At 46.9% G+C, this 288358-nt stretch overlaps 2 protein-coding genes across 2 annotated transcripts; both read right to left on the reverse strand.

Moving 5' to 3' along the window:
• Window positions 1–64640: 64640 nt before the first annotated feature.
• Window positions 64641–219911, reverse strand: KCNB1 (potassium voltage-gated channel subfamily B member 1). Its single transcript, XM_077458805.1, has 3 exons — window positions 219765–219911; window positions 203202–203943; window positions 64641–72247 (listed from the first exon to the last, which is right to left on the reverse strand). The coding sequence occupies exons 2-3, from the start codon at window positions 203766–203768 to the stop codon at window positions 70217–70219; spliced, it is 2598 nt and encodes an 865-aa protein (XP_077314931.1). The 5' UTR covers window positions 203769–203943; window positions 219765–219911; the 3' UTR covers window positions 64641–70216.
• Window positions 219912–252197: 32286 nt separating this feature from the next.
• Window positions 252198–282662, reverse strand: PTGIS (prostaglandin I2 synthase). Its single transcript, XM_077458806.1, has 10 exons — window positions 282573–282662; window positions 273379–273502; window positions 265842–266020; window positions 265539–265679; window positions 261791–261936; window positions 259226–259407; window positions 258086–258242; window positions 257608–257789; window positions 254886–255037; window positions 252198–253020 (listed from the first exon to the last, which is right to left on the reverse strand). The coding sequence occupies exons 1-10, from the start codon at window positions 282644–282646 to the stop codon at window positions 252861–252863; spliced, it is 1497 nt and encodes a 498-aa protein (XP_077314932.1). The 5' UTR covers window positions 282647–282662; the 3' UTR covers window positions 252198–252860.
• Window positions 282663–288358: the final 5696 nt, after the last annotated feature.

Below are 288358 nucleotides of genomic sequence, written 5' to 3' on the forward strand. Positions count from 1 at the left end.
ATATGGCGGTTACATACGGTGGCCGCTGTCATCTTCTCCTGAATGCCTGTTTTTCTGTCTTGTGATTGGCCGGTGAGGGGTGATTTCAAATGTGCATGCGCATGGGAGTTCTACGTGGACATCAGACTTTTCTCACAGCTAGACAATGAGGACTGGGAGGAGATGTGGGAATGCCCCTTCGTACAGTTAGTATCCACTAAAGTTAAACTCATAAAATTCAAAATATTACATAGAAATTATTTCACCCCTGCACGCTTGCATAAAACGTACCCCTCTATGCCTGCTGTGTGTTGGCGCTGCACGGTACATCAAGCGGAATTCATACATATCTTCTGGCACTGCCCTCACATCTGCAATTTTTGGGCATGAGGTCATAGTGACTACTATTCAGATACCGCACTCAATAGAGGACTGTCTCTTGGGCCTGGTTGACTCCTTAGCCAATGGTAGAGCCCCCAGAACTCCGGTTGGACCACTATTGTTTTATGCAAGAAAAATCATTGTACTTCACTGGAAGGCTCCAGCTGACCCTACCCTTTGCCGCATGGAAAAAAAAACTGGTGAACTCTAATCTGTCCCTATACAAGGCCACTTACCTGTCGAGGGGATGCCCACAAAGTGTGGGACATTTGGACTGAAGCCCCTTCCACCAACGCAGACCCTGATCTTTCTCCTTAAACATCTTTCTCCTTAAAGAGGAAGTAATCCCTCTCTAAAAAAAAACCTCAATAAAAAAAAAAGAAAAAAGAATGCACGCTGAGCTGCGCATATGCATTTGGTAAGTTTGTATTATTGCAGAAGAGGAAGACCCTATCACACCGAGAAAGGCCATACCACACAGAGGAAGACCATACTAGACCAAGGGTGACCATAACACACAGAGAAAGGCCATACCACACCAAGGATGACCATACCACACAGAGGAAGACCATACTAGACCAAGGGTGACCATAACACACAGAGGAAGGCCATACCACACCGAGGATGACCATACCACACTGAGGATGACCATACCACACAGAGGAAGGCCATACTAGACCAAGGGTGACCATAACACACAGAGGAAGGCCATACCACACCGAGGATGACCATACCACACTGAGGATGACCATACCACACAGAGAAAGACCATACTAGACCAAGGGTGACCATAACACACAGAGGAAGGCCATACCACACCGAGGATGACCATACCACACAGAGGAAGACCATACTAGACCAAGGATGACCATAACACACAGAGGAAGGCCATACCACACCGAGGATGACCATACCACACAGAGGAAGGCCATAGCACACTGAGGATGACCATACCACACAGAGGAAGGCCATAGCACACTGAGGATGACCATACCACACAGAGGAAGGCCATAGCACACTGAGGGTGACCACTGAGAATGACCACTGAGAATGACCATACCACACTGAGGATGACCATACCACACAGAGGAAGGCCATACTAGACCAAGGGTGACCATAACACACAGAGAAAGGCCATACCACACCGAGGATGACCATACCACACTGAGGATGACCATACCACACTGAGGAAGGCCATAGTACACTGAGGATGACCACTGAGAATGACCATACCACACCAAGAAAGACCATACTGCACTGAGGAAGACCATATCACACTGAGGATGACCAGGGCTGGACTGGGACAAAAATTTGGCCCTGGACTTCATCATGACCGGCCCACTTTAATTTTGAGTGTCTCCATCAGCACTTACCCTTACATCAGAGTGTCCTCCCTCTCCTCCCCCTCCCACGTGTACTCACAATTTTGAAGGCAGCTTCCGGTTCCTCTCTCGAGTCATGTGATAAGTGACAAGTGATAAGGGGAGAGAGGATGGAAGTCTGCCAGCTGTCTATCTCCCTCTGCAGGCTGGAGGGAGCAGAAAGCCTAATGCTCTCTCCAGAAAGTGACGGCAGCTGCTCCTCCTAACAGGAGTGAAATCACGATCAGTCACTGTCAGAGAGGAGCGGCTCCAGGACTGCACCTGACCGGCCCACTGAGCCATCGGCCCACCGGGAAACTCCCTGTAGTCCGGATGGCCAGTACATGCCTGTAGTACACTAAGGATGGCCATGCCACACCAAGGATGACCATACTGCACTCAGGATGGCCATAACACATCGAGGAAGACTATGCTACAATCAGGATGGGCATACCACACAGAGGAAGACCATAGTACACTGAGGATGGCCATACTGCACCGAAGATGACCATGGTGCACTGAGGATGACTTCGGGGAAGACCACACAACACCGAAGACAACATTATCTGATCAGTCCCTTAATATTTATTCCCTATACAGTTTATTTCCCTACTTTTTCTGTTCTGTACACAATGTGAATGGGTTAGGTCCGTGATGGCGAACCTTGGCACCCCAGATGTTTTAGAACTACATTTGCCATAATGCCCATGCACTCTGCAGTGTAGCTGAGCATCATGGGAAATGTAGTTCCAAAACATCTGGGGTGCCAAGGTTCGCCATCACTGGGTTAGGTGTTTGGACTGGATTTCTATTTTTAACATACTTATCTTCAAGGTTCCAGAGATGTCCAAAGGTGTCCTCCGGTGTGTGATCCCGGTGGTGGAGCATGAGTCCCCCTTCCTCAAACGTCATATGAGCAATGAAGAAGTTCTCTCCACTTGCAGGATTTTAGGTGCCAGGGGTGCTCTGGGGAACGGGGTCCCTCTGACTTCCTTGCGCTTAATTGGACTAATAACATTCATCCATTTTCTTTATTGTAGTACTGCGTTTATAGTGTTCCTGTGGTTGGCATTAGAAAGGAAATATGCTATTATGCTAAAGGGAAGAATTTTTCACAGAGTACAGGATAATACGCCCCTTTTTACTGCTAAATGGGACTGGTGGACCTCTAACCAGCCCTTGTTGTTTATTGTAACTTGTTTTTATTTGACATTTATGTCTCTGACTTTATGTTTGTGTAGCAAGCAAGCCCTCAGGCCTTGTCCAGTCTAATGAGGACCTCCAAGGCCAAAGATAGCTGACATCCTTCAACATGTGGTGGGTTGTGAGGCATGGTGGGTGCAAAGATGGTGAAAGTCATTGGGCGCCAGACACTTCTTGGATGTAACAGAGGTTTTATTTCTTTTGTACAATCCTTTTTGTATTTTTGGGGGAAAGAGGGTTAGGGCCAGGACACCCTTAAGTAGTTATACATTCAATTGGCAGTCTCTGAGACTTCAATAGGAAGACAGCTGTGCAGAGAAAGGCCCCAGCAAGGTGCCACTTCTGCACATGCAGGAATGCTGTTTCCTATAGCAACAGTCATTTAACAGTTCCTAACTCAAATGTAACAGTTCTTTGGGCTCCACTACAACTGCCTCTTGTAGTTCTTCAACACTGAGCCCCCGGTCTCTCACTAGACCCTCTGATTCACTGTCTCTGAATCCCTTGAGCTCCTCCAAGGTTTGCGGTGGTATCTCCCTCAAGCATCACCCACACTTCCCTGCTGGGTCCCTAGCTTGGCACTCCAGATACTTCTCAAGCTTCACCCCTACTAACCGGCGAAGTCCCTGGCTTGACTCACAAGGCTGCCCTGCAAGCGTCTCCTCCGCTGGTTGGGTCCCTGACTTGATCACCACCTGAAGTTTGGCGATTCTCCACCATGACTGTTCGGTGAGAATATGGTTCTGGTACTTTCTTCAGTTACTCACTGTGGTCCCTGGTAAAGGTGGTTGGTCTCTTTGTGGCTACAGCTTCCCTTCCACCTCCGACCACGACAGCTTCTCCGGCCGACAGAACCGTCACTTTCAGTTGGACTGCAAGCCGTAGTCCCAACCCTGCGCTGCTCTCTTACTTCTGGATAGGCCTTCAGACATCATGGCAGCCAGATGCCCCCGGGAAAGGCCCAATATACTTCCTAGCAGCCCGGGGTGTATGACAGCCGTCCAGGTGGACAGAACACAGATCACCTGACCTCACGTAAATATATAGCTTGTCCCAGCAGGCCAAAGGATTCAAGAAAACTCCTGCACATAGGCTGAGATACCCCATATACCCACAACATGACCTTCGGTTGCCCTCTCATATCTAGTACCACCAAGTTCCCGGCCACCTAGTGCTAGAAGAGAAAAGTGCAACAAGGCCAAGCTTAGCGAGAAATCAATAGATCTCTATCAACTGACCAAGATGACTATTCTTGGCAAGTAAATTTGTGAGGCGATCCTTGCCTAAGGCTGGGTTCACACTGCAGCGGTTTATGAGAACGGATGTGATTCGCACCGCACTGCAGTGCAAATCACATCCGATCTCTGTAGCGATGCGAGTTCAGCCATACAGATAGTATGGCTGAATTCGCATCGCACACGCCGCAAACTCGCACAGGACCCTTTTTTTGGTCCGCAGCAGAATCGGATCGCATGGGTGTTCACACCATGCGATCCGATTCCTGTCCGAGTTTGCTGATCGCACTGTGATTTGCGAACTGATCTGGGGGTGTCATTAACGTTTCACTGACACTCCCAGCAGTTTGCATAGGGCAGTGTGAACTGCCGCCGGGAGGCATGCGATGCGGGAACCCGCCGGCGTTCCCGTTTCGCTGCAGTGTGAACCCAGCCTAAATCCCAGGGTACTACATTTGTTATACTGTACCTCACTGTGTATGGTACACTATATTGTCAAAAGTATTGGGGCACCTGCCTTTACACACACATGAACTTTAATGACATCCCAGTCTTAGTCCGTAGGGTTCCCCCCCCCCCCCCTCCACCAAATGATTTGGACCAGTGCACAAAGCAAGGTCCATAAAGACATGGAGGAGCGAGTTTGGGGTGGAGGAACTTGACTGGCCAGCACAGACTCCTGACCTCAACCCAATAGAACACCTTTGGGTTAAATTAGAGCGGAGACTGCGAGCCAGGCCTTCTCGTCCAACATCAGTGCCTGACCTCACAAATGCACTTCTGGAAGAATGGTCAAGCATTCCCATAGACACACTCCTAAACCTTGTGGACGGCCTTCCCAGAAGAGTTAAAACTGTTATAGCTGCAAAGGATGGGCCAACTCAATATCAGCGTCCAGGTTTTATTGCCAAAGCTTAATTGAACAAGATGAGATTAAAAGCTGATTGGTTTCCATGCAGTAGTGAGTCTGATTTTGCACTCTCCAGCCTTTGTAAATAAACCCCATTATCTTATTTGTGTTGCAGTTCATCATGAATGCTCTAATACTTTTCTCTTTTTATATTCTTGAAGGTTTTGGGCTTTTATATGTCTTTTGTGTTGTAATTTACCTTCACAAATAAACAGTTTGTAAACATAGAAAGGAAACTGCTGCTGCGTCACACTGTATATCCAGCATAGAACTAAGATGGTACCTGCCAGACCCATAAGTAATAATGTAACGCTGGGTGGCGCTACTGTTGTAGCGCCACCCAGTGTTCATCATGCAACGTTACAATATGAGAATGTTGATCCCAGGAACTCATGTTCTCAGTTTTCTCTCGCTGTTCCTGAGCTGAGCGTGTACCGATATTATAATCCCATTCTGAGGTCTTCTAGTAGCACTGACATATTGCTGGCAGGGGATAAATGCCCTCATGTGCACGTCGTTCGATGAACAAGTCTGGTGGCATTGTGTCCTCCTCATTATCCCATCTTAATTACACAGACTCGTCCTCTGCTATATTATATCCGATTTGCCTTCATGGATCATTTACGATAGGCCGGTGACACATAACGCACTACCTGGAGAGATCAGATGAACGCAATTAGCGGGGAATTAGACCTTCGTCGCTCGACAATTATGCCAGTAACGAGATAAACATTTGTTGGAGGTGAGCGAGAGGCAGCCGGGGGGAATACAGGATCAGAAAGTTTTTTTAATGAATGGAAGATGTTAATTAAACGAGTGCGATATGCCCAGAGCGCGCTGGGCGTGTGACAGAAGATCTGCAGGATGGTTGTGTGTCATTCATAGCTCCATCATCTCTGTCACCTTCAATATTTGTGGCAGATGTATGTCCACCATGAATCCACCGTCTCTGTCCCCGTCACCTGCCATGCACTATATTACCAAAAGTATTGGGACACCTGCCTTTACACGCACATGAACTTTAATGGCATCCCAGTCTTAGTCCGTAGGGCTCAATATTGAGTTTGCCCACCCTTTGCAGCTATAACAGCTTTAACTCTTCTGGGAAGGCTGTCCACAAGGTTTAGGAGTGTGTCTATGGGAATGTTTGACCATTCCTCCAGAAGCACATTTGTGTGGTCAGGCACCGATGTTGATGAGACGGCCTGGCTCACAGTCTCCACTCTTGTCTTTATGGACCTTGCCTTGCTGTATGTGGTCCATAGATCCACCATCTCTGTCCCTTACCATAATAGGGTTGGCTGTATGTGGTCCATAGATCCACCATCTCTGTCCCTTACCATAATTGGGTTGGCTGTATGTGGTCCATAGATCCACCATCTCTGTCCCTTACCATAATTGGGTTCGTTGTATGCGGTCCATAGATCAACCATCTCTGTCCCTTACCATTATTGGGTTGGCTGTATGCAGTCCATAGATCCACCATCTCTGTCCCTTACCATAATTGAGTTGGTTGTATGTGGTCCATAGATCAACCATCTCTGTCCCTTACCATTATTGGGTTGGCTGTATGCAGTCCATAGATCCACCATCTCTGTCCCTTACCATAATTGAGTTGGTTGTATGTGGTCCATAGATCCACCATCTCTGTCCCTTACCATAATTGGGTTGGCTGTATGTGGTCCATAGATCCACCATCTCCGTCCCTTACTATAATTGGGTCGGTTGTATGTGGTCCATAAATCCACCATCTCTATCCCTTACTATAATTGGGTTGGTTGTATGTGGTCCATAGATCCACCATCTCTGTCCCTTACCAAAATTGGGTGGGCCGTATGTGGTCTTTAGATCCACCATCTCTGTCCCTTACCAAAATTGGGTTGGTTGTATGTGGTCCATAGATCCACCATCTCTGTCCCTTACCATAATTGGGTTGGCTGTATGCGGTCCATAGATCCACCATCTCTGTCCCTTACCATAATTGGGTTGGCTGTATGTGGACCATAGATCCACCATCTCTGTCCCTTACCATAATTGGGTTGGCTGTATGTGGCCCATAGATCCACAATCTCTGTCCCTTACCATAATTGGGTTGGTTGTATGTGGTCCATAGATCCACCATCTCTGTCTCTTACCATAATTGGGTTGGCTGTATGTGGTCCATAGATCCACAATCTCTGTCCCTTACCATAATTGGGTTGGCTGTATGTGGTCCATAGATCCACCATCTCTGTCTCTTACCATAATTGGGTTGGCTGTATGTGGTCCATAGATCCACCATCTCTGTCCCTTACCATAATTGGGTTGGTTGTATGTGGTCCATAGATCCTCCATCTCTGTCCCTTACCAAAATTGGGTTGGTTGTATGTGGTCCATAGATCCACCATCTCTGTCCCTTACCATAATTGGGTTGGCTGTATGCGGTCCATAGATCCACCATCTCTGTCCCTTACCATAATTGGGTTGGCTGTATGTGGTCCATAGATCCACCATATCTGTCCCTTACCAAAATTGGGTTGGCTGTATGTGGTCCATAGATCCACCATCTCTGTCCATTACCATAATTGGGTTGGCTGTATGTGGCCCATAGATCCACCATCTCTGTTTCTTCCAATATTTGTGTTTTCTTTATGTAATTCATAGATCTGCCAGCTCTGTCCCTGTCCCCTCCAATATTTGGGTCAGCTTACCTGTATGTATATTGGTGAATACTGTATTTATGTGTTCACTAAGCTGATGAGGGTGACATCCCCATCCCTGCCTCCAGCCTTCCTAGATTCAACAAAATTTAAACCCACCAATCATTTTTAAGTTCGAAAACTGCCATGATCAGGCTCCATTGCATAAAAAAGCACAGAGACCCATGGATGTCACTGGCATTAAAATTTAGATATGTAATCAAAATGAAAAGGTTATATTTAAAATAGTCTTTAGCATGTTGATGAGGGGAGGATGAATGACGAATTCTTTCAGAAATAGAGGTTAATAGTTTATTTTTTTTATCACTTAACAAAATGGAAAGTAAATGAACAGAAGAGAAATCCAATTCAAATCAAATATTTGGTGTGACCACCATTTGCCTTCAAAGCGGTATCTATTCTTCTAGGTAGACTTGCACACAGTGTTTGAAGGAACTCAGCAGGTAGGTTGTTCCAAACATCTTGGAGAACTTACCACATCTGTGGATGTCGGCTGCCTCAAATCCTTCTGTCTCTTCATGTAATCCCAGACAGACTCCATGATTTTGAGATCAGGGCTCTGTGGGAGCCACACCATCACCTTCAGGACCCCTTGTTATTCTTTACACTGAATATAGTTCTTAATGGCATTGGCTGGATGTTTGGGATCATTGTTCTGCTGCAGAATAAATTTGGGGGCCAATCACACACCTTCCTGATGGTATGGCATGATGGATAAGTTCACTATATTGGCAAAAGTACTGGGACACCTGCCTTCACACACACATGAACTTTAATGGCATCCCAGTCTTAGTCCGTAGGGTTCAATATTGAGTTGGCCCACCTTTGCAGCTATAACAGCTTCAACTCTTCTGGGAAGGCCGTCCACAAGGTTTAGGAGTGTGTCTATGAGAATGCTTGACCATTCTTGCAAATTCTTGAGGTCAGGCACTGACGTTGGACGAGAAGGCCTGGCTCGCAGTCTCCACTCTAATTCATCCCAAAGGTGTTCTATCGGGTTGAGATCAGGACTCTGCAGGCCAGTCAAGTTCCTCCACCCCAAACTCATCCATGTCTTTATGGACCTTGCTTTGTGCACTGGTGGGCAGTCATGTTGGAACAGGAAGGGGCCATCCCCAAACTGTTCCCACAATGTTGGGGGCATGAAACTGTCCAAAATGTCTTGGTATGCTGATCTTAAGAGTTCCCTTCACTGGAACTAAGGGGCCAAGCCCAACCCCTGAAAAACAACCCCACATCATATTCCCCCCTGTAATTGCTACCCTGACACTGATCCCCCTCCCTGTTCTGCCTGCTTCTGATCCCCCCGTGTGAACCCCTGTCACTGTGCCGCCCCCCTCTACGCATGCGCATGCAGTGCTGCAGGCCTCCCAGTCCTGTAAAAAAATAACAAATTGTTAAAAAAAAAATTAAACATTGTAATAAATCATTTTTAAAAATTTTAAAATAATTGTAAAAATGTTAAACATTTTTTAAAAACATTATCATTTTTTTTTTAAATTCAAAATACAATTAAAAAGGGCTAATTCACACAGGTTTTCTCTTACGTTTGTGTCCGCCAATAATAACTTTAGTATATTTTTTGTGAAAAATATAAAATATGGTTGATATATTGAGAGGGCCCTGCCAGGTAGGCTGTACGGGGAACTGTGATTTCTAACAGCAGCCCTGGACCTGACATGAAACTGTCTTCCACCACCTCGCCTTAGTAGCAGAGTTTGGCTGTTCCTCACCCAGTCTTAAAATGATTATAAAATCTCATTTTAAAAAAACAAACAAAAAACCCCCAAACGTGTTATACTTACCTCCTATATGCAGTTGGTTTTGCACAGAGCAGCCCGGATCCTCCTCTTCTCAGGGTCCCTCTTTGCTACTCTTGGCTCCTCCCTCCTATTGAGTGCCCCCCACAGTCAGCAGCTTCCTATGGGGGCACTGGAGCCGAGTCACAGCTCTGCCCACTCTCGCCCCTGATTGGCTGACTGACTTTGATTGACAGCCACGGGAGCCAATGGCGCCGCTGCTGTGTCTCAGCCAATCAGGAGGAGTGTCCCGGAAGGCTTAGACATTCGTGGACATCGCTGGAGAGAGATGGGGCTCAGGTAAGTATTAGGGGGTGCTGGTGTGGCTGCTACACAAAGAAGATTTTTTAGCTTAATGCATAGAATATATTAAGATAAAAAACCTTCTGCCTTTACATTTCCTTTAAGTCAGCTGTTTCTGTTTCAGTTAATGACTGGGCTTCAATCTACACATGAAATTGAAGATCATTAGTATCAGCCGGATGGGAGGCATTTAAGGCCACTCTTTCCGGCAAACATAATAGCTGGAAACCACGAGGAGAGACACACTCCATATGGAACCTCAGCTACTTAGCACCTATACCTTCCTATTTTCTATTATATTTATAGCTTTCACTGGCTCTTATATCTAGTTTATAAGAACCACATATACTCTTTTATTTTATTTTTTTTACTTTGTGCTGAGTGTCCCCAATAAGAGTTTTCTCATTCTCGTGGTCACCTTCTCTACAAATTAGACTCTGTAAGTGCAAACTCCATGTGAGGCATTTGCTACAATATCTATTACTTATTTCTTTTTTTGCCTGAGCAAACACTATTTTTGTAGCTGGTCCTTTCATGCCTCCTATGATTGCCTGCAGTCCGATGCTCTGTCTCATGTTGTCTAGTTGACCTCCGAACCATTATTTATTGCAATACACTCTGGGGTAAGTGGGAGAATTTTTGAGACTTGTATGCACACACATGATAAATGCTGAAGGGGAATTTTTTTTTAATATTTAAATTATGATAATGTATGTATTATGTTTCTTGTTACATAGTTATTAAGGTTGAATAAAGACACCAGTCCATCCAGTTCAACCTGAGTGAGTGTCTACAATCGTCCCTATCCCTGTATATTACACACTCACATCGGTCCCTACCCTCAAGGAGCCCACAATCCAAGGTCCCCATTCATATACTAGGGGCAATTTTGGACAGAAGCCAATTAAAGCGGTAGTAAACCCGCACATTTTTTTTTTTTTTTTTAAACCTGCAAAGCAAAAGGCATAATGAGCTAGTATGCACCGCATACTAGCTCATTATGAAATACTTACCTTAGAACGAGGCCCCGACACCTGGCCCGATCCACGCCGAGGGAGCTGACATGCTCCCTCGGCGTTTCTTCCGGGTATGAGTGGCCGGAGCCGCGATATCGTCACTCCCGCGCATGCGCGTGGGAGATTTCAGTCCGGCCGCTCGGCTGCTGCCGGATTTTGACGGCGAGAAACCCCTTGTGCGCATGCGCCGCTGCAGTCAGCGGCGCATACCGAGGGGAATATCTCCTAAACCGTACAGGTTTAGGAGATATTTTTTTTACCTACAGGTAAGCCTTATTATAGGCTTTCCTGTAGGTAAAAGTTAAAAATGTGGGTATACAACCACTTTAACCTACCAGCATGTCTTTGGAGTGTGGGAGGAAACCCGAGTACCCGGAGGAAACCCACGCAGACACAGAGAGAACATGCAAACTCCAGGCAGGTAGTGTCGTGGTGGTTAGAAGGCTCTGATATTTACTGGACAGCCTTCTCTGAGGAAGCACCATTATAGGGTTGAAACATGTTGGGAACCACAACATTGTACTGCACCTTAAAGGACTGTACTATATGAGTCTTCCTTAATGCAACTGCGTTGTTTTTATGTATAAATAAAATTTACATTTGTAGCCAAGTCTCGGGTCCCCTTTGGTCTAAAGCAGGGGTAGGGAACCTCGGCTCTCCTGCTGTTTTGAAACTACAAATCCGATCATGCCTCTGCCTCTACGAGTCATGCTTGTGATTGTTAGGGTCTTGCAATGTCTCATGGGACTTGTAGTTTCAAAACAGCTGGAGAGCCGAGGTTCCCTACCCCTGGTCTAAAGGATAGCTGACATACTTCTGTGTATAGTGGGTTACAAGGCATGGTGGGTGTAATCCAAGGTAGATTCATGAGCGCCAGACACTTTTTGAATGCAAAGAGATTTATTGAGATTTATTTGGACAGAAGCCAATTAACCTACCTGCATGTCTTTGGAGTGTGGGAGGAAACCGGAGTACCCGGAGGAAACCCATGCAGACACAGGGAGAACATGCAAACTCCAGGCAGGTAGTGTCATGGTTGTTAGAAGGCTCTGATATTTACTGAACAGGATTCCCTGAGGAAGCACCATTATAGGGTTTAAACATGTTGGGAACCACAACATCGTGCTGCACCTTAAAGGACTGTACTATATGAGTCTTCCTTAATGCAATTGCGTTGTTTTTATGTATAAATAAAATTTACATTTGTAGCCAAGTCCTGGGTCCCCTTTGGTCTAATGAGAACTTCCAGAGTTGGGGATAGCTAACATACTTCTGTGTATAGTGGGTTACAAGGCATGGTGGGTGTAATCCAAGGTAGATTCATGGGCGCCAGACACTTTTTGAATGCAAAGAGATTTATTGTCTCTTAAACAGAACCCGGGGTCAGTGGGTTACTGCCAGGACACTTTTAGTAGTTGCAATGGTAATTGGCAAACTCCGAGTCTTCTATAGATAGACAGCCATGCAGGGAAAGGCACCCAGCAGGTCACCACATCTGCATGTGTAGACACGCTGTCTCCTACGGAAAAAATCTTGAACAGTTCCTAACAAAGGTTTCAATGAACTCTGCAATCTCTTGTAGATGGATCTTCACTCAACTGAGCAACATTTGCTGATCTACTGCCACTGGATCTCCAGAGTTCTTCCAATCTTCTCCCTCTAGTATGTTCCTCAAGCATCACCCTCGCATTCCTGCTGATTCCCTAGCTTGGCATTCACAGATACTTCTCAAGCGTCACCCCACTGGCCTGCTCGGTCCCTGGCTTGGCACACAAGGCTGCTCTGCAAGCGTCACCTCCACCTCTATCACCGAGCCTTCCCTCCCCACCTCCATCAACAAGCCTTCATTCCCACCCCCATCAATGAGCCCCCCCCCCACCTCCATCAATGAATGATCCCTCCCCACCTCCATCAGTGAGCGATCCCTCCCCACTTTCATCAATGAGCATTCCCTCCCCACCTCCTTTAATAAGCCTTCCCTCCACTTCCATCAATGAGCTCCCCACCTCCATCAATGAGCCTTCCCTCCCCACCTCCATCAATGAGCATTTCCTCCCCACCTCCATCAATGAGCATTTCCTCCCCACCTCCATCAATAAGCCTTCCCTCCACTTCCATCAATGAGCACCCCACCTCCATCAATGAGCCTTCCCTCCCCACCTCCATCAATGAGCATTTCCTCCCCACCTCCATCAATAAGCCTTCCCTCCACTTCCATCAATGAGCTACCCACCTCCATCAATGAGCCTTCCCTCCCCACCTCCATCAATGAGCATTCCCTCCCCACCTCCATCAATAAGCCTTCCCTCCACTTCCATCAATGAGCCCCCCACCTCCATCAATAAGCCTTCCCCCCACTGCCATTAATGAGCATTTCCTCCCCACCTCCATCAATAAGCCTTCCCTCCACTTCCATCAATGAGCTCCCCACCTCCATCAATGAGCATTCCCTCCCCACCTCCATCAATGAGCATTTCCTCCCCACCTCCATCAATAAGCCTTCCCTCCACTTCCATCAATGAGCTCCCCACCTCCATCAATGAGCCTTCCCTCCCCACCTCCATCAATGAGCATTTCCTCCCCACCTCCATCAATAAGCCTTCCCTCCACTTCCATCAATGAGCCCCCTACCTCCATCAATAAGCCTTCCCTCCCCACCTCCATCAATGAGCCTTCCCTCCCCACCTCCATCAATGAGCCTTCCCTCCCCACCTCCATCAATGAGCCTTCCCTCCCCACCTCCATCAATGAGCCTTCCCTCCCCACCTCCATCAATGAGCATTCCCTCCCCACCTCCATCAATAAGCCTTCCCTCCACTTCCATCAATGAGCCCCCTACCTCCATCAATAAGCCTTCCCCCCACTGCCATTAATGAGCATTTCCTCCCCACCTCCATCAATAAGCCTTCCCTCCACTTCCATCAATGAGCTACCCACCTCCATCAATGAGCCTTCCCTCCCCACCTCCATCAATGAGCATTCCCCCCCACCTCCATCAATAAGCCTTCCCTCCACTTCCATCAATGAGCCCCCCACCTCCATCAATAAGCCTTCCCCCCACTGCCATTAATGAGCATTTCCTTCCCACCTCCATCAATAAGCCTTCCCTCCACTTCCATCAATGAGCTCCCCACCTCCATCAATGAGCATTCCCTCCCCACCTCCATCAATGAGCTCCCCACCTCCATCAATGAGCATTTCCTCCCCACCTCCATCAATAAGCCTTCCCTCCACTTCCATCAATGAGCTCCCACCTCCATCAATGAGCCTTCCCTCCCCACCTCCATCAATGAGCATTTCCTCCCCACCTCCATCAATAAGCCTTCCCTCCACTTCCATCAATGAGCCCCCTACCTCCATCAATAAGCCTTCCCTCCCCACTTCCATCAATGAGCCTTCCCTCCCCACCTCCATCAATGAGCCTTCCCTCCCCACCTCCATCAATGAGCCTTCCCTCCCCACCTCCATCAATGAGCATTCCCTCCCCACCTCCATCAATAAGCCTTCCCTCCACTTCCATCAATGAGCCCCCTACCTCCATCAATAAGCCTTCCCCCCACTGCCATCAATGAGCATTTCCTCCCCACCTCCATCAATGAGCATTTCCTCCCCACCTCCATCAATAAGCCTTCCCTCCACTTCCATCAATGAGCTCCCAACCTCCATCAATGAGCCTTCCCTCCCCACCTCCATTAATGAGCATTAACTCTCCACCTCCATCAATAAGCCTTCCCTCCACTTCCATCAATGAGCCCCCCACCTCCATCAATAAGCCTTCCCTCCCCACCTCCATCAATGAGCATTCCCTCTCCACCTCCATCAATAAGCCTTCCCTCCACTTCCATCAATGAGCCCCCCACCTCCATCAATAAGCCTTCCCCCCACTGCCATCAATGAGCATTTCCTCCCCACCTCCATCAGCGGCTTGACACCTGCTGAAGTTTCCCGATTCTTCACCATCCCCGATTGGTGAGAATACTGCTCCAGTACTTGTTTCAGCTACTCACTGTGGTCCGTGGTAATAAGGGGCATGGTCCCTTAATGGCGAGAGCTTCCCTTCAACCTCCGACCACGACATTCTCTGTCACTTCTGGTTGGACTGCAAGCCGCAATCCCAACTCTGCGCTGTTCTCTTGCTTCTGGATAGGCCCTCAGACAGCCTAACAGCCAGATGTCCCCGGGATAGGCCTCGGACTCTGGCCTAGAAGCCCGGTCCAGCAAAACACACATCCACCCAGGCAGTAGTCCAGGTGGCACAGAACCCCGATCACCTTACCTCACCCAAAATAAATAGGCTCTCCCAGCAGGCCAAGGGACCCAAGAAGATCTCTGCCCATTGGCTGCCCATACGCCATTCATTCCTAATCTGTCCTTGCAATGCTCTTTTCTTATCTAATGCCACCAGATACCTGGCCATCTAGTGACAGAAGAGAGAAGTGCAGCAATTCCAGAATTAGGGTGGAATCAATTTATCTCCTATCAATTGACCAAGGCAACTATACCTGGCAAGTAAATTTACTAGCAACCCTGCCTAAACACCAGGGTGCTACACATTTTTTTTAAACTATTTTTTTCTAGTTGATTTAATATGCACCTTAAAAATCCGATAAACCTCCTATTTACCTGATGATCATTTGCATCTGCTTGGTATAATTGGTTTATTATACACTTGACTCTAATCCTACAAAATCTCTGACTTTGTGTAAGTGTACGAAGTGTGTAAAGCCTCGTACACACGATCAGATTTTTCACAGAAAAAATTTAGTTTTTTTTTGTCCGAAGGCACGTGCCTGGATTTTGTCTTGCATACAAACGGCAAGGAATTGTCGGCCAACAAACACAAACGTTAGCTCCTTCTGCTAATTTTGTGTTAGTAGAAGTTTGCTGAGTGTTGATTTGCGCTTTTCATTTTGCGCTTTTCAGTTCGCGCTTTACATTTTGTGCTTCAACTTGTTTCTGAACGGCCGTTCGTCAACCAGCCATGTTGCGGAATCGGAGGAGATAACGTGTTATTTATTATCAGCCTTGGAGTTATTGCTTTGACCCAAGTCCAGTCCAGGAACAGGAGGAGTTCTTGGACCAAAAATTGGTTGCTTTATTAATCGTGACCAATTATGTCACATGCCTTTGCTGCGGGAGCTCCAGGAGAATAATCCAGATGTTTTTCGGAATTATCTCCGGATGACGGACCCCTGCTTTCACCAAATCTTGGCATTGTTGACTAGTGATGGACGAACTTCCGACGGGACGTTTCGCGAACGCGAAACGCGAACGGACACAAACGTTCGCGAAAACGACCGTTCGCCGCGGGCTCCATTGACTTCAATGGGAGGCGAATTTCGCAAACCTTTAGGTCGAATTTGCGGCCACGGGGTAATTATTAGGGGGTAGCACGTAGTCCCACCACCTGGACAATAGCATAATACATGTATGAGGTGAATTTGGGATCGATAACTACAAGCATTTTTTTTTTATTTGGGAAATTGTTCTGACAATTCAGGACTATGGAGCTAATGAAGGCAATGGAGGAGAGGGAAGGTCAGGGACCAGGGTAGGCAAACAAGAGGGTGCAGGAGATACAGAGCACTGACAGCAGCACCGTAATACAGAGCACTGACATCAGCACCGTGACATACAGCGCTGACAGCAGCTCCGTGACATACAGCGCTGACAGCAGCTCCGTGACATACAGCGCTGACAGCAGCTCCGTGACATACAGCGCTGACAGCAGCTCCGTGACATACAGCGCTGACAGCAGCTCCGTGACATACAGCGCTGACAGCAGCACCGTGACATACAGCGCTGACAGCAGCTCCGTGACATACAGCGCTGACAGCAGCTCCGTGACATACAGCGCTGACAGCAGCTCCGTGACATACAGCACTGACAGCAGCTCCGTGACATACAGCGCTGACAGCAGCTCCGTGACATACAGCGCTGACAGCAGCACCGTGACATACAGCGCTGACAGCAGCTCCGTGACATACAGCGCTGACAGCAGCTCCGTGACATACAGCGCTGACAGCAGCTCCGTGACATACAGCGCTGACAGCAGCTCCGTGACATACAGCGCTGACAGCAGCTCCGTGACATACAGCGCTGACAGCAGCACCGTGACATACAGCGCTGACAGCAGCTCCGTGACATACAGCGCTGACAGCAGCTCCGTGACATACAGCGCTGACAGCAGCTCCGTGACATACAGCACTGACAGCAGCTCCGTGACATACAGCGCTGACAGCAGCTCCGTGACATACAGCGCTGACAGCAGCACCGTGACATACAGCGCTGACAGCAGCTCCGTGACATACAGCGCTGACAGCAGCTCCGTGACATACAGCGCTGACAGCAGCTCCGTGACATACAGCGCTGACAGCAGCTCCGTGACATACAGCGCTGACAGCAGCTCCGTGACATACAGCGCTGACAGCAGCTCCGTGACATACAGCGCTGACAGCAGCTCCGTGACATACAGCGCTGACAGCAGCTCCGTGACATACAGCGCTGACAGCAGCTCCGTGACATACAGCGCTGACAGCAGCTCCGTGACATACAGCGCTGACAGCAGCTCCGTGACATACAGCGCTGACAGCAGCTCCGTGACATACAGCGCTGACAGCAGCACCGTAAGCAGCCCCAGGAGGAAGTCAGCACAGCACAGGGATGGTGTGATCCCCTCATAATAAGAACCCCCAGGAGGAAGTCAGCACAGCACAGGGATGGTGGGAGCCCCTCATAATAAGAACACCCAGGAGGAAGTCAGCACAGCACAGGGATGGTGGGAACCCCTCATAATAAGCAGCCCCAGTAGAAATATGACACCGCTCAACCTCTTCAAAGAGGAGGGTAGGGGCATATAGTACGGTGTGCTTTTTTGGGTCAGGGAAGTGAGCCAAATGAATTAAGAAGGTCTGTGTGCTTGATTCCAAAAATTGTTTATAGACATATACATGGTCTACTGATCACATGTGTTGAATTCCTCCGAGATCCATGCCTCATTCATTTTTAGAAATGTGAGGTAGTTAACACTGTGGTGAGCTAGGCGAGTACGCTTATCGGTCACAATCCCCCCTGCTGCGCTGAACGTCCTTTCGGACAGGACACTGGATGAGGGGCAAGCCAACAGTTCGATTGCAAATTGGGCAAGCTCTGGCCAGAGGTCAAGCCTGCCCACCCAGTAGTCTAGGGGTTCATCACTCCTCAGAGCGTCCACATCGGCCGTTAACCCAATGTAGTCGGACACCTGACGGTCTAGGCGTTCCCTGATGCTGGATCCGGATGACACCTGTCGATGGGTCGGCTGAAAGAATGACCTCATATCCGAAGTCACCAACACATCTTCAAACCGGCCTCTTCTTGCAGGCGCTGTTGGATTGGTACCCGCAAATCCTTCTCTGGGAGTGGGAATTGCTCCTCTGCCAGCGCACGCAAAAGCAGAATGCAGCATTTCTCGAAGCAAGGCCTGGAAGTGCTGCATTCTGACAGCCCTCTGCGACGGCGGTAACATTTCCGCCATTTTGTGTTTGTACCGGGGGTCTAAGTACGTTGCCACCCAGTACTGGTCCTTGACCCTCATGCTTTTTATACGGGGGTCCCTATTAAAACACTGGAGCATGAAGGCCCCCATTTGCACTAAAGTGGAAGCGGTGTGGTGGCCTGGCTCCTGCTCATCATCCAGGATAATGTCGTCCTCTTCATTCTCCTCTCCCCATCCTCGCACAACAGGGATCCCAGAAAGGTTTAAAGCATGCTCTTCTTGCTCCTGCTCATCCGCCCCGGCACCATCCTCCTCTGACTCCTCATCAGACTCCTGTTGTTGACTTGTCTCAGATAGAGTAGCCCCCCCTGGGAATTCATCCAGCATTGCGACTTCCTCATCTTCCCGCTCCTGCTCCTCCACAGCCTGATCAATGACACGACGCAATGCACGCTCCAGAAAGAAGGCATAAGGTACCATGTCACTGATGGCGCCATGGCTGCGACTGACCAGTTTGGTGATCTCCTCAAATGGCCGCAGAAGTCTGCATGTGTCGCGCATGAGCAGCCACTGGCGCGGTGAAAAAAAACCCAGCTCCCCAGAACCGTTTCTTTCGCAGAGTTCATACAGGTAGACGTTAACTGCACGTTTCTGCTGGAGCAGCCTATCAAGCATATAGAAGGTTGAGTTCCATCGCGTCGGGCAATCGCAAATAAGACGTCTGACCGGCAGATGGTGTCGCCGCTGAATGTCAGCAAGGCGAGCCATGGCCGTGTAAGATCTTCTGAAATGGGCCGAGATTTTCCTTGCCTGCCGCAAGATGTCCTGGACCCCAGGGTATTTGACAAGGAATCGCTGCACGACCAAGTTTAAGACGTGTGCCATGCACGGCACGTGCGTGATTTTGCCCTGTTTCAATGCGCTAAGCAGATTGGCACCGTTGTCACACACCACTTTACCAACTGTCAAATTGAGCGGTGTTAGCCACTCATCTGCCTGTGAACGCAAAGCTGAAAGGAGTGCCGGGCCAGTGTGGCTCTTTGCTTCCAGGCACAACAGACGCAGCACGGCATGGCAACGTCTCACCTGGCATGTGGAATAGGTTCTGGGGAGCTTGGGCGGTGCAGTGGAAGAGACGCTAGCAGCGGAAAAGGAGGAGGCAGCTGAGGAGGAGAGGGAGGAGGATGGAGTAGGAGGAGGAGAAGAAGAGTCAGGCCTGCATGCAATCCGTGGCGGTAAAACCAAATCTACACGGGTGCCACGGGTTACATGCTTGACGGCCGTCAGAAGGTTCACCCAGTGGGCAGTAAAACTGATATACCTTCCCTGCCCGTGTTTGCTAGACCACGTGTCTGTGGTCAGATGTATCTTGGCACCGACACTGTGTGCCAGAGATACATTCACTTGCCGCTGAACATGGCCATATAGCTCTGGGATGCCCTTCTCTGAGAAATACTTCCTTCCTGGGACCTTCCATTGTGGTGTTCCAATGGCCACAAATTTGCGAAAGGCCTCCGAGTCCACCAGTTTATATGGCAGTAGTTGGCGGGCTATGAGTTCTGACAAGCCAGCCGCCAACCGTTGGGCAAGAGGGTTATCCGGCGTCATCATTTTTTTACGCTCAAACATTAGGCCCACGGAAGCCTGCCTTTTTGCAGAAAAATGTGAGCTTGGCGTGATGGAAGGTGGAGTGGAGGACAATTGTGAGGAGAGAGGAGAAGGAGAAGTAGAAGACGAGGCTGGACGGTGAGAGCCTGCAGTGTGGCTTTGTGTGTTCCGTTGCTCCCACTGGGCTCGGTGATGGCTGCTCATGTGCCTTCTTAAGGCGGTCGTCCCTAGGTGAGTATTGGGCTTACCGCGACTAACGCGTTGACTGCAAAGATTGCAGATGGCAACGCTATTGTCAGCAGCGGACACGTTAAAAAAAGCCCACACTGCGGAGCCATGTGCCGGTGTCCTGGGAGCGCCAGATGTGACCGTACATGGTCGATGACTCGCTCCTGATACATTTGCAGTCTGCTTTGTCCCTGCTGTGCAATGTAAGTCATTGCTGCTTCTCCTCCCTATCTGCTGGTCCATATCTCCCTCTGAACTCCCCTCCTCTTCCTCTCTTGTGGGCACCCACGTGACATCACTAGACACGTCATCATCAACGTCACCTTCCCCACCGCTATAAGTAGAGTAGGCAGCAACACCGGGGACCAACCTCCTCCTTGGGCTGATCTGGGTACTGGCGTCAGACTGCTGAGTAGCGCTTGTTGCTACCTCCTCTTCCTGATCCAATACCAAGAGTGGCTGCGCATCAGAAATGTCCTCTTGATATGGATCGGAAAATAATTCCAGTGACTCAAGCGGAAGGTATGTGGTGGTGGTGGTGGTGGTCGTGTTGTTGGTGGTAGTGTCTTTGGGGGTGCACATAGCAGAGAGTGAAGAAGAGGGTGCAGATCGAGAGGATGAGGAGGGTGCAGAAGAGTAAGGCTGAGCGAGCCACTCAACCAAGTCTGGTGCATCCTTTAAAGTAATTGAACGCACCTTCTGCAACTTCCCACTTTGGCTCAAGCCTGTTGCTCCTGCCCTACCCCTACCACCCCTGCGGAAGGGCCTGCCTCTTCCTCTGCATGTCATTTTTTAAATGACCCTGTGACAAAACTCTTAGTCCCTATACCGCTGAAGGACTGCTGCAGTATAGGTGAGCGGTCAGCAGTGGTGCACGTCAACCCTATCTATTGTGGACCTATAGCGGTCCTTACAGAACAGCAGACTGTACCGCACTCAAGCCTATGTACCGTAGCACCCTATACCAAGTTACCAGTCCTTATAAGAACTTTTGTGGACCAAGCAGGTTGTGTATTAGTGTTTAGCAGACTGTACGTCAGTCCCTATACCGCTGAAGGACTGCTGCAGTATAGGGCAGCGGTCAGCAGTGGTGCACGTCAACCCTATCTATTGTGGACCGATAGCGGTCCTTACAGAACAGCAGACTGTACCGCACTCAAGCCTATGTACCGTAGCACCCTATACCAAGTTACCAGTCCTTATAAGAACTTTTGTGGACCAAGCAGGTTGTGTATTAGTGTTTAGCAGACTGTACGTCAGTCCCTATACCGCTGAAGGACTGCTGCAGTATAGGGCAGCGGTCAGCAGTGGTGCACGTCAACCCTATCTATTGTGGACCGATAGCGGTCCTTACAGAACAGCAGACTGTACCGCACTCAAGCCTATGTACCGTAGCACCCTATACCAAGTTACCAGTCCTTATAAGAACTTTTGTGGAACAAGCAGGTTGTGTGTTAGTGATTAGCAGACTGTACGTCAGTCCCTATACCAATGAAGGACTGCTGCAGTATAGGGCAGCGGTCAGCAGTAGTGCACGGCAACCCTATGTATTGTGGACCGATAGCGGTCCTTACAGAACAGCAGACTGTACCGCACTCAAGCCTATGTACCGTAGCACCCTATACCAAGTTACCAGTCCTTATAAGAACTTTTGTGGACCAAGCAGGTTGTGTATTAGTGTTTAGCAGACTGTACGTCAGTCCCTATACCGCTGAAGGACTGCTGCAGTATAGGGCAGCGGTCAGCAGTGGTGCACGTCAACCCTATCTATTGTGGACCGATAGCGGTCCTTACAGAACAGCAGACTGTACCGCACTCAAGCCTATGTACCGTAGCACCCTATACCAAGTTACCAGTCCTTATAAGAACTTTTGTGGACCAAGCAGGTTGTGTATTAGTGTTTAGCAGACTGTACGTCAGTCCCTATACCGCTGAAGGACTGCTGCAGTATAGGGCAGCGGTCAGCAGTGGTGCACGTCAACCCTATCTATTGTGGACCGATAGCGGTCCTTACAGAACAGCAGACTGTACCGCACTCAAGCCTATGTACCGTAGCACCCTATACCAAGTTACCAGTCCTTATAAGAACTTTTGTGGAACAAGCAGGTTGTGTGTTAGTGATTAGCAGACTGTACGTCAGTCCCTATACCAATGAAGGACTGCTGCAGTATAGGGCAGCGGTCAGCAGTAGTGCACGGCAACCCTATGTATTGTGGACCGATAGCGGTCCTTACAGAACAGCAGACTGTACCGCACTCAAGCCTATGTACCGTAGCACCCTATACCAAGTTACCAGTCCTTATAAGAACTTTTGTGGACCAAGCAGGTTGTGTATTAGTGTTTAGCAGACTGTACGTCAGTCCCTATACCGCTGAAGGACTGCTGCAGTATAGGGCAGCGGTCAGCAGTGGTGCACGTCAACCCTATCTATTGTGGACCGATAGCGGTCCTTACAGAACAGCAGACTGTACCGCACTCAAGCCTATGTACCGTAGCACCCTATACCAAGTTACCAGTCCTTATAAGAACTTTTGTGGACCAAGCAGGTTGTGTATTAGTGTTTAGCAGACTGTACGTCAGTCCCTATACCGCTGAAGGACTGCTGCAGTATAGGGCAGCGGTCAGCAGTGGTGCACGTCAACCCTATCTATTGTGGACCGATAGCGGTCCTTACAGAACAGCAGACTGTACCGCACTCAAGCCTATGTACCGTAGCACCCTATACCAAGTTACCAGTCCTTATAAGAACTTTTGTGGAACAAGCAGGTTGTGTGTTAGTGATTAGCAGACTGTACGTCAGTCCCTATACCAATGAAGGACTGCTGCAGTATAGGGCAGCGGTCAGCAGTAGTGCACGGCAACCCTATGTATTGTGGACCGATAGCGGTCCTTACAGAACAGCAGACTGTACCGCACTCAAGCCTATGTACCGTAGCACCCTATACCAAGTTACCAGTCCTTATAAGAACTTTTGTGGACCAAGCAGGTTGTGTATTAGTGTTTAGCAGACTGTACGTCAGTCCCTATACCGCTGAAGGACTGCTGCAGTATAGGGCAGCGGTCAGCAGTGGTGCACGTCAACCCTATGTATTGTGGACCGATAGCGGTCCTTACAGAACAGCAGACTGTAACGCACTCAGGCCTATGTACCGTAGCACCCTATACCAAGTTACCAGTCCTTATAAGAACTTTTGTGGACCAAGCAGGTTGTGTGTTAGTGATTAGCAGACTGTACGTCAGTCCCTATACCAATGAAGGACTGCTGCAGTATAGGGCAGCGGTCAGCAGTAGTGCACGGCAACCCTATGTATTGTGGACCGATAGCGGTCCTTACAGAACAGCAGACTGTAACGCACTCAGGCCTATGTACCGTAGCACCCTATACCAAGTTACCAGTCCTTATAAGAACTTTTGTGGACCAAGCAGGTTGTGTGTTAGTGATTAGCAGACTGTACGTCAGTCCCTATACCAATGAAGGACTGCTGCAGTATAGGGCAGCGGTCAGCAGTAGTGCACGGCAACCCTATGTATTGTGGACCGATAGCGGTCCTTACAGAACAGCAGACTGTACCGCACTCAAGCCTATGTACCGTAGCACCCTATACCAAGTTACCAGTCCTTATAAGAACTTTTGTGGACCAAGCAGGTTGTGTATTAGTGTTTAGCAGACTGTACGTCAGTCCCTATACCGCTGAAGGACTGCTGCAGTATAGGGCAGCGGTCAGCAGTGGTGCACGTCAACCCTATGTATTGTGGACCGATAGCGGTCCTTACAGAACAGCAGACTGTAACGCACTCAGGCCTATGTACCGTAGCACCCTATACCAAGTTACCAGTCCTTATAAGAACTTTTGTGGACCAAGCAGGTTGTGTGTTAGTGATTAGCAGACTGTACGTCAGTCCCTATACCAATGAAGGACTGCTGCAGTATAGGGCAGCGGTCAGCAGTAGTGCACGGCAACCCTATGTATTGTGGACCGATAGCGGTCCTTACAGAACAGCAGACTGTAACGCACTCAGGCCTATGTACCGTAGCACCCTATACCAAGTTACCAGTCCTTATAAAAACTTTTGTGGACCAAGCAGGTTGTGTGTTAGTGTTTAGCAGACTGTGCGTCAGTCCCTATACCGCTGAAGGACTGCTGCAGTATAGGGCAGCGGTCAGCAGTGGTGCACGTCAACCCTATCTATTGTGGACCGATAGCGGTCCTTACAGAACAGCAGACTGTACCGCACTCAAGCCTATGTACCGTAGCACCCTATACCAAGTTACCAGTCCTTATAAGAACTTTTGTGGACCAAGCAGGTTGTGTATTAGTGTTTAGCAGACTGTACGTCAGTCCCTATACCGCTGAAGGACTGCTGCAGTATAGGGCAGCGGTCAGCAGTGGTGCACGTCAACCCTATGTATTGTGGACCGATAGCGGTCCTTACAGAACAGCAGACTGTAACGCACTCAGGCCTATGTACCGTAGCACCCTATACCAAGTTACCAGTCCTTATAAGAACTTTTGTGGACCAAGCAGGTTGTGTGTTAGTGATTAGCAGACTGTACGTCAGTCCCTATACCAATGAAGGACTGCTGCAGTATAGGGCAGCGGTCAGCAGTAGTGCACGGCAACCCTATGTATTGTGGACCGATAGCGGTCCTTACAGAACAGCAGACTGTACTGCACTCAGGCCTATGTACCGTAGCACCCTATACCAAGTTACCAGTCCTTATAAAAACTTTTGTGGACCAAGCAGGTTGTGTGTTAGTGTTTAGCAGACTGTGCGTCAGTCCCTATACCGCTGAAGGACTGCTGCAGTATAGGGCAGCGGTCAGCAGTAGTGCACGGCAACCCTATGTATTGTGGACCGATAGCGGTCCTTACAGAACAGCAGACTGTAACGCACTCAGGCCTATGTACCGTAGCACCCTATACCAAGTTACCAGTCCTTATAAGAACTTTTGTGGACCAAGCAGGTTGTGTGTTAGTGATTAGCAGACTGTACGTCAGTCCCTATACCAATGAAGGACTGCTGCAGTATAGGGCAGCGGTCAGCAGTAGTGCACGGCAACCCTATGTATTGTGGACCGATAGCGGTCCTTACAGAACAGCAGACTGTACCGCACCCAAGCCTATGTACCGTAGCACCCTAGACAGACCAAGTTACCAGTCCTGATAAAGAGCTTTGTGGAACAAGTGAGTTGTGAATGATTAGCAGACTGCAGCAGAAGGGCAGCAGTCAAGTATAATATTCTTTCTATATTTGGAAGAAAGAATATTATACGTGTACAAGCCTATTACCGTACCACTGATACCAGTCCTGAAAAGAACCTTTGTGGAACTAATAGTAACAGCAAGTCTTTAAAATTATCCTCACTGCCTGACACACTGCTTCCTGCCTGTCCCTATACAAATTGGCAAAAAAGAGTAGGCTGGAACGATTAGCTGGAACAGCTCTTTTGTGGACCTGATAGTAACAGCTAATGATGATGATGATGATGATGATGAAGAAAGACTAATCTGGCTGAGCTGTCCCTAAAATAGCAGCATACAGCGCTCTGTCCCTTTATCTAAACTGACAAAAGAAACTCAGGCTGCTGACCTAACACCTATACCAGTCCTGAAAAGAACTTTTGTGTACCAAATAGCTAGCGTTTTCTCTGTCCCTACTCCACACAGGATCCTTTCCCTACAGTGACAGAAGAAAGAATGTAAAATGGCCACCGGATCGGGTGTATTTATAGGTTAGGGGGAATGTCCAAGTGTCCATGAGCTGTCATGTCTCAATTGGTTGTCCTGTAACACATGATAAACGTGTCACGAAAGGTTAAAGTTCTTGTATACATTAAACACGTAAGTCCGCCGGGGCGAACGACGGAAAAAGGCGTTCGAACCCGCGGACGGCGAAAGTCGGAAATTCGCCGCGAAACGACCGCCGGGCGAACCGTTCGGCCATCACTATTGTTGACCTCCTATATTAAAAAGCAGGACACATGCATGAGGGTTATATTTTGTTTTTTGGTTGAATAATTATTTGATTTGTTATATATTCTATATTTTTGGATGCATAGAATGCACTTTTAGGTTAAGTTCTATTGGCAGATAGCATATCTAATTTTATTTGTTTTCTTTTTTTAATGCACAATAAAAAAAAAGATGTGTAGAATAATACTTGGCTTTGTGTTTTACTTCAAATGACAGTTTGGGAGTGGCAGTTACATTTTAAAAAATACAATGTAAAATTGACAAGGGACACCAACATAGTTGTATCTTTGATCTTAAAAACTACATGATAACGGGGTTGTGGTAACTTGCCCAAAAAAAAATAAAAAAAAAAAAAAATAAATAAAAATGTTATTCTTGATATCACTAGAAAATAAAAGCCTTAGAATATTTGTTTGCAATAACTCCACCAGTATCACCAGCAAAGCAGCTTCATTATTATCCCATTAAAGAAGAAGAGAATTGTGCGCTGCATTTGGAGATTTCAGAATTTGCCGCGTCACAAATGTTAATTCTCCATTACGAGCGCTAGTTTACAAGACCGACCGCTTCTGGCTCGTCCTTGCTTCCGAGCATGCGTGTTTGTACTTTAGACTTTTGTCCGACGGACTTGTGCACACACAATCAGAAAAGCCGGCAACAGACATTTGTCCGCAGAAAATTTTAAACCCTGCCATCCAACATTTGTCTGCGGAAAATCCAACAACAATTGCCTGATGGAGCGTATACACGGTCGGATTTTTCGCTAACAGTCTGACATCACACATTTCCGATCGGAAAATCTGATTGTGTGCTTAAAGTGGGGTGCCCCTAAAAAAAATTAAAAAAAATAAAAGTCAGCAGCTACAAATACTGCAGCTGCTGACTTTTAATAATCGGACACTTACCTGTCGCAGGGTCCAGTGATGCGGCGGAATGAAGCCCCCCCTCGTTCCGCCGCTCCGCTCACGGCGCCGTCATTCGCACTGTGGGCACAGCCGGGCACCCACTGCGCAAGCGGCGCAGGGCGCCGTGATACGCCACACAGTCACCTGGGACACGTGACAGGTCCCAGATGACTGTGCGGCGTGAGGAGAAGTGATGTCACCAGCCCGGGCAAGGAAGAAGGCAGACTACGAGGGACCCCCTAGCAACAGGTATTTATTTTATTTTTTTAAAGAATTTTAAACACTTTTTTATTTTTTGGTGGCAACACCACTTTAAGTGTAAAAATCGATGCTGATTTGAAGCCAAAGGGTAGTCACACCAAATATTGATTTGATTTCGATTTTTCTTCTGTTCGCCTCACTTTGCATTGTGTAAACGGATTAAAAAAAAACAAAAAAACAATTAAAATAGATATTTAAAAAAAAAAACGTTCTTGCGTTACAGCATTTCTTCACACCTGCCAAAAAAAAAACCCTTTGCACAGTACTGTATATATTTAGAGAGAGAGAGATATAATATAACATCCAGCGACTGCTCCGGTAGAATGTGGAAATCGGAGAGTCTTACGGCTTCTCTCCTAATCTGCGTTCAGGTTACACTTAAAACACGGTGTGTGATGAATATTTTACAGGGCGGAGCGGTAATGACAGGATTGGGGGTGCCCCCCCTCCCCCGGTCGGGCTGAATTATTCAGCTCCTTCTGCTCATCGGAGATGTATCTCTTGTTCTGCTGTAGATGACACGCTGTACAGCGATACCCGGTAGACCCATCGCAGATTTCTTTCCGTCTTTAATTATCGATAACGAGATATCTCTGCACCGCCGCATCGCGCGCAACATCAATTAAACTTCCTTCTAGTTACAGATAAGACAAGATGACACTTTGCGAAACTTTCCTCGTATGAAGAAATTTCCCTTTGATGAGGTTTTCCAGGAAAAGAGCTCTGCCTGCTTAGAGCTAAAGGGAAGATTTCTTATCACTTAGTACAGGGATATGCAATTAGCGGACCTCCAGCTGTTGCAGAACTACAAGTCCAATGAGGCGTAGCAAGACTCTGACAGCCACAAGCATGACACCCAGAGGCATGATGGGACTTGTAGTTTTGCAACAGCTGGAGGTCCGCTAATTGCATATCCCTGACTTAGTGGAATGACCTTAACCACTTGCCGACCGCTGTGCACCGATATACATCGGCACAATGGCAGCGGTGGGCAAATGGGCGAACCTGTACGTCCCCTTTAAGAGCTTGGGCTAGCAGGCGTGCGCTGCGTACAGCGTGACCGTGCCCGCAGGACCGGCAGACTCAATGTCCGCCAGTCTCCCGGCGATCGTGTCACGGAGCCGCAGAACGGGGAAGTGCCTATGTAAACAAGGCATTTCCCAGTGCTGCCTTGTGACATGACAGAGATCCAGGGGCGGACTGACAACTCATGGGGCCAGCGGGCAATAGGAGAAGATTGTGGGGTCCCCGGGCAAAAGGAGATTATGGGGCCCCCAGGCAATAGAAGATTATGGGGCCCCCAGGCAATAGATTATGGGGACACAGACACACAATAGACACACACAGAATACACATACACACATCGAAAAGGTACTGGAGAGGCGGGGGTGCTATAATCTTGGGATTTTTTAAAGATTTTTACATACTGTCCCTGGTTTTATTGAGGCTGGCAACCCTGATGGGGCCCCTTAGTGCCCGAGTGCCCGAATGGTCAGTCCGCCCCTGCAGAGATCACTGATCCCTATCATCGGGAGCGGTGGTCGCTGTCATGTGAGTTGAAGCCCACCCCCCCCACAGTTAGAATCACTCCCTAAGACACACTTAACCCCTTCATCGCCCCCTAGTGTTTAACCCCCTTCCCTGCCAGTGTCATTTACACAGTAATCAGTGCATTTTTTATAGCACTGTTCGCTGTATAAATGACAATGGTGCCAAAATAGTGTCAAAAGTATAATGTCGCAGTCCCAATAAAAATCGCAGATCGCCGCCATTACTAGTTAAAAAAAAAAAAAAATGCCATAAAACTATCCCCTATTTTGTAGACGTTATAACTTTTGTGCAAATCAATCAATATACGCTTATTGCGATTTATTTATTTTTTAATCAAAAATATGTGGAAAAAAACATATCGGCCTAGACAGGAAAAAAAAAATGTTTTTTTTATATATTTTTGGGGGATATTTGATGAAGACATTTTTAATTAATTTTTTAATTTGAGATATTTATTATAGCAAAAAGTAAAAAATATAGAATTTTTTTTTTTCAAATTGTCGTCTTTTTGTTTTGTTTATAGCGCAAAAAATAAAAACTGCAGAGGTGATCAAAAAAGGGACGTCAATTTTGTTTGGGTGCAACATCGCACGACCACGCAATCGTCTGTTAAAGTGACGCAGTGCCGAAGCGCAAAAAGTGCTCTGGTCAGGAAGGGGGTAAAATCTCCTGGGGCTGAAGCGGTTAAAGGACACCTCCACCCATCACAACTCATCGATGTCCGTGATTTCCCAACCCATCGCAGCAGGAGATCCCTGGAGACTTAGGCTGCTTTCACACTGGAGCGATGCGCTGGCAGGACGGTGAAAAAAATCCTGCTAGCCGCATCTTTGCAGCAGTGAAGGAGCGGTGTATTCACCGCTCCTAAACCGCTCCTACCCATTGAAATCAATGGGACAGCGCGGCAATACCGCCGGCAAAGCGCCGCTGCAGCGGTGCTTTGCGGGCGGGTTTAACCCCTTTTCGGCCGCTAGCGGGGGTTAAAACCACCCCGCTAGCGCCCGCACACCACCGCAAAAACAACGGTAAAGCGCCGCTAAAAATAGCGGCACTTTACCGCCGACGCCGCTCCCGCTGCAGTGTGAAAGCAGCCTTACAGACTTCAGATTTCATCCTTTAGAAAACGTGAGGCAGGAAAAGTGATGATGTTTCTATATATTTTAACCACTTCAGCCCCGGGAAGAATTTGCCCCCTTCCCGTCCAGGCCATTTTTTGCGATACGGCACTGCGTCAGTTTAACTGACAATTGCGTGCTCGTGCGATGCTGTACCCAAACAAAATTGATGTCCTTTTTTCCCCCACAAATAGAGCTTTCTTTTGGTGGTATTTGATCACCTCTGCGTGTTTGAAAATTTTTGCCGTTATAAACAAAAAAAGAGCGACAATTTTGAAAAAAGCACAATATTTTGTACCTTTTGCTATAATAAATATCCCCAATAAAAAAAAAAAAAAATGTCTTCATCAGTTTAGGCCGATATGTATTCTTCTACATATTTTTGGTAAAAAAAAATCGCAAATTAGCTTATATTGATTGGTTTTGCAATAAAGGTTATAGCGTCTACAAAATAGGGGATAGATTTATGGCATTTTTATTATTTATTATTTACTAGTAATGGCAGCGATCTGCATTTTTTAGCAGGACTGCGACATTGCGGCGAACAGATCAGACACCTTTGAAATTTTTTTTGGGACCACTGATATACAGTGATCAGTGCTATAAAAAGCCACTGATTACTGTGTAAATGTCACTGGCAGGGAAAGGGTTAACACCAGGGGGCGATCAAGGGGTTAAATGTGTTCCCTCAGCGTGTGTTCTAACTGTGGGGGGATGGGACTGACTGGGGAGGAGACCGATCTTTGTTCCTAAATACTAGGAACACACGGTCTGTCTCTACTCCCCTGACAGAACCGGGATTTGTGTGTATACACACACAGATCCCCATTCTGGCTCTGTCAGGAGCGATCGCGGGTGCCCGGCAGACATCGCAGCCGCCACACACGCGCACCCCCTATACACCTTAAAGCGTCTGCCGTACAGCTACGGTGATTCGCGCAGTGGAGCCATACTGCTGTTTGATGGCGGGCAGTCGGCAAGTGGTTAAAGAGGAACTGCAGTCTGAAAGAAAATTGTTTGATTCCGCGCAGTGGAAGATTTATTAAGTACCAGCAAAAAATATATAATTTAAATAAATGTGTAAAATCAAATTATATATATATAAAGAACTGCTGCCCCTACTGATTACAGGGGGTGCCCGGGTTACGAACCCGTTAGGGACTGTCCTCCTGTTTGTAATTCGGAAATGTTCGTAAGTCGGCCGTGCATGCGCAGAACGACAATTTCGGACACTTCCGATGTCCCGTCGAATGCCGTTCTGCGCATGCGCGGCAAATTACGGCCATTTACGATGTTTTCCGTCATTTTCCGAAGCTCATGCGCAGAACGGCCGATGTCCATGCAAAATGGCAGAGGGTCCCCGCAGCGCCCGGTTCGTAAGTAGGAGATGTTCGTAGGTCGGGCGTTCGTAAGTCGGGGACCCCCTGTACTCCCACCTAAGTGGGGTATAAAGATGAGAAAAAGAAAATAGAGGTAGGTGTGGCGCTGTTCATTTAAATGGCTTAAATAATCAGTGATATAATGATGTGCCTAGGACAATTAACCCCTTCCCGCCGAGCGTACGCAGATGTGCGTACTCGGCTTCCGGGGGTTATACCGGGAAGATGCCCGCACCTGCAGGCATCATCGCGGTGCTGATTTTTAGAGCGGGCGATCGGCTTTCCAGCCATAACAACCGATGCGGCTAAAAGCCTCCCGCCGCTCTTACCGGGGCTCCCGTTCAATCGGGAGCACCGATGAACACTCCGGCGCTTCCAGTGGCCGTAAGCGGCTTCATTCCAGTCTCCTAATTGTAAACACGGAAGCGACATCATGATGTCACTTCCCGTTTACTCGGCTGCCAATGGCGCTAGATTTAAAAATATATACAGTATTCGTAATCGCCGAAAACGGCGATCTGTATACTTTGAAGTGTAAAGGAGGGGTGGGGGGTCTTTTAGACCCCCGATCCCTCCATAAAGAGTACCTGTCACCACCTAAGGAATGTTTACATTCCTTGTGACAGCAATAAAAGTGATCAAAAATTAGTTTTTTAAATAAATAAAATAAATAATTTTTTTTTTTAAAGCACCCCCCGTCGCCGCGAGCTCGCGCAGCAAAGAAAACGCATACGGAAGTAGCGCCCGCATATGTAAATGGTGTTCAAATCACACATGTGAGGTATCGCCGTGATTGGCAGAGCAAGAGCAATAATTCTAGCACTGGACCTCCTCTGTAACTCTAACCTGGTAACCGGACAAAAAAATAAAGCGTTGCCTATTGAGATTTTTAGGTATTGTAGTTTGTCGCCATTCCACGAGTGTGTGCAATTATAAAGCGTGACATGTTTGGTATCTATTTACTCGGCGTAACATCATCTTTCACATTATGCAAAAAAATTGGGCTAATTTTACTGTTTCATTTTTTTTTAATTCATGAAAGTGTCCCTTTTCCCCAAAAAGTTGCGTTTAAAACACCGCTGCACAAATACAGTGTGACATAAAATATTGCAACAATCGCCGTTTTATTCTCTAGAGTCTCTGCTAAAATATATATATATATATATATATATATATATATATATATATATATAATGTTTGGGGGTTCCAAGTAATTTTCTAGCAAAAAAATATGGATTTTAAACACCAAATGTCAAAAATAGGCTTAGTCATGAAAGGGTTAATTAATATAGCTTGTGAAGAATAAAAATGAAAATAAAATTAAAATATATTGTATGTAATGATATAGATGTAGAAAAATGCAGAAAAAATGCACAAAATTATGATATAAGATGTGATACCGCACACAAAATGCACAAAATGAATCCATAGAAAATGGAGAATAAATATAAAAAAATTGTGTGAAAAAATACAAAATTAATAATATATCTCCAACGTGATCAGTTGTTTAATACAAAACAAATATAAAAGTTCAGAATTCCAAAAATATTAAGTAGATTAAATTACTTTGTGCTGGTGAAGGAAAAAAATCAGGCCATTTTTTGTGATACGGCACTGCTTTACTTTAACTGACCATTGCGCGGTCGTGCGACGTTGTAACCAAATACATTTTATGTCCTTTTTTCCCCACAAATAGAGCTTTCTTTTGGTGGTATATGATCACATTCTGGGTTCTAGCCCCTCTAGGGCTCTGTTGGACTACTTTAAGGTCCAAAAATTTGACAGCCATAACATCAAAGCGGTGGTGCAGTCCAATATGTCGGCCTACGGTGGTAAGTTTACCATTGCCGGAACAATATAGATCAGGGATATGCAATTAGCGGACCTCCAGCTGTTGCAAAACTACAAGTCCCATCATGCCTCTGCCTCTGGGTGTCATGCTTGTGGTTGTCAGTGTCTTGCTATGCCTCATGGGACTTGTAGTTCTGCAACAGCTGGAGGTCCGCCAATTGCATATCCCTGATATAGATTGTCCCCGATTCTCTATCGGAGTTCTTGTATTGTTCTGCCTACATAGAAGGCATAAGCCCTTGTACACGCGTTCGGACATTCTGACAACCAAATCCGTTGGATTTTGTCCGACGGATTTTGTCCGAAACTGTTGCATACACACGGTCGGACAAAGTTGTCGGACAATCCGATCGTTCAGAACGTGATGATGTTATTTCGTTACGACGGGACTACGTTCAGGCTAGTAGCCAATAGCTTTGCTCTAGGAATTTGATCTGAGCATGCGTGGCACTTTGTCCGATCGGAATTCTCTACACACGATCGGACAAAGTCTGATTGGATCATGTTGTCGGAAAATGTTATAGCCCAGCTCTAAAACTTTGTTGATCGGATATTCCGACGGAAACAGTCCGATGGAGCCCACACACGGTCGGATTATCCGACAACGCGGTCCGATCGGACATTTTCCGTCGGAATGTCCGACCGTGTGTACAAGGGCTTACACTTACAGAGCATAAGGTAAATCACCCCCATTGTAAGGTAAATCGCCCCCATAGTGCCGCAATTGGAAAAGATACGAAGTGAAAGAGTCTCACCATTAGGTAACTGTAACCTCTCCCCCTCGAGAATGAAGGGGCAGTCCCCACATTGGAAGGTTCCACTAATGATGGTCCTTTTCTATGCCTAGGTTTAGGCCTTGCTATTTGAGGCTATACTCAAAAATTTTCTGGAGAGTGATGATGTCACTCCTGTATAATATAACTTATATCTGGAGAGCGGTGATGTCACTGTACAATATAACATATTATATCTGAAGAGCGGAAGAGACAAGATGTTGGGGGTGATGTGGCTTCGGTCCTCTGTAGTACCATATTTCAGCAGCAGATGGAGCAGTTTCTCTGTGGTGGATGCATCATTCTTCCAGCAGGTCTCAGTGAGGTTTTATTCTGATAATTGGTGATATTATCTGGAGGGGATGGTAGTGACGGGAAGATTTCTTCACTGATCATCAATGTAAGGGGTCACTTTTCCACTGAACTCACTGAATGTTAGGGAACACTACAATTTTAAATGTCAATGTCTCATTTTTGGCCATTATTATTATTTAAAGGGATGTTCCAGCGGGGAATTCTTTTTTTAAAAGTCAGCAGCTAAAAAAAAAGTAGCTGCTGACTTTTAATAAGGACACTTACCTTTCCAGGGTGCCCACGATGTCGGCCGCCCCGTCCCTCGGCTCTCGGGTGCCGGCACCGCCATCCTCACTAAGGCAAACAGGCAGTGGAACCTTGTGGCTTCACTGCCCGTTTCCCACTGCGCAAGCGCGAGTTGCGCGGCGCTTTGTGAATGGGACGCGCTGTGTTAGGAAACACACAGTTCCCAGAATACAGCGCGCCCCATTACCCAGAAGACAACGCGAGCAGGAGAGAAGACCGAAGATCACCGCGGATTAGGAAGACTGCCTAGCAACAGGGGTTTCTGGTAAGGTAAAAAAAATTTTTTTTCAAATGTTTTATTTTTTTAAGAATATTAATGCTGTTTTTTTTTTTTAGGGTGGCCCTCCACTTTAAAGCGGGAGTCCGCCGTTTTTTTTTTTTTTAAAAGCCAGCAGCTACAAATACTGCAGCTGCTGACTTTTAAAATAATGACACTTACCCGCCCAGCGCGCCCACGATGTCGGCACCCAAAGCCGATCTCTCGGTCGTCTCTCTGGTGCTGCCATCTTGGGTATGGGAGTCAGGAAGTGGAGCCTTTCGGCTTCATTTCCCGGTTCCCTACTGCGCATGTGCGAGTCGCGCTGCGCAATAAGGATGGTCCCCACTGTCTCTGGGATCCATGTGTTTGCCAGCAGGCGGCGGGGGACCTTCGGAAAGGGGCGTAGATTCTGCGGAAAAAAGGGGCGTACCTTCTGCAGAATCTACGCCGGAAGTGGGTGCAGATACCTGTACTGTACAGGTACCTGCACCCCCCTCCCCCCTAAAAGGTGCCAATTGTGGCGCCGGAGGGGGGGGGGGGGGTTCCAATGAGCGGAAGGTCCACTTTAGGGTGGAGCTCCGCTTTAATTTTGTTGAAAATAGTTTTGTTATATAGAGAAGCCCTAGGTATGTTAAGTACACCACATTCTTCCATGTATTCCTATAATACAACTTACTGTTCACACTGATGTCTCATGAGCTGTAAATTTAATAATTATTATCAGGAGTTTCCTGAGACCTGAGTTTTTTTCAAAGGTTTCTTTGTTTTGAGTTGAGAAAAGCTGGCCTTTGGGATCTGAGCAAGGGTTCTATGTAGGGGTTTCAGCCTCCATCTATGGGACCTCCATAGGTGTCTCAGTCTCCATCTATGGAATCTCAATATGGGATCTCTGTAGAGGTCTCAGCCTCCATCTATGGGATCTCCATAGGGGTCTCAGCCTCCATCTATGCATTCTCTGTAGGGGTCTCAGCCTTCATATATGGGATCTAAGTAAGGAATTGATTAAGAAAAATTGTTGAGAAAAGCTTGGCCTATGGGATCTGAGCAAGGGTTCTATGTAGGGGTCTCAGCCTCCATCTATGGGATCTCCAAAGGGGTCTCAGCCTCCATCTATGGAATCTCAATATGGGATCTTTGTAGAGGTCTCAGCCTCCATCTATGGGATCTCCGTATGGGTCTCAGTCTTCATCTATGGGATCTCCATAGGGGTCTCAGTCTCCATCTATGCATTCTCTGTAGGGGATCTCAGCCTTCATCTATGGGATCTGAGTAAGGAATTGATTAAGAAAAATTGTTGAGAAAAGCTTGGCCTATGGGATATGAGCAAGGGTTCTATGTAGGAGTCTCGGCCTCCATCTATGGGATCTCCAAAGGGGTCTCAGCCTCCATCTATGGAATCTCAATATGGGATCTCTGTAGAGGTCTCAGCCTCCATCTATGGAATCTCAATATGGGATCTTTGTAGAGGTCTCAGCCTCCATCTATGGGATCTCCGTATGGGTCTTGGTCTTCATCTATGGGATCTCCATAGGGGTGTCAGCCTCCATCTATGCAATCTCTGTAGGGGGTCGCTGCCTCCATCAATGAGAACTGAGTATGAGATTAAGGGGTTTGATATTAAGATATTAAGGGGTCTTAGCCTCTGGCTTCGGTAGAGGCGGGACAAGCACTGTTTTTCCAGGTGGTGCCATTTACGTAAATTATTCTCACATTTTTTGCTGTTTTTCAAGCACAAAATTATTTATATTATCAGAGCCATGGGTGGCAGGGCATATCGAAGAATGGATGGAGGCACCCCCCCCCCCCCCCCCCCACTGCATTTTGTGGCAAATCCTCCTCAAAGCTAATGTATGGCCCATGCTGACCCCCTGGAGACCTGACTGCAAATATTTTATATATAATTGCTTATGTTGGTCATTTCTGTGTATTATGCGTTTGTACAATCTCTACACACCGTAGCCGCCGCCCCCTCACTGTTTTTCGAGGATGCCTTCATATGGTTAATCTATAGATGCCTTTCTCAACCTTTCCTACATGAAGGAACTCTTGAAATAACTTTTATGGCTCAGGGCAACCCTGCCAATAATTACTATATCTACAGCTCAAGGTACATTAGTGTGATGATCACTAGGAAGAATGCTCCGTACATTTGTGGTCAGGGGAAAGAATCCCATTCTTACAGAGCGTTAAAAGATCACTGGTGTCATTGATTACTGATCTGAGAGGCAGAAGTTGTTTATTGCTCAAGGAACCCTTATACGCCTCTGGAGCAGTGGTCTCCAAACTGCGGCCTAGGAGTGGCGGCCCAGGAGTGGTGGCCCAGGAGTGGCGGTCCAGGAGTGGCGGCCCAGGAGTGGCGGTCCAGGAGTGGCGGTCCAGGAGCGGATGCCGCCACCTCGTTTGCATTTATTTGGCCCTTGGAGCTCTATTCCTCCCCCAGATACAAGGCACTATTCCTACCACTGACACCAACAGTGGGGCATAATTCCTGCCACTGACAACGATGGGACACTATTTCTCCCACTCAAAGTGAAGAAATGTCATCAACACACCAAGTGTTCTTCAAAAGGGTCCAAAGCTTTAATTTCGTGGCCACATAGTTACATTGTAGGTGAGGTTGAAAAAAGACACAAGTCCAATCTATGTGTGTGATTTTATGTCAGTATTACATTGTATATCCCTGTATGTTGTGGTAGTTTAGGTGCTTATCTAATAGTTTTTTTGAAATTATCAATGCTCCCCACTGAAACCACTGCCTGTGGAAGAGAATTCCACATCCTAACCGCTCTTACAGTAAAGAGCCCTCTATGCAGCTTAAAGCGGAGCTCCACCCTAAAGTGGAGCTTCCGCTCATTGTAACCCTCCCCCCCTCCGGCGCCACAATTGGCACCTTTTAGGGGGGAGGGGGGTGCAGGTACCTGTACAGTACAGGTATCTGCACCCACTTCCGGCATAGATATCTGCAGAATATACGCCCCTTTCCGCAGAATCTACGCCCCTTTCCGAAGGTCCCCCGCTGTCTGCTGGGAAACACACGGATACCAGAGACAGCGGGGACCATCCTTATTGCGCAGTGCGACTCGCGCATGCGCAGTAGGGAACCGGGAAATGAAGCCGCAAGGCTCCACTTCCTGATTCCCATACCCAAGATGGCGACGGCAGCACCCGAGAGACGATCGAGAGGTCGGCTCCGGGTGCCGACATCGCGGGTGCGCTGGGCGGGTAAGTGTCACTATTTTAAAAGTCAGCAGCTGCAGTATTTGTAGCTGCTGGCTTTTAAAAAAAAAAAAAACGCGGAACTCCCGCTTTAAGGTTAAACCGTTTTTCTTCTAATTTTAGTGAATGACCGTATGTCTTATTAAATTCCCTTACGCAGAAAAGTTTTATCCCTATTGTGAGGTCACCAGTACGGTATTTGTACATTGAAATCATATCCCCTCTCAAGCGTCTCTTCTCCAGAGAGAGTAAGTTCAGTGCTCATAAACCTTTCTTAACTAAGATCGTCCAGTCTCTTTATTACTTTTGTTGCCCTTCTATGGACTCTCTCTAGTTCCAGCACATCTTTTCTGAGGACTGGTGTGCCCAGAACTGGACAGCATACTCCAGGTGAGGCCATGGCCATGGTAAACATAAGTCAAAGTTTTGAAGCCATGAAGGGCCCCTTCATCAGACAAGTCACTTGCCTGACAAAGGGGCCCTGTGTGGTTCCGAAACTTTGCCTGTGGTCATTACAGCACCCAATATTACTGAACAGCCATTTTCAGGAATGTGTGTGATGGGAATCTTGCGTTTGGACTATTTCTTCCACTGACACCAATGATGGGACCTTATTTCTTCTCCTGATACCAACAATGGGGCAATATTCCTCCCACCAGTACCAATAAGGGGGCACTATTCCTCACACTAACACCAATGATGGGGCATTGTTTACTCCCATTGATGTCGGGGCATTTTCTACTCACACTGACCACGGTCCTGCCCCCTCAAAATCTGAAGGACAGTAAACTGGCCCTTTGTTTCAAAAGTTTGGAGACTCCTGCTCTGGAGGAACCCTAGCTGAAAAAGGCTGGCCTTCTAAGTAGAAATACTGAAATAGATCAGGCTGGGAAGCCCAAATGCTGAACAGGGGGTTCTTTCGGCTTGTGTAGATGGGATTATTGTCAAATGCTGATTTGTGCACACAAATATTGTGCTGCTCAAACATGTGAATTTGAAAACTCAAAAGGCAGTTTTTGATACACTTTTTTTCTGCAAAAAAATTTATTTGGACGTGCTGTGTCCAAATAAATGCAACACAGAGCAGATCATAAGCAGCCTAAGGACTGTTCTTCGCCTGGCACCATTGGGGTAAATGAAAATCTGCTGAATGCCATTTGATGGCATTTCCAACACATCAAGCTATGTGAGCCCCAAATGTGTTATTTGAACTGCGATGGGGAGCCAGTCCCAGGCTAGAACTAAACCCTCCTATTGTTTTCAGCCAAGGAAGTGGCCATCTTGGCCTTTGTTTGCTCTTTAGTTGCTATAATGTTGCACATGTGATCAGTTATGTTACCAGCCATTTGATGGTTTGACAGTTGGTTGAGAGCCCCTAATGTGTTGTTTGAACTGTGATGGGGAGCCAGTTCCAAGCTGGAACTAAACCCTCCTATCATTTTTCAGCCAGGGAAGTGGCCATCTTGGCTTCTGTTTGATCTTCAACTGCCATGATATTGCACATGTGATCAGTTATGACTCTAGAGCCGCGTACACACGGGCGGACTGTATGGCCTACTTAGTCCACCGAAACACATTTCAGCGGACAGTCCGCTCGTGTGTGGGCTTCAGCGGACTTTTTCAGCGTGCAGTCTGGCGTACTAAGAATTTCAGAATTTCCGTAATTCTGTCCGTCATACTTTGGTTTCAGCGGACAATCCGCTCGTGAGTAGGCTAGATCGACGGACTAAGAATGACGCATGCTCAGAAAGGATTTACACGGCGGAAGGTTGCATTGCTGTGTATTGGACTTCCTATTTCTAGTCCCGTCGTACGTGCTGTACACGTCATTGCGCAAGCTTTCGACGGACTGTTTGTGCATCCGTGTGTGGTCAAGTCCGTTCATTCGAAAGTATGACGGACTGTCTGTCGGATTGTATGACGGACTAAGTAGGCCATACAATCCGCCCGTGTGTACGCGGCCTAGGAATTTGATGGTTTGGCGGTTTGGTTAAGAGCACCTAATGTGTTGTTTGAACTGTGATGGGGAGCAAGTTCCAAGCTGGAATTAAACCCTTCTATTGTTTCTCAGCCAGGGACATGCCCGTCTTGGCCTCTGTTTGATCTTCAGCTGCCATGATGTTGCATAGGTGATCAGTTATGACCACAGAGAAAACGTTGACACTTTTTACCGGGGTGTCAAAAATCGAATATCGCCCCTAAAAATTAAGTGTCATTTTGTAAGAAACCCTTGGGGAAATCTAACGGGAGCACCCTGAATTTTCTACAGTATACCGTACCTGAGCTATACCAGTTCAAAGTGCGGTTTTCCGGTAACCGGAAAGTTCCAGTTGGAGTACCCAGCCCAAACTCGGTTTGGAGGTACCCTTAGCCCCTGTACACACGGTCGGACATTCTGCCAACCAAATCCGTCAGAGAAAATCCGACGGATTTTGTCCGAAACTGTTGCATACACACGATCGGACTAAGTTGTCGAAAAAATCAGATCTTTCAGAACGTGATGACGTAATTTCGTTACGATGGGACTACATTCAGGCTAGTAGCCAATAGCTTTGATGTAGGAATTTGATCTGAGCATGCGTGGCACTTGGTCCGATCAAAATTCTCTACACATGATCGGAGTATGTCCAATCGGCCCAGTTGGTCGCGAAATATTTCCAACAAGTTGGAAATTTGGGTCCGACGGAGATTCCGATGGAATCAGTCCGATGCATACCACACACAGTCGGATTATCTGACAACACGGTCCGATTGGACACATTCCGACGGATTCTCTGATTGTGTGTACAAGGCTTTAGACCTCCTCTACAGAACCCTGAAGTTTGGCGTTTCTGTGACACGTGGCCTGGTATCGGCTGGCCATAGGTCCCCTGGACCCCAAACATTGCACCTGAGTCCCTCAGTTTGACAGTTTGGTTGAGAGCACAACCATTGGGACAGTAACACTCCCAGCACGGTCCAGGAATGTAACTATTTTTTGAAACTATTGATGGGTTTAGTTCCTCTATAATCCCGGGACCTTTCAGGCTGAACGGTCCCTGCTGGCATTAGACATGAATCCACCATCTAGAAGACCTTCAGACACCCTAATCCTCGTGTTTGGCAAACATGAAACCGCTGAGATGACGTTGCCCTATGACATCTGCGTCATCCTGTGGGCAGCGCTGGGCTCTGGCGGTAACAAGCCACTTACTGTGTATCATGGCCGGTAAATATTAGCTTTTGTGTCATATTTTGTTTTTTCTGGCTGCCAGCGGGAGGCTTTGTCTGTAAATCCACAATGAAATAACAATGACTACGGCTGTGGTCTTCCTGTGTACAGAGAGCGACCCCCGGAGAGCGCGGGATTCTAGGAGCGAACCTCAGGCAGGACTCCGCCACGTTTTCGGCCATTAATAACGTCCAGATGATAAACACAGCTATTTCTGTCTGTTTCATAACACACGATACAAAACATTTATGTGACATCAAACAGAACATGTAAAGACAAGAGAAGAGTGTAATTCGCTCCACCACATTTGTGGCCCTGGTATGCCATCTGTGTTTAACCTGGAGTGTCACTGTCTATGGAAAACACATGGTAAATCTGAACTCTGGAAAATCAGCTAAATACACAGAAGAAAACATATATATGGGAGCTGTTTTTACTTGCCAAAGGATTTGCGTTTCTGTCCATCCAGTTCTGAGATTTATACAACTCTGCCACACAACACCACCAGGCAGATGACATCATACATACCCCCATTGTTCTAATTAACACAGTTACTCCGTCTCTATGCGGAGATTGCCCGCTCGCAGCCCCAAACACTGTAATGAATACCTTACTGAGTTACGGAGTACATCACGTGGGGCACAGCATCATCAGGACTGAGGTCCAAGATGCGCGACTGTTTTGGTAAATCCAGCACAGCTGGCATCTAGACTGCAGAAAGAATACTGTGTTGTCTTCACTACACTCCCAGCTTGCTCATTCGACAGTGAGGAGGCAGTAGGAGACTGATAAGGTTATCTCACTGCTCTGTCTTCCTATTATCATGCTCCTTGGCCGTATATTTGCATGCATCTTACCTGGCAGGGCCGTCTTTAATATTGATTGGACCCTGGGCAAAACTTTTCTTGGGGGTCCCCCCCATGCAGTTCCGCTCTCCACCTGCTCTGAGACATACAATAAATAGCAGCTAGACTCAAAATCAGTTTACTGTATCAGATCAGGCAGCTATTGCGATTTGGCTGCCAGAGGTTACAGTATCATTACCGCTCACTGACTGGTTTCTAGAGGTTACAGCACACATTACGGCTCACTGATTAGTTACTAGAGGTCACAGCATATGATTTCTGCTTGTTGATTTGTTGCTAGAGATTACTGTAGATATGACCTCAGGGGGCATGATATACACAGGGTCAGGGGAGGACTGACCATTGGGCCACTCGGTCACTGCCCGAGGGCCCCGTGCCACTAGTGGGCCCCATCAGGGTTGCCAGCCTCAGTAAAACCAGGGAAAGTATGTAAAAATCTGTGTTTTTTTTTTACATCTGTCTCTGAAATGTCCCTTACCGACATCCTTTTGGTCTAAAAATCCAGAGATTATAGCTGCCCCACCTCTCCAGTACCTTCTCAGCCAATAGAAACATGTCTGTGTATACTGTGTGATTGTATACTGTGTGTGTTTGTGTATACTGTGTGGCCCCATAATGTCTGATTGCCTGGTGGCCCCATAATCTCCTATAGCCCGGGGGCCCCATGAGTTGTCAGTCCGCCCCTGCACAGGGTCTGGCAGGTGAGTCATCTGTACACAACAATAGGGCAGAGCTGGGCAGCATTAGTAGCAGCACTTCACACTGAGATATTGGGGCACAGCACGGGACTAAAACCTTGAGGGACGAGGGAATTTAAACCAGGATAGTTGGCAAGTATGAGGCAGCTTCTTTGGGCCCCACAACAATGACAGGGCCCAGGGCAGCTGCCCCTTTTGCCCTGCCTTAAAGCCGGCCCTGTTACCTGGTATGCTCTGGTCCTGCTCCTTCCTATGTCAGTCTGAGCTCTACATTACAGGTATTGCAGTACGTCATAATCAAGTACTTGGACTGCATGTAATTAAAAAAAATGAATCAAATGATGTATTAATAAATACACAGCTTCAGTATTTTATGTACTTTATATCTGCCTGGAGTTCAGCTTCAAGAGATAGACGGTAGTGAGCCCTGGGACGTGTCAGGTGACAGGAACCCCACCGGTGTTGTTGGCCTCCAACAGATCTGACCTCTGTTATTCCTCATGTCCGCACTCTTTAATATTTTCTCTCCAGTCGGCATTCTACATTGGAATTTTATTGGGAAGGCTAATTAATAACACCTTACGGGTAATTTATCATTTTATACTAAGCCATAACCCTCTTACAAGGAGAAATAGCTAAATACACATCCATTACTTATGAAGGTTTATGGCGATCATTAAAAGTCTTCATCTGGTCGGGGAGCATTTATTTCACTGATTTTAGCCTGGCTAATGGATATCATCCTACCGCCTCTATACACACCACTGGAGGGAGGAGTTACATTATTTTCCCGCAAATCAAATATCAGCTTTTGGGCAGCTTAGTGCATCATCATGCTGAATACATGTTTTCTGATTGGTTGCTGTGGACTAGTTACCTTGGAGAAGAAAGGAGGTCACAGGTTTTCCACTGGTAGAGACTTCATCTGGCCAGTAAAAATGTGACTTATTTCCTATGTTATTAATAGTAACTACATCAAAAGGAATGATGGACTTTACTGGCACGTCCAAACAAAAATCAGAAACAATTAACTTTCTTTATTAAATGTGTATAAAATCACATAAAAATATAAGGTAGATACATATCATAAGAATTCATAGCAATAATAGTAACAAAACGCATAGCTTTACATAATTAGCTATAAAGGCGAGCACCCTACGCGTTTCGGAGCTGAGAATAGTCTCCTTCTTCAGGGATGTAAATGCAACATAGGGTAAGATTATAACCTAGTGTAATAGCAGTTGAATGTATCTCACAGTTTAAAAGAACGATGAACAATGCTGGATGGATTGCAAGTCTTGCCAGTATTCAAGGCTTCCCTTGGGGGGGGGGGGGGGAAATGATAACGCAAAAACCGTGTCGTTTGTAACTAAAGTTACTTAATCTATTATTGCCGAGGCAAAAGAGATCCCATGTAAACTTCCCTGGAAGACCCCTGCGAAGTAGCAACTGGTGAATAGGCAGAGCACCGGATCGTCCGACTGGCGTCCCGCATTTAAGATCTGCAGGCTATTGCTCATGTTATTAATAGTAACACCCCTTTCACACCAGGGCGTTTTGCAGGTGCTATAGCGTTAGAAATAGCGCCTGCAATCCGCCCTAAAGAAGCTGCACCATTGTGTGTAGTGTGAAAGCCCCGAGGGCTTTCACACTACAGCGGTGCGCTGGAAGGACGTTAGAAAAAAGTCCTGCCAGCAGCTTCTTTTGAGCGGTGAAGGAGCGCTCTGTTTACCGCTCCTCCACCGCTGCTCCCCATTGAAATCAATGGGGCAGCGCTGTAATACCGCCGGCAAAACGCCGCTATTACGGTTTTAACCCTTCCGCGGGGGGAAATGCGCCGCAAATCCGGCGGTAAAACGCCGCTAAAAATAGAGGTGTTTTACTGCCAACGCAAAGGGTGATGTGGTGTGAAAGGGGTCTAAAGGTATTGTAAGGCTGGAATTTTGTTCCAGAAGAGATGGTATTGTTAATTATTGTCTAATGACCTGTACACACGGTCGGACTTTCTGACGACAAAATCCGACGGAATTTTTTTTCCAACGGATTTTGGCCCAAACTTATCTAGCATACACACGGTCGCACAAAGTTGTCGGAAAATCAAATCGTTCTGATCGCGGTGACATAGAACGCGTACGACGGGACTATAAAGAGGGCAGCAGCCAATAGCTTTTGTCTCGTAATTTATTCTGCTCATGCGTGGCACTTTGTCCGTGAGGAATTGTCTACACACGATCGGAAATTTAAACAATTGGATTTTGTTGTCAGAAAATTTTTGATCCTGCTCTCTGCTTTGTGTGTCGGAAATTCCAACGGAAAAAGTCCGATGGAGCCCACACACGATCGGACTTTCCGACAACACAGTCCGATCGCACATTTTCCGTCGGAAAGTCAGACCGTGTGTACAGGGCATAAGTAACAGCAAACAAACATTCTTGCACATCAGTGTGATGACCGAGTGGTCTATAACTCAAGGGATAATGTCTCTGGCCTTGCTGCCCCTCCAGGATAGGGGATATCCTAATAGTCATAAAAAGATAAAAAGAAGAGGGCGCACCAGCCTCGTGCATTATCCAAATGCAATTTATTAGTTAAAAACAAGATAAAAAACTTCATACAAACACGTGGAGATGAACTGCTTGTAAAAGCCATCAAATTGTGGCAATTAGTCCAGGAACCAACAGTCTCCAGATAGCAAAGGGGGCATCAGGAATGCTGCTGACCGACGCTTTTCGAAGGAGACCCTTCTTCCTCAGAGACCTCCTTCGAAGCGCGTCAGTAAGTTGTGTGAGGATTGTTGTGTGTGTGTAGTCACACATTTTGTATGATGACCAGGCTGTAGCTCCCAGCTGCTGGCAGTGTGATGTTGGTTCCAGTACAGGCTCTAAACTGATTCGGTTATGAAAGAGAATCGCACCCCAGAGAGACTATTTATAAACTTTAACCTTTTCCAGCATCCCTCCACTGAAAATAATAGATTCCACTGAGCTTTTGGTGGAGTACATTATAGATGAAAGCTCATAAAATTCATATAAATTGGTCATGATATCTGCAAGATAGATGTCTGTGGGCTATTTTCAGCAGAATCAAAAGAAATGAGAAGTGAAATTACAGAGAACAGCACTATAAATGAGCAATGTGAATGTAAAGCAGGAAAGGAAGATTGTAAAGTTTATAACTGGGCCACAAATTGCCCACGATGATGACAACCTGAGAGCTACAAAAGAGATGCTCATGTGATAGAACCAGCAGACCCTGTATGATTGGCATGAAGTATTCAAGAAATTGTGGGGTAGGAGGAGAGAAAAGGGTAAGACATGTAGTGTGGAGTAGGACAGGAGAGATGGGTCAGAAGCATAGGGCAGGGAAGGACAGAACAGATGGGTCAGAGATGTCGTGTGGACCAGGACAGGAGAGATGGGGCCAGACACAAAGTGTGGCTTAGGACAGGAGAGCCAGGTCAGAGATCTAGTGTGGAGTAGGACATCAGAGATGGGTCAGAGATCTAGTGTGGAGTAGGACATCAGAGATGGGTCAGAGATCTAGTGTGGAGTAGGACATCAGAGATGGGTCAGAGATCTAGTGTGGAGTTGGACATCAGAGATGGGTCAGAGATCTAGTGTGGAGTAGGACAGAAGAGATGGGTCATAGATGTAGTGTAGGACAGGAGAGATGGGTCAGAAGCATAGTGCAGAGTAGGACAGAAGAGACAGTTCAGAGATGTAGTGTAGACCAGGACAGAAGAGATGGGCCAGAGACAAAGTGTGGCGTAGGACAGATGAGCCAGCCCAGGTCATAGATGTAGGGTGGAGCAGGACATCAGAGATGGGTCAGAGATGTAGTGTGGAGTAGGACATCAGAGATGGGTCAGAGATCTAGTGTGGAGTAGGACATCAGAGAGGGGTCAGAGATCTAGTGTGGAGTAGGACATCAGAGATGGGTCAGAGATCTAGTGTGGAGTAGGACATCAGAGATGGGTCAGAGATCTAGTGTGGAGTAGGACATGAGAGATGGGTCAGAGATCTAGTGTGGAGTAGGACAGGAGAGATGGGTCATAGATGTAGTGTAGGACAGGAGAGATGGGTCAGAAGCATAGTGCAGAGTAGGACAGAAGAGACAGTTCAGAGATGTAGTGTAGACCAGGACAGAAGAGATGGGCCAGAGACAAAGTGTGGCGTAGGACAGAAGAGCCAGCCAGGTCATAGATGTAGGGTGGAGCAGGACATCAGAGATGGGTCAGAGATGTAGTGTGGAGTAGGACATCAGAGATGGGTCAGAGATGTAGTGTGGAGTAGGACATCAGAGATGGGTCAGAGATGTAGTGTGCAGTAGGACAGAAGAGATGGTTCAGAGATGTAGTGTGCAGTAGGACAGAAGAGATGGTTCAGAGATGTAGTGTAGACCAGGACAGAAGAGTAGGACAGGACAAGATGGGCCAGAGACTTAGGGTGGAATAGAACAGGAGAGACGGGTCAGAAATGTAGTGTGCTGAAAGACAGGAGAGGTGGGTGAGGGATCTATTGTGGAGTAGAACAGGAGAGAAAGGTAAGGCCGCGTATACACGAGAGGATTGTCCGTCCAACTTAGTCCGCTGAAACGTGTTTCAGCGGACAATCCGCTCGTGTGTGGGCTTCAGCGGACTTTTTCAGCGGACAGTCTGCCGAACTAAGTCTTTCGGAATTTCCGTAAGTTTGTCCGTCCAAACTTGGTTTCAGCGGACAGTCCGCTCGTGAGTAGGCAAGTTGGACGGACTAAGTATGGCGCATGCTCAGAAAGGATTTACACGGTGAAAGGTTGCATTGCAGTGTATTGGACGTCGTATTTCTAGTCCCGTCGTACGTGCTGTACACGTCATCGCGCAAGCTTTCAGCGGACTGTCTGTTTGTCGTATGTGGTCAAGTCCGTTCATTCAAAAGTTGAACGGACTGTCTGTCGGATTGTCTGACGAACTTAGTTGGGCAGACAATCCGCCCGTGTGTATGCGGCCTTAGTGTGATATAGTCTGGAGTAGGATAGGACAGAGGGGTCAGAGATGTAGTGCAAAGTGGGACAGGAGAGATAGGTCAGACATAGTGTGATGTAGAACAGGAGAGATGGGTTAGAGACAAAGTGTGGAGTAGGTCAGGAGAAATGGATCAGAAATGTATTGTGGATTAAGTCAGGAGAAGTGGGTCAGAGACCTAGTGTGGAGGAAGGACATGAGAGAAATGTCAGGGACATAGTGTGAAGTAGGACAGGAGAGATGGGTCAGAGAGGTAGTCTGGAGTAGTACAGGAGAACTGGGTCTGGGACCTAGTGAGGGGTAAGACAGGAGAGATGGGTCAAAGAGGTAGTGTGGAGTAGGACAAGAGAGATGGGTCAGAGAGGTAGTGAGGAGTAGGACAGGAGAGATGGGTCAGAGAGGTAGTGAGGAGTAGGACAGGAGAGATGGGTCAGGAATGTAGGGAGGAGTAGGACAGGTGAGATGGGTCAGGAATGTAGTGAGGAGTAGGACAGGTGAGATGGGTCAGAGAGGTAGTGTGGAGTAAGACAGGAGAGATGGGTCAGAGACGTAGGGTGGAGTAGGACAAGAGAGCTGAGTTAGGGATATAGTGTGGAGTAGGACAGGAGAGATGAGTAAGGGACGTAGTGAGGAGTAGGGCAGGAGAGATGAGTGAAGTATGTGGCAAGGAGTAGGACAGGAGAGATGGGTCAGGAAGGTAGTTTGGAGTTTTGGCAGGAGAGATGGGTCAGGGATGTAGTGTGGAGTACAACAGGAGAAATGGGTCAGAGAAGTAGTGAAGAGTAGGACAGGAGAGGTGGGTCAGGATTGTAGTGAAGAGTAGGACAGGAGAGGTGGGTCAGGATTGTAGTGAGGAGTAGGACAGGAGAGATGGGTCAGGGGTGTAGTGAGGAGTAGGGCAGGAGAGATGGGTCAGAGAGGTTGTGAAGAGTAGGACAGGAGAGATGGGTCAGGGACATAGTATGGAGTAGGACAGGAGAAATGGGTCAGAGAAGTAGTGAAGAGTAGGACAGGAGAGGCGGGTCAGGATTGTAGTGAAGAGTATGACAGGAGAGGTGGGTCAGGATTGTAGTGAAGAGTATGACAGGAGAGGTGGGTCAGGATTGTAGTGAAGAGTAGGACAGGAGAGGTGGGTCAGGATTGTAGTGAGGAGTAGGACAGGAGAGATGGGTCAGAGAGGTTGTGAAGAGTAAGACAGGAGAGATGGGTCAGGGACATAGTAAGGAGTAGGACAGGAGAGATGGGTCAGGGACATAGTGTGGAGTAGGACAGGAGAGATGGGTCAGGGACATAGTGTGGAGTAGGACAGGAGAGATGGGTCAGGGACATAGTGAAGAGTGGACAGGAGAGATGGGTCAGGGACATAGTATGGAGTAGGACAGGAGAGATGGGTCAGGGACATAGTATGGAGTAGGACAGGAGAGATGGGTCAGGGACATAGTATGGAGTAGGACAGGAGAGATGGGTCAGGGACATAGTGTGGAGTAGGACAGGAGAGATGGGTCAGGGACATAGTAAGGAGTAGGACAGGAGAGATGGGTCAGGGGCATAGTAAGGAGTAGGACAGGAGAGATGGGTCAGGGACATAGTAAGGAGTAGGACAGGAGAGATGGGTCAGGGACATAGTGTGGAGTAGGACAGGAGAGATGGGTCAGAGATGTAGTGATAGTCGATTTTTTATGTCACTGACAGCACAGCTTAGCTGAAAGAAGCGAGGATTGTCTTTTTTTTTTGCTTGAATGACATGTAAGTGAAAGTGACACGTTATATTAAACGTCTCCTTTCAGAAGAAATGTTTGCACGGTGGCGCGTACATGCGCGTCGTGACACTCTGCATCCAAGAATCGGCTATTTTCATGATAACATTCAGCAGTGATCATAGTCAGTCCAGAAGAGGGATCTTACAGGATAAATAAAGGGACTACAGCAGTGTCAGGATGACCAGACTGTCACAAGTTTAGGATCTGCCTCTCAAGAGACTAATTGGAGGAAGCTCAGATAAAGACCATGATGGAGTAAAATGGGTCAAATCCGGCATTTTGTTTAGTTGATGGAAACATTAAAGTTACCAGCTATCTTGCTTCAGTGTCATTCAATCCAAGCCCAGGGGGACCATGAGCTATCAGTCATTGATGATACCCGGAGATGACCAATAAACTATCCGAGGAATGCAGCCAGCATTAGATGATGTGGATTGAGAGTATCCGATTCCTGAAGCCTGGTCTGTTGTACAGTATCAAGTCAATTTTAGGTACTTACACTGCTTGTATTTAAAACCATAAATATAATGATATATTAAGGATAATAGAGTTGCATTCTTTTTGGCTTTCATATCTGCTTGAAGTTCATCTTTAAAAGTGATCTTACTAGACATTTTTATTGACGGAACCCCTTATGCCGCGTACACACATATCAGACTATCCGGCGGACTTAGTCTGGCGGACAAACCGCCGGACAAACCGCCGAACTTTCCGAATCAAGCGGACCTGCCCACACACAACCGGACTTTTGGCGGGAGTCTGCCGTACTTTTGAAATGAACAGACTTGCCCACACATGGAGGAAAGTCATTCATTTTGAACGCGGCTCCAGGTAGCCGGGACTAGCGAAGGAAGTCAATGTCGCCGCCTTTGGCGGCGAGATTGACACGTCGCTGGCCCTGTCACCTGGTATGGACTTAAAGGGGAAGCCCTACGCCGAAAAAACAGCACATTCACATAGGGTGGGGGGCCGGTACCTGGGGGCCCCCTTCTTAAAGGGGGCCACCCGATTCCGATATGCCCCCCCCCGCAGACCCCGACAACCAACGGCCAGGGTTGTCGGGAGGAGGCCCTTGTCCTCATCAACATTGGGACAAGGTACTTTGCCAAAGCACCCCCCATGTTGAGGGCATGCAGCCTGGTACGGCTCAGGAGGGGGGAGGGCGCTCGCTCGTCCCCACCCCCTTTCCTGACCGGCCAGGCTGCGTGCTTGGATAAGGGTCTGATATGGACCTGGTGGGGGGACCCCACACACCGAAAAATGAGGTTAAACGCAACTGCATAAAAATGGCAAAAAACGAGACTGTGTACATGGACACATAGGATAACATTGAATGAGTTCAGGGGCAATTGAAAAAAGTGTCCAACTGCCTCTGAACACGCGTTTAACAGCGTCTCGTGTGCATGAGGCCTTAAATGTCTCCCCGTGACTGCAGGAAGTCAACTTCCTTCCCTTTCTGCATTTCCACGTCGGTCGAGTGCCACCTGCAGTGGGGTGTACAGACTACACTTGTCCACACAATGACCTCCTTTTTTCACATCGATCGGACTCATTCTTAAATGATGAAAAGACGATTCACAGTCTTCAACTTACCACGGTGTCCAGTACAGTCCAGCTCTCCTGAACACAGGGCTCTTCAATCCTTGGGGCCATGAAAATGGATAGAAAACCAGATTAAAGAAGGCAGTGATTAACAATACATTCTGTAAATGGTCTCAGGTTGTTAGTGGTGTACACCGCAAGAGTTAGTGTTGTTAATGGTGTACCCCAAGAATCTGTGTTGTTAGCTGTGCACCGCAAGGTTCAGCGATATAAATGATGTACCTAAAAGTTCAATGCTGCTAGCATTGTACCCCAAGATTCAATGTTGTTAGAAGTATACCCCAAGTTTCAGTATTATGAATTGTGTTCCCCAAGAACCAGAGTTGTTCCCCCAAGGTTCAGTGATGTACCTCAAGATTTCGGTGCTGTTAGCTATGTAGCACTACACCACCCCCACCCCCGAAGGAGCTGCTTTAGAATTAGATGGGTTCTTCCTATGTAGCACAGTGGCTGCCAGTCACACAGACAACAGTTCATCCACTTCAACTCCATTAAACAGTCTGGGGGATTTATTTTTAAGATTTATTGATTGCAGAATTTTGAGGGACCTTTCACACGGGCGGTCCGCCAGGCAGACTCCACTTTTCTCAGCTGATTGATTCTCTGATCCCCACTGAGCAGGCGGATGACAGGTCAGGTTCCGCTCACTGTGCCGAGACGGACCTGTCAGAGTCCCGTTCTCCTTTATGGGAAGAGCGGATAAAAAACGGACCGCCTGGATCCGATCTGATCCTCCAGATGGATGGAAAATAGGGTCACCATCTGTCTGAATTTCACCGACAGGATCGGATCGGATAGCAGCGGATGTCAGCGGACATGTCACCGCTGACATCCACAGCTCCATAGGAGTGAATGGAGACTCCAATCAGGTCCGCCGGACCTGATCAGAAAGCCCATGTGAAAAGGGGCCTAACAGGAGAGAGTTAAGGGGCATGGGATGCCCAAAATGTTTAAGAACAGTTGGCAGAGGACAGTCTTCTCTTAGTAAACCGTCTAGCTCTCACAGCAAGGAACCATGAGGTAGTTTACAGAAGAGTCTATTTTCTCACAGCGGGAGACCAAGAGAGTGCTCTAGAATATTTAAAATGTCATAGCCGGGGACCATGAGCCAAGTCTCTCTGATTACGCTGTTGTAGGAAGTCAGTCAGGGTCTCTACTCACAAGAACAGAGAAGTCCAGGTGCTTCGGGGCAAGCAGCCCCTTGAAGCTCACAGGTCCATCCCTGGTCGGGAAAAAGACAATCTCCTCATGGCTTCAGGCTATTTACCACCTCCCAGCCCACCTTCTGGGCATACCTCCCCAGGGACTGGCCAAGTAAATATTCAGCCAGTAATTTGAATTTTCCAACCTAACCTCTGAAAGCTTCTCACTTCTTGGAGCCAACGAACCCGAAAAAACACAGAGAGAACATGTCAGCTCCCTCAGCGATGACTGGGATGCGGTGCAGGCGTTTCGTTCTAGGGCAGTGATGGCGAACCTTGGCACCCCAGATGTTTTGGAACTACATTTCCCATGATGCTCCACTACACTGCAGAGTGCATGAGCATCATGGGAAATGTAGTTCCAAAACATCTGGGGTGCCAAGGTTCGCCATCACTGTTCTAGGGTATTTCATAATGAGCTAGTATGCAGTGCATACTAGCTCATTATGCCTTTGCCTTACAGGGTTTTTTTTCCAGGGCATACAACCACTTTAAGTGCGGTGTACCTCAGAGTTCAGTGTTCTGAATGGTGTACACCAAGGTCCAATGTTGTTAGCTGTGTAACCCAAGGTTTGGTGTTATTTGCGATGTATTCCAAGCTTCTGTGTCATGAATGATGTACCCCATGGCTCAATGTTTTTATCTGTGTACTCCAAGGTTCAGTGTTGTTAGTGGTGCCCCCCATGGTTAAGTGTTAACGGTGTACCCCAGGAATCAATGTTGTTAGTGGTGTACCCTAAGGTTTAGTGACGTTAACGGTTTTCCCCATGGTTCAATGTTGTTAGCGGCATACCCCAAGGTTCAGTGTTATTAGTGGTGTACTCCAAGGCTCGGTATTGTTCGAGGTGTACCCCAAGATTCAGTGTTATTTGTGGTGTACCTCAAGGTCTAGTGTTGTTAGCTGTGTATCCCAAGGTCCAGTGTTGTTACCTGTACACTCAGAGTGAGTATTGTTAGAGATGTACCTCCAGGTTCAGAGTGGCTAGCTGTGTACCCCAAGATTTAGTGCTGTTAATGGTGTTGTTATCTGTATACTCCAAGATTCGGTATTGTTAGTGATGTACCCCTAGGTTCAGTGTTGGGATGTTGGACCATGAGCAACACAAATTGTTCCATTTGCAGGACCCTTCCCGCAATGTGTGCACAGTTCAGCCCTGGAGAGCCTGACCTGGCTATAGAATAAGGTGACCTTATGTCTGTGACTTTTTTTATTTGTGTTGCACACTACATAAGATGTTTCCGACATCTCAGACCTGGATGCTGTTTGATCCATCATACACTCCAGGGGGAGCACATCTTGGGGGGGTCAATGATAGAGAAGGATCTTCTGGTAGATCATAGACTTAAATCAGCACTCAATGCCAATCTGCACCTCATAGACCAGAGATCTCCAAACTTTCTAAACAAAGGACCAGTTTATTGTCCTTCAGACTTTAGAGGCTCTAGACTATGGCCAGTGGGAGTAGATAATGCCTCAGGCTTGGTGGTCAGCGGAAGTAAAAAAAATTACATAGCATCCCTGTGGTTAGTAGGAGAAGAAATAATGCCCCATCATTGGTATTAGTAGTAGGAATGGTGTCCCATCAGTGGTGTCAGTGTGAGGAATAGTGCCCTATCGTTGGTGTCATGGGAGGAATAGTGTCCCATCATTGGTGTCAGAGAGAGAAATAGTTCCATATTGTTGGTGTCAGTGACAGGAATAGTACTCCATCATTGGTGTCAGTGAGGTGTAGGGCTTCATTGTTAGTGTCAGTGGGAGAAATAGTGCCATAATGTTGGTGTCAGCAGAAGGAATAGTGTCCCATTGTTCGTGTGAATGAGAGGAATAGTGTCCCATCATTGGTGTAAGTGGGAGGAATAGTTCCCCATCATTGGTGTAAGTGGGAGGAATAGTTCCCCATCATTGGTGTAAGTGGGAGGAATAGTTTCCCATCATTGGTGTCAGTGGGAGGAATAGTTTCCCATCATTGGTGTCAGTTGGAGGAATAGTTCCCCATCATTGGTGTAAGTGGGAGGAATAGTGTCCCATCATTGGTGTCAGTGGGAGGAATAGTTCCCCATCATTGGTGTCAGTGGGAGGAATAGTTCCCCATCATTGGTGTCAGTGGGAGGAATAGTTCCCCATCATTGGTGTCAGTGGGAGGAATAGTTCCCCATCATTGGTGTCAGTGGGAGGAATAGTGTCCCATCATTGGTGTCAGTGGGAGGAATAGTTCCCCATCATTGGTGTCAGTGGGAGGAATAGTTCCCCATCATTGGTGTCAGTGGGAGGAATAGTTCCCCATCATTGGTGTCAGTGGGAGGAATAGTTCCCCATCATTGGTGTCAGTGGGAGGAATAGTGTCCCATCATTGGTGTCAGTGGGAGGAATAGTTCCCCATCATTGGTGTCAGTGGGAGGAATAGTTCCCCATCATTGGTGTCAGTGGGAGGAATAGTTCCCCATCATTGGTGTCAGTGGGAGGAATAGTGTCCCATCATTGGTGTCAGTGGGAGGAATAGTTCCCCATCATTGGTGTCAGTGGGAGGAATAGTTCCCCATCATTGGTGTCAGTGGGAGGAATAGTTCCCCATCATTGGTGTCAGTGGGAGGAATAGTTCCCCATCATTGGTGTAAGTGGGAGGAATAGTGTCCCATCATTGGTGTCAGTGGGAGGAATAGTTCCCCATCATTGGTGTCAGTGGGAGGAATAGTGTCAGATAAGGGCAAGAAAAGGGGAGCATCTGGCCTGCAGGCCGCAGTTTGGAGATTACTGTTCTCGAGTAGGGAAAGATATGTTCTTGTATTAAAAGAGGTATAGACTTCAAAGGGTTGGACACAATCTTCTCCTGTACAAATCATTAGTAGGACCTCATCTGGAATATGCAGCTCAGTTTTGGGCTCCAAAGGATACTGGGAAATTGAAGACAGTGCACAGGACAACCTACTTATTGCCCGTTAAGATCTTCATACAGGTCCATGTAGACAGAGCGTTATGTTTTGCCTCTGACATAATTTAAATTAATTGAAAAGGGGGGAGTTTTGAAGAGGATTGTACCATTTTTAGTGTTGCTTTCCTTTAACTCCTCTATATAGGTGAATGTGAACATACACTATATAGTGAAAAGTATTGGGACGTGTGCCTTTACATGCACATGAACTTTAATGGCATCCCAGTCTTAGTCCGTAGGATTCAATATTGAGTTGGCTCACCCATTGCAGCTATAACAGCTTCAACTCTTCTGGGAAGACCGTCCACAAGGTTTAAGAATGTTTCTATGGGAATGTTTCACCATTCCTCCAGAAGGTCAGGCACTGATGTTGGACAGAAAGGCCGAGCTGGCAGTCTCCGCTCTAATTGATTCCAAAGGTGTTCTATCGGGTTGAGATCAGGACTCTGTACAGGCCAGTCAGGTTCCTCCACCCTAAACTCACTCATCCATGTTTTTATGGACCTTGCTTTGGGTACTGGTCCAAATCATTTGGTGGAGGGGGGATTATGGTGTGGGGTTATTTTTCAGAGGTTGAGCATGGCTCCTTAGCCCCAGTGAAGGGAACTTCTAAGGAGTCAGCATACCAAGACATTTTGGAAAATTGCATGCTCCCGACTTTGTGGGAACAGTTTGGGGATGGCCCCTTCCTGTTCCAACATGACTGCGCACCAGTGTACAATGCAGGGTCCATAAAGACATGGATGAGCGAGTTTGGGGTGGATGAACTTGACTGGCCTGCACAGTGTCCTCACCTCAACTTGATAGAACACCTTTGGGATGAAGTAGAGCAGAGACCGCGAGCCTGGCCTTCTCGTTCAACATCAGTGCCTGACCTCACAAATGCGCTTCTGGAAGAATGGTCAAACATTCCCATAGACACACTCCTAAACCTTGTGGACGGTCTTCCCAGAAGAGTTGAAGCTGTTATAGCTGCAAAGGGTGGGCCAACTCAATATTGAACTCTACGGACTAAGATTGGGATGCCATTAAAGTTCATGTGCGTCTAAAGGCAGGTGTCCCAATACTCGGTAAGTGATTTCTCCATAAATGGACTCTATGAATTACCATCAGTAAAGTATCTGCTGGCAAAATGTGAACATTATAATTAAAATGATATTCCAAGACACCGTATTAGACTGGCAGTGACCACTTCACATGTAGAAAGGTGCATTCTCTGAAACATTGCAGGGCGCTTAGTCTGGATTGTATCAGTGATGTCATAGGCCACATTGTCCCCTCTCCAGGGAGCTCCATTTGATTAGCAGAACACAGCTGTGCTATGCTGGTAATGATCAGAGCGGAGGATAATGCAATGGCCGGCGATCTGGACAGACTCTGTGTCAGAGCAGAATCTTATTATCATCATTGGGAAATGGCCGTCCTATGACTTCCTCATCCGCCGTCCGTTACTGGTTGCCTAATCGCATTACTGGGGCAGCCTGTTCTCCATAGCTGAGACTGCGACACGACCCCCTCACTTCTCATGACACGCACATCACCTATTCACTAAGGGAGCACTACAACCCAAGGGCTGACATACCATTGGTGCAGAGTGTGCAGCTGTACAGGGGCCTTCTGGGACCCATTTATACTGAAAGTGGCTTAGATGGGTGTTGGGACCCCTCCCCTTGTATCATAGACCTGGATATGATTCACTCCTATCTGACACGCAATACAAAGTATTAAAGTAAATTAGTCAATTTAGTTATCTAACAGTTTATGGTTGGCCAAAAAGTGGTCTTTCTGAGATGATCTACTGTGTGTGTCCATATGGGAAAGGGACATATAGCAACCCCCTAGAATCTGGTTGATGTTGCCTACATAGGAAAGGCATATTTAGAAGCCTATTCAAAATCTGGATCTAGCTCCATCTATATGGGAATTTGACATATACTGTAGACACCTACAGTAAAATGAAGCCCCACTCTTGCCTGTCCTAGCAAACTTTTCTTTGCTGGGCATTGACTGGCTGGCAGAAATATAATGCCCAGCATGTGCCATTGACTGCAGGTCCCATGCTAATTGATGTCTGAAGGTTAAAGTGTGTCCACTCAGGGCTCAATATTGAGTTGGCTCACCCTTTGCATCTTTAACAGCTTCAAATGTTCTGAGAAGCAGGTCCACAAGGTTTAGGAGTGTGTCTATGGAAATGTTTGACCATTCTTCCAGAAGTGCAATTGTGAGGTCAGGCACTGATGTTGGACAATCTCAAAGGTGTTGAGGTCAGGACTCCCCAAACCCACTCATCCAGGCATTTATGGACCTTGCTTTGTGCACTGGTGTGCAGTCATACTGGAACAGGAAGGGACCACCCACAAACTATTCCCACAAAATTGGAGGAATTATATTGTCCAAAATGTCTTGGTATGCTGACGCCTTAAGAGTTCCCTTCACTGTGACTAAGGGGCCATGCTCCAAATGATTTGGACCAGTGCACAAAGCAAGGTCCATAAAGACATGAATGAGAACGTTTGTTATGGAGGAACTTGACTGGCCTAAGCAGAGTCTTGACCTCAATCCGATAGAGCACCTTTGGGATGAATTATGCCGCGTACACACGAGCGGACTTTTGAACATCCAAAGTCCGACGGAATGATTCCGTCAGACTATTCGATCGTGTGTGGGCTGCAACGGACTTTTGATTCGCCAAAGTCTGACGGACTTTAGAATATGGAACATGCTTCAAATTTTTCCGACGGAACTCCGCCGGACCCGGTCCCTCCGAAAAATTCGCTCGTGTGTATGCTATTCCGACGGACTAAAACCGACGCTAGGGCAGCTATTGGCTACTGGCTATGAACTTCCTTATTCGAGTCCAGTCGTACGTCATCACGTTCGAATCCGTCGGAGTTTAGTGTGATTGTGTGTGGCCAAGTCCGCTCAGTCGAAAAGTCCGTCAGAACTCTGTCGGAACTCCGGCAGAACTCCTTCGGAAGTCTGTCGGACATAAGTTCTCTCGTGTGTATGGGGCTTTAGAGGGGAGACTGCGAGCCAGGTCTTCTTGTCCAACATCAGTGCCTGACCTCACAAATGCTCTTCTGGAAGAATGGTCAAACTTTCCCATAGACACACTCCTAAACCTTGTGGACGGCCTTCCCAGAAAAGTTGAAGCTGTTATAGCTGCAAAGGGCCAACTCAATATTGAATCCTATGGACTAAGACTGGGATGCCATTAAAGTTCATGTGCTTCCAATACTTTTGCCAAACTAGTGTATTTTATTAGTATTGGCGCAGGGAAAAAATGTCCCCCAACTCCCATCCTGGTTCTTGTTCAGAACAAACACCCCCAGCGCTCAGAGGACTTCTACACAACCCAAAAGGTTTGAACAATGAGAGTCAGTGGGAATCTGCAACTGGAATGCTCAGTCGGTGCAGCCCTCCTCAGATGGGGAAATCTGACAGAAAACTGTAGAGAAACAAAAACAGGAGGGTGCAAACGCCTAATTAATTACCAAAAGATTTCTTTAAAAAAATGAACAGTAAAGCCAAATGCATAGTTGCAAAAGAGAGGAGAAAAGTTTTGTATCACACCGATAACAGTCCAGTGATGGTGAAGTGTCACCCAATCCAATACACTACAATGCTGGAAAGTTAAAGAGGAAGTAAACCCTGATGAGTTTACTTCCTCTTTCATTTCCTGCAAAGGCAAAGCATAATGGACTACTCTGCATCGCATAGTAGTCCATTATGTGTCACTTACCTGACACAGGAGCCAGCGATGTCACCGCTGTCCCCTGTAGTCCGGTGCATCCATCTTCTCGGTGGGTCGCACTGCTCCGCCGCTGTCATTCGACGAAGCCGCGATGACGTCACTCCCGCGCATGCGCACGGGAGACGTCACGCGCAGCATCTCCGTCGTTGAAGATGCCACGCTTAGTGCGCCGCATGCGCCGTAGACATCGGTGCCTGTCTTCGGGCAAATATCTCCTAAACCGTATTGGTTTAGGAGATGTTTCTTGGACCTACAGGTAAGCCTTAATCTAGGCTTACCTGTAGGTCAAAGTTTGTTGTAAGGGTTTACATGTTTCGGGAGATGCACCCCCTTCCTCAGAGCGGAGAAAGAGGGCGTGTCTCCCAAAATGCGTTAGCTCTTTGGCATTGTGGTGTATTGGATGGGGGGGGCACTTCACCATCATTGGACTGTTATCGCTGGGATACAATGCTTACATTGCTCCATATTTTGTTGGTATGCATTTGGCTTTACTGTTAACTTTTTATTAAATATTTTTTGTAATGCACTAGGCGTTTGCACACACCTGTTTGCGTTTCTCCCCAGCCTGGTTCTTCCCCGATCAGAGTTATAATTTCTACAGGTTAAGAAAGAAATATCCCGGTCCAGGGAACTCACTCAGCTGACCTTGGAAGGGTCACGAGCAGGGCTGGACTTACCATTGGGCTTGACTGGGCTCAAGCCCATGGGCCCCACCCAATAGGGGGCCCTGCGGACCCTGCCGAGATACATAGCCGAGTGTGCCCGGCTCCGCCCTTTGATGGACATAGCACAGGGACTGGGCGTGACTGTGAGCCGAGCCAAGTACATTCGGCTACTCTTGGCTCTGCTCGAGACTGAGAGAGGACCCTGAGCCGCTGAGATAGACAGGACTCTGTATCTCGGCAGCGCTATTTTTAAACTTCAAGACTGCAATGACAAGGCTGCAATGACCCTGGCCAAGGGTGCAGATGGATGGGCAAGGCTGCAGATGGACACTGATAAGGCTGCATTGATGGGCATTTAAATGTAAGTTTTTCCCTTAAACTTCCCTCCTAAAAGTTTTTTTCCTTAAAATTCACCCCTAAGCGCGTCTTATACGCCTATAAATATGGTAATGTATAGAAGGTAGGGCCCGAAAGTGACTCAAGCCCAGGTGCCCCCCACCACCCTAAGTCCTGCCCTGGTCACGAGGGTGTTACAATGAAAGTTCCTCCAGACCCGAGCAGTAGGAATTGTGAGAGGATAAAGTGTAGGGACTTCAGTCTCTTTCAAACTTTATTAACAATGTAAGTACACGTACCTTGAGGAGCAGAAAACGCACATCATATCAGCCCACGTCTGGTGAGTTCTCTGCTTCCAGTAATAAAAAAAATGATAGGAGTAATAAAAGGGGTCAATGTATCTTTATCAATTTAATAGTAATAATGAAACATTACAAGGACATGGTTTCCATTCTCCACAAAGATAGAGGAAATAATAAAAAACAGAGCAGGTCACTTCTTCAGGTAGCGAGACGGCTACGAACATGTCTGAGCGAAGGAGAGACGACCAGTGTGACACATATTGCATATTTCTCTTCTAACAGTCCAGGAACAGCACGGACAGGAATGAACAGAAAACATTGCGGCTCTCCTTCCTAAACATTTTCCTGGATGCTTACATGGACATGACTCTTCAAGCAGGTCCCCCATATGCACACTGGAGGCAGCAAGTCCACAGACATCTGTAAGACTGGTTGTGTGACCGTCATGATGGGGGACAAAACAAGATACAGCATTTCCCAAATCGCAGACACCAGACCATCCGCATAACGAACTTTGAGCCAAAGTGTCAGGACTAAAGACCCGCTGTCATTCTCCCAGAGCCACCAAATTAGATTCAAGCCCAACTCCAGCCAAAGCTTTGATGAAGTGGAGAAGGGCTAACTCGATTTAAATTAACCCTGAGCCCTTGTACACACGATCGGAGCGTTTTGTCGGATATTCCGACTGTGTGTGGTCTGCATCGGACTGTTTCCGTCGGAATATCCGTCGGACCAAATTTTCCAACTTGCCAGGAAATATTTTCCGACAAAATGCTCCGATCGGACATACTCCGATCGTGTGTAGAGAATTCCGATCGGACAAAGTGCCACGCATGCTCAGATCAAATTCCTACATCAAAGCTATTGGCTACTAGCCTGAACGTAGTCCCGTCGTAACGAAAATTACGTCATCACGTTCTGAAAGATCGGATTTTCCGACAACTTTGTCCGACCGTGTGTATGCAACAGTTTCGGACAAGATCCGTCGGACAAAATCCGACGGATTTGGTTGTCGGAATCTCCGAACCGTGTGTACAAGGGCTGAAAGATGGTTTTGGTTGGAGTTCGGGCTACAAATGTCTTCCTGGGCAAGCGAGATGGACGACTGGAGGAAAATGATGACATCTCTAAGCTCTGACACTTTAACACAGTGGTCATCAACCCTGTCCTCAGGCCCCACTAACAGGCCAGGTTTTATGTATTACCTTGGGGAGATGCAGACTAGAATACTGCAATCACTGAGCAGCAAATGATATCACCTGTGATGTATTTCAGTTATCTTGCAAACCTGGCCTGTTAGTGGGCCCTGAGGACAGGGTTGATGACCACTGCTTTAACACATGAAGCCATTTAATTGGGCCAGCTACCAAGAGCCTGAGCTGCCACAGTCCTATGATAAGTACATTTGTGGAGGCAACCATGTTGTGGCTACGACTATACTACAGCCAATCAATTCACCAGAAACTGGTGTAGCATGAAGCCCCCTGGTGATGCCACCTCTTTCTGGTGAGTTGATTGGCTAACATTTTTCAGATCCATGGTGGCTAAGTAGTGCAAGCTCTGGAACCATTGTTGTCCACCTTCATATATTTCACCAGTGAGGATTACCTCGGAATCTTTACTGTAAATGTGTCCGTTTTCCATTTCCCCACACATGATATTTCTGATAGAACAAAAACATGGAAATATTTTTGAGACAAAAACATTCAGATATCTTGGAAATACCGTTAATGCCTGGCAGGGTGTCAACAACCTCTGGTGGCCACAGTTCTAAAGGTGCCCAAAGACCCAACACACCATTTGGGTGAATGCGTTCAAATTTAGACGGCAGTTTTTTTTTTCAGGCAGGCTGGATATTTTAGCTGATTGACTATTGATCCCTTATTAATTAGAAGTCATTGTGCTGTGAGGGGCCAGACCACACCTCTGGCATATGAATGGATGGCTTTGTCTAGTAAAAACGTCTTTTTGGCAGTTGGGGCGATCTCATCACAACGCCACCTTATGTCTGTGGGCCCCTTTAGTTCTGGGCCCCAGAGGCTGCTTATTACAGAACAGTTGTTGCTACAGCAGTTTTCAGGCAACAAAAGTACAGAAGGTGAAAGTAAACAATACATATTACGGTCATGGCCGTCCTTGAAAAAGCGCCATTTTCTAAGCGCTCCACCTTTTAGGGCTCACCATATGTCCACTACAGAGAACAGGAAATGAGTGTGAATACTCACTGACACTTTACTGGCCACTAGGCGGTTTCAGATGCTACAGGAACTAATTAGGCGTCTCCATCACTCAGCACAGTGTCTCTGAGTATCGGCATTCCTGTTTAGTCTCTACAGTGATTTATGTACACGTGAAAGTGCACTCGGACAGTGGCAGCGCAACGTGGAAGGCTCAGGAGATCGGGGCCCCCCACGGCTCCACACAGGGCCCAGGACATGCAAGGAGAGTTGCACCAATTGAATTGTTTTCCAGTCACAGTTCTGTCACTTATCCGTGCATTGTGACCGGACACGTACACACACGACAGAACACAACCCTCAGCAGCGTTATCACAAGAACAACATGACACTGGACTGTCATCCATTTATATATTATATATAAGTAAAATAAAATTTAATGACTACATAAAAAAATAAATATGTCTTTGTTACCTCAGTTATCCGAACTGATACATGTGGAGCATTTTGTGCCCCAAAATAAATAAAAAATAAAATATTTTTCTGGCCATCTGCTGCCCGTCACATTCTTAATTAATAATTTAATAGAAATTTACAGAATTATGTACTTTGGTATTGGATTTCTTTACCATTAGTTAGAATGTTGCTTATGGCTTCAGTAGTTTATGTTGCAGTGCCCTGGCCTCACCCGCCATTTACGCCTCGTCCGAACCACGTCACGTCAGTGACCATCCGTCCCCGGCCAGGCTGCTTGTGTCTCAATGGACTATGTGTGGTGTGTAATGTGAAGGTCACCCTTGTAATAGGGACAATTTCTGGCCCTTCTTAAACACCTGAGAATTGTGTAGACTGAAGAGAGCTCCTCATCCTGCCCCTGCCTAACCCTCCTCTGCACCAGGTAACTGTGATTAAATGATAAGTGGTGTATGGGATAGAACTTAGAACAGTGGTCTCCAAACTGTGGCCCGTGGGCCGGATGTGGCCCTTTGCTTGCCTTTATCTGGCACTATTCCACCTACTGAAACCAATGATGGGGTACCTTTCCCCCTACTGACACACACAATGACCCAAGTGGTGTTTATTCATGTAAAATAAAAAAAGATATACAGCAAACCCCCCTCCATCGTGGGGGTTACGTTCCGGACCCACCCGCGAAAAGTGAAAAACCACGAAATAGAAAGACCCTATTTAAATACACCCTAGGCATGTTACCGCCCCCTCTAACGTCGCCACGCTCTGTGTGGTCCATGAGCGAGGCATGCATTCCACCGCACCCTCGCTCTGATTCACCACTACATAACGACGAAATGGCCAAATATTACCGCGATATCAGAACAACAGGTCCTAATTAAAATAGCGCGATATACCGGGACTGCAAAAACTGAACCGCGATAGAGCGGGAGTTTACTGTACTCACAAACAGTGGTGGTCGGTCCACAAGGGGCGCAGGGGCACCGTTTGACCCCCCCCCCCCCCCACCAGCCAACACTATCTGTGTGGCCGTGCACTGTGCAGGGCGCCGGACCAACAGGTCTCTACCAGGTCTGTCACCCCCTCACAAGCACGTGGCCACAGCCCGAGGCCCCAATTGGCCAGTTTCATATTGTTCTCCCACCCTGGGATTCCAGCAAAGCGACATCGGCTTCCCGGTTTCCCAGACAATCTGGACAGGAGGCCAAAGACGCAGAACCCAGAAAGAAGACTGGGTCAAGACAGAAGCCGGGGCACCAGGGGAGTCGTGACAGCTGGAGGGCTCCACCCGCAGGGTGAGTGCAGACCTGGAGGGCCCCCCCCCCAAAAATTCTCCAGCATCAGCTGCCACTGCTCACAAAAAATCAATCATAAAAGCATATCAGGGTCTACAGTGGACGCAAAGCGATCAGGTCACCGAGACTGCTCCCAGCAAACCGTAGAACCTTACAGATGCCTGATGTGTTTTGAGGGGAGATCCCCTCTTCCTCAGAGCCAAGGGAACATGGGATCTCCCCTCGAAACGTGTCAGTCATTTGGAAGGTCTTACGGCTTGCTGGGAGAAGTCTCGGTGACCTGATCACTTTGCGTCCACTGTAGACCCTTATATGCTTTTATGATTGATTTGTTTGTGAGTATATATCCTTTTATTTTTTAATAAACACCACTTGGGTAATATGCAAGGCCAGTGTGCCCTCTCCTCTTTTTCTTACAGTGTTCCCATTGGGTTTTTTCCCCCTGACCCTTAGAGGGCAGCAAAGCCTGTGCGTCCATTGGAACCATCAAGATTCTGTGGTACATCCACCACCATTACATCAGCCTTGAGTGCAGGAGATTGTTTTTGTGTTGACACTCTCAATTGGACACTGTTCCTCCTATTAAAACCAATGGTGGGGCACTGATGTCTGGGCATTTTCTACACCCACTAGCCACAGTCCACCCCTCTAATGCCTAAAGGACAGCAAATTGGCCCTTTGCTTAGAAAGTTTGGAGACCCCCAGATCAGTGACTGAGGGGACACATATGGACTCATTGCCCTCTGATGGTGCTTGTGCAGCCTTGTAGAAGGTGTTTTTTGTTTCTTGAATGTTCCTTTTTTTGTCTTCAAAATACCTGAACACATTCTGGGTTAGGACCTGTACATCGGAAGGGATGTGCCGTATTAGCCATGGATGGATTCTGATTGGCTATACGAAGGGTTAATACTTTATAGTTATATACAGAGGCAAAATGATACCTTGCTTGCAATTTTACAATTTTCAGTTTGCTAGTAAAAGCTATCACTGCACTCCCGGAGTGTCCTGCTAAACTAAACTGATAAATGTTAGAAGCATTGAGGTGTTCCCTATGGTTCTTTTCATCTCATATCCAAAATGAAAGCCCAACTGAACGTTTAGTTTGAATCAGCTAAATACATTCCAGGTACATTAAAATTCTTACAGTTATTTTTGAGCTTGATTAGAATAGCCTATCCCCTGCCAACACGCTGCAGACAAAGATCCTAGCACTCTGTGTGGAAGCAGTGGTTTATCTGCAGAGCTCAGACAAGCCCCCCTTGCTTGGCCTGACCTAGAAATCTACAAACAGCGGAGAGCATGAGCGGTGCTGCTTGAAGAGTTCTATGTCAGGAGCGTGTAGCACTCCTGATCCTTGATAGCTACTGGTCTCATTCCAGCATCCTGGTTTTGGCTGTGATACATTCTCCTTGTCTGTTTGTCCATCTGCAAGATGATTGATGTGGCCAGTCTCTGGGTGGAGACAATACCTGATTTAAGCCAGCCAAGCCTGCAGTCTCATGCTTGCGATAGTATGTGTAATGCTCAAGCTCTCTGTCTGTCTGTCCTGCTCTGCTGTTTGGATTCCCCTGTTTATGACCTTGGATCGGATATCGACTATTATATGAACTCTGCCTGCTTTTTGACTACGGATTGGACCTTGACTACTCTGAACTCTGCTTGCCTTGTACCTGGACTGTCATTGAACCACCCTGCCTGTCTGCCAACTGCAAGTACCTGTTTGCTTTGCCCAATCGTGCCTGCCCCATCGTGGCAGCCAGGAACTATAGCATTATGATCAAGACCAGGGGGCAGCCAAGTACCAGTAGGCCTCCTTGCCTTATGGGAAAGGAGGCTGCTATAGATGAAGAACACAGAAGCTAGCTATAGTGTCTGACTCCCTGCGTTAGGGGGTAAGGGCTCATTTACACTTGGTCTGGCTTCAACACACATTAGGGCTAGTTTACACTTGCTTCAATACAAGGCTTCAGACACACTTTCTGAAAGCTCTCTGAATGCTAGACAAAACTCCTTTTACTAAATAAAATTATTAGCTTACAGACCTGTTTACACCTTGCTTTTGCTTTGCTTTGGCTTTGCTTAAAAAATGATACCCCATGTAGCTTTAGTGGTGCTTCAAAGAATCTTCAAAGCCTCCATAGAAGTCGATGGCAAAGCTTGCTTGAAGCCCCACCAAAGCCTCATCGAAGTCCCACCAAAGCCCCACCTAAAGCTCATCTAAGCCCCATCAAAGCTCCACCAAAGCCTCATTGAAGCCCACCAAAGCACCAAGCAAAAGCAAGGTGTAAACAGGACTGTAAGCTAATCGTTTTATTTAGTGACAGGAGCTTTGACTGGCATTAAGAGAGCTTTAACAAAGCGTGTCCGAAGCCATGTTTTGAAGCAATTGTAAATTAGCCCTTAGTGGTGCTTCAAAGCATCTTCAAAGCCTCCATAGAAGTCTATGGCAAAGCTCACTTGAAGCCCCACCAAAGCCTCATTGAAGCCCCACCAAAGCCTCATTGAAGCCCCAAGAAGCATCACCAAAGCCTCACTGAAGCCCCAAGAAGCATCACGAAGTCTCACTGAAGCCCCATCGAAGTACAAAGCAAAAGAAAGGTGTAAACAGGACTGTAAGCTAACCAATTTATTTAGTGACAGGAGCTTTAACAAAGCGTGTCCGAAGCTGTGTTTTGAAGTAAGGGCAAATTAGCCCTTAGTGCTGCTTCAAAGCATCTTCAAAGCCTCCATAGAAGTCTATGGCAAAGCTCGCTTGAGGCCCCACCGAAGCCTCAATGAAGTCCCAAGAAGCATCACCGAAGCCTCACTGAAGCCCCATTGAAGCACCAAGCAAAAGCAAGGTATAAACAGGACTGTAAGCTAACCTTTATTTTAGTGACAGGAGCTTTGACTGGCATTCACAAAGAGTGTCTGAAGCCTTGTTTTGAAGCAAGTGTAAACTAGCCCCTAGTGTGACATTCTAGCTCTGACTCAGCAGGGACTCTACGAATAAGCTGTGGATGGAGGGAGGGACAATTGAATCATTTTGTGCATGGAATACTTCAATAAACATACAGAAGACTTTTAATGGTTAGCGGCTTCCTTTCTCTTGCCACTTGAAATGTGGACTTTTTGGAGCATCAAGTCACCACTGGAGGCCTGCTGCCAGGGTTGGAGGGGTAAGGGGATGTACGCTTGTAGCGGGACTGAATACTTTGCAGTCAGCAGGGGCATGCTGGACCTCTGCAGACAGGCAAGGGCCTTTCTCTGCAGTGTAGACAGGCTGCATGGATAGCCCAGCATGGACTGGCTGATGTAGCTGACCGGCTTTCAAACATGTCTACAGTGCATGTGCCTAGAGTGACGTTGGGGATTCCCGTCCCAGGTTAAACATCGTTTCCTCCATCTTCAGCATGCTTCAGCCCCTGGCTGGTGGTTCTCTGGACGCACCCCAGACATATCTGGCTCCCAAGTTACCTTTATGCCATGCCCTACACATGCGCACTTTTGTGAGTGCATTTCTATCTTTCAATAAATTGTCATTTATTTTTCAAAGCTACAGTTGTGCTGTTGTTGTTTTTTCAGTGGTGTCACTAGGGTTGGTGTCACCTAATGCAGCAAAACGCCAGGTAACACAACCCACCCACATTGGGATTTCTCCTGTCTAGCCTGCCACAGTGCCTTACAGGGCACTGGGTAAGCTAGTTCAGGTTGGTGGGCAGTGGGCTGTCACTGGCCCCTCTAAATGATGAGATCGGTGCTGGCACGCTGATCCGTGCGCTGTCGCATGCTGGCAAGGGGCAGGCTTTTCTACTCCAGCTGTGACTGCTTTCTAATGAAAACAAACTGTAACACTTTAAGTTACCTTTATGCCATGCCCTACACATGCGCACTTTTGTGAGTGCATTTCTATCTTTCAATAAATTGTCATTTATTTTTTAAAGCTACAGTTGTGCTGTTGTTTTTTTTTCAGTGGCGTCACTAGGGTTGGTGTCACCTAATGCAGTAAAACTCCTGGTGACACAACCCACCCACATTGGGCTTTCTCCTGTCTAGCCTGCCACAGTGCCTTACAGGGCACTGGGCAAGCTAGTTCAGGTTGGTGGGCAGTGGGCTGTCACTGGCCCCTCTAAATGATGAGATCGGTGCTGGCACGCTGATCCGTGCGCTGTCGCATGCTGGCAAGGGGCAGGCTTTTCTACTCCAGCTGTGACTGCTTTCTAATGAAAACAAACTGTAACACTTTAAGTTACCTTTATGCCATGCCCTACACATGCGCACTTTTGTGAGTGCATTTCTATCTTTCAATAAATTGTCATTTATTTTTTAAAGCTACAGTTGTGCTGTTGTTTTTTTTTCAGTGGTGTCACTAGGGTTGGTGTCACCTAATACAGCAAAACACCAGGTGACACAACCCACCCACATTGGGCTTTCTCCTGTCTAGCCTGCCACAGTGCCTTACAGGGTGCTGGGCAAGCTAGTTCAGGTTGGTGGGCAGTGGGCTGTCACTGACCCTTCTAAATGATGAGATTGGTGCTGGCACGCTGATCCGTGCGCTGTCGCATGCTGGCAAGGGGCAGGCTTTTCTACTCCAGCTGTGACTGCTTTCTAATGAAAACAAACTGTAAGACTTTAAACGTATTTTGATGCGACACACAGTTGATTCAAACCGTAAGTTCAGGTGGGCTTTAATTCCCCAGTTAGGTTCATAATAGGAGGTAATTTTCTACAAGAACTGAGGGGGGGGGGGGTCACTTCCAGGACCGTATTCTTCCTACTCCTCACAGAGACACTGAAATACGAAGTGAGGAAATGCGTGAAACAGAAAGGAGACATAATTGTTCCGCCGGGAGGCAGATGGAAGTGTCTCCTCTACACCGTATTGTCGATGAATAATTTAGCTGCACTTTAAAATAGGGGAAAGCTGTTTCGGTTGTGCGTGATGCCACACATCTACTTCCTCTCGTATCAGCGCAAAGGCTCGAGTGTTAGCGGTTTTCAAAAAACGAGGGCGTACGTAGGTCTAGGGAGACCAAACCATTTCCTGGTAATGTTCTCTTACAGAAGAAAACAAATGGCAATTAGAGGCACAAATGAAGGTAGTGCTTACTTTAAAGTGCTCTGTTTTTACAGCTCCTTCAGCCTGCAAAGTGTGCAAACATGTTAAGTGTTTTGCAAATGGTAAAAAAAAAAAAAAAAAACTTTATATATATATATTTGAGAGAAATGCAGCTAGCAATGGTAAATATGCTACAAAATGAATTGTTTGCCTTTTTTACGATCAGCAAATTCCTCCCCTCCCCCTTTGAACATCTAATGCCCTGATTATTCATAGTCACCCCCTTTTGACCCCCTTAAGTCACCTTAAGTCACCCCCTTAAGACAATGCACAGTCGTCTCCCACATTTGGCGTAACAAATTCCCGAACAACTGATGCAACTCGCCTTGTCTGTGTTAACTATGGAGAAGCTCTGCACTTTACCCCAAATCTGTGAAAACTGCATAAGATGCTTTGCTGCACAGACTCCAGAAAAATCTCAGAATTTCATGTTTTTTTTTTTTTTTTTTTCTCTTACCTTCACTGGAAAGCAGTAAAAGTTTGTATACAATAAAATAAAAAGCAGTTCATTGTCAGTAGGGGTATATTTGGTCACAATGGCTTTCAAGAAAGAAGTTTTTTAGTAGGAGATGGAGTCACTGCAGTTTCCTATCTGAGTGCTCGGTGACACTCCTAGCTCGGTTCGGTCCAGTTGAGAGGAGACGTGGCCCAGAGGCTTCCTCTCGTCTCTCCCTCACACTAAGGGGAGAGGATGCTAGTAATCAATGCCATGCATAAGCTCAATGTGCACATATGAGCATCTCAATTCTCACAGTGTCTTAACACGTCAGAATCGGGGGTCACGTGTGTTAGAGTGTCCACCCCCACCTGGCAGAACTTGGACCTCCGGGGAGATGTGGTTATCTATCTTGACGGGTTCTCGACTGCTTCCAGTAATCCCATCTGTGGAGTAAACGCAGTTTTGTCCTAAGTACCTGGAGGAACTGGATAATACGCCACTCTCTAAGTGGTTTTTTTCTGTTCGATGGATGCTCTCTCTTTGTTTTCGATGACCGCTATTTGTGATATTGTATTTTGGACTCATAGTCCCTAGCAGCTCTTTAGAGGGGCAGGAATCCAGGCCATCCAGAAGCTGCCCCTCATCATCTGTGTCAGCATCAATATACTTGTGTACATTAGCATCGTGAAAGGTGAATGCGATTGCCATGTGTTTCTCTGGCGACCTGGAAGGGGTTCTAGTGCTTGCCGTTGTGTACAGAGAGGTCTCTGGGCTACGGACTGACTGGTCAGAAAAGTAGGAACTGTCTAACTTGGAATGGCTTTGTCTATGCTCTGAGGGGCTTGTGATGTTTGGTGCAGGCACCAGTGTCCTTGTATCACCTTCTCGAAAGTTGACTTTTAGGGATCTCAGCAGTAAAGGATTTCTAACTTTTACTAAACTTTTTGGACTGTCTAAAAAGTATGCAGTGTGCCGACCTCTATCAGTTTTAGGACTAAGTTCACCAAAGCTCTCTCTGCTGATGTCAAAGTTCAAGGATCTTTCACGCACACCCGTTGAATCCTGCCCTGTATTTATACCTTTTTTAAATGGTAGGACTGCCAGTGGACTGTGTGAAAACTTAATCGCTTCTGGAAATTCGGCAGTGCAGCTAATGAAACTGTCTATGCTGGACATGCTTCTCATGTCAATGATTCCCTCTTTGTGAGTGGTCAACAGAGGGACAGCTGGACAAGGTATGGTGTCCATTTCCAACTCCTCTGTCTGTTTAACTGATTGATTTGCTTCTTTTAAGTTTAGAATGGGCTGTGACTGTGTCTTTGCCATTTTGTTGTATATATCTTCTAGCTGTTGAACATTAAGGTGTTGAGGACTTGAACAAGACCGGCTCTTCTCCGGAGAACCTTGTTCTTTTGTGTCAAAGGACTTGTTAGAACTCGTCTCCGATAGAGTCCTTTTTGTCCATTTCCATTTGCTTGGGGATAAGTGGTTATCCTGCACTTTCTCTTTCTTTCCATCCTCTGTCTTATCAACCACTACGTCCATCAGTTCTATGCTACGAGCGAAGGCATCTTTCATGTTCATAGACACTATGCTACCATTTCGTTTGGCTCTCTCAAGAGCTTCTCTGCGCTTGATGGCTTTTTCCTGCCTCTTTTGTTCCTTGTAGAATTCAGAAAAGTTATTTACAATGATGGGAATGGGAAGAGCGATCACCAGCACTCCCGCAATACAACACAACCCGCCAACTATTTTCCCCAGCAAAGTCTTAGGATAGATGTCCCCATAGCCCACTGTGGTCATGGTGATGGTTGCCCACCAGAAAGAGGCTGGAATGCTTTTGAACTTTGTATCATCTTCGTCCTTTTCTGCGAAGAACACCAAGCTGGAGAAAATCATAATACCCATCGCCAAGAAGAGGATGAGCAGACCAAGTTCATTGTAACTCCTACGTAAGGTGAAACCCAGAGACTGCAGGCCTGTGGAGTGCCGTGCCAGCTTTAGGATTCTCAGTATCCTCATGATCCGGAAAATCTGCACCACCCTCCTGACGTTCTGGAACTGAAGTACACTTTTGTTGGACTCTGTTAGGAATATAGTGACGTAGTACGGAAGGATGGCCAACAGGTCAATAACATTAAGTGGCCCCTTGAAAAATTTCCATTTATTGGGCGAAGATAAGAATCTCAGGAGGTATTCCATGGTAAACCAGGCGATGCAGACAGCTTCCACATGCGCCAGCTGAGGGTTGTCTGTCGACTGTCCAAACTCATCAAGACCTTGTAGTTCTGGAAGTGTATTTAGTGACAAGGCAATTGTTGATAATACAATGAAAAGAATAGAAATGATTGCCAGAATCTGCAGGGAAAGAAACATAAATTGTGTTAGGTTTGTACAAACAATTTGTTTCATTGATAAAATAAAAGCAGATATGTTCAAATCCAGCCCTCTTAGCCCCTGTACACACGGTCGGAGATTTCGACAACCAAATCCGTCGGATTTCGTCCGTCGGATCTTGTCCGAAACTGTTGCATACACACGGTTGGACTAAGTTGTCGAAAAATCCGATCATTCAGAACGTGATGACGTAATTTCATTACGATGGGACTACGTTCAGGCTAGTAGCCAATAGCTTTGGTGTAGGAATTTGATCTGAGCATGCATGGCACTTGGTCCAATCAAAATTCTCTACACATGATCGGAGTATGTCCGATCGAACCAGTTGGTCGGGGAAATATTTCCAACATGTTGGAAAATTGGGTCCGACGGATATTCCGACGGAATCAGTCCGATGCATACCACACACAGTCGGATTATCCGACAACACGGTCCGATAGGACACATTCCGACGGATTCTCTGACCGTGTGTACAAGGGCTTAGGCCAGTTTCCTGCCAAAGTTTTAGGATTGATTAATAAGATGAGTGGAGGAGGTCATGGACATGAACATCTCCACCAATAACCAAAGCTAGTATTCTGACAATATTTGCTTGATCTTTTACCAACTCATCTATCAACCAAAAACGGTACCTGCTGATGGAAGGTTTGCTCCCTTTTTCATTGGGAGTTGGTCACAGAAAAGCCTCAAGCCCCTCCAAATATCCCAGAACAACAACTCATGTTGGGCTGTGTGAGACCACCATAATGATAATAAATTGTGTATGATTGTGTGCAATCCACATACTGAACTGCCTATGACCACCATAATATTAATGATAACAAACCCTATATAATTATGTCTGGCCATGTGCTGATCTGCGTAAGATCACCCATAACAATAATGATAATGAATCATGTACAGTTGTGCCCAGCCCATATCTTGATCCGTTTATGACCACCTATAATAGTAATATTTAAGTCATATATGATTCTGTGGGGCCCATATGCTAATTTTTTGTATGAACACACATAATAGTAATGATAATGCATCCTGTATGATTGTGCCCAGTCCAAGTCTTCTTGACCTGTTTATGGCCACCTAATATAATAATGATACAAAATTCTGTACAAATGTGTGCGATCCACATACTGAACCCCACTCAAAAAAAATATATATTAAAAAAAATGATAGTGAATTCTGTGATTGTCTCCGACTCACATACTGATCTGTGTATGACCCCCCACGCCAAAAAAAAAAACGAAGGGAGAAATGTGTCCAACTCACATATTGATCTGTGTATATCCCCCTAAAATAATAATGATATTAAGTTCTAAATGATTGAGTCTGGTCTCTATTCTGTGAACAACAACCCAAAATAATAATAGGAAATCCAGTATGATTGTGTCCAGCCCACATTTTCCTGATCTATGTATGGCCACCTATAATAATAATAGCAAATCCTTTATTATTTTGTCACGCCAACACTCTGGTCTATGATTGGCCATCCATAATAATAATAATGATTATAAGTCCTATGTGACTGTGTTCGGCCCATTTCCTGATCTGTGTGGCCATCATGGATTGAGATTAGAAAGAGTCATTGAAGAACGTATAATGAAAAAAAAAAATATATATTTATATAGTTGATCGTTTCTCAAAACTAACTTACAACATCACTACTTAACAGAAATGTCCAAGGTTACCAAAAATTTATTTTTTTGTGGGAAAGATAATGCCCCACAAAACCTCTAGGAAACTGAAGGAGTAAGTGGGTACAACGCCATGATGCCTCCACTTTGCTGGCCATGTACGTATTGGATATTATTATGTGTGATGGAGCCTCCCCCCCTCCACTCGCCACTGCATTGTATTATACAAAGACCCATCCAGGGAAGGATAACATCCCACAAAACCAATAGGAAGCTGAAGAAGTTAGCGAATACAACGCCATGATGCCTTGCTGGCCAGTGTGATAATCTAGAGCAACCTTTCTCAACCATCTCAACAAAGAGGAACCCTTGAAATAACTTTCTGAGTCTCAAGGAACCCTTGCTAAATGTTACTATATCTTCAAGTCATGATACATTAGTTTGAAGGTCACTGGGAAGAATTGACCTTACGCTTGTGGTCATTGGAAAGAATTACCTTCTCAAAGATCAATGGTGTCAGTGAGAACTTATCTGAGAGGCAGAAATTACTTATTGCTCAAGGAACCCCTAGCAACCTCTGGAGGAACCCTAGTCTTCCATAGAACCCTGGTTGAGAAACCCTGATTTAGTGTCTTTCCTATGGCTGTACTTTGCTGGCCACATACATCTTGGATATTATTATGTGTGATGGAGCCTCCCCCCCCCCACTCGCCATTGCATCGTATTATACAAAGACCCCTCCAGGGAAGGATAACTTCCCACAAAACCGCTAGGAAGCTGAAGAAGTTAGCGAATAAAATGCCACCATACCTTGCTGGCCAGTGTGATAATCTAGAGCAGCCTTTCTCAACCATCTCAACAAAGAGGAACCCTTGAAATAACTTTCCAGTCTCAAGGAGCCCCTGCTAAAAGTTTCTATATATACACAAGTCATGATACATTAGTTTGATGGTCAACGGGAAGAACTGACCTTACGCTTGTGGTCATTGGAAAGAATTACCCTCTCAAAGATCAATGGTGTCAGTGGAAACTTATCTGAGAGGCAGAAATTGTTTACTACTCAAGGAACCCCTATCAACCTCTGGAGGTACTCTAGTCTTCCATAGAACCCTGGTTGAGAAACCCTGATTTAGTGTCTTTCCTATGGCTGCACTTTGCTGGCCACATACATCTTGGATATTATTATGTGTGATGGAGCCTCCCCTCCTCCACTCGCCATTGCATTGTATTATACAAAGACCCCTCCAGGGAAGGATAACGTCCCACAAAACCGCTAGGAAGCTGAAGAAGTTAGCGAATAAAATGCCACCATACCTTGCTGGCCAGTGTGATAATCTAGAGCAACCTTTGTCAACCATCTCAACAAAGAGGAACCCTTGAAATAAGTTTCCAGTCTCAAGGAGCCCCTGCTAAAAGTTGCTATATCCACAAGTCATGATACATTAGTTTGATGGTCAGTGGGAAGAATTGACCTTATGCTTGTGGTCATTGGAAAGAATTACCCTCTCAAAGATCAATGGTGTCAGTGGGAACTTATCTGAGAGGCAGAAATTGCTTACTGCTCAAGGAACCCCTATCAAGCTCTGGAGGTACCCTAGTCTTCCATAGAACCCTGGTTGAGAAACCCTGATTTAGTGTCTTTCCTATGGCTGCACTTTGCTGGCCACATACATATTGGATATTATTATGTGTGATGGAGCCTCCCCTCCTCCACTTGCTGTTGCATCGTATTATACAAAGACCCCTCCAGACTGGAATTCTACCTAGTACTCCAGGGAAGGATAATGTCCCACAAAACCTCTAGGAAGCTGAAGAAGTTACAACGCCACCATGCCTTGCTTGCCAGTGTGATAATCTAGAGCAGAGGTCTCAAACTGGCGGCCCTTCAGCTGTTGCGAAACTACAAGTCCCATGAGGCATTGCAAGGCTGATAGTTACAAGCATGACTCCCACGGGCAGAGGCATGATGGGACTTGTACTTTCGCAGCAGCTGGAGGGCCACCAGTTTGAGAACCCTGATCTAGAGCAGCTTTTCTCAACCATCTCAACAAAGAGCAACCCTTGAAATAACTTTCCGAGTCTCAAGGAACCCTTGCTAAATGTTACTATATCTTCAAGTCATGACACATTAGTTTGATGGTCAGTGGGAAGAATTGAACTTACACTTGTGGTCATTGGAAATAATTACCCTTTTACAGATAGCTAAAAAGATCAATGGTGTCAGTGGAAACTTATCAGAGAGACAGAAATTGCTCATTGCCCAAGGAACCCCTAGCATCCTCTGGAGGATCCCTAGGCTTCCATGGAACCCTGGCTGAGAAACCCTGATCTAGATTCTTTCCAATGGCTGCACTTTGCTGGCCACATACATATTGGATATTAATGTGTGTGATGGAGCCTCCTCCCCTCCACTCGCCATTGCATCGTATTATACAAAGACCCCTCCAGGCTGGAATTCTACCTAGTACTGTACCAAATGTCGTAAGCAATTGCTATTAAAAGAAGCAAAAATAATTTACACATGCTGACTTTTCAAATTTCATTCTTTTCAAACAATAAAACTAATTTCTATCAGCGCAAATAATAATAACCTTAATCAGTAAATCGTGATATGTGTAGTAGGTGATATAACAAAAAATCCAAACCAAAAACCCCCAAATTTTTTTTGAAAATATCCCCCCACCTGACTTCTGCAAACACAGAAAATGCGTTCATTTCACATATAAAATATATAAAATATACATAACAAAACAGTGTTTATTTCCTCATTAAAACATTACTCACAGACGCAGCACTTAACCATTTCCCGCCCAAGGCCGTCATATGACGTCCTGGACTTTCAATGGGAATATCTGAATGATGCCAGCAGCCACAGGCATCATTCAGATGTCTTTGTTTTCAGCCGGCGATTCTGTGCACCATAAGAGCGATCATAGCGGCCGCCGCTTGATCGTTCTTACAGGCGACGGGAGGGGACATTCCCCCCCTCCTGCCGCCATCCGGCGCTTCTCCGGGCTCTCCAGTGCCATCGGGGACCCAGAAAAACAATCGCCCGGCGCCGGATGATGACGTTAGAGATTTCCGGTGACCAGATGGTCAGCGGTCATCTCTATGACCGTCGGAGGCCCGGGCACGTCGTTATGACGTCACGCCCGGGTTACCAGAAGTAAACAAAGCTGCGGTCGCGGCTGTCAGCATGGGATCGTGACATTTTTTTCACGATCTCATGCTTTCCAGCCTGGAGGAGAGATGTGGGGTCTTATTGACCCCACATCTCTCCATAAAGAGGACCTGTCATGAATGATTCCTATTACAAGGGATTTTTACATTCCTTGTAATAGGAATAAAAGTGATCAAAAAAAAAAAAAAGTTGTAAAAATAAAAAAATAAATAAAGTAAAATTAAATTAAAAAATGTGTTTTTTAAAACGCCCCTGTCCCTGGTAGCTCGCGCTCAGAAGCAAACGCACACGTTAGTCCCGCCCACATATGTAAACACCATTCAAACTACACATGTGAGGTATCGCCACGTGCGTTAGAGTGCAAGCAACAATTCTAGCTCCAGAACTCATCTGTAACTTGCAATATGTAACCTGTAAAAAAAATTGAAGAGTCGCCTATGGAGATTTTTAAGTACTGAAGTTTGGCGTCATGAGTGTGAGCAATTTTAAAGTGTGACATGTTAGGTATCTATTTACTCGGCCTAACATCATCTTTCACATTATATAAAAAAATTGGGATAACTTTACTGTTTTGTTATTTTTTAAATCATTAAACTTTATTTTTTTAAATGCGTTTGAAAAATTGTTGCGCAAATACTGTGCGAGATAAAAAGTTGCAATGATTTTATTCCCTAGGGTGTCTGCTAAAAAAAAAATATAATGTTTTGGGGTTCTGAGTAATTTTCTAGCAAACAAATTATGATTTTTACGTGTAGGAGAGGAGTGCCAGAATAGGCCCGATATTGAAGTGGTTAAGCAGTGCGGGCTCAGGATGCATAGAAACGACAAGATGCCCTTACTGAAGAAGCCATGGTGGTGTAGAAGCCCATTCGACGTAACGCGTATAGGGGGAAGGAGTCGCAATGGCAGCGTCAGTTAAAGTAACGCAGTGCCGTATCGCAAAAAATTGCCTGGTCAGGAAGGGGGCAAATCCTTCCGGGGCTAAAGTGGTTAAAATATATGAGGAAACAAAAATTTGCCCAGGGGACTTTAAATGAAGTGTCCATGATGATCACAGGTAAAAAAAAGTTGTATGGTATAAAAGAGTAACAAAGTTTATTGGAATGTTATCACTATCATCCAGTAGAAGCCATGAACATAGGTGACAAATTCATAAGAACAGCAACATAACATAATAGTCCTCTAAACATAGCCATAATGACATAACATCACAAAGTATTAAGAGTACAGATATACATGTTACATCTCTAACCCAACGCATTTCGCGAGCTCTCCTCGCTTCATCAGGGGTTGATGTGTATATCTGATGTCTGTAACAACAAATAAAAAATATACTGGAGTATAAGTTATGATTGGACAAAAGCACAAGGCCAGAACTAGTGATCCCAAACTTACGTGTCAGACGGTTGGCTCCAGAGGCTGACCCCAGGTAAGGGTCAGGGATTAAAATATATAAAAGCATCATGACTTTTCCTGCCTCATGTTTTCTAAAGGAAGAAATCTCAATTCTGTAAGTCTCCAGGGATCTCCTGCTGCAATGGGTTGGGAAATCACTGACGTCAATGAGTTGCGGTGGGTGGAGGTGTCCTTTAAGTTCATTAAGTGGTTAAATCAGGCTCAGAACCTGTGTAATTCATATGTGTTGGGGTTTAAAGGGATGAGATGGCATCTCTATGGTCCAGGCATGTGGGCAATTCCCAACTTCATTGTCGCGATCTTGCCCGAGCCTGAACCGGCTCAGTGACGTCAGCCGACAGCGGGCTTCAGCCCGCTGTCAGCTAAAAACGGATCACAGGAGTGCAGAGTGCACTCCTGGGATCCACAGGAGAATTACAGCCAAATGAGCCTTGGCTGTACTTCTCCTCTAAGAAAATGTCTATCTGAACAATTAGATTAGTGTATTGCAGGGATATGCAATTAGTGGACCTCCAGCTGTTGCAAAACTACAAGTCCCATCATGCCTCTGCCTCTGGATGTCATGCTTGTGGCTGTCAGAGTCTTGTTATGTATCATGGGACTTGTAGTTCTGCAACAGCTGGAGGTCCTGGAGGAACCAGGATGGCATCCACCTATAAGTAGTTTCTGGAGCGGGGGGGGGGGTGACCCTGCATGTTGGGGGGGCAACCACCCTATAATATAATGGTGATAACTGTCACAATAGAGAGTGGCAGTCTCCAGGAACAGGCTGCGGTCCTAGAGCGATGGCTGATGGCATTATCCCCCCACCCCAGGTTGACTTGCTGTGACCTGAAATCCTGAGCATGGGTCACAGTACGGAAACTGATCAGATTATCCCGTGTGCGTCACGGCTCTATACTCACCTTCCATCACCCAATACAGCATCTTAGCCCTTGTACACACGGTCGGAGATTCCGACAACCAAATCCGTTGGATTTTGTCTGACGGATTTTGTTCCGAAACTGTTGCATACACACGGTCGGACAAAGTTGTCGGAAAATCTGACGTGATGATTAGTGATGGACGAACTTCCGACGGGACGTTTCGCGAACGCGAAACGCGAACGGACACAAACGTTCGCGAAAACGACCGTTCGCCGCGGGCTCCATTGACTTCAATGGGAGGCGAATTTCGCAAACCTTTAGGTCGAATTTGCGGCCACGGGGTAATTATTAGGGGGTAGCACGTAGTCCCACCACCTGGACAATAGCATAATACATGTATGAGGTGAATTTGGGATCGATAACTACAAGCATTTTTTTTTTATTTGGGAAATTGTTCTGACAATTCAGGACTATGGAGCTAATGAAGGCAATGGAGGAGAGGGAAGGTCAGGGACCAGGGTAGGCAAACAAGAGGGTGCAGGAGATACAGAGCACTGACAGCAGCACCGTAATACAGAGCACTGACATCAGCACCGTGACATACAGCGCTGACAGCAGCTCCGTGACATACAGCGCTGACAGCAGCTCCGTGACATACAGCGCTGACAGCAGCTCCGTGACATACAGCGCTGACAGCAGCTCCGTGACATACAGCGCTGACAGCAGCTCCGTGACATACAGCGCTGACAGCAGCACCGTGACATACAGCGCTGACAGCAGCTCCGTGACATACAGCGCTGACAGCAGCTCCGTGACATACAGCGCTGACAGCAGCTCCGTGACATACAGCGCTGACAGCAGCACCGTAAGCAGCCCCAGGAGGAAGTCAGCACAGCACAGGGATGGTGTGATCCCCTCATAATAAGAACCCCCAGGAGGAAGTCAGCACAGCACAGGGATGGTGGGAGCCCCTCATAATAAGAACACCCAGGAGGAAGTCAGCACAGCACAGGGATGGTGGGAACCCCTCATAATAAGCAGCCCCAGTAGAAATATGACACCGCTCAACCTCTTCAAAGAGGAGGGTAGGGGCATATAGTACGGTGTGCTTTTTTGGGTCAGGGAAGTGAGCCAAATGAATTAAGAAGGTCTGTGTGCTTGATTCCAAAAATTGTTTATAGACATATACATGGTCTACTGATCACATGTGTTGAATTCCTCCGAGATCCATGCCTCATTCATTTTTAGAAATGTGAGGTAGTTAACACTGTCGTGAGCTAGGCGAGTACGCTTATCGGTCACAATCCCCCCTGCTGCGCTGAACGTCCTTTCGGACAGGACACTGGATGAGGGGCAAGCCAACAGTTCGATTGCAAATTGGGCAAGCTCTGGCCAGAGGTCAAGCCTGCCCACCCAGTAGTCTAGGGGTTCATCACTCCTCAGAGCGTCCACATCGGCCGTTAACCCAATGTAGTCGGACACCTGACGGTCTAGGCGTTCCCTGATGCTGGATCCGGATGACACCTGTCGATGGGTCGGCTGAAAGAATGACCTCATATCCGAAGTCACCAACACATCTTCAAACCGGCCTCTTCTTGCAGGCGCTGTTGGATTGGTACCCGCAAATCCTTCTCTGGGAGTGGGAATTGCTCCTCTGCCAGCGCACGCAAAAGCAGAATGCAGCATTTCTCGAAGCAAGGCCTGGAAGTGCTGCATTCTGACAGCCCTCTGCGACGGCGGTAACATTTCCGCCATTTTGTGTTTGTACCGGGGATCTAAGTACGTTGCCACCCAGTACTGGTCCTTGACCCTCATGCTTTTTATACGGGGGTCCCTATTAAAACACTGGAGCATGAAGGCCCCCATTTGCACTCAAGCGGAAGGTATGTGGTGGTGGTGGTGTTGTTGGTGGTAGTGTCTTTGGGGGTGCACATAGCAGAGAGTGAAGAAGAGGGTGCAGATCGAGAGGATGAGGAGGGTGCAGAAGAATAAGGCTGAGTGAGCCACTCAACCAAGTCTGGTGCGTCCTTTAAAGTAATTGAACGCACCTTCTGCAACTTCCCACTTTGGCTCAAGGCTGTTGCTCCTGCCCTACCCCTACCACCCCTGCGGAAGGGCCTGCCTCTTCCTCTGCCTGTCATTTTTTAAATCACCCTGTGACAAAACTCTTAGTCCCTATACCGCTGAAGGACTGCTGCAGTATAGGGCAGCGGTCAGCAGTAGTGCACGTCAACCCTATGTATTGTGGACCGATAGCGGTCCTTACAGAACAGCAGACTGTACTGCACTCAGGCCTATGTACCGTAGCACCCTATACCAAGTTACCAGTCCTTATAAAAACTTTTGTGGACCAAGCAGGTTGTGTGTTAGTGATTAGCAGACTGTACGTCAGTCCCTATACCAATGAAGGACTGCTGCAGTATAGGGCAGCGGTCAGCAGTAGTGCACGGCAACCCTATGTATTGTGGACCGATAGCGGTCCTTACAGAACAGCAGACTGTACTGCACTCAGGCCTATGTACCGTAGCACCCTATACCAAGTTACCAGTCCTTATAAAAACTTTTGTGGACCAAGCAGGTTGTGTGTTAGTGATTAGCAGACTGTACGTCAGTCCCTATACCAATGAAGGACTGCTGCAGTATAGGGCAGCGGTCAGCAGTAGTGCACGGCAACCCTATGTATTGTGGACCGATAGCGGTCCTTACAGAACAGCAGACTGTACCGCACTCAAGCCTATGTACCGTAGCACCCTATACCAAGTTACCAGTCCTTATAAAAACTTTTGTGGACCAAGCAGGTTGTGTATTAGTGTTTAGCAGACTGTGCGTCAGTCCCTATACCGCTGAAGGACTGCTGCAGTATAGGGCAGCGGTCAGCAGTAGTGCACGGCAACCCTATGTATTGTGGACCGATAGCAGTCCTTACAGAACAGCAGACTGTACTGCACTCAGGCCTATGTACCGTAGCACCCTATACCAAGTTACCAGTCCTTATAAAAACTTTTGTGGACCAAGCAGGTTGTGTGTTAGTGTTTAGCAGACTGTGCGTCAGTCCCTATACCGCTGAAGGACTGCTGCAGTATAGGGCAGCGGTCAGCAGTAGTGCACGTCAACCCTATGTATTGTGGACCGATAGCGGTCCTTACAGAACAGCAGACTGTAACGCACTCAGGCCTATGTACCGTAGCACCCTATACCAAGTTACCAGTCCTTATAAGAACTTTTGTGGACCAAGCAGGTTGTGTATTAGTGTTTAGCAGACTGTGCGTCAGTCCCTATACCGCTGAAGGACTGCTGCAGTATAGGGCAGCGGTCAGCAGTAGTGCACGGCAACCCTATGTATTGTGGACCGATAGCGGTCCTTACAGAACAGCAGACTGTACCGCACCCAAGCCTATGTACCGTAGCACCCTAGACAGACCAAGTTACCAGTCCTGATAAAGAGCTTTGTGGAACAAGTGAGTTGTGAATGATTAGCAGACTGCAGCAGAAGGGCAGCAGTCAAGTATAATATTCTTTCTATATTTGGAAGAAAGAATATTATACGTGTACAAGCCTATTACCGTACCACTGATACCAGTCCTGAAAAGAACCTTTGTGGAACTAATAGTAACAGCAAGTCTTTAAAATTATCCTCACTGCCTGACACACTGCTTCCTGCCTGTCCCTATACAAATTGGCAAAAAAGAGTAGGCTGGAACGATTAGCTGGAATAGCTCTTTTGTGGACCTGATAGTAACAGCTAATGATGATGATGATGATGATGATGAAGAAAGACTAATCTGGCTGAGCTGTCCCTAAAATAGCAGCATACAGCGCTCTGTCCCTTTATCTAAACTGACAAAAGAAACTCAGGCTGCTGACCTAACACCTATACCAGTCCTGAAAAGAACTTTTGTGTACCAAATAGCTAGCGTTTTCTCTGTCCCTACTCCACACAGGATCCTTTCCCTACAGTGACAGAAGAAAGAATGTAAAATGGCCACCGGATCGGGTGTATTTATAGGTTAGGGGGAATGTCCAAGTGTCCATGAGCTGTCATGTCTCAATTGGTTGTCCTGTAACACATGATAAACGTGTCACGAAAGGTTAAAGTTCTTGTATACATTAAACACGTAAGTCCGCCGGGGCGAACGACGGAAAAAGGCGTTCGAACCCGCGGACGGCGAAAGTCGGAAATTCGCCGCGAAACGACCGCCGGGCGAAACGTTCGTCCATCACTAGTGATGATGTTATTTCGTTACGATGGGACTACGTTAATGCTAGTAGCCAATAGCTTTGGTGTAGGAATTTGATCTGAGCATGCGTGGCACTTTGTCTGATCGAAATTCTCTACACATGATCGGAGTACAGGGGCGGACTGACAACTCATGGGGCCCCCGGGCAATAGGAGATTATGGGGCCCCCAGGCAATCAGAGATTATGGGGCCACACGGTATACACACACACAGTATACAATCACACAGTATACACATACATGTACACACACTATACACAGACATGTTTCTATTGACTGAGATGGTACTGGAGAGGTGGGGCAGCTATAATCTCGGGATTTTTAGACCAAATGTATGTCGGTAAGGGACATTTCAGAGACAGATGTAAAAAAAGCACAGATTTTTACATACTGTTCCTGGTTTTACTGAGGCTGGCAACCCTGATGGGGCCCCCTAGTGGCCCGGGGCCCTTGGGCAGTGCCCGAGTGGCCGAATGGTCAGTCCGCCCCTGTCGGAGTATGTCCGATCGGAGCATTTTGTCGGAAAATTTTACCAACAAGTTGGAAAACTTGGTCCGTCGGATACTCAGACGGAAACAGTCCGATGGAGACCACACACAGTCGGAATATCCGACAAAACGGTCCGATCGGACACATTCCGTCAGAATCTCCGACCGTGTGTACAAGGGCTAAGAGAGAGGTCTGTGCCTGCACTGGCTCTACAGACGCAGCAGCGGCTCTTTCAGGGCGCTTTGCAGGCGCTATTTTTTAGCGATGTAGCACCTGCAAAGCGCCCCGGTGTGAAAGGGGTCTTAAGGCCATGGAACTTTCTATGACCCCTAACTCTAGAAACAGAGTCATAAAGATTGTTTTTTTTTTCGGATTCTCAGGAAATATTTCTGATCACCATCTTGGCGCTCTGCGTTTGCCGAGGATCTGCATGCTGCGCCCTTAGGAGGCGTCTGATAAGTTTGATTTAAATTTTATAACAGCTAGGAGGTTAATAATTCATCTGCAGGTTTGTTATTCTTCTCTGCCCGGTGGAATTATCTATGGCGATCCTATACTCCAGCAAAGGCGCTGATGGTGAGCTGCGATTGGTGGAAAGTTCACATTTTTCCATCACTAGTTTGGGAAGAGAAGCCTGGGGAGCTGACATAAGTCTCTGCGGAGAGGCAGTCGCTCCTCGCTTCTCCTATTTACATGATATTAATAGATCAGCAACATCGTCAGCGACAAAAAAAAAAAAAAAACAGAAACTTTCACAGCATGTCAATGGCTGTGGACTTAAAGGATCACTCCACCTTCCTGACAGGCATTATGAGGGGCGGTAAGTAATAATACTTCCTAAATGGTGTATATTGTCTTTTTTGTTGTTTTATTTCTGTACAGGCTCTTGTTGTACTCTCAGAACTAGGGCTTTTTTTCTCAGAGAATAGGTGCAGGAACTCCTCCCTTCCGGGTCACCCCTTGACTCCGCCCCCTACCCACCCCCAAGCAACCATTCCTTTGCCCAACCCTTACCCCCTTTAAAGAATACAGAACCACGTATCATTTTATTGCGGTGCTAAGTATTTTGTATGGAATTTGTTAATGATAACATGAAAGGCAGTAAAATAAATCTAGCAACAATGGACACCCCAGCGACAATAGATCCACCTTAGCAACAATTGGCTCCCAAAAGCCAGAATCAATAGACCCTCCAACAGCCAGGAACATTATACCCTAGCCTCAACAGTAGATCCCACCCAGCACCGATTGACCCCTGCAACATAAGAAGACTAAACCCAACAATAGATATTCCACCAGCAACAAAAGACCCCACTGCAAAAATAGATCCTCTCCAGCAACAATAGATTCCCCAGCAGCCAGCATCAATAGACCATCAAGCAATCAGCAACAAAGACCCCTCCCTCAACAGTAGATCCCTCCCCACAATGATTGACCCCCCCCCCCAGTAACATAAGACCCACCTCCAGCCACAATTGATCCCCCATAAGCAACAGAAGACCTCCTCAGAAATAGATCCCCTCCAACATCAATAGATTCCCCAGCATTAATAGACCCTCCAGCACACCCCAGCACCCATTGCTGTTACATACATTTAGTGCTGGAAAAAAGCCCTGCTCAGGACACAATCACTGCAAGGGCGGCACAGTGGTGTAGTGGTTAGCACTCTCGCCTAGCAGTAAAAAGGGTCCTGGTTTGTATCCCAACCATGACACTACCTGCCTGGAGTTTGCATGTTCTCTCTGTGCCTGTGTGGGTTTCCTCCGGGTACTCCGGTTTCCTCCCACACTCCAAAGACATGCAGGTAGGTTAATTGGCTTCTGTCCAAAAATTGGCCCTAGTATATGAATGGGGACCTTGGATTGTGAGCTCCTTGAGGGTAGGGACCAATGTGAGTGTGCAATGTACAGGGATAGGGACAATTGTAGACACTCACTCAGGTTGAACTGGATGGACTGGTGTCTTTATTCAACCTTACCAACTATGCAACTGCTTCCAGTTGTGCTTCCAGTGCTCCTATAAGTAGGATTGCCACCCGTCTGGGATTCACCCAGTCTGGGTTTTGAATCCTGCGTCTGGGTTTTCGGTCTGCCTGAAACCCAGGACACAATATTCTGGCAGAAATATCGCTCGGAAAACAGGGCCTGAAAGGAGGGTGAGGGGGCATTATGCACGCCTCATTATTATTCTCTTTGGAGTGCCCAAAAGGTGCCCCAGGTCTGTTACAATCCTACAGTATATGCTAAAAAAATAAAAACATTTTCTGTGCGCCACTAACGTGTTTGGGTTTGAAGAAAAAGTGGCATCCCTACTTATAAGAAGTGAGCTGGAAGGGATCCTGGCCCCGGGTCCCCATTCCATCCAAATTCTATGTTGGAGACAATTTAACCAGTGCTGATGCTGTATGGAACATGGGACTTTCTGTGCACATGGGACTTTCTGTGCACATGGGACTTTCTGTGCACATGGGACTTTGAGCCTCTTACTTCACTACTGGATGAAAACAGACCCTCTATAGTCATGATATAGTAGCCAGGGATCATGTGATCTGGTCTGCCTAGGCAGGGGGCTGGGATAAAGCAATTTTTTTAAATACAAATGCAGTACTTATAAAATCCATAATAATAAAGGGTAGGATAAATGGTGAGGTAAATGTTTTAGGGTGATGTTTTTGGTGGAGCTAAGTGTTAGGGTAAGGTAGGGGAAGGTTAGTGGCTGGCTGGCTGGGCAGGGAGTAGTGTAGCTGAGTGAGCAGGATGCAGAGTGGCTGGCTGGGCAAGAAGTAGGGTGGTTGGGTGGGATGCGAGTAGTATGGCTTGATGGGCGGAGTGGCTGATTGGGCAGGAAGTAGTGAGGGTGGCTGGGTAGGGAGTGAGATGGGTGGCTGAGATGGGAAGCGAGTAGTATGGCTTGGTGGGCAGAGTGGCTGGTTGGGCAGGAAGTAGTGTGGGTGGCTGGGTAGGGAGTGAGATGGGTGGCTGAGATGGGAAGCGAGTAGTATGGCTTGGTGGGCAGAGTGGCTGATTGGGCAGGAAGTAGTGTGGCTGGGTTGGAAGGGAGTAGTATGACTGGCTGGGCAGGGAGTAGTGTAACTTGGTGGACAGGGGGCAGAGTGGCTGGGTGTACAGGCAGCAGTGGTAGAAATTGGTGTGGCTGACTGAAAGCAAAGTGGATGGGTTAGAAGAGAGTAGTGTGGCTGGCTGGGCAAGGAGTAGTGTGGCTCGGTATGCAGAGTGGCTGGATAGACAGGCAGTAGTGTGTCTGGCTGGGCAGAAATTGGTGTGACTGACAAGTCAGGAAGTGGTGTGGCTGGCTGGACAAAGAGTAGTGTGGTTTGGTAGGGAACAGTGGGGCCGGTTGAGTAGGGAGTGGTATGGCTTATTCTGCGGGCTGTACTGTGGCTGGCTGGGTTGGAAGGGAGTAGTATTGCTGGCTGGGTAGGGAGTAGTGTGTATGGGTGGGTAGAGAGAAGAGTGTCTGGCTGAACAAGGAGTAGTGTGGCTGATTGGGCAGGGAATAGTGTGGTTGGCTGGACAGGTAATAGTGTGGCTTGTTCGGCAGGGAGTAGTGTGACTTGGCTGAAAGCAGAGTGGACAAGTTGGAAGGTGTAGTGTGGCTGGCTGGGCAAGGAGTAATGTGGATGGGTGAGCAGGGAGCAGGGTGGCTAGTTGGGTAGGGAAGAGTGTGGGTGGCTAGACACGGAGTGGTGTGGCTCGTTCTACAGAGAGTAGTATGGCTGGCTGGGCATGGAGTGGTGTGGCTTGGCCGGAAGCAGAGTGGCTGGGTTGGAAGGGAGTAGTGTGGTTGGCTGGGTAAGAAAAGGTGTGGCTGGCTGGGTAGGGGGTGGTGTGGCTGGATGGTCAGGGAATAGTGTGGCTGGTTGATCAAGGAGTAGTGTGGCCCATTCTGCAGAGAGTAGTTTGGCTGGCTGGGCAGGAAGTGGTGTGGCTTGCTGGAATCAGAAGGCATGCGTTGGAAGGGAGTAGTGTGGCTGGCGGAGCAGGGAGTGGTGTGGCTTGCTGGAATCAGAAGGCCTGGGTTGGAAGGGAGTAGTGTGGCTCACGGGGCAAGGAGTGGTGTGGCTTGCTGGAATCAGAAGGCCTGGGTTGGAAGGGAGTAGTGTGGCTCACGTTGCAAGGAGTGGTGTGGCTTGCTGGAATCAGAAGGCCTGGGTTGGAAGGGAGTAGTGTGGCTCACGGGGCAAGGAGTGGTGTGGCTTGCTGGAATCAGAAGGCCTGGGTTGGAAGGGAGTAGTGTGGCTCACGGGGCAAGGAGTGGTGTGGCTTGCTGGAATCAGAAGGCCTGGGTTGGAAGGGAGTAGTGTGGCTCACGTTGCAAGGAGTGGTGTGGCTTGCTGGAATCAGAAGGCCTGGGTTGGAAGGGAGTAGTGTGGCTCACGGGGCAAGGAGTGGTGTGGCTTGCTGGAATCAGAAGGCCTGGGTTGGAAGGGAGTAGTGTGGCTCACGGTGCAAGGAGTGGTGTGGCTTGGCTGGAAGTGGAGTGCCTGGGTTGGAATGTAGCAGGGAGCAGTGTTTCTGGTTTGGTAAGAAGCAGAGTGGCTGCGTGGGCAGGTAGTTGGGTGGCTAGCTAGGCAAACATCAAATGACTGGGTGGGCATAGATTAGTATGGGTGGCTGGGCATGGAATAGAATTCCTGGGTGGAGTGACTTTTACACTATAAGGTGTGAATGAGCTCCCAGCACCGTTTTCTTATTTTAAGGTGCTCCTCTTCCACCCTTGGAGTTCCCTAGTTCTTTCCTCAAGTTTTTCCTTATTATAGATCAGATGAATGGATGGCCCATTGTCCTCCATTGTTTGCTGCTCATCCTACTGGAAGTCCCAACCCTGGTGTGTAGATGCAGTTCTATCAGCCAGCTGCAGTCCAGGTCTGTAGCCAAGATAAATCTCTTCCATGAAGGAGCAGTGACAGCGCTGATACTGGCTCGCCATTGTTTGCCATTGTGTGACCAGCAGCTACAGATTGTGATTAGCAGCCAATCAGCCTCTTCATGTAATATGGGAGAACATTTATCTGGAGTTGCTCCCTGAGAGATAACAGAACAATCCCTGGGCCTCCATTGTGATCTGCATTCATGTCTATACCAGGACTCTGCTAAATTCATTACTATGTATACCAGAGAGCGCCATTTTTATTGGCAGTTTAGGACCAAAACATCCAGACAGGAAGCCGGGAGCAGTCAAACTCCTTCTCTGTAGTATCCTATAGCAACCAGCCTATAGTCTGTGATTGGTTACAGTCACTGATTAGGAAGGGGCTACCCAGATCTAGCAAATGCCATCTTCTTCTTCTTGGCTGGTTGTTCGATATGTGATCCCACCAAGATCGCCTGAACATCTGCATTCTACATCACACATACTCTGTCAGTGGTGATTGGTGGTTGCTGGTCAGGATGGTATGTCCCATCCCAAAATCCTTGGCGGTATGGTAAATTCCAAGATCTGTAATGGTAAGTGGTGTGTTAGGTGCCATCCAGAATCCCGGTGGTGTGTGAAGTGGTATGTCCCATCCGAAGAGTCCTCGGCGGTATTCCAGAATCCTTGGCGATATGCCACATACCAGAATCCTTGGCGCCATGTTGGGTGGTGTGTCCCATTCCAGAATCCTCTGTGGTGTGTGGGGTGGTATGACACATACTAGAATCTCCAGCAATATGTGGGGTGCTAGGTACAATTCCAGGATCCTCTGCAGTAAGTGGGGTGGTAGGTACAATTCCAGAATCCTCTGCAGTATGTGGAGCATTATGTTCCATTCCAGAATCCTTGGTGGTATGTTCAATCCTCAGTGGTGTGTGGGGCGGCATGCCTCATCTTAGAATCCTTGGCAATATGTCACATTGCAGAATAATCTGAGGTATATGAGGTGGTGTATCACATCTCAGAACCCTTGGAAATATGTGGGGTAGTATGACCCATCCCAGAATCCTCAGCGGTATGTTGGGAGGTATGTCTCATTCCAGAATCCTTGGTGGTATACGGAGCAGTATTTCACTTCCCAGAATCCTTGGTGGTAGTTTCCATCCTAGAATCCAGGGTGGTATGTAGAGTTGTATGTCCCATCCTGGAATCCTTATAGGTATGTGGGGCGATATGTAAAATCCCAGAATTCCCCCTCCCACCTATCTACTACTAGTGTACAACTGGGAGACGGGCCCCTGACAAACTGTGGGTTCTTCACCATTGGTTACCACCCTTTGCACTTCATGAAGGTTGATAAGTATGGGTTACCAACCTCTGTACCTCATGTGGGTTGGGTTCTATTTGTTTCCACCCTCTGTACCTCATGTAGGTTGGTTTCTATGGTTTACCACCCCCTGCACCTCATGTAGGTTGGTTTCTATGGGTTACCACCCTTGCATTTCATGTAGGCTGGTTGCTATGGGTTACAACCCTCTGCACCTCATGTAGGTTGATGTCTATGGTTTACCACCCTCTGCACCTTATGTGGTTGGTTTCTATTGCCGCGTAATCACGACCGGACTTTCCGGTAGAGTAGGTCCGATGGTCTTCCCGACGGACTTTCGGCGGAGTTTTCCGAAAGAACGGACTTGGCCACACACAAACGGACTAAGTCAGTTCGAAAGTCCCTTCATTTTGAATGTGATGCCGTAAATGGGACTAAACAAGGAAGTTCAACAGCCAGTAGCCAATAGCTTCCCTTGAGTCGTATTTGGTCCGTTTGACCAGCACACAGACAAACGGTTTTCCCGATTTTAGTCCATTGGAATTGAGTCCGTTGGATAGATTTGAAACATATTCTATTTATAGGTCTGTCGGATTTTTTTTCCGAAAAAAACTATCGGACTAGCCCACACACTATCAGATTGTCCAACGGACTAATCCCTTCGAACCTAGTCTCCCGAAAAGTCCGGTTGTGTGTACGCGGCATTAGGGTTACCATCCTCGGCATCTCGTGTAGGTTGGTTGCTGTGGGCTAGCACCCAATGCATCTCATGTAGGTTGGTTACTATGGGTTACCCCCCCCCCCCGCACCCCATGTAGGTTGATTTATATGGGTTGTCACTCTCTGAACCTCATGTAGGTTGGTTGCTATTGTCTAGCAAACTCAATGCTGATTGGTTGCTGTAAAAATTCACACTCTGCTAACTGCTAGGATTGGTTGCTATAGGTTGCTACTCTGAACATTACTAGAGTCGGTTTCTATGGGTTATCACACTCAGTGCTCACATTGGTTGCTGGGGATTTGCTGGCATTGCTGGGATTGGTCCACTCGTGGCCCTGTGCAGTTGGTGAGGGGCGTGGCGGCAATACCACCCATGGTAACCATATTTGGGGAGAATGATTGAGATCCAATATAATACTGCTGACCCCGAAGGTAGACATGTTTCTTGTTATTTGCTGAGTGCTGCGTTCTCGCCTCCTCTAGCTCCATGTGACGATATGCGCGGCGACAGCGGACAGCGATGTGTCACACCGTATTAGGGACAACGCCGATCGCACGCAGAAATTCTTCTCCTGACCTTCTTCTGCAGTGTATGGGGGGGCTCTGCATTCTGCCATCCTACTCAACAATAGCGGCTCAGCTCCCCCCTCCCAGCCGCCGTCATTCATCTCTATCTCTGATTCTATTTATAGATCAAAGCCCCGGCGCTATTTTTATCCAGCGGGGGCGGATGTGAATTATAAATAGGCTGCAGCAAGAAATCTGTGCGATGTGCGGCGTCCATCGATATGTCCTCTGAAAGGTCCACACACACACCACAATCCCCATCACATTCCACTGTTTGGTGCGGAGGCAGATCTGTACAATCTCAGCATTTCGTGTGTAAAGGATTCTGATTGCACAATCGCAGCGGCGTGGTGGGGAGCGCACAAAGGTGCAATAAACCTGCAATCAATTGGAGAAATTTGGATTAGGCGGGAAATGACTTACAGGATGTCCATAGACTGACAACGACCTCCGATCCGACTCCCTCCACCCTGTCCCAATCCTAAGACCCTACAACAGCCAGGATTGCACGCTATCTGCCAGGCTTACCGGTCGCCATACACGTAGCAATGTGATTGGGCGTTTCTTCACAGAATCTGATAATATGATCAGATCTATAAATCAGAAAGACACATGCCCTGCCATCGATTGGTTTCAAACCAAACTGACTGATTTCATCCAAATTGTTCTGATCGATCTGGATGGAAAATCCGATCCTAGGAAAATGGATAACGCAGTATGACCATTAAAGCAGAACTCCAGGCACAAAAGCTTTCATTCAAATATGTTTCTTAAGGCCATGTTCACACTGATCCGACACGAAAGTCGCACGACTTCCGATTCGACTTTGCTCTGCCGCTTCGGATTCGACTTCCATGCGACTTTCCAATCCGATTTTGATCCGACTTTGTTGAGATGAGTGCAACTTTGACCAATCAAAACAATTCCTTTGGCCCCGAAATGAATGAAACCTCATGACAAATTGATAAAAAATAAATAAAAATACCAGGCCCTTTGGGTCTAGTATGGATCTTAAGGGGGAACCCCATGCCAAAATAAAATAAAAGGCGTGACCCCCCCCCCATACAATACTAGACCGAATGGTATGGATTTTAAGGGAGAAATAGGGTGCCCCCCCCCCAAAATCTATACCAGACCCCTATCTGAGCATGCAGCCTGGCAGGTCCAGAACCATACCAGGCCACATGCCCTCAAAATGGGAGGATGGGTGCTTTGGGGCAGGTGTGCTCTTCCCCACCCCCGCCCCAAAGCACCTTCTCCCCATGTTGATGGGGACAAGGGCCTCTTCCCCACAACCCTGGGCTGTCGTTGTCAGGGTCTGCAGACAGGGGGCTTATCGGAATCTGGAAGTCCCCTTTAACAAGGTGGCCCCCAGGTCCAGCCACCCCCCCATATGAATGAGTATAGGGTACTTAGTACCCCTACCCATTCACCCAAAAAAAAAAAAAAACAGTGTAGTGTAATAAAAACATAAAAACATGAGATGGTTTTTTGACAAGTCCTTAAAAATTACTAATGTCCCCCATGTTAGCTCCAACGACAATCACAATGTCTTCCTTTGCCGCCAACCTGCTGAAATCAAAATCTAATCGCTCCTCCTATTGAAATTTGGAAGCCCCCTTTAAGAAAGCAGGCCCCTAGATTCCACCCCCCCATGTGAATGAGTAGGGGGTTACACAGTACCCCTACCCATTCACCCAAAGAAAAAAAAAAAAGTGTAGTGTAACAAAAAACACGAGGCAGTCCTTTATTAAAAATTAATAATGTCCCTGTTTAGATCCAACGTCAATCACAACATCTTCCGCCACCGCCGCCACCGACCTGTTAAAAAAAAAAAAGGCTCACCGTGCCCGCGGGACTCGATGTCCGCTGGCCTCCTGGCGATCATGTCACGAAGCTGCAGAACGGGGAGATGCAAACAATGCATTTCCCCGTTCTGGCTTGTGACATGACAGAGATCGCAGCTTCCTGTGATAGGGAGCAGTGATCGCCGTCATGTGAGTTGTAGCCCATCCCCCCCACAGATAGAATCACTCCCTAGGACACACTTAACCCCTTCATTGCCACCTAGTGGTTAACCCCTTCCCTGCCAGTGTCATATACACAGTAATCAGCGCATTTTTTTTAGCACTTATCGCTGTCTAAATGACATTGGTCCCAAAGTAGTGTCCGCTAATAAAGTTGCAGTCCCGCAGATCGATAACCATTACTAATAAAAAAAATAATAATAAAAAAAATGCTATAAATCTATCCCCTAGTTGGTAGACGCTATAACTTTTGCGCAAACCAATCAATATACAGTACGCTTATTGCCATTTTTTTTTTTACTAAAAATATGCAGAAGAATACGTATCGGCCTAAAATGAGGGGAAAAAAAAGTTTTTTATATATTTTTGGGGGATATTTATTATAGCAAAAAGTTAAAAATAATGCGTTTTTTTTTTCAAAATTTCGCTCTTTTTTTGTTTATAGCACAAAAAATAAAAATCGCAGAGGTGATCAAATACCACCAAAAGAAAGCTCTATTTGTGGGGGAAAAAGGACGTCAATTTTGTTTGATTGCAACATCGCACGACCGCGCAATCGTCAGTTAAAGCGACACAGTGCTGAACCGCAAAAAGTGCTCTGGTCAGGAAGGGGGTAAAATCCTCCAGGGCTGAAGCGGTTAAAGAGGAAGTAAACCCTGATGGGTTTACTTCCTCTTTCATTCCCTGCAAAGGTAAAGCATAATGGACTACTATGCATCGCATCGCATCGCATCGCATAGTAGTCCATTATGTGTCACTTACCTGACACAGGAGCCAGCGAAGTCACCGCTGTCCTCTGTAGTCCGGCGCATCCATCTTCTCGGTGGGTCTCGCCGCTCCGCCGCTGTCATTCGGCGAAGCTGCGATGACGTCACTCCCACTTAAAGTGGTTGTAAACCCTTAGAAACCACTTTAACCTACAGGTAAGCCTAGATTAAGGCTTACCTGTAGGTCCAAGAAATATCTCCTAAACCTACACGGTTTAGGAGATATTTACAAAAAGAAAGTCACCGCTGTCTACGGCGCATGAGCCGTAGACAGCGGCGCGCAGGCGCACTGAGTGTGCTGCTGCTAACGGCGATATGCCGTTAGTGGTGGCTCCCGTGCGCATGCGCAGGAGTGATGTCATCGCTGCTCCGGTGCTGTGAGTGGCCAGAGCAGCCATACCCGGAAGAAGAGGCTCCGGACTACAGGGGACAGCGGTGACATCGTTGGCTCCTGTGTCGGGTAAGTGACACATAATGGGCTACTGTGTGATGCATAGTAGTCCATTATGCTTTACCTTTGCAGGGAGACAAAGAGGAAGTAAACCCATTAGGGTTTACTTCCTCTTTAATACCCCTTTAATTGAAAATGTAAAATACTGCATTTGGCCACTAGATGGCGCAAAACACAATAGGAATTTTAAATTATGTATGACATCCCTCCAGGGGTCTCCAAACTATGGCCCTCCAGTTGTTCAGGAACTACAATTCCCATCATGCCTCATCATGTCTGTGAATGTCAGATTTTTACAATGCCTCATGGGACGTGTAGTTTTGCAACAGCTGAAGGGCCTTAGTTTGGAGATCCCGTCTATTTCAGTGATGGTGAACCTTGGCACCCCAGATGTTTTGGAACTACATTTCCCATGATGCTCAACTACACTGCAGAGTGCATGAGCATTATGGGAAATGTAGTTCCAGAACATCTGGGGTTCCAAGGTTTGCCATCACTGCTCTATACTGTGTGGGTATAGTGAAGGGGGGGGGGGGTCATTGTCTCCTATCACCCCTATGGTGTCCACCAATGACACCGAAATGCTTCCAGCTAATACTGGTCCTCCACGGGAAGGCGGGGGGGGGGGGGGGCTCTGAAGGGTTAAGTGGTATTACAATATGGATGAAGGTGGATTCCGGTCAGGTCTTTACAGATGCCGTAAATAATTGATCAGCACCTATCAGTAATTTATATTGTTTAGTTTTACAAGACGCTCGGCCGCGGTGTAATTAAAACACCACTCCGTACACGGCGGCGGACTGAGAGCGTGTGTCCGACGAGTCCAATCACATTGTCTGTCAATATCTTTCTGTCTGTCTGCCCCCGGAGGAGCGGGAGAGGGCCCCCCGAGAGCAGAGCCAAAGACGTGGGGGCGACCATAAAAAGTTCAATATAATCCCAATATAACAACATGTGCACAACGACCCATCTGCAAAGAATCACCAGCATGCTGGATAATATGCGCCATCCTAATACCAATATTGTATCTTCTTCATTATAATATAATAATAAAACTGAAGTTAAACGACTTGACCTCCGGAAGGTTTTACCCCCCCCTTCATGACCAGGGAATTTTTTTGCTATTCAGCATTGAGCTACTTTAATAACCACTTCAAGACCAGGCCTATTTCTGACAATTGTAGCTTAAAATGAGACCTACCCCGAAAATAAGACCTGGCGTTATTTTTTTTCCAGGAGGGCTGCAATATAAACCCTACTATGTCTTTTGTTGGCAATAATTAATATAAGACCCAGGCTTATTTTTGGGGAAACACAGGGTATATATATATATCTATCTATATATATATATATATATATATATATATCTATCTATATATATATATATATATATATATATAGATATATATATATATATTTACACATACATCATTTTTTTTTTTTTTTTTTTTTTTTAGCAGAGACCCTAGAGAATAAAATGGTGGTTGTTGCAATATTTTATGTCCCACTGTATTTGTGCAGCGGCCTTTCAAACACCATTTTTTGGGGGGAAAATATACACTTTTTTTTTGTTTGTTTTTTGTGAACATATATAGCTTGGGCTTAACTACACTAGGAGTGCGCCTGATGCCTATTTCCTTTAGTGTTTTCTATAAAAATGTGCACTGTTTAAATAGCTAATTTTAATTAACTAATATCAAAAATATCATACCAAAGTAAACCTTTCAGTCACCTGAATGTTTGTATTTGTTATTTTGAAAATCCAGAATAAAGGAAAGCTAGTGGTGAAAAAAAAAAAAAAAAAAGTTGCACCCGCTTGTGGAATGGCGACAAACTATGGTAAAATCTCCATAGGCGACAATTTAAAAATATTTAACACCAAAAAAAATAAAAAATAAAAATAAATAAAAACCCCTGCCACCCCAAAAAAATTTAAAATGGGCAGATTCGATGGACTATTCATTCTTTTTCTGCCGTCACTTTTCTGTTTCCATGGTAATTGCGCAGGCATGCAACGCTGTACCTAAATTAAATGTATATCATTTTTTTTTTTTACAAAGTTTTCTTTTTGGTGGCATTTGATCACCACTGGAGTTTTGTTTTTGTTTGTTTTTTTTTGCAATATACCTGTAAACTAAAAAAAAAACTGGTATTTTCTACTTTCCGTCATAAAACATATTCAATAAAATTCATCATAAATAGGATGCATACTAAGTGAAAATAACAATTCTCCACTCGCAATGATTGCACAAAACAGCAAAGTGAACTTTGTTATATTAAGCTTTTCTCAATAAAGCTTTTTTCTGGATTAAAAAAAAAATAAAAATTTCATCATAAATTTTGGTCAAAATGTATTTTACTACATGTCTACGGTAAGGAAAAAAAAAAAACCCTTTCACACTGGGGCTGCGGCCACGTTAGTGTTAAAGTGCTGCTCGTTTTAGCGGTGCCTTAGTGTTGTTTAAGCGGATCTTTTCAGGCGCAAACGCTGTTTTTTTTTTTTTTTTGGTCACATTTTTTTTAAATGAAGAAATTGAATAGAATTTTTATTTTTTTTCAAAACTTTTATTTTTATTTTTTGCATACTGTCACCAGTTCAGTACAGCGTCGTCATATGCCTGGTGTCGCGGTGATCGGGAACACTGACTGGCAGAAGAATGTTACAAAAAAAATGTATATAATTTTTTATTAGTTTTTTTTTAAACATTTATTTTTTTATTTTTTATTTATTACTTTTTATTTTTTTTTATTAATTTTTTTACATACACTACAGTATGTTGCCAAAAGTATTGGGACGCCTGCCTTTACACACACACATGAATTTTAATGTCATCCCAGTCTTACTGTAGGGTTCAATATTATTATAACAGCTTCAACTCTTATTGGGAAGGCTGTCCACAAGGTTTAGGAGTGTGTCTATGACAGTGATGGGGAACCTTGGCACCCCAGATGTTTTGGTACTACATTTCCCATGAGGCTCGACTACACTGCAGAGTGCATGAGCATCATGGGAAATGTAGTACCAAAACATCTGGGGTGCCAAGGTTCACCATCACTGGTCTATGGGAATGATTGGCCATTCTTCCAGAGGCGCGTTTGTGCGGTCGGGCACTGATGTTGGATGAGAAGGCCTGGCTCGCAGTCTTACGCTCAAATTCATCACAAAGGTGTTCTATCGTGTTGAGGTCAGGACTCTGTGCAGGCCAGTCAAGTTCCTCCACCCCAAACTCGCTCATCCATGTCTTTATGGACCTTGCTTGTGAGAAGCTCACAGTGTGCAGTGAAATCAGAGTAAGTAACAAGCCTATTCCATTAGGATGTGCACCCCAAAGGTCGAGCACACATGTATGTAAATGCACAGTATACTGGCAATGTCAGTAGAGCAATAAACAGTGTCAGTAGGGCAGTGGACAATGTCAATATTTTTTATTTGTATTACTTTATTTTTTATAATTTTTTTTACAATTTATTTTAGGAGCCCCTTCAGGGGGCTTTGGTGAAATATCAGAGGTCCAAACAGGGAAAATCTGCGTTACATGGTGATTAGGATGTGCCCAGGCACACCTGGCACACCCTGTGTGCATGCCTATGGTAAGCAACTTCAGTACAGGACAGGAGGGAAGAGCTGAATTCAGATTTAACCACTTGACGACTGGCTCCTGTACATATACGTCGGCACTTTGAAGATGGACATCTCGGTAACGGCAGCAGCTGCTGCCACAACCGAGGTATCCATCTCTTCAGGTGCCGGTCGTGTTTACGATAATGGTGGTCTCTGAGGCGGATTGGCCCAAGATCACCTTTATAGGCGACGGGCCCCTCTCCGCCACTTACCGGAGCCGTCGGCAAAGGCGATTGGGACCTGTCCGTGGTCGGGTATGGAGACGAGTGAGGGGAAGATGGCCCCCACCCGTCTCCATACCATAGCAGGGCGGAAGTGACGTTATAACGTCACTTCTGCCCATACGTCTTAACCAGTTCCCGACCGGCGCATGCCGATGTACGTCGGCAGAATGGCACGGGCAGGCATATAGGCGTACAGGTACGTCCATTTTTATATGCCGCCCTGCCATCGCGTGCTCGCGTGCCGGTCGTGGCCCCCGTGAGTCCGGTCGCGGGTCCCGCGGACTCGATCACCGCGGGGATACCCGTGATCGTCTCACGGGGTGGCTGAACGGGGAGATGCCGTTGTAAACAGCATCTCCCCGTTCTGCCTAACAACAAGTGATGCTGATCTCTGCTCCATGTGATTGGAGCAGAGATCAGTGTTCACTAACACAAAGCCCAGCCCCCCCCCCCCCCCAGTTAGTAACACACCCCTAGGAACACTTAACCCCTACACTGCCACCCCCTGGTTAACCCTTTCACTGCCAGTGTCATTTACACAGGAACCAGTGCATTTGTATAGCAGTGATTGCTGTATAAATGACAGTGGTCCCAAAAATGTGTCAAAAATGTCCGATGTGTCCGCCATAATGTCGCAGTCACAATAAAAATCGCCCATCACCACCATTACTAGTAAAAAAAAAAGAAATAAGAAAAAAATTTTTTTTTTTTAAAGCACCCCGTCCCGACGAGCTCACGCCCAGAAGCGAACGCATACGTGAGCAGCGCCCGCATATGAAAACGGTATACAAACCACACATGTGAGGTATCGCCGCTATCGGTAGAGCGAGAGCAATAATCCTACCCCTAGACCTCCTCTGTAACTCAAAACATGCAACCTGTAGAATTTTTTAAACGACGCCTATGGAGATTTTTAAGGGTAAAAGTTTGTCGCCATTCTGCGAGCGGGCGCAATTTTGAAGCGTGACATGTTGGGTATCAATTTACTTGGTGTAACATTATCTTTCACAACATAAAAAAAAAAAAATGGGCTAACTTTATTGTTGTCTTATTTTTTTATTCAAAAAAAGTAAATTTTTATCAATTAAAATGCGCTTGTAAGACCGCTGCGGAAATACGGTGTGAAAAAAAGTATTGCAATGACTGCAATAAGTGGGAACAATGTTGGACCGATAAAGAGGCCCTGAAGTGTTGGAATCTCTGCTGCGTTAGGCGATTAGGTCACATAAAAGCAGGTACTACAGCGGTGCTGTTCTTCCCCGTTCCTCCATTGCTGTCTCATATTTATCAGTCAAGCTTCCTCCCGCTGAAAAAAGGCGGAGCCTATGTTCAGGTGGAGCCATTGATTGGCTTGCTCTGTTTGAACATCAATGCTTGTCAGCGCATTCAGGACCTACCAAAGATGCAGTGTGGGAGGGGCAAGGAAATAGGAGACAACTTTTTTTAGGTTAGGAAATAGACGGTGACCCAGGAGGATGCCTGAACAAAGATGGCGCTGTCCTTCTGGAGAGAGGAAAAAGCAGACCATGGCTCTGTCAGCGGGAGTACTGGGATCTCTGTGAAAAGTAATAAATACCTGGCAGTGTTATCCCGACACGTTACTCAGCATGCTGCTAATATCATGTGAATGTATATCCAATGACAGATCCACTTTAATTATTGATTATGCTTTACAAACGGAATTATGCTCAAGGGCAGGTATAGCTGAACGAAGCTTGAACATTGATCGTCTGATAAGAGTGCCGTTTAGTCTATGGATAGCGATCGGTTCTGTCTGGTACCTCGAGGGGCAAGTGGATTGTCACCTTCTGTGCTTCTTCTTCTAAAAACAGAACTCAGATTGGACAGAGCTGGTCGGACTGGACCCTCCCTTCTTATACGGAATGAGCCAAGTATACACCACTGTCCTCTATCCACATCAGACAAACCGTCACATATGCAACCCGACTGCCCACCACACATATAATCTGACTACCTACCTACCCTACCCTACATACTCCATGACGGCCCACAACACGTGTTCTGCCTATGGGGTTCTGTGTGCTACCTACAAGGGTGTTGGGCTGTGTGCTTCCTAAAGGGGGCACTGTGGGGTGTGCTGCCTATGTAGGTGCTGTATGCTTCCAATGGGAGTGCTGTGCTGTGTGCTGCCTACAGGGGGCACTGTGTGGCATGGTGCCTATGGAGGTGCTATGTGATGCCTACAAGTGCCGCTGCTCTGTATGCTGCCAATGGGGGTGCTGTGCTCTGTGCTTCCCACATGGGGGCACTGTGCTGTGTGGTACCTTTAGGCGTTCTGAGCTGGGTGCTGCCTACAGGGGGCACTGTGGGGTGTGCTGCCAATGCTGGTCCTGCATGTTGCCTACAAGTGGTGCTGTATGCTGCCAATGGGGGTGCTGTGCTGGGTGCTGCCTACAGGGGGCACTGTGTGGCGTGCTGCCTATGGAGATGCTGTGTGCTGCCTACCGGGGCACTGTGTGGCATGCTGCCTATGTAGGTGCTGTATGCTAGTGCTGTGCTGCATGCTGCCTACAGGGGGCACTGTGTGGCATGGTGCCTATGGAGGTGCTGTCTACAAGAGGCACTGTGCAGTATTCTGCTGATGGGGGTGCTGTGCTGCCTATGGAGATGCTGTGTGCTGCCTACAAGAGGTGCTGTGCTGTATGCTGCCAATTGGGGTGCTGCCATGTGTGCTACCTAATGGAGGCACTGTGTGGCGTGCTGCCAATGGGGGTGCTGCCATGTGTGCTGCCTACAGGGGGCACTGTGTGGCATGCTGCCTATGGAGATGATGTTTGCTGCCTACAGGGGGCACTGTGTGGAGCGCTGCCTATGGAGATGCTGTGTGCTGCCTACAGGGGGCACTGTGTGGAGCGCTGCCTATGGAGATGCTGTGTGCTGCCTACAGGGGGGCACTGTGTGGAGCGCTGCCTATGGAGATGCTGTGTGCCGCTTACAGGGGGCACTATGTGGCGTGCTGTCTATGGAGATGCTGTGTGCCGCCTACAGGGGGCACTATGTGGCGTGCTGCCTATGGAGATGCTGTGTTCTGAATACAGGGGGCACTGTGTGGCGTGCTGCCTATGGAGATGCTATGTGTTGCTTATAGGGGTTGCTGTGCTCTTTGCTGCCCACAGTGGGGCACCGTGCTGTGTGGTACCTTTAGGGGTTCTGTGCTGGGTGCTGCCTACAGGGGGCACTGTGGGGTGTGCTGCCTATGCTGGTCCTGTGTGTTGCCTACAAGTGGTGCTGTGCTGTATGCTGCCAATGGGGGTGCTGTGCTGTGTGCTACCAACAGGGGGCACTGTGTGGCATGCTGCCTATGGAGATGCTGTGTGTTTCTTACGGGGGGTGCTGTGCTCTGTGCTACCCACAGGCGGGGCATTGTGGTGTGTGGTACCTTTAGGGGTTCTGTGCTGGGTGCTGCCCACAGTGGACGGTGTGTGTTGCACTCCTTATAGAGTTTCTGTGTGCCGCTTACAAGGTTGTTGTGCTGTGTGCTGCCTACAGGGGGCACTGCATGGTGGGCTGCCTGTAGAGGTGTTGTGATGCCCACATGGGGCACTGCACTATGTTCTGCTTAAAAGGGTGTTCTGTGTGCTGCAGGGGAGACGGTGTGGTGCGCTGCATATAGAGTTTCTGTGTGCTACCTACAGGGGGCACTGTACTGCGTGCTTGTAGGTGGGGTGAAGCAGGGTGCTGTGGTTTGCAGAGATCATCCCAGTATGAAAATTTTCGGTCGGTCTGTAGTGCAGAAGTGATTTGAGTGGCTGCACTTAAATTAAAGACAATGTAAAAAAAAAAAAGATTTTGGATAAAAGAAATAATAATAATAATAAGAAAAAATGTAAGTGTATTATTTCCCCAAAAATTGCGTTAAAAAAAACACTGTGTGACATAAACTTTTTTTCAACACCCATCATTTTATTCTACAGGGCCTCTGCTAAAAAATATATATATATGCCAGAATAGAGGAGAGTATGGTGGGCAGTTGGAGATGGGATGTCGGTGTACAATCTCAGCACTGTGCCGAAGACTTGAGCTCCTCACTCCTTCCATCTCACAATCTCTAAGAAGATTAATTCAACCATTTGTATTTTTATTGGAATAAGAAGCTTATGAGGCTTTCCCAGAGGTCACCGAGGCCGAGAACTCTGCGTCACCGCACACCTACCCTGCGACTCTATCCGTCCGTCTCACCCGTGTCTGTCTCTCCTGAGTCTGTTCATCTCTGCTGTGTCTGCCTGTCTTTCCTTTCTCCACCTGTCTCTCCTGTGTCTGTCTGTCTCTCCTGTGTCTGTCTGTCTCTCCTGTGTCTGTCTGTCTCTCCTGTGTCCGTCTGTCTCTCCTGTGTCCGTCTGTCTCTCCTGTGTCCGTCTGTCTCTCCTGTGTCCGCCTGTCTCTCCTGTGTCTGTCTGTCTCTCCTGAGTCTGTTCATCTCTGTTGTGTCTGCCTGTCTTTCCTTTCTCCACCTGTCTCTCCTGTGTCTGCCTGTCTTTCCTTTCTCCACCTGTCTCTCCTGTGTCTGCCTGTCTTTCCTTTCTCCACCTGTCTCTCCTGTGTCTGCCTGTCTTTCCTTTCTCCACCTGTCTCTCCTGTGTCTGTCTGTCTCTCCTGTGTCTGTCTGTCTCTCCTGTGTCTGTCTGTCTCTCCTGTGTCCGTCTGTCTCTCCTGTGTCCGTCTGTCTCTCCTGTGTCCGTCTGTCTCTCCTGTGTCCGTCTGTCTCTCCTGTGTCCGCCTGTCTCTCCTGTGTCTGTCTGTCTCTCCTGAGTCTGTTCATCTCTGTTGTGTCTGCCTGTCTTTCCTTTCTCCACCTGTCTCTCCTGTGTCTGTCTGTCTCTCCTGTGTCTGTCTGTCTCTCCTGTGTCTGTCTGTCTCTCCTGTGTCCGTCTGTCTCTCCTGTGTCCGTCTGTCTCTCCTGTGTCCGTCTGTCTCTCCTGTGTCCGTCTGTCTCTCCTGAGTCTGTTCATCTCTGCTGTGTCTGCCTGTCTTTCCTTTCTCCACCTGTCTCTCCAGTGTCTGTCTGTCTCTCCTGTGTCTGCCTGTCTCTCCTGTGTCCGTCTGTCTCTCCTGAGTCTGTTCATCTCTGCTGTGTCTGCCTGTCTTTCCTTTCTCCACCTGTCTCTCCAGTGTCTGTCTGTCTCTCCTGTGTCTGCCTGTTTCTCCTGTGCCGTCTGTATCTCCTATGTCTGTCTATCTCTCCTGTGTCCGCCTGTCTCTCCTGTGTCCGCCTGTCTCTTCTGTGTCCGCCTGTCTCTTCTGTGTCCATCTGTTTCACCTGTGTACGTCTGTTTTCTTTGTACCTGTCCATCTCTTCTGTGTCCGTCTGTATCCATTTGTCCCTCCTGTGTCTGTCCATATATGCTATTGTTCCCTCATCTTTCCTGGGCCTGATCATCTCTCCTGTGTCTGCCCACCTGCCATTCTATCTGTCCTGTGTCCGCCCGTCTCTCCTGTGTCCGCCCGTCTCTCCTGTGTCCGCCCGTCTCTCCCGTGTCCGCCCGTCTCTCCCGTGTCCGCCCGTCTCTCCCGTGTCCGCCCGTCTCTATCGGGGCCGCCCCCATCTCTATCAGGCCGCCCATCTCTCCCGTGTCCGCCCATCTCTCCCGTGTCCGCCCATCTCTCCTGTGTCTGCCCGTCTCTCCCGTGTCCGCCCATCTCTCCCGTGTCCGCCCATCTCTCCCGTGTCCGCCCATCTCTCCCGTGTCCGCCCATCTCTCCCGTGTCTGCCCCTCTCTCCCGTGTCTGCCCCTCTCTCCCGTGTCTGCCCTGTCCCCGCCCATCTCTCCTGTGTCTGCTCCTCTCTCCCGTGTCTGCCCTGTCCCGCCCATCTCTACTGTGTCTGCCCGTCTCTCCTGTGTCTGCCCATCCGCCCATCTCTCCTGTGTCCGCCCATCTCTCCTGTGTCCGCCCGTCTCTCCTGTGTCCGCCCGTCTCTCCTGTGTCCGCCAGTCTCTTCTTTGTCCTTCATCTCTCCTGTGTCTGCCCATCTCTTCTTTGCCCTTTCTGTCTCTCTTGTGTCTGTCTGTCTCTTCTTTATCCTTCCGTCTCCTGTGTCTGCCCATTTCTCCTGTGTCCACCCATCTCTCCTGTATCTGTCCATCGCTCCTGTGTCCGCCCATCTCTCCTGTGTCCGCCCGTCTCTCCTGTGTCCGCCCGTCTCTCCTGTGTCCGCCCATTTTTCCTATATGCCATCTCTGTGTCCATTCATCTTTCCCCTGTCTTTTCTTCTCTTCTATGTCTATCCAAATCCTGTAAAATAATTTTCATTGCAGGATTGGTGAGATCTGCTCTGGGCCCCCTCCTCTAATGGGCCCAGGGACATAATGCAGACATATGGTGTATTGTGTATGGTGGGGTGTACAGGGGTAAACGTTCATTTTCCCTCTAATCTCTCCCGTGTCTGCCCCTCTCTCCCGTGTCTGCCCTGTCTCCGCCCATCTCTCCTGTGTCTGCCCGTCTCTCCCGTGTCCGCCCATCTCTCCTGTGTCCGCCCATCTCTCCCGTGTCTGCCAATCTCTCCTGTGTCTGCCCATCTCTCCCGTGTCTTCCCATCTCTCCCGTGTCTGCCCCTCTCTCCCGTGTCTGCCCTGTCCCCGCCCATCTCTCCTGTGTCTGCCCCTCTCTCCCGTGTCTGCCCTGTCCCGCCCATCTCTCCTGTGTCTGCCCGTCTCTCCTGTGTCTGCCCGTCTCTCCTGTGTCTGCCCTGTGTCCGTCCATCTCTCCTGTGCCCGCCAGTCTCTCCTGTGCCCGCCAGTCTCTCCTGTGCCCGCCAGTCTCTCCTGTGTCCGCCAGTCTCTTCTTTGTCCTTCATCTCTCCTGTGTCTGCCCATCTCTTCTTTGCCCTTTCCGTCTCTCTTGTCTGTCTGTCTCTTCTTTATCCTTCCGTCTCTCCTGTGTCTGCCCATTTCTCCTGTGTCCACCCGTCTCTCCTGTGTCCGCCCATCTCTCCTGTGTCCGCCCGTCTCTCCTGTGTCCGCCCGTCTCTCCTGTGTCCGCCCGTCTCTCCTGTGTCCGCCCGTCTCTCCTGTGTCCGCCCATTTTTCCTATATGCCATCTCTGTGTCCATTCATCTTTCCCTTGTCTTTTCTTCTCTTCTATGTCTATCCAAATCCTGTAAAATAATTTTAATTGCAGGATTGGTGAGATCTGCTCTGGGCCCCCTCCTCTAATGGGCCCAGGGACATAATGCAGACATATGGTGTATTGTGTATGGTGGGGTGTACAGGGGTAAACATTAATTTCCCTCTAATCTCAAGCGTAGGGGGCAGAGAGGACATGCAGTAACCCATGGAAACCACTGCTGTGTATGTAGCAATGTTTGCTGGCGATGGAGAGCGTATGGAGTATCACCCTGCAATATGATGTCAGGTTTGGTGGATATAAAACAATACTGGGAAATATTAGTGCTGTCACTCTGCAGTTATCTGAGTGAGCACCTGGCACTGACGGATCTTCACTGGAGGATGATATTGATTAAACACACAGCTTCAGTTAGGAGCGGAGTCAGCTCTGGCTGCAATATATTCTGACGGGTTAATGTTCCATAAATCAATCTCTCTCTCCTCATCTCCATGTCTAATCTCAGGACCTGAACTGCTACAGGACTGTTTATTGGAATCCGGGGACCCCCTGCTCCATATTCCCTTCATACACAGCCCTGTTATCTCCGCTGTCCCAAAACCCTGTTATTTCCACTCCCCCTTATCCTGTTACCCCTATACCGCACCTTACTCCCACATCATTTCCCCTCTATACTGCACCCTACTCCCCCCATCCTTTCAACTCTATACTGCACCCTACTCCCCCATCCTTTCACCCCTATACTGCACCCTACTCCCCCCATCCTTTCACCGCTATACTGCACCCTACTCCCCCATCCTTTCACCCCTATACTGCACCCTACTCCCACCATCCTTTCACCTCTATACTGCACCCTACTCCCCCATCCTTTCACCCCTATACTGCACCCTACTCCCCCCATCCTTTCACCGCTATACTGCACCCTACTCCCCCATCCTTTCACCCCTATACTGCACCCTACTCCCCCCATCCTTTCACCGCTATACTGCACCCTACTCCCCCATCCTTTCACCCCTATACTGCACCCTACTCCCCCATCCTTTCACCCCTATACTGCACCCTACTCCCCCCATCCTTTCACCTCTATACTGCACCCTACTCCCCCATCCTTTCACCCCTATACTGCATCCTACTCCCCCCATCCTTTCACCCCTATACTGCATCCTACTCCCCCCATCCTTTTACCCCGATACTGCACCCTACTCCCCCTATCCTTTCACCCCTATACTGCACCCTACTCCCCCTATCCTTTCACCCCTATACTGCACCCTACTCCCCCATCCTTTCACCCCTATACTGCACCCTACTCCCCCATCCTTTCACCCCTATACTGCACCCTACTCCCCCATTTTTCACCCCTATACTGCACCCTACTCCCCTATCCTTTCACCCCTATGCTGCACTCTACTCCCCCATCCTTTCACCCCTATACTGCATCCTACTCCCCCCATCCTTTCACCCCTATACTGCACCCTACTCCCCCTATCCTTTCACCCCTATACTGCACCCTACTCCCCCTATCCTTTCACCCCTATACTGCACCCTACTCCCCCCATCCTTTCACCCCTATACTGCACTCTACTCCTCCCCATCCTTTCACCCCTATACTGCACTCTACTCCCCCCATCCTTTCACCCCTATACTGCACCTTACGCCCCCCCCCCCCATCCTTTCACCCCTATACTGCACCCTACTCCCCCTATCCTTTCACCCCTATACTGCACCCTACTCCCCCTATCCTTTCACCCCTATACTGCACCCTACTCCCCCCATCCTTTCACCCCTATACTGCACTCTACTCCTCCCCATCCTTTCACCCCTATACTGCACCTTACGCCCCCCCCCCCATCCTTTCATCCCCTATACTGCACTCTACTCCCCCCATCCTTTCACCCCTATACTGCACCCTACTCCCCCTATCCTTTCACCCCTATACTGCACCCTACTCCCCCCATCCTTTCACCCCTATACTGCACTCTACTCCCCCCCATCCTTTCACCGCTATACTACACCCTACTCCCCCATCCTTTCACCCCTATACTGCACCCTACTCCCCCATCCTTTCACCCCTATACTGCACCCTACTCCCCCCATCCTTTCACCTCTATACTGCACCCTACTCCCCCATCCTTTCACCCCTATACTGCATCCTACTCCCCCCATCCTTTCACCCCTATACTGCATCCTACTCCCCCCATCCTTTTACCCCTATACTGCACCCTACTCCCCCTATCCTTTCACCCCTATACTGCACCCTACTCCCCCTATCCTTTCACCCCTATACTGCACCCTACTCCCCCATCCTTTCACCCCTATACTGCACCCTACTCCCCCATCCTTTCACCCCTATACTGCACCCTACTCCCCCATTTTTCACCCCTATACTGCACCCTACTCCCCTATCCTTTCACCCCTATGCTGCACTCTACTCCCCCATCCTTTCACCCCTATACTGCATCCTACTCCCCCCATCCTTTCACCCCTATACTGCACCCTACTCCCCCTATCCTTTCACCCCTATACTGCACCCTACTCCCCCTATCCTTTCACCCCTATACTGCACCCTACTCCCCCCATCCTTTCACCCCTATACTGCACTCTACTCCTCCCCATCCTTTCACCCCTATACTGCACCTTACGCCCCCCCCCCATCCTTTCATCCCCTATACTGCACTCTACTCCCCCCATCCTTTCACCCCTATACTGCACCCTACTCCCCCTATCCTTTCACCCCTATACTGCACCCTACTCCCCCATTTTTCACCCCTATACTGCACCCTACTCCCCTATCCTTTCACCCCTATGCTGCACTCTACTCCCCCATCCTTTCACCCCTATACTGCATCCTACTCCCCCCATCCTTTCACCCCTATACTGCACCCTACTCCCCCTATCCTTTCACCCCTATACTGCACCCTACTCCCCCTATCCTTTCACCCCTATACTGCACCCTACTCCCCCTATCCTTTCACCCCTATACTGCACCCTACTCCCCCCATCCTTTCACCCCTATACTGCACTCTACTCCTCCCCATCCTTTCACCCCTATACTGCACCTTACGCCCCCCCCCCCATCCTTTCATCCCCTATACTGCACTCTACTCCCCCCATCCTTTCACCCCTATACTGCACCCTACTCCCCCTATCCTTTCACCCCTATACTGCACCCTACTCCCCCCATCCTTTCACCCCTATACTGCACTCTACTCCCCCCCATCCTTTCACCCCTATACTGCACCTTACGCCCCCCCCCCCATCCTTTCATCCCCTATACTGCACTCTACTCCCCCCATCCTTTCACCCTTATACTGCAACCTACTCCTTCATTCTTCCACCCCTATACTGCAACCTACTCACCCCCATCCTTTCACCCCTATACTGCAACCTATTCCCCTCATCCTGTCACCCCTATACTGCACCATACTCTTCATTTTGTCCCCTTGCAAATTGCACTTTAATGCCCTCATCCTGTCACCCCTATACTGCACCCTACCCCCCCCCATTCTATCACCCCTATACTGGAACCTTTTCCCCCCATCCTGTCAACACCTATACTGAACTATATGTCCCCATCCTGTCACCCCTATACTGCACTTTAGTCCCCCATCCTATCACCCCTATACTGCACCCTACTCCCCCATCCTATCACCCCTATACTGCACCCTACTCCCCCATCCTATCACCCCTATACTGCAATCCATTTCCCCCATCCTGTCACCCCCTATACTGAACTATATCTCCCCATTCTGTCACCCCTATACTGCACTTTACTCCCCCCATTCTGCCACTTACAAAGAAATGAAGGGTCTATAATGTTTATCATAGGCTGATTTTAAATGACAGACAGAATATCAACCAAAAATCCAGAAAAACATATGATACAAATGTTATAAATTGAGTTGCAGTTCAGTGAGTAAAATAAGTATTTGATCCCCAAGCAAAACATGACTTAGTACTTGGTGGGGAAACCCTTGTTGGCAAGCACAGAGGTAAGACGTCTCTTGTAGTTGGTGACCAGGTTTGCACACATCTCAGGAGGGATTTTGGTCCACTCTTCTTTACAGATCTTCTCCAAATCCTTAAGGTTTCTTGGCTATCACTTGGCAACTCAAAGTATCAGCTCCCTCCATACATTTTCTATAGGATTAAGGTCAACTGGCTAGGCCACTCCATGACCTTAATGTGCTTATTCTTGAGCCACTTCTTTGTTGTCTTGGCCGGTATGTTTTGGGTCATTGTAATGCTGGAAGACCCATCCACGACCCATCTTCAGTGTTCTGGCTGAGGGAAGAAGGTTCTTTTCCAAGATTTCTTATCCAACATGGCCCCGTCCATTGGCCCCTCAATGTGGCAAATTCGGCCTGTACCTTTAGCAGAGAAAGAGCCCCAAAGCATTACGTTTCCACCTCCATGCTTGACTGTAGGGATGGTGTTCTTAGGGTCATAGTTAGCATTTTTCTTCCGCCAAACATGGCGAGCCAAGTTAATGCCAAAGAGCTCACTTTTGGTCTCATCTGACCACAGCACTTTCTCCCAATCCTTCTCTGCATCATTTAGAGCAGTGGTCATCAACCCCGTCCTCAGGGCCCACTAACAGGCCAGGTTTTATGTATTACCTTGGGGAGATGCAGACTAGAATACTGCAATCACTGAGCAGCAAATGATATCACCTGTGATGTATTTCAGTTATCTTGCAAACCTGGCCTGTTAGTGGGCCCCGAGGACAGGGATGATGACCACTGATTTAGAGGTTTATTGGCAAACTTCAGAGGGGCCTGTACGTGTCTTCTTGAGGAAGGGGACCTTGCGGGGCACTGAAGGATTTCAATCCATGGTGGTGTATTGTGTTACCAATGGTTTGTTTGGTGACTGTGGTCCCAACTGCATTGAGATCATATACAAGCTCCTCCCGTGTAGTTCTGGGCTGATCCCTCACTTTTCTCATGATCATCCTCACCCCATGAGGCGGAATCTTGCATGGAGCTCCAGACCGAGAGTGATTGATGGTTATTTTCTATTTGCAAATAATCGCTCCAACAGTTGTCTCCTTCTCGCCAAGCTTCTTGCTGATGGTCTTGTAGTCCATTCCAGTTGTGCAGGTTTACAATATTGCCCCTGACATCCTTTGACAGCTCTTTGGTCTTGCCCATGATGGGGAGGTTTGATTGGAAAGAGATTCTGTGGACAGGCGTCTTTTATACACATAATGAGTTGTCATTAGGAGCACCTTCTAAGCCCTTGTACACACGGTCAGACATTCCGACGGAAAATGTCCGATCGGACCGCGTTGTCGGATAATCTGACTGTGTGTGGGCTCCGTCGCACTGTTTCTGTTGGAATATCCGACGGACACATTTTTAGAGCTGGGCTATAAAACTTTCCGACAACATGATCCGATCGGACTTCGTCCGATTGTGTGTAGAGAATTCCGATCGGACAAAGTGCCACGCATGCTCAGATCAAATTCCTACACCAAAGCTATTGGCTACTAGCCTGAACGTAGTCCCGTCCTAACGAAATAACGTCATCACGTTACGTACGATCGGATTTTTCCAACAACTTTGTCCAACCGTGTGTATGCAACACAAGTTTCGGACAAAATCCGTCAGACAAAATCCGACGGATTTTGTTGTTGGAATTTCCGACCGTGTGTACAAGGGCTTAGATTGACAGGACTGATCTGTGTACCGCATGAGCACCTACTGTAGCCAGTCTACGGGAGCCGGAATTATTGTTGGCTGGTAGGAGAGAAAATACATATTTTACTCACTGAACTGCAACTCAATATCTAATATTTGAATTATGTGTTTTTTTTTTCTGGATTTTTGGTTGATTTTCTGTCTCTATCATTTAAAATACACCTATGATAACAATTATAGACCCTTCATTTCTTTGGGCAGACTTACAAAATCTGCAGAGGATCAAATAAGTATGTACCCCACTGTATATAAGGTGACCGGATTGGAGGAGTAGGGTGCGGTATACAAGGGGACATGATGGCGGGAGGGGGGTATAGTGTATTATAGGGGGAAGGTGACAGAGTGAGGGCAGCATAGGGAGTGTAGTGCAGTATAGGGGACACAATGGGGGGTATAGTGCTATATGGGGTGACAGGACGGGATGAAGTAGAGTTTAGTATAGAGGCACTATAACCCCCCGTAATTCACGACCCCTCCTATACTACATTCTAGCTCCCAACCACTCTATCACCCTGTACTGCACTATACCTCCACCCCTATACTATCATGTCTTTTCTATACTGCCCCCATCCTGTCACCCCCTTTACTGCACTCTACTCCTCCCAATCCTGCCAGCCCTACACTACACTTTACCCTCCACCATCCTGTCACCTCTATACTGCGCTATACCCTCGTCACCCTGTCACCCCTATACTGCACTCCACGCCACCCATCCTGTCAATCTTATACTGCATTCTACACCCCCACCCCATCACCCTAAACTTTACTCTACTTCCCCAACCATACTCCCTGTGTGTCACCCCCCTATACTGCATTCTACCTTCCCCCCATCTGATCACCTCAATACTGCACTCAACCACCGTCCATTCTATCACCCCCTATATACTGCACATCCCCCCAGTACTCTATTACCCCCATCCTATTATCACCCCCTATATACTGCACATCCCCCCGGTACTCTATTACCCCCATCCTATCATCACCCCCTATATACTGCACATCCCCCCGGAACTCTATTACCCCCATCCTATCATCACCCCCTATATACTGCACATCCCCCCGGTACTCTATTACCCCTATCCTATCATCACCCCCTAGGCTGCACCCTGTTGCCCACATGCTTTCATTCCCCATTTTGCATTCTACCCCCGCCCATCCTCTCACCCCTTTACTGCACTCTACGTGTTGCCACAATTCTATCACCCCTATACTACCCTCTATCCCGCCATCCTGTTATCCCCACAATGCCCTATACACTCCCCCCAATCCTGTCATCCCCCCATATTGCACTTCCCCTAGTCTCCCCAGCATGCCCTTTTTTAAATAAAATACAGCAAACACTAGTAGAGAAATTGAGCAGAACAGTAAAGGGGTGAACCTGAAATTTAATTGATATTGGTGTCATCCGGTCCTCTTAGATTGGTGCCTTCCATAGAAGAGGAATTATTGGTGAAAGCATTGTGGGAATGGAGTCTTCCTGTATAAAGCCACGCAGGCCGTATTTCTCCCGTCCGTCTCATCAGTGGTGTGAGCGCTTTCTTTCAGTTTAATTAATTCTGCTCATTTATCTCTGTGAGAGGCGCAGAGTCGGGAAAACTTTGCTGTGTGGCCAGAACTTTGTCTATAAATTAGAATTCGACCAAAGTCATTAATCTCTGCTAGAAACTCTCCGCAGCCGCCACTAATCAGCCGCAGATCACCGCGTGCCACCTCTCCCCTATATTCGGTCACATCACGAGGTCGGTGACTCTCTGGCGGTGGGACCGGCTGCCCCCCCCACCCCCAGTAACACATGATGGCACAATGATGTGCAGCCACCATCGCCCTCCCATCATACAGGTCTTTCCAGGACTTGTCTGGGACTCCATGGGGAGTATTTGTACAAAATTTGCAAAGCGATTCACCCACTGAAAGTGTATGTACATTTGTTCTGTGTGAATGGGACAAAAAAAAAAAAAAGGATGAACATTATTCAGCAATTTCCTGTGCTGGTCGAGTGTTTTTCATTGATTTAAAACCGTAAATACCACATTTGGCCACTAGATGGTGGTGAGTATCACTAACATTTCCTGTGATACTTAGCACCCACTGAAAGTGCCTGTACATTTGTTCTGTGCGAATTGGACAAAAAGAAAAGAAAAAAGGTGAATGCTATTCAGCAATTTCCTGTGCTGGTCGAGTGTTTTTTCATTGATTTAAAATGGTAAATACCACATTTAGCCACTAGATGGTGGCGAGTATCACTAACATTTCCTGTGATACATAGCACCCACTGAAAGTGCCTATACATTTGTTCTGTGCGAATGGGACAAAAAGAAAAGGCGAACATTATTCAGCAATTTCCTGTGCTGGTCGAGTGTTTTTTTCATTGATTTCAAAACGGTAAATGCCACATTTGGCCACTAGATGGTGCCAAGTATCATTAACATTTCCTATGATACTTAGCACCCACTGAAAGAGCATGTACACTTGTTCTGTGCGAATGGGACAAAAAGAAAAGAAAAGGCGACATTATTCAGCAATTTCCTGTGCTGGTCGAGTGTTTTTTAAATTTATTTCAAAACGGTAAATACCACATTTGGCCACTAGATGGTGCCAAGCGTCATCGACATTTCCTATGATACTTAGCACCATCTAGTGGCCAAATGCAGCGTTTTCCATTTTAAAGAAATGAAAAACATTTGACCATATAGCCTAATAACATTTGTTTTGTGCTCTATTCAAAAAGAACGAATGTATATTTATTTTGCTCTGCTGTTTTTTTTTTATAACTACATCCTCGTTTGTGTCAGCGGTGAGAAACTAACACAGTGCCTTGCAAAAGTATTCACCCCCCATTGGCTTTTTACCTATTTTGTTACATTACAGCCTTTAGTTCAATGTTTTTTTTAATCTGAATTATATGTGATGGATCGAAACACAATAGTCTAAGTTGGTGAAGTAAAATTAGAAAAACATATACATAAAACACTTTTTCAGAAATAAAAAACTGATAATTGGCATGTGCGTATGTATTCACCCCTTTTGTTATGAAGCCCATAAAAAGCTCTGGTGCAACCAATTACCTTCAGAAGGCACATAATGGAATGATGTCCACCTGTGTGCAATCTAAGTGTCACATGACCTGTCATTACACATACACACCTTTGTGAAAGGCCCCAGAGGCGGCAACACCTAAGCAAGAGGCACCACTAACCAAACACTGCCATGAAGACCAAGGAACTCTCCAAACATGTAAGGGACGATGTTGGTGAGAAGTACAAGTCAGGGTTAGGTTATAAAAAAAAATATCCAAATCTTTGATGATCCCTAGGAGCTCCATCAAATCTATCATAACCAAATGGAAAGAACATGGCACAACACCAAACCTGCCAAGAGACGGGTGCCCACCAAAACTCACAGGCCGGTGTCCCATTATATAAGGTCCCCAATCAGATAGTGTCCGCTGTGTACTGCGCATGCGCAGTACACAGCAACACAGATTCTGAAAATAGCCGAGGATGAACGGCGCCTGCACCGTGAGTCCAGGTTCTAGCCCCACCATCCAAGTGGACATAGATTAGGAATATAAAAGAGCCGAGCGCAGCGAGGCCGAGCCCGAAGCGTGGCGAGCGAAGCTTGCCCGCGAGGGGCCCTCTAATTTTCCGAAACCCTATGTCCGCTTGGATGGTGGGGCTACCACCTCCACTCACGGCGCAGGCGCCGTTCAGCTTCAGAGATTTTCCAAAGCTTCTTCTGCCCCGTACTGCGCATGCACAGTACGGGGCGGACACTATATGATGGCAGGACACTATCTGCCAGAACACCGGGCAAGGATGGCATTAATCAGAGAGGCAGCACAGAGACCTAAGGTGACCCTGGAGGAGCTGCAGAGTTCCACAGCAGAGACCGGAGTATCTGTACATAGGACCACAATAAGCCATACGCTCCATAGAGTTGGGCTTTATGGCAGAGTGGCCAGAAGAAAGCCATTACTTTCAGCAAAAAAACTAAATGGCATGTTTTGAGTTTGCGAAAAGGCACGTGGGAGACTCCCAAAATGTATGGAGGAAGGTGCTCTGGTCTGATGAGACTAAAATTGAACTTTTTGGCCATCAAAGAAAATGCTATGTCTGGCGCAAACCCAACACATCACATTACCCAAAGAACCACGACATTTTGGACCATTTCATGCTCCCAACTTTGTGGGAACAGTTTGGGGATGGCCCCTTCCTGTTCCAACATGACTTCACACCAGTGCACAAAACAAGGTCCATAAAGACATGGATGAGCGAGTTTGGGGTGGAGGAACTTGACTGGCCTGCACAGAGTCCTGACCTCAACCCAATAGAATGCCTTTGGGATGAATTAGATCGGAAGACAGCGAGCCAGACCTTCTCATCCATCAGTGCCTGACCTCACTAATACACTTTTGCAAGAATGGTCAGACATTCCCATAGACACACTCCTAAACCTTGTGGACGGCCTTCCCAGAGGAGTTGAAGCTGTTATAGCTGCAAAGGGTGGGGCCAACTCAATATTGAACCCTACGGACTAAGACTGGGATGCCATTAAAATTCATGTGTGTGTAAAGGCAGGTGTCCCAATACTTTTGGTAATATAGTGTGAATATGTATATGTATGTATATAATGTTTGGGGGTTCTACGTAGTTTTCTAGCAAGAAAAAGTCGATTTTTCCTTGTATGTGAGAAGTGTAAGCCCTTGTACACACGGTCAGACATTCCGACAACCAAATCTGTCGGATTTTGTCCGACGGATTTTGTCCGAAACTGTTGCATACACACGGTCAGACAAAGTTATCGGAAAATCCGATTGTACATAACGTGATGGCGTAATTTCGTTACGACGGGACTACGTTCAGGCTAGTAGCCTGTCCGTCGGAGTAGGCTACACATGATCGGAGTATGTCCGATCGGAGCATTTTGTCGGAAAATTTTACGGACAAGTTGGAAAACTTGGTCTGTCGGATACTCCGACGGAAACAGTCCGATGGAGACCACACACAGTCGGATTATCCGACAAAACGGTCCGATCGGACACATTCCATCTGAATCTCCGACCGTGTGTACAAGGGCTCAGAATTGTCCGTTATTGGAGGTGATTAATGTTTGAGTCCAGTCATCACTGAAGTCATATTTGACTCAAGTCCTGAGAAAGGGGGAGTGTGCGACCCCCAAAACACGCTACCTTTTGACGTGGTGCTCTAACTACTTTCAGGATCAGTATATCAGGATCAGCAATAAAACCTGTCTGTGCTGCAATTCATGCAGACAAGCAAGTCTGTGAGCTGCATGCTTCCAGCAGGCTGACTGTCATTTTATAAAGAAACGGCAGAGCAGTCATATTTCTAAAGCCACATCCAGCATGCTGGAAATTCATAGAACTTATAGAGACTCGTTGCATCTTTTTCGAGCATGCAGGCAATCTTTACAGAGCAACAGACCATCACATAGATCGCTGGGTCCTACCACCAACACCACCAGCAGCTCAGTCCATCGCCACCCACATGGGTGGGACATGCAACCCTATGGGAATGCTAAACCTGCCTGAAGCAGGTCAACCGCAGGTCCAATAAACGTTGGATGACCCGTACCAAAACCGTCCACACCGGCTTGGTTGGCAAGATAAAGCTGCTGTTATAATCAGGCCTGTCCTGCCAGTCCCCCTGGTTGCCGGGTTCGGGGCTGCACATGGCAATATATACACTAGTTAAGGTGCTGCGATAAAGATTCTGCCATTCACATGGAGAGGATTCCACCATGGAGGTGATAGTGCAGCCGTGCATTGTACGGTTACCATGGCGACATCGAGACCCCGCCGCAGGAAACAGGACGCGGTGACAATGACAGAGTAGGCACAGCACGGTACCTGCACATGCTGTGGGGAAGCGGCGCTCGCTTTTATTGTACGGCGGGATGTGGAGAGAGTCTGGGGCGTCTCTATTTATCATGACGTATTGGCAGTTCGGCGCCTATAATGGTGCACAGAGGACAGTGACAACTCCGTTAGCTTTACTATATATAATTCTTCACTTAAAAGGAAAGTTTTTTATGGAGAAAAATGCTAGCTGCCTGGCTTTAATGGTGATCCTCAGGCTTCAGTTGTTTCTGAGCCATTGACTGAGGATAAGTATGTAAAGTCAGGAGCTGTGACTTCAGTAGCTGGGCAGTGATTGTAGCACAGAGGACCAGTATGACAGCCAGACAAGTAGTATTTTTACGGAGGAGATGATCAGTGTCCCTGTGTTTCCTGGCAGAGGAGGGGAGTTGGGGGAGATCCACAGCACAGACCTGCTTCTGCCATCCCTGGGATTCTCGGAGAATACAGCATTTCCTGTGAGAGAAGTCCCGGAAGGATGGAACATTCTGTCTAATGAGGACACATAAGATTAATGAGATCCCAGAGGACGGCCGTCTTTCATACTGTGTTCACTAATTACTTATCACACACTACGCCAAGTCCTAATAAACATGAACTTCACCCCCTGCACCAAGTCCTGTGTGTAGTGTGTATGGAGTGTGCTGTGTGTACAGGGTCTGCTGTGTGTATGAGGTGTGGTGTGTGCAGTGTGTACGGGGTGTGCAGTGTGTACGGGGTGTGCTGTGTGTACAGGGTGTGCAGTGTGTACGGGGTGTGTACAGGGTGTGCAGTGTGTACGGGGTGTGCAGTGTGTATGGGGTGTGCTGTGTGTACGGGGTGTGCTGTGTGCAGTGTGTACGGGGTGTGTACAGGGTGTGCAGTGTGTACGGGGTGTGCAGTGTGTAGGGGGTGTGCTGTGTGCAGTGTATAGGGGGTGTGCTGTGTGCAGTGTGTACAGGGTGTGCTGTGTGCAGTGTGTACGGGGTGTGCTGTGTGTAGTGTGTATGGGGTGTGCTGTGTGTAGTGTGTACGGGGTGTGCTGTGTGCAGTGTGCATGGGGTGTGCAGTGTGTACAGGGTGAACTGTGAACTGTGTGCAGTGTGTACGGGGTATCCTGTGTGTAGTGTGTACGGGGTGTCCTGTCTGCAACGGGGTGTCCTGTGTGCAGTGCGTATGGGGTGTCCTGTGTGTACTGTGTACAGGGTGTCCTGTGTTCAGTGTGTACGGGGTGTCCTGTGTGTAGTGTGTACGGGGTGTGCTGTGTGCAATGTGTACGGGGTGTGCTGTGTGCAATGTGTACGGGGTGTGCTGTGTGCAATGTGTACGGGGTGTGCTGTGTGCAATGTGTACAGGGTGTGCTGTGTGCAATGTGTACAGGGTGTGCTGTGTGCAATGTGTATGGGGTGTGCAGTGTGCACGGGGTGTGCAGTGTGTAGGGGTGAACTGTGTGCAGTGTGTACGGGGTATCCTGTGTGTAGTGTGTACGGGGCGTCCTGTCTGCAACGGGGTGTCCTGTGTGCAGTGCGTATGGGGTGTCCTGTGTGTACTGTGTACGGGGTGTCCTGTGTTCAGTGTGTATACGGGGTGTCCTGTGTGCAATGTGTACGGGGTGTGCTGTGTGCAATGTGTACAGGGTGTGCTGTGTGCAATGTGTATGGGGTGTGCTGTGTGCAGTGTGTACGGGGTGTGCTGTATGTACAGGGTGTGCTGTGTGCAATGTGTATGGGGTGTGCTGTGTGTACAGGGTGAGCTGTGTGCAGTGTGTACGGGGTGAACTGTGTGCAGCGTGTACAGGGTATCCTGTGTGTAGGGGGTGAACTGTGTGCAGCGTGTACGGGGTATCCTGTGTGTAGGGGGTGAACTGTGTGCAGTGTGTACGGGGTGAACTGTGTGCAGTGTGTATAGGGTATCCTGTGTGTAGTGTGTAGTTGGTGAACTGTGTGCAGTGTGTACTGTGTACGAGGTGTCCTATGTGTAGTGTCTACTTGGTGTCCTGTGTGTAATATATATATATATATACAGTGGTGTGAAAAAGTGTTTGCCCCCTTCCTCATTTCCTGTTCCTTTGCATGTTTGTCACACTTAAGTGTTTCGGAACATCAAACCAATTTAAACAATAGTCAAGGACAACACAAGTAAACACAAAATGCAATTTGTAAATGAAGGTGTTTATTATTAAAGGTGAAAAAAAATCCAAACCATCATGGCCCTGTGTGAAAAAGTGATTGCCCCCCTTGTTAAAACATACTATAACTGTGGTTGTCCACACCTGAGTTCAATTTCTCTAGCCACACCCAGGCCTGATTATTGCCACACCTGTTCACAATCAAGGCATCACTTAAATAGGAGCTGCTTGACACAGTAAGGTCCACCAGAAGATCCTTAAAAGCTACACATCATGCCGAGACCCAAAGAAATTCAGGAACAATTGAGAAAGAAAGTAATTGAGATCTATCAGTCTGGAAAGGGTTATAAAGCCATTTCCAAAGCTTTGGGAATCCAGCGAACCATAGTGAGAGCCATTATCCACAAATGGCGAAGACATGGAACAGTGGTGAACCTTCCCAGGAGTGGCCGGCCGCCCAAAATTACCCCAAGAGCGCAGCGATGACTCATCCAAGAGGTCACAAAAGACCCCACAACAACGTGCAAGGAACTGCAGGCCTCACTTGCCTCAGTTAAGGTCAGCGTTCATGCCTCCACCATCAGGAAAAGACTGGGCAAAAATGGCCTGCATGGCAGAGTTCCAAGGAGAAAACCACTGCTGAGCAAAAAGAACATCAAAGCTCGTCTCAATTTCTCCACAACACATCTTGATGATCCCCAAGACTTTTGGGACAACATTCTGTGGACCGATGAGACAAAAGTGGAACTCTTTGGAAGGTGTGTGTCCAAGTATATCTGGCGTAGAAGGAACACTGCATTTCATAAAAAGAACATTATACCAACAGTAAAATATGGTGGTGGTAGTGTGATGGTCTGGGGCTGTTTTGCTGCTTCAGGACCTGGAAGACTTGCCGTGATAAAAGGAACTATGAATTCTGCTGTCTACCAAGAGATCCTGAAGGAGAATGTCCGACCATCTGTTCGTGTACTCAAGCTGAAACGAACTTGGGTTCTGCAGCAGGACAATGATCCTAAACACACCAGCAAGTCCACCACCAAATGGCTGAAGAAAAACAAAATGAAGACTTTGGAGTGGCCTAGCCAAAGTCCTGACCTGAATCCTATTGAGATGTTGTGGTATGACCTTAAAAAGGCCGTTCATGCTCGAAAACCCTCTAATGTAACTGAATTAGGACAATTCTGCAAAGATGAGTGGGCCAAAATTCCTCCAGGACGCTGTAAAAGCCTCATTGCACGTTATCGCAGACGCTTGGTTGCAGTTGCTGCTAAGGGTGGCCCAACCAGTTATTAGGTTTAGGGGGCAATCACTTTTTCACACAGGGCCATGATGGTTTGGATTTTTTTTCACCTTTAATAATAAACACCTTCATTTACAAATTGCATTTTGTGTTTACTTGTGTTGTCCTTGACTATTGTTTAAATTGGTTTGATGTTCCGAAACACTTAAGTGTGACAAACATGCAAAGAAACTGGAAATGAGGAAGGGGGCAAACACTTTTTCACACCACTGTATATATATATATATATATATATATATATATATATATATATATATATATATATATATGATTTTTTTTCTTTATGTAACCCTCCACTGCCTGTTGTCACATGGGCTTTAGCTTGTATAAGAGCAGTGTGAACAGCGAGCTTCGACAAAGCATCCATTCAACGCCAGTTTGTAAACGTTGAATATAAATCCTAAGGTGAATGTAGATTGCCACTTTAGCTTCAGCAGGCTTTCAACAAGCTTCAAAAAGTGTTGAAGCCTGGTAGCAACTTGCAGCGGGTGAAGTTCATGTTTATTAGGACTGTGTGATAAGTAATTAGTGAACGCAGTGTGAATGGCGGCCGTCCTCTGGGATCTCATCACTCAGCTGAATTACGTGTCCTCGTTATGTGGAACATTCCGTCCTTCTGGAAATTCTCTCACAGGAAATGCTGTATCCTCCTTTTTCTTTCTTCCTCTCTGCCCTCTGTGTCCCTGTTGTCTCCTTTCCCCCTCCATTCCTGCCACCTATTTCCTGTCCGCCTCCTGCTTCCCTTCCTCACTGCTTCCCCCACTGCCTATTCCTTTGCACCTTCCTTCCATCCTCCTCTTTTTTTACCAGCCACCTCCCTCCCTTCCGCCTCCTTCTTGTGTCTTCCTCCCGGGAAGGACAGACTTGATGGCCTTCCATCCCTTCCATCTTCCCTGCACTCTGCCTCTGTTCTCCTCCCCCTCCTCCTATCCACCTTCCTTCATCACCATCTCCCTAACTTCTGACTTCCTTCCCCACCACCTACCTTTCCTCCACCTCCCTCCCATCTACCTCCCTGACCTTTGTACTCTTTCCCTGCCACTTCCCTCTTGTCCACCTCCCTGCCGCCCGCCCCGTTCCCCGGTATCTCTCTTCATCTCTGTTACCTGCCACCGATTGTCCACTTCTCTGCCCCCTTTCTCCGCTCCTGTCTGACTCCCCGCCCACCGACCTCTTTCCCTGCCCTCCATCTCTTTTCCCTGCCATCTCCCTCCCACCCACCACCCAGCTCTCTGTCTCCCTGCCCTGCCCCATTTAATCTTATTCAACTCGCTGCCCTCAGTTTTTCTACCCTGCCTATTCCTCCCATCCGCCTCCCTTCCTTGCCACCTCGTTTCCATCCACCTTTCCACCCATCCCATCTGTCTCCCTTTCCCACCGTTTGGTTCTATTCCACCTCCCTTCTCTGTTACCTCCATGTCCTCCATCCCTTATTCCTGCCATTGACCTCTTTAATCTCCATTTCCCTTCCCTGCCATCTGCCCTCCACCACCCTGCATCTACCTTCCCTACCACCCCCTTCCTATCTCTCTCTTCCCTGCCATATTCCTCCCATTTGCCTTCCTGCCTTCTGTCTTCTTTTTTTCCCCACCTCCCTTCAATCCATCTTCTTTTCCTGGCACCTCCCTCCAATCCGTCTTCTTTTCCTGGCACCTCCCTCCAATCCGTCGTCCTTTCCTGGCACCTCCCTCCAATCCGTCGTCCTTTCCTGGCACCTCCCTCCAATCCGTCTTCCTTTTCTGGCACCTCCCTCCAATCCGTATTCCTTTCCTGGCACCTCCCTCCAATCCGTCTTCCTTTCCTGGCACCTCCCTCTAATCCGTCGTCCTTTCCTGGCACCTCCCTCCAATCCGTCTTCCTTTCCTGGCACCTCCCTCCAATCCGTCTTCCTTTTCTGGCACCTCCCTCCAATCCGTATTCCTTTCCTGGCACCTCCCTCCAATCTGTCTTCCTTTCCTGGCACCTCCCTCCAATCCGTCGTCCTTTCCTGGCACCTCCCTCCAATCCGTCTTCCTTTTATAGCACCTCCCTCCAATCCGTCTTCCTTTCCTGGCACCTCCCTCCAATCCGTCTTCCTTTTCTGGCACCTCCCTCCAATCCGTCGTCCTTTCCTGGCACCTTCCTCCAATCCGTCTTCCTTTTCTGGCACCTCCCTCCAATCCGTATTCCTTTCCTGGCACCTCCCTTCAATCCGTCTTCCTTTCCTGGCACCTCCCTCTAATCCGTCGTCCTTTCCTGGCACCTCCCTCCAATCCGTCTTCCTTTCCTGGCACCTCCCTCCAATCCGTCTTCCTTTTCTGGCACCTCCCTCCAATCCGTATTCCTTTTCTGGCACCTCCCTCCAATCTGTCTTCCTTTCCTGGCACCTCCCTCCAATCCGTCGTCCTTTCCTGGCACCTCCCTCCAATCCGTCTTCCTTTTATAGCACCTCCCTCCAATCCGTCTTCCTTTCCTGGCACCTCCCTCCAATCCGTCTTCCTTTTCTGGCACCTCCCTCCAATCCGTATTCCTTTCCTGGCACCTCCCTCCAATCTGTCTTCCATTCCTGGCACCTCCCTCCAATCCGTCGTCCTTTCCTGGCACCTCCCTCCAATCCGTCTTCCCTTCCTGCCACCTTCCTCTCACCTGCCTCCCTGGCCTTTGTGTCTCATCCCAGCCACCTCCCTTGTATTCGCCTAATTTCCCTGATACCTCCCTGTCATCCACCTCCCTTGGGAAAATGATGTAGTGTTTAGATTAACTTTGAAATTGCATCACATTAAAATAGGTCAACTTCAACCAAAACTTTTTGTGTTCTTCTAGACCAGGGGGTCTCCAAACTTTCTAAAGAAAGGGCCAGTTTATTTTCCTCCAGACTTTAGGGGGGCCGGACAGTAGCCATCAGGAGTGGAAATTTTCGAGTCATCAGTGGGCATAAAAATCACCACATTTGGTATTAGGTGGAGGAATGGTGCCCTATCATTTGTATCATTGGGAGGCAAACTGTTGGTGTCAATGAGAGAAAGGTTGCCCCATTGTTGATGTCAGTTCGCAGAACAGTGTTTTCTATCAGTGGGAGAATAGTGCCTGATAGGGCCGGATAATAGCAAAGAAAGGGCCGCCTCCGGCTCCCGGGCCACAGTTTGGAGACCACTGTTCTAGACAGACCAGAGAAGGGTGAGAGCCTCTGCAAGGGTTTTTTTTTTTTTTTTAAATGGTCATCTATATCTCTGTTGGAGAGTTTTTTCCTCTTTCCGGCAGGGAGCTATAGCAAATACAGACATAACCCCATGTTTATTGGAGTATGGAAGAAACACCACTTGTGTCTATCTAAGAACAGAGGGCCGCCATTTTTCATATCTCAGGGTATCTTCACTGCCTTGGGCTCCATTCAACTGACAACTCAACTGAGCTTTTTCTCAAGGGTCCGGATTCCTGCATCCTATCGGTGGGCCATGACACAGAGGACCCCTGACTGAGAAACAAAGAGAACCGCCTTGTATCAGGCTACGCTCCAGGATTACCCACCTCCAGATTCTTATTTGCCATTGAAAGTGAAAGGGGTCACTGATCATGGATGTTTTTTCAGTAGGTGAGACAGGTAATGTACTTATTTACAGAGCGGGGTTCCTTCAGTGCCACTTGGACAATGTCACTGGTCATATGCTGGGGACAGACAACCCTGGAGTAGGTGGGGCTGACTCCATGATGACAGACTCCAGTTCTTATATCAATATATATCAGTTCCAATGACAGCTGGTGGGCGCTCGATGTCACCCTTTAATATTTCAGCAGCCTGGTGTCACAACGGCCTATTAAATGACGGACGCAGACAGATGTCACACTGAGAGGAGATTTTTAGTTAATGAGCGGAGCCTTTGTGCCATATCAGTCTTATTAATTATCAAATAGCACTGTCCAACCTCTAATGCCTTCTGGTACCTGTGACACCCACTATGGATGGCAGAGCAGCACCCGGGTATAATACCCTGCTGGGTCAATGAACGTTGTGTCCCAGAAAAAAAAATACACTCTGTTTTGGTGGATTCGATTTCACCGCTAAATAGTTGTCACTTCCCTCCGGGTTATACAAACACAGCCTAGAAATGGGTGACGTGGATGTCAGGAGTAGGTGAGAACAGCAGATGCCTCTCTCCAGCTCCAGTTTGGGGTGAAGTAAGTGATCAGCAGAACTAGAAACCTTGTGGATGAAAGGTAAAGTCTACAAACGAGATTCCGCTTCGTCATTGCAATTTTAGTAGAATTTTTGGGAAATGTCAGTGAATCAGTTGTAAGAATTGTTATTTCCCGTATAGAAAGGTAGCCTAACGTACATCCAAGAGAGCAGCCAAGGATTGGTATTGAAACCGATCATCAACACCTGAATCATGAGATTATACAGTATTGTGACGGCCGGTGCTCAAAATTTGTATCAATTGCAACCTCACTGTGCCCATCAAATGCAGCTATTGTGCCCATCAAACGCAGCCACTTGTGCCCATCAAACGCAGCCACTGTGCCTACCGACCCCGCCCCCCCCACTCGCGGCTCTGGCAGCATACGCCCCCCCCCCCCGCCGCAAGTGGATTGTGGCTCTGGCACCCCCCACAGGTCTAACATCCTGCCTCCTGATTGGCGGGGAGGAGGGTTATTGTGAAAATAGCGAAAATGAATTTGCTATGGTCACACAATTGGGTGGGATCAGGGAAAAAGAAAGAAAGGAGATTTATCGACTTCAGTCTGCTATGAGTAGCCTAACGTACATCCATGAGAGCAGCCAAGGATTGGTATTGAAACCGATCATCAACACCTGAATGATGAGGTTATACAGGATCAGTGATGGCTGGTGTTCAAATTTTTTTTGGGGGGAGCGCAAACAAACCTCCCATCAAATGCAGCCATTGTGCCCATCAAACGCAGCCACGTGTGCCCATCAAATGCAGCCACGTGTGCCCATCAAATGCAGCCACGTGTGCCCATCAAATGCAGCCACATGTGCCCATCAAACGCAGCCACTTGTGCCCATCATATACAGTCATCTGTGCCCATGAAATACAGCCACCCATGCCCATCAAATGCAGCCACCCGTGCCCATCAAATGCAGCCACCTATGCCCATCAAATGTAGCCACCTGTGTCAATCAAATGCAGCCACTGTGCCCACCGAACCCCCCCCCCCACTCGCGGCTCTCGCAGCATCCTCCCACCCCCACGCGAGTGGATCACGGCCCTGGCACCTCCCACAGGTCTGACATCCTGCCTTCTGATTGGCGGAGAGGAGAGGTAGTGTGAAAATAGAGAACATTAATTCACTATGGTCACACATTTGGGTGGGATCAGGGCGCACTCTCTGCGCCCCGAGCCCACCCTATTTTGAAGCCTATTAGATCCTCTGGTTCTAATCAGTTGCTTCATAAAATACCACCCCCTTCCTCCCCCCACAGTAGGAATCCATGCATCCGGCATCCTGAAAGGGATGGGGCGCATGGATGGGGGCGGGGGCGGTGCACGGGCCGCCACTGTATAACAGTATATACTGTACATGAGGGGGGGGGGGTTTACTAAAACTGTAGAGTGCAAAATGTGGTGCAGCTGTGCATGAAAACCAATCAGCTTCCAGGTTTTATTATCAAAGCTTAGTTGAACAAGCTGAAGTTGGAAGCTGATTGGTTACCACGCACAGCTGCACCAGATTCCGAGTTCTCCAGTTGGTGACAACTGGAAAAAATGTGGGATTTTATTTTACTTTCAATGATAACGGTAAACAAATTAGAGAGGGTGACTCTCCCTAATGCCGCGTACACACGGGCGGACTGTATGGCGTACTTAGTCCGTCATACAATCCGACGGACAGTCCGTCCTACTTTCGACTGAACGGACTTGACCACACACGGATGCACAAACAGTCCGTCGAAAGCTTGCGCGATGACGTGTACAGCACGTACGACGGGACTAGAAATAGGAAGTCCAATACACAGCAAAGCACCCTTCCGCCGTGTAAATCCTTTCTGAGCATGCGCCATTCTTAGTCTGTCGAACTAGCCTACTGACGAGCGGATTGTCCGCTGAAACCAAAGTACGGCGGACAGAATTTCGAAAATTCCGAAATACTTAGTACGCCGGACTGCACGCTGAAAAAGTCCGCTGAAGCCCACACACGAGCGGACTGTCCGCTGAAATGTGTTTCGACGGACTAAGTAGGCCATACAGTCCGCCTGTGTGTACGCGACCTAATGGAGGCACAGAGAGCAATAAAAACTGGTACGGGGTTCTAATCCATCTCCGCTCTATCCAAAACTTTTGCCTTTACTTATACTTGAACTGCTTAGTTGACCCGTCCCAGTGGTGACCTCTCTCAGTCTACTGGTGCATAGACTGTTTTCCCACGACCTGAAGATCTCTGCACAGGGTGAGGCTGAGAATGTGTAATCGTCACATGAGGTTCTACCCATTCTCCATTCCATCCGTAACAAAAAAAAAAAAATGCTTTGCCTTTGGATATACAGTACTTTTAAAGTGGAATTCAGGGCAAAAATATCCAAAAAGGGAATGTGGGGGTAAATCTCCCGAATGAGGACACAGCAATGAAAGCCTCATCCTAAACCTGCTCCACCCAAAACTGGAGATAAAACGTTTTTTTTGCTGGAGTTCACAGGCTCTTGAAGTAGGACTGTGTTGCACCCACCTCTGCAGCAGGTAAGTCCATGATCCCTACATTTAGTATCCTGAACCATGGAAAGATGATGGGTTGTGGCCAAGTTGGGGCTCATTCTGAGAACATGCCCAACTTGTACAGGCCGCCATGTGTTCACATCTGTGAATGGAAGTTAACTGTCACAATATGATGAGAAATAATAATAAATCTCTTTATAATAATTCATCTGAAGGGGACCTTTCCATTCACATACAGCTTGTCTTTACTCCATAGAGGCTTCGCCACCCTCATCGATTTTTCACGCTCTGCCCGCTCCATATGTGTAATGGAGAGGAATTGATTCATTATAATCCTGGTTTGGATTCCAGCCATGACAAATAATTCTCCTGTTATGGACTTGGCATAGATAAGCGAGCGCAGGGTGGGGGTGAGATGCAATCAGAATTACCCTCTGAATGGGAATTTCAGTCCCATTGGTAAAAAAAAAAGATGGTCCCATTTTACTCGCTAGTAATATACGATCGTCGCAGCCGTACGTGGCCAGATATACGGAGCAGAGATCTGCGCAGATTATTCTACATGTACATCAGGGGCGGACTGACAACTCATGGGGCCCCCGGGCAATATTAGATTATGGGGCCCCCCGGGCAATAGGAGAAGATTATGGGGCCCCTGGGCAATAGGAAATTATGGGCCCCCAGGCAATAGATTATGGGGCCACACAGTATACACACACACACATACAGTATACACACACACACATATATACACACACACAGTATACACACACAGAATACACACACTGAAAAGGTATTGGAGAGGCGGGCAGGGCCGTCTTTAAGGCAGGGCAAAAGGGGCAGCTGCCCTGGGCCCTGTCATTGTTGTGGGGCCCAAAACAGCAGCCTCATACTTGCCAATTATCCCAGTTTATATTCCCTTGTCCCTTGAAGATTTAGTCCTGTGCTGTGCCCCAATATCTCAGTGTGAAGTGCTGCTACTAATATCCCAGTTTACATTCCCTTGTTCCTTGAAGTTTTAGTCCTGTGCTGTGTCCCAATATCTCAGTGTGAAGTGCTGCTACTAACGCTGCCCTATTGTTGTGTACAGATGACTCACCTGCAGACCCTGTGTTTACATGTAAATAACCGGCATTCATATGTAAATAGCAGTGACATGCATATGTAAATATCTGAGGCCAACGACATTGATATGTAAATAAAGACAGCATTCATATGTATATCATGCCCCCCTGCAGTGAGGAGATGATGTGCTGTAACTAATAGCATCCAGTGAGCAGTATTTCTGTACAGTAATCTCTAGCAGCCAATCAACAAGCAGAAATCATGTGCTGTAACCTCTAGCAACTAATCAGTGAGCCTTAAGGAGTGCTGTAACCTCTAGCAACCAGTAAGCAGTAAATATGCTGTAACCTCTGGCAACCAATGGCAATCGCTGCCTGATCTGATACACTAAACTGATTTTAAGTCTAGCTGCTATTTATTGTATGTCTCAGAGAAGGTGGAAAGTGAAATTGGATGGGGTGAGGGGGGCCCTAAGAAAATTTTTGCCCAGGGCCCAATCAATATTAAAGACAGCCCTGGAGGCGGGGCAGCTATAATCTTGTGATTTAAAAAAAAAAAACACAGATTTTTACATACTGTCCCTGGTTTTATTGAGGCTGGCAACCCTGATGGGGCACCTTAGTGGCACGGGGGCCCTTGGGCACTGCCCGAGTGCCCGAATGGTCAGTCCACCTCCGATGTACATCATTGTTGGAGTCACATATTTTAATAATGTAAACAGAATCGTTTTTGCCAGCCCAATCTATTATCGTTCTACGAGGAAGTGATACATTGGGGGTAATTTACGAAAAAGGCAAATCCACTTTGCACTGCAAGTGCACTTGGAAGTGCAGTCGCTCTAAATCTAAGGGGTAGATCTGAAATGAGGGGAAGCTCTGCTGTTTTTATCATCCAATCATGTGTAAGCTAAAACACTGTTTTTTATTTTCCTTGCATGTCCCACTTGGATTTACAGCGAATGAACATCCAAGTGCACTTGCAGTGCAAAGCGGATTTGCCTTTCGTAAATAACCCCCTTAGTACTCAGTAGACGTAATGCTTGTTGGCAATCACAGAGGTCAGACGTTTCTCGTAGTTTGGCCACCAGGTTTGAACACGTCTCAGGAGGGTATTTTGTCCCACTCCATCCTCTCAAAGTTACTTATGCCGCGTACACACGACCGGACTTTTCGAGGGATTAGGTCCGACGGACTTTCGGCGGAGTTCTGACGGACTTTCCGAATGAACAGACACACACAATCACACCAAAGTCCAACGGATTTGAACGTCATGACGTACGACTGGACTAGAATAAGGAAGTTCATAGCCAGTAGCCAATAGCTGCTCTTGCGTCGGTTTTTGTCCATCGGACTAGCACACACACGAGCGGATTTCTCGGTAGGAACTGGGTCCGGTGAAGTTCCGGTGGAAAAATGTAAAACATGTTCTATTTATAAAATCCACCAGATTTTTGGCAAGCAAAGGTCCGATGGAGCTCACACAAGATCGAATTGTCCGACGGACTCGTTTCTTCGGACCTTTGCTGTGAAAAAGTCCAGTTGTGTGTACGTGGCATTAGTTACATAGAAGGTGGGGTTGAAAAAGACACAAGCCCATCAAGTCCAACCTATGTGTGTGATTATATGTCAGTAAACTTATCGAATAATTTCTTGAAACTATCGATGCCCCCCACTAAGTCACTATGGTTTTGAAGCTGACCTTTGGTAACTTGAAACTTCAGCTCCCTCCACATATTTTCTATGGGATTAAGGTCTGGAGACTGGCTAGGTCACTCCAGGACCTTAATGTGCTTCTTCTTGAGCCACTCCTTTGTTGCCGTGGACGTGTGTTTTGGGTTATTGTCATGCTGGAATACTCATCCACGACTCATGTTCAATGCCCTGGCTGAGGGAAGGAGGTTCTCGGCCAAGATTTGGATGGTACATGGCTTTGTCCATTGTCCCTTTGATGCTGTGAAGTTGTCCTGTCCCCTCAGCAGAAAAACTTCCCCAAAATATAATGTTTCCACCTCCATGTTTGACGGTGTGGATGGTTAAGGATGAGCTCTGGCATGTTCGCACAGCCCTTGTGCAGAGCCCGCCAGGAAACCGGCACTGCGCTGTGCTAATCACAGCTAGTGAGAAATTTCCCATTCTCTGCAACTCGGGACAATGTCTCACTGCCAGTGCAGTGCCGACTGGCGGCTCTGTACGTGGGCTGTGCAAACACGCCTATCGAAAAGTGTCCACTCTGAACTGCGCAGGCTCAGCAATGGCATGCCATGCCAAGCTGCTGCAAGCAAAGCCAACAGAATAATGGTATGCAGCAAAAAGGGTATTCACTGCAGAGATAAAACAATAATTCTCCCACTCTACAAGACTCTGGTCCGGCCGCACCTGGAGGACCTGCACTATAATCTTAGTCTGATAGCCTCAGCAAGCTTTTTATAGGGCTTCTGGACAGAAGTGTAGTCTGACATGAGTAATGATGAGCAGATGACATGAGTAATGATATGTAATGATATGTAATGATATGTAATGATGATGTGTAATGTACGCCTCTGTATTAACCACACCCATGTTCTATACAATGATTGGCTGATAAGGGTGCATATAAAATGCAGCCCCTCCCACAATACACTAGACAACTGCTGAACTACAATCTTGACTGAGCTCTTTTCTTGTTGTCTCCTTAGCACTGCAGTGTTAAGTAAAGGGTTTTCGTGAGTATTGTAATTGCGTTAGTTATACCTCTAGCTGGTCTTTGTCAGGTATATAGAAATACCATTTTAATCACAACAGTCACATGCTAGTAACCTCTATGGCTTTGACTACAGAGGGTGGTGTAATGCCGCGTACACACGATCGAATAGTCCGACAAACAATCCGGCGGACTTTCTAACGAACGGACTTGGCCACACACGGACACTCCGAAAGTCCGGCGATTGCTAGCGCGATGACGTACAACACGTACGCCGGGACTAGAAAAAGGAAGTTCAATAGCCAGTAGCCAATAGCTTCCTTCTCGTACTTGCTTCTAAGCATGCGTCATTCTTAGTCCGCCGGACTAGCACACTGACGAACGTATTGTCCGCTGAAAGCCAAGTCCAGCGGACAAGTTTTGATGTAAAACTACTTTCTAAGTCCGCCTGACTTTACGATTAAAAAGTCCGCTGGAGCCCACACACGATCGAATTGTCCGGCGTAATGCGGTCCGGCGGACTAAGTCGGTCGTGTGTACGCGGCATAAGAAATATTTCCCCAGCTTTTTCACAATCCCCCCCCCCCTCCCCCAACTGTCCTGAATCCCATAAAACTGCTCTTATATCTGATTGAAAACCTGCAGTCCTGCAAGTCCAGAACATGTCGTGCCAAAGAAGTGAATGAGCGCTCCAGCACAAACTGACTGCCGTAAACACAAATGGGCACCCGTCTAGCCAAACTATTTTCCTTTGAAGTGAATGGGTTCTGCTGGGTCAAGCTGTTTACCATACGAGTGAATGGGTGCTGCTGGGTCAAGCTGTTTACCATAGAAGTGAATGGGTGCTGCCGGGTTGTCCATCATATAAGTGAACAGGTGCAACAGGGTCAAGCTATATACCAGTGATGGCGGACCTTGGCACCCCAGATGTTTTGTAACTACATTTCCCATGATGCTCTACTACACTGCAGAGTGCCAGAGCATCATGGGAAATGTAGTCCCAAAACATCTGGGGTGCCAAGGTTCGCCATCACTGCTATATACTGTATATGATTGGGTGCTGCTGGGCCAAGCTGTTTACCATAGAAGTGAATGGGTGCTGCCGGGTTGTCCATCATATAAGTGAACAGGTGCAACAGGGTCAAGCTATATACCAGTGATGGCGAACCTTGGCACACCAGATGTTTTGTAACTACATTTCCCATGATGCTCTACTACACTGCAGAGTGCCAGAGCATCATGGGAAATGTAGTCCCAAAACATCTGGGGTGCCAAGGTTCGCCATCACTGCTATATACTTTATATGATTGGGTGCTGCTGGGCCAAGCTGTTTACTATAGAAGTGAATGGGCGCTACTGGGTCGTCCATCATATAAGTGAACAGGTGCAACATGGTCAAGCTTTATACTGTATATGATTGGGTGCTGCTGGGCCAAGCTGTTTACCACTGAAGTGAATGGGCGCTGGCTTGCTAAACATTTCCCTACAGATGTGAATGGGTGCTGTAGGGTCAAGCTATTTGCCCCACAGATGTGAATGACTGCTACCAGGTCAAGCTATCAACCATAGCAAGGAATGGGTGCTGCCTGGCCACGGTGTCCCCTGTGGAAAAGAGAGGCACGGAGCAATGCCGAAGGTATTTCGGTGGAGGGCCGGCATGACAGGGGTTAATGGGGGCGGAGCCAGGCTAGGGGTGTATTCCGGGGGACTGTACAGATCAGAGTATGGGCAGACTCCATACTCTGTGAGGCAGGAAGAGGAAGGGGAGGGGCCAATCTGCACGAGGAGCGTGAGGGTAAAGAGCTTCCCACCCACCCGCCCTACGATTGGGAGAGATGGTGGTGACGGTGGGGAGAGGGGGTCAGAATACTGTTTGGCGGGGTGCAAGGTACTTGTGAAGGTCATATGGGCACCTAAAGGGCATGGTTTAGGGACCCGTCTGAGGGCGGCTCCCAGTTGGTATATGGGTACCTGCTAGTTGTCTTTGAGTCGGAGGCTTTAGCGACTTGAGGCCTGAGAAGTGGCTAGCAGGTACAGTCATGTGTTATGCCTATTGAACCTTGTGCCCCATGGTGGTGATAAAACGCAAAAGAGATATATAGATATATAGGTAAAAAGGTTATTACGTTATTTATGTTAATTATAAAAGTTATATTTTGGTTAATAAAAATAAGATTGGCTGTTGTGGCCAATTCAATCCACCCCGTGTTGTGTGATCATTGAAGGGTGGGATGGGCTATTGGTAACGGGTGCAGCCATAGTTAATGCCATAGTCATGAATAGGTGCCAACAGATCAAGCTGCCTGAGGGTTACTGCACTTTCCTCCTACCAATACTGAGACGTTCGTTCCTCCCAGTGACAGCGGGGTATGTCTCTTAATGCCATGGCCAATACTCGTTCGTTGCTCATGTAGCCTCATGTCATCTTCACGTCAAGGTCCCTCAAGTTCTAAGGTTGAGAGGTGTGCATTCGCTTGGCTCAGCAGATGATGTTCCAAGAATGCCAGATTACTGAACCGTGTGATTTTCATCGGTCTGATACGTGCCTATAGCTGGATGCAAAAAAACAAACCCCAGCAACGAACACTGACAGAAAACACAAAGACGTCCTCCATCGATATAAACGTTAACAGTGTACAAACACTTTTACAATTATTTGTTTTAATATTATTTCCCTCTGCCTCCCAGTAATACTTTTCCATTGCTCGGATTGGCTGCGTGTTGGCGCTATTCCCTCATCCCTGGGGATGTGAAATAAGAATCTGTTTCCATGACATTGAGGAAACGCGGCGTCCTCAACGACATTCTATTTCAAGTCAGACAGAGATCACGGCGGAAGCCGCAGGCTGCCACGGCCTATCCATCTAAATTTAGATCCACACGTGGGAAAGAGCTTCCTGCCCATTAAAGTAAATGAAATGCCCTGTAAGCAGCAATGTGCACCCTGGGAAATCTGAGACCGCAAGGCCACCACATTGTGGGAACACTTGATATGGCAAAGCCATCTCTCACTGGATGGAAAGAGAGCAATAAAAGACTTGGAGGAATGGGGGAATTCCCACTAACCCTCTTACAAACCATCTCACTAACACGTCTAACAACCCCCCTACTAACCCTTCCACCAACTTTCCCATTAAACCCTCCAACCAACCATTTCACTAATCCTCCCATGAATCTTTCCACTAACCATTCCACTAAAGCTTCCAGTGGCCTCCTGCATTCTACTAATGCCACGTACACACACGACTGGACTTTTTGACAGCAAATGTCCGACGGAGCGAGTCCGTCGGACAATTCGATCTTGTGTGGGCTCCATTGGACCTTTGCTTGGCAAAAATCCAGCGGACTTTAGAATTAGAACATGTTTTAAATTTTCCCACCGGAACTTAGCCGGACCGAGAAATCCATTCGTGTGTATGCTAGTCCGACGGACAAAGACCGACGCTAGGGCAGCTATTTGCTACTGTCTATGAACTTCCTTATTCTAGTCCGGGCGTACGTCATCATATTCAAATCCGTCGGACTTTGGTGCGATTGTGTGTGGCCAGGTCTGTTCATTCAGAAAGTCCATTGGAACTCTGCCAAAAGTCCGTCAAAAAGACCGTCAGACCTAGTCCCAAAGTCCGGTCGTGTGTACACGGCATAACTCTCCTACCAATCCTTCCTAATTTTTCCACCAACCCTCCTGTCATCCCTCCCACGAATCCTTATACTGGCCCGTCTACTAAAATTTTTACTAACCCTTATACTAATCTTCCTAATAAATCTCCCACCAACCCACCGACTAACCATTCCACTAACCCGCCTACCAACCCTGCCACCAACCTTCCCACCAGCCCTTCCACTGACCTTTGCAGCATCCATGTATCCATGAACCCCTCCACCCAAACTTCCACCAACCCTCCTACTAACCCTTCTATCAATGCTCCCACTAACACTTTTACTAACCCTTCTACTAATCTTGCTCATAAATGTCCCACCAACCCACCCACTAACCCACCTACTAACTCTGCTACTAACCTTCCTTCCCATCAACCCTTCCATTGACCTTTGCAGCAACTTATCCATTAACCCTTCCACCAACCCTACCACTAACCCCTCCACCAACCCTCCTACCAACCTTCCAACTAACCCTTCTATCAACCCTCCCACTAACACTTCTACTAATCTTCCTATTAAATCTCCCACAACCCACCTACCAACCCTACCACTAAACTTCTCCCCATCCCTTCCATTGACCTTTGCAGGTACTTATCCATTAACCCCTCCACCAACCCTCCCACTACTCCCTCCACCAACCCTCCTACCAACCTTCCAACTAACTCTTCTATCAACCCTCCCACTAATCCTCTTACTGACCCTCCCACTAACACTTCTACTACCCCTTCCACTAATCTTCCTATTGAATCTGCCACAACCCACCCACTAACCCTCCTACTAACCCTGCTACTAACCTTCCCATCATCCTTTCCACTGACCTTTGCAGCAACTTATCCATTAACCCCTCCACCAACCCCTCCACCAGCCTTCCTACCAACCTCTTATTAACCCTCCCACTAATTCTCTTAACGACCCTCCCACTAACACTTCTACTAACCCTTCCACTAATCTTCCTATTACATCTCCCACAACTCGCCCACTAACCCTCCTACTAACCCTGCTACTAACCTTCCCATCATCCCTTCCACTGACTTTTGCAGCAACTTATCCATTAACCCCTCCACCAACCCTCCCACTAACCCCTCCACCAACCCTCCCACTAACCCCTCCACCAACCCTCCCACTAACCCCTCCACCAACCCTCCCACTAATCCCTCCACCAACCCTCCTACCAACCTCTTATTAACCCTCCCACTAATTCTCTTACCGACCCTCCCACTAACACTTCTACTAACCCTTCCACTAATCTTCCTATTACATCTCCCACAACCCACCCACTAACCCTCCTACTAACCCTCCTACTAACCCTGCTACTAACCTTCCCATCATCCCTTCCACTGACTTTTGCAGCAACTTATCCATTAACCCCTCCACCAACCCTCCCACTAATCCCTCCTCCAACCCCCCTACCAACCTCTTATTAACCCTCCCACTAATCCTCTTACCGACCCTCCCACTAACACTTCTATTAAATCTCCCACAACCCACCCACTAAACCTTCCACTAACCCTCCTACCAACCCTGCCACCAAACTTCCCACCAACCCTTCCACTGACCTTTTGCCACAATTATCCATTAACCCCTCCATCAACCCTTCTACCAACCTTCCAACTAACCCACCTATCAACCCTTCAACCAACTATTTCACTAACCCCCAACTATCATCCCTCCCACTATACTTCTCACTTGTCCTACCAACCTTCCCACTGACTCACCCACCAACCCTCCCACCAGCAGATTTTCACTTAGCTCTTGTCCTTTGTGCTGCATCCTAATGAATCCCTATGATGCCCCATATTGTCCCCATATTGTAGAGTGGCTGTACAGGTGATTTATGTAGGGGCAGCACTATACATGCACCCCATGTTCCTGTCCACATCCCAAGATCATGTTTGCTCCCCAGCTCTGTACCTAAGCCCATTCGATATACAGAAGGTAATCACCACTGCCTGTTCTTTAGCATAACATTTTATTTGACATTCTACAGTCAAAAATGCCCGCTGAGTTTATTCTACATAATTTTGTGCCATCTGGAAAAAAAAAAAATGTGACCTTACTCTCTGCCACCTCCATTATTTAGATTATTAGTAAGATGAAAATCTCTTCCTTTCACCTCCTGTACCTCTGGGGACCCTACATAGGATGATAACTCCCTCTTAACGGCTCCCCCTCCAGGGTTCCTGTCATACTGCACCATCTCTGTGGAATTCCCAGTCCCAAAAGAATTGACCGTCCTCTAATCTACAAGGTTTTTATGGTTCATGTAAATGATCTGCCCTGAATACATTGGATTTCAGCCCTATTAAGAATGTTGCCTAATCAGTTGTGGGTTCTCCTATGTATTATCATTAGTGTCTGTCAGGATTTACCATTCAGGTCAGTTAAAAGGAAGAAAACATTGGGGTGTGTAAAACAGATGGCAAGGAGCATTCATACCATCTGATGCATATACAGTGCCTTGAAAAAGTATTCATACCCCTTGAAATTTTCCACATTATGTGATGTTAAAACCAAAAATGTCCCCTAATTTTATAGAACTACAGGTCCCAGCATGCCCCCTTCCTGTCTCATCTAATTTTATAGAACTAAAGTCCCAGCATGCCCCCCCCCCCCCTGGTCTCATCTAATTTTATAGAACTACAAGTCCCAGCATGCCCCCTTCCTGTCTCACCTAATTTTATAGAACTACAGGTCCCTGCATGCCCCCCCCCCCCCACATTTTTATAGAATTACAAGTACTAGCATGTCCCCCTTACTTATATAGGATTACGATTCCCAGCATGGCCCCTTCCTTTCTCGCCCTTTTTTTTTATATATATAAAACTACAAATCCCAGCATGGCCCCTCCTGTCGTAACCATTTGTACAGAACTACAAACTCCAGGAGTGTCCCCCTCCTGTCTCCCCTAATTTTATAGGATTACAAGTCCCAGCATGCCCCCCTCCTGTCTCACCCAATTTTGTAGAACTACAAGTGCCAGCATGTCCCCCACCCCCTCCTGTCTCACCTGATTTTATAGGACTACAAGTCCCAGCATGCCCCCCCCCCTAATTTTTATAGAATTATAAGTACTAGCATGTCCCCCTCATTTGTATAGGATTACGAGCCCCAGCATGGCCCCTTCCTTTCTCGCCCATTTTTTTTTTTTATATAAAACTACAAATCCCAGCATGGCCCCTTCTGTCGTACCCATTTCTACAGAACTACAAACCCCAGGAGTGTCCCCCTCCCATCTCCCCATTCCTGTACACTGGGTGCCTTCACTGGCTGCATGCTTGTTTCAGGTCTGGGAGTCAGGAAGCAATGCAGGGGGGATGAGAAGCCTGGAGCAATGGCTGATCCCATCATCAGGTCCTGTGGTTTCTGTTTGAAGACAGCAAACAGAGATGGGGAGTTCAAGGTCTGGTCACGGTGAAGGTGGGGGGGCATCAGACAATCGGAGCCCCGCACTGCGCCTCCGTCCACTCTCAGTTTCTATGGTAACCAGCAGAATGTTTGGTTGCACGACACGAATTTCAGGTTGTGCATCGCCATGGAGTGTGAGTGTGAACAGCCGACAGATCTCTGGCGAATAGCCAATAGGAAGCCAGCTTTGAGCAGCTCTGTGCCAGCAGCGAAAAGCTGGATTCTGATTGGCTGATGTGCTCGAAGTCCCTTTTGGGCTCAGTAAAGTTTATCCTCATGTACACGGCTGCTGGTAAACGGACGAAAGAACGGCTGAAAGAACCAAGCCTAAAAAGTATCGGTTTCAGGTATCGGTGCATTTGCATGAGACTGATACTTGTGCAAATGCTTAGTATCGGCACCGGTACCGGTATCGGTGCAACCCTACTCAAATGTTAAGAGTGCTGTAACCCAGAGTAACCAATCACAGCTCAACTTCAATAGGGATGAGATTTGGGTTCAGGCCAGCCAGTGGCGTTGGCGGCAGGGGCTGACGGTGGCTGGAGCCCCGAGTAGGTCCCCAAAAAGCCGCGGGTCTCGGGCATGCACAGTTTTGTTATTACCCCCGAGTGCCGCCACCAAGCGGGGACCGATCTGGCCCGAGCAGGGCCCAGTGAAATAGCAGGTCCCGCCTTCTGGAGCCTGCAGCGCCCATCATAGGCACTGCAGGCTCCAGATGGTGGCAATTACAATGTGGCCGCCGCCGCACCACTGTGAGAAGATCCCCACTTGGGGCTGGGGTGGGTGGGCGGCTCTCCTCTCCTGTCGTGTGTCATGGCTCTGGCTGCCTGGAGTGCCTGGCCCTGCTGTCTACTCTATGGGCGCGCCATACACTATGGCTAAGCTGCAGGAGGAATGTCAGGTAGGCCAGTGTATGTCAGGTAGGTCAGTGTGGGTCAGGTAGGTGAGTGTAATGGTCAGGGTATGTCAGGTAGGTCAGTGTAATAGTCAGTGTGGGTCATGTAGGTCAGTGTATGTCAGGAAGGTCAGAGTGGGTCAAGTAGGTCAGTGTATGTCAGGTAGGTCAGTGTGGGTCAGGTAGTTGAGTGTAATGGTCAGGGCATGTCAGGTAGCTGAGTGTAATGGTCAGTGTATGTCAGGTAGGTGAGTGTAATGGTCAGGGTATGTCAGGTAGGCCAGTGTAATGGTCAGTGTATGTCAGGTAGGGCAGTGTGGGTCAGGCAGGCCAGTGTATGTCAGGTAGGTCAGTGTGGATCAGTACATGTCAGGTAGGTCAGTGTATGTTAGGTAGGTGAGTGTAATGGTCAGTGTATGTCAGGTAGGTCAGTGTTTGCCAGATAGGTGAGTCTAATGGTCAGTGTGTGTCAGGTACGTGAGTGTATGTCAGGTAGGTGAGTGTATGTCGGGTAGGTGAGTGTAATGGTCAGTGTATGTCAGGTAGGTGAGTGTAATTGCCAGTGTATGTCAGGTAGGTGAATGTAATGGCCAGTGTATGTCAGGTAGGTGACCCAATCGCCCACCATAATGACCCGCCTGGTGGTGATGTCTTCTCACTATCACAAGAATGGCGCTGCTGCTTCCACTGTAAATGACAGCTCCCTGGTACTGCGGTAATGTGAACACCGCGCCGGGGATCCCAGGTGATGTTATTGCCCATATTTGATCAGTAATATCTCCCGGGATCCCCAGCTGTTTGTTAGTAACCAGGATGTACGGGGGGGTTTGGCACACACATCGCTGTACTGGGCAACTCACTTACGAGTGATTTGTATGTAAAACCCACAGATCGTAATAAGTTATTGCATTTTTCTTGTTTTCCATCCACCAAATGTCTCTAAATCTATTCCCCGGGCACAGATTGAAAGAGTCTCTATGATTGTAAGTGATGAGAAATAAAACCAGGAGGAGTGGTTTGGGGAAATGAAAAGGAAATTAACGTTGAGTGGTTATCCGAAGAACGAGAGCCGAGTGTAATGGATCGGAGGTTAATGGGTCTAATCTACTACGAGGTATTAAATCGAAATGTATTCCTTTTGTATCAGATTTTCCTCATACATTTTGCTTATATTAAAAAAAAAAGAAAATTGGCTACATCCTTCTTTCTGAGAATTATCCAATTATTCCCGAATTTCCTGCACCACCGAAGCAAGCTGGCCTCCAATCTCACCTATTTAGGCTTTCTTGGTTCCAAACATATTGGTCCTTTTCACAGTTTGGTTAAAAAAAACAACAGATTTGAAAAAAAAAAAAACTGATGACGACTCCGTAGTCGAAACGTGTTGGGTGTACTCCTTTGCAGACATCGCTTGCCTTTCATTCATGTACATGCCGTTTTGATACCTTCAAAATGTGAGTTTTGTTGTATGCCTATTCATTAAAATATTTTTCGTGACAATATTACGCTATGTTGGGTTTCTATCATTATGGTTCTATGCACGATACCATTATTCCATCTCTCATTGGATATCAATGAATTTTTCGCCTAACTGACGTAGACGTAGAGTTCATGGATTACCTACACCTACTGGGTTGAATTCCATATATAAGCCTACACGACTTGGGGGGCGTATGCCCAGCTAAGTCCAAGTCTTCCGGTAAGCCTCCCCTAGTTTCACGGTGGTGGTGGTGCTGCATGTATGAAAAGTAGGGATGAGCTCAGTGTTCGATTCGAACGCATGTTCGACTCTAACATCGGCCGTTCATCTGTTCGGCGAATTCAGAACTTTGTGGACCGTTTGCACCAAATTCGTGTGACGCTCACGGCCTACAATACACTACGCTATCGCAGTGCATTGCTGGCTCATGACCCCGCATGCTTGGCCAATCACAGCGCCGGCAGTGAGGAGAGCCATAATTGGCCACAGCAGGATGGTTTAGTACACGCCCCACACTATATAAGGCCGCCAGCGTGGCAGCCTTGTGTAGTGTGTTGGCATGCAGGGAAAGAGCTAGATAGGCAGGGACAGTGTGCTCTTTTCTCAGCAATCTGCAGGAGTTAGTGGGTGTTGTTTTCCTCCAGCGCAGTATACACCTGTATCTACCCTTTATTGCTGTTGCTCTCTAATACAGTCACCTGCAAGAGTTGGTGGGTGTTGTGTGCCTTCAGCACAGTATACACCTGTATCTACCCTTTATTGCTGTTGCTCTCTAATACAGCCATCTGCAGGAGTTAGTGGGTGTTGTGTGCCTCCAGCGCGGTATACACCTGTATCTACCCTTTATTGCTGGTGCTCTGTAATACAGGCATCTGCAGGAGTTAGTGGGTGTTGTGTGCCTCCAGCGCAGTATACACCTGTATCTACACTTTATTGCTGTTGCTCTCTAATACAGCCATCTGCAGGAGTTAGTGGGTGTTGTTTTCCTCCAGCGCAGTATACACCTGTATCTACCCTTTATTGCTGGTGTTCTCTAATACAGGCATCTGCAGGAGTTAGTGGGTGTTGTGTGCCTCCAGCACAGTATACACCTGTATCTACACTTTATTGCTGTTGCTCTCTAATACAGCCATCTGCAGGAGTTAGTGGGTGTTGTGTGCTTCCAGCGCGGTATACACCTGTATCTACACTTTATTGCTGTTGCTCTCTAATACAGCCATCTGCAGGAGTTAGTGGGCGTTGTGTGCCTCCAGCGCGGTATACACCTGTATCTACCCTTTATTGCTGGTGCTCTCTAATACAGGCATCTGCAGGAGTTAGTGGGCGTTGTGTGCCTCCAGCACAGTATATACCTGTATCTACCCTTTATTGCTGGTGTTCTCTAATACAGGCATCTGCAGGAGTTAGTTGGTGTTGTGTGCCTCCAGCGCAGTATAAACCTGAAGATACCCCTTATTGCTGGTGTTGTCTGTTGCATATCTTGCATATTAGCCTTTAAAATTAGCACTTTTGATTTCGAACGTTCGAGTCCCGTAGACTTTAATAGGGTTCTAAAGTTCGCACGAATTCTCAGTCCGTTCGAATGTTCTGGTGCGAACCGGTTGGGGGGGGGGGGGTTCCGCTAATCCCTAATGAAGAGTACACTTTGAAAGTTTTTTCTCCTGCAAATTCAATATTGGATTTCACAGTTTGGGACTAATCCAGCACTTGCACATCTCTTTGAGAATAATTTGTGAATGATTACTATCTATTTTTCCACTTACATTTTTTTCATTTAAATACCCACTTGTATTTATTTTTATTTAAATGCCTGAATGTGGTTTCTATGTTTATGTACCACTAGGGAATATGCTTTTCATTTATGTGATTTGAGATTTATATGGTGATACGTATAATTCTATTTTTTAATTTGGCATAGCGCTACACATATATATTTTCTTTCAAATGTTGGACGGCAGGCTTTAATATTTTCCGCAGGGCAAATGTCTGTTGTCGGATTTTCCGAGCGTGTGTACACAAGTCCGTCGGACAAAAGTCCAAAGTACAAACACGCATGCTCGGAAGCGAGGAGGAGCCGGAAGCGGTCGGTCTTGTAAACTAGCGTTCGTGATGGAGAATTAACATTCGTGACGCGGTAAGATTATGAATCCGCGGCGGGTTCCCGCATCGCATGCCTCCCGCCGGCAGTTCACACTGCCCTATGCGGACTGCTGGGAGTGTCAGTGAAACCTTAATGACACCCCCCAGATCAGTTCGCATATCGCAGTGCGATCTGCAAACTCGGACAGGAATCGGATCGCATGGTGTGAACACCCATGCGATCCGATTCTGCTGCGGACCAAAAAAAGGGTAATGTGCGAGTTTGGAGCGGGTGCGATGCGAATTCAGCCATACTATCTGTATGGCTGAACTCGCATCGCACAGAGATCGGATGTGATTTGCACTGCAGTGTGGTGCGAATCACATCCAATCTCATCACCGCAGCAGTGTGAACCCAGCCTAAATGGGATAATAATGAAGATGCTTTGCTGGCGATACTGATGGAGTTATTGCAAACTAATCCTTTTTTTTCTAGTGATATCAAGAATAATACTGTTATACTTTTTTTATTTTATTTGGGTTTTATTTAAGTTATCACAACCCCATTATCCCGTAGTTTTTAAGATCAAAGATACAACTATGTTGGTGTCCCTTGTCAATTTTACATTGTATTTTTATAAATGTAACTGCCGACTCCCAAACTGTCATTTGAAGTAAAACACACAGCCAAGTATTATTCTACACCAGTGATGGTGAACCTTGGCACCCCAGATGTTTTAGAACTACATTTCCCATGATGCTCATGCACTATGCAGTGTAGTTGCCGAGGTTCGCCATCACTGAGGTGCCAAGGTTCGCCATCACTGTTCTACACTATTTTTTTTTTTTTATTGTGCATTAAAAAAAAGAAAACAAATAAAATTAGACATGCTATCTGCCAATAGAACTTAACCAAAAAGTGCATTCTATGCATCCAAAAATATAGAAAATATAACAAATCAAATCATTATTATCCAACCAAAACAAAAAATAAAAGCCTCATGCATGTGTCCTGCTTCTTAACCACTTGAGGACCGCCGTATTGCCATTGTACGTCAGCACAATGGCACAGGCAGGCATAATCACGTACATCTACGTGATTGCCTTCCAGCGGGTGGGGGGTCCCATCGGACCCCCTCCCGCTGGTTACGGCGGTCCGATTCGGTCCAGGAGCGCTCCGTGATGAGGGGATGGCCGTTCGTTTTCGGCCACCCCCTCTGGATCGCTCCTGGCCAATGAGAAGCTTCCTCCCCTGTGTATTGTTTACACAGGAAGGAGGAAGTGATGTCATTCTCCTCGGGGCGGTCTTTTTGACCGGACTACGAGGAGAAGAGTAAAAGTAAGTCTGCACGAACACTACACTGACATGTAGGTACACACAGGCACACAAACCCCCCCCCGATCGCCCCCCGATCCCCCCCCCGCCCCCCCTCCCCCCCCAGTCACAGTGTCACTGATTGCATTGATCATTTCTTTACTGATCAATGCATTCAGTGTCAGTTGTGACAGTAAAAACTGTCAGGACAGTTAGTGTTAGGTCCAGGGTAGCCCCCTATCACCCCCCAATAAAGATTTAACCCCCTGATTGCCCCTAGAGTTAACCCTTTCACCCCCTTTTGCCAGTGTCACTAAGCGATCATTTTTCTGATCGCTGCATGTGTCGCTAGTGTCGCTAGGTAGCTAGTTATTTTTTTAGGTTCACCGCCAGGTTTTTATATCGCTAGGTACCCCGATATACTACCCAATAATGTTTTTAACCCCCTGATTGCCGCTAGTTAACCCTTTCACCCCCTTTTGCCAGTGTCACTAAGCGATCGTTTTTCTGATCGCTGCATTAGTGTCGCTACAGTCGCTAGGTAGCTAGTTATTTTTTTAGGTTCACCGCCAGGTTTTTATAGCGCTAGGTACCCCGATATACTACCCAATAATGTTTTTAACCCCCTGATTGCCGCTAGTTAACCCTTTCACCCCCTTTTGCCAGTGTCACTAAGCGATCATTTTTCTGATCGCTGCATGTGTCGCTAGGTAGCTAGTTATTTTTTTAGGTTCACCGCCAGGTTTTTATATCGCTAGGTACCCCGATAGACTACCCAATAATGTTTTTAACCCCCTGATTGCCGCTAGTTAACCCTTTCACCCCCTTTTGCCAGTGTCACTAAGCGATCGTTTTTCTGATCGTTGCATTAGTGTCGCTACAGTCGCTAGGTAGCTAGTTATTTTTTTAGGTTCACCGCCAGGTTTTTATATCGCTAGGTACCCCGATATACTACCCAATAATGGTTTTAACCCCCTGATTTCCGCTAGTTAACCCTTTCACCCCCTTTTGCCAGTGTCACTAAGCGATAATTTTTCTGAACGCTGCATCAGTGTCGCTAGTGTCGCTAGGTAGCTAGTTAACTAGGCTCCCAAAAAGTCCCCCACATGTGGTATCCCCGTACTCGGGAGAAGCAGCAGAATTTATTTTGGGGTGTAATTTGACTTCTGCCCATAGCATGTGTGAGCAATATATCATTTAGTGACAACTTTGTGCAAAAAAAAAAAAGTTTGTAATATTCCCGCAACTTTTGGCAAAATATAAAATATTCCATGGACTCAACATGCCTCTCAGTAAATAGCTTGGGGTGTCTACTTTCCAAAATGGGGTCATTTGGGGGGGTTTTGTGCTATTTTGGCATTTTATGGCCTTCGAAACTGTGATAGGTAGTGAGGAGTTAAATCAAAAATTTGCACCCTTAGAAATCCTGAAGGTGGTGATTGGTTTTCGGGGTGCCGTGCGCGACTAGACTCCCAAAAAGTCCCACACATGTGGTATCCCCGTACTCGGGAGAAGCAGCAGAATGTATTTTGGGGTGTCATTTCACATATAACCATGGCATGTGTGAGCAATATATCATTTAGTGACAACTTTTTGTAAAAAAATTTTTTTTTATTTTTTTTTGTCATTATTCAATCCCTTAGGACAAAAAAAATAAATATTCAATGGGCTCAACATACCCATCAGCAATTTCCTTGGGGTGTCTACTTTCCAAAATGGGGTCATTTGGGGGGGATTTGTACTGCCCTGCCATTTTAGCACCTCAAGAAATGAGATCGGCAGTCATAAATTAAAAGCTGTGTAAATTCCAGAAAATGTACTCTAGTTTGTAGACGCTATAACTTTTGCGCAAACCAAAAAATATACGCTTATTGACATTTTTTTTACTAAAGACATGTGGCTGAATAAATTTTGCCCTCAATGTATGACTAAAATTTAGTTTATTCGATTTTTCTTATAACAAAAAGAAGAAAATATCTTTTTTTTTTCAAAATTTTCGCTCTTTTTTCATTTATATCGCAAAAAAAAAAAATCGCAGAGGCAATCAAATACCATCAAAAGAAAGCTCTATTTGTGGGAAGAAAAGGACGCAAATTTCGTTTGGGTGCAATATTGCATGACCGCGCAATTACCAGTTAAAGCAGCGCAGTGCGAAATTGCAAAAAGACCTCTGGTCCTTAAGGTGTTTATTGGTCCGGAACTGAAGTGGTTAATATAGGGGGTCACCAATGCCAAGAGTTGGTGAAAGCAGGGGTCCGTCATCTGTAAATAATTCCCGAAAATCATCCGGATTATTCTTCTGGAGCACCCGCAGCAAAGGCATATGACAATTGGTCACCATTAATAAAGCAGCCAATTCTTGGTCAAAGAAATCCTCCTCCTCCTGTTCCTGGACTGGACTTGGGTCAAAGCAATAACTCAAAGGCCAATAATAAATAACACGTTGTCTCTTCTGATTCCGCAACATGGCCGGTTGACGAACGGCCGTTCAGAAACTAACTGAAAAGTGTGAAATGAAAAGCGCGAATCAACACTCACCAAACTTCTACTAACAGGAGCCCAAAGGGTGGTGCTAAAGAGTTGAAAAATCACGTAGTACGTCATTATGTTCATGTTGGTTGGCTGACAATTCCTTGCCGTTTGTACGCAAGACAAAATCCAGGCACGCGCCTTCGGACAAAAGTCGGAGGTTTTGTCTGTGAAAAATCCGATCGTGTGTATGAGGCTTTAGTCCGTAGGGTTCAGTATTGAGTTGGCCCATCCTTTGCAGCTATAACAGCTTCAACTCTTCTGGGAAGGCCGTCCACAAGGTTTAGGAGTGTGTCTATGGGGATGTTTGACCATTCTTCCAGAAGAGCATTTGTGAGGTCAGGCACTGATGTTGGACAAGAAGGCCTGGCTCGCAGTCTCCACTCAAATTCATCCCAAAGGTGTTCTATTCGGGTTGAGGTCAGGCCAGTCAAGTTCCTCCACCCCAAACAAATGCGCTTCTGGAAGAATGGTCAAACATTCCCATAGACACACTTCTAAACCTTGTGGACGGCCTTCCCAGAAAAGCTGAATCTGTTATAGCTGCAAAGGGCGGGGCAAATTCTATATTGAACCCTACGGACTAAGACTGGGATGCCATTAAAGTTAATGTGCGTGTAAAGAGAGGTGTTCCAATACTTTTGGAAATTTGGAAATGTAGTGTATATATAAACAGCTCTTCCTGAATAGATGCAGGACCTCTACCTAGCTGAGTCTCCCCTTGTCTCTGCCCCCTACCCACCCCCGGGGGCTGTTCCTTGTTTCCAACCTCTACCCACCTCCTGTACCGCTCCTTTAAAAGAATACAGAACCAAGTATCATTTTGTTGAGTTGTATGAAATTTTCTAATGACAACAAGAAACACAGTAAAATAGATTCCCTGCAGCTAGCAACAATAGACCCCCAGCAACAATAGACCCCCCCAGCAACAATAGACCCCCCTCCAGCAATAATAGACCCCCCACAACAATTGAACCGCCAGCAACAATAGATCTCCCACAACAATGTACACCCCCAGTAACAATAGATCTCCCACAAGAATAGACACCCCAGCGATAATAGCCCCCCCCCCCCCTATAACATAGACCTCCAGCTGCAACAACAGATCTCCCAGCAGCCAGCATCAATAGACCTCTCCTTCAACAGTAGGTCCCTCCCAGCAACAATAGATTCCCCACCAGCAACAATAGACCTGCCCAGCAACAATAGTAGATCGCCCACATAAAAATAGACCTGCCCAGCAACAATACACCCCCCCTCCCCAGTGTGACAATAGATCCTCTAGCAGCCGGCATCAATAGAGCCTCCAGCACACCCCAGCACCTCTTGTCATTACATACATTCAGTGCTGGAGGTGCCAGAACTGCGTTCCCCCACATCCATGTTCACTTATACTTAATATAACCAAAATCTGTGACAATGATTGCAGGAGTGCAGCTCACCTGTGTAAGCCTTGATACATACCTCCCAACATTTTGAGATGGGAATGAGGGACACCTACTAGCAAATGTATGTAGGCATAGGACACGCCCCCTGCCACACCCCCTTAAAGGAGAATTAACCCCCCAAAAAAAAGGTTAATTAAAGCGGAGGTCCGCCAAAATTTTTTTTTTTTAAAGTCAGCAACTACAAATACTGCAGCTACTGACTTTTAAAATAAGAACACTTACCTGTCTAGGGCGCCCGCGATGTCGGCATCCGAGGCCGAACTGTCCCTCGGGTGCTGTCGTCGCCATCTTCGGTAAGGGAATCAGGAAGTACGGCTTCACTTCCCGGTTCCCTACAGCGCATGCGTGAGTCGCGCTGACTCACGCATGCGCATTGATGCTCACTGACCATTATTTTGCTTAAAAGTGGATTATTTAAAAAAAAAAAAAGATTTTTATTCCTGAAACTTCCCTCCTTAATTGGGGTGCATGTTATACGCCGGCGCGTTTTATACGTCGACGCGCGTTATACGCCGACACGTGTTATACGCCGATAAATAAGGTAAATGTCATAGCTAAGAAACAGCCAACATAAACAGTATGCTAATCCCCATCTAGTAACTAATAGCTGACCCCTGACAGTGATCTAATTAACACAAACATATTAACAAGTAGTCACCTAGACAAGCCTAGGTGACTCAGGTCATTGTCCACCCAGACATTTCGGCACCAGTATTCTAGAAGATCCGGTGCTGTCCACATCTCATTAACCAGCCTTCTTTTCACATGCATCTTCTCACGGAGTTTCAAGTTGGCAGAGAGACCATCGTGGCCTCCTTGACTGTTAAAGAGGAAGTAAAGACAAAAAACGAATAAAAAAATAAAAAAAACACACCCTGTAAGGCAAAGGCATAATGAGCTAGTATGCATAGCATACTAGCTCATTATGAATAGCTTACCTGAGAACGAAGCCCCCCGAAGCGGTCCTCCGTCTTCCTCTTCGCCGCTGCCATGTATCCCGGAGCGACTTCCGGGTCTCGCTGCTCCGGCGCTGTGATTTGCGGGAGCCGACACGAGCGGCATATCGCCGCGATCTACGGCCTGCCCAGTGCGCCTGCGTGCCGCTGGGCAACGGCGCATGCGCCCTAGACAGCGGTGGCTGTCTTTGGGTATATATCGTGTAGGTTTAGGAGATATTTCTTGGACCTACAGGTAAGCCTTAAAGGGGTTGTAAAGGTAAATGTTTTTTCACCTTAATGCATTCTATGCATTAAGGTAAAAAAACATCTGACGGTGCCGGCGCCCCCAGCCCCTCCGTTTTACTTACCTCACCCCTCGAAAATTCCGCGCTCGCCCCCGCCGTCCTCTTCGCCGCTCAGCCTGGCCGCTGATTGGCTGGAGTGGATGGATTGAAAGCAGCGCAGCCATTGGCTCGCGCTGCTGTCAATCACATCCAATGACGCAGCGCGCCGGGGGGCGGGGCCTTGTGATACAGCGAGCGGCTATAGCCGCCGGCTGTATCACGGGAGCGCGCCCGCAGGTGCTTCTCACCAATGCGAGGGAGCTCGCATGAACGTGAGAAGCACCTGTGGGAGGAAGCAGAGACAGCCGCCGAGGGACCCCAGAAGAGCAGGTTCGGGGCCACTCTGTGCAAAACGAGCTGCACAGTGGAGGTAAGTATAACATGTTTGTTATTTTAAAAAAATAAAAAAATTTGCTTTACAATCCCTTTAATCTAGGCTTACCTGTAGGTCAAAGTGGTTTGTAAGGGTTCACAACCACTTTAAATGTAATAATGTCCTCTTGTATTACATAACAGGAGATCTTCATGAATGCCAGGGCCCATAGTCAGTAGGCAAGAGGCTACCCTGCAGTGCCCCTCCAAAAGCCCCTGCTGCGGTTGGATTTGTCACAGTGACCCTTGCATTGCTTTCTTGTTCCAAATAATCCCCTGTAGAGTAGAGCGGTCTGTAATCCACGGGAACGGTCTGCCCGCGTGGTAATACATCAAAGGCTCTATTGCCTACTTCATGACCAGACACCCCCTTTTTTTCCACTACTAAATAATTCTGCGGCCGTCATATTTCCTGACTGAGGTATGCTCCTCGATGTTCTTCCCTATTCATTTCCCTGGACAAGACTTCTTCCAGGCCAACATCAGAGGCTGATCTGTTTGTACAAGAAATTCTTGACTGAAGTTGGGGGTGGTTAGCAGTGGTCCCTCATACAATACTGCCTGGTGGGCTTTAGTCCTCTGTTTCATCTGTTGGCCAACTAAAGCAGAACTCCGGGTCGAACCCGTTACTCTACTGTTGTTGCACTGGCAGAGGTAAACCGTGCACGAAATAGGGACACCCGGGAGCAGCACTTCTCTTTTTTACAAGCAAAGTTTGGTGCAGAAGGACTTTGTACAGCAAGTCCATGGAATAAAAAAAATCTGCTTGTAGAGCCACTAGCTAGACTCAGGTCAGTCCCTGACTAACAGGAAGGGTGGGGACAAGGGGTGGGCGGCTGCCCTGGGTGCAATGTTTTTTTTTTTTTTTTTCCCAATAAAAGAATTTTATTCAAGTTAAATCACATAACAGGTTTAAAACATCACAGTATGCAATGCAAGAAACAGATAGTGCAAAGCAAATATACTCAGACTTATAGATACATATATAATTATAATTATAAATGTCTTCTGGTAGCTATAATGTATCTGGGACTCAAGGTCCGGAGCGGCAATCACAGCTTCCGTGAAAAAAATGAGTACTCAACAAAAAAAAGAACAATGTCACAGCACCTAATTTAAACAATATAGTATCCTGTGAGCAGATAGTACAACTGATCTGTAAGGTACATGTTTTAACAAGGGGGACGGGGGGGGGGGGGGGGGGGGGGGTGGGTGAGCTAGAGGGGAACAAAGGAGGGTGATGAGAGAAAAAGAGAGAAAGGGTAGAAAAGAAACAGAAGTAAGTAGTCCAGGAGCAAGACTGCGATGAAGGCAGTTTTCACACAGAGATCCACATCCGCGCCTGCTGAAGTAGTGCAGCAAACACCTAAATAGTCGATCCAAAAAGATCGGGGAACTCATCAACCTGTGGATAGGCTAGCAAATGAGTCTGAGTATTTAAACTGGACCCATGGGGACCAGGTGCTATGAAATTTTTCAGAGGATTCGTTAGCTGTGGCCAGCGTCTCTTCCATTGCGAACATTCGGTTAACCTCCCGTAACCATTCCCCTACTGACGGGACTGAGGTCGATTTCCAGTGTCTAGGGATCAGGGACTTAGCGGCAATAAGGAGATGCTTTGACAAAGATCTTTTATATTTGCCAAGAGGCCAATCAGAAATATTAAGCAGGCAGCAGGCCGGTGTCAGGGGTTGGGTGCAATGGTTTACTGTAGGGATGGGGGTGCCAGCCTTCTGTTATGGGGCTGAAAGGAGTAGTGACAGCGGCAGTGATTTTGACAAGCGTGTGACAGCTGGGCGTATTGGGGGGGAAATCTGCTTGTAGAGCCACTAGCTAGACTCAGGTCAGTCCCTGACTAACAGGCAGGGTGGGGACAAGGGGTGGGCGGCTGCCCTGGGTGCAATGGTTTACTGTAGGGATGGGGGTGCCAGCCTTCTGGTAGGGGGGTTGAAAGGAGTAGTGACAGCGGCAGTAATTTTGACAAGCGTGTGACAGCTGGGCGTATTGGGGGGGGCATTTGTCATCTTTGCCCTGGGTGCTGGATGACCTTGTCCAGGTGCTCACAGGGGGACCCTGTTTAGGCCCCCCACAAACAGGCAGGGCCGGTGCTACCACTAGGCAAACTAGGCAGCTGTCTAGGGCGCACTGCTTCCTAGGGCGCTCGGCTGCTGGTGTTCCTAATCTCTTCTCTCTGCAGCAAGCAACTAATTCTCAGCATCAGCAGGCAGCCGCCGCTCCATTCACACATAGTGTCAGAGGCGCAGCGGAGGACTGTGTCTGTGTCCCGACTCCCAAATAAATGGAAGCAAGCAAACATTCACTGATAGGCACTGGTGAGGCTGCATTGATGGGTGCTGGTGAATTTACTTTTGATGGGCACTGGTGAAGCTGCTTTTGATGGGCGCTGGTGAGGCTGTTTTTGATGGCCACTGGTGAAGCTGCTTTTGATGGGTGCTGGTGAGGCTGTTTTTGATGGCCACTGGTGAAGCTGCTTTTGATGGGTGCTGGTGAGGCTGCATTGATGATCGCTGGTGAGGCTGCTTTTTATGGGCGCTGGTGAAGCTGCTTTTGATGGGCGCCGGTGAGGCTGCCTTTGATGGGCGCCGTTGAGGCTGCTTTTTATGGGCGCTGGTGAGTCTGCCTTTGATGGGAGCTGGTGGGCTGCCTTTGATGATCGCTGGTGAGGCTGCTTTTTATGGGCGCTGGTGAAGCTGCTTTTGATGGGCGCCGGTGAGGCTGCCTTTGATGGGCGCCGTTGAGGCTGCTTTTTATGGGCGCTGGTGAGTCTGCCTTTGATGGGAGCTGGTGGGCTGCCTTTGATGGGCGCTGGTGAGGCTGCTTTTTATGGGCACTGGTGAAGCTGCTTTTGATGGGCACTGGTGAAGCTGCTTTGATGGGCGCTCACGATTCTCGTGGCGTAACATCATCTTCCACATTAAAACAAAAAAAAAAAAAAATGGGCTAACTTTACGGTTTCTTTTTTTTTCATTGAAGTGTATTTTCTCCCACAGAATTGTGTTTGAAAGACTGCTGGGCAAATACAGTGTGACATAAAATATTGCAGCAATTGACATTTTATTCCCTGGGGTCTCTGCTAAAATATATATAATGTTTGGGGGTTCCAAGTAATTTTCTAGCAAAAAAATACTGATTTTAACTTAAGAAACAAGTGCCAGAAAAAGATGTAGACTTTAAGTTGTTAAATTTCCTGCATTTTGTTGTTTAAAAACTTGGCAGACTGCCTGGATTTTTTCTTTACACACAGAAGTTTATCCCTTTGATCTAAGAAGGAAGAGTTAGTTACAATGTTTCATGTTAAAAACTTGGCAGACTGCCTGGATGTATTCTTTTGACAGCTGAGTGAGCAGATAAGTCTCTCCACTTGTTATATGAAAGAATCTGCAAACTCTGCAATAGAGATCGTCAGGGGGGGTTGAATCGAGATCACAATTTTTTTTAACGATTAATTGTGCAGCTCTACTATAGCCCATCTGCTTCAAGGTTTGATGTGTTGTGCGTTCAGAGATGTATTCTGCATACCTTAGATGTAACAAGTGGTTACTTGAGTTATGTCCGTGTACACACGAGCGGATTTTCCATCGAAGAAATCTTGGATGGTTTTTCCGACGGCATTCCGCTCAAGCTTGGCTTGCATACACACGGTCACACAAAAGTTCTCTGAACTTTCGACCATCAAGAACGAGATCACGATTTTTAATTGTGCAGCTCTACTGTAGCCCATCTGCTTCAAGGATCGATGTGTTGTGTGTTCAGAGATGGTATTCTGCATACCTTGGGTGTAACGAGTGGTTATTTGAGTTACTGTTCCCTTTCTATCATCTGGAACCAGTCTGCCCATTCTCCTATGAGCGCTGACATCAACAAGGCATTTTCCTCCACACAACTGCTGCTCACTGGATATTTTCTCTTTTTCCCACCATTCTCTGTAAACCCAGAGAGATGGTTGTGTGTGAAAATCCCAGTAGATCAGCAGTTTTTAAAATACTCAGATCAGCCCATCTGTCGCCAACAACCATACCACGTTCAAAGTCACTTAAATCCCCTTTCTTCCCCATTCTGATGCTCGGTTTGAACTTCAGCAAGTCGTCTTCACCACGTCTATGCGTTGAATTTCTGCGATGTGATTGGCTGATTGGCAATTTGTGCCACCAAGCAAGTGAACAGGCGTACCCAATAAAGTGGCCGGCGGGTGTATCTTTATTACAGTAGAAAGTCCACCCCTCTGATAAACACTTGCTGGGCTTTTAGTCTGATGTAGAGAGAGAATTTCTTGTATGGTGCAGCGTCCCGGGAGATGGAGATGTTGGCAGCTACACTCACACACAACACGCTCCCCCCCTCCCATGTCTGCACATCATAGGGGGCGTCATCTCCATCCGTGCTCTGGCTGTGCTCCTGTGTGACTGGCCATGTTTGGCAGTCAGGACCCGAAATATGCAGACAACATAAATAATTCCTTTTTAGAACTTGCTGAACAAGACACAGCAGAGGCGGCTGCAAGATAGCAGAAGAGGAGCGCCCAACTTATATACAGAGTGTTACAGCTGTGCCGTATATATCTTCTGTATACAGTGTTATATACAGTGTTACAGCTGTGCCGTATACATCTTCTGTATACAGTGTTATATACAGTGTTACAGCTGTGCCGTATACATCTTCTGTATACAGTGTTATATACAGTGTTACAGCTGTGCCGTATACATCTTCTGTATACAGTGTTATATACAGTGTTACAGCTGTGCCGTATACATCTTCTGTATACAGTGTTATATATAGGGTGTTACAGCTGTGCCGTATACATCTTCTGTATACAGTGTTATATACAGTGTTACAGCTGTGCCGTATACATCTTCTGTATACAGTGTTATATACAGAGTGTTACAGCTGTGCCGTATACATCTTCTGTATACAGTGTTATATACAGAGTGTTACAGCTGTGCCGTATACATCTTCTGTATACGGTGTTATATACAGGGTGTTACAGCTATGCCGTATACATCTTTTGTATACGGTGTTATATATAGGGTGTTACAGCTGTGCCGTATACATCTTCTGTATACGGTGTTATATATAGGGTGTTACAGCTGTGCCGTATACATCTTCTGTATACGGTGTTATATACAGAGTGTTACAGCTGTGCCGTATACATCTTCTGTATACGTGTTATATACAGTGTTGCAGCTGTGCCATATACATCTTCTGTATATAGTGTTATATATAGAGTGTTACAGCTGTGCCGTATACATCTTCTGTATATAGCGTTATATACAGTGTTACAGCTGTACTGTATACATCTTCTGTATATAGCGTTATATACAGTGTTACAGCTGTGCCATATACATCTTCTGTATACAGTGTTATATACAGTGTTACAGCTGTGCCGTATACATCTTCTGTATACAGTGTTATATACAGTGTTACAGCTGTGCCGTATACATCTTCTGTATATAGCGTTATATACAGTGTTACAGCTGTGCCATATACATCTTCTGTATACAGTGTTATATACAGTGTTACAGCTGTGCCGTATACACCTTCTGTATATAGTGTTATATACAGTGTTACAGATGTGCTATATACATCTTCTGTATACAGTGTTATATACAGTGTTACAGCTGTGCCGTATACATCTTCTGTATATAGTGTTATATACAGTGTTACAGATGTGCTATATACATCTTCTGTATACAGTGTTATATACAGTGTTACAGCTGTGCCGTATACATCTTCTGTATATAGTGTTATATACAGTGTTACAGCTTTGCCGTATACATCTTCTTTATACAGTGTTATATACAGTGTTACAGCTGTGCCGTATACATCTTCTGTATACAGTGTTATATACAGTGTTACAGTTGTGCCGTATACATCTTCTGTATATAGCGTTATATTCTTCTGTATATAGTGTTATATACAGTGTTACAGCTGTGCCGTATACACCTTCTGTATATAGTGTTATATACAGTGTTACAGATGTGCTATATACATCTTCTGTATACAGTGTTATATACAGTGTTACAGCTGTGCCGTATACATCTTCTGTATATAGTGTTATATACAGTGTTACAGATGTGCTATATACATCTTCTGTATACAGTGTTATATACAGTGTTACAGCTGTGCCGTATACATCTTCTGTATATAGTGTTATATACAGTGTTACAGCTTTGCCGTATACATCTTCTTTATACAGTGTTATATACAGTGTTACAGCTGTGCCGTATACATCTTCTGTATACAGTGTTATATACAGTGTTACAGTTGTGCCGTATACATCTTCTGTATATAGCATTATATAGAGTGTTACAGCTGTGCCGTATACATCTTCTGTATATAGCGTTATATTCTTCTGTATATAGTGTTATATACAGTGTTACAGCTGTGCCGTATACATCTTCTGTATATAGCGTTCTATACAGTGTTACAGCTGTGCTATATACATCTTCTGTATATAGTGTTATATAAAGTGTTACAGCTGTGCTATAAAAATTGCTTGTATACAGTGTTATATACACAGTATTAAAATTAAAGCTCTGCCACATACATCCTTCTTATATAGTATTATATACAGAGTTTTAAAGCTATGGCTATACACCCCCCCCCCCCCCCCCCCAGTATAGTATTATATACAGAAAGCTACAGCTGTGTTATATACGTCCTCCCTACAGTGGTGCAAAATAATTATTTGATCCCCTGCAGATTTTGTAATTTTGCCCACTTACACAGAAATGAAGGGTCTAAAATTGTTACCACAGGCGTATTGGCGATATGACTGGCCGAGCCCGCGATGACGTTGAGAGTCATGCCGCGTACACCCGAGCGGAATGTCCAGCAGAAAAAAGTCAGGCGGAAGCTTTTCATCGTATATTCCGATCTTAAATAGAACATGTTTTAAATATTTCCGATGGAACAAATTCCTATCGGGAAAACCGCTCCTCTGTACGCTGTTCCGACTGACCAAAAACAACGCATGCTCTGAAGCAAGTACGAGACGGAGGCTATTGGCTACTGAACTTCCTTTTTCTAGTCCCGTCAGACGTGTTGTACCGTATATACTCGAGTATAAGCCGAGATTTTCAGCCTCTTTTTTGAGGCTGAAAGTGCCCCCCTCGGCTTATACTCGAGTCATCGCTGTCTGCCCGCTCGATCAGCGTGTCGAGCAGACAGACAGCGGCCATTCTATTCAAAAGCCGCGCCTCCGGCTCCGCCTTCGCCTGTGATAGGCGGAACACTGAATTTCCCAGCAGCCTGTGTTCCGCCTATCACGGACATCGTATCATCCTCGTACTACGGACGAGGATGATACGACGTCTGTGATAGGCGGAACACAGGCTGCTGGGAAATTCAGTGTTCCGCCTATCACAGGCGAAGGCGGCGGCGCAGCTTTTGAACTTTACAATGGCCGCCGACGAAGAGGGCACGGGACGGAGGCAAGGGAAGGCACGGCACGGGACGGGACGGGACGGCGGCGGCAAGGCACGGCACGACACGGGACGGATGCAAGGAGGCAAGTCACGGCACGGGACGGAGGCAAGGAGGCAAGGCACGGGACGGAGGCTCGGGACAAAGGTAGGCTGGACACACACACACACACACACACACACACACACACACGGATGGAGACACACACAGGGATGGATGGATGGATGGATGGAGACACACACACACACAGGGATGGATGGATGGATGGATGGAGACACACACACACAGGGATGGATGGATGGATGGATGGAGACACACACACACAGGGATGGATGGATGGATGGACACACACACACACAGGGATGGATGGACGGACACACAGGGATGGACGGACACACAGGGATGGACGGACACACACACAGGGATGGACAGGCATGTCTCACCCTCGGCTTATACACGAGTCAATAAGTTTGCCAGTTTTTTTGGGGGTAAATTGGGGGCCTCGGCTTATATTCGGGTCGGCCTATACTCGAGTATATACGGTACATCACCGCGTTCTTGACGATCGGACTTTGGTGTGATCGTGTGTAGAGCTGGGTCGATTTTCTAAAAAATAAATAAAAAACTCTGCCATTTAAAAAAAAAAACTCAATTCACGATTCGAATCAAGTTTTTTTTTTTTTGTTTTTTTTTTTTTGTTTTTTTTTTTGACGGACACCGCGGCCGGTCCTGAGGAGCTGCAGGCAGGAGTTTTTAGGTGAGGCCGCGGCTTAGGCCTAGTCCGGAGCTCCTTAGGACCGGTGCGGTGTCCATCAGCGCCGGTCCTGTTGAAAAAAAAAAAAAAAAAAAAATCTAAAAAATCGATTTGCTGAAATTTTTTATTGATTTGACCTCTCAACTCGATTCAAGATTTATATCGATTTTTTTCCCCAGCCCTAATCGTGTGTATGCAAGACAGTTTCAGCGGAACTCCGAGTTACCGATATCATTTTTTTTTTTTTTTTTTTTTTTAGTACCGATTACCGATACCTACCGCAACTGTTTTGTTTTAAATTCAGCCTGTCAGCAATGGTACAAAGCATTTAAAAGATTATTTACAAATGAAATTAATTGATTTCTTTTTAATTTAGCGCTTTTCCAATATGAAATGTGTAAATATATGTTAATATATATGTGCAAAAATATTCACTAACAAAGCAAAAAAAATAAAAGTTTTAATTGTTTGTCGTTTATAAAATAGATGTGAACAAAAGAAAAAAAAAGCAGTAAAATAATAATTAAATGGAGAATAGGGAGTTAATTAAGGCTAATTAGAGTAAACCGCAAGCCGACCAGCCGCCGCAGTTATACTGCGGCAACATGGCTTGGCTGCGTGAATCGGCGTCATGGCCACTAGGGGGCGTGTGCACGCAGCCTGTTCGCCCACGGAGCCGCTGCGTGTGCCCGGCGGTCGCGATCGCTGGCACTATTTCCAGTTCTCTGAGGGGAGAAGTGACAGATCGTGTGTTCATACAGAGTATGAACAGATGATCTGTCATCTCCCCTGCACAGTCCCCCCTTCAGTTAGATCACGTACTAGGACACACTTAACCCCTTCCCCGCTCCCTAGTGGTTAATCCCTTTACTGCCAGTGATATTTTCACAGTAATCAATGCAATTTTATAGCATTGATCGCTGTAAAAATGGCAGTGGTCCCAAATATGTGTAAAAATTGTCCACCATAATTTTGCAGTCTTGATAAAAATGGCTGATGGCCGCCACTACTAGTAAAAAATAAAATAAAAAAATTAATAATAAAAGCCATAAAACTAGCCCCTATGTCATGGTTATGCAATAGAGTTCGTCTGCTTACCTGTCTCCATGTGTTTATTTCTAGAGACCAGCCGACCCTCACCTGACTGCTTTTATATCCATCCTCTGGCATGAATCCACCCTAGCTCCTATCAGAGAACTCTATATTAACCTGTGCACTGCAGGCCAACCCTGCTGATTAACCTTTGTGTGTTAGCTTCCTGTTACCTGCCGTGTGCTCTGCTGTTATTCCGTTACCGACTTTGGCGTGTCCTTGACCATCCCTGTTTGCCTGTGATCCTGACCTTTTGGCGTGTCTCTGAGTATTCCTGTCTGCTTGTGGCCCCGACCTTGGCTTTGTCTCTCACCATCCCTATCCTCCTGTTGCCTACTGTGGGTGTGAGCTGGGAGACCCTGGGGGTCGCGACCTGGAGCCAGTTGCAGCCAAGTCCATCCTCACCACTCAAGGCTCTGGTGAACACCTGCTGGCTCTTAGACTCCGCGCCCCAGGGAATCTTACGCTCTAACCCCGGTGGGATCCATCTTGGTGTTCTGGCGGCCCTGCCTTCCTATCACCTTGACCCCCGTCCGCAGGTGGTATTTGATCGCCTCTGCGGTTTTTATTTTTTGTGCTATAAACAAAAAAATTTCAATTTTGAAACAAAAAAAACACAGTATTTTTTCCTTTTTGCTATAATAAATATCCCCAAAATAAAATAAAAAAACTTGTTCATTAGTTTAGGCCAATATGTATTCTTCTTCATATTTTTGGTAAAAAAAAAAAAAAAATCACAATAAGCGTATATTGATTGGTTTGCGCAAAAGTTATAGTGTCTACAAAATATGGAATACATTTTATGGCATTTTTATTATTGATATTTTTTTTTTTTACAAGTAATGGCGGCAATCTGCGATTTTTAACGGTACTGTGAGATTGCGACGGACAAATCAGACACTTTTTTGGGATTATTGACATTTATACAGCAATCAGTGCTATAAAAAGGCACTGATTGCTGTGTAAATGTCACTTGGCAGGGAAGGGGTTAACACTAGGGGGCGATCAAGGGGTTTAATGTGTTCTCTGGGATGTGTTTCTAACTGTGGGGGGGATGGGACGGACTGGAGGAGGAGAGAGATCGCTGTTCCTAATCACTAGGAACAGCAGATCGATCTCTCATCCCCTGTCAGAACGGGGATCTGTCTGTGTTTACATTGACAGATCCCCGTTCTGGCTCTCTTTCCCACGATTGCCGGCGGCCTTCGTGGGTACCGGCCATGCACATCGGGTCCTCCGCCGCGCAGCGGGTGCGCGCCTGCTATGGCTCTTAAAGGAGCCGACTTACAGCTACGGCGATTCGCAGGAACGAGCCGACCAGCCACCGTATAATGACGGCGGCTGGTCGGCAAGTAGTTAAATGATAGAGATATAATATCAACCAAACATCCAGAAAAAACACATGATACGAATGTTATAAATGAAGTTTCAGTTCAGTGAGTAAAACAAGTATTCCATCCTTTACCAACCAACAATAATTCTGTCCACCTGTCCACAGAATCTCTTTCTTCCATTCAAACCTCACCATCATGGGCAAGACCAAAGAGCGGTCAAAGGACGTCAGGGACAAGATTGTAGACCTGCACAAGGCTGGAATGGGCTACAAGACCATCAGCAAGAAGCTTGGTGAGAAGGAGACAACTGTTGGAACAATTATTCGCAAATAGAAAAATACAAAATAACCATCAATCACCCTCAGTCTGGAGCTCCATAGAAGATTTTGCCTCATGGGGTGAGGATGATCATGAGAAAAGTGAGGGATCAGTCCAGAACTACAAGGGAGGAGCTTGAGAATGATCTCAAGGCAGTTGGGACCACAGTCACCAAACCATTGGTAACACAATAAGCCGCCATGGATTGAAATCCTGTAGTGCCCACAAGGTCTCCCTCCTCAAGAAGGCACATGTACAGGCCCATCTCAAGTTTGCCAATGAACATCTAAATGATTCAGAGAAGGATTGGGAGAAAGTGCTGTGGTCAGATGAGACCCAAATTGAGCTCTTAACTCATTAACTCGACTCGCCGTATTTGGAGGAAGAAAAATGCTGACTATGACCCTAAGAACACCATCCCTACAGTCAAGCACGGAGGTGGAAACATTATGCTTTGGGGCCTTTTTTCTGCTAAAGGTCCAGGTTGAATTTGCCACATTTTACACATGGGCCGATTGTGGGCCGGGATCGGTCGGTCCAATAGAAACCGGGCCGACATTCGGCCGTGTGTATGGCAGCCAGTCTAACAGAAGCCAGCTTCTGTCGAAAGCTCATGCCCGAAAAAGTTCTGCCGACCGGCTCCCGATAAGTGCTCTCAGCCAATGGTTGAGAGCATTGACTGGAGTGTTCTGGCAGGGGGCCGTCCGACTGTCAGAACACAATAGAACAGAAGGGAAGATCACTATACTAATATTGGATTATTGAAGTTAAGCGGCGCCGACCTGAGCTTTCGGGGTTTTTTTGTTCAACTCAGTGGGTGTGTGTAGTGGTGTGTACTAGGTTTAAGGCTGCCCATACATTATTCAATCTTCTGTTACAACCAAAACCACATAATATGAGGTCAAACCTAAACACTTTTAATTTGTATGCAGTCAGGCAGGCCCTTGCACTACATAGTTGAAGGTAAATCTAAAGGAAATTGAATAAGAAAATTGTATATTGTATGGCCAGCTTAAGTATTAGTCCATTTGTTAGCCATACTGAATATTTGGTTCGATACAGATTATGGACTTACATTTTAATATGGATCATGGTATATACAGAGCAAAGGGTACACAGGGTATACATGGTATGCCAAGGGAAAGTATACATTGTTGCGTCAATTCAGCAACAAATCATTTCAGTACATTAAGCACAATGAGCAAAATGCCCCAAAAGTCTAAGTAGACTGAGCACAATCCATCAAATAGCAAAAATGCAAAAGATGAAGTTAGCTAGCCATGAAAGTCTGTCACATGGAGGGAGAACCTTACTTAAATTCGGTGTTTGAGGCTATCAAGCAGCTCTTGAGGCTTGTGTGTGCTGCATATTAGCACCCCCCCCAACACCTCAGACTGACAATGGTAACCTTCATTCTGGAGTGGACACAGGCTTCAGGCCTGGGTCGTGGTCAGTATCATTGTTATAGTTAGATCAGGTTAGGGTCAGGGATGAATTTAGGTCAAATTTTACATCAAAAGTTGGATTGGTTTAGTTTAAGATCAAGTTTGGCTTAGGTTTCGGGTCAAAGACAATATCAGGGATGGGTCAAGATCAGAGTGATGGTTGGGTTGGGTTAGGGTCAGAGGTGTGTTCAGGTCATAGTATCAGGTTTAGGCTCAGGTCATGTCAGTATCAAAGATTGGGATGGGTTGGAGTCATGGCTGATGTTAGTGTTTGGGTTGTGGTTAAGATCAGGGCTTGGATAGGGTCAGGGTTATGGTAAGGTTAAGTTTGGATCAGTATTAGGACAAAGATTGGCTAAAGGCTAGAGTTGGGTTTAAGGTCATGTTCCACACCAAGGGTAGGGTAGGATTGGGCTAGTGTTCAGGTCATAGTATCAGGGTTAGGTTCAGGTCATGTCAGTATCAAAGATTGGGATGGGTTGGAGTCATGGTTGATGTTAGTGTCTGGGTTGTGGTTAAGATCAGGGCTTGGATAGGGTGAGGGTTATGGTAAAGTTAAGTTTTGGTCAGTATTAGGACAAAGATTGGCTAAAGGCTAGAGTTGGGTTTAAGGTCATGTTCCACACCAAGGGTAGGGTAGGATTGGGTTAGTGTTCAGGTCATAGTATCAGAGTTAGGTTCAGGTCATGTCAGTATCAAAGATTGGGATGGGTTGAAGTCATGGCTGATGTTAGTTTTTGGGTTGTGGTTAAGATCAGGGCTTGGATATGGTCAGGGTTATGGTAAGGTTACGTTTGGGTCAGTATTAGGACAAAGATTGGCTAAAGGCTAGAGTTGGGTTTAAGATCATGTTCCACATCAAGTGTAGGGTAGGATTGGGCTAGGGTTCTGGTTAGTGTTGCGTCACTTACGGTTCAGGATGAAGAAACTGTTATGGGTGATTGCAAGATATAATGAAACATTTTCTACAAATTTGTACTAAACAATTCACGTGTGATGGAATTTGGGCTTCTGGGTTACAGGGCTGGATTCGATCATGATGTTTTGGCACTAAGGTAAGGACCATATGAAAGCAACTTGAAGTGATTGTCTATATGATATACACCAGAAATCATCTTTCATGGGTCTGTTGCCCTCAGGGGTTAGGTGAAGTGCTGAGCAGACTTTAACCTGCACACGCGGATAATGGAAGATAATTCTGTACAATGCAGATGACATCGAGCGATAGCAGTGTGCAGACAGCAGCTGCCTACATGTACGTATGTTGTATGTGTGTGACTGCAACCATTTATAATCCTCTGCATGCTGGGCCGTGTCCAGAATGTTAATGACCTCATACATGAATGATGAGGCTCTGCAGTGGCTTGGGTCGTGGTCAATATCATTGTTATAGTTAGATCAGGTTAGGGTCAGGGATGGATTTAGGTCAAATTTTACATCAAAAGTTGGATTGGTTTAGGTTAAGATCAAGTTTGGCTTAGGTTTTGGGTCAAAGACTGTATCAGGGATGGATCAAGATCAGAGTGATGGTTGGGTTGAGTTAGGGTCAGAGGTGTGTTCAGGTCATAGTATCAGGGTTAGGTTCAGGTCATGTCAGTATCAAAGATTGGGATGGGTTGGAGTCATGGCTGATGTTAGTGTTTGGGTTATGGTTAAGATCAGGGCTTGGATAGGGTGAGGGCTATGGTAAAGTTAAGTTTGGGTCAGTATTAGGACAAAGATTGGCTAAAGGCTAGAGTTGGGTTTAAGGTCATGTTCCACACCAAGGGTAGGGTAGGATTGGGTTAGTGTTCAGGTCATAGTATCAGAGTTAGGTTCAGGTCATGTCAGTATCAAAGATTGGGATGGGTTGGAGTCATGGCTGATGTTAGTTTTTGAGTTGTGGTTAAGATCAGGGCTTGGATATGGTCAGGGTTATGGTAAGGTTACGTTTGGGTCAGTATTAGGACAAAGATTGGCTAAAGGCTAGAGTTGGGTTTAAGATCATGTTCCACATCAAATGTAGGGTAGGATTGGGCTAGGGTTCTGGTTAGTGTTGCGTCACTTACGGTTCAGGATGAAGAAACTGTTATGGGTGTATGCAAGATATAATGAAACATTTTCTACAAATTTGTACTAAACAATTCACATGTGATGGAATTTGGGCTTCTGGGTTACAGGGCTGGATTCGATCATGATGTTTTGGCACTAAGGTAAGGACCATATGAAAGCAACTTGAAGTGATTGTCTATATGATATACACCAGAAATCATCTTTCATGGGTCTGTTGCCCTCAGGGGTTAGGTGAAGTGCTGAGCAGACTTTAACCTGCACACGCGGATAATGGAAGATAATTCTGTACAATGCAGATGACATCGAGCGATAGCAGCGTGCAGACAGCGGCTGCCTACATGTACGTATGTTGTATGTGTGTGACTGCAACCATTTATAATCCTCTGCATGCTGGGCCGTGTCCAGAATGTTAATGAGCTCATACATGAATGATGAGGCTCTGCAGTGTCACTGGAGGAATTTCCACTGGAGAAGAGCAGCATAAACCATTACCGATCAGTGCTGCGTCTTCACGAGTACGGTTTGTGAATTGCCCAACTATCCTCTGAGCTTCTAGCTGGACCTCCAATCTAGAATCATTGAAGAGTGACAGCGGATAAAGACCACACCGACCATTGAGTCTGCTGCTCCCGTTAAATTTTTTGTTAAATTCTTTTATTTAACATTTTTGACTTCCTATAAACCTCGATGGTTTATCTGTTCAAAGCATCAACTACTATTTCAATAAAAGACGACTTTCTAATGTTACTTTTGAACTTTCCTCCTGTTAGTTTGTCATGTTCCTGTGTTCTTGATCAGATCTTAACATTAAAAATACTGCCCTCCTGAACCTTAAGCTGGCCACAGATTCATCGAAATTTGGGTGGTTCAGCTGCTACTGGCCAAGATTCGATCCATCTATGGCCGTCCTTGTTTTTAAAAAGTCGATCTAATGCCGCATACACACGACCGGACTTGCCGGCAGACTAGGTCCAACGGTCTTCCCAACGGACTTTCGGCGGAGTTCCGACAGACTTTCCGAATGAACGGACTTGGCCACACAGGAGCGGACAAAGTCCGTTCGAAAGTCTGTTTGTTTTCAATGTGATGATGTAAGACGGGACTAAAAAAGGAAGTTCAATAGCCAGTAGCCAATAGTTTCCCTTGCGTCGTATTTGGTCCATCGGACCAGCACACAGACGAGCGGTTTTCCCGATAGAAATTGAGTCCGTCGGACAGATTTGAAACATGTTCTATTTCTAGGTCCATCAGATTTTTTAATGAAAAACGATCGGATTAGCCCACACAAGATCGGATTGTCCGATGGACGGATTCCATCGGACCTAGTCTGCTGGAAAGCCCGGTCGTGTGTACGCGGCATAAGGATTCACTTCTCACGAAGTCAGTGGAGTCCCCACTGTCAGAATACAATAACACAGCGGGGAGGATTCATTTATCCTCCTCACTTGTGTGGATGGGGGAGTCCGTTCAGTTTTTTTTTTTGATCAGTCTACAGGCGGATTAAAAAGACTGACCCATGTATGTCCAGCTTAAAGTGGTTGTAAACCCTTACAACACACTTTGACCTACAGGTAAGCCTAGATTAAGGCTTACCTGTAGGTCCAAGAAATATCTCCTAAACCTACACAGTTTAGGAGATATTTGCTGAAAGACAGGCACCGCTGTCTACGCACTGAGCGCGGCACCGTCAACGACAAAGATGCCACGTGTGGCGGCTCCCGTGCGCATGCGCGGGAGTGACGTCATCGTGGCTTCGCCGAATGACAGCGGCAGAGCAGCGAGACCCACCGAGAAGATGGATGCGGCGGACTACAGGGGACAGCGGTGACTTCGCTGGCTCCTGTGTCAGGTAAGTGACACATAATGGACTACTATGCGATGCATAGTAGTCCATTATGCTTTGCTTTTGCAGGGAATGAAAGAGGAAGTAAACTCATCAGGGTTTACTTCCTCTTTAAATCACACCCTTAACGTAGTTAAAGTGGGAGTAAACCCGATGGTATGGTTTTTACCTATAGGTAAGCCTAGAATAAGGCTTACCTACAGGTACAGTAAATATCTTCTAAACGTGCACCTTTTAGGAGATATTTACTGTAAATGCAGCCGGTGACGTCACCAGCACATGTGCTCTGAAGGAACGGCATACCTTCATACGTTCCGTAAACAGTGACTCTCTACGTCATCGCGGGCTTGGCCATTCATATCTCCAAAGCCCACAAACCCGGAGGGAAGACCAGGGGAAGATGGAAGCACCTTCAGTGGTGACAGCACCCCGCTGGAGAGCTTCATTTTCAGGTAAGTCTGTCATAATGTGACAGTAGTTCTGTCCTTTCCTCCAGGCTGTCCCTCAGACCTTTCACCAATTTTGTTGGTTGTTTCTGGACTTGTTCTATCTTTTTCTCTAGGACTAGACACAGTATTCTAACTAAAGATCTATATAGAGGAATCAGGAACTCATCACCTTCCCTCCTGCAGGTGATTCCTCTAGCAGTGGTGGCTGGTGCTCCATTTTTTTTTTTTTGGGGGGGGGGGGGGGGGGTGGTGGCAAACAAACTTGGCAAGGGTTTGCTGTGGCTCCAGAGAAAAGTCTGCCTCTGAGTCCCGAGCATTAGACTGTTGTTTTTGTTTTTTACACCCTGGCCCCTGCTGTGGAGAGGGGGTATGCTCCATGTCCCGTTTGGTCTCTCCAACCGAGGCCACCATGCTTCCACCTCCTGTGAGCTGTTTGGGCTGTGCAGAGTTTTCCGAGTGGCAGGAAGCGGAGCTCCCCTGTCATCTCAGCTTTTCGAAGGCCACATTGCGGGGCTGTCTCGTCTCTATGTTGCTGGTCCCTGATCCCCGCTGGAGCCCCCCGGTCAAGCGGCCATACCTTCTTTCTCCTGTTGGTGATCCCTTTATTGATAACTAATAAACTATACAGGGGAATTATTATTATTATTATTATTCAGGATTTATATAGCGCCAGCAATTTACGCAGCGCTTTACAATATAAAAGGGAGACAATACAGTTACAATACAATTAAATACAAAAGGATTAAGAGGACCCTGCTCAGAAGAGCTTACAATCTAAAAGGGTGGGGCAGGTGGTACAGAAGGTTATAACTGTTGGGAATGAGTTTATGGAAGTGGTAGGAGATTAGTTTGAGACGTGATAGGCTTCCCTGAATAGATGAGTTTTCAGGGATTGTCTGAAGGTAGCAAGAGTAGGGGATAGCCGGACCGGTGGAGGTAGCGAGTTCCAGAGGATTGGAGAGGCTCTGGAGAAATCCTGGAGACGAGTGTGGGAGGAGGAGACGAGAGAGCTTGAGAGTAGGAGGTTTTGAGAAGAACGGAGAGGACGGTTTGGGTGATATTTGGAGACAAGATTGGTGATGTAGCTCGGGGCAGAGTTGTGAATGGCTTTGTATGTGGTGGTTAGTATTTTGAATTTAATTCGCTGGGTGATTGGGAGCCAGTGTAGGGATTGGAGGAGAGGGTTGGCAGACACTGAGCGGTTGGTAAGGTGGATAAGTCTGGCAGCAGCATTCATGATAGACTGAAGAGGAGATAGCCTATGGAGAGGCAGGCCAATGAGAAGGGAGTTGCAATAGTCAAGGCGAGATATAACAAGGGAGTGAATGAGGATCTTGGTAGTTTTAATTGTTAAAAAGGGACGAATTTTAGAGATGTTACGGAGGTGAAATCTACAAACTTTTGACAACGATAGGACTTGGGGCTGAAATGACAAGTCAGAGTCTAGGATTACACCTAGTACCCTGGCGTGAGGGGAGGGCCTGATGGTTGCATTGTTGATTTTGATGGAAAAGTCATGGAGGGGGGCATGTGCAGGGGGGATTATTAATAGCTCAGTATCAGCATCTCCTTCCTCCTGCTGGTGTCCCGTCTAATGATAACTAAGGATCTATATCAGGGGTCTCCGTACTGTGGCCCGAGGGCCAGATGTGGCCCTTTGCCAGCCTTTATCCGGCCCTTGGTACTATTCCTCCCACTGATATGAGGCAATATTCCTCCCACTGACCCCAATAATGGGGCACTATATCTTCCATCAATACCAATGATGGGATACTGTTCTTCCTCCTACTGACCACCAACCCTGGGGACATATTTATTTTCCCTGATGCTGGGCCCATGGCATCTATGGCCCCTGCTGGCCACAATCCGGTCCTCCTAAGGTCTGAAAGACAATAAACTGGCCCTTTGTTTAAAAAGTTTGGAGATCCCTGATCTATATGGAGGAGAAGGGACTTCCTTCCTCCTGCTGGTTATCCCTCTAGTGATAACTAAAGATCTATAGTATATAGGGGAATTAGGAGCTTCTTCCTTCTGCTGGTTATCCCTCTAGTTATAACTAAAGATCTATAGTATATAGGGGAATTAGGAGCTTCTTCCTTCTGCTGGTTATCCCTCTAGTTATAACTAAAGATCTATAGTATATAGGGGAATTAGGAGCACCTTCCTTCTGCTGGTTATCCCTCTAGTGATAACTAAAGATCTATAGTATATAGGGGAATTAGGAGCTTCTTCCTTTTGCTGGTTATCCTTCTAGTTATAACTAAAGATCTATAGTATATAGGTGAATTAGTACCTCCTTCCTTTTTGCTGGCGAACTCTCTACTAATCAATGAAGGTCTATCTAGAGGAATCGGGACTTCCTTCCTCCCTCTAGTGATAACTTAAAGGTCTATATGGGGGAATTAGAACCCTCTTAAAATAAGTACTCCTATATCTTTCCTTCTGTAGTTCTGGCCAACACTGTACTGTACTCTCAATATCGTACGATTATTTTTCCCTAAATGCATTATTCTGAATTTAGAAATATTGAACTGCGTTTTTTACTGCTTTGGCCACTCTTCCAGCAATATCGAATCACGTTCCATGTTAAAAAAAAAAGCACATCCAGCTATATAAAAACGATTGCACGCCTTTGTGACATCAGCAAACAATTGTACATAACCCATTAAACTATATCTTAACCACTAAATTTGTACCCTACCCAACTAGGGCCACAACTAACGATTATTTGCATAATCGATTAGTTGGTCGATTATTGTTTAGATTAATCGGTTAATAACCTTAAGAAAAAAAAGTGTGGTGTATAATTTAGTTAATATGTAAAGTTTAAAAAAAAAGGCAATTTATTCTTAAATATCTCTATTCAGTGGTAAATATAAATAACCAACTATATGGTTAGGGAGCAAAATATCTAATCCACCCTGAGAATAACAAACAGAAGAGAGATACTGTATATATTAGAGGGGAGATATACTGTATATACTATTAGAGGAGAGCTATACTGTATATACCGGTACTATTAGAAGAGATATACTGTATATACTATTAGAGGCTATATACTATTAGAGGAGAGGTATACTGTATATACCGGTACTATTAGAAGAGATATACTGTATATACTATTAGAGGCTATATACTATTAGAGGAGAGATATACTGTATATACTATTAGAGGAAAGATATACTGTATATACCGGTACTATTAGAAGAGATATACTGTATATACTATTAGAGGCTATATACTATTAGAGGAGAGATATACTGTATATACCGGTACTATTAGAAGAGATATACTGTATATACTATTAGAGGCTATATACTATTAGAGGAGAGGTATACTGTATATACCGGTACTATTAGAAGAGATATACTGTATATACTATTAGAGGCTATATACTATTAGAGGAGAGATATACTGTATATACTATTAGAGGAAAGATATACTGTATATACCGGTACTATTAGAAGAGATATACTGTATATACTATTAGAGGCTATATACTATTAGAGGAGAGATATACTGTATATACCTGTACTATTAGAAGAGATATACTGTATATACTATTAGAGGCTATATACTATTAGAGGAGAGATATACTGTATATACTATTAGAGGAGAGAAATAATGTATGTACTATTAAAGGGGATATACTATATAAACTATTAGAAGAGATATATAGTATACACTATTAGAGAAGAGATATACTATTTGAGGAATGATATAGCGTATATACTATTAGAGGAGACATATACTGTATATACCGGTACTATTAGAAGAGATATACTGTATATACTATTAGAGGCTATATACTATTAGAGGAGAGATATACTGTATATACTATTACAGGAGAGATATAATGTATATACTATTAGAGGCTATATACTGTATATAATATTAGAGGAGAGATATAATGTATGTACTATTAGAGGGGCTATACTATATAAACTATTAGAAGAGATATATAGTATACACTATTAGAGGAGAGACATACTATTTGAGGAATGATATAGCGTATATACTATTAGAGGAGATATAGTGTATATACTATTAGAGGAGATATAGTGTATATACTATTAGAGGAGATATAGTGTATATACTATTAGAGGAGATATAGTGTATATACTATTAGAGGAGATATAGTGTATATACTATTAGAGGAGATATACTATTAAAGGGTCAATCTAGTAAATATCATCAGACTCATTAACTTTAACCCCATTTTGGTCCTGGCCGATTAATCGATTATGAAAATAGTAATCAATTCATTTCATAATCGATTAGTTGTCGATTAATCGGTTAGTTGTTTCAGCTCTATACCCAACCTCTGAAAATGTTTCCTGGTCAGCTGGTTATTGTGAACTTAGTTCAGTTTACTGGTGGATCTGAAGGATGTCCGAGGGGCTCGGCTCCACACCAGCAATGGGGGATGGCTATTTGATGATCATGTCTAAAGCTATGTACGATAGGATTTTTTCCAACAACAAAACCGTGCATTTTTTTATGAAGGATGTTGGCTCCAACTTATCTTGCATACACGCGGTCACACAAATGTTGTCGGAAATTCCGAACGTCAAGAACGCGGTGACGTACAACACGTATGACGAGCCGAGAACTTCAATAGCCAATGCGGCTCTTCTGCTCGATTCCGGGCATGCGTGGACTTTTGTGCGTCGGAATTGTGTACACAAGACTTGTTGTCGGAAAATTTGAGAACCTGCTCTCAAACATTGGTTGGCGGAAATTCCGACAACAAATGTTCTATGGAGCCTACACACGGTCGGACTTTCCGACAACAAGCTCACATCCAACATTTGTTGTCGGAAAATCCTATCGCGTGTACGGCCCATAAGTCTTTAGGGCCCCAGGTTACGGTAGGTCATAGTTCTGGGACTCCACCAGAAATACTGGCCCACATCTAGCTGGGGAGATGTATGATAGAATAATCCTTGTGTAATATGGGGGGGTGGGGGAGGTTAATGGTGAAGGACGCCCTGTGTCTAATAACAGATCTTCTTCAGTGTGAGCTCTGATTGGTGGGATTCCTCCACCCCTAGAGACACATATCAAGCCAGTCTGGGGGAAAATTTTCATCAGGCGCCTGTGCTGCAGCTTTCTAATGAAATGAGGTGCAGGTGCATATTTATGATACATTTTGTGATCTGTCTGCAGTTTTAAGGGCTCAGATATTGCACTTATCTCATCGGTATGATTAGCCGATTCAGCAGAATGAACCCTCTTACGTTATCCCAGACAAAGAACAGAGGAAAATGTTGGACGCGGCTTCTGGTTCCCGTCACCAAGGGTGGCACTCTTCGAATTCCCCGATGACAAAGTACAGCCAAAAAACGAAGCCCTTTCACTCGTTTCTGCATTGGGTGTTTGGCAAAAGAGCTAACAATTCATTTATAGCAGGGCTTCAAACCTTCCCGATGCTACTTTTATTTCTGAATGCACACAGACTGTAAAGAAGACGCAGTGCTGATCATCGCGGCGGTTGAATCTGGAGCTCTCAGAATCCTACACTTCGATACAGACCCTTCTACATCTCAAATAAAGGGACATTTTCACTGGGTATCCCAGTGGGATCATTGACCGTATGTGATGATCTCTACATGTGATCAATGGCCTCACCCAGGAGGCCCTGCCCCTTTGTATATATCCGTTGTTATCCACCAAACCTTGGATTTTTTTCTTTCGGTGGGTCAACTTTGTGAATGAAGTGGACTGCTGGATGACATGATTGACAATGAATGTGAAACGGTGTCTGTGTGTTTATTTACTCTTTACATTTTCTTTTGTGAATGCTAAGGGGTACTGTTAAACCCCCTATTCATATGTGGGTTGGGGGGCTTCCAGTCCCCTACTTGTAGGCACCCACAACCACAAGACCAAGGTTGTAGGGAAGAGGCCCTTGTCCTCATCAACATGGGAACAAGGTGCTTTGCCAGGGGGGTCCCACCTGGCAAGGTACCCCCACCGTGTTGAGGGCACTGTGAACCCCTTATGGGGGTTGGGGAGTTTCCAGATTCTGATAAGGCCTCCATAACCACATGACCAAGGTTGTAGGGAAGAGGCCCTTGTCCTCATCAACATGGGAACAAGGTGCTTTGCCAGGGGGGTCCCACCTGGCAAGGTACCCCCACCGTGTTGAGGGCACTGTGAACCCCTTATGGGGGTTGGGGAGTTTCCAGATTCTGATAAGGCCTCCATAACCACATGACCAAGGTTGTAGGGAAGAGGCCCTTGTCCTCATCAACATAGGAACAAGGGAACCCCCCCCCCCTGGCAAGGTACCCCCACCAAGTTGAGGGCACTGTGAACCCCTTATGTGGGTCGGGAAGCTTCCAGATTCTGATAAGGCCACCACAACCACATGACCAAGGTTGTAGGGAAGAGGCCCTTGTCCTCATCAACATGGGAACAAGATGCTTGGCAAGGCACCCCATGATGTTGAGGGCATGTGGTCTGGTATGGTTCAGGAGGGAAGGAGGAAGCATGCTCACCCCCTTACCCTTTCTTGGCCTGTCAGGCTGCATGCTTGGATAAAAATCTGGGTGAATTTCTGGGGGGGGACCTCAAATTTTTTTTTCAAGATCTTGCATTGGGTTCCCCCCTTAAAAACCATAACGGAGAGAATGTTTTTGTTTTTTTTTCCCTGTGGGGTCATCCTTAAAATTCATACCAGACTTGAATGGTCAGGTATGAAATAGAGAGGAAAACCCATGCCAATATATATATATATATATATATATATATATATATATATATATATATATATACACACATTTTTTTTGGGGGGGGGGGGCTTTAACATCTATACCAGACCTTCCTCTAGAATAAAGGTCTGCACAGACAATGTTCCACCCTGGGGACTCTTCACCAGGGGGGCTGTGCTGCGTCCACCAAGACATATAGACGTGCGCAGCCTATTGCATTAGCAATTAGCTCCACACATATGCGTGTGCATGTTATATATACAGGCAGTGTCAGTAGAGCAGTGGACGGTGTGACTAGTTTTTATTTTTATTTAATTTTTTTATTATTTTTTACAATTTTATTTTTTTAAATTATTTTATTTTTTTACAATTCTTTTAGGGGGCCTGTTAGGGGGCTTTGTTGAAATGTCAGGGGTCTAAACAGGAGGAATCTGTGCCACACAGGGTGATTTGGGTGTGCCCAGGCACATCTGGAACACTCTGTGCGCATGCATATTAGTAGGACCACAGAAAAATATGCCAGCCACAGGCACTGGCCCGTATACAGTGCCTTGAAAAAGTATTCATACCCCTTGAAATTTTCCACATTTTGTCATGTTACAGCCAAGAAAGTTAATGTATTTTATTGGAATATGATTTATGTGATAGACCAACACAAAGTGGCACATAATTGTGAAATGGAAGGAAAATGATAAATGATTTTCAACATTTTTTACAAATAAATATCTGAAAAGTGTGGGGGGTACATTTGTATTCAGCCCCTCTTTACTTTGCTACCCCTAAATAAAATCTAGTGGCATCGATTGCCTTCAGAAGTCAACTAATTAGTAAATAGAGTCCACCTGTGTGTAATTTAATCTCAGTATAAATACAGCTGTTCTGTGAAGACCTCAGAGGTCTGTCAGGGAACCTTAGTGAACAAACAGCATCATGAAGGCCAAGAAACACACCAGACAGGTCAGGGATAAAGTTGTGGAGAAGTATAAAGCACGGTTAGGTTATAAAAACATATCCCAAGCTTTGAACATCTCACGGAGCTCTGTTCAATCCATCATCTGAAAATAGAAAGAGTATGGCACAACTGCAAACCTACCAAGACATGGCCGTCCACCTAAACTGACCGGGCCGGGCATGGAGAGCATTCATCAGAGAAGAGCCAAGAGGTCCATGGTAACTCTGGAGGAGTTCAGGGGGGAGAATCTGTCCACAGGACAACTATTAGTCGTCTCTCCACAAATCTGCCCTTTATGGAAGAGTGACAAGAAGAAAGACATTGGTGAAAGAAAGTCATAAGAAGTCCTGTTTGCAGTTTGTGAGAAGCCATGTGGGGGACACAGCAAACATGTGGAAGAAAGTGATCTGGTCAGGTGAGACCAAAATTCAACTTTTTGGCCTAAAAGCAAAACACGATGTGTGGGGGAAAACTAACACACTGCACATCACCCTGAACACACCATCCCCACCGTGAAACATGGCGGTGGCAGCATCATGTGGTGGGGATGCTTTTCTTCAGCAGGGACAGGGAAGCTGGTCAGAGTTGATGGGAAGATGGATGGAGCCAAATACAGGGCAATCTTAGAAAAAAACCTGTTAGACTCTGCTTGAGACCGGGGCGGAGGTTCACCTTCCAGCAGGACAACGACCCGAAACATACAGCCAGAGCTACAATGGAATGGTTTACATCAAAGCATATTCATGAGTTAGAATGGCCCAGTCACAGTCCAGACCTAAATCCAATTGAGAATCTGTGGCAAGACTTATAAATTGCTGTTCACAGACGCTCTCCATCCAATCTGACAGAGCTTGAGATATCTTGCAAAGAAGAATGGGCAGAAATGTCCCTCTCTAGATGTGCAAAGCTGGTAGAGACATCCCCAAAAAGACTCACAGCTGTAATTGCAGTGAAAGGCGGTTCTACAAAGTATTGACTCCGGGGGCGCCATACAAATGCACCCCACGCGTTTCACATATTTATTTGTAAAAATTTTTTTTATCATGTTCCTTCAATTTCACAATTATGAGCCACTTTGTGTTGGTCTATCCTATAAAATCCCAATAAAACACATTTACGTTTTTGGTTGTAACATGAGAAAACGTGGAACATTTAAGGGGGTATGAATACTTTTTCAAGGCGCTGTAGGTGTTCTATTCAGTCTCACACTTTCCCAGATATTGCTGACAACTCCACAGACATTTCCCAGGAGTCATTCCTCTGCATGGGGCGGTTCTCTCCCACTGATATGTATTTTTCTGTGTTGTATTGAACTCCATCAGATTAATATTGTTATGGTGTATGCTTACATCTAGTAGTGGGTTTGGGCCACTATCACTTGTTTACTTATGTTTTTTAGTATTTCCCTCTGTTCTCCCCTCCTTTTTAGTACTAGCTAAAGAGGTTCTTCACAAAAAAATGAAAAGAAAACAGCTACAAATCCTGTAGCTGCTGACTTTTAATAATAGGACACTTACCTGTCCAGGGATCCAGCGCTGTCCTCACCCAAGCCAGCTCTTCGGCCGTCTAGACGCCGGAATGTTTACTGTGAGGAACTCGGTTGTAACTGTTTGTGGATTCACAGTTGGCTTTCTACTGCACATGTGCAAGCCGCGCTGCACTTTGTGACTGGTCCCCCAGCTTTCTGGGGGGGGCAAACTTACACTAAGATCGCTGTCAAAACCAGGTACACGCCCCCCCCCCCCAAAAAAAAAAAAAAGAAGTTCCAAAACATAAAGAGGAGGGGTAGGGGAGTGAGGAGCAGAGGTTTAGATAAATATTCTAGGGGCAGATCTGATTAGTGCAGGGTGCAGAAAGGAGAGAAGAGTCAGTGGTGAGCCCCTCGGGGGCAGGTATAAACATTCTAGGGGCAGATCTGATTAGTACAGGATGCAGAAAGGAGAGGAGGGTCAGTGGTGAGCCCCGCAGGGGCAGACAGAAACATTCTAGGCATGTATTTGATTAGTGCAGGGTGCAGTAAGGAGCAAAGATGCAGTTCTTACCCCCTCTGAGATAGATATAAACATTCTAGGGGCAGATCTCAGTAGCGCTGGGTGCAGTAAGGAGCGGAGAGGTAGTGTTGAGCCCCGCAGGGGCGGATATAAACAATCTAGGGAGGTGGATCTGATTAGTGCAGGGTGCAGTAATAAGCGGAGAGGCAGTGGTAAACCTTGCAGGGGCAGATATAAACATTCTAGGGGTGGATCTGATTAGTACCGGGTGACGCAAGGAGCAGGGAGACAGTGGTCACCCCCTCAGGGGCAGATATAAACATTCCAGAGGCAGATCTAGTAAGTGAGGGGTGCTGTGGTGGTCTCGGTATGGTGTCAGTGTGAGTGGTGTGGTGGTCTCGGTACGGTGTCAGTGTGAGCGGTGTGGTAGTCTCGTTATGGTGTCAGTGTGAGCGGTGTGGTGGTCTCGTTATGGTGTCAGTGTGAGCGGTGTGGTGGTCTCGTTATGGTGTCAGTGTGAGCGGTGTGGTAGTCTCGTTATGGTGTCAGTGTGAGCGGTGTGGTGGTCTCGTTATGGTGTCAGTGTGAGCGGTGTGGTGGTCTCGGTATGGTGCCAGGGTGAGCGGTGTGGTGGTCTCGGTACGGTGTCAGTGTGAGCGGTGTGGTGGTCTCGGTACAGTGTCAGTGTGAGCGGTGTGGCGGTCTCGGTATGATGCCAGGGTGAGCGGTGTGGTGGTCTCGGTATGGTGCCAGTGCGATCGGTGAGGTGGTCTCGGTACGGTGTCAGTGTGAGCGGTGTGGTGGTCTCGTTATGGTGTCAGTGTGATCGGTGTGGTGGTCTCGTTATGGTGTCATTTGAGCCGTGTGGTGGTCTCGGTATGGTGTCAGTGTGAGCGGTGTGGTGGTCTTGGTATGGTGTAATTTGAGCCGTGTGGTGGTCTCGGTATGGTGTCAGTGTGAGCGGTGTGGTGGTCTCGGTATGGTGTCATTTGAGCCGTGTGGTGGTCTCGGTATGGTGTCAGTGTGAGCGGTGTGGTGGTCTCGGTATGGTGTCATTTGAGCCGTGTGGTGGTCTCAGTATGGAGTCAGTGTGAGCGGTGTGGTGGTCTCGGTATGGTGTAATTTGAGCCGTGTGGTGGTCTCGGTATGGAGTCAGTGTGAGCGGTGTGGTGGTCTCGGTATGGTGTCATTTGAGCCGTGTGGTGGTCTCGGTATGGTGTCAGTGTGAGCCGTGTGGTGGTCTCGGTACGGTGTCAGTGTGAGCCGTGTGGTGGTCTCGGTATGGTGTCAGTGTGAGCCGTGTGGTGGTCTTGGTATGGTGTCAGTGTGAGCCGTGTGGTGGTCTCAGTATGAGCGGTGTGGTGGTCTCGGTACGGTGCCAGTATGAGCGGTGTGGTGGTCTCGGTATGGTGTCAGTGTGAGCAGTGTGGTGGTCTCGGTATGGTGTCAGTGTGAGCGGTGTGGTGGTCTCCGTATGGTGTCAGTGTGAGCGGTGTGGGGGTCTCTGTATGGTGTCAGTGTGAGCGGTGTGGTGGTCTCTGTATGGTGTCAGTGTGAGCGGTGTGGTGGTCTCCGTATGGTGTCAGTGTGAGCGGTGTGGTGGTCTCTGTATGGTGTCAGTGTGAGCGGTGTGGTGGTCTCTGTATGGTGTCAGTGTGAGCGGTGTGGTGGTCTCCGTATGGTGTCAGTGTGAGCAGTGTGGTGGTCTCGGTATGGTGTCAGTGTGAGCAGTGTGGTGGTCTCGGTATGGTGTCAGTGTGAGCGGTGTGGTGGTCTCGGTACGGTGTCAGTGTGAGCGGTGTGGTAGTCTCGTTATGGTGTCAGTGTGAGCGGTGTGGTGGTCTCGTTATGGTGTCAGTGTGAGCGGTGTGGTGGTCTCGGTATGGTGTCAGTGTGAGCAGTGTGGTGGTCTCGGTATGGTGTCAGTGTGAGCGGTGTGGTGGTCTCCGTATGGTGTCAGTGTGAGCGGTGTGGGGGTCTCTGTATGGTGTCAGTGTGAGCGGTGTGGTGGTCTCTGTATGGTGTCAGTGTGAGCGGTGTGGTGGTCTCCGTATGGTGTCAGTGTGAGCGGTGTGGTGGTCTCTGTATGGTGTCAGTGTGAGCGGTGTGGTGGTCTCCGTATGGTGTCAGTGTGAGCGGTGTGGTGGTCTCCGTATGGTGTCAGTGTGAGCAGTGTGGTGGTCTCGGTATGGTGTCAGTGTGAGCAGTGTGGTGGTCTCGGTATGGTGTCAGTGTGAGCGGTGTGGTGGTCTCTGTATGGTGTCAGTGTGAGCGGTGTGGTGGTCTCGGTATGGTGTCAGTGTGAGCAGTGTGGTGGTCTCGGTATGGTGTCAGTGTGAGCGGTGTGGTGGTCTCTGTATGGTGTCAGTGTGAGCGGTGTGGTGGTCTCCGTATGGTGTCAGTGTGAGCGGTGTGGTGGTCTCCGTATGGTGTCAGTGTGAGCAGTGTGGTGGTCTCGGTATGGTGTCAGTGTGAGCGGTGTGGTGGTCTCGGTATGGTGTCAGTGTGAGCAGTGTGGTGGTCTCGGTATGGTGTCGGTGTGAGCGGTGTGGTGGTCTCTGTATGGTGTCAGTGTGAGCAGTGTGGTGGTCTCGGTATGGTGTCAGTGTGAGCGGTGTGGTGGTCTCTGTATGGTGTCGGTGTGAGCGGTGTGGTGGTCTCCGTATGGTGTCAGTGTGAGCGGTGTGGTGGTCTCTGTATGGTGTCAGTGTGAGCGGTGTACCAGTCACAGTCAATAAATCGTGACCAGTTGGGGGACATTGGACTCATTTGCTCCTCCAGTAATATGAAGATGGCAGAGCGAGGAGTGAATGGGGGGCTCAGTCAGCGGCGTCTGTTATAGACGGGCGGATTGAATGTCCTTTGTGAGTTTCTGGCTTGTCTTTCACTTGCGTTCTCTTCCATTGTTCGCAGGCTGAAATGAGCGGGATTGAGTTACAGCGACGGGTGGAGGTGTATGGTGTACAGCGCTGTCATCACCTACCCAAATAATATTCAGCGTCGTATTAACGCTTCCCTGCCTGGAGACGTTATGTGTTCTCTCACAACTTTACTAAGTCCTGTTCTGTGCCCCAGATCTATTGTAACCCAGCCCCCCCCCGCCACCCCGTGTCCTTGTATGTACCCCAAGTCCTCCCTCTGTTCTTCTATTGTACCCAAATCCTTTATCTGCCCCTCTCTATTCTTTTATTGTACCCCAACTTCTCCTGTTTCTCTAATCTAACCCACCCCCTTTATCCCTCTACTGTACCTCAACCCTCCCTATATTCCTCTATTATACCACCCCCCCCCCCTCTACTGTACCCTAGTCCCCATTTTGCCTTTCTATTGTGCCCTATATGGTACCCCAAACCCCTACCCATTCCTCTGCTGACATCAAATTTCCCCTCTGTCCCTCTAATGTACCCAACCCCCTCTATCCTCTATTATTCCCCAATACCCCATTGTCCCTCTTTTCTACTCCACCAACCCTCTACTGTACCCCTATCCACCCCCTATTGTACCTCAATCTTCCATCTGCCCCTCTACTGTACCTCAATCCACCCCCTATTGTACCTCAATCTTCCACCTGCTCCTCTACCTTACCCCTATCCCCCTTTACACCATTATTGTACCCCAAATTTCCTTTATTTCTCTACTGTACCCCAATCCCTCTATTATCCATCAATCTTCTTTTTTTTTAAAGGGTAATACATCAATCTTCCATCTGCCCCTCTAATTTACCCCAATCCCCTTTAATTCTCTATCATACTCCAATCCTCCCTCTTCCCCTCTACTGTACCCCAATCCATCCTTTACTCCTTTATTGTATCGCAAATCCCCCTTTTATTTCTCTACTGTACCCCAATTCACCCTCTATTGTACTTCAATCTTCCATCTGCCCCTCTACTGTACCCCAACCCCCTCTTTAATCCTCTATCATACCCCAACCCTCCCTCTGCCCCAATACTGTACCTCAATCCCTCCTTTACGCTTTTATTGTAACCCAAATTCCTTTTATTTCTCTACTGTACCCCAATTCACCCTCTTTTGTACCTCGATCCTCCATCTGCCCCTCTAGTGTACCCCAATTCCCCTTTACTGTACCCCAAATTCCCTTTATTTCTCAACATTACCCCAATCCCACCTTTAATGCTCTATCATACCCCAATCCTCCCTCTACCCCTCTACTGTACCTCAACCCCCCTTTACTCTTTTATTGTACCCCAAATCTCCCCTTTATTGCTCTACTGTACCCTAATTCTCTCTCTATTGTACTTTAGTCTTTCATCTGCCGCTCAACTGTACCCCAACCTTTAACTCTCTATCATACCCCAATCCTCCTTCTTCCCCTCTACTGTTCCCCAATCCCCCCTTACTCGTTTATTGTACCCCAAACCCCTGTTTATTTTTCTACTGTACCCCAATTCCCCCTCTGTTTCACTATTGTATCCCAATCCATCCTCTATTCCCGCTATGTCCCTCTATTGTACCCCAATCCAGCCTCTATTGTATCCCAACACCCCCTCTGTCCCTATCTTGTACCCCAACAGTCTCGCTATTCCTGTACTTTACCCTAATTTAACCTCTATTACTCTATTGTACCCCAATTCCCATGTGGTCACATTACATCTACCTGCTGCAGCTTAGCGCGTTTTTCGGTTTTAGTGCATGTTACATTGTTTTGCATTTACCCACAATAGGGACCCCTCAAATTTTTATGTTGTAGCGCATAGTTTTATATGTGCGTTGTTTATAAATTAGTTATGCCAACTAAGGGAGAAACAATCAGAGTATTGCGTCCCATTTTGTGGATGCATTAAAAACACAAACAAAGTGCATGATAAGGGCACCACAGATTATCTCCCTTGTTAAAAATACGAAAAAATTAGATGATACTGCAACATGGATTTTTTTGTGACCTAAAAAGAAAAAACTAATGCAGCCATCACATCTAAGAATGGGTAAGCAGCAATGTAATAAATGTTTGCTTTTGGATTCAATACCGCTTTAAACAACTGTCCTTTTTGTTCTCTATAAAATCCGGTATTCACTGTTTTCATTTTCTCCATCTCAGTGCTGCTTATCCATTGTCTACATCTACTCTACCCAGCATCAGCTGCACTTCATTGCTCAGGTCTGGCCTCCTGGTGGTGACAACAATGGATTATGTCTGTGTTGACATCTAGTCTCCACTAGGGGAGCATGTGAGAGGGCGATGCAGCGGAGTGACCATTTACTCATCATGATGCAGTGGCCCCTCCTTTCCCTACAACTCCCTGGGTTCCTGGACACCCCCTGAGGAAGATAGATTTTACTGTTTCCCTCCCTCAGCAGCTCAAAAAAGGCCATGATGAAGCAGTAGCTCGGAAAGTAATCTGCAGCCAGGTGAGAGGCCCTCCACTATCAGAACTCGCGTGCCTAAGAGCATGCAGAATCACTAGAAGACCCAGCTACTGTGTGAGGGGGAGCAGTTGCTATCAGAGTAGTCCAGTTCTAGTAGGGTACCTCCACCCGTGTCTTCAAGCCTGGGATCCCTCCAACAATTCACCTGTGATACCAGCAGTGGTGTCTCTAGGGGGTGGCTTTTGGGGCTATAGCCCTGAGTCTCTGCAGAGGCTCTTTGGGGACCCTGATGTAAGCGGGGGACTCTCTGGGGACCCTGATGCAAGGGGGAGGCTCTCTGGGGACCCTGATGCAAGGGGAGGCTCTCTGGGGACCCTGATGTAAGTGGGGGACTCTCTGGGGACCCTGATGCAAGGGGGAGGCTCTCTGGGGACCCTGATGCAAGGGGGAGGCTCTCTGGGGACCCTGATGCAAGGGGGAGGCTCCCTGGGGACAATGATTTAAGGGGGAGGCTCTCTAGGAACCCTGATGTAAGGAGGGGGGCTCTCTGGGGACCCTGATGTAAGGAGGAGGCTCTCTGGGGACCCTGATGTAAGGAGGGGGGCTCTCTGGGGACCCTGATGTAAGGAGGGAGGCTCTCTGGGGACCCTGATGTAAGGAGGGGGGCTCTCTGGGGACCCTGATGTAAGGAGGGGGGCTCTCTGGGGACCCTGATGTAAGGAGGGGGGCTCTCTGGGGACCCTGATGTAAGGAGGGAGGCTCTCTGGGGACCCTGATGTAAGGAGGAGGCTCTCTGGGGACCCTGATGTAAGGAGGGGGGCTCTCTGGGGACCCTGATGTAAGGAGGGAGGCTCTCTGGGGACCCTGATGTAAGGAGGAGGCTCTCTGGGGACCCTGATGTAAGGAGGAGGCTCTCTGGGGACCCTGATGTAAGGAGGAGGCTCTCTGGGGACCCTGATGTAAGGAGGAGTCTCTCTGGGGATATAAACACACACACACGTATATTACTGTATATACATGTGTATGCCCGCCCCAGCATATGACTTTACTACGCTGCTATGGGCTCTAGCCCCAGATCTTTTGTAGACCTAGCAACGCCCCTGGATACCAGAGCTTACCCAAGACTTCACTGAGATGGTAAGTATGAAGATAATCACAAGTGGGTGTGTTCTGAACTGTTTTAGGACCTGTTCACACCAGAACACGTTTCGTGTGCGTTTCCTGCACTACGTTCAAAATGTACTGCATTTGTGATCTGCAGTGGGTGTCAATATTAAGTTAACCAGTTCCTGGCCCGTGGTGCTTTAGCCAAAAGATGGCCAAAAGGATGAAGTAAATGCACAGTGTGTAGAGGTCAGGAGTAAGTGATGCGCAGAGTGCAGAGGTCAGGAGTAAGTAGTGCACAGAGTGTAGAGGTCAGGAGTAAGTGATGCACAGAGTGCAGAGGTTAGGAGTAAAAATGCACAAAATGTAGAGGAAAGGAGTAAGTAATGTACAAAATGCAGAGGTCAGGAGTAAATAATGCACAGAGTGCAGAAGTCAGGAGTAAGCAATGCAAAGAGTGTTGAGGTCAGGAGTAAGTATTGCAAAGAGTGTTGAGGTCAGGAGTAAGGAATGCACATAGTGTAGAGCTCAGGAGTAATTAATCCACAAAATGCAGAGGTCAGGAGTAAGTAATCCACAGAGTGTAGAGGTCAGGAGGAAGTAATGCACACAGTTCAGAAGCCAGGAGTAAGCAATGCAAAGAGTGTTGAGGTCAAGAGTAAGTAATGCACATAGTGTAGAGCTCAGGAGTAAATAATGCACAAAATTCAGAGGTCAGGAGTAAGTAATGCACAGAGTGCAGCGGTCAGGAGTAAATAATGCACAAAGTGCAGAGGTCAGGATTAAATAATACACAGAGTGCCTCCAAAAAATGAGTAGTACAGTTCTAGTGGGGTACCCCCCCCTGTCTTCAAGCCTGGGATCCCTCCAACAACTCACCTGTGATACCAGAGCTACCCAAGACTTCACTGAGATGGTATGCATGAAAATAATCACAAGTGGGTGTGTTCTGAACTGTTTTAGGACCTGTTCACATCAGAGCACAGTGCGGGGAGATCCACGTTTCGTGTGTTTTTTTTCTGCACCACGTTCAAAATGCACTGCAGTTGTGATCTGCAGTGCGTGTCAATATTAAGTTAACCAGTTCCTGACCCTTTGCACTTCAAAGTATTCCGATCGCCAAAAACGGCGATTCTGAATACTGTAATTTTTTTAAACAGCGCCATTGGCAGTCAAGTAAGCCAGAAGTGACATGGGGTGACGTCGCTTCCATGTTTACAGAAAGAAGACTGGAATGAAGCCGTTTTCCGTAGCCGGCGGAAGTGCCGGATCGTGTCTTGGGTCTCCCGGTGGGATGGAAGGCTCGGGAAGAGCGGCAGAAGAGGGGGGATGTCTCCTCTTGCTCCTCCGGGATAACAGCCGAGCTGCTTTTAGCCGCATTGGTTGTTATCCCCAAAGAGCCGACCGCCCGCTCTAAAAAAACGGTACCAGGATAATGATAATGCCTGCAGCTGCATATCATCCCGGTGTAACCCCTTAAAGTCAAGGCCGCATATGTGCGTACGCTTGGCAGGAGGGAGTTCAACAGTGAACAGTGTTACAAAAATGCACTGGTTATTGTATAAATGACACTGGCAGGGAAGAGGGTGATCAAGGGGTTAAATGTGTTCCCTAGGGAGGTGTTTCTAACTTGGGGGGGACTGACTGGAGGAGAGAGAGGTCGCTGTTCCTGATCACTAGGAACAGCCGATCTGTCTCTCCTCCCCTGTCAGAACCGGGTGAAAACCAGTGGGCGATCAAGTGGTTAAATTTTCCCTAGGGAGGTGTTTCCAACTGTAGAGGGGATGAGACTGACTGGGGGAGGAGAGAGATCGTTGTTCCTGATCACTAGGAACAGCAGATCTCTTTCTCTCTCTCTACTTCCCTGACAGAACGGGGATCTGTCTGTTTACATTGACAGATCCATGTTCTGGCTCTCTGAGGAGTGATCGTGGGTGAACGACGGACATCTAGTCCCACTGATTGGCTCCCAACCCCCCCCCCCCTACAGCTAGAGAAGGGGCACGCACGCGCCCAAAGATTGCACAGCGATTCGTGCAGGAGAGCCAACCTGCAGCGGCTGCTCGGGAACCAGTTAATCATCAACCATGTGAGTTGCTAAATGTTGTACCTTCATTAAATGTAACCATATTGCTACACTTAGAGGCGCCTCTCTTCTCTTTTACACTCAGGTGTGAAGTGACGCTACTTGTATATCAAGACAGCGCTTGTATATCAAGTCAACATTTATTTAAAAATGTAGCTTGTCTTGTAAAACGCTCTCAAACCAAGGTTTTACTGTACTTGCGTTTGTCGTTTTTTTTTTTTTTCCCTTTGTTTGACCTTTTCCTGTTATAGAATGACAACGCTCTGCTCCTGTCTCCCAAATGTCCCGCGTTGTCACCCTGTCTTCTGATGGGCTTCTGATGGAGACACAGGGGTTGATTTACTAAAGGCAAATAGACTGTGTGCACTTTGCAAAGTGCAGTTGCTCCAGAGCTATAGTGAATGAGCAGACGCTATACTGACTTCCATCATCCAATCACGTGCAAGCAAAAATTAATTTTTTTTTTTCCTTGCACATGATTGGGTAGTCTTTGCACAGTGAAGCTTCACCTCATTTACTAAGCTCTGGGGCAACTGCACTTTGCAAAATGCACCGTCTATTTGCCTTTACTGTAGTAAGTCAACCCCTCTAAGTGGCCTTTTCACGCGTTACAGTCATGACCCGCTGTTGTCACCATCAGGAATCACACCCTGGGAAATGCCGCGCAGCCTTAGCCAAAGTGCCCCTGGTGCAGGAAGTGGTTGCAAAGAGGCTGCGGGAGACCAGCAGCACTGAGATCTCCCACATCCACTACTGAGGGTCTGTATAACACATACATGCTTAACCACTTCCCTACCCACCCATAGTCATATGACGCCCACAGATGGGATCTCCCATTCCTGGGTGGGCGTCATATGACGTCCTCCCATTCCCAGCCGCCTAGGGTCACTCCCATAGGAAGGCCCATACCCGGCTCCCATAGGGGCCCATACCCGGCCCCTAGCATTGCTCGGGACCCGGTGCGCGTGCCTGGCGGCCGCGATGTCCGCCGGGCACCCGCGATTGCCCGGTAACACAGCAGGACCGTGGATCTGTGTATGTAAACAGTACAGAGGAACACCGATCTGTCTCCTCCCCTTGTGAGTCCCCTCCCCCCCCCACAGTTAGAATCACTACCATAGGGAACATATTAACCCCTGCAGCGCCCCCTGGTGTTAACCCCTTCCCTGCCAGTCACATTTACACAGTAATCAATGCAATTTTATAGAACTGATCGCTGTGTAAATGTGAACGGTCCCAAAAATGTGTCAAAAGTGTCCGATGTTGTCCGTCACAATGTCGCAGTCCCGGAAAAAAAATCGCAGATCGCCGCCATTACTAGTAAAAAAAAAAAATGCCATAAATATATCCCCTATTTTGTAGACGCTATAACTTTTGCGCAAACCAATCTATATACGCTTATTGCAATTTTTTTTTTAAACCGAAAAATACGTATCGGCCTAAACTGAGGGAAACATTTTATTTTTTTTGTTTTTTTTTAAAAATGGGATATTTATTATAGCAAAAAGGAAAAAATATTGTGTTTTTTTCAAAATTGTCACTCTTATTTTGTTTATAGTGCAAAAAATAAAAACCGCAGAGGCGATCAAATACCACCAAAAGAAAGCTCTATTTGTGGGAAAAAAATGACGTCAATTTTGTTTGGGTGCCACGTCGCACGACCGCGCAATTGTCAGTTAAAGTGACGCAGCACCGAATCGCAAAAAGTGTTCTGGTAAGGAAGGGGGTAAAATCGTCCGGGGCTGAAGTGGTTAAATAAATGATCGATTTCTTTTTTTTTTTCCCAATTGATCTCTTCTGATAGGAATAATCTATAGTTGACAACCCACTTAATGGATATGCCACAACACAGTGAGGTAGATTTCGATTGATCATAAGTTACTTACAATCATAAGTTTATCGATCGCCTCTCTGTTTCCATCATGTAATCTCATTATCGAAATACGATCATACTCGTGAACGAAGTATCTCAGTTCTGCTGATTGATGCAAAACAAAAATCGATAATCCTCTGCCCGGACCGATCGACTCAGTTTGATAGAATTCTGACGTGTTTGAGTCTAAATGGATCAGAAACGTTATGAGTGATTGTTTACGGATAGTGGTGCACCGAAATGAAAATTCTGGACTGAAACCCGAAAATTCAGGATGCACTCGTCCGAAAACCGAAATGGACAGTTTTTAAAAAAAATATATATATTTTTTGATAAATAATTGTATTATATTTGACTTTCCTGACGCATCATGGCAGCACACACAGTGGGTTGTGACTCCGCCTCCACAACCTGATAGGACTGGTTAGCTATAAGATTTGAAGAGGAGTCCACTGTTGCATTCTCCTTTTTTTCCTCACCTGTATGGGACATTACGTTTCGAGTTCGGTTAGCATGGAACCCCTTACCGCACCACCCCAGCTAGGTTCAGCCTCTCCTACTTGGAAGTCCCTGTCCGTACGGTCTCTAAATGAGCCATAACGCAGGGAGCCCCACTCTGGTGGTCTCAGGGGCAAAAAAATTACAAAGCAGCGAGCTTTTCAAAAAAAACTTAAAAAGGTTGTAATGACTGCAGCGGTCTCCCCCCTTTCCTATCTGTCATGCTCCCCAGCATGTCTCCTTTCTCTGCCTACCTTCTGTTTTCAGTCCTCAGTTTTTCCTTCTTTTTTTTCTTTCTCCTCTTCTTTTTTTCCACTCTGGGCACGCTGAGCCCTGTAGTTCCACGGCGCTGTGACCCTTCCATCATGGCGGTTCCGTCCGGACGTTCGGCGCTCAGGAAGTGACGTTTTCCCCTTGCCCTCTGCATTTGCCAGCATCCAAGATGGCGCAGGGCGGCGCAGGCGGCCAGTGCGCATGCGCGGCGGTGACGTCACTCCTCCAGCGACGGCGGGCTATTTAAAAAATGTCATTTTCGTTTGGAAGTGCTGCTTGTGCCTTCCACGCCATCTACCATCCTGATCTCTGCACACAGCCTGCTGCCTTGCAAGACAAGTCCTCCTGAACTCTGGTAAGCCACTTTTTCTTTCATCTTTATGCACTTTGCCATTCATTTATTTGCTGCACCTTCTGCCCATACTCTGCATTGGCTCTTATACTGAAAACCTCTGGTCACAGGTGTACTCTATTCTTCCTCATGGAGACCGCTGCCTTAGTAGACCATCCTAGAACCGTAAGGTAAGGGGGCGTATGGATTGGTAAGTAGCGAAGAGGAGAAAAAGAGAGCTCTGCCACTAATACCTTTCATTTTGGTAGCTCTGGCAGGTCTTCGGGGTCATCCCATTCTAAAAGAAAGGAACGTTCCCCCTCAAGACACTCTCACTCTCGGCGAAGTCGGTCAAGGTCTTCCCCTCATCACAGAGAACCGCCATCCTCACATCGAGAGGAACACCATACCCGTCCTGCGGTTAATACCTGCTGGGTCTGTGGAGCGCAAGCATTACCTAGTAAGCTTGTTTGCCAAGTCTGTCTGGAGGAAGCAACCCGGGACAAGGAAGCTGACGCTAGAGAAGCCTCCAATATTATAAGAGACTCAGTTAAGGAAACAATCCTGCAGGTGACAGCTTATGACCCAATCAGGTCATCTAACTCAGCCTCAACCTCTCATTCTCCTCAGGATCCAGATGACTCCCCAGAGGATGAGGATCCCCTGACCCCTACAGTTTTCGACTTTGCATTAATAAACCCTTTTGCGAAATCGGTTAAGGAAGCGATCGGTTGGGAGGAAGAGAGAGACGTCCCGCCTAAGTTAAGGAAATACTTCCCTAACCTAAAAAAAGACCCTGAGGTCTTCCCCTTTATCGAAGAGCTAGAGGAGCTCATAAGAGATGAATGGCAAAAACCAGAAAAGAAATCCGGCTTAAACAACAGATTAGCGAAGCTCTATCCCCTAAAAGAGCCAGCAGTGAACCCTCTTATCTCCGCTCCCGTGGTAGACTCCTCACTGATGCGCTTAGCGCGCCATGTAACCCTACCAATAGAAGACGCCGTAACCTTTAAAGATGTGATGGATCGCAAAATCGATCTCGACCTTAAGAAAGCCTACTCAGCAGCGGGGGGGGGCCTGTAGGCCTGCAATCGCCCTAGCAGCGGTCGGTAGAGCCATCCCCTCCTGGACATCTGGAGTTGAAAAATTAATCGCAGAAGCGGCGGACCAAGACAAAACCTTGGGTTGCTGATGCGACTTCCAAATCCAGCTGGTGTAAGATCCCTTATGATGGCACTAACCTTTTTGGCTCAAAATTAGATTCCGCAATATCAAAGGTCACGGGGGGAAAATCGGGTCTAATACCATCGGACAGAAGATCCAAGCAACAGAAAAATCCGCCCTTCAGACGTCACCTTCCGGAAAGGTACCGTGACGTAAGGTCTTATAGACCCGGGAAAGAATTCAAACGGAATTGGCGAAGCACACAACCCTCTTTTGTGAGAGTCCAAAAATCAAAGACAACCGCGCCGGGAGACCAACAAAAATCTTTTTGATGCCACGCATGCCCAGCCCGCAATAGTTGGTGCGAGGCTGAGGCTATTTGCCCAAACTTGGATAGACAAAATAAAAGAACCCTGGGCGATATCCACCATTCAGCAAGGTCACAGGTGGAAATTCAAGTGAAAACCGCCAAAAACCACTACAAATCTACCAAGCTACCCTTTTCGCGCCTGAAGCGAAAGCTTTTAGTCAGATACATTATGGAGTTGCTCCAGAAGCAAGCAATTATAGAAGTTCCACAGGAGCAGAGAGGAGAGGGGTTTTACTCCCCCCTTTTCTTGGTGTCAAAGAAAACAGGCGACCTGAGGCCTGTGTTGGATTTAAAGAAGTTAAACCAAATGATTCTAGTCGAATCATTCAAGATGGAGAGTCTCCAATCAATATTACTAGCAATAGGGGAGAAAGATTGGATGCTCTCGGTCGATTTATCCGACGCTTATCTACACATTCCAGTGCATCAAACCTTTCAAAAGTACCTGCGCTTTGCGATAGGCAGGCAACACTTTCAATTCAAAAGCCTCCCATTTGGGATATCAACGGCACCCAGGACCTTCACAAAGGTGTTACTTCCGGTTATAGCATTATTGAGAGAGAGAGAGGTCTAAGAGTACTACACTATCTCGACGATATTCTTCTTCTAGCAGACAGTCGAGAGATACTTCTACGACATCGTTCAATTCTGATTTCCACACTCCAGCAATTCGGGTGGATAGTGAATTGGAGGAAGAGCAGCCTGGTCCCAGTGCAGAAGATGGTCTTCCTAGGAGCCGAATTGGACACCAGATCCAACACAGTAGGGCTTCCCCAGGAGAAACTTCATCCTCTTATCCGCAAAGTGAGAAAGCTACTATCAGTAGACCACCTATCGGCAAGAAAATGCTTAAGTATTCTGGGCTCAATGTCATCAACCTTTCTAATGGTTCAGTGGTCTCAATGGAACTCCAGGGTATTCCAGAATTCGTTCCTAAAACAATGGAACGGGGTGTCAATGTCACAACAAATAACAATCACCAGAGCAGTCAAGGAGTCAGTACGTTGGTGGACTCAAACCAACAATCTATCTCGCCGTCGTCCTATCGTTCATCCACTCCCAGAAATAGTAACGTCAGATGCCAGTTACCTTGGCTGGGGTGCGTATCATCTAGATCGGGGAGCACAGGGCCGCTGGCCCTTCTGTCCACAGGGGATAGTCTCGAATGTTCTGGAACTCAGGGCTGCATGGCAAGCACTTCTAACTTTCAGTCCCCTCCTTTCAGGGAAGAGTGTCCTCCTGCGTATGGACAACACAGTGGCTGTGAATTATGTCCACAGGCAAGGGGGCACAAGAAGCAAAGCCCTAATGCGGGAGGTACGACCTATAATCGAGTGGGCCCAAGTCTACCTGACGGATCTGAAGGCAGTATACATACCCGCAATTCACAACCAACTCGCGGACGACCTAAGTCGAATATTTATTTCAAACAACGAGTGGTCTCTCAGTCACAAGGCCTTTACTCTTCTGACACACAAATGGGGTGTCCCCGATATAGATCTGGCAGCGACTCCAGCGAATCGCAAATGTACTCGCTTCCTAGCAAGGACCGCCTATCCAGCAGCAACAGGGATCGACTGTCTCCACCATCCTTGGGAATTTCGCCTAGGTTACATATTCCCTCCGGTGCCCTTGATAGCCAGGTTTCTGACCAGACTGAGGACTTCGTCTTCCACGGTAATAGCAGTGTTGCCCTTCTGGCCCAGAAGACCATGGTTTCCGACCATCCTGCAATTGAGCACAGAAGAGCCTCTCCCACTTCCGCTGTTCCCAGACTTGCTCTCACAAGGGAAATTGCTACACCCGTCACCAGAGCGACTACACCTGACGGCTTGGAAACTGAAAGGGAAAAGTTACTAGATCAGGGTTGTTCATTAAGAGTAATATCCACCTTACAACAAGCAAGGAAGAAATCGACAAACAACATATATAATAAGATTTGGAAAAGATTTTCTGCAATAGCCCAACTACAGTCCTGGAATCCCCTTTTTCCATCAGTGTCTCAGGTGTTAGAATTCCTACAACTAGGCCTAGAGAAAGGCTTAAGGTCAAGCACTTTAAAAGTTCACGTCTCCGCCATATCCGCAATGACAGGAATCAAGTGGGCTTTAAACCCCCTCATCATTCAGTTTCAGAAAGCATGCCTAAAAATAAGGCCTCCTAGAAAACCAATTTTTCCGACCTGGGACCTATCGATCGTCCTGGAAGCCTTAACCAAAGAACCTTTCTCGACGGGGGGATCAATATCCCTATGGGACTTGACACTAAAACTATCGTTTCTAGTTGCAATCACATCGGCCAAAAGGGTCTCCGAGCTGCAAGCTCTACTAATCAAAGAACCACACCTAGTTTTTTTCCCAGACAGGGTCGTACTCAGACCTTCGGAACGGTTTGTGCCAAAGGTAGCATCTAGCTTCCACTTTAATCCGGAGATCAATCTTCCCGTTTTTCTCAATACTGATGAAAATCCACACCCTCTGGACGTGAAGTCTACAATATCCGCCTACCTGGAGGCTACCGCTCCATTCAGGAAGTCAGAAAACCTCCTAGTCATTCCGCATGGCGCCAAAAAAGGTCAAGCGGCTTCTTCAAGAACAATATCCTCATGGTTGATTAAAGTCATCAAGAAAGCATATCTAGTTCAACACCTTCCAATACCGGAAAACCTGAAAGCGCATTCGACGAGAGCGATGGCGACCTCATGGGCAGCATACAGCAGAGTATCACCAGAGACTATTTGCAAGGCAGCAACTTGGTCATCAAAAACCACATTCATGTCTCACTATAGAATAGATCCGGCTCAATTAACCACGGTTGAGTTCGGGAGATCAATTATTCAATCAAACTCACCTATATCCTGTACTTGAGTAAATAAAAAACTTCTAAAAGGCACCCTCCCATGTAGCGAGTTATTTCCCACTGTGTGTGCTGCCATGATGCGTCAGGAAAACGGAAAATTGTATACTCACCTTTCCGTAATTTTCCTTTCCTGACGCATCCCATGGCAGCACACAGGATCCAACCCCTCTAAGGTGATAGTTACTGAGAATGCAACGGTGGACTCCTCTTCAAATCTTATAGCTAACCAGTCCTATCAGGTTGTGGAGGCGGAGTCACAACCCACTGTGTGTGCTGCCATGGGATGCGTCAGGAAAGGAAAATTACGGAAAGGTGAGTATACAATTTTCAGTTTTTTTAATCAACTGCTTCAGCCCCGGAGGATTTTACCCCCTTCCTGACCAGAGCACTTTTTACAAATTCGCCGCTGCGTCGCTTTAGCTGACAATTGTGCGGTCGTGCGACGTGGCACCCAAACAAAATTGACGTCCTTTTTTCCCCACAAATAGAGCTTTCTTTTGGTGGTATTTGATCACCTCTGCGGTTTTTATTTTTTGCTCTATAAACCAAAACATAGCGACAATTTTGAAAAAAAAAAACGCAATATTTTTTACTTTCTGCTATAATAAATATCCCCCAAAAATATATTTAAAAAAAACATTTGTTTCCCTCAGTTTTGGCCGATACGTATTCTTACATATTTTAATTTTTTTAAATATTACATATTTTTGGTAAAAAAAAAAAAAAAATTGCAATAAACGTATATTGCTTGCTTTGCGCAAAAGTTATAGCGTCTACAAAATAGGGGATAGATTTATGGCATTTTTATTATTATTTTTTTTTTATTATTAGTTATGGCAGCGATCTGCGATTTTTATCGTGACTGTGACCTTACGGCAGACACATCGGACACTTTTGACACTATTTTGGGGCCGTTGTCATTTATACAGCGATCAGTGCTATAAAAATTCACTGATTACTGTGTATATGTCACTGGCAGGGAAGGGGTTAACAACTAGGGGACGATCAAGGGGTTAAGTGTGTCCTAGGGAGTGATTCTAAATGTGGGGGGGGGTGGGCTTCAACTTACATGACAGCGATCACCGCTCCTAATGACAGGGAGCAGTGATCTCTGTCCTGACACAAGCCAGAACGGGGAAATGCCTAGTTTACATAGACATCTCCCCGTTCTGTGGCTCCATGCCACCATCACCGGGATATCGGCGGACATCGAGTCCGCGGTTCCTGCAGGCACAGTCATAAAGGTGCCGATAATGGACGTCAATAAATTCACAGTCATTTGAATTCATGACATTAATTAAAAAGTCGAATATAATACAATTATATATAAACATATATATATATTTTAAAAAACTTAATTTTCCGTTTCGGTTTCAGGCCAAGTGCATCCTCGGTTTTTGGTACCAACATTTTAATTTTGGTGCACCACTAGCGTTAGATATTAGTGGGTTTCCAATGATATGTATGACCCCCCCATACCAGGATGGGGTCAGTTAGGGGTGTGTTGGATATTAGTGGGGGATCGGGGGGTGATGTGACGTACGGCATCCCTCTGGGGACACGCAGGTTTACACGCATCAGCTATGGAAGCGATTCCCGAAACCGTAATCCGCCGCTCTGCCCGTAAATCACATCAGGGATGTTTATTGCTAATTGGAGGGCGGAGGTCATCACCGTACCTATATTCGTCACATGTCTCGGAAATGTTGGCGTACTTCGGATTCGGCTGCACTACAGTCCGGGACATTCAATAAAGAAATGATGATGGCCACCGTGCTGTAAATCACAGGAAACCAATCAGCTGTCGGACTGGTGAAACAAAAACTGTGATTGGTCGCTCTGTGTTGTCAGATAAGTCGGGCATCGCTTTGTTCCTCGCTCATTACCACCTCGTGTTTCTTATCTCGGAGGAGCTATTGTGACCTACTGAGAAACATATCTGCAACACCAACACCGGACCACCGTCCATGACAAGCAGGGCTGCTGATAAGCCCCGTACACGCGATCGGAAAATTTCCGACGGGAAATGTTCGGTGTGAGCTTGATGTCGGAAAGTCCGACCGTGTGTAGGCTCCATCCAACACTTGCTGTCGGAATTTCCGCACGCAAATGTCTGAGAGCAGGTTCTCAAATTTTCCGACAACCAAATTTGTTGTCGGAAAGTCCGATCGTGCGTACACAAGTCCGTCGCACAAAAGTTCACGCATGCTCGGAATCAATCAGAAGGCTATTGAACTGGCTGTTGAACTTCCTTTTTCTCGGCTCGCCGTAGGCCTTGTACGTCACCGCGTTCTTGACGTTCGGAAATTTCCGCCAACATTTGTGTGACCGTGTGTATGCAAGACAAGTTTGAGCCAACATCCTTCAGGAAAAAAAAAAAATCCACGGTTTTGTTGTCGGAAAATCCGATCGTGTGTACACGGCATTAGGTTTTCTCGCATCCGATTTGCATGACAGGAGAGTCTCAATGGAACCGGTTCACAAAGCTCCAGGTGACTGCAGTCCGAATGAGAAAAGGGTCTGTATGACTTTGGCTTTGTTTCAGGTCCGAAATCAGGCAAAAATCTGGACCTGATTCACCCCCTGAAATGGAGAACAGGGTCACACCGGACCCCCTGCTGTGACCCGTAGCCGCAGCAAGTGTGAACCCAGCCTGAACTAAGCCTAACAGGCAGCTCTAGCCACATTAACAAACCACTCATCCATTCAATAAGAATATCTGTAAGAATGAGCCCTTAATCGTATTTTTTTATTATTTAAAAACATTTTTTTTTGTTTTAGATTTTTCTAACAGTCCTGTGGGGGTGGATTTGATGAAATATAAGGGGTTTAAATAGACATCCGCCATCTCACTTTGAGACAGAGAAAAATATTGAGAGTGAATGAACAGGAATAGCTCTGTACAGAGGCTCCCTGTTTATTCACAGCCTGAAGCATTGGAAACGCATGCAGGGTCACAGGGGGATTGGTTCCATCTGGGTCTTGGTTCCATCAGGGGGTTTGGCTCCATCAGGAGCTTGGTTCCATCAGGGGGTTTGGCTCCATCAAGGGGTTTGGTCACATCAGGGGATTGGTTCCATCATGAGCTTGGTTCCATCAGGGAGTTTGGCTCCATCAAGGGAGTTTGGCCACATCAGGGGATTGGTTCCATAAGGGAGATTGGTTCCATCAGGGGATGAGTTCCATCACAGGGATGGGTTCCATCAGGGGGATGGGTTCCATCAGGGGGATTGGTTTCATCAGGGGGTTTGGCTCCATCAGGGGGTTTGGCTCCATCAGGAGCTTGGTTCCATCAGGGAGTTTGGCTCCATCAAGGGGTTTGGCCACATCAGGGGATTGGTTCCATCAGGGAGATTGGTTCCATCAGGGGGTGAGTTCCATTACAGGGATGAGTTCCATCACAGGGATGGGTTCCATCAGGGGCTTGGTTCCATCAGGGGGTTTGGCTCCATCAGGAGCTTGGTTCCATCAGGGGGTTTGGCTCCATCAGGGGATTGGTTCCATCAGGGGATGAGCTCCATCAGGGGGATGGGTTCCATCAGGGGCTTATTTCCATTAGTGGATTTGGCTCTATCAGGGGATGGGTTCCAGCAGGGGGCTTTAGTGATATACCAGGGGTCTAAATAGACACCCAACCTCTTGCTTTAAGACAGAATATAATCTTAAGGACAGATTCTTCAGTCCTTTCTCTGCAGCCTCAGCTGCAGGGTGAATGTACAGGAATAGCTCTGTACAGGGGCTCTGATCATTCACAGACTGAAGCATTGTAAACACAGGCAGGGCCACAGGAGGACGGCTTCCATCTGGGTCTTGGTTCCATCACGGGGATTGGTTCCATCAGGGGGATTGGTTCCATCAGTGGGATTGGTTCCATCAGGGGGATTGAGATTGGTTCCATCAGCGAGATTGAGATTGGTTCCATCAGCGGGATTGAGATTGGTTCCATCAGCGGGATTGAGATTGGTTCCATCAGCGGGATTGAGATTGGTTCCATCAGCGGGATTGAGATTGGTTCCATCAGCGGGATTGAGATTGGTTCCATCAGCGGGATTGAGATTGGTTCCATCAGCGGGATTGAGATTGGTTCCATCAGGGGGCTTGGTTCCATCAGGGGGATTGTTTCCTTAAGGGGGATTGGTTCCCTCAGGGGGATTGGTTCCATCAGCAGGATTGGTTCCATCAGCAGGATTGAGATTGGTTTCATCAGAGGGATTGGTCCCATCAGGGGGCTTGGTTCCATCAGGGGGCTTGGCTCCATCAGGAGGATTGGTTCCATCAGGGGCCTTGGCTCTGTCAGGAGGATTGGTTCCATCAGGGGGCTTGGCTACGTCAGGAGGATTGGTTCCCTTTGGGGGATTGGTTCCATCTGGGGGCCTGGCTCCATCAGGGGGATTGGTTCCCTCAGGGAATTAGTTCCATCAGGGGCTTGGTTACATCAGGGGCTTGGTTACATCAGGGGTTTGGTTCCATCAGGGGGCTTCAGTGATATATCAGGGATCTAAATAGACACCAACCTGTCACTTTAAGGCAGAGAAAAATCTTGAGGACACAGATTCTTCAATCTTTTCTCTGCAGCCTCAGCTGCAGAGTGAATGAACAGGAAGCGCTCTGTACAGAGACTCCCTGTTCATTCACAGACTGAAGCATTGTAAACACAGGCAGGGCTACGGGGGGATTGGTTCCAGTGATTGCACTCACTCCTGCTCTCGGCCCCTCTGTTGAACGTATGGGGCCTTGGCCCCGTACAGGAGGGCAGATGTTACCCGCTTATCAGCGGCCCTGATGACAAGGTGCTGATTGGGCCGTGTGGGGCTTCCTTAGGGTGACGACACCGAGCACTTCTTAGCCCTCGTTCACACTGGTGCGACTTGTCATGTGGTTTGACAGTTCCAAATCGCATGTGAAGTTGCACCCTATTGTCGGCAATGGAACTGTTCAACTCTGACTTTGCAGTTCCGAACAGATTTGGAAAAAAGGTTCCTGCACTATTTTTTGTAATTTTAGGTCAGGTCAGTCAGTTCTCCTATCCAGGTCAGTTAGTGTCAGATTTACCGCTGCAAATCACAGTCCTATTATAAAGTTGCTGATCACTGCCATTAGCAGTTTAAAAAATAAATAAAAAATTCCAGTATATTTACCATCGTTTGTAGGCACTATAACTTTCATGCAACCTAAACAATATAAACTTAAAAAGACATGTAGCAGAATACATCTCGGCCAAAATGTATAAAGAAATTTGATTTTTGATTTTTTTTTTTATTGAATATGTTTTATAGCAGAAAGTAAAAACATATTGTTTTTTCTTCAAAATATTTGGGGTTTCCTTTTCGTTTAAATCGCAAAAAAATAAAATAAAAATAAATAAATCGCAAAACCCAGTAGCATTCAAATACCACCAAAAGAAAATTCTATTTGTGTGAAAAAAAATAATATAAATCTTGTTTGTGGACAGCGTTGCATGACCGCGCAATTACCAGTAGCGCCGCGCCGAATGGCAAAAAACAAAACAAAAAAAATGGACTGGTCATGAAGGGGGTAAAATCTTACGGAGCGTTTAAATGGATGGAAAGGGGGTGGGAAGGGGTTAATAGACTTTAACTGTGTAATTTTGTGGAACTACAAGTTCCAGCAATGCATGCTTTGTCTCTAGTATAGAAGAGATGCTGGGACACAGCCAGGCCTGCAGTACAGAGCATACAGGTTTATTATGTAGTTATATATATATATATATATAAAACTACATATATAATCATCCCATCGCTCATCCTGCCCCTCCTTCCCCTGATCCCCCCCCTGCTGTTATACTGACACCGATGTCTGGGCTCTCACTCACCATACAGGAAGTCGTGATTAGATCCGGGGATCCCAAAATTCATTAAGCTGACTACTTATTCAACAAAAATCCACCACTGCCAATCGACTTTGGCAGAGTTTACATGGATCAAGAGTCCAAAAAATGATAGAATGGACCAGTAGTAGTCGATTTTCTCGATATGGGGGGGACCCAAGTGTGTCCTCTGACATCACTAATGAGCCGCACATATTATTCAGCGAATACAATGCTACTGAGAGCTGTCAGAGACTGCGAGCATGCTACAGGAGATGGCCAGAGACAGAAGACATATAGGAGATGGCCAGAGACTGAAGACATACTACAGGAGATGGTCAGAGACTGCGGACATACTACAGGAGATGGTCAGAGACTCCAGACATACTACAGGAGATGGTTAGAGACTCCAGACATACTACAGGAGATGGTCAGAGACTGCGGACATACTACAGGAGATGGTCAGAGACTGCAGACATACTACAAAAGATGGTCAGAGACTGCGGACATACTACAGGAGATGGTCAGAGACTGAAGACATATAGGAGATGGCCAGAGACTGAAGACATGCTACAAGGGATGGTCAGAGACTGCGGACATCCTACAGGAGATGGTCAGAGACTGCGGACATCCTACAGGAGATGGCCAGAGACTGCGGACATACTACAGGAGATGGTCAGAGACTCCAGACATGCTACAGGAGATGGTCAGAGACTCCAGACATGCTACAGGAGATGGTCAGAGACTGCGGACATACTACAGGAGATGGTCAGAGACTGCGGACATACTACAAAAGATGGTCAGAGACTGCGGACATACTACAGGAGATGGTCAGAGACTGAAGACATATAGGAGATGGCCAGAGACTGCGGACATACTACAGGAGATGGTCAGAGACTGCGGACATACTACAGGAGATGGTCAGAGACTGCGGACATACTACAGGAGATGGTCAGAGACTGCGGACATACTACAGGAGATGGTCAGAGACTGCGGACATACTACAGGAGATGGTCAGAGACTGAAGACATATAGGAGATGGCCAGAGACTGAAGACATGCTACAAGGGATGGTCAGAGACTGCGGACATCCTACAGGAGATGGTCAGGGACTACGAGCATGCTACCAGAGATGGTCAGAGACTGCGGATATACTACAGGAGATGGTCAGAGACTGCAAACATAACTACAGGAGATGGTCAGAGACTGCGAGCATCCTACAGGAGACGGTCAGAGACTGCGGACATACTACAGGAGATGGTCAGAGACTCCAGACATGCTACAGGAGATGGTCAGAGACTGCGGACATGCCATAGGAGTTGTTGAACAAGCTTCAGGAAACAGTCATAGACTGGAGACTGTCAAGCCCCATACACACTATCAGTTTTTCTGCTGAGTTTTTCCTTCAGATTTACCAAAACCATATAATATGAGGTCAAACCTTAGGAGTTTCAATTTGTATGCAATCAAGCAGGCCCTTCTACTACATGGTTTTGGTAAATCCTAAGGAAAAAATCAGCAGAAAATCTGATAGTGTGTATGGGGCATTAGAGATCACTGCCATTACAGCCCTTTAAAATCAATACATCCACATGTTTGCTCTATAAATATTCCTGGGGCCACACGTGATTTTTCTCATTTCTATGAGGTCAGACGATAAAATCCATAAAAAGGGAAAATAGACAACAAAGAAAAAAATCAGATAGTGTGAGAGATATAAGCCAAGGCATTTAAATAATGCAATCCTCTCTAAAGGAGATTTCCTCCTACTGACCTCAGAAATCACAGACTACTATATGCGGTGGCCCCTGAGGGCCACAGGTTGGGTGCCGGTGGACGGGACGATCTTCAATTTGCCCTTTTATATTCAGTTAATTCACACGGAATGATCAGATTGATATGTGTGGGACCACCATGATGTCTTTGCAGCTTTTCGGAGGCTTGCTGGTCAGCGTGTTATTCATTTAGTAATTGGCACCCATCCTTGGGGGGGGGGGGGGGGGGTCCGGTGTGTTTTGGGGGGGGTCTCTGCAAATATTAGCAATGACTCCGGCCAAAGCGTTACTTGATTTCGGATGGAGTGTGGAAGGGTTAGACCCTGTCGATCTCTGTGACCCTATTGGGGAGATTCCCCCTTAGGACAGGAAGTGATATCGGACATTGTTAGTAGAATGGGGAGGGCTGTTTCTATTGACTTCCTGTCCAGGTGACAACCCCTCCCCTCATTCTTTGTATGGGTGTCAGAGGGACAGGAAGTGAGAGAAAAATCAGATCACAGACAGAAACAAAAATTAAATTTTTTCTACTGGTTGTCTGTACAACTTTCTGACATCTCAATAAAGCTTTACCTGATTGAAAAAAGAAAACTGGAATTTTAATGCAGAGCTTTAACCATTTATATACCATTAAATGTATTTTTTTTTTAAAGGCAAGCAGTATAACTACCTGCATTTAAACTGGTATCGGCCTCTGGCAGTCCCTGTACAGCAGAGCCTCAGACTGGGGAAGAAAGATGCAGCACAAGCAGCCAATCAGTTCATGTGTTGACAAAAAGTACGCTGACAGGAGGAGAGAGCAGAGTGACAGAGGAATGAGCTCTTCGCTGTGCTGCTTCTCCTGTCACTGTCCAATCACAGGCTTAAGGTGGGTCCAGGGTAACCTGAGCTAATAGGAAGTGGGTTAAATGATGATCCAATTAGTGTATAGAGTGCTCATCAAAAGATTTACAGTATATAGGGTGTATGTGCAGATACACCGTTTATACATTGCCCATCAATACACTTATAGTATATATATATATATATATGGTGTACTAGCCCTAACCCTTTAACCCTTAACCTCTAACCCCTAACATATCACTCTAACCTATACCTCTAGCCCTAATATTAACCCTCTAACCCTAAGGCACAAACCTTAACCCTGTAACCTAAAACCCCAACAGTAACCCTCTAACCTTCTAACTCCTGACCATAACACTTAACCTTTAACCCTAACCCTATTATCTATACCCTTAACCTTAACACCAACCCACTAACTCTAAACCTTCAACCAAAACCCTCTAACCCTAACACTAACCTTCTAACCCTAACCCCTAACTCGAATACTAACCCCCTAACCATAATCTTCTAACCCCAACCACTAACCCTCTAGCACTAACCCTCTATACCTAACCCCTAACTCGAACACTAACCCTTTAACCATAATCCTCCAACCCTAACCCCTAACCCTCTAACCCTAACCCTAAACTCGAACACTAACCACTTAACCATAATACTCTAAACCTAACCACTAACACTAACCTCTAACACTAACCCTTTAGTCATAACCCTGTAACCCTAACCCCCTAACTCTCCAACAATAACCCTCTAACCCTAAACCCTAAGCCTCTAACCCTAACACTACCCCTCTAACCCTCCAACCATACCCTCTAACACTAACCATAACCCTTGAACCCTTACCCACTAACCCTAATCTTCTAGTCATAACCCTGTAAACCTAACCCCCTAACTCCCCAACAATAACCCCCTAACCCTAACCCTCCAACCATACCCTCTAACACTAACCCTTGAACCCTTACCCCCTAACCTTGCAAAAATAACCCCCTAACCCTCTAACACTAACCCTCCAGCCAAAACCCTTTAACCCCAATCCCTTAACTCTCACCTTAACTCTCCAACAATAACCCTCTAACTGTAACACTACCCCTCTAACCCTAAACCTCCAACCATAACCCCCAACCATAACCCTCTAACACTAACCCTCGAACCCTGACTCCCTAACCTTCCAGAAAAAACTCCTTAACCCTCCAACCAAAACCATGTAACCCTAGCCCCTTAACTCTCACCCTAACCCTTCAACTATAACCCTCTAACCCTAACCCCCTAACCATAACCCTAAACTCGAACACTAACCCCTTAACCATAATTCTCCAACCCTAACCCCTAACACTAACCCTCTAACCCTAACCCTCTAACTCTAAAACTAACCCTCTAGCCATAACTCTGTAACCCTAACTCCCTAACCCTCCAACCATAACCCTCTAACCCTAACACTAACCCTAACCCCTTAACCATAACCCTAAACTCGAACACTAACCCCTTAACCATAATTCTCTAACCCTAACCCCTAACACTAACCCTCTAACCCTAACCCTCTAACTCTAAAACTAACCCTCTAGCCATAACTCTGTAACCCTAACCCCCTAACCCTCCAACCATAACCCTCTAACCCTAACACTAACCCTAACCCCCTAACCATAACCCTAAACTCGAACACTAACCCCTTAACCATAATTCTCTAACCCTAACCCCTAACACTAACCCTCTAACCATAATCCTCTAACACTAAACCTCTAACTCTAACACTAACCCTCTAGTCATAACTCTGTAACCCTAACCCCCTAACTCTCCAACAATAACCCTAAACCCTAACACTGCCCCTCTAACGCTATCCTCTAACACTAACCATAACCCTTGACCCCTTACCCATTAACCTTCCAAAAATAACCGTCTAACACTGCCCCTCTAACCCTAACCCTCCAACCAAAACCCTCTAACCGCAACCCTTTAACGCTCACCCAAACCCTCCAACAATAACCCCCTAAATCTAAACCCCAACCCACTAACACTGCCCCTCTAACCCTAACCCTCCAACCAAAACCCTCTAACCGCAACCCTTTAACGCTCACCCAAACCCTCCAACAATAACCCCCTAAATCTAAACCCCAACCCACTAACACTACCCCTCTAACCATAACCCTCCAACACTAACCCTTGAACCCTGACTCCCTAACCTTCCAAAAATAACCCCCTAACCAAAACCCTAGCCCCTTAACTCTCACTCTAACCCTCCAACAATAACCCCCTAACCCTATAACACTACTCACCCCCCCAACCCCCTATCCCTCCAACACTAACACTTAATACTAAACACTAACCCTCTATTCATAAACGTCCACCACTAACCCTGTATACGTACAAACAATTGTGTATACGGTGCTGACATTCATCACACAGTACAACCTAAAACAAAGCGACTCACCCTCTTTACCCCTAACCCTGCTATGGCAATCCTGGGCATGCCGAATATATATAACACGGGAAAACAAATCTGTGGTGAATATTTTGGTGGCACAAGTCATTGAGATGGTCAGTCCACAGCGACTGCCCATTCCTGGCTCAGGCCCACCTGGCCTTTGCCTGTCCTTGCTTGCCATGGGGCGACGGCGCTCTGCTCTCCACCTCACCCGTTGGCTCTGCGATTCCATAAAAACGGAAGGTCCCCCCCCCCCCCCCTCCAATAAATCTAAACATGTAATAAACAGGCGAGGCAGAGAGCAGAGCCAGGCTGACCGCCATCAGCGAGCTGCCAAGATTATTTCATTAGCAGATCGCCGCGGATCACCCTCATAGACCGCCATCGGTAATCTCCGGAGACGGCTAATATCTGCCGGGCAAACAAGGGGCTGACGACAAAGACAATTAAAAGGTACCTTGGCAGCGACGGAGGAATTGGGCTTCTCCAGCAGGTCCCAGAGTTTCTTCCTCTTATCGGCGCAGCAAGTGTGATCGAACTCCTCGCCCTCCCTCTCCCGCAACGTCTCGGCTTCCCGCTTCAACTCCTCGTTCATCTGCTCCTTCTTCTGGTGGTACCGGGCCTGGCAGCACGACTCCAGGTAGATCTCGTCGATGCCCCAGTAATCCAGCTCCAGGCTGAAGGACAAGGCGCACATCTCCTCCATCATGTGCAGCTTCCCCGTGCGGTAAAAGTTCAGGATGGAGGTGAAGGCGCCGGGGTGGCGGTCGAAGAAGTACTCGTTCTCCTCCAGGTTGTAGTCGTCGCAGATCTCCATCAAGGACTCGTGGGTGTTGCAGTCCCTGAGTTTTCCCAGCCGGGTGCGGGGCAACCGGTCCAGGGTCCGCCACAGCACCTCGTGCGCCAGGCCCCCCACGTTCAGCTTCACCCTCCGGGAGCAGGCCTTGCTGCGGATGATCTCCATGGGGTCGGGCGGCAGTGAGGTAGTCGATCGGGACCCATGCTTGTTCATCCAGCCGGGCATGTCTGTGGCATGAACGGGGCTCCGGCCCGCGTGGGAATGGTGGTGGCGTTCTCACTCGCTGGCAGCGCAGTCACATGTGGAGGTGTCGCCTTCCCCCCTTCACCTCCATTCCGGCAGCAGCGCGCGGCCGAGGCGACAGGCGAGGGACATTTTCCTCCTCAGGGATCCCGATGACCTACAAAATAAGAAAGAGCATCCTTCACATGCCTGTCAGGTGGTTTATCCACTAATCACACCAGCAAATAGCTCCTGTAATCTGCTCAGCCGGCAACGGCAGCCCACAAAGCTCTGCGTGTCCCTGGCAGAAGTGCATGAGAGCTGAGACCTTCCCTGCACCGCCCCTGTCATCATCATCCTTCACTTCATCCCCACCCACCACCATCAGCCGGCCACCCCTCATCATCATCCTTCACTTTATCGCCACCCACAAGCATCACCCAGCCACCCCTCATCATCATCCTTCACTTCATCCCCACACACCACCATCACCCAGCCACCTCTCATCATCATCCTTCACTTCATCCCCACCCACCACCATCACCCGGCCACCCCTCATCATCATCCTTCACTTCATCCCCACCCACCACCATCACCCAGCCACCCCTCATCATCATCCTTCACTTCATCCCCACCCACCACCATCACCCGGCCACCCCTCATCATCATCCTTCACTTCATCCCCACACACCACCATCACCCAGCCACCCCTCATCATCATCCTTCCCTTCATCCCCACCCACCACCATCACCCGGCTACCCTTCATCATCATCCTTCACTTCATCCCCACACACCACCATCACCCGGCCACCCCTCATCATCATCATCCTTCACTTCATCCCCACCCACTACCATCACCCGGCCACCCCTCATCATCATCCTTCACTTCATCCCCAACCACAGCCATCTCCCAGCCACCCCTCATCGTCATCCTTCACTTCATCCCCACCCACCACCATCTCCCAGCCACCCCTCATCATTATCCTTCACTTCATCCCCACCCACCACCATCACCCGGCCACCCCTCATCATCATCCTTCACTTCATCCCCACCCACCACCATCACAGAGCCACCCCTACTCATCATTCTTCAATTCATCCCCACCCACAACCATCACAGAGCTACCCCTCATCGTCATCCTTCACTTTATCCCCACCCACAACCGAGTCACCTGTCATCATCATCCTTCACTTTATCCCCACCCACAACCATCACCGAGTCACCTGTCATCATCATCCTGCTCTTCACCTCCGTCCTCAGCTATTGTGCCACCTGTCATAATCATCATCCTGCACTTTATCTCCATTCACAGCTATTGTGTCACCTGTCATCATCATCCTACTCTTCATCTCCATCTACAGTCATTGTGTCACCTGTCATCATCATCCTACTCTTCATCTCCATCTAAAGTCATTGTGTCACCTGTCATCATCATCCTGCTCTTTATCTCCATTCCTCAGTCATTGTGTCATCCACAATCATCATCCTGCTCTTCATCTTAATTCACCACCATCATCGTGTCCCTTGTCATCATCATCCTGCTCTTCATCTCCATCCACAGCTAGTGTGTCACCTATCACCATCATCCTTCTCTTCATTTTCAACCACAGCCATCATGGTGTCATCTGTCATCATCATCCTGCACTTCACCTAAATCCTCAGCTATTGTGTCACCTGTCATCATCATCATCATCCTGCACTTCACCTCTGTCCTCAGCTGTGTCACCTATCCTCCTCATCCTGCTCTTCACCTCCATCCTCAGCCATTGTGTCACGTGTCATCGTCATCATCATCCTGCACTTCACCTCCGTCCTCAGCTACTGTGTCACCTATCATCCTCATCCTGCTCTTCACCTCCACCCACAGCCACTGTGTCACCTGTAATCATCATCATTATCCTGCTCTTCACCTCCACCCACAGCTATTGTGTCACCTATCATCATCATCCTACTCTTCATCTCCATCTACAGTCATTGTGTCATCTATCATCATCATCATCCTACTCTTCAACTCCATCTACAGTCGTGTCGCCTGTCATCATCATCCTGCTCTTTATCTCCAATTCTCAGTCACTGTGTCATCCATCATGATCATCCTGCTCTTCATCTCCATCCACAGCCAGTGTATTGCCTATCACCATCACCCTGCACTTAATTTCCGTCCACAGCCATCATTGTGTCATCTGTCATTATCATCCTTCCCTTCATCTCCATTCCCTGGTCGCTGTGTCACCTCTCATCACTCTGCTCTTAATCATAATCCAAAGCCATGATTGTGTCACCTGTCATTATCATCCTGCTCTTCATCTCCATCCACAGTCATCATGGTGTCACCTGTCACCACACGGCTCAGAGCTGTGCTGGTCGCTGTCCACAGCCGTGCAGTGCTGAAATCTCCCAGTATGAAGTCCCAGCACAGCTCTCTATTCACACCCGTCTCCTGAACCCGCCATTCACCCCATCACCGCCATCTCCACTCACCCCCATCACCGCCATCTCTACTCACCCCCATCACCGCCATCTCCACTCACCCCCATCACCGCCATCTCCACTCACCCCCATCACCGCCATCTCCACTCACCCCCATCACCGCCATCTCCACTCACCCCCATCACCGCCATCTCCACTCACCCCCATCACCGCCATCTCCACTCATCCCCATCACCGCCATCTCCACTCATCCCCATCACCGCCATCTCCACTCATCCCCATCACCGCCATCTCCACTCACCCCCATCACCGCCATCTCCACTCACCCCCATCACCGCCATTTCCACTCACCCCCATCACCGCCATCTCTACTCACCCCCATCACCGCCATCTCCACTCACCCCCATCACCGCCATCTCTACTCACCCCCATCACCGCCATCTCCACTCACCCCCATCACCGCCATCTCCACTCACCCCCATCACCGCCATCTCCACTCACCCCCATCACCGCCATCTCCACTCACCCCCATCACCGCCATCTCCACTCACCCCCATCACCGCCATCTCCACTCATCCCCATCACCGCCATCTCCACTCACCCCCATCACCGCCATCTCCACTCATCCCCATCACCGCCATCTCCACTCACCCCCATCACCGCCATCTCCACTCACCCCCATCACCGCCATTTCCACTCACCCCCATCACCGCCATCTCCACTCACCCCCATCACCGCCATCTCCACTCACCCCCATCACCGCCATCTCCACTCACCCCCATCACCGCCATCTCCACTCACCCCCATCACCGCCATCTCCACTCACAACTACGATACTGGTGTGTGTGCCGGAAGATTTACCGACACCGTACACTACACACACCGACACTGTACACTACACACACCGACATCATACAATACACACACCGACATCATACACTACACACACCGACACCGTACACACACCGTACACTACACACACTGTACACTACACACTCCGATACCGTACACACCGACATCACACACCGACATCACACACTACACACACCGACACCGTACACTACACACACCGACACCGTACACTACACACACTGTACACTACACACACCGACACCGTACACACACTGTACACTACACACACTGTACACTACACACACCGATACCGTACACACCGACATCACACACTACACACACCGACACCGTACACTACACACACCGACACCGTACACACACCGTACACTACACACACCGACACTGTACACTACACACACCGACATCATACAATACACACACCGACATCATACACTACACACACCAACACCGTACACACACCGTACACTACACACACTGTACACTACACACACCGATACCGTACACACCGACATCACACACTACACACACCGACACCGTATACTACACACACCGACATCACATACTGACATCACACACTACACACACCAACACTGTACACTACACACACCGACACCGTACACTACACACACCGACACTGTACACTACACACACAGACATCATACAATACACACACCAACATCATACACTACACACACCGACACCGTACACTACACACACCGACATCGTACAATACACACACCGACACCGTGCACTACACACACCGACACAGTACACTACACACACCGACATCATACACTACACACACCAACACCGTACACACACCGTACACTACACACACCGACACTGTACACTACACACACCGACATCATACAATACACACACCGACATCATATACTACACACACCGACATCATATACTACACACACCGACAACGTACACACACCGTACACTACACACACCGACACTGTACACTACACACACCAACATCATACACTACACACACCGACACCCTACACACACCGTACACTACATACACCGACACTGTACACACTGTACACTACACACACCGACATCGTACACTACACACACCGACACCGTACACTACACACACCAAGACCGTACACTACACACACCAACATCGTACACTACACACACCGACATCGTACACTACACACACACCGACGTACACTACACACAGCGATGCCATACACTACACGCACCAACGCCGTACACTACACACACTGACATCATACACTACACACACCGACGCCTTGTACTGTTCACCACAATACAACTGTGAGGAACATCTCATACACCCCTATACACACATACCCTATACACCCCTATACACACATACCCTATACACCCCTATACACACATACCCTATACACACCCCCTATACACATTCCATATACACCCCCTATACACATACCATATGCACACACACACACAAACACACACTATACACATACCATATACATACCCTATACACATACCATATAATCACACTATACACATACCATATACACACACACACACACACACACACACACACACCCCCTATACACATAAAGTGCATTGAAAAAGTATTTATACCCCTTAAAAATGTCCACATTTTTTCATGTTACAACCAAAAACATAAATGTATTTTATTGGGATTTTATGTGATAGACCAACACAAAGTGGCTCATAATTGTGAAGTGGAAGGAAAATGATAAATGGTTTTCAACATTTTTACAAATAAATATGTGAAAAGTGTGGGGGGTACTTTTGTATTCAGCCCCCCTTTACTCTGATTCCCCTAAATAAAATCTAGTGGAACCAATTGCCTATGGAAGTCACCTAATTAGTAAATAGAGACCACCTGTGTGTAATTTTAATCTCCGTAAACCATTTATCGCTTTCCTTCCACTTCACAATTATGTGCCGCTTTGTGTTGGTCTATCATATAAAATCACAATAAAATACATTTACGCTTTTGGTTGTGACAAAATGTGGGAAATGACAAGGGGGTATGAATACTTTTTCACACTGTATTACCCATACCATATACATTATATACTCACCTATACACACACACACAACTGTGAGCACACATCATGCACACATAGCTGTGAGTACACACCACACACACAACCTAGATGAGTGCACACTATATAGACACAATTGTAAGTGTACATTACACACACACACTATACACACAGTTGTGAGTACACACACCTTACACACTCACACAGACACACACATGGGAGTTGATTTACTAAAGGCATATAGACTGTGCAGTTGCTCCAGAGATAAGTAAGTGAGCAAAAGCTCTGCAAACTTCCATTGAGCTTCACCCCATGTACTAATCTGCAAAGTGCACAGCCTGTTTTCCTTTGGTAAATCAACCAGATAACATACACATAGAACATATACACTACACACACCATACACCCACATGTACTATGCACACACCAAATACACACCATACACACACAACTATGAATACATACCACACACACACACACACACCTGTGTGCACTTATACATACACACGTACTATATTTATATATACCGTGACAGTGCTAGGCCCTATAAGGAGGCACAGAAATTGGGACTTTATAGGAGCAAATAAATTGAAAGAAATATCAAATATAATGTATAAAACGTTCCTTTATTTTGAAAAACGAGATAAAAATTCATTCATTAGAAAAAAAAGAATGAAAAAAAAAAAAAAGGAGATACAAACAATGGCTAGCACAGTTGATTTACGTCTTCAACAACCCAGCAATATATGATGGACTTCCCAACATGTTTCGCCCATAAGTCTGGCTTCCTCAGGGGATGCTGGTCGTTTGCAACGTACAATGCCTTCTATATCTACTAAAAAGCAAAGGGACCAGGATCTGCCAGGATAGCTAGATGTTTTGCTGTGTCAGAAGAAACCAAGCGCCAAAAGTGACCAATGATGGTAGATAAAAGACCAAAAAGGCAGGTTCTGCAGCAGGCTAACGCCAGGAGCCACACACCACCAAGTGTAGCGCGCATGTGTCCCCCTGGTTCCCTGCCACCGTGTTCTCAGAGTTGCAGACTGACTGGTTCCGGAATATAGGTTCTGAATGGAGAAGACAGGCTTTTCAGTTTTCTCCGGGTTTTATATATATACACAGGGGTTGACAAATTTGCTTGGATTCTAGGAGCCAGCTAAAAAAGTGAGGAGCCAGGTCCGTGACGGCGATCTGGACCTGTCCCTGGCCTGACATGGAGACGAGTGAGGGGAAGATAGCCCCCAGCCCCCCACATATGAGATCACCTCTCATTGGACACACCGCTTGAGTGCTAAATGGCCGCTGTGATTGGCCATTTAGCATGATCTGTGATTTGCTGTATCCAAGGGACACGGCCAACACAGAACTTCCCCGATGCGCGCCCATGGCGGCGTTCAGAGGGGAAGTAAACAGGAGGATGTCCAGGGACGCCCTCCCGGCAATTGGTGTCCGCGCTGTAGACATCTTTTGTCTATAGCACGGGCACAAAGTGGTTAACAAAAGAATGTGACTTTTATTTCCGCCATGTTCCCGCTTATTAACGTCATATCCCCGCTAAGGGTTAGATCAGGTCCGCCTGAAAAACTGACAGGTGAACCTGATCAGACAGCCCTTGTGAAAGGGGTCAAGCAGGGAGGATTACAAATATATATTTTTTTCCCCTTAATTAAAATATTTTTTTTTACTTTTTACAAAAAAAAAAAAAAATAATATAATATATATATATATATATATATATATATATATATTAATATATATATATATATATATTAATATATATATTAATATATAATATAATGAGAAGCCATTTACCAGCCACCACACTCACCGTTGGGCAAAAGGCGCCAGATGACGCCCGCAATCACTTCCTTCTCTTCACTTTGGGAAGGAAATGGGCGGGCAGTGAAAAACAGGCAGGGGAGCTTCACTCCATTAGGATTAGCATTATTGGAATAGGGTGTAATTTCTACATCCACCACAAGATGGCGCCAGACTACCGAAAGATTTTAGAAGGCCGCAAAGCCGCGGCCTCAATTACTGGCCGGCGCGGCCCGATGCAATTGCGCGGCGGAGTTTGGGGTCCAAATGGAGACAGGATACCCCAGCAGCGTTGCCCCAGGCGCCAGGACACGAATTCTAGTCGCAAATGCGACCGGGCGCCCGGGGTTTGTCGAGCCCTGTATATATATATATATATATATATATATATAAAATTGAAAGAAATATCAAATATAATGTATAAAACGTTCCTTTATTTTGAAAAACGAGATAAGAATTCATTCATTAGAAAAAAGAATGAAGAAAAAGAAGATACAAACAATGGCTAGTACAGTTGATTTACAGCTTCAACAACACAGCAATATATGATGGACTTCCCAACATGTTTCGCCCATAAGTCGGGCTTCCTCAGGGGATGCTGGTCGTTTGCCGTACAATACCTTCTATATCTACTAAAAAGCAAAGGGACCAGGAACTGCCGGGATAGCTAGATGTTTTGCTGTGTCAGAAGAAACATGCGGCAAAAGTGACCAAAGATGGTAGATAAAAGACCAAAAAGGCAGGTTCTGCAGCAGGCTAACGCCAGGAGCCACACACTGCCAAGTGCAGCGTGCATGTGTCCCCCTGGTTCCCTGCCACCGTGTTCTCAGAGTTGCAGACTGACTGGTTCCGGAATATAGGTTCTGAATGGAGAAGACAGGCTTTTCAGTTTTCTCCGGGTTTTATATATATATATATATATATATATATATATATATATATATATACAATTGAAAGAAATATCAAATATAATGTATAAAACGTTCCTTTATTTTGAAAAACGAGATAAGAATTCATTCATTAGAAAAAAGAATGAAGAAAAAGGAGATACAAACAATGGCTAGTACAGTTGATTTACAGCTTCAACAACACAGCAATATATGATGGACTTCCCAACATGTTTCGCCCATAAGTCGGGCTTCCTCAGGGGATGCTGGTCGTTTGCAACGTACAATGCCTTCTATATCTACTAAAAAAAGAAAAGGGACCAGGAACTGCTGGGATAGCTAGATGTTTTTCTGCGTCAGAAAAAAACATGCGCCAAAAGTGACCATAGATGGTAGATAAAGACCAAAAAGGCAGGTTCTGCAGCAGGCTAACGCCAGGAGCCACACACCACCAAGTGCAGCGCGCATGTGTCCCCTGGTTCCCTGCCACCGTGTTCTCAGAGTTTCAGACTGAGTGGTTCCGAAATATCGGTTCTGAATGGAGAAGACAGGCTTTTCAGTTTTCTCCGGGTTTTATAATTCCTACATTGGGTTCTGGAGTCCAGAGACTTCAAAGAGTTTTGGGAAGGATGAAGCCTCCAGTCCTGTGTCCAGGTCTTGCCAGAGACCAGCAAGTTGCGTGTGCAGCAGGCACAGCCCTTATAATCTCCGGTCTGACAGTAATTCGGGGCTCCAGCCTTGCCAGGAGTCCTTGTGGCTGCCAGTGAGCACCCGGAGGTGTGCCCATCTGCCCAGTACAGATGAAGTCTTTGAGGGAACAGACAGAGGCCCTAAGCCTGAGGGCAAGAGAAGCAGCACTACAAGAGAGGAAGTCGGGTGTCAGGACTGGGCTCAGCCCTTCCTTCTCTGAGCGGGCCGCTCAGCTGTGGCTAATTGTCAGCTCCAATCTCTCTCTACAGTTACTCAGCTGCTGATGATATCCTGCTCATCATTCCCGCCTACTTAACCACTTGCTGACCAGCCGCCGCAGTTGTACTGCGTCAGAATGGCACAGCTGGGCGAAACGTCACTTTATGTGACGTCACTGCACCCTGTGGCCACTAGGGGCGCGTCCTGCTCACCCATGGAGCCGATGCGAGCGCCCGGCGGTCGCGATCACCACCGGGCTCCCACCATCGCTCGTGGCACACCGAGAACCGGGATCTGTGTGTGTGTAGACACAGTTTCCGGTTCTCTGAGGTTAACCCCTTGAACCCATAGCTGCTGCAGGGAAAGCAGACAATCTACATAGGCAGAGATTAGGATCAGTTAGAAAACTGTACTTTCATAAAGATTGCTAGCTCTTTGGGCAAATAACCCATTTTCTGCTTTTTTGTTGTTCCTATTATTCCTTTAATTTCATTTTGAAGTTGATCTGAGGTCAGCACTGAGTCTATGCCGCTGCCCCGTCCATAATAAACACAACAGATTGAAAGAAGAGAGTAGTGTGCACCGAAATTAAAATACTATGCTACATACACCCTACACACACACACACTACACATACCCTATACACACACTACACACACACACATACACACTACACATACCCTATACACACACCACACACACACACACTACACATACCCTATACACACACTACACACACACACACACACACTACACATACCCTATACACACACTACACACACACACACACACACTACACATACCCTATACACACACACACACACACCACACACCCTATATACACACACACACACACACACACTACACATACCCTATACACACACTACACACACACACTACACATACCCTATACACACTCTACACACACTCACATACACACTACACATACCCTATACACACTCTACACACACACTTACATACACACTACACATACCCTATACACACACACACTACACATACCCTATACACACACACACTTTACATACACTATACACACACACACACACACCCTATACACACACACACTATACATACACTATACACACACACACACACACACACACACACACTACTATATATAGAGTATACACACACACACTATACTATACATACCCTATACACATACACGCTATACTACACATACCCTATACATACACAAACACACGCACACACTATACATACCCTATACACACCCCATACACACACACCCACACCATACTATAATCTATACACACACACACACACACACACACACACACACACACACACTATACTATACATACCCTATACACACACACACACTATAAATACCCTATACACACACACTATACTATACATATCCTATGCACACACACACCATACTATACTCTATCTATCTATCTATATATATATATATATACACACACACATACACACACACACTATACTATACATACCCTATACACACACACAGCTGTACAAGAGTTCTCTAATGAGCCCTGACAATCTCTTCCTGTCGCACTCTTTGGTTTCTGGAATAATAAATGTTGCTCGGTCTCCTCATTTTGATAAATTGCGGTGTAAGACGAGAGTAACGGGTCTGTGCTCTCCTCCAATCACACCTCTTCTACAATCCACCGATCATCTACTTACCATATACCAGCCAGATAGTCCCAACCACAGGCAAGAGTCAGACCAGACCAGACAAATGTCCATCTTCTCAGCACACTGACCATCCGACCATCTCCAGCCTGGATAAGAACTGTTTTGGTGCTGCAGGAGTGGCTGAACACCGCTCCTCACCACACACCGCTCCTCACCGCACACCGCTCCTCACCACACACTGCTCCTCACCGCACACTGCTCCTCACCGCACACTGCTCCTCACCGCACACTGCTCCTCACCACACACCGCTCCTCACCGCACACTGCTCCTCACTACGCTCCTCACCGCACACTGTTCCTCACTACGCTCCTCACCGCACACTGCTCCTCACTACGCTCCTCACCGCACACTGCTCCTCACTACGCTCCTCACCGCACACCGCTCCTCACTACGCTCCTCACCGCACACTGCTCCTCACTACGCTCCTCACCGCACACCGCTCCTCACTACGCTCCTCACCACACACCGCTCCTCACTACGCTCCTCACCGCACACCGCTCCTCACCACACACCGCTCCTCACTACGCTCCTCAGCGCACACCGTTCCTCACCACACACTGCTACCTCACTACGCTCCTCACCGCACACCGCTCCTCACCACACACTGCTACCTCACTACGCTCCTCACCGCACACCGCTCCTCACCACACGCTGCTACTCACCACACGCTGCTCCTCACCGCACACTGCTCCTCACCGCACACTACTCCTCACCGCACACTGCTTCTCACCACACACCGCTCCTCACTGCACACCGCTCCTCACCGCACACTGCTCCTCACCGCACACTGCTTCTCACCACACACTGCTTCTCACCACACACCGCTCCTCACTGCACACCGCTCCTCACCGCACACTGCTTCTCACCACACACTGCTTCTCACCACACACCGCTCCTCACTGCACACCGCTCCTCACCGCACACTGCTCCTCACCGCACACTGCTTCTCACCACACACCACTCCTCACTACGCTCCTCACCGCACACTGCTCCTCACCGCACACTGCTTCTCACCACACACCACTCCTCACTACGCTCCTCACCGCACACCGCTCCTCACCGCACACTGCTTCTCACCACTCCTCACCACACACTGCTCCTCACCGCACACTGCTCCTCACTACGCTCCTCACCGCACACCGCTCCTCACTACGCTCCTCACCACACACCGCTCCTCACTACGCTCCTCACCGCACACCGCTCCTCACCACACACCGCTCCTCACTACGCTCCTCACCGCACACCGCTCCTCACCGCACACCGCTCCTCACCACACACTGCTCCTCACCACACACTGCTACCTCACTACGCTCCTCACCGCACACCGCTCCTCACCACACGTTGCTACTCACCACACGCTGCTACTCACCGCACACTGCTCCTCACCGCACACTACTCCTCACCACACACTGCTTCTCACCACACACCGCTCCTCACTGCACACCGCTCCTCACCGCACACTGCTCCTCACCACACACTGCTTCTCACCACACACCGCTCCTCTACGCTCCTCACCGCACACTGCTCCTCACCACACACTGCTTCTCACCACACACCGCTCCTCACTGCACACCGCTCCTCACCGCACACTGCTTCTCACCACACACCACTCCTCACTACGCTCCTCACCGCACACCGCTCCTCACCGCACACTGCTTCTCACCACACACTGCTTCTCACCACACACCACTCCTCACTACGCTCCTCACCGCACACCGCTCCTCACCGCACACTGCTTCTCACCACTCCTCACCACACACTGCTCCTCACCGCACACTGCTTCTCACCGCACACTGCTTCTCACCACACACTGCTTCTCACCACACACCGCTCCTCTACGCTCCTCACCGCACACCGCTTCTCACCGCACACTGCTCCTCACCGCACACTGCTTCTCACCACACACCACTCCTCACTACGCTCCTCACCGCACACCGCTCCTCACCGCACACTGCTTCTCACCACACACTGCTTCTCACCACACACCACTCCTCACTACGCTCCTCACCGCACACCGCTCCTCACCGCACACTGCTCCTCACCGCACACTGCTTCTCACCACACACCACTCCTCACTACGCTCCTCACCGCACACCGCTCCTCACCGCACACTGCTTCTCACCACTCCTCACCACACACTGCTCCTCACCGCACACCGCTTCTCACCGCACACTGCTCCTCACCACACACTGCTTCTCACCACACACCGCTCCTCACCGCACACTGCTTCTCACCACTCCTCACCACACACTGCTCCTCACCGCACACTGCTTCTCACCACACACTGCTTCTCACCACACACCGCTCCTCTACGCTCCTCACCGCACACCGCTTCTCACCGCACACTGCTCCTCACCACACACTGCTTCTCACCGCACACTGCTCCTCACCACACACTGCTCCTCACCGCACACTGCTCCTCATCACACACCGCTCCTCACTACGCTCCTCACCGCACACTGCTTCTCACCACACACCGCTCCTCACTGCGCTCCTCACCGCACACTGCTCCTCACCACACACTGCTCCTCACCGCACACTGCTCCTCACCGAACACTGCTCCTCACCGAACACCGCTCCTCACCGAACACCGCTCCTCACCGAACACCGCTCCTCACCGAACACCGCTCCTCACCACACACTGCTCCCACCACACACTGCTCCTCACCAGACACTGCTTCTCACCAAACACCACTCCTCGCCGCACACCACTCCTCACATTGCTCCTCACCGCACACTGCTCCTCACGCTACTCCTCACTGCACATTACTCTTCACCATACACTGCTCCTCACTGCATATCGCTCCCCGCTGCTCACCGTTCCTCACGGCACAATATTTCTCATATAAAATCTGGTGAGGGGACAGTATAATCTGTATAATATCCAGTGAGGGGACAGTAGTATGTATATAATATCCGGTGAGGTGACAGTAGTATGTATATAATATCAGGTGAGGAGACAGTAGTATGTATATAATATCCGGTGAGGGAGGACAGTAGTATGTATATAATATCCAGTGAGGGGACAGTAGTATGTATATAATATCCGGTGAGGTGACAGTAGTATGTATATAATATCTGGTGAGGGGACAGTAGTATGTATATAATATCCAGTGAGAGGACAGTAGTATGTATATAATATCAGGTGAGGGGAGAGTAGTATGTATATAATATCTGGTGAGGGGACAGTAGTATGTATATACTATCTGGTGAGGGGACAGTAGTATGTATATAATATCCGGTGAGGGACAGTAGTATGTATATAATATCTGGTGAGGGGACAGAAGTATGTATATAATATCCAGTGAGAGGACAGTAGTATGTATATAATATCAGGTGAGGGGAGAGTAGTATGTATATAATATCAGGTGAGGGGAGAGTAGTATGTATATAATATCTGGTGAGGGGACAGTGGTTTATATATAATATCTGGTGAGGGGACAGTAGTATGTATATAATATCTGATGAGGGGACAGTAGTATGTATATAATATCCGGTGAGGGGACAGTGGTATGTATATAATATCCGTAGAGGGGACAGTAGTATGTATATAATATCCGGTGAGGGGACAGTAGTATGTATATAATATCTGGTGAGGGGACAGTAGTATGTATATAATATCTGGTGAGGGGACAGTAGTATGTATATAATATCTGGTGAGGGGACAGTAGTATGTATATAATATCTGGTGAGGGGACAGTAGTATGTATATAATATCTGGTGAGGGGACAGTAGTATGTATATAATATCTGGTGAGGGGACAGTAGTATGTATATAATATCTGGTGAGGGGACAGTAGTATGTATATAATATCTGGTGAGGGGACAGTAGTATGTATATAATATCCGGTGAGGGGACAGTAGTATGTATATAATATCTTGTGAGGGGACAGTGGTATGTATATATTTTCCCGCCACAGGTTTGTAGTATGCATACCATATCGTATTACAACACAGTAGCATGTGTATACTCTCTGGGTTGCAGTATGTATATAATATCCGGTGCTGGGTTTGTAGTATGTAGATAACATCTGACCCGTTGTCTGCAGGAGGAAAGTAGTATGTATACATTATCAGGTGAGATTACAGTAGTATGTATATAGTATCCGATGTGAGAATTGTAGTATGTCTATAATATCCAGTGACAGTTTTGTAGTGTGTATATATAATAATATCTGATGAGGGGATGGCAGTATGTATATCGTATCCGGTGCGAGGGTTTGTAGTATGTATATAATATCCGGTGTGAGGTTTGTAGTATGTATATTGTATCCGGTGTGAGGGTTGTAATATGTATATAATATCTGGTGGCAGGTTTGTAGTATAGTATTGTATATAATATCTGGTGACAGGGTAATAGTATGTATATAATATCTGGTGTGAGGGTTGTAGTATGTTTATCGTATCCGGTGTGAGGGTGGTAGTGTGTATACAATATCCGGTGCCAAGTTTGTAGTATAGTATGTATATAATATCCGGCGACAGGTTCGTAGTGTGTATATATAATGTCTGATGAGGGGGTGGCAGCATGTATATAATATCCGGTGTGAGGGTTGTAGTATGTATATCGTATCCGGTGTGAGGGTTGTAGTATGTATATAATATCCGGTGTGAGGGTTGTAGTATGTATATCGTATCTGGTGTGAGGGTTGTAGTATGTATATAATATCCGGTGTGAGGGTTGTAGTGTGTATACAATATCCGGTGACAGGTTTGTAGTGTGTATATATATAATATCTGATGAGGGGGTGGCAGTATGTATATCGTATCCGGTGTGAGGGTTGTAGTATGTATATAATATATGGTGACAGGGTAATAGTATATATATGTATATGATATCTGGTGACAGGGTAATAGTATATATATGTATATAATATCTGGTGACAGGGTAATAGTATGTATATAATATCCGGGGTGTGCAGGGATCGGGGGGCGGGGGGTTGTGTCAGGGGTACACAGGTAGTTGGGTGTGATGGCACGGTGTAGTATGGCATGTGTATGACATAACCCAGCCTTCCATTATAGGGGATGTGAATGTAAGGTATGACAGCACCTGCTATACAGCATAAGAGTTGAGTGTTGCACCCGGCTGTCACCCCGGACAGTTCGGTGCGCTGTCACACCACCTCCCCCCCCCCCCCGGGCATTCATGCCAGTACCCCCCGCCGTCACCCAGCTGCCAGATCCAGTCGGTGTGACAGGACAATGGCACACGGTTTGCTGCCCCTCCATCGCTCTCCTACGTCACACAGTAAACACTTCACCATATAAATGGCGATGAGAGCGGAGAGGGGTGATGAGTGTACACTGCAGACACCTCCATCCACACACATCGCACAGCGTTACCTCCTCCAGCCTCCGGGCCTCGGCTCACATCTCCCCGCTCCTCCTCGCCCTCCGCAGCCTCCGACTGATGGAAATCAACAAGTCAGGTTCCCCGCTCCAGCTGCTCTTCTCCTCTCCTCTCTGCAATCCAGCCTGTGATACAGGCAATTTACATGATGATGATGAGCGCCGAGGAGCCCGGCTCCCCCTGCAGGTCAGACCTGGGCGCTGCATCGCTCGCTCACCCTTTCCTGCCTGGATGGAGGGGATGAGGATGCTGCTTGTGGTACCTCCCCTGTGTGGTACCTTCCCCTCCATCCTCTGTCCTTTCCACCGCCGTTTACACCACAGGCAGGTGCGTTTCTAAATGTACCATAAATAGCAATACGAACGCATATGTTAAAAAAAAAAAAAAATGGAATAAAAATAAAAATAAAACATGCAGCATTTTGCCGCAACAGAGCGCACTGCAAATGCACGGAAATGCATAAGCGAAGTGTGAACGCATATGCATGACAAAAAAGTTGGCATGACAAAACATGAGGCATTTTTCCACACTGGAAATGCACATAAACACGCGCAAACGCATCACAAACATGCACAAACCCATGCAAACGCAACTTTGAATAAAAAAAAAAAAGTAAAAATATTAAAAATAAGTAAAAAAAAAAAAAAAATCCGAACACACCAAAAACTCACTGCATATGCACGTAAACGCATGCATGAGATTGTGGTGTAAACAAGCCCTTACACCACAATCTCTGCGTTCACTATGCGTTTCTGCATGTTTTCAGAACATTTACATGCATTTTTGTCTTTATTCACATTTTTTTTCACTTTTTTTTTTTAAATTTGTAAAAAAAAAAAAAATCCTTTTTTTTGCGCACACATTAATGTACGCTTGCAGTGCAGAAAAATGCAGCATGCTGCATTTTTTTTTAAAATGCATATGAAAGCAGTTACTGCAATGGTGTTAACTAGGATCATTGGAATATATTCATTTTTCTTGCATATGCATTTATGCTACAATTAAAAATGCACAATGACTGCATCTTGTGTGGACTGGCCCCTCGGGCTCATTTACACCACAAGGCGTTCACTGTGCGTTTCTGCATCTGCGTTTGTCTATGTTTAGATGCGTTTGTGGTGCATTTTTTGAATATTTTTTTCTCTTTTATTTTCCTTTTCTTTTTTTTTTTGTGGTGCATTTTCTAGAATCGTTTTTTTTTTATTTCATTTTTTTCATTTTTTATGGTGCGTCATTTGGAGTCATTTTTTTTTTCATTTTTCCATAACGTTTTTTTTTTGAGGTGTGTTTTTGGAATTTTTTTTTTTTCCATTTAATTCTTTCATGTTTCATTTTGTTGCATTGCATTTTTAAAATAATTATTTCTCATTTTTTTCTTTTATTTTCCTTTTCATTTACACCACAAGGCGTTCACTGTGCATTTCTGCATGTGCGTTTGCCTGTGTTTAGATGCGTTTGTGGTGCATTTTTTGGAATCATTTTTTTTTTCATTTCATTTTTTTTTTCATTTTTTAGGTTGCGTCTTTTGGAGTAATTTTTTTTTTCATTACATTTTTTTTTTGCGGTGTATTTTTGGAATTTTTTCCATTTCATTTTTTCATGTTTCATTTTGTTGCATTGCATTTTTAAAATAATTCTCTTTCTCATTTTTTGCTGGGCGTCTTTGTAAAAAAATAATTTTCTTCATTTCATCTTTTTTCCATTTTCTGTGGTGCGTTTTTGGAATATTTTTTTTTTTTTTTTTTTTTTTATGTTTGATTTTTTAAATTACACACACAATCCGCTGGCTGCAGCCCTGCCTCCTGCCTGTCAGATGGAAACATTCGGACGGCTGCACTGGCGCCCGATTGCCTCCAAACCCCCCCCCCCCCCCCCTTGGACCCGGGGCACCCCCACCATACATCCTGGGTTCCGCTTGCCCATCTGCGGGCCTGGGGGTGGCAGCGTGTGGAGGGGTGTGAGAGGAGTGGACACACCTCCGCACTCCTCCCCTTCTTGCTGTGACCTGGAAAGCCACATCTATGACATCACTTTTGGGTCAGCCTATCGGTGTCCAGGGAAGGGATGTATTGCAATTTGATGTGCATTGCAATACCTGCAGTGGAGCCCAGAGGAGACATTGGAGGTTTTTTTAGACCCTGCGTTTCTCATTAAAGAGAACCTGTCACCTAAAAACCGTCCTATGTAACACTAGACTGATGACCTATAGGGGGGTGTTTTGAAGCACCGCCTATAGAAGGTTTAGGGTACTGAAGTTTGTCGCCATTTTACAAGCGCAAGTTCATTTAAAGTTTGACATGTTGGGTATCTACTCTCGTTTTGGGTTTCCTAGACCTCTACGGTAATATCAAGTGACTTAAAAAAAAATTGGAACTACCACTATTTTATTCTCTAGGGCAGGCTTTCTCAACCTCTTAACCCTAGAGGAACCCCCAAAAATTATTTTCATGTTTCGAAGAACCCTTATTAGAACCAAATCATCAATAGGAAAGATGCTCCTGATATTGGTGGTCAATAGGAAGATCGTCCGGCACTTAAAGTGGTGTTCAGAATACCACCCTTAAAGGCAGCTAAAAAGATATTTGGTGTCATGCGCAGGGCTGTCTTTAAGGCAGGGCAAAAGGGGCAGCTGCCCTGGGCCCTGTCATTGTTGTGGGGCCCAAAGCAGCTGCCTCATACTTGCCAACTATCCCAGTTTACATTCCCTTGTCACCTTGAAGTTTTAGTCCTGTGCTGCTACTAATGCTGCCCAGCTCTGCCCTATTGTTGTGTACAGATGACTCACCTGCAGACCTGTGTTTACATGTAAATACTGGCATTCATATGTAAATAGCTGAGGCCAACTGCATTGATATGTAAATAAATGCAGCATTCATGCATCATGCCCCCCTGCAGTGAGGAGAAGATGTGCTGTAACCTATAGCAACCAGTGAGAAGTATTACTGTACAGTAATCTCTAGCAGCCAAACAACAAGCAGAAATGTACTGTAACCTCTAGCAACTAATCAGTGAGTCTTAAGGAGTGCTGTAACCTCTAGCAACCAGTCAGTAAGCAGTAATGATATGCTGTAACCTCTGGCAACCAATCGCAATTGCTGCCTGATCTGATACAGTAAACTGATTTTAAGTCTAACTGCTATTTATTGTATGTCTCAGAGAAGGTGGAGAGCGAAATTGCATGGGGGGAGGGGGGCCCTAAGAACATTTTTGCCCAGGGTCCAATCAATATTAAAGACGGCCCTGGTCATGCGGCTGGCTTTTCCAAGTGGTGATGAACCTCAAACTCTGTAGGCATCATCAAATAGGTGGTTCATCAGCCACAGCTCAAGGAACCCCTAGCAACCTCTGGAGGAACCCCTGGGTTCAACGGAACCCTAGTTGAGAATGGCTGCTCTAGGGTGTCTGCTTTCAGAAAATATATACACTATGTCAAAAGTATTGGTACACCTGCCTTTTTCACACACATGAAACTTTAATGGCATCCCAGTTTTGGTCCGTAGGGTTCAGTATTGCGTTGCCCCACCCTTTGCAGCTATAACAGCTTCAACTCTTCTGGGAAGGCCGTCCACAAGGTTTAGGAGGGTGTCTATGGGAATGTTTGACCATTCCTCCAAAAGCGCATTTGTGAGGTCAGGCACTGATGTTGGGTGAGAAGGCCTGGCTCGAAGTCTCCTCTCTGATTCACATCAAAGGTGTTCTATCGGGTTGAGGTCAGGACAGTCAAGTTCCTCCACCCCAATCTCACTCATCCATGTCTTTGCGCACTGGCCCAAATCATTTGGTGGAGGGGGGATTGTGGTGTGGGGTTGTGTTTAAGCGGTTGGACTTGGCCCCTTAGCTCCAGTCCAGGGAACTCTTAAGACGTCAGCATACCAAGATATTTGGGACAATTTCATGCTCCCAACTTTGTGGGAACAGTTTGGACGGATCTGGCTGTGTATGGGGATAGATCTGTACATTGATATCTATGGAGGGAACGGTATAGACGGATCTGGCTGTGTATGGGGATAGGTCTGTACATTGATATCTATGGAGGGAACGGTATAGACGGATCTGGCTGTGTATGGGGATAGGTCTGTACATTGATATCTATGGAGGGAACGGTATAGACGGATCTGGCAGTGTATGGGGATAGGTCTGTACATTGATATCTATGGAGGGAACGGTATAGACGGATCTGGCTGTGTATGGGGATAGATCTGTACATTGATATCTATGGAGGGAACGGTATAGACGGATCTGGCTGTGTATGGGGATAGGTCTGTACATGGATATCTATGGAGGGAACGTTATAGACGGATCTGGCAGTGTATAGGCGCGGCGGTGAGCCAGGAAGCTGTTTGAGTTTCTGAATTTAGATCATCTCTAATCCCATTTATCTGTGTGCTCGGTTCCCCGGAGTTGGATTATGGGATTACAGAGGTTATAACCAGCCTGGAAAGTGAGGAAATCTCCAGCGCTGCTCCACCGTGTTCCAGAAAATCCACTTTTCTCTCTTTAGACCGCCAACCGATGTCTCACCTCCCCACAACCCCCCACCAGTGCCGGGACGCAGCAGGCAACCTATCGACCGTGTTATAGAAGAACTGCACATGCAGGCTTTCATTCGTTTTATACAACGATCAGCCATAACATTATGACCACCCTTCAATGAATGGATGCCACTAGACCTCTGAAGGTATGCTGTGGTATGTGGCACCAAGCCACCAGTGGCAGATCATGTAAGTCCTGTAAGTTGTGAGGTGGGGCCTCCATGGATCAGAATGTTTTTTTCCAGCACATCCCACAGATGCTCGATTGGATTGAGATCCTGAAGAATTTTGAGGCCAAATCAACACCTTGAACTCGTTGTTGTGTTCCTCCAATCATTCTTGAATTCATCGGACCAGGCCGCCTTCTTCTTCCATTGCTCCGTGGTTCAGTTTTGATGCTCACGTGACCATTGAAGGTGCTTTTGGGTCAGCATGGGCACCCTGACCAGTCTTGGCTATGCTGCCCCATACACAATAAACTGCAATTGTCCTGACCCCTTTCTATCGCAACTTTCTCAGCAATATAAACCTTAGTAACTAACTTTTCTATTGGATCAGACTACACAGGCCAGCCTTCACTCCCCACATGCTTCAATGAGCCTTGGCCACCCATGACCGCTTTTACTTCCTTGGACCACTTTTGATTGGTCCTGACCACTACAGAAGGGCAACATCACACAAGAGGTGCAGCTTTAGCCCCTGTACACACACGGTCGGAGATTTTGCCAACCAAATTAGTCGGATTTTGCCCATCGGATTTAGTCCAAGGGATTGTGTCCGAATCTGTTGCATACACACGGTCGGGCCAAGTTGGCGAAAAATCAGATCTTTCAGAACGTGATGACGTAATTTCGTTACGATGGGACTACGTTCAGGCTAGTAGCCAATAGCTTTGATGTAGGAATTTGATCTGAGCATGCGTGGCACTTGGTCCGATGAAAATCCTCTACACATGATCGGAGTATGTCCGATCGGCCCAGTTGGTCGGGAAATATTTCCAACATGTTGGAAAATTGGGTCGGGCGGAGATTCGGACGGAATCAGTCCGATGCATACCACACACAGTCGGATTATCTGACGACACAGTCCGATAGGACACATTCCGACAGATTCTCCGACCGTGTGTACAAGGGCTTAGAGTTGCTCTGACCCTCGTCCTCAAGCCATTACAGCATTACAGTTTGGCTCTTGTTAAAGTCGCTCAAATTCTTACACTTGCCCATTTTTTTCCCGCTTTCAACACATCAACTTCAGGGACAACATGTTCACTTGCTGCCCAATACAATCCGCCCACTTTCAGATGCCATTGTCACAGGAAAATCACTTTAACTGTCAGTGATCATAATGTTATGGCTAATCGGTTTATGGAATCAAGAAAAAACGGTGTCTATAGAGCAGATACCACTACACGCAGAGCAATGTCTGATGTCATAGGTGGAACAATTTCTGATGTCATAGGTGGAACAATTTCTGATGTCATAGGTGGAGCAATATCTGAGGTCATAGTTATCCTAGATGGAGCAATGTCTATCATAGATGGAGCATTTTCTGATGACAATAGTTGGCATAGGTGGAGATATGTCTGATGTCATAGGTGGAGATATGTCTGATGTCATAGGTGGAGATATGTCTGATGTCATAGGTGGAGCAATGTCTGATGTCATAGGTGGAGAGATGTCATATCTGGAGCAATGTCTGATGTCATAGATGTCCTAGATGGAGCAATGTCTATTATAGATGGAGCAATGTCTAGCACAGATGGAGCCATGTCTGATGTCATAGTTGGAATAATGTCTGATGTCATAGGTGGAGCAATGTCTGATGTCAAAGGTGGAGCACTGTCTACCATAGGTGGAGAGATGTCTGATGTCATAGACGGAGAGATACCTGATGTCATAGGTGGAGCAATGCAATGTCTGATGTCATCAGTGGAGCAATTTCTATCCTAGATGGAGCAATGTCTGATGTCATAGGTAGAGCAATGTTAATCATAGATGGAGCTATGTCTGATGTCATAGATGGAGCTATGTCTGATGTCATAGGTGGAGCAATGTCTATCATACATGGAGAGATGTCATAGTTGGAGAGATATTTGATGTCATAGGTGGAGCGATATCTGATGTCATAGGAGCAAAGTCTATCATAGATGGAGAGATGTCTGATGTCATAGGTGGAGAGATGTCTGATGTCATAGGTGGAGAGATGTCTGATGTCATAGGTGGAGAGATGTCTGATGTCATAGATGGAGAGATGTCTGATGTCATAGGTGGAGTAATGTCTATCCTAGATGGAGCAATGTCTGATATCAGATTGTACCACAGAGCAATATCAGTACCACCCCAGTCTCATAGGTCTGATGTGATTGGTGTTGAGCTGCGGTGACGATGTTGAATTATATCTTCTACATAATTTATGGTGTGAATTCCGGGTGGAGGTTTTCTCTGCTGCTCAGAATTATCTCTCCATCAGTCCGAAGTGTTTTCTGTAGGTGGAAGGTGCTAATAGAATGCTGTAATGGGTTTTAATGGACGGAATCCCCAGATGAAACAAATGTATACCAAGCAGAAGTAGTGGAGCCGACGTCAGACATTGAAGCTTTTATATATTTTAGGGGACATTGGAAATGGCAATTGTGTCTAAGCTGTACTATAAACGATTTACTTTTTGTTTAGAATTCCTACTTGAAATCTAGCAGCGCCCTTCCTGCGCCCAGGCACTCCTCATTTCAGCACACTTCATGTGCCCAGGCACCCCTCATATCAGCACACTTCCTGCGCTCAGGGACTCCTCATATCAGCACACTTCATGTGCCCAGACATTCCTCATATCAGCACACTTCCTGTGCCCAGGCACTCCTCATATCAGCACACTTCCTGTGCCCAGGCACCCCCCATATCAGCACACTTCCTGCGCCCAGGCACTCCTCATATCAGCACACTTCCTGTGCCCAGACATTCCTCATATCAGCACACTTCCTGTGCCCAGGCACTCCTCATATCAGCACACTTCCTGTGCCCAGGCACCCCCCATATCAGCACACTTCCTGCGCCCAGGCACTCCTCATATCAGTGCACTTCCTGCGCCCAGGCACTCCTCATATCAGTGCACTTCCTGTGCCCAGGCACTCCTCATATCAGCGCACTTCCTGTGCCCAGGCACTCCTCATACGAGCACACTTCCTGTGCCCAGGCACTCCTCATACAAGCACACTTCCTGTGCCCAGACACTCCTCATATCAGCACACTTTCTGTGCCCAGGCACTCCTCATTTCAGCACACTTTCTGTGCCCAGGCACTCCTCATTTCAGCACACTTCCTGTGCCCAGGCACTCCTCATATCAGCACACTTCCTGCGCCCAGGCACTCCTCATATCAGCACACTTCCTGCGCCCAGGCACTCCTCATATCAGTGCACTTCCTGTGCCCAGGCACTCCTCATATCAGTGCACTTCCTGTGCCCAGGCACTCCTCATATCAGCGCACTTCCTGTGCCCAGGCACTCCTCATACAAGCACACTTCCTGTGCCCAGACACTCCTCATATCAGCACACTTTCTGTGCCCAGGCACTCCTCATTTCAGCACACTTCCTGTACCCAGGCACTCCTCGTATCAGCACACTTCCTGCGCCCAGGCACTCCTCATATCAGCACACTTCCTGCGCCCAGGCACTCCTCATATCAGCACACTTCCTGCGCCCAGGCACTCCTCATACGAGCACACCTACTCCTGAGATGTACAGAGTGTAGGAGCCAGGTGTGTAACGTACAGAGTGTGGAGGTCAGGTGTGTAATGTACAGAGTACTAGGGTCAGGTGTGTAATGTACAGAGTGTGGAGGTCAGGTGTGTAATGTACAGAGTGTGGAGGCCAGGTGTGTAATGTACAGAGTGCTGGGGTCAGGTGTGTAATGTACAGAGTGTGAAGGTCAGGTGTGTAACGTACAGAGTGTGGAGGTCAGGTGTGTAACGTACAGAGTGCTGGGGTCAGGTGTGTAATGTACAGAGTGCTGGGGTCAGGTGTGTAATGTACAGAGTGTGGAGGCCAGGTGTGTAATGTACAGAGTGCTGGGGTCGGGTGTGTAATGTACAGAGTGCTGGGGTCAGGTGTGTAATTTACAGAGTGCTGGGGTCTGGTGTGTAATGTACAGAGTGCTGGGGTCAGGTGTGTAATGTACAGAGTGTGGAGGTCAGGTGTGTAACGTACAGAGTGTGGAGGTCAGGTGTGTAATGTACAGAGTGTGGAGGTCAGGTGTGTAATGTACAGAGTGCTGGGGTCAGGTGTGTAATGTACAGAGTGTGGAGGCCAGGTGTGTAATGTACAGAGTGTGGAGGCCAGGTGTGTAATGTACAGAGTGCTGGGGTCGGGTGTGTAATGTACAGAGTGCTGGGGTCGGGTGTGTAATGTACAGAGTGCTGGGGTCAGGTGTGTAATGTACAGAGTGTGGAGGCCAGGTGTGTAATGTACAAAGTGCTGGGGTTGGGTGTGTAATGTACAGAGTGCTGGGGTCGGGTGTGTAATGTACAGAGTGCTGGGGTCGGGTGTGTAATGTACAGAGTGCGGGGGTCAGGTGTGTAATGTGCAGAGTGCGGGGGTCAGGTGTGTAATGTACAGAGTGCGGGGGTCAGGTGTGTAATGTACAGAGTGCGGGGGTCAGGTGTGTAATGTGCAGAGTGCGGTGGTCAGGTGTGTAATGTACAGAGTGCGGGGGTCAGGTGTGTAATGTACAGAGTGCGGGGGTCAGGTGTGTAATGTACAGAGTGCGGGGGTCAGGTGTGTAATGTGCAGAGTGCGGGGGTCAGGTGTGTAATGTGCAGAGTGCGGGGGTCAGGTGTGTAATGTACAGAGTGCTGGGGTCGGGTGTGTAATGTGCAGAGTGCGGGGGTCAGGTGTGTAATGTACAGAGTGCTGGGGTCGGGTGTGTAATGTGCAGAGTGCGGGGGTCAGGTGTGTAATGTATACATGTCTGTGTATTGTCATGCTTGCGTACATTTTTCATTTTCATCTTTTCTTGCCTTGTGTATAAAAAACTGAATAATGAGACTAAAGAGGTGAATCTGTGGACTCATGAAGGGTGTCTATGGACTAATGAGAGGTGTCTATTGACTAATGAAGGGCATCTATGGACAAAGGAAGGGGGTCCTTGTAGGTGATAGGCTCAGCAATGACATGCAATGCCAAGCTGCTGCTAACAAAGCAAACAGAATATTGGCATTAAAAAATAGATTAATTCCAGAGATAAAACGATAATTCTCCCCTCTACAAGACTCTGGTCCGGCTGCACCTGGAGTATGCCGTCCAGTTCTGGGCACCAGTCCTCAGGAAGGATGTACTGGAAATGGAGCGATGTACAAAGAAGGGCAACAAAGCTAATAAAGTGTCTGCAGGATATTAGTTATGAGGAAAGGTTGCGAGCTCTGAACTTATTCTCTCTGGAGAAGAGACGCTTGAGAGGGGATATGATTTCAATTTATAAATACCGTACTGGTGACCTCACAATAGGGAGAAAACCTTTTCGCGGGAGGGAGATTAACAAGACACGTGGCCACTCATTAAAATGAGAAGAAAAGAGGTTTAACCTTAAACTAGGTAGAGGGTTCTTTACTATAAGAGCGGCAAGGATGTGGAATTCCCTTCCACAGGCGGTGGTCTCAGCGGGGGGCATCGATAGTTTCAAAAAACTATTAGATAATCACCTGAATGACCACAACATACAGGGATATACAATGTAATACTGACATATAATCACACATGTGGGTTGGCCTTGATGGACTTGTGTCTTTTTTTCAACCTCACCTACTATGTAACTATAATGAGGGGTGTCTATGGACAATTGAGAGGGCTCCTATATACTAATTGGGGGGGGGGTGTCAATGGACTAATAAAGGTGGTCTATGGACTTATGTGGGGCATCTATAGACTAATGGGAGGTGTCAATGGACTAATGATGGGCATCTATAGACTAATGGGAGGTGTCAATGGACTAATGAGGGGCATCTATAGACTAATGGGAGGTGTCAATGGACTAATGAGGGGCATCTATAGACTAATGGGAGGTGTCAATGGACTAATGAGGGGCATCTATAGACTAATGGGAGGTGTCAATGGACTAATGAGGGGCATCTATAGACTAATGGGAGGTGTCAATGGGCTAATGAGGGGCATCTATAGACTAATGGGAGGTGTCAATGGACTAATGAGGGGCATCTATAGACTAATGGGGGTTGTCAATGGACTAATGGGGGGCATCTGTGGACCACTGAGGGGTGTCCATGGAACTATGGGAGGTTTTTTGGACAAATGAGGGTTGGGGTGTCTATGGAACTATGGGAGATCTGCTTCAAATGGCCCTTTGTACACTCTTATACCTCCATAGACCTGGTCTGTCTGGACAATGGGGTCATCTGCTGACTTGGCAGAAGTTGGATCCAACCCAATTTTCATTCAGATAATTGCAGTGCAGAGGATGTTCTTCCAATCTATTGAAGTGTAAGAAGACAATGACTTACCTACACCCAGCCTCTGTGAACAACTAACACCGAATAAGTGGATATGAAGAAACAGGGAGGGTCTAGCTAGGACTGAACTACACAGGAGGGGAGGACAGAGGAAGATACCAATTTATATAGGTAAACAAGTTGTAGTGACCCAAAACCACCACTAGATGTCATCATGCTACAGAGCATAAAAGAAAAATCATGCAGTTCAATAAAACATAAAAACAGTATAAAAGTGGGACACCTATGGAGTAATTAGGGGTGTCTATGGACTAATGAGGGGTGTTTATGGACTAATGAGGGGTGTTTATGGACTAATGAGGAGTGTCTATGGAATTATAGGATTTTTCAATGGACTAATGAGGGGTGCCTAGGGACTAATGTGGGGAGTTTATGGACTAATGAGGAGTGTCTATGGAATTATGTGAGGTTTTTATGGACTAATGAGGGAGATCTATAGACTACTGAGGAGTGTCTATGAAATTATGGGAGGTTTCTACGAACCAATAAGGGGCATCTATGGACTAATGAGAGGTGTCTATGGACTGAGAGGTGTCTATGGACTAATGAGGGGTGTCTATGAACTGATGAGAGACATCTATGGACTAATCGGGGGTTTTAATGGACTAATGAGGGGCATCTATGGATTAATGAAGGGTGTCTATGGAGCAATGATGGGCTTCTATGGACTAAGGAAGGGCGTCTATAGACTAATGAGGAGTGTCTATGGAATTATGGGTGGTTTCTATGGACCAATAAGGGGCATCTATAGACTAATGAGGGGTGTCTGTGTCTATGGTCTAATGAGGGGTGTCTATGGACTAATGAGGGGCATCTATTGACTAATGAGAGGTGTCTATGGACTAATGAGGGGCATCTATGTATTAATGAAGGGTGTCTATGGAGTAATGATGGGCATCTATGGACTAAGGAAGGGTCTCTATGGACTATTGAGGGGTTCTGTGGACTAATGAGGGGCATCTATGGACTTATGAGGGGCATCTATGGGCTAATGAGGGACGCCTATAGACAAATAAAGGGTGTGTATTGACTAATGAGGGGTGTCTATGGACTAATGAGGGGGCATATTTTAGAAAAAACCTGGGATAAATGGAAGGAGCAAATGAACCCCTTCCTTTTGATCATGCAAATTTTGTAAATTGGATGTCAGGGGCACAGATTGTAGATTGTATCTGGCAGTGTATGGGGGATCTCTTCCTCTGGAGTAGATTGTATCTGGCAGTGTATGGAGGATCTCTTCCCCCGGAGTAGATTGTATCTGGCAGTGTATGGAAGATCTCTTCCTCTGGAGTAGATTGTATCTGGCAGTGTATGGAGGATCTCTTCCTCTGGAGTAGATTGTATCTGGCAGTGTATGGAGGATCTCTTCCCCCGGAGTAGATTGTATCTGGCAGTGTATGGAGGATCTCTTCCCCCGGAGTAGATTGTATCTGGCAGTGTATGGAGGATCTCTTCCTCTGGAGTAGATTGTATCTGGCAGTGTATGGAGGATCTCTTCCCCCGGAGTAGATTGTATCTGGCAGTGTATGGAGGATCTCTTCCCCCGGAGTAGATTGTATCTGGCAGTGTATGGAGGATCTCTTCCTCTGGAGTAGATTGTATCTGGCAGTGTATGGAGGATCTCTTCCTCTGGAGTAGATTGTATCTGGCCATGTATGGAGGATCTCTTCCTCTGGAGTAGATTGTATCTGGCAGTGTATGGAGGATCTCTTCCCCCGGAGTAAATTGTATCTGGCAGTGTATGGAGGATCTCTTCCCCCGGAGTAGATTGTATCTGGCAGTGTATGGAGGATCTCTTCCCCCGGAGTAGATTGTATCTGGCAGTGTATGGAGGATCTCTTCCTCTGGAGTAGATTGTATCTGGCAGTGTATGGAGGATCTCTTCCCCCGGAGTAGATTGTATCTGGCAGTGTATGGAGGATCTCTTCCTCTGGAGTAGATTGTATCTGGCAGTGTATGGAGGATCTCTTCCTCTGGAGTAGATTGTATCTGGCAGTGTATGGAGGATCTCTTCCCCCGGTGTAGATTGTATCTGGCAGTGTATGGAGGATCTCTTCCCCCGGAGTAGATTGTATCTGGCAGTGTATGGAGGATCTCTTCCTCCCGGAGTAGATTGTATCTGGCAGTGTATGGAGGATCTCTTCCTCTGGAGTAGATTGTATCTGGCAGTGTATGGAGGATCTCTTCCTCTGGAGTAGATTGTATCTGGCCATGTATGGAGGATCTCTTCCTCTGGAGTAGATTGTATCTGGCAGTGTATGGAGGATCTCTTCCTCTGGAGTAGATTGTATCTGGCAGTGTATGGAGGATCTCTTCCTCTGGAGTAGATTGTATCTGGCAGTGTATGGAGGATCTCTTCCTCTGGAGTAGATTGTATCTGGCCATGTATGGAGGATCTCTTCCCCCGGAGTAGATTGTATCTGGCAGTGTATGGAGGATCTCTTCCTCTGGAGTAGATTGTATCTGGCAGTGTATGGAGGATCTCTTCCTCTGGAGTAGATTGTATCTGGCAGTGTATGGAGGATCTCTTCCTCTGGAGTAGATTGTATCTGGCCATGTATGGAGGATCTCTTCCTCTGGAGTAGATTGTATCTGGCAGTGTATGGAGGATCTCTTCCTCTGGAGTAGATTGTATCTGGCAGTGTATGGAGGATCTCTTCCTCTGGAGTAGATTGTATCTGGCCATGTATGGAGGATCTCTTCCTCTGGAGTAGATTGTATCTGGCAGTGTATGGAGGATCTCTTCCTCTGGAGTAGATTGTATCTGGCAGTGTATGGAGGATCTCTTCCTCTGGAGTAGATTGTATCTGGCAGTGTATGGAGGATCTCTTCCTCTGGAGTAGATTGTATCTGGCAGTGTATGGAGGATCTCTTCCTCTGGAGTAGATTGTATCTGGCAGTGTATGGAGGATCTCTTCCTCTGGAGTAGATTGTATCTGGCAGTGTATGGAGGATCTCTTCCCCCGGAGTAGATTGTATCTGGCCATGTATGGAGGATCTCTTCCTCTGGAGTAGATTGTATCTGGCAGTGTATGGAGGATCTCTTCCTCTGGAGTAGATTGTATCTGGCAGTGTATGGAGGATCTCTTCCCCCGGAGTAGATTGTATCTGGTCATGTATGGAGGATCTCTTCCTCTGGAGTAGATTGTATCTGGCAGTGTATGGGGGATCTCTTCCCCCGGAGTAAATTGTATCTGGCAGTGTATGGAGGATCTCTTCCCCCGGAGTAGATTGTATCTGGCAGTGTATGGAGGATCTCTTCCTCTGGAGTAGATTGTATCTGGCAGTGTATGGAGGATCTCTTCCTCTGGAGTAGATTGTATCTGGCAGTGTATGGAGGATCTCTTCCTCTGGAGTAGATTGTATCTGGCAGTGTATGGAGGATCTCTTCCTCTGGAGTAGATTGTATCTGGCAGTGTATGGAGGATCTCTTCCTCTGGAGTAGATTGTATCTGGCAGTGTATGGAGGATCTCTTCCCCTGGAGTAGATTGTATCTGGCAGTGTATGGAGGATCTCTTCCCCCGGAGTAAATTGTATCTGGCAGTGTATGGAGGATCTCTTCCCCCGGAGTAGATTGTATCTGGCAGTGTATGGAGGATCTCTTCCCCTGGAGTAGATTGTATCTGGCAGTGTATGGAGGATCTCTTCCTCTGGAGTAGATTGTATCTGGCAGTGTATGGAGGATCTCTTCCTCTGGAGTAGATTGTATCTGGCAGTGTATGGGGGATCTCTTCCTCTGGAGTAGATTGTATCTGGCAGTGTATGGAGGATCTCTTCCCCCGGAGTAGATTGTATCTGGCAGTGTATGGAGGATCTCTTCCCCCGGAGTAGATTGTATCTGGCAGTGTATGGAGGATCTCTTCCTCTGGAGTAGATTGTATCTGGCAGTGTATGGAGGATCTCTTCCCCCGGAGTAGATTGTATCTGGCAGTGTATGGAGGATCTCTTCCTCTGGAGTAGATTGTATCTGGCAGTGTATGGAGGATCTCTTCCTCTGGAGTAGATTGTATCTGGCCATGTATGGAGGATCTCTTCCTCTGGAGTAGATTGTATCTGGCAGTGTATGGAGGATCTCTTCCTCTGGAGTAGATTGTATCTGGCCATGTATGGAGGATCTCTTCCCCCGGAGTAGATTGTATCTGGCAGTGTATGGAGGATCTCTTCCTCTGGAGTAGATTGTATCTGGCAGTGTATGGAGGATCTCTTCCTCTGGAGTAGATTGTATCTGGCAGTGTATGGAGGATCTCTTCCTCTGGAGTAGATTGTATCTGGCAGTGTATGGAGGATCTCTTCCTCTGGAGTAGATTGTATCTGGCAGTGTATGGAGGATCTCTTCCTCTGGAGTAGATTGTATCTGGCAGTGTATGGAGGATCTCTTCCCCTGGAGTAGATTGTATCTGGCAGTGTATGGAGGATCTCTTCCTCTGGAGTAGATTGTATCTGGCCATGTATGGAGGATCTCTTCCCCTGGAGTAGATTGTATCTGGCAGTGTATGGAGGATCTCTTCCTCTGGAGTAGATTGTATCTGGCCATGTATGGAGGATCTCTTCCTCTGGAGTAGATTGTATCTGGCAGTGTATGGAGGATCTCTTCCTCTGGAGTAGATTGTATCTGGCCGTGTATGGAGGATCTCTTCCCCCGGAGTAGATTGTATCTGGCAGTGTATGGAGGATCTCTTCCCCTGGAGTAGATTGTATCTGGCAGTGTATGGAGGATCTCTTCCCCCGGAGTAAATTGTATCTGGCAGTGTATGGAGGATCTCTTCCTCTGGAGTAGATTGTATCTGGCAGTGTATGGAGGATCTCTTCCTCTGGAGTAGATTGTATCTGGCAGTGTATGGAGGATCTCTTCCTCTGGAGTAGATTGTATCTGGCCATGTATGGAGGATCTCTTCCCCCGGAGTAGATTGTATCTGGCAGTGTATGGAGGATCTCTTCCTCTGGAGTAGATTGTATCTGGCAGTGTATGGAGGATCTCTTCCTCTGGAGTAGATTGTATCTGGCAGTGTATGGAGGATCTCTTCCTCTGGAGTAGATTGTATCTGGCCATGTATGGAGGATCTCTTCCTCTGGAGTAGATTGTATCTGGCAGTGTATGGAGGATCTCTTCCTCTGGAGTAGATTGTATCTGGCAGTGTATGGAGGATCTCTTCCTCTGGAGTAGATTGTATCTGGCCATGTATGGAGGATCTCTTCCTCTGGAGTAGATTGTATCTGGCAGTGTATGGAGGATCTCTTCCTCTGGAGTAGATTGTATCTGGCAGTGTATGGAGGATCTCTTCCTCTGGAGTAGATTGTATCTGGCAGTGTATGGAGGATCTCTTCCTCTGGAGTAGATTGTATCTGGCAGTGTATGGAGGATCTCTTCCTCTGGAGTAGATTGTATCTGGCAGTGTATGGAGGATCTCTTCCCCCGGAGTAGATTGTATCTGGCCATGTATGGAGGATCTCTTCCTCTGGAGTAGATTGTATCTGGCAGTGTATGGAGGATCTCTTCCTCTGGAGTAGATTGTATCTGGCAGTGTATGGAGGATCTCTTCCCCCGGAGTAGATTGTATCTGGTCATGTATGGAGGATCTCTTCCTCTGGAGTAGATTGTATCTGGCAGTGTATGGGGGATCTCTTCCCCCGGAGTAAATTGTATCTGGCAGTGTATGGAGGATCTCTTCCCCCGGAGTAGATTGTATCTGGCAGTGTATGGAGGATCTCTTCCTCTGGAGTAGATTGTATCTGGCAGTGTATGGAGGATCTCTTCCTCTGGAGTAGATTGTATCTGGCAGTGTATGGAGGATCTCTTCCTCTGGAGTAGATTGTATCTGGCAGTGTATGGAGGATCTCTTCCTCTGGAGTAGATTGTATCTGGCAGTGTATGGAGGATCTCTTCCTCTGGAGTAGATTGTATCTGGCAGTGTATGGGGGATCTCTTCCTCTGGAGTAGATTGTATCTGGCAGTGTATGGAGGATCTCTTCCTCTGGAGTAGATTGTATCTGGCAGTGTATGGAGGATCTCTTCCTCTGGAGTAGATTGTATCTGGCAGTGTATGGAGGATCTCTTCCCCTGGAGTAGATTGTATCTGGCAGTGTATGGAGGATCTCTTCCCCCGGAGTAAATTGTATCTGGCAGTGTATGGAGGATCTCTTCCCCCGGAGTAGATTGTATCTGGCAGTGTATGGAGGATCTCTTCCCCTGGAGTAGATTGTATCTGGCAGTGTATGGAGGATCTCTTCCTCTGGAGTAGATTGTATCTGGCAGTGTATGGGGGATCTCTTCCTCTGGAGTAGATTGTATCTGGCAGTGTATGGAGGATCTCTTCCCCCGGAGTAGATTGTATCTGGCAGTGTATGGAGGATCTCTTCCCCCGGAGTAGATTGTATCTGGCAGTGTATGGAGGATCTCTTCCTCTGGAGTAGATTGTATCTGGCAGTGTATGGAGGATCTCTTCCCCCGGAGTAGATTGTATCTGGCAGTGTATGGAGGATCTCTTCCTCTGGAGTAGATTGTATCTGGCAGTGTATGGAGGATCTCTTCCTCTGGAGTAGATTGTATCTGGCCATGTATGGAGGATCTCTTCCTCTGGAGTAGATTGTATCTGGCAGTGTATGGAGGATCTCTTCCTCTGGAGTAGATTGTATCTGGCCATGTATGGAGGATCTCTTCCCCCGGAGTAGATTGTATCTGGCAGTGTATGGAGGATCTCTTCCTCTGGAGTAGATTGTATCTGGCAGTGTATGGAGGATCTCTTCCTCTGGAGTAGATTGTATCTGGCAGTGTATGGAGGATCTCTTCCTCTGGAGTAGATTGTATCTGGCAGTGTATGGAGGATCTCTTCCTCTGGAGTAGATTGTATCTGGCAGTGTATGGAGGATCTCTTCCTCTGGAGTAGATTGTATCTGGCAGTGTATGGAGGATCTCTTCCCCTGGAGTAGATTGTATCTGGCAGTGTATGGAGGATCTCTTCCTCTGGAGTAGATTGTATCTGGCCATGTATGGAGGATCTCTTCCCCTGGAGTAGATTGTATCTGGCAGTGTATGGAGGATCTCTTCCTCTGGAGTAGATTGTATCTGGCCATGTATGGAGGATCTCTTCCTCTGGAGTAGATTGTATCTGGCAGTGTATGGAGGATCTCTTCCTCTGGAGTAGATTGTATCTGGCAGTGTATGGAGGATCTCTTCCCCCGGAGTAAATTGTATCTGGCAGTGTATGGAGGATCTCTTCCTCTGGAGTAGATTGTATCTGGCAGTGTATGGGGGATCTCTTCCTCTGGAGTAGATTGTATCTGGCAGTGTATGGAGGATCTCTTCCTCTGGAGTAGATTGTATCTGGCAGTGTATGGAGGATCTCTTCCTCTGGAGTAGATTGTATCTGGCAGTGTATGGAGGATCTCTTCCTCTGGAGTAGATTGTATCTGGCAGTGTATGGAAGATCTCTTCCTCTGGAGTAGATTGTATCTGGCAGTGTATGGAGGATCTCTTCCTCTGGAGTAGATTGTATCTGGCAGTGTATGGAGGATCTCTTCCCCCGGAGTAGATTGTATCTGGCAGTGTATGGAGGATCTCTTCCCCCGGAGTAGATTGTATCTGGCAGTGTATGGAGGATCTCTTCCCCTGGAGTAGATTGTATCTGGCAGTGTATGGAGGATCTCTTCCTCTGGAGTAGATTGTATCTGGCAGTGTATGGAGGATCTCTTCCTCTGGAGTAGATTTTATCTGGCAGTGTATGGAGGATCTCTTCCCCCGGAGTAGATTGTATCTGGCAGTGTATGGAGGATCTCTTCCTCTGGAGTAGATTGTATCTGGCAGTGTATGGAGGATCTCTTCCCCTGGAGTAGATTGTATCTGGCAGTGTATGGAGGATCTCTTCCTCTGGAGTAGATTGTATCTGGCCGTGTATGGAGGATCTCTTCCCCTGGAGTAGATTGTATCTGGCAGTGTATGGAGGATCTCTTCCTCTGGAGTAGATTGTATCTGGCAGTGTATGGAGGATCTCTTCCTCTGGAGTAGATTGTATCTGGCAGTGTATGGAGGATCTCTTCCCCCGGAGTAGATTGTATCTGGCAGTGTATGGAGGATCTCTTCCCCCGGAGTAGATTGTATCTGGCAGTGTATGGAGGATCTCTTCCCCCGGAGTAGATTGTATCTGGCAGTGTATGGAGGATCTCTTCCTCTGGAGTAGATTGTATCTGGCAGTGTATGGAGGATCTCTTCCTCTGGAGTAGATTGTATCTGGCAGTGTATGGAGGATCTCTTCCCCCGGTGTAGATTGTATCTGGCAGTGTATGGAGGATCTCTTCCTCTGGAGTAGATTGTATCTGGCAGTGTATGGAGGATCTCTTCCCCCGGAGTAGATTGTATCTGGCAGTGTATGGAGGATCTCTTCCTCTGGAGTAGATTGTATCTGGCAGTGTATGGAGGATCTCTTCCTCTGGAGTAGATTGTATCTGGCAGTGTATGGAGGATCTCTTCCTCTGGAGTAGATTGTATCTGGCAGTGTATGGAGGATCTCTTCCTCTGGAGTAGATTGTATCTGGCAGTGTATGGAGGATCTCTTCCTCTGGAGTAGATTGTATCTGGCCATGTATGGAGGATCTCTTCCTCTGGAGTAGATTGTATCTGGCCATGTATGGAGGATCTCTTCCTCTGGAGTAGATTGTATCTGGCAGTGTATGGAGGATCTCTTCCTCTGGAGTAGATTGTATCTGGCAGTGTATGGAGGATCTCTTCCTCTGGAGTAGATTGTATCTGGCAGTGTATGGAGGATCTCTTCCTCTGGAGTAGATTGTATCTGGCCATGTATGGAGGATCTCTTCCTCTGGAGTAGATTGTATCTGGCAGTGTATGGAGGATCTCTTCCTCTGGAGTAGATTGTATCTGGCAGTGTATGGAGGATCTCTTCCTCTGGAGTAGATTGTATCTGGCAGTGTATGGAGGATCTCTTCCTCTGGAGTAGATTGTATCTGGCAGTGTATGGAGGATCTCTTCCTCTGGAGTAGATTGTATCTGGCAGTGTATGGAGGATCTCTTCCTCTGGAGTAGATTGTATCTGGCAGTGTATGGAGGATCTCTTCCTCTGGAGTAGATTGTATCTGGCAGTGTATGGAGGATCTCTTCCCCCGGAGTAGATTGTATCTGGCAGTGTATGGAGGATCTCTTCCTCTGGAGTAGATTGTATCTGGCAGTGTATGGGGGATCTCTTCCCCTGGAGTAGATTGTATCTGGTCATGTATGGAGGATCTCTTCCTCTGGAGTAGATTGTATCTGGCAGTGTATGGGGGATCTCTTCCCCCGGAGTAGATTGTATCTGGCAGTGTATGGAGGATCTCTTCCTCTGGAGTAGATTGTATCTGGCAGTGTATGGAGGATCTCTTCCTCTGGAGTAGATTGTATCTGGCAGTGTATGGAGGATCTCTTCCTCTGGAGTAGATTGTATCTGGCAGTGTATGGAGGATCTCTTCCTCTGGAGTAGATTGTATCTGGCAGTGTATGGAGGATCTCTTCCCCCGGAGTAGATTGTATCTGGCAGTGTATGGAGGATCTCTTCCTCTGGAGTAGATTGTATCTGGCAGTGTATGGAGGATCTCTTCCTCTGGAGTAGATTGTATCTGGCAGTGTATGGAGGATCTCTTCCTCTGGAGTAGATTGTATCTGGCAGTGTATGGAGGATCTCTTCCCCTGGAGTAGATTGTATCTGGCAGTGTATGGAGGATCTCTTCCTCTGGAGTAGATTGTATCTGGCAGTGTATGGAGGATCTCTTCCTCTGGAGTAGATTGTATCTGGCAGTGTATGGAGGATCTCTTCCTCTGGAGTAGATTGTATCTGGCAGTGTATGGAGGATCTCTTCCTCTGGAGTAGATTGTATCTGGCAGTGTATGGGGGATCTCTTCCTTTGGAGTAGATTGTATCTGGCAGTGTATGGAGGATCTCTTCCTCTGGAGTAGATTGTATCTGGCAGTGTATGGAGGATCTCTTCCTCTGGAGTAGTTTGTATCTGGCAGTGTATGGAGGATCTCTTCCTCTGGAGTAGATTGTATCTGGCAGTGTATGGAGGATCTCTTCCTCTGGAGTAGATTGTATCTGGCAGTGTATGGAGGATCTCTTCCTCTGGAGTAGATTGTATCTGGCAGTGTATGGAGGATCTCTTCCTCTGGAGTAGTTTGTATCTGGCAGTGTATGGAGGATCTCTTCCTCTGGAGTAGATTGTATCTGGCAGTGTATGGAGGATCTCTTCCTCTGGAGTAGATTGTATCTGGCAGTGTATGGAGGATCTCTTCCTCCCGGAGTAGATTGTATCTGGCAGTGTATGGAGGATCTCTTCCCCTGGAGTAGATTGTATCTGGCAGTGTATGGAGGATCTCTTCCTCTGGAGTAGATTGTATCTGGCCGTGTATGGAGGATCTCTTCCCCCAGAGTAGATTGTATCTGGCAGTGTATGGAGGATCTCTTCCCCTGGAGTAGATTGTATCTGGCAGTGTATGGAGGATCTCTTCCCCCGGAGTAGATTGTATCTGGCAGTGTATGGAGGATCTCTTCCCCTGGAGTAGATTGTATCTGGCAGTGTATGGAGGATCTCTTCCTCTGGAGTAGATTGTATCTGGCAGTGTATGGAGGATCTCTTCCTCTGGAGTAGATTGTATCTGGCAGTGTATGGAGGATCTCTTCCTCCCGGAGTAGATTGTATCTGGCAGTGTATGGAGGATCTCTTCCCCTGGAGTAGATTGTATCTGGCAGTGTATGGAGGATCTCTTCCCCCGGAGTAGATTGTATCTGGCAGTGTATGGAGGATCTCTTCCTCTGGAGTAGATTGTATCTGGCAGTGTATGGAGGATCTCTTCCTCTGGAGTAGATTGTATCTGGCAGTGTATGGAGGATCTCTTCCCCCGGAGTAGATTGTATCTGGCAGTGTATGGAGGATCTCTTCCTCTGGAGTAGATTGTATCTGGCAGTGTATGGAGGATCTCTTCCTCTGGAGTAGATTGTATCTGGCAGTGTATGGAGGATCTCTTCCCCTGGAGTAGATTGTATCTGGCAGTGTATGGAGGATCTCTTCCCCCGGAGTAAATTGTATCTGGCAGTGTATGGAGGATCTCTTCCCCCGGAGTAGATTGTATCTGGCAGTGTATGGAGGATCTCTTCCCCCGGAGTAGATTGTATCTGGCAGTGTATGGAGGATCTCTTCCTCTGGAGTAGATTGTATCTGGCAGTGTATGGAGGATCTCTTCCTCTGGAGTAGATTGTATCTGGCAGTGTATGGGGGATCTCTTCCTCTGGAGTAGATTGTATCTGGCAGTGTATGGAGGATCTCTTCCCCCGGAGTAGATTGTATCTGGCAGTGTATGGAGGATCTCTTCCCCCGGAGTAGATTGTATCTGGCAGTGTATGGAGGATCTCTTCCTCTGGAGTAGATTGTATCTGGTCATGTATGGAGGATCTCTTCCTCTGGAGTAGATTGTATCTGGCAGTGTATGGAGGATCTCTTCCCCCGGAGTAGATTGTATCTGGCAGTGTATGGAGGATCTCTTCCTCTGGAGTAGATTGTATCTGGCAGTGTATGGAGGATCTCTTCCTCTGGAGTAGATTGTATCTGGCAGTGTATGGAGGATCTCTTCCCCCGGAGTAGATTGTATCTGGCAGTGTATGGAGGATCTCTTCCCCCGGAGTAGATTGTATCTGGCAGTGTATGGAGGATCTCTTCCTCTGGAGTAGATTGTATCTGGCAGTGTATGGAGGATCTCTTCCTCTGGAGTAGATTGTATCTGGCAGTGTATGGAGGATCTCTTCCTCTGGAGTAGATTGTATCTGGCAGTGTATGGAGGATCTCTTCCTCTGGAGTAGATTGTATCTGGCAGTGTATGGAGGATCTCTTCCTCTGGAGTAGATTGTATCTGGCAGTGTATGGAGGATCTCTTCCTCTGGAGTAGATTGTATCTGGCAGTGTATGGAGGATCTCTTCCTCTGGAGTAGATTGTATCTGGCAGTGTATGGAGGATCTCTTCCTCTGGAGTAGATTGTATCTGGCAGTGTATGGAGGATCTCTTCCCCTGGAGTAGATTGTATCTGGCAGTGTATGGAGGATCTCTTCCTCTGGAGTAGATTGTATCTGGCAGTGTATGGAGGATCTCTTCCCCTGGAGTAGATTGTATCTGGCCATGTATGGAGGATCTCTTCCTCTGGAGTAGATTGTATCTGGCCATGTATGGAGGGTCTCTTCCCCTGGAGTAGATTGTATCTGGCAGTGTATGGAGGATCTCTTCCCCTGGAGTAGATTGTATCTGGCAGTGTATGAAGGATCTCTTCCCCCGGAGTAGATTGTATCTGGCAGTGTATGGAGGATCTCTTCCTCTGGAGTAGATTGTATCTGGCAGTGTATGGAGGATCTCTTCCCCCGGAGTAGATTGTATCTGGCAGTGTATGGAGGATCTCTTCCCCCAGAGTAGATTGTATCTGGCAGACTCTCCCGTGGATCCTCCACATGCCTCTATTCGGTGATCTGTACACAATGTATATATCTTCTCCTCACAGAGACCTTATTCTAAACAAAGCCAAGATGTCTTCTAGAGACCCCATAATGGGGGGTTGTGGCCCCTCAACAGAGTCGGGGGATGTCCTGCACACGGTTTCTGACTCTGTCCCCGAAGACTTTGTCTGGCCTACCCCCCAACCCTAAGCAGCATGCTATCCATAGGAACAAGCAGGACATGCCTAATCCATTGTGCCAGGTGTTGGAGAACTACCAGGGGGTGCTGAGAACCAGAATCCCAGTCAGCCCCATCCCCTGGCAATGACATAGGGCCGGTGGTCTGGAGTCCTGGCCTTGATCACATCTGACTTTCATAGATCTCGCAGACTTTGCTCCCATTGTGTATGGTCAGTATACACGCCGCAGATCCAGATGTGTTAGTGAAGGTTTGATGTGTGATGTTCAGGGCTTTTTATCCAGCGGGAATGTGGGGGAGCGTAGTTCCACCACCTCCAGCACTGCATGTATGTAATAGCAAGGGGTGTGGGGTGTGCTGGAGGGTCTATTGATGCTGACTGATTAGGGTTCTAGTGTCACTGGTGGGGATCTGTTTTTGTGTGAGGGTCTATTGCTGGTAGGAATCTACTGAGGGAGAGATCTATTGCTGCTGCATACTTGAGGGTCTATTGATTCTGGCTGCTGGGGAGATCTGTTGTTGCTTTGCGCGGGGGGGGGGGGGGCGGTCTAATGTTGCTGAGGTGGATCTTTTGTTGCTGGCTGTTACTGTGTGTGTGTGTGTGTGGGGGGGGGGGGGGGGGGGTTAGTGTTGTGTGGCGAACTATTGTTGCTAGGGTGAAGTCCATTGTTGCTGGGGGAGACTATTGTTGTGTGAGGGATCTATTGTTGCTGTGGTGGGGTCTACTTTTGCAGAGCAAACCTAATGTTGCTGGGGGTGGTCGATTGTTACTTTGTGTGGAGGGTTAGTGTTGTGTGGGCGAACTATTGTTGCTGGGGTGGGGTTCATTGTTGCTGGGGGAGTCTGTTGTTGTATGAAGGATCTATTGTTGCTGGAGTGGGGTTTATATTTACTGGGGGATCTATTGTTGATGGGGGAGAGTCTATTGTTGTATGAAGGATCTATTGTTGCTGGAGTGTGGTTTCATTCTACTGGGGGATCTATTGGTACTGGCTGCTGGGGAGATCTGTTGTTGCTGTTGGGGGATTCTGATGTTGCTGAAGTAGATCTTTTGTTGCTGGGGATATTCTATTGTTACTGTGTGGGGGTCTATTGTTGCTGGGGTAGGGTCTACTGTTGCCCAGCGAACCTAATGTTGCTGGGGGGAGTCTGTTGTATGAAGGAAATATTGTGGCTGGAGTGGGGTTTATATTTACTGGGGGATCTATTGTTGATGGAGGGAGTCTATTGTTGTATGAAGGATCTATTGTTGCTGGAGTGTGGTTTCATTCTACTGGGGGATCTATTGGTGCTGGCTGCTGGAGAGATCTGTTGTTGCTGTTGGGGGGGTGGTCTAATGTTGCTGAGGTAGATCTTTTGTTGCTGGGGGTAGTCCATTATTACGGTGTGGGCAGCGGTTAGTGCTGTGTTGGCAAACTATTGTTGCTTGGGGGACCTATTGTTGCTGAGGTGGGGTCCATTGTTGCTGGGGGATTCTATTGTTGTGTGAGAGGGATCTATTGTTGCTGGGTGGGATCTACTGTTGCCGATGGGACCTATATTTGCTGGGGGAGTCTATTGTTGTGTGAGGGATCTATTGTTGCTGGGGTGGGGTCTACTGTTGCCAAGAGGACCTATATATGCTAGGGAGTCTATTATTGTGTGAGGGATCTATTGTTGCTGGGGGTGGGGTATTTTGTTGCCGAGAGGACCTATATTTGCTGGGGAGTCTATTGTTGTGTGATGGATCTATTGTTGCTGGGGTGAGATCTACTTTTGCCCAGGGAACCTATATTTGCTGGGGGAGTCTATTGTTGCTGGGGTGGGGTCTTCTGTTGCCGAGAGGACCTATATTTGCTTAGAAGTCTATTGTTGTGTGAGGGATCTATTGTTGCTGGGCTGGGGTCTACTGTTGCCCAGGGGACTGATATTTGCTGAGGGGGGTCTATTGTTATGTGAGGGGATCTACTGTTGCTGAGAGGACCTATATTTGCTGGGGAATCTATTGTTGTGTGAGGATCTATTGTTGCTGGGGTCTTCTGTTGCCAAGAGGACCTATATTTGCTGGGGAGTCTATTGTTGTGTGAGGGATCTATTGTTGCTGGGGTGGGGTCTACTGTTGCCCAGGGGACCTATGTTTGCTGGGGGAGTCTATTGTTGTGTGAGGGATCTATTGTTGCTGGGGTGGGGTCTACTGTTGCCGAGAGGACCTATATTTGCTGGGGGAGTCTATTGTTGTGTGAGGGATCTATTGTTGCTGAGGTGGGGTCTACTGTTGCCCAGTGAACTGATATTTGCTGGGGGAGTCTATTGTTGTGTGAAGGATCTAGTGTTGTTGGGGTGGGGTCTACTGTTGCCCAGTGAACCGATATTTGCTGGGGGAGTCTATTCTTATGTGAGGGATCTATTGTTGCTGGGTGGGGTCTGCTGTTGCCCAGGGGACCTATGTTTGCTGGGGGAGTCTATTGTGTGAGGGATCTATTGTTGCTGGGGTGGGATCTACTGTTGCCTAGGGGACCTATATTTGCTAGGGGAGTCTGTTGTTGTGTGAGGGATCTATTGTTGCTGGGGGGGTTCTACTGTTGCCAAAGGGGAACTATGTTTGCTGGGGGAGTCTATTGTTGTGTGAGGGATCTATTGTTGCTGGGTGGGGTCTACTGTTGCCGAGGGGACCTATGTTTGCTGGGGGAGTCTACTGTTGCCGAGCAGACCTAATGTTGCTGGGGGGGTCTTTTGTTGTGTGGAGGATCTATTGTTGCTGGAGTGGGGTTTAATTTTACTGGGGATCTATTGTTGCTGGCTCCAGGGGATCTATTTTACTGCCTTTTTTTGTTATTAGACAAGAACAAATTCCATACATATTATTTAGCACCACAAAATGATCTTTGGGGCAGTACTGGGGGTGGTGGAACCAAGGGATTGGCTCAGAGGAGTGTAGGGGGCGGGTCTTAGAAGGGGGGAAGTTCCTGCACCTGTGCCCTGGGAAAAAAAAGACCATGGCAGGGATCTGCTTGGTGCAATCACCGCATGTTTATTTGCCTATGATATCTTGTATGTGGGCATAGAGGGGTTTTTATTCCCACCCCCTTGTTTTCCAACTATATGCAGAAATTTGCTATGGGAAGGAGGGCGGCATGGGATGGGGACCCACAATGCACTGGGACAGAAGCGTCATGTCCAGAGTGTGCGGTGCGATGTGTGCGCTGCGTGCGGTATGCTCCTCGTTAGTTGGACAGGCGTCCCCGAGTGATTTACATCTGTAATCCTCACCAGCCGCTCTCCATATTCCTCGCATTCCCTTTAATGTCATTCCGTCTTTTTCTAATCCGCCTATTATTAATTCAGCATCTGCCTCATTAGCGATCAGCGCCGCGTTTGTAGTGGAAATGGGATTCCGCGCCGGCCTCTTCCTGCACTGATCGTACGTCTCCGCCATCCATCAAAGTGCCGCCGAGGACATCAGGAACGAAAATTGGACTGCAATCCGCATTTAATGTCCCGAGCCGTTCCCTGGTAACATGTGCAGATTATTTCTAGAAAATCCAGACAGAAATCGGAGAGATCTGCCCATGTTATCCCCCGATCATTTCCACTCAGGGATGCCCATTATATGCCCATTATGAGGGGTTCCCACCATTCCAGTGCGGAGTTCCTGGGTCTGTACACCTGCTGTGCCCATTATGAAGGGTTCCCACCATCCCTGTGCTGAGTTTCCGGGTCTGTACACCTGCTGTGCCCATTATGAGGGGTTTCCACCATCCCTCTGCTGAGTTCCCGGGTCTGTACACCTACTATGCCCATTATGAGGGGTTCCCACCATTCCTGTGCTGAGTTTCCAGGTCTGTACACCTGCTGTGCCCATTATGAGGGGTTCTCACCATCCCTCTGCTGAGTTCCCGGGTCTGTACACCTGCTGTGCCCATTATGAGGGGTTCCCACCATCCGTGTGCATCCCTAGTGCACATAACTACAATTGTTATATATGTTACATTGTGATTTTCTATTTATGTATTTGTAATTTCACACATGTTGTGTTTCTTTTCATCAGCTGTACCTCTGGAATCCCTGAAGAAGCTCAGCCAGCGAAACATGTTGAAACATTGCATTTTCATCTTTACTACCTTTTATACTGTATATCTACTATTGGTTGCATTGTGACAATTCGGACTATGTGTTGAGATCCCAGGTCTGTACACCTGCTGTGCCCATTATCAGGGGTTCCCACCATCCCTGTGCTGAGTTCCCGGGTCTGTACACCTACTGTGCCCATTATCAGGGGTTCCCACAATCTTTGTGTTGAGTTCCCGGGACTGTACACCTGATGTGCTCAATATGAGGGGTTTCCACCATCCCTGTGCTGAGTTTCCGGGTCTACAAACCTCCTGTGACCATTATGAGGGGTTTGAACCATCCCTGTGCATCTGATGCGGTTACATTGTGATTTTCTATTTATGTATTTGTAATTTCACACATGTTGAGTTCCTCTTCATCAGCCCCTGAAGAAGTTCCTCTTGAGCCCCTGAAGAAGCCCAGCCAGCGAAACATGTTGAAACATTGCATTTTCATCTTTACTACCTTTATACTGTATAGCTACTATTGGTTGCATTGTGACAATTCGGACTATGTGTTGAGCTCCCGGGTTTGTACACCTGCTGTGCCCATTATGAGGGGTTCCCACCATCCCTGTGCTAAGTTACGGGGTCTGTACACCTGCTGTGCCCATTATGAGGGTCTCCCAGCATCCATGTTTTATTTTATTTTTCCATTTTTATTTTGAGCTAATAGGTGGATTCCCCTGGCAGCTTTTCATATTTTCCTCTGCCACCTTCAACCGTTTCTTGTGTGGCGTGTGGGTTGTTTGTGTGTTTAAAAAAAAAAAGAAAACCCACACACCACACAAGAATAGCCTGAAGGGAGCAGAGGAAAATGTGAAAAGCTGCCAGGGGGCTCCACCTATTGGCTCAATAGAAAAATGCAAATAAATAAATAAAAAATAAAAAATAAACCAAAAACCCCCACACCTGTTTCACACCACCAAAAAAAAAAAAAGTTTTTTTACTAGGAACATTTTGAGCTTTGTATGTCACATTTGAAGTGCAAGGAACTTAAGACATTTAATAAAAAGTGTTTATTACATTTTTATTTGTCACGACATTACAAAAAAAACAAAAACACAAACACAAAGACACAAAAATATAAGATATACAGTATCTGACAAAAGTGAATACACCCCTCACATTTTTTTGTAAATATTTTATTATATCTTTTCTGTTTCAATATATTTACTGGCAACAAAAGTAAGTATACCCCTAAGTGAAAATGTCCAAATTGGGCCCAATTAGCCATTTTCCTCCCTGGTGTCATGTGACTCGTTAGTGTTACAAGGGCTCAGGTGTGAATGGGGAGCAGGTGTGTTAAATTTGGTGTTATCGCTCTCACTCTCTCATACTGGTCACTGGAGGTTCAACATGGCACCTCATGGCAAAGAGGATCTGAAAAAACAAAAGAATTGTTGCTCTACATAAAGATGGCCTAGGCCCGGGATATGCAATTAGCGGACCCATCACACCTCTGGGTGTCATGCTTGTGGCTGTCAGTGTCTTGCTATGCCTCATGGGACTTGTAGTTCTGCAACAGCTGGAGGTCCACTAATTGCATATCCCTGCCCTAGGCTATAAGAAGATTGCCAAGACCTGAAACTGAGCTGCAGCACGGTGGCCAAGACCATACAGCGGTATAACAGGACAGGTTCCACTCAGAGCAGGCCAATGTGGTCGACCAAAGAAGTTGAGGTCACGTGCTCAGCATCATATCCAGAGGTTGTCTTTGGGAAATAGACGTATGAGTGCTGCCAGCATTGCTGCAGAGGTTGTAGGGGTGGGGGGGTCAGCCTGTCAGTGCACAGACCATACGCCGCACACTGCATCAAATTGGTCTGCATGGCTGTCATCCCTGAAGGAAGCCTCGTCTAAAGATGATGCACAAGAAAGCCGGCAAACAGTTTTCTGAAGACAAGCAGACTAAGGACATGGATTACAGGAACCATGTCCTGTGGTCTGATGAGACCAAGATAAAAGTATTTGGTTCAGATGGTGACAAGCGTGTGTGGGGGCAACCAGGTGAGAAGTACAAAGACAAGTGTGTCTTGTCTACAGTCAAGCATGGTGGTGGGAGTGTCATGGTCTGGGGCTGTATAAGTGCTGCCGGCATTGAGGGAACCATGAATGCCAACATGTACTGTGACATACTGAAGCAGAGCATGATCCCTTCCTCTCGGAGACTGGGCCGCAGGGCAGTATTCCAACATAACGACCCCAAACACACCTCCAAGATGACCACTGCCTTGCTAAAGAAGCTGAGGGTAAAGGTGATGGACTGGCCAAGCATGTCTCCAGACCTAAACCCTATTGATCATCTGTGGGACATCCTCAAATGGAAGGTGGAGGAGCGCAAGATCTCCAACATCCACCAGCTCTGTGATGTCATCATGGAGGAGGGGAAGAGGACTCCAGTGGTGACCTGTGAAGCTCTGGTGACCTCCATGCCCAAGAGGGTTAGGGCAGTGCTGGAAAATAATGGTGGCCACACAAAATATTGACACTTTGGGCCCAATTTGGACATTTTCACTTAGGGGTGTACTCACTTTTGTTGCCAGCGGTTAAGACATTAATGGCTGTGTGTTGAGTTTTTTTGAGGGGACAGCAAATGTACACTGTTATACAAGCTGTACACTCACTACTTTACATTGTAGACAAGTGTCATTTCTTCAGTGTTGTCACATGAAAAGATAGAAGAAAATATTTACAAAAAATGTGAGGGGTGTCACTTTTGTGAGATACGGTGTATATATATATATATATATATATATATATATATATATATATATATACACACACATATATGTATGTATGTATGTATGTGTGTGTGTGTGTATATATATATAGGAAGGATAGCTAAAGGGGGAAGGGAAGTGTGTGTGCAGGGGGTTCAGGTTTACATTGTACTCATCTGTGCCATTTCGCACTGTACACTGATCATACATCAGGAGATGTCAGTGCTCTCTATACACAAACCAGATTCAGTTCACCCCAACCCCCCATACACTGATCATAAATCAAGAGATGTCAGTGTTTGCAGCACAGACCAGACCTCACCCCCCCCCCCCCTCCCCAATACACCGATCATACATAAGGGAGTATCAGTGATCCCTATCCACAGACCAGACTAGGACCCCTCTTTTCTGTACACTGATCATAATTAAAGGGATGCCAGTATTCCCTATAGACAGACCAGGCTGAGATCCTCACACCCCCACTATACACTGTTCAGAAGTTAGTAGAGGTCAGTGTTCCCTCCACACATACCAGACTAGGATTCCCCCCAACACTATGAATAAGGGGGTGTCAGTGTTCCCTACATACAGGCCATGACTTCCTCCTCATACACATAATAGCAGGGAATGCCATTATTCCCTATACCCAGACCAGATTAGGAGCCCGGGACCCCCCACTATATATTGTTCATAAAATTAGGAGATGTCAGTGTTCCCTACCCGCAGGCCCGACCAGAACCCCCCCCCCCCCAATACTCCAGGGGTAAGTAGGAGGGACAGGGACATGAGCGACATAGGATAATAATGGTTGATTCCAGCCGCTATCATCACAGGCATGAACAGGGGTGGACTGACAACTCATTGGGCCCCCGGGCAAGAGGAGATTATGGGGCCCCCAGGCAATCAGAGATTATGGGGCCACAAAGTATACACACACACAGTATACACATACATGTACACACAGTATACACAGACATGTTTCTATTGGCTGAGAAGGTACTGGAGAGGTGGGGTAGCTATAATCTCAGGATTTTCAAACCAAAAGGATGTCGGTAAGGGACATTTCAGAGATACATGTAAAAAAAAAAAACTGATTTTTACATAGTGTCCCTGGTTTTACTGAGGCTGGCAACCCTGATGCAGCCCCCTAGTGGCCCAGGGCCCCCGGGCAGTGCCCAAGTGGCCAAATGGTCAGTCCGCCCCTGGGCATGAATAACTTTGGCTGCCGACAGCCTGTCATTGAAGTGTACAGGCCCGGCAGCCACAGCTGTCAATCCCAGCAACAGGAATCCATGAATTCTTGCCTCTGATTTGCAGCGTTGCTAAACGCACATGTGTGTGTATGGAGCTGTATACTCAGCGTTTGCACCAGGGTGATCGATCACAGTATACGGCTCTCTGATTCCTCCCGTATTCAATTGTATTGTACTGTCTGTCCTAACATTGTAAATGTGCAAACTGTTGGCGCTATATAAATCCTGTATAATAATAATAAACCCTACTAGACGGAGGATGGACCACAGTGCTGTGAATACAGGACCCCCTACAATAAGAACATCACAAGAAGGGAAAGAAAATGCTGCTCCGGGGCTCCCTCCAGTGGTGCTCCGGGGCTCCCTCCAGTGGTGCTCCGGGGCTCCCTCCAGTGGTGCTCCCTAGAAATGACCAAATTTCAAATCACTGCTTTTTGAAAATTCACAATCCATCACAATGTCGAATTTCCAAACCTGGACACTCCCGTTAAAGTCAGTAGAAATGCAAACCAGACTACCAAAAACGAATGTTATTAGGCTATTTTCTCTCCAGATCGAAGGTTGGACTTTTTACAGACTAGAAAAACCTCCAGAAAATACAGCATTATTACCACTAAGTGGAGCGGATGATAAAAAAAAAAATAATATAATACAGACACACATATATACAAAAGTGGATTATAATTCGTTCCAGAAGCATACTTCTAATCCAAAGCACTCGTATATCAAAGCGAGTTTCCCCGCATAGGAATAAATCGAAACTCAAATAATTTAGTCCAGTGTCACTGCTAGTGTATGCAGTACCGCATGTGGCCAGATGTGTGGGGGGGGGGCTGGAGACACTTGGAAACACTCAGAGACGCTCGGAGACACACCTCTGGCCACATGCGGTACTGCAAACCCCAGAGGCTTGTTAGACAAACACTTGCGAATCGAGTCAGATTAAAAAAAAATAAAAAAAAAAGCTTGTATTGCGAAACGCTCGTAAACCGCGTTACTCACAATCTGACGTTTTACTGTATTTATATATTTCAAACAATTCCCCCCCCCCCCCCCGTAAATTGGGGTCTTCCATAGACAGCCATGTCCCCAGATCTGGTCTGTGTGCATGCTCTCTTCTATATACAAATATACATTCAGAACAGTCAGTTTCTCCAGTTAATACACAGGCAGTAGTGCAGTGTTCCACTCCCAGAATCCTTCACTCTATATATTGATCATCTCTCTATAAGGAGGGTACTCTGGCAGACGCAGTAAGAAATAGTTTCATCCATATAGCAGCTCTCATATTCAGGCCATTGGGGGTTCTCGCCGTAGAATTGGTGGCTCAGTGTGTCACCGGATGGCTCCGCCTCCTGTATCGAAACGGAATGTCCCCTTCTGGTTGGAGCACCCCAAACCCGTATCTGCTGCGGTCAAACTCCGGAATCCCCGCCTCTGGGTTCTTCAGTTCAAATTCAAAATTCAGGATTAGAAGCCAGACGAATCTGGGAGGAGATGGTTGGTAAGGGAAAATAGAAATAAAATATAAATACATTTTGCAGAATAAATAAAATGAAATTTATATAACACATAAAAAAAAAAAATGTAAAAAAATAAATAATCGCTGCACCATTTCCGGTGGTTGAACCAATCTAAGAGCATGTGTTGCATGCACACACCATTTCTTGTGCTGGTTGAATACATTGGTTGAATAATTTTTTTTTTATTTAAAAACAGAAAAATACCACATTTGGTCACTAGAGGGCACCAAGCATTCAACATTTCCTATGATGCTTAGCGCCATCTAGCAGTCAATTGTGGTATTTTCCATTCTAAATGAAAAACATTTGACCAGCACTTCCTGTGCTAATAGCTTAATAATATTTCAACAAATTAGCTAAAATTTACACCACACCTGGCATGATTATTGAACAATTTGCTTTATCCTAGAATGGTGTTGAACATTATGTTTCTGAATACAGAGAATATAGGGGAACCCCATCTGATAAGGGCAAAGCTGAAGCTGTCCATACACGATTTCTATAAATGATTTATAAATGATCAATTTTCTTTTCTAATCAATCTCTTCCCATAGGAATAATCTATCTATCTATCTATCTATCTATCTATCTATCTATACACACACATACATAGGGCCGTCTTTAATTTTGATTGGACCCTGGGCAAAACCTTTCTTGGGGGCCCCCTCCCCATGCAGTTTTGCTCTCCACCTGCTCTGAGACATACAATAGATAGCAGTTAGACTCTGCATCAGTTTACTGAATCAGATCAGGCAGCTATTGCGATTGGTTGCCAGAGATTTCAGTGTATCATTACCGCTCACTGACTGGTTGGGTTGCTAGAGGTTACAGAACACATTACAGCTCACTAGTTAGTTGCTAGAGGTTACAGCACATGATTTCTGCTTGTTGATTGGTTGCTAGAGATTACTGTGGATATGACCTCACGGGGGCATGATATACATATCAATGCCGCCGGCCGCCTCTATTTACATATGAATGCTGGTAATTTACATGTAAACACAGGGTCTGCAGGTGAGTCATCTGGGACTCAGCACAGGACTAAAACCTCTAAACCCTAAAAACTAAGGGGCGAGCAAATTTAAACCAGGATAGTTGGGAAGTATGAAGCAGCTGCTTTGGGCCCCACAACAATGACAGGGTCCAGGGCAGCTGCCCCTTTTGCCCTGCCTTAAAAACGGCCCTGTATATATATATATATATATATATATATATATATATATGTTGTCAACAGCCTAATCAAACTATATGCTACACACAGGGAAATGGGAGTTCAATGTATATCTGGAAGCTACAATGTTAAGTTATCAATCATCTCTGTTTCCACCATGTAACCTCAATCTGATTGATTGAAATACGATAGCGTTCATGCTGAAGATCAATGCAAAACATTTTCACCTTGGCTGATTGACAGATTTATCAAATCTCATTAAAATTAGTCTAAATCAATCAGAAGTAAAAATATGGGAATGAATTGTATACATTGTATAGTTGCAGGAGCAAAAAAAAGAGGAAAAAAGAAAAAAAAAAGGTGGGGGGGGGGGGGGGGAAGGAGGCGCATGATGCATGGAATGCTTATTAATGCATAAAAAGCGCACCACAAAGCATGATGAAAAAACGCATCAATTGTGAGCCAGGCATAATTTGCCCTTCTGCCTGTACTGGTGCAGCCTCAAGAGGGCAGTTTGTTTTTTTCCTGCCCACAATTGATAATGGCCAATGACAACTCTGCACAGGAATCCCCATTGACACTTTTTCCCCATCTGAAAGGAAACATTTGGACAAAGCGCCACATTAGAAGAAGACCAAAATCTTCTGTAACGTCTTACAGTTTAATGCTGGTGATGGCATGAAAGCGCCCCACGCAGACGTTGGTGCCGGACCCCCAAGGCATAGTAAAATGTTTCACCCTCAGGCCCCTCTTGTAGAATTCTCTCTTCTCCGTCCCGTCTGCATTGAGGAAACGGTTGTAGCGGAAGACCTACAAGACAGAAGAACGTGTGTCAGTTCCTGGCTGGAGTGATGGAAGGTGTCTTGCTGATGTTTTAGATATAACCTATGTGGAAAACAAAAATATATAAAATTGATAAGGTAATGAAATGGGGAGGCGGGCATAATGCTTCCTCTCAACAAATTGGGTCAACACACTGAGCATTGTGAAAGAGGAAGGCGCCCCTGCCAGGTGTGCCAAGTCTATGAATGGAGAGCCGAAAAAAGAAAGCTCAGCTGGTTTATTGGGTCCCTCGGGTGGTGTATCATCTATAAATATCTCCACTCAGCAGGCGGTGTGACCCCCCCGAGGCCTGGCATGCCTATTATCCAGTCTATTTTCTGCACCCTTACCATTGTCTCCGGGTGGAACTATTCTGTGTTAATAATTGATGGAGCCAAATTGGAGCGTTCACCGCGTACGTGAAAAACGGGACAATTAGTGTGACGGATGAGGTAGGATAATGCTCAGTATTGAATCACGCATCTGATGGATTTGCAGAATGACCTAGACACTGGAAACGATTTGGACGTTTTATGTGGTTTTTAGAGGAGCTCCAAATGAAGTAGCTTCAACCCAAAATGGCACCCACCTTGTGGATCACTATACATTGCTCTCTGATTGTTCAGAACACAGGAAAATTGTGTTGGTTTAAAATAGCACAACATTTCTTTATTGAGGCATACGGGTGTTCATGAACCATATAAATGGGCTGTGCCGAGTTCTAGGAATTAGAATGGTGGTGGAAAAAGAGGATGGACGAGTGGCGGTTCTGGAAAGACTGGTGGAGGAAGAAGAGGAAAGAGGATGGACAGGTGGGGGGGGGGGGGGGGTGGAAAGACTGGTGGAGGAAGAAGAGGATGGACAGGTGGGGGTGCTGGGAAAACTGGTAGAGGAAAAGAGGGTGGACCGGTGAGGGTGCTGGAAAGACTGGTGGAGGAAGAAGAAGTTGGACAGGTGTGTGTGTGGGGGGGGGGGGTGCTGGAAAGACTGGTGGAAGAAAAGGATAGACAGGAGGGGGAGCTGGAAAGACTGGTAGAGGAAGAAGAGGATGGACAGGTGGGGGTGCTGGGAAAACTGGTAGAGGAAAAGAGGATGGACAGGTGGGGGTGCTGGGAAAACTGGTAGAGGAAAAGAGGGTGGACAGGTGAGGGTGCTGTAAAGACTGGTGGAGGAAGAAGAGGTTGGACAGGTGTGTGGGGGGGGGGGGTAGAGGAAGAAGAGGAAAGAGGATGGACAGGTGGGGGGGGGGGGGGCGGGGTGGAAAGAATGGTGGAGGAAGAAGAGGTTGGACAGGTGGGGGGGGGGGGGTGGAAAGACTGGTGGAGGAAGAAGGGGATGGACAAAAGGGGATGCTGGAAATACTGGTGGAGGAAGAAGAGGAAAGAGGATGGACAGGAGGGGGTGCTGGAAAGACTGGTGGAGGAAGAAGAAGATGGACAGGTGGGGGTGCTGGGAAAACTGGTAGAGGAAAAGAGGGTGGGCAGGTGAGGGTGCTGTAAAGACTGGTGGAGGAAGAAGAGGTTGGACAGGTGTGTGGGGGGGGGGGGGGGGAGCTGGAAAGACGAGGATGGACAGGTGGGGGTTCTGGAATGGAAAGACTGGTGGATGAAGAAAAGGAAAGAGGATGGACAGGTGTGTGTGTGGGGGGGGGGGGGATGCTGGAAAGACTGGTGGGGGAAGAAGAGGATAGTCAGGTGGGGGTGCTGGGAAAACTGGTAGAGGAAAGGAGGGTGGACAGGTGAGGGTGCTGGAAAGACTGGTGGAGGAAGAAGAAGAGGTTGGACAGGTGGGGGGGGGGGGGGTGCTGGAAAGAATGGTGGAAGAAGAAAAGGATGGACAGGAGGGAATTCCAGAAAGACTGGTGGAGGAAGAAGAGGAAAGAGGAAGTATGAGTGTGTGCGTGTGTGTGGGGGGGGGGGGGGTGGAAAGACTGGTGGAGGAAGAAGAGGAAAGAGGAAGTATGAGTGTGTGCGTGTGTGTGGGGGGGGGGGGGGTGGAAAGACTGGTGGAGGAAGAAGAGGATGGACAGGAGGGGGTGCTGGAAAAACTGGTAGAGGAAAAGAAGGTGGACAGGAGGGGGTGCTGGAAAAACTGGTAGAGGAAAAGAAGGTGGACAGGAGGGGGTGCTGGAAAAACTGGTAGAGGAAAAGAAGGTGGACAGGAGGGGGTGCTGGAAAGGCTGGTGGAGGAAGAAGAGGATGGACAGGTGGGGGTGCTGGAAGACTGGTGGAGGAAGAAGAGGAAGGATGGGTAGAGGGAGGACAGGTGGGGGAAGAAAAGGATGGACGGGTAAAGGGAGGACAGGTGGGGGTGCTGGAAGGGCAGCTGGATTAGAAGGAAGGGAGGTAAGGGAAAGCCAGATGGAAGGTAGAAGGGAACAGGATGAAGAGGGGAAAGGACAAGTAGAGGGAAGAGGGCGATTAGAGGAAAAGATGGGACTGATGTAAGGGAGGTGGGGGGATAGAAAAATAAGAGAAGGATGGATGGAGTGCGGAGGGGGAATGAAGGGAAGAGGGGGTTCATGTAGGACAGGTCAGAAAAATGGAAGATAGACAAACCTGGGGCTCTGGGTGTATCTCTGGATCCATCTGAGGACTGACGTAGGGGAAGAGGCACAGTCTGTCTCCCTTCCTTAGCAGGTACTCCGTGCCATCCTCCAGCCTTAGTGGTAGCTCAGTCAGCACCTCTCTGGTGATAAAGGGGGCGGCAGTCAGACGGAGACTTTCCTCCAACACGCTGTCTGCAAAAAAAAGGGCAATATTGGTTATGTTACCAACTTACACTGGAGTATATCCAGCATTGCACAGGGCGCCAGGTGTACCCAGCATTCATTGGGGTGCCAGTTGTACCTATGGGCACCACACCCCATAGGTACAACTGACACCCCAATGAAACAGATGAGAAAAACAAACAAAACCTGGGGGGGGGGGGCATCAGTTCCTCTCACTCAATGTCTGGGAAACATCACCCCTTGATTCCCAATTGTCCCTCTTTGGTCTTTCAGTGGTCTCTTTGGTCCCTCTATAGTGAACTCACTGAATATTGTTGCACCCTCCAGCGCACTCTGGTCAATCTCCTCCAATCCCGTCACTTTCTGTAGCACAGTCTTCAGTTCACCTTCAATGGCCGCCATCGCCTCGGGGTGCTTCAGCAGGAAGAACAAAAGCCAGAAGGCCGCCGGACCCGCATTACCCTGAAAAATATCAGGAAAGATATGAACAGCTCCACTTTATTCTGTGTAGGGTAAAAGGAAGTGACCCTTCTCTGGTCAAAGGACAGTCAACCATTGCAGCAGAAGGTAAAGCAAAGGGGTAGGGGGTGTCAATGTGGAATGCCCGCCACCCCAGGTAACTTATCCTGCCATCTGTTATCTCAGCCGGGGTGCGAACTACATTTTCTGCCACCTACAATGTATAATCATGCCGCCATTGTGCGGACGGGTTATTGCTTGCGTGGCATCTGCTGGTCACTCAAGATATGAGGCCACCAAGTGGGAGAACCTCAAGTGTCATTAACTAATAAGGGAATTGGGAAAAACCAACGGGAACCTCTATTGATACCACGCTATGGTGGGTTGCTTCTGAAATCTGATTGGCTGACAACTAATCACCCCAGAATGGCAGAACCCCTCCCAATGATCACATCACAGTTGCAGTAGAATGGCACGGCTCTGCATGTCTCCTGGCACTTGCAGGTCTTCCAGGTGGCGCTGGAAGCGGACATGGCAGGAGGGGTACAGGGGTAATCCATACCTCCCAACTTTTTGAGATGGGAATGAGGGACACCTATCAGCAAAAGTATGCAGGCATAGGACACACCCCTTGACACACCCATTTAAAGGTGAATTGCACACAAAAAAAAAAAAAAAAAAAGATTGGTTAAACCCACAAGGGATTTTTCTTTACCACTACTATTCCTTTATATTGTCTTTTGGGATTTACAAATGCAGCAATTTAGAAATCAGATGAAAGGTTTAGCGCTGGGAAACACTTTTTGATAGATGCAAAGTGCATTTTATACACAACTATACAGATCAGACCAAAACAAGGGACAAATGAGGAATGAGGGACAGAGGGACATTGCTCCAAATCAGCGACAGTCCCACAAAATCAGCGACAGTTGGGAGCTATGGGTAATCCCCCCGGAATTTCTATATGGGAAGTTTTGCCCTCTCACCTGTGTTGCCCACAGTTGCAGTAGCATGGCATGGCTCTGCATGTCTCTGGGCACTTGCAGGTCATCCAGGTGGCGTTGGTAAGCCTCCAGCCAGCCGCTCCGATTGGCTCTCCTCCGCAGGGTGTTGGCGTCCAGCAGCTGCCAGAGATTTTCCTTCAGCAGAGCCGCTTCTTTCTTCTCCGCTGGGAAGGATGCAAAGGGGACGTTAAAGGTAGCGGGGGGGGGGGGGCGTTAGAACAATGGGGTATTTGACAAAAATGTCCTCCCTGTGGTGGTAATTAGAAGCTGATATTATAACTTTTTTTATTTGACAATGATACTCAGATGGATTTTTGGTTCCAAGTTTAAAATAAAAAAGGGAGATTTGTGGCGTCACCCAAAAACAAACAGCAATTTTTCACAGATATGATGGCCCGACTGTGATAATAAAGGCAATGCCTGGTTGCGGCAGCAAATTGGGGAGACTGTGTGGAGCAATGCTGCCATCTGGTAAAGGATTCTGTCATTAAACATCAGTTTTGTGGCAAAGGCAGACAAGGACGAGCGCCCTCTGATTAGCGCGTCTTTCGCTAATCAGTAAGCCGTATATGGAGCAATGCTCCCCCCTAGTGTCCTATTCCCTCATTACATTGTGCTGTCAGCCTGTGATAGTTCAGTGCTGTTCACCAGCATTAAAGGCTAAATTGAAAAGTGCCTTAATACCACTTTAACCACCTAGGGACCACCCTATAGCAGATTTACTCCTACAGGGCGGCCCTCCTGTGAGGAATCATATATAATATCTCACAAAAGTAAGTACACCCCTCACATTTTTGTACCCCTCAATATTTTCTTCTATCTTTTCATGTGACAACACTGAAGAAATGACACTTGTCTACAATGTAAAGTAGTGAGTGTACAGCTTGTATAACAGTGTAAATTTGCCGTCCCCTCAACACACAGCCATTAATGTCTAAACCGCTGGCAACAAAAGTGAGTACACCCCTAAGTGAAAATGTCCAAGTTGGGCCCAAAGTGTCAATATTTTGTGTGGCCACCATTATTTTCCAGCACTGCCCTAACCCTCTTGGGCATGGAGGTCACCAGAGCTTCCCAGGTTGCCACTGAAGTCCTCTTCCCCTCCTCCATGACGACATCACGGAGTTGGTGGATGTTGGAGACCTTGCGCTCCTCCACCTTCCGTTTGAGGATGTCCCACAGATGATCAATAGGGTTTAGGTCTGGAGACATGCTTGGCCAGTCCATCACCTTTACCTTCAGCTTCTTTAGCAAGGCAGTGGTCATCTTAGAGGTGTGTTTGGGGTGGTTATCATGTTGGAATACTGCCCTGCGGTCCAGTCTCTGAAGGGAGGGGATCATGCTCTGCTTCAGTATGTCACAGTACATGTTGGCATTCATGGTTCCCTCAATCTGTAGCCCCCCCAGTGCCGGCAGCACTCATGCAACCCCAGACCATGACACTCCCACCACCATGCTTGACTGTAGGCAATAAAGACTTGTCTTTGTACTCCTCACCTGTTTGCCCCCACACACGCTTGACGCCATCTGAACCCAATAAGTTTATCTTGGTCTCATCAGACCACAGGACATGGTTCCAGTAATCCATGTCCTTAGTCTGCTTGTCTTCAGCAAACTGTTTGCGGGCTTTCTTGTGCATCATCTTTAGAAGAGGCTTCCTTCTGGGATGACAGCCATGCAGACCAATTTGATGCTGTGTGCAGCGTATGGTCTGAGCACTGACAGGCTGACCCCCCACTAGGGTTGCCACTTTTTCTTCAAGCCAAAATCCAAACACTTAAGAGGCGTACAGTAATTTTTTTTTTCTTAGTATACACTATAGAATTGTAACAGACCTAGAACACCTTTGGGCACTCCAAAGAGAATAGTAATGCGGCGCACATAGTGCCCCCTCACCCTCCTGTCAGACCCCGTTCCAAGCCACATTCCTGTCAGAATAATGTGTCCGGGTTTCAGTCCACCTGACATGATCAAAACCTGGACCCCTACTCTACCCCCCACCCCTTCAACCTCTGCAGCAATGTGTCCGGGTTTCAGGCGGACTGAAACCCTGGACACATGATTCATGAATCCCGGACAGGTAGCAACCCTATACTCAGGGGTGGGGGGTGGGGGTGGTTGGTCATTTGCCGCCCCCCCCAAAAAAAAAAAAAAATAAAAAAAATAAAAAAAACACGCCAGCCACCACTGACTGATTAAACAAAAATTGTACAAGAAAATATTTCGTGTATGTCCATTCAGAAAAATTTCGGACGACAGCTGTGTACTAACGATCAGATTATCGTACGACCGCTTCAAGAGTGGTATTTTTTGTTCGATATTCTGATCGTATATCTAACTCCCTGCAGATACTTTCTGTAAATGATAAATTGCATTCATACACTGAACTCTCATCAACCCCATTGGTTCCGAGGATCTTGTGGAAAGGAATGGGTTGGGGGTTTATTTACTTACAGTAAGTGACACACCCTATCGAGGTGTAAACTGATGATGCAGACGGAATCTTTTCTCACCATGAAATTGTGCATTGAGGTGTGATGCCCCTACCTGCAGAGAGCATGCCACGGGCGCTCTTCATTAGCAGCTGATCCAACTTCCGGAATTCTCTGTACACGCGGAGGGAGTGTTGTAAATCCCTCCCTGGTGCCGACGGCTGTTCTGACTCCGACCCAAACAATGTCAGATATCCGGCCCTGAAAGACGGAAAGGGTGCCAGTGAACGCCCTGCAGACAATCTAAATTTCTACATTTTATAGGCTAAGAAAACAAGCTGCGAGACTCGAATGATTTAACATCTGCTCCGCTGGGGGAATTTTATGGGGCGAATGGTCCAACATCCGCTCTGCTGGTAAATGGACGGGCAGAGATTCAAACGACCATTCTGCTGGTAACTGACGTAGTGAATGGGCCAACATCTGCTCTGCTGGCGAATAACCTGTAGCACTGCCCCCCCCTCCCCGTAGGGGGTTGCTGGGTTTAGATTTCCATTGGCCTCCCTCTTATTATCCTGCAGCCAGATGCTTGGGTATTTTCACACTCATCCACTCGATATCCAATGACCAGTCTAGGGATTTGTTTTTTCTATATATTGGTAGAACTTGGATAGGAGAAGGGATTAGTAGGATACTCTAACTATGCACAGGCGAGGACAACCCTCACTTGGCCTCACTTGATTGAACTCAATAGACCCTCTGCTGAACCATACAGCATTTGTATGGAAATATAAGTCCTTTGCTTGATCTGGCAACAGACTCAATGAACTCTAATTCTTTGGGACACTAACCAGCATCCCCTTTAGCTGGTACCCGTCCACTGATTTTACCAGCTTGCAGGGATTGCCCTCACGGAACAGGCCCCTAGACGTAGGTCTGTACTAAAAGTAGTCAGGAACAGATCCTTCTAGGTATGTCTCCCTCTCAGTCAGCTCTGCAGGACATCTGGGTTGCAGTTCCTGGGGCTCCGGCCCTCGGTTTGGCTACCTGAGGGCCGCTTGTACAGAGGAGGGGCAACAGCCCCCCCCTCCTCCCGGACCCCGTTCTCCAGCTTAAGACCCCTCTGGGTATAAATACAGTCACCCTGCATGCCTTGAGGCACCTTCCTCTGCCAATTGCCAGGGCTGTATCTACACCCATGCTCCCATTTGTCATGTTTCCTCCCACTGTTCAATACACCCCTTCCTATTGGACCAGTTTGAAACAGGCAGACAACAAGAGCACACTGAGCAGACCTTATCAATGGATTACTGCTCCCGGTTAGGCAGAGAGCACCTAAATTTGCCTGACAGACCTCCTGATAAGCAGGGAAACACAAAAATCATGCACTCTCTAGCACCTACCTAGGAGAGTGCTACACACCCAACATACAGCAAATATAGTGAATTAAGTGTAGCGCTCACCCCCAAAAGGGCCGCAGATTGCCACAGGTTATTTTCCACCATTAGTGTAGGGGCAGCCAGGCACACAGCAACCTGTCACTCACTCTGGCTCAGTGATCAGTCTAGGGCAGGGGTTTCCAAACAATCCCCCATCCACGTTGCTGGTGACGCCCATCTGCTCCACTATCCTGTCTGCTGGATTCTAACCTGCCTGTTTGCCCGATATTCACTTTGCTTCTGTTACCTCTTTTTAGAAGGAATACATTGTAACCAGGTTTAAAGATCATCATTAGTGAACTATATAGCATCATTATCTTCTCTGGCACTATACAGAGTAATAGATACAGTGCAGGAAGGTAGTGCAGGTAATACAGTACATAAAGATAAGAAGAGGTCCCTGCCACAGCAGTACGCTATCTGCTTATTACAGAATGAAGAAATTAACCACTTGGCATCGAATCTCCCAGAACTCCATGCTTCACTTATTCCTGCTATATTTCTTCACGACTAGTGTAGGGGCAGCCAGGCACACAGCAACCTGTCACTCACTCTGGCTCAGTGATCAGTCTAGGGCAATGGTTTCCAAACGATCCCCCATTCACTTTGCTGGTGACGCCCATCTGCTCCACTATCCTGTCTGCTGGATTCTAATCTGCCTGTTCGCCCGATATTCACTTGTTACCTCTTTTTAGAAGGAATACATTGTAACCAGGTTTAAATATTCATCATTAGTGAACTATATAGCATCATTATCTCCTCTGGCACTATACAGAGTAATAGATACAGTGCAGGAAGGTAGTGCAGGTAATACAGTACATAAAGATAAGAAGAGGTCCCTGCCATAGCCCTACAATCTCTGCTTATTACAGAATGAAGAACTTGGCGTGGAATCTCCCAGAGCTCCATTCTAATGCTTCACTTATTCCTGCTATATTTCTTCTGTCAGTACCAAGTTATTCTAGTATTTGCTTAGAGAATGCAACGCCTCTATGGAGTCCTTCCATGTTCCTCCATGGTGAGCTTCTGTGGGGACACTCATTAGGAAATGATAGGATAGATGGTGACCTCTCATCCACTCTTTGCAAGCGAGAGTCACTAACACTTCGATTGGGTCAGCCAGAAGCTGGGGTTTCTCTGTGCCCCAAGAGGAGCCTAGCCCCTGGGCAGATGATAGCGGGGACACCCTTTGCGATAAATTTACCATTGACATGAAAATCATAGTCTTTGTTGGCGTTTCCCTCAACATGCGGCCCTGCTCCCAGGGAGTTCACCTGATGGGCTCAGTAGTTAAATCAATCAATTACAATAGTTGGAATTTCGGTCCTTATTGCGGTCGGGGGTGACACTGCAGCTGGCGAGATTCATTCAAACTGCTTGTCTTTCTCAACCTCATTGTAAGTGCATTCTTAAACAAGCTACTATTCTGGTATACACTACGCCGCCCCCCCCCCCCCCTAATCCATGCGCCTGGCATGGATTAGGAATCTACATGCAGGGGGCCGGACATATAGATTTCACTGGTATTTTTTTAATGTATTTTTTGAAGCACATGATTAGAGCCTGAGGCTCCAATTGGCTTCAAAAAAGGGTGGGCTCAGAGCACTGCGCCTTGAGCCCACCCAGTTGTGTGACTTAAAGAGGAAGTAAACCCTGATGGGTTTACTTCCTCTTTCATTCCCTGCAAAGGTAAAGCATAATGGACTACTATGCATCGCATCGCATCGCATAGTAGTCTATTATGTGTCACTTACCTGAAACAGGAGCCAGCGAAGTCACCGCTGTCCCCTGTGGTCCGGCACATCCATCTTCTCGGTGGGTCTCGCTGGTCCACCGCTGTCATTTGGCGAAGCTGCAATGATATCACTCCCGCGCATGCGCACGGGAGCCGCCACTCGCGGCATAGCGCTGTTGACCGCGGCGCGCTCAGTGCACCGTAGACAGCGGTGGCTGTCTTTCGGCAAATATCTCCTAAACTATGTAGGTTTAGGAGATATTTCTTGGACCTACAGGTAAGCCTTAATCTAGGCTTACCTGTAGGTCAAAGTGTGTTGTAAGGGTTTACAACCACTTTAATATTCGCTAATGTCTTCCAGCTTCTCCTCCTGGCCAATCAGGAAGCGGGTCCTGAGACCCAATTGGACAGGGAGTCTTAGGACCACTTCCTGTTCGATCCCGCAACACGGAGTTCCTGTTCTCAGTGCCTATCCAGTGATCTGCAGCCATCGGGTTCCTGCCAAGGCCCAGCCGGTGCCACCCGCTAATTCGGCTCTCGTGCCACTCTGTGTCCTTCACTCCCTGTTATCTCTACCAGGGGCATTGGACAGGAGGGGCAAGCCCTCTCTACAGCTCGATCACCACCAGGTACGTGACATGTGGTTTTGAGAAAATGATATTTATAATATAATTAAAAAGGTAAAATACCTTAACATGACACCGTACGCAAAGTTGAAGAGGCCATCTTCCCTCCACGTTGTTGCCGACGCGTTGCTGTCGTTCAGTATGGTGGACAGGTTTCTGAACATGGACCTGGTCAGGCTCAGCAAGTTCTGTTTCTGTAGATGTCTAGAACACAAATTAAAGGAATCCCTGCTCAGAAATCGCTTCCGTACCCGCTAATTTAAACTATAAGGCCACGGTGAGCATGGTGGACACGAAATTGGAAACTCCCACCGTCCACCACCTAAGCCGGGAACTCACAATCTACTTTTTTCTCGTTGTACTTACAGACTTAGCGTGGTCTTTTCTGCTGCGGCATCATAATCTGGCAGAGTGACATTGAACATTCGCTCCATTAAAATCTTGGCGTATTTCCCAAAGTCCAACTTGTCACTGGACTCCCAGACGACGTGGTCATAGGAGAGCGGATCCAGGAGAACGGTGACAAACCTCCCGGCCACCTGGACCTGGCAGGAACAGAGCAGACGGTGTCAGGAGACATGTGGAGGAATGGTGGTACTGACGCAGATAAGAGTGACTCTGCACCATGACATCTCTACATACTCCTAACATTCCAACCCACCCCCAGAGGAATTTGTCTGTTTGGCCCCTTTATCCCTCTTTTCTTTGAGAGATTTGTTTGTTTTCTCAGCTATAATCCCCCCAACCTTCTGGAAGATTTTCCTTAATCTGAACATATTTCAGGAGTGACGCTCTGCGAGTTTCTTTTCTCACAAAAGGAGGTTTTCCTCCTGTGAGACATGAAGAGGATTAACGGACACCAAAGAGGAGAGGAGAAGCCGGGAGAAGATTTCTTCTGACATTTCCAGTGATCTTCCCCCCAATCCCGGGGTGATTGGAGTATGGCGCCCACACAGCACCATTATAATTACGCAGCTATGCAACTATACCATACTGTACAATCACACCAATACACAACCCCACTGTACAACCACAATGCCTCATTGTATCACAACTTCACCACTCTACCATACAACCACCCTGCACCACTCTACCGCACAACTACGTTATTTCATTTTATCATGCAACTACACAACCATCTGTATCATTATATCACATAACCCCACTGTAGAACTACAGAACCACCCCATCTCCTTGTACCACACAACCACCTTGCTCCATTCCACCCCACAACTACACTACCCCACTGCATGAATGCGCCATATTACTGCACAACTACACTCACCATTGTATCACACAACCATATTGTACAACCAAAGTATAAACAGAAAAGTCAGTGCTATTACCCATACACCACATAGATAGCAGAGCTCCCAGGTGCTCGATCCACAGTCGCTGGCTGAGTAGTATAATGTACAAAAAATGATCAACACTCCGGTTGTTGCTCTTAAACATTTCTTCATTTTATTGAATAGCCACAGTGAACAAACGCTGATTAAGTCACCACAGTAAACAAACGCTGATTAAGTTAGTTGAGGCGTTTCAGCCTATAAGCCCTTAGTCATAACCAATGGTTATGACTAAGGCCTTAAAGGGGTTGTAAAGGTACATTTTTTATTTTCTACATAGGTTCCTTTAAGCTAGGGCATTGTTGGTTCACTTACCTTTTCCTTTGATTTCCCTTCTAAATGTTTTTTTGCTTTGTCTGAATATCTCACTTCCTGTTTCTCCTCAGTAAACTTCTCACCATCATCCGAGCTGGTGGTTAGTCAGCCAGAACAGCTTACTGAACAGCTTACTGGGGTGAAACAGGAAGTGAGAAATTTAGACAAAGAAAACAAAGAAAAAAAACATTTAGAAGGGAAATCGAAGGAAAAGATAAGTGAACCAACAATGCACTAGCTTAAAGGAACCTATGTAGAAAATAAAAAAATTACCTTTACAACCCCTTTAAGGTGGATCATTTTTTCTACAATACTGTACAACCACGCTGCACCATTATGTCACAACTACACAACCCCACTGCAGCATTGTAGGACACAACTCCACCACAAAATACCATACAACAATATCACACTAATGCACCAGCATCATTATAACAAAAACTACACAACACCACACCCATTATATCATACACACACACATACACACACACTACACCATACAACTATACCAATATACTGCACAACTATGCAACCACCCCACATGGCATCATTATACCGCACAACCAAACCATTGCATCGTACAACCACACTGTACAACTATACTGCTCCAGTTAGTCACACAACCACATTGTACTATTATATCAAACAGCTACATTGGGGTCCATTGTATCACATGTAGCACCCTGGTGTTTAGGCAAGGTTACTCCTAAATTTACCTGCCAGGTGTATCTACCTTGGCTAATTGTTGAGGATCAAATGATTTCACTCTAAGCCCTTGTACACACGGTCGGAAATTCCAACAACAAAATCTGTCGGATTTTGTCTGACGGATTTTGTCCGAAACTGGTGTTGCATACACACGGTCGGGCAAAGTTGTCGGAAGATCCGAACGTTCGTAACGTGATGACGTTATTTCGTTACGACGGGACTACGTTCAGGCTAGTAGCCAATAGCTTTGGTCTAGGAATTTGATCTGAGCATGCGTGGCACTTTGTCCGATCGGAATTCTCTACAAACAATCGGACAAAGTCCGATCGGATCATGTTTTTGGAAAATTTTATAGCTCTGTTCGAAAACTTTGTCGGTTGGATATTCCAACGGAAACAGTCCGATGGAGCCCACACACGGTCGGATTATCCGACAACATGGTCCGATCGGACATCTTCTGTCGGAATGTCCGACCGTGTGTACAAGGGCTAAGTCTTTAATTGCTTCACTTCTCTCTATTGCCGCTAGGTGGCCGGGTACCTGGTGGCATTAGATATATGCAGGGCAATGCAAGGTCAGATTATGGGTATATGTGGTATCCTAGGCAATGGGCAGGGTTTTTCTTAAATCCCCTAGGACTGCTGGGAGAACCTATATTTTTGGGTTGAGTCAGGTGATTGTGGTTCCGTGCCACCTGGACGTCTGTCTGGGTGGACGTGTGTTGTATTTCCCGGACTGCTAGGCTGGAGATGGGCCTATCCCGGGCACATCTGGCTGTTAGGCTGTCTGAGGGCCTATCCAGAAGCAAGAGGTTGGGATTGCGGCTTGCAGTCCAACCAAAAGTGATGGTTCTGCTGGCCGGAGAACCTGTCATGGTCGGAGGTAGAAGAGAAAGGTGTTGCCACTAAGGGACCAACCACCTTATTACCAGGGACCACAGTGAGTAGCTGAAGAAAATACCGGAGTAGTATTCTCACCAACCGGGGACGGTGAGGAATCGGGAAACTTAAGCGGATATCAAGCCAGGGAACCAAACAGCAGAGGTGACGCTTGCTGAGCAGCCTTGGGTGCCAAACCAGGGACTGAGCAGGCCAGTGGGGTGAAGCATGAGAAGTATCTTGAGTGCCAAGCTAGGGACTGAGCAGAGAGGCGGGGGTGACGCTTGAGGAAGATACCACAGTAAAGATTGGAGGAGCTCAAGGGATTCATTGGCAGTGAATCATCTAGTCTAGTGAGGGAGCTCAGTGGGCTGAAGAACTACAAGAAGTGATTGTAGTGGAAGCAAAGAAACTGTTACAACTTGTGTTAGAAACTGTTAAAGACTATTGCCATAGGAGACAGCATTCCTACACATACCAATGTGGCGTCTTGCTGGATGCCTTTCCCTGCATGGCTGCCCTCCTGTTGAAGTCTCAGAGTCTGCCAATTAACATTGCAACTACCTAAGAGTGTCCTGGCCCTAACCCTCTCTCCCAAAGTTCTGTTAAGAGAAATAAAAATCTCTTTGCATTCAAGAAGTGTCTGGCGCCCAATGAATCTATCTTGTATTACACCCACTATGCCTCACAACTAGGGATGAGCTTCGTGTTCGAGTCGAATTCCGAACGTTTTGGCCGTTCGCGTCGAAATTCGAGTGACGCGCGCGCGGACCATAATGCACTGCGTTGGCGCAGTGCATTGCTGCCCGATGATTGGCCAAGCATGCACTGTGACCCCGCATGCTTGGCCAACCACAGCGCCGGCAGCGAGGAGAGCCATGATTGGCCACAGGCATCCTGCCTGTGGCCAAACATAGCTCAGGCTGTGTAGTGCACGCCCCACACTATATAAGGCCGCCTATGAGGCGGCTTCGTGTAGTGTGTTACTTAGCATCTGAAGCAGTGGGTGTTCTGTGTACCTTCAACACAGTACACACCAATCGTTTTTGGCTGATTTCCTATCTTGCTGCTGTGTAGTGGTTGTTGTCTGTGCCCTGACTGCAGTATACACCACTATATTCACCTCACCTATATAGCTAGTGATCTAGCTTTAACCACTTAACAACTGCCCATTGCCGATTAACGGCTTCAGGGCGGTTGTTTAACTCTGAGAGGCCGTTAATTAACGGCCTCCCAGAATTCTGCTCTCGCGTGCCCCGAGGTGTGCGCACTCGAGAGCATCCGTGACCGCCGGGTCCACAGGACCCGGCGCATCACGGATCACGGTAAACGGCCGCTCATAGCGGCCGTTTACCACGTGATTGCTCCGTCAAATGACGGAGTGATCACTTGGAAACAAACCGGCGTCATGTTATGACGCCGGTTCCTCCCTCCCCTCTCTGTACCGATCGGTACAGCGGAGGGGAAAGAGATCGGTGTCAGCAGCGATGTGGGCTGCATCTGCAGTGCCCACATCGCTGCCAATACTCTGCAATACCAGTGCATACTCTGCAGTACCCTGCCATTACTCTGCAGTACCCCCCATTACTCTGCAGTACCCCCCCATTACTCTGCAGTACCCCCCCATTACTCTGCAGTACCCCCCCATTACTCTGCAGTACCCCGCCATTACTCTGCAGTAACCCCCAATACTCTGCAGTAACCCCCAATACTCTGCAGTAACCCCCAATACTCTGCAGTAACCCCCAATACTCTGCAGTAACCCCCATTACTCTGCAGTACCCCCCATTACTCTGCAGTACCCCCCATTACTCTGCAGTACCCGCCATTACTCTGCAGTACCCGCCATTACTCTGCAGTACCCCCAATACTCTGCAGTACCCTGCCATTACTCTGTAGTACCCCCCAATACTCTGCAGTACCCTGCTATTACTCTGTAGTACCCCGCCAATACCCCGCCAATACTCTGTAATACCCTGCCATAAATTGCCATACCCAGCCATACTCAGAGATACCCAGCCATACTCGGTGATACCCTGAAATACCCAGCCATAGACGCCCCCCACCCCTCACCGCCCTCCGGTGCTTCTACCAACTCGCCAGTACGATCAAAGCCAGAATCTTTTTTTTATTTTTTATTTCAGGCTTCCCAGCCTAGAGGTGAGATGTGGGGTCATATTGACCCCCCAGATTTCACTGTAAAGAGGACCTGTCACCCCATATTCCTATTACAAGGGATGTTTACATTTCTTGTAATAGGAATAAAAGTGATCAAAAATATATTTTTGGGGAAAAAAATGTCAAACTAACATAAATAAAGTAAAATGAACAATAAAAAAATAAAATAAAAATTAAAGCGCCCATGTCCCCATGTGCTCGCATGTGCCACACATGTGAGGTATCGCCGAGAATGTTAGAGCGAGAGCAATAATTCTAGTCCTAGACCTCCTCTGCAACTCAAAACATGTTACCAGTAAAAAAAAAATTAAAGCGTAGCCTATGGGGATTTTTTAAGTAGCGACGTTTGGCGCCATTCCACGGGCATGTGCAATTTTGAAGAGTGACATGTTTGATATCTATTTACTCAGCATAACTTCATCTTTCACTTTATGCAAACATTGGGCTAACAAGTGGTTAATAATAGAGCTTGCAGTCAGTAGTGTTAGGAGATAGTGCGTGCTGTCTGCGTGCTCTGTACCCAGTACATACCGCTATAATATAGGGCAGGCCCCTACTTTCAAACATCCAACTTACAAACATCTCCTACTTGCAAACGCAAGGAGACAGCAGCAAGTGAGATGAAAAAAGATGGACGACAAAACAAATTATACAGGGGTGATAACCCTTCCCTATGTTTTCCAAAAAGCTTAAAGATAGTTTTTTTGACTGGAGCTACACTTTAAAAATGTACCGGTTGAAAATGACAAACAGATTCAACTTAACACAACAAACCTACACAGTCCCTGTCTTGTTTGCACCGCCTGTATACTGCTGTTCTGAGTATATAGGGCCTGGGGGCCACACGCATTTCCTTTTTTTAATATGGGTACGGGGTTCCCCTTAATATGCGTACAAGACCCAAATAGGCTGGTAATGGGCAGGGAGGGCTACCCATGCCATGTTTCTCAATGATTTTCAACCATATTGCAGGAACCAGATATAACATTAAAACCGCAAGCAGTTTTAAATGGTGTTATTTCCGTTTAATGTCATTTTGTGCAGGGACTGTTCTAAACACGGGAAACACGTGGCACTTCACAGGCATACTACAGACACCCCCCAGGCACCATATTTAAAGGAATATTTCACTTTTTTTTTTTCACTTTAATCGTCATTAAAATGAGTGTTCCCGCCAAAACGGCAGTTTTTAAAACTTTTTTTTGCAGTGACCCATGTCCCCTGAGGCAGGAGGCAGGTCCCCAAACCCTTTTTAGGACACTATCTTGCATATTAGCCGTTAAAATTAGCACTTTCCAATTCGAACGTTCGAGTCCCATAGACTTCAATGGGGTTCTAACGTTCGTACCGAACGCGGGGGTCATTCGCAAGTTCTGGTGCGAACCGAACCGGGGGGTGTTCGGCTCATCCCTACTCACAACCCACCACATACAGAAGGATGTCGGCTATCTCTGACCCTCATTAGACTGAAGGAGGCCTGGGACCTTGTTACACACACACACACACACACACAACCACACATCACCATTATAACAACACAACCTCTCCACTCAAACCACACAACCTATCACAAGTATACCCCCTACACTACACTATTGTACCCAAAAAACTACAAAACACTGAACACTGCAGGACAAGGCTGTCCACCCACACTGTACCATTTGTGAACTACATGTGAATCTGATCTCTTCTCCAGCCTCTCGCCAGTAAAAATAATAACTTCTGACAGGTTTTGGGTGGAGCAAAAATGATTCTGTATTAGAAGATCCTAATACAATCACTGGAATTTTTGGGAGTTGAGAAGAAATCACCTGGGGCAGCTGTGCACAGGAGGAGACATGCCGGGGATAATCGTCTTTATACCGGAAGATGAATTCAACTTTGAATTGCCCTTCAAAGAGACACTTCATTGTGAGAAATATGGAGGCTGATAGTGCTGGCCTTAGTCTAAAAAAATGCCAGTTGCCTGGCTGTCACGTTCATACCCTGGCTTCAATACTAGAGCCCCTGATCTGAAAAAAGGCATGTAGGAACGAAGAAGTACAAACATAATCAGTATACTTGTGAATTAGGGCAGAAGCAAAAAGATCATAACGACAAACTAGAATTTTCAGAAGGAGCCCGGCAATGGCAGCACGCATATTTGTCTCAGGAGAGGATCCCTTTAATGCTTTCCAAACAGAGAAGTGTTATTGGTGCCGCCTGGGAGGGTGTGGCGCTCCAATGGATGGTAGCATGGGCCAGACTCCGAGGGGGCCAGGAATGCATAGGATTACCACTTACGGTCACATGACAGAATCCGGTGGAATGGCATGTCCATTGCTGAGAGTGTATAGGTGACCCATTCCTGCCACACCAAGCTGTCATATTACAGGAATCTACGAAGCAAACCTAACCATCATGGCAGCCACTCTATCATCTTTTAGAATCCTTGGTGACGGCACACTCTATGAACAACGTGCAATTAACACTTACCGTGAACACGTCTCCATGTTTGGCTTTCATACGTGTCAGGAAGGCAGCTGCGTCTCTCCCGAATTCTAGTGCGTGACCCAACCATGGGATGAGTCCACAGTCCAGTGGGGGCTCCTTCTTCCTCCTACAAGGACATAAAACCACATTCAGGATTTGTGGCTGCATATCACTTTTACCTTCCAGATCCTAACCAGCCATCCCAGAGCAATGAGCATGGATCTGTACATGAGGCCGGACACCAGGAACCGCCACACACAGCTCCGTCAACAGACCAGACACCGGGTGCTGCTCCATACATCAGACCCAGACATGGCTTCGTACATTGCACCAGACATTGCTGCATACAGGCATGTACTGGCCATTGGGACTACCGGGAGTTTCCCGGTGGGCCGATGGCTCAGTGGGCCACTCTGATGTAAGGGGGCGCTAATGGGGCACTCTGATGTAAGGGGGCGCTAATGGGGCACTCTGATGTAAGGGGGCGCTAATGGGGCACTCTGATGTAAGGGGGCGCTAATGGGGCACTCTGATGTAAGGGGGCGCTAATGGGGCACTCTGATGTAAGGGGGCGCTAATGGGGCACTCTGATGTAAGGGGGCGCTAATGGGGCACTCTGATGTAAGGGGGTGCTAATGGGACACTCTGATGTAAGGGGGTGCTAATGGGACACTCTGATGTAAGGGGGTGCTAATGGGACACTCTGATGTAAGGGGGTGCTAATAGGACACTCTGATGTAAGGGGGTGCTAATAGGACACTCTGATGTAAGGGGGTGCTAATAGGACACTCTGATGTAAGGGGGTGCTAATAGGACACTCTGATGTAAGGGGGTGCTAATAGGACACTCTGATGTAAGGGGGCTGGCGATGGGACACTCAAAATGTAAGAGGGCCGGTCTGGATGAAGTCCAGGGCCAAATTTCTGTCCCAGTCCAGCCCTGCTGCATACAGACTAGACAGGACTTTGTACATCACACTGGACACCAAGAACAGCTCCGTACATCAGTGGTTCTCAACCTCGGTCCTCAAGTACCCCCAACGGGCCATATTTTGGGAACTTCCCTTAGATAAAATAGCTCTTCTTATCAATACCATGTCATTGATTTAAAGCAGCTGTACAAAGTAAAGGAAAACCTGAAAACATGGCCCATTGGTGGGTACTTGAGGACTGAGGTTGAGAACCACTACTGTACATCACACCAGACATGTGGTACAGCCAGGGCCGTCTTTAACATTGATTGGACCCTGGGCAAAAATTTTCTTGGCCCCCCCCCCATACAGTTTCGCTCTCCACCTTCTCTGAGACATACAATAAATAGCAGCTAGACTCAAATTCAGTTTACAAAATCAGATCAGGCAGCTATTGCAATTGGTTGCCAGTGGTTACAGTGTATCATTACCGCTCACTGACTGGTCGCCAAAGGTACAGCACACATTACGGCTCACTGATTAGTTGCTAGAGGTACAGCACATGATTTCTGCTTGTTGATTAGTTGCTAGAGATTACTGTGTATATGACCTCAGGGGGGCATTATATACATATCAATGTCACCGGCCGCTGCTATTTACATATGAATGCTACCGCTATTTACATATGAATTCCGGTAATTTACATGTAAATCATCTGTACACCACAATAGGGTAGAGCTGGGCAACATTAGTAGCAGCACTTCACACTGAGATATTGAGACACAGCACAGGACTAAGCCCTTGTACACACGGTCGGACATTCTGCCAACCAAATCCGTTGGATTTTGTCCGACGGATTGCGTCCAAAACTGTTGCATACACACGGTCGGATCAAGTTGTCGGAAAATCCGATCATTCAGAACGTAATCACGTTATTTCGTTATGACGGGACTACATTCATGCTAGTAGCCAATAGCTTTGGTGTAGGAGTTTGATCTGAGCATGCGTGGCACTTTGTCCGATCAAAATACTCTACACATGTTCGGAGTATGTCCGATCGGACCAGTTTGTCGGAAAATATTTCCAACATGTTGGAAAATTTGGTCCGACGGATATTCTGACGGATATTTGGCAAGTATGAGGCAGCTGCTTTGGGCCCCACAACAATGACAGGGCCCAGGGCAGCTGCCCCTTTTGCCCTGCCTTAAAAACGGCCCTGGGTACAGCTCCGTACATCAGACCAGACACCAGGCATGGCTCTACACATCACACTGGACTAGGGTTGCCACCTCATCCCTTTAAAAACCGAACACATTAATTACACAGGTTCGGAGGATAATTTAATGCACATAAGCCACTAAGTGAGTTTAATCACCACCTTAATCAGCTAGAGAATTTGTATAATTAATATGTGTTTCGGTTTTAAAGGGAGGAGGTGGCAACCCTACACTGGACACCAGACAGCTTCTTGCATCAAACCAGACCCTGGGCACAACTCCATACGTCGAAAAATGACACCAGGCATGGGTCAATACATCAGGCTGGACACCAAACAAGGCTTCATACATCAGCATAGATCTAAACATCAGGCTAAACCAGCTTTTCTCAACCTTTTCAACCCAGAGGAACCCTTGAAATAGTTCTTTAGTCTCGGGGGAACCCCTTCTAACAATTAGAAATCTACAACTCACCATATATTAGTGATTGTGATGGTCAGTGGGAAGAATGGTCCTTATACCTGTGGTCATTGGGAAGAATCACCTCCTTACAGATAGATAAAAAGATCAATGGTGTCGGTGGGAACTTATCCGAGAGGCAGAAATGGCCCAATGCTGAAGGAACCCCTAGCAACCTCTGGAGGAACACTAGGGTTCCACGGAACCCTGGTTGAGAATCACTGGGCTAGACACTGGACACGGCTTCGTACATCAAAGCAGACACAGGGGACAGCTTTGTACAGGACATTGGACACCAGTAACAGCTTGGTACGCTATACCACACACCAAGAACGGCTCTACACATCAGACCAGACATGGCTCTGTACATCACATTGGACACAAGCTTGGTACATGACACCAGAAGGGTCCATTACACCGGACGCAACTCCATACATGGGCTTTGTACATCACACAGGACACTGGCCAAAAGATCCGTACATCAGGCCAGGCACGGCTCCATACGTCACACCAGACACAGCTTTGTATAGGATACCGGGCCCTAGAACAGCACTTTACATCAGACCAGATCCTAGGCATGTCTCCCTATATCACACCAGACACCAGTATTTTTTTATAGGACACCAGGAACAGCTCTGTACATCAGACCAGACACCAGGCTCTGTACATCAAACTGGACATCTGGCATGGGCCCTTACATCACACCGAACACAACTTCATGCATCAAGCCAGACACCATGGATGGGTCTGTACAGAAGACTGGGCATAGTATGGTACCAGACAATAGCATGGCTTGGCACATCACACAGCTCTGTACACTGGGCATAGCCCTGTACATTACACAGGACACAACTCTGTATATCAGACCAGACACTAGGCACAGCCCCATACATCAGACCAGGCAGAGTGGACAACAGGATGGTAGCCATCATGTTTTGCTTTATGGTAGTCATTGAGTGGAGGTCAGAATCCCATTTGGTTTGTGCAGGCCACTCCATGAGGTCATGTGTGTGACGGCTGAGTGGAGGGAAGGAAACCCCAGATGGTAATAGTTTCAATCTGCCCACACACAGGAATATGTAACATCTCTGTGACCTCTGTGGGTGAAATCTGAGGAGACCATTACACAGCGATGACGGTTGTCGCATTAAGGAAGCCCAGAGTAGGAGGGGGATTTCAGCAGATTCTCCCCTCTGTTGGAGGAGGTGACCCCTGGATTTCAACTCTGTTGTTCACTGTAATATAGGACCTGAAATTATATAAATACACCCCTCTATCTGCGCTCATCCACATTACACCCCCTTAAAGGAAACCTGTCATGTCTATCCAGATCATAGTGCTGTGCATTAGATTGAAACAATGTAGAAATCACGCTTCTAATTTTACATGCATATTGTTGCTAATAATAAGCAGTGGAAAATTAGTTTTTTCTTATCTTCTAACAGAAGGCACAACATTACTCTACAATCATCGTACAGCACCCAGCAGGACTGTAATATAACATTTTGACAAAGTATGAAAAAAAATAAAATAAATCTAAACCCCCCACACACAACTGTACATAAAATTGGCACTCACCTGCACACAGTACCTCCAGGTAAGATCTACCCAGTCTGCACACACAGTCCCTCCAGGTAAGTTATCCACGGTCTGCAGGCAGTTCATTAGCACACACACCTTTTCCTCAACTATCTGCAGTCCCCACACATAGTGCCTTCAGGTAAGTTATCTGCAGTCCCCAGTGCCTCCAGGTAAGTTATATGCAGTCCCCATACACAGTGCCTCCAGGTAAGTTATATGCAGTCCCCATACACAGTGCCTCCAGGTAAGTTATATGCAGTCCCCATACACAGTGCCTCCAGGTAAGTTATCTACAATCTTTGCATGCAGTCCCTCCTAGTAAGGTAGTCTTTTAACGTAAGATGTCCCTTGAGGTAAGCTATCCACACTCTGAACACAATCCTTCCATGTGGGTTATCAGCACTCACTTTTCCTCCTAAATGATCTGCAACCCTTTTAGGTAAGTTGTCCCCACCCTTTGCGTGCAGCCCCTCTAGGTAAGTTATCCACACCCTTTGCATGCAGGCCTTCTAGGTAAGTTATCCCCACCCTTTCCGTGCAGTCCCTCTAGGTAAGTTATCCCCACCCTTTGCGTGCAGCCCTTCTAGGTAAGTTATCCCCACCCTTTGCGTGCAGCCTTTCTAGGTAAGTTATCCACATCCTTTGCATGCAGCCCCTCTAGGTAAATTATACACATCCTTTGCATGCAGCCCTTTTAGGTAAGTTATCCCCACCCTTTGCATGCAGCCGTTCTAGATAAGTTATCCCCACCCTTTGCATGCAGTCCTTTTAGGTAAGTTATTCCCACCCTTTGCGTGCAGCCCTTCTAGGTAAGTTATCCACATCCTTTGCATGCAGCCCCTCTACGTAAATTATACACATCCTTTGCATGCAGCCCTTCTAGGTAAGTTATCCCCACCCTTTGCATGCAGCCCCTCTAGGTAAGTTATCCCCACCCTTTCCGTGCAGTCCCTCTAGGTAAGTTATCCCCACCCTTTGCGTGCAGCCCTTCTAGGTAAGTTATCCCCACCCTTTGCGTGCAGCCCTTCTAGGTAAGTTATCCCCACCCTTTGCGTGCAGCCTTTCTAGGTAAGTTATCCCCACCCTTTGCATGCAGCCTCTCTAGGTAAGTTATCCTCACCCTTTGCGTGCAGCCCCTCTAGGTAAGTTATCCCCACCCTTTGTGTGCAGCCCTTCTAGGTAAGTTATCCCCACCCTTTGCGTGCAGCCCCTCTAGGTAAGTTATCCACACTCTTTGCATGCAGCCACTGTAGGTAAGTTATCCCCACCCTTTGCGTGCAGCCACTGTAGGTAAGTTATCCTTACTCTTTGCGTGCAGCCACTGTAGGCAAGTTATCCTTACTTTTTGCGTGCATCACTGTAGGTAAGTTATCCACGCTCTTTGCATGTGGCCCCTCTAAGTAAGTTATCCACACCCTTCGCGTGCAGTGCCTCTAGCCGGTTCCCGACAGTCGCACGCTGATGTACGTCGGCAGAATGGTATGACTGGGCAAATGGGCGTACCTGTACTTCCTCTTAAATTTGCGCCATTGCGTGCGCGCCGGGAGCTCCGTGAGTCGGGTCGCGGTTCCCGCGGACATGGAGTCCGCGGGGATACCCGCGATCATCTCACGGAGAGGAAGAACGGGGAGATACTAATGTAAACAAGCATCGCCCCATTCTGCCTAGCGACAGTGGTGTCCGTTTAGTATATTTTGATATTTTACATCTCTCGAGTTCTCTGCTCTTCTCGGAGATATTTGTTCTCACCCATGTGGCAGTTTAATATATCATGTAGATCACTTCTCCCACTGAGAATAGAAGTGATCTACAAACGCTCTGAGAATCCTGAACGGCTTCGGTTTCTGTAATCTCACGATAGCTCAGGAGATTTCAGTATCAGAATCCCAAAGTGAAATACGAAGCACTCCACATACACTGCACATATTAAGTTAATAATAAAGATATAACCCCCCTACCCAATAAACAGACACCCCATAACTGTAAAAGATTCTAATTAATACATAACATATGTGCATATTTATGCGAATGGTGTATTCTGAAATGATAGTACCCTATTTGTCATGCAGATATGCACCATTCATATAAAAACAATAAATATATATATTAAATAGTTCAAAGTAATTTAAAAAAAGCATAACAATAAAAATATTAAATTAACAATTAAAATAATAATAAATAAATACATAATAATAATATATATGTGTGTGTGTGTGTAAAGTATATATGGCGTTTTTCACACAGGTGTATTAACATATACACTTATGCAAACGCAGTGTGTACTGGACTCATCTGATGCTCTTAATTTTACAGTCACCTTGCGTTATCAGCGATGCATCATCTGCGCAGCTGTCAAAATTACAGCATCAGTTGTACTTCTGTAGCCACAACACTGCCTTTATATATACATATATATATATTATATATATATATATATATATATATATATATATATTAGGGGTGCAACAGATCGTCACTGATCCATGATTCGAATGGGTCACCCTGTTCGGATCGGCACACGCAGCGATCCGCGGTCTCGGCCTTAGGAAAGGTCGCGGCTTCGGCCTAGCTCTGGAGCGGCAGCTATCTTGGTGCACCCGTCAGCCGTTTACGATTTGATCACTCTGTCAAATGATGGAGTGATCACTTGTAAACAAACGTCGGTTCCTCTCTCCCTTCTGTAAAGTGGAGGGGAGAGATCGGATAGAAGCAGCGCTGTGGGCTGGATCTGTAGTGTCCACAGCGCTGCTCTGTAACAATTGCAGTCACAGTCATCCCTCCATACTCTGCCAATACTCTGCAATACCCTGCCAATACCGTGCCAATACTCTGCCATACCGTGCCAATAGTCTGCCATACCCTGTCAATACTCTGCCATACCCTGCCAATAGTGCTATACCGTGCCAATACCCTGCCAATACTCTGCAATGCCCTGCCAATAACGTGTCAATACTCTGCCAATACTGTGCCATACCGTGCCAATACTGTGCCATACCCTGTCAATACCCTGCCAATACCCTGCCATACTGTGCCAATACTCTGCCATACTGTGCCAATACTCTGCCATACTGTGCCAATACTCTGCCATACCCTGTCAATACTCTGCCATACCCTGTCAATACTCTGCCATACCCTGTCAATACTCTGCCATACCCTGTCAATACTCTGCCATACCCTGTCAATACTCTGCCATAACCTGTCAATACTCTGCCATAACCTGTCAATACTCTGCCATAACCTGTCAATACTCTGCCATAACCTGCCAATACTGCCATGCCCTGCCAATAACGTGCCAATACTCTGCCAATACCCTGCCATACCCTGCCAATACTCTGCCATACCCTGTCATACCCAGCCAATACCCTGCCATAATCAGCGATACCCAGTCATGCTCAGCCAATTATTATTTGCTGATCCGAAAAATTATCCAATCCGTGACTCTGATCCCAGGAACGATCCGTTCCGTGAGTTTTTAGAAAATATATATACACAAACACACAAATATATATATATATATATATATACACATACACACACACACACACACATATATGTATAATCTCTGTGTGTAATTTTATAGTTAATGTATTTGTAACCTGCTGTTGGTATATTTTTCACTGCAGTTAAGAAAGCTTTTACTTTCATTTTTGGCCACGGGAGAAGGAAGAAGCTATTCTCTGGCAGAGATCTCCTGATATCTCCACCTCTGGGCTGGAGAAGCCAGAAAGGAGAACTTGAAAGAGAAGCACAGAGATAAAGTGGCATCTCTGTTTACTAAACATGCCGTTTCTGTTGCAGTCAATGCAGCCGTTGTGTGTTCTGAGATGAGAAGAGAAAAAAATAGTTCTCCAGCACTCATCTCGGTATATTAAACCTGCAATGCTCTGAGATAAGCAGAGATCATCCTGATCTCAGCTTATCACATTTTATGTGTCACTGATCATAGCTCCCTGTAATTGGGATCATTGATGTGTCACAGATAGCCCCTCCCCCTACAGTTAAAGCACATCCCTAGGACAGACTTAACCCCTACAGTGCCACCTAGTGTTAACCCCTTCACTGCCAGTCACATTTACACAATAATCAATACAATTTTAATTGCACTGATCGCTGTATAAATGTGAATGGTCCCAAAATCGCGACAAAATTGTCTGACGTGTCCACCACAATTTTGCAGTCATAATAAAAAAATCGCTGATCACCTTCATTACTAATAAAAAAATAAAAATAAAAATGCCATAAAACCCTTCCCTATTTTGTAGAAGCTATAACTTTTGCGGAAACCAATCAATAAACGCTTATTGCGTTTTTTTTAACCAAAAATATGTAGAAGAATACGTAGCGGCCTAAACTGAGGAAAATTTTTTTTTTATATATTTTGTTTGTTTATAGCAAAAAAAATTAAAACCGCAGAGGTGATCAAATAGCACCAAAAAAAAGCTCTATTTGTGGGAAAAAAAGTCATCAATTTTGTTTGGGAGCCACGTCGCACGACCACGCAATTGTCAGTTAAAGCGACGCAGTGCCGAATCGCAAAAAGTGCTCTGGTCTTTGGCCAGCCTAATGGTCCGGGGGTTAAGTGGCTAGGTAAGTTATCCCCATCCTTTGCCTGCAGCCCTTCTAGGTAAGTTATCCCCACCCTTTGCGTGCAACCCTTCTAGGTAAGTTATCCCCACCCTTTGCGTGCAACCCTTCTAGGTAAGTTATCCCCACCCTTTGTGTGTAGCCCCTCTAGGTAAGTTATCCACACCCTTTGCGTGCAGCCGCTGTTGGTAAGTTATCCACACTTTTCCAGGTAGGTTGTCCACACACAGTCTCTTCAGGTAAGTTTTCCATGCTCCTTACCTGTACTTAGTCTCTCCAGGTATCTGCACTCTTTCCATAGTCCTTCTAGGAAAGTTATCCACTGTTCCCACATAAAGCCACCCCTGGGGGAAGACCAGCACTCACCTTCACACAGTCCCCCCCAGGTAGGTGATCAGCACTCACCTTCAACACAGTCCACCCCCAGGTAGGTGATCAGCACTCACCTGTTCCTCCGCAGGAAGGCAGCCCAGATGAGCACAGGGATGAGGATGAGCCAGAGGAGGACAGCCACACTCATCGTTCTTAGAGGAGGCAGAGCTGGAAGTGGAGTCAGCAGACTCTCATCCTCTGTATATATATAGGAGGGGGGCGTGGACTCCAAATTCCACGAACGCTGCCAGGATCTGGAGGGGGTCATCCTCTCCATCATTATGTGAACACAGTAGAAGCAGCTAAACTTTTAATTATGCGCAGCACACATACTGAGTGATGAAGGCATAGGCAGGAAATATCCTACACCCTCACAAACTATGAGTTTGTGTTGTCCTTTAAAGGAGGCCTCTGACCCATGGCTGGCCAGGTTCCCCCAGATTTAATGAGGTCAGCGGCCATATGGCGCCATCCACTTGGGTAGAGTAGATGGTGGTGTGATCTTTTATTGAACATTTGTATGTGGATATGTATCCACCCAATGTGAGTGCCATGGTGATGCAGCACAAGGTGACTGCCATGTCTGCTGCCGACTAATAAAATAAGACAAATTAGGAACTCCGCCTCTTATGTCTATTGTATATGGTGGCTAAAAGGCAGCCTTCATAGATGAATATAAGGTAGCCTCCATGGATAGATAGAAGGTAGCCTTCATGGATGGATATAAGGTAGCCTCCATGGATGGATATAAGGTAGCCTCCATGGATGGATATAAGGTAGCTTCCATGAATGGATATAAGGTACCCTCCATGGATGGCTATAAGGTAGCCTCAGTGGATCGATTAAGGTAGCCTCCATGGATTTATATATGGTAGTCTCCATGGATGAATAGAAGGTAGCCACCATGGATGGATATAAGGCAGCCTTCATTGATGGATATGAAGTAGCCTCCATGGATGGCTATAAGAAAGCCTCCGTGGATCGATATGAGAAAGCCTCCATGGATTGATATCTGGTAGCCTCCATGGATGGATAGAAGGTAGCCTCCATGGATGGATATAAGGCAGCCTTCATGGATGGATATAAAGTAACCTCCATGGATGGATATAAAGTAACCTCCATGGATGGATATAAAGTAACCTCCATGGATGGATATAAAGTAGCCTCCATGGATGGATATAAGGCAGTCTTCATTGATAGATATAGGGTAGCCTCCATGTATGAATACAAGGTAGCCTCCATGGATACACTTTCCAGCGTGCTGGCTGATAATTTAAAGTAGAGATATAAAATCAGTAGAAGATCCAAAATAAAAATAAATAAGAATTAAATGAATAATGATGTGATACACTAAAATGACATTAATCCATCAATCTTGAATGGTGAATACAAAAATATATCTATAAGGAAGTATGCTATTTCTTTACATGCAATTGCTAAAGGCTAGTGACTATGACAAAAACTGTGACAAAACCAAGTGTCTTTGTTTACAAAATCAGGGCAAATATCATAAAGTAAGTGTTCAGCCCAAAAAATAGAAAAATGCAAATGATGAAAAAAATGAAAAAATAGTGAAACCAGTGGAAAAAAATAGTGAAACCAGTGGGAAAAAATAGTGAAACCAGTGGAAAAAAATAGTGAAACCAGTGGAAAAAAATAGTGAAACCAGTGGGAAAAAATAGTGAAACCAGTGGGAAAAAATAGTGAAACCAGTGGGAAAAAATAGTGAAACCAGTGGAAAAAAATAGTGAAACCAGTGGAAAAAATATATAACAGCTGTAAAAGTTGCGAAGATTCCAAAAAAAATTAATTAATAGAAATTTGAGTCCGAAGTAAAAAGCAGTGATATGAGATAAATATAAATAAAAATAAAAATAAATATAAAAATGAAAATAAAAATGAAAATTAAAATAAAAATGAAATCGGATGGTGAAAAAATCTTCTACGTATAGGAGAGGAGTGGAGGGAGTGACTTCGATTTCCGTTCCCAGTGCCCGGTGAACATTTATGAATTTTGCTCTCACCAGAGGTATGACCCCCCCATCCGGGGTGGATCAGCCTTCACAGTATAAGCCACTGTGTCGCTTCCTGGGCTGTCTCTGCTGTGGTGCTGGGGGGGTCCCTCGTTCCTCCGTGGGTGTTTTATACCTCCTTGCTGCAGCGTCTCTCTGCCCAGATTCCTTTCACATGTGTGGTCTATCTGTGCTCACCTATCTGGTGATAGGTGATCTGGTGATAGGTGAGCACAGATATCTGGTGATAGGTGAGCACAGATATCTGGTGATAGGTGAGCACAGATAGACCACACATGTGAAAGGAATCTGGGCAGAGAGACGCTGCAGCAAGGAGGTATAAAACACCCACGGAGGAACGAGGGACCCCCCCAGCACCACAGCAGAGACAGCCCAGGAAGCGACACAGTGGCTTATACTGTGAAGGCTGATCCACCCCGGATGGGGGGTCATACCTCTGGTGAGAGCAAAATTCATAAATGTTCACCGGGCACTGGGAACGGAAATCGAAGTCACTCCCTCCACTCCTCTCCTATACGTAGAAGATTTTTTCACCATCCGATTTCATTTTTATTTTTATTTTAATTTTAATTTTCATTTTTATATTTATTTTTATTTATATTTATCTCATATCACTGCTTTTTACTTCGGACTCAATTTTCTATTAATTAATTTTTTTTGGAATCTTCGCAACTTTTACAGCTGTTATATATTTTTTCCACTGGTTTCACTATTTTTTCCCACTGGTTTCACAATTTTTTTCCACTGGTTTCACTATTTTTTCATTTTTTTCATCATTTGCATTTTTCAATTTTTTGGGCTGAACACTTACTTTATGATATTTGCCCTGATTTTGTAAACAAAGACACTTGGTTTTGTCACAGTTTTTGTCATAGTCACTAAGCACTTTAGCAATTGCATGTAAAGAAATAGCATACTTCCTTATAGATATATTTTTGTATTCACCATTCAAGATTGATGGATTAATGTCATTTTAGTGTATCACATCATTATTTATTAATTTAATTCTTATTTATTTTTATTTTGGATCTTCTACTGATTTTATATCTCTACTTTAAATTATCAGCCAGCACGCTGGAAAATTTATATATTTTTATTTTTATATTTTAGTTGGTTTAAAAAGGTATAGCGCCAAATCTATTTCCTTTCCCTATTTGTCTTACTGTTCCATCCATTGGATGGAAATTAAATAGAGGCTGCTCTTGCCTACATTATATAATTTTTGTACAACAAACTCCATAGCGCAACCTACCCCCTTGCTTTCATTCGCTTTAATGTGCAAAGTGGACCTGTCAGTAGCTTTACAATTCTGCATGAAGAATTACTTTTTTTTTAGAAAAGTTCCACCTTTTATTTCTACAAAGCCATCTTTAAGCTTCAGTCAGTGATTTTGCCTAGGCTGAGATGATGGAGATGATGTCATCAGTCTGCTGCAGGCAAAGGAAAGCACTTCCTCAGTCTCCTCTCCTCCAGTGTTCAGATTGCAACATTGTAACTTTGTAGCAAGAGACGTGGCGAGAGGCTGCGAGAGGGGCTGATGTGTATGAAGCATTTGTGAACGCAGCCAAGAACTGCACAGGCACCGAGATTTATTCTGAGCTCACATATTAGTCCAGGAAGTAGACAATGACCATGGAATGGAGAAACAGCATTACCACCTTTTAAATCCACAACTCCAGGCTGTGGGGCTTCCGATGCCTCTACAATGAATGATCCAGAAAAGAAATAGTCGGCACCAAGGATAAATTTAAAAAGCGGTCTTTCTTTTATTAAATTATGCTGTAAAAACATTCAGCGCATTTCGGCAGTAAATGATTAAGGCTTGACGGCCGAAACACGTTGGTAGTTTTTACAATTGCAATTAATGCAATTCAATAAAATGAAGACTGCTTTTTGAATTTATCCTGGGTGTTGACTATTTCTCTTCTGGATGACCCCGGATAAGGACCGAACAAAAACGGCTCCTTACTTCTGGAGAGAAAAGCAGATGAAAGCATTGTCAGGGGCAGTACTAAGATAGTAATAGATACACGGAAGGGTTACACTGACACATTACTGAGCATGTATGGAGTTATCAATGATACATATCAGCATTTGCGTACAGGAAGCAGCCATCAGTGACTCGTCATTAGAGAACCCCCCCTCCCCCCCATCACAATGTTACTTCCCTGCCATGGATCATGGCTGGTGTTCCGTACACCTAACACCGGGCCTATCACCCAGCCACATGGTTCCCACAATACTCAATCCACACACAGGCTCTGTTGCTGCCATGCTTATACAACTTACTCATTGATCAGAAGGGGCCTCATCTCCATCCTCTAGAGTCATTCCAACCGCCAACTTGGCATGATGACATTTGGTTGACTATTGTTGGTTTGCGGAAGTCCTGGGAGTTGCTGATGGGGGGAACATTGTATTTCTTATTATTCCTGATTTTCCGTCCAACATTGGCGGAGATTAATTTTAGCTAAGCCCCCTCTTCGTTTATCATAACAAAGTCCTCAGTCTGCGTCGCGTGTTTACGGAGGAAATAAACAACGTGTTGACGGAGCGCTGACCGGCAAGTAATCTCCAGTGGAAATCTGAGACCTGACCGGATCATGTTCCAGGAATGTCGGCGAAAATAGTCATGAGATTAATTTCCCTGATTTACGTGAATTATGGATTCCTCTCTAGATACAGGAGGACGATACAAGGAAAAAGCCTTAAATTTCCCCCATCTCGTTCTCCTGCCATATAGATCAAGATATTGGAAGCCTATTGCAGAGACTTCCCAGCTTGTTGGACGATTCGGGGCCCAGGCAGACCTATCTGCTCATTACGCGGCCCAACCTCCCATTCTTGAGATAGGGCCATGGGGATTGGACATTATCGTGGTGAAATGACCAAAATCAGACACATGGAGTGTGAACGGTATAAACACACCTCAGGTGCCTCAAGAGAACCTATGATTACCAAACCACTGTGGTGCTCGCACCATCCAGTATGACTGGACTTCAGTAAGAGTTATGCCGGTACCAGGGTGGAGAGGATGAACATGTGCCCCCACCTTCCCATTACCACCCCAGAACCAGCTGTGTAACTGAGCAAAGGGGAGATGGCAAATTGCACTGGCTGGTTAATAACAGGTTCTCTTGAAAGGATTTAGGAATGTTCCCCTCTGTGTAGTCTGTGGCGCCACTATGTAGCAGGAGGCGGCTGGATGGGGTCAGATATTTCACCTGCGGATCTCAGTGTGTGGCCAATTAGTCTTTATCAGCATCTCCGAATCCTGAGCGGCTGCTAATCTTCATCCAGCGAAAACAAATCCTGAACCTTCCACTATCCTGTACTCTAATCTATGCCATCCCTCCTCCACCTGACCATAGATGTAATTAACCCACCTACCCAACTATATACGCAGTAGCAACATTGTACCCCCACAAAACCTCTACTTAACTCACCATACCCCCATTTACACCTCCACTATATTATCTTCACCTTCTACACCACTGCCTTATCTACCCAACCATGCCTTCACCTGCCTGGCCATTAATCTAATGACCCTGCCGTACTTCTACCTACCCCACTGTAGTTCCACTCACTCCAGCATACCTCTACTATATCAATTTTTACCTCTACTATATTCTGCCATCCCTCCACCTGTTCCTCTGTACCGTTAAATTATTTTTCCACCACGCCTTCTCCTGCCACCTACCCCATCAGATTTTGTCAGGATGTATAAAGTGGCACCTCCTGGTACGGGATCCACCCAACTCTGAAACTGGACAATAAAGAAGCAGCAGAACATTGACGACCCCTGACCTGTAGTGGTGGATCAAGGC

Source organism: Lithobates pipiens, unplaced genomic scaffold (assembly GCF_037356315.1).
Source record: "Lithobates pipiens isolate NorthernLeopardFrog02 unplaced genomic scaffold, aLitPip1_a1.2 Scaffold_28, whole genome shotgun sequence".
Classification (NCBI taxonomy): Eukaryota; Metazoa; Chordata; class Amphibia; order Anura; family Ranidae; genus Lithobates; species Lithobates pipiens.

Coding starts and splice junctions, on each gene's coding strand:
- KCNB1 (XM_077458805.1), bottom strand. CDS start 203,768: ATGCCCGGCTGGATGAACAAGCATGGGTCCCGATCGACTACCTCACTG. Junction 72,248..203,201: donor ATTCCTCCGTCGCTGCCAAG/GTACCTTTTAAT, acceptor CTTTCCCTGCAG/ATTCTGGCAATCATTTCTAT.
- PTGIS (XM_077458806.1), bottom strand. CDS start 282,646: ATGAGTGTGGCTGTCCTCCTCTGGCTCATCCTCATCCCTGTGCTCATC. Junction 273,503..282,572: donor GCCTTCCTGCGGAGGAACAG/GTGAGTGCTGAT, acceptor ATGTCCTTGTAG/GAGGAAGAAGGAGCCCCCAC. Junction 266,021..273,378: donor AACATGGAGACGTGTTCACG/GTAAGTGTTAAT, acceptor TGTTCCTGCCAG/GTCCAGGTGGCCGGGAGGTT.